This window comes from Podarcis erhardii, assembly GCF_964252035.2.
Source record: "Podarcis erhardii genome assembly, chromosome: 17".
Lineage (NCBI taxonomy): Eukaryota > Metazoa > Chordata > Lepidosauria > Squamata > Lacertidae > Podarcis > Podarcis erhardii.
In genome coordinates, this window is record NC_138515.1 from 33,342,834 (window position 1) to 33,631,191 (window position 288,358).

A 288,358-nucleotide genomic window follows, 5' to 3' on the forward strand; every position below is an offset into this window, starting at 1 on the left:
TGTAGTTTCCGGGTCACCTTCATATGGTGTAGTTGTGCAAAGGTCCCCAGCCTATTCGTGGACAGAGAAATTGGGGGGGGTCTCTTCACCAAACACCTCCAAGAGGAGAATAAATTAAGCATCCAATTATTTTTTGGGGGGGGGGGAGGTTCATCACAATGCCTGCATCTCTGCCTGGTTCCCTGTAACTTGGCTTCTCACAGTGAGGGAACCGCCAGAAGGCCCTCGGTGCTGGACCTCAGTGTCCAGGCAGAACGATAGGGGTGGAGACGCTCCTTCAGATATACTGGACCGAGGCCATTTAGGGCTTTAAAGGTCAGCACCAACACTTTGAACTGTGCTCGGAAACGTACTGGGAGCCAATGTAGATCTTTCAGGACTGGTGTTATATGGTCTCGGCGGCCGCCCCCAGTCCCCAGTCTAGCACATCACTTGACATCCCTGCTCACTAAATATGAAAAGCATCATGTTGACCATTTTTTCATGAATAAACTTCATCCAAGGAAGAGTTCTGCATAGCTGCCTATTCATATAGTTTTTGAAGGACCATATTTATTTTATTTCATAAAATTCATACAGCATTGGGTTGTATTTTTTTAAAAACCCTCAAAGTTTACAAGAGAATAAAGCAATGAAATATCAGAAGAAACAACCCTTTAACCTTCAAAAGCAAAAAATCAGCAACAAACTAAAAACCGATTAAAACATACTTCAACATTCCACATGCTAGCAATGAAAGGAAGCCTGGTTGTGGTTAATCTATGTATAAAATGAATGAAATGCAAGCATTTATTATTATTATTATTATTATTATTATTATTATTATTATTATTTAAAGAAATGTGCCAAGTGTTTTATATCAAGGTAGTAGCATTGATACAGTGCATGTGGGAGCCATTTGGTTGAAAGGTAGCTGTGAGCATCTAATTATGTTCAGTACAGTAACACAATGCTAATTTTTCCTTATTCCTAAATTACCAGCCGCTTAAATTATCTCTTTCTGCATTAATTTGGTTTCTGGCCAACCATCATTCTATTGACAAAAAGATATCCATTTCCTACCCCATCCAGCTCATAAATTATCATTGTGCAATTTACAAGCAATGTGTCTCAGTCAGAGATTTGCCTGGGGTGTGGCTTCACACATTGCCTTATATGCCTATTAATCAATTATCTCCAATTCTAGTTTTCTTTCAAGAGGACCTGAAAGTGTAAAATCAGGGACATAATTATGGTCAAATCTGTAGGGAATATTGCAAGGGGAACGAGGCTATTATCAACAAATCAGGTTTTAAGTACAGAGCTGTTGAACAAGGAGTGTTTTCAATTAATTTCTAATTAAATAAGGGAAGTAATTTAGCAAAACTTGAGAGATCTTCCCACACAACGTTTATCTCATCAGTCTCAGACAGGCATTCCTCCAGAGCAGGATCATTGTTTAGATCTTAGACATGTTATGTGATCTGAAATAGAGGAGTAATTTAATAAAACATCAATATTTTCCTTCTATTAGCCCATAGTGTCACAGTGAACGAAGAAAACTCTCTCGCTTCCCATAGGACGTGGTCGGCTCCTATTCCTCTACCTCACTGTCAAGACCAGAACAAATGTCTGTGCTAAACAGCCTGGGGCTTCTTGGACAGAGTGGGGGAAATGGCCTATACAGTGATACCTCGGGTTAAGAACTTAATTTGTTCTGGAAGTCTGTTCTTAACATGAAACTGTTCTTAACCTGAAGCACCACTTTAGCTAATGGGGCCTCCCACTGCTGCTGCTGCTGCTGTGCCGCCGCCACGCGATTTCTGTTCTCATCCTGAAGCAAAGTTCTTAACCCGAGGTACTATTTCTGGGTTAGTGGAGTCTGTAACCTGAAGCATCTGTAACCTGAAGCATCTGTAACCGAGTTACACTGTATATATTTAACAGCACTACTGACTGTCAAAAATGCACACTTGAAGATGGACAGGAAAGACTGTGAGCTATGAACGTATATCTACACTGTATAGATATGTGTGTGTATCTAGCCTAATGACTTTCCTCAAAGAATTGTACAGTGGTACCTCGGGTTCCATACACTTCAGGTTACATACGCTTCAGGTTACTCACTCCGCTAACCCAGAAATAGTGCTTCAGGTTAAGAACTTTGCTTCAGGATGAGAACAGAAATCGCGCAGCAGCAGTGGGAGGCCCCATTAGCTAAAGTGGTGCTTCACGTTAAGAACAGTTTCAGGTTAAGAACGGACCTCCGGAACAAATTAAGTACTTAACCCGAGGTACCACTCTACTTGGGTGAGGGTGCTGCCTCCCAGAGATTCACAGCTGTCAACGTTTCCCTTTTTTAAAGGGAAATTCCCTTATACCAAATAGGATTCCTCACAAGAAAAGGGAAAAGTTGACAGCTATGCAGAGATTGGATTGCCAGATCTTGATTTGACCTGAAATTCCTTCTCAGTGTCTTCAATGGAAAGAGTTAAATCTCAAGGTGAGAGACCAGAAACCACAGGACAAGGTATTCTTCACAGGGCCCACCCCATTTTCTATTTCTTCCTGAAGTTTAAACCATTTGTGGAGGAGAGTCTCTGCTTAAGTTGGGTTCGGTAGGCCTAGCAATAACTCAGCTTTGTTGGTTGGTGGCACAGGTAGTTTCACCTTGGCAAATGGTCCCCAGTAGAAGTGCAGCCAGTTGAGGAGCTGCCCCTGTGGCGCTGACACATTAGCGGTGCAGTGATGCCTCCTTTCCTCCTGAATCCATCTACTTCCAACAGCTAAATAAAAATATCTGAAAGCGATAGTGTATTGATGTCTCTTATTTTAATCATTTTTACTGATTTTCCAATAAAAACAGCCAATCAACACGTCCACATCCTAATCCACTTAAAAACAAAAAACTAAAATAAAAAAGACCAAATTGTAATTATTAATTTTTCCAGGGTACCCATAGTCTGGACCTCTGAAGCATATCTCCAAATCTTCAGTCCTGCCACGTCTCGTTGTTTTCATATTTTCCACATCCCAATCTTAACGCTTTAAAGTTCTCCGTCCCTGGCTCTGCGATTCTCAGTCATGTCGAAAATCATATATCCTTTTGTCCGTCGAATACAGCTTTATTTGTGTGTATATATATATATAGAATTCATCATGCGAAAGGCTGGGCTGGATGAATCCCAAGCTGGAATTAAGATCGCCAGAAGAAATATCAACCACCTCAGATATGCAGATGACACTACCTTGATGGCAGAAAGTGAGGAGGAATTAAAGAACCTTTTAATGAGGGTGAAAGAGGAGAGCGCAAAATATGGTCTGAAGCTCAACATCAAAAAACGAAGATCATGGCCACCGGTCCCATCACCTCCTGGCAAATAGAAGGGGAAGAAATGGAGGCAGTGAGAGATTTTACTTTCTTGGGCTCCATGATCACTGCAGATGGTGACAGCAGTCACGAAATTAAAAGACGCCTGCTCCTTGGGAGAAAGGCGATAGCAAACCTAGACAGCATCTTAAAAAGCAGAGACATCACCTTACCAGCAAAGGTCCGTATAGTTAAAGCTATGGTTTTCCCAGTAGTGATGTATGGAAGTGAGAGCTGGACCATAAAGAAGGCTGATCGCCGAAGAATCGATGCTTTTGAATTAATGATGCTGGAGGAGACTCTTGAGAGTCCCATGGACTGCAAGAAGATCAAACCTATCCATTCTTAAGGAAATCAGCCCTGAGTGCTCACTGGAAGGACAAATCCTGAAGCTGAGACTCCAATACTTTGACCACCTCATGAGAAGAGAAGACTCCCTGGAAAAGACCCTGATGTTGGGAAAGATGGAGGGCACAAGGAGAAGGGGACGACAGAGGACGAGATGGTTGGACAGTGTTCTCGAATCTACGAACATGAGTTTGACCAAACTGTGGGAGGCAGTGGAAGACAGGAGTGCCTGGCGTGCTCTGGTCCAGGGGGTCATGAAGAGTCGGACACGACTAAACAACAACATATTTTCAACTGCCTATTTGCCAGCGCAGCTTTCCCTGACTCCACTCCAATCCAGGCTATTGTCCAAGTCTCGATAGTGTCTTGATGTCTTAATGTGATTGTTTAGAAAACTGGAATCTTGAAGTGAGTGATAAGGGTTAAAGATTTGGAGTACAGTGGTACCTCTGGTTAAGTACTTAATTCGTTCTCGAGGTCCTTTCTTAACCTGAAACTGTTCTTAACCTGAAGCACCACTTTAGCTAATGGGGCCTCCTGCTCCCGCTGCGCCACCGGAACCCGATTTCTGTTCTTATCCTGAAGCAAAGTTCTTAACCTGAAGCACTATTTCTGGGTTAGCGGAGTGTGTAACCTGAAGCGTATGTAACCCGAGGTACCACTGTAGCTTAAAACTGGACAGTTGACAGGAACTGGACTACATGGTTGTCAGCCTGTATATTTACCTTTAAGTCATCCTATAAGTCTGCCCTGGGTTTGGGGGTTGGCACCCTTGTTAAATTCTTAAGTATCACCCATATATCTTTTGTGGATTTTGCAGGCTCATGGAATCATAGAGTTGGAAGGGAGCCTGTGGATCATTTAATCCAATCAATTGCAGTGCAGGACTATGCAGCTGTCTCTAACAGGGATCGAACCTGCAACCTTGGCATTATCAGGATCATGCTGCTGCAGCCAACTGAGCTATCAGACATTTCATATCCGGGTTGCAATTGGTGATCCCCTGTGCTGGAGTATGGGAGCATTGGGGGCTCTGGCTACAGCGCATGATAAAAGAAGAGGAGGTGCCTGTCATCTTGACTTCAGTTCAGTTCATAGAAGGTTAAGGAGATGTTGAGGAGCACAGAAATTGCAAAGAAGTCAATGCAACATAAGGGTTAACAACGAGAGAGTAAAATAGTGACTTTAAGCTATTTAAAATTTTCTTTTCAGAAAGGCAGCTGAATTAAGTTTAGGGTATATGTGGTTGAACAGCTCATCAAAAAATCTGGGGTGGTTTGTCCAAATATGAATGTCCTAAAGCAACAGATGGGAATTGAGTGTCTGTTTATGCAACGAGGAGTTTCCTAAGATTTTTTTGTTATAATTACTGATAATGCCAATGAAGGCAGCTTTATAACCAGGGGCCTAGAAATGTGAAACTTGATCATCAGAGATTTGCAGCAAAAATGGAAGATTGATAGGTGACATCAAACAGCTGACAAGGAACCAAGGGCAGCCAGATGGACAACAGCTGCGCAGAAGCGATTGGTGTGGGGTGAACTTCAGAGAGAGAGAGAGAGAGAGAGAGAGAGAGAGAGAGAAGGAGGAGAGGCATCTGTCTGCAAGAGGAATTGCGGCACGAGTAACATGGAGGAGATGTAGCCATTTTAACAGTTTTGTTTTCCTCTCTCCCTCCAGAAGATATTGCATATAGGAATGTTCCTTGTTATTTGCAGTGATAAATTTGATTCTGTTTCCATTAAGGCATAACCTCCCTAATTTGCCTTTCCCCAAACAATACAAGAACTGAAACACAGCCATCCTTCGAAATTCACAATTTCCCAGCCAATGAATGTGTACAAACATGAGTATGCTATGGTAAAGTGTGTGTGAAAATGAATATCCTAGTGAATAATGCGTGTATTAGGCAAACCTGCTTTGCAAAAATGTGTAAGTTGGACACAATCGCATACATGTGTGTATATTAGCAGAAATTCGATTTAAATGCTGATTAATTTTCATGAGGACTTTTTATAATTAAAAAAATTGCACACTCGTGTGGAAATATGGAGAACTGAATTTAAGATTTGGGGGGAAAGAGAACTTGAGAGAAACTGAAATTGACAGATTCTTCCATCCCTATTCAGGATTTGTGACGGCATTTGCTAGCAGTTTGTAGGTAAACCACTGGTGTCAACTATCGTCGGGTTCAAATAGGAGGGATTGTCAACAAGGTGAATAATGTACCATATTTTTTGCTCTATAAGACTCACTTTTTCCCTCCTAAAAAGTAAGGGGAAATGTGTGTGCGTCTTATGGAGCAAATGCAGGCTGCGCAGCTATCCCAGAAGCCAGAACAGCAAGAGGGATCGCTGCTTTCACTGCACAGCGATCCCTCTTGTTGTTCTGGCTTCTGAGATTCAGAATATTTTTTTTCTTGTTTTCCTCCTCCAAAAACTAGGTGCGTCTTGTGGTCTGGTGCGTCTTACAGAGCGAAAAATACGGTATGTCTGCTCTACAAATGTGTTCTGTACAAATGGATCTTGTCTTGACAAGGAGAAGCAAGAAATACCAAAGTGGTCGCCCACAAATGTGTGACAGTTCTCTTCTTACTTCAGTCTTCATCAAGCACATCCAACCCCAAGCCTTAGGGGTGAGGGAAGAATTCAGTGGGCTCAGCTTCTGAAGTGAACTCATCTGATCCTCAGCAACCAGAACAATATGTGGTTCAGAATCTGCAGACCTGCTAGATTCCATGCTGAGATGGTCTGAGGTTGCTTCTCTTCTCTTTTCACAGATAGTGCCAGCTGTCAGGAATAGCTATCCCCCCCTCCCGCCACGATGTCCCTTTACTCCTGGGCTGGAGTGGGGAGAACTATGGCTGCAACTATGGGCAGAAGAGTCTCCAGGTGGCTGATATCTGAGATGTTATTCCCCCAGGTGCCTTTAGGTACCAGGCAAAAACGTTTCTCTTCAACCAGGCCTTCGGCTGATTATCATCCTATATACCCTTTTAAATGTGTTTGTGAGAGGAGGTTTATTGATCTGTGATTTGTTTTGTTGTTTTCATTATGTATTTTGTGTTTTTATCTTGTATTTTTATGTTGTGACCAGCCCTGAGATCTGTGGATGATGGGCAATATGCTAAATGAATGAATAAATGAATGAATCCAGTTTTGTTATAATACTACTAGAAAATCAAAACAACATACTAATTTAGAGTGTTTTTAAAATAAATAAATAAATAAATAAATAAATAAATAAGGATCTTCAGCTTTTTATGTGTTCTTTTCAACTGTATGACCCAACGGCTCAGCTTAGCTGAAAACATGTTGTGGTGTGATCATTAATAGCCCTTCCACTTTCATCACGCTGTTTATCCTTCTCCTCCACCACTGAGCTTTTGGCACCACAGACTAAGTCCTCCTTCTCAAATGACAATTAGAAACACTAGCAATGCCAGGCCATCTGCCTTGTCCCCTTCTTTCTGATTCATAGTCATAAACAATTCACAGGCAGGTGTTTTTTCCTGTATCAGCTCCTCAGTATGTGAGGAATTCCTGCTCTAACTGGGTTGCCTAGTTATGGAAACAGCTCTCAGATGGGGTCCATGCTAGCAAGCTAAGAAAATATAACAGGTTTGGGGCATCTGAAGGAACTATAAAAAATAGTTCTCAGGAAATGTAGGGCTTTTATTGTTGAAATCTGGAATTTGATAGTTCAACCTCCCACCATCTCCTTAGGCAATCATGTGCCACCTTCTCCAATGCACAGAAGTTCAAGAGTGTTGCCAGGAACCCCGGGACAGCTGCAGCGCAGCAGATTTAAATGTTTTTAGCATGCTTGAATGTGGTCCGAGTAAGGATAGGGGTGGAGCACAATGGCAAATCTCTATTCTGTCTGCTCAAGATAGCCAGCTGTTATTGCGTGTCTTCATCCAAATGTGTAAATTATTACACGTGTGCAGGGGAAAACTACATTTGAAGTTTTGGCTGAGAGTCGCGGTGTGCCACTGCTCAGATTATACATACAAGGAAATCCATACCCTCCAACATTTCTCTGATGAAAATAGGGATGTCTCCTTCCTTAATAATAATTTTATTATTTATGCCCTGCCCATCTGACTGGGTTGCCCCAGCCACGCTGTGTGGCTTCCAGCATATATAAAAACATAATAAAATATTTAAAAACTTCCCTATACAGGATTGCCTTCAGATATTTTCTAAAGATTGCAGTTACTTATCTCCTTGACATCTGAATGTTTGCAGTTTTAGTTTTGGCCAAACAAGTACAAGCCTAGACACACTTTGAAGTAAGCCCCACTGAGCTCACTTACTTATGAGTAGACAGGCACAGCCGTGTTCTCCAAGAGTCATCAAAGTTTAGAATTTAATAGCATGTATTTTCATAGACCCCTTCATGGATCACTGCCTTGCCGTGGCGAAGGGGCTTGAATAACTCAGAGAAGCTATGAACTATGCTGTATAGTTAAAGCTATGGTTTTCCCAGTAGTGATGTATGGAAGTGAGAGCTGGACCATCAAGAAGGCTGATCACCGAAGAATTGATGCTTTTGAATTATGGTGCTGGAGGAGACTCTTGAGAATCCCATGGACTGCAAGAAGATCAAATGTATCAATTCTTAAGGAAATCAGCCCTGAGTGCTCACTGGAAGGACAGATCCTGAAGCTGAGGCTCCAAGACTTTGGCCACCTCATGAGAAGAGAAGACTCCCTGGAAAAGACCCTGATGTTGGGAAAGATGGAGGGCACAAGGAGAAGGGGACGACGGAGGCGAGATGGTTGGACAGTGTTCTCGAAGCTACCAGCATGAGTTTGACCCAACTGCGGGAGGCAGTGGAAGACAGGAGTGCCTGGCGTGCTCTGGTCCAGGGGGTCACAAAGAGTCGGACACGACTAAACGACTAAACAACAAACACATTTTCATAGACTCATAGAATTGTAGTGTTGGAAGGGGACTTGAGGGTCCAATCCCCTGCAACACAGAAATATGCAGCTGTCCCATACAGGAATCAAACCTCTAACCTCAGCAGTTATCAGCACCACACTCTAACCAACTGAGCTACCCATAGCACTGACCCAATGGGCTCAGGCATGCTAAAGTCTTCCCAAGGACTGGGATGTAACCTTTAAATCAAACGGAAAAACATAACCAGTTCACAGACAATAGATACAGTATTACGTTAAACTTAAAGCTAGCAAGCTTTTCCCGCCATTATAAAAAACTTGGGATTATGTATTTATTTTAACAAAACTAACAGGACAGAAAAAAGGCTTTCCTGGGGCTCCAGAACCACGTGCATGAAAGCAACTCCCAAGCAGAGGCTTGCAGGACACTCTTCTGGTGCGTCATCTCTAGCATCACTGCCTAGCTTTTAAGTAAAAGGAAATAAGCTTTGCTGCTGTCGAAATTGCCATCTTAACATGAAACCGGTTAACGTGGGGAAAGCTGCTCACAAAGAACAGAGTTCAAATGGAGGTCTGCATCAGCTATGGGATTTAGAAAACGCCGAAATTCCACAAGTTATCAAAATGCAATTTCCAAATGTAGCTTGCTCAGTTTTAGCCTGCTTTTAAAGCAGAGGTTTGCTTGGCTGAAAGGAAGCCTGGTTCAAAAGCTGATATTTGTTTACTGAGTGCTGCTATTGCATGGCAGCTGCCAGAAACTTGCTGACTGTTCTCACATGTCAGCTATCAAATATTGCCAATTGCTACTACACATCATCTGTCAAAAGCAGTCAAATGCAGATTGCTCCTGCGTGTCGTATGGCAAACACTGTCAAATAACAACTGTCAATTAATGTCAGATCAAATATTCTTAGTTGTGCCTTGACATTAAATTTCAGAGAGAGTGTAAAGCTCTTTTGAGTAATATGCATACATACATAAAATATGCAGCTCAAATATAATTCCCTGGCAGCTATTGATAACACTTATTAAATAGACACTGAATCATAATATATACCGATAAGAACGAATGGGGGTGCTCGGTGTCTTGGTACATCAGTGTAGACACTAAATCTGTAAGCCTATTTCAAAAAGTTAAAAATGACATGCGCAATCCTATGTTCCAGAGACGCTGGCTGAGAAGACTTAAGATTGGATAGAATCCCAGTACACTGATGTATTTCAGGATATACCTTCACTCAAAGTCCATTGATTTCAGTGGCCGGCTCTACTCTGAATATGCCTTAATTGGATATCACCCATTATCAATGAAATGTAATTTTGAACATCTACATCACAAAAACTGGCATACAAATAAAAAATAGCCTAGCTTATGTTGCATACAAAAACCAGGCCACACAACATCATTTCTATAGCTCAGTTTATGGTTAGCCACTAGAGACCATGACATGAAAGTTTATATTCAAGGCCTGTATAAATGTACTGAGGGAGGGGCCTTCCTGATCACATGTAAGATTGAATTCCATAACTGTGGGGCCACTGGCAAGAAGGCCCTGCTCTACGTGCCAGCCAACCTAACTGTTGCTGTAAAGCCTTCAGAGCAGATCTTAAGGTACAGGCCAGTTGATAACAGGTGCAGGCAGCTCTTTAGGTAGTCTGGTGCCAACCTGCTCAAGACTTTAAAGGACATCACCTGGACTTTAAATTGTGGCCTGGGGATGGCAATTATATTGCTAGAGCAATATCGGTGCCATATGCCCCAGTTGCCCAAATTCAACCAGTAGCCAGGTGGCTATATTTTGTAGCAATTAAAATTTCCCAACCATCTTTTAAGTCTATTACCTTTTCTGGTCAAATTTTCCATCCTCCAGCTTTTTTAAAGGACTGGTTCATCCAACTATTTAGGTGACCTTCCCTTCTTCCTTTCCTCTTCCTTTCCGCCTTTCTTTTTGCACACAATTTATCTCTCCTCCCCATTTGTACTTGACTAAAAGCGTTTGGTTGCTACTAGCTCAGGCACTTGAATGAACAGGGAAGGGCAGTATCCTCCCAGCAGAAATTTTGGACTGAATCAATAATTCAGCAAAGAGCAACATTTCAAGGCTTTCTCGAAATTTAAATAAAGATTCCTAGCTCTGAGCAGCCAGATGGGTATAATAGAGTTAGGGGTAGAGGGGGGGGGAAGCATGTGTTTTGGGATATTTTCACAGAATGTTAAATCACACAAAATATTTCACTTGTCTCCAGTGTAAGATCACAACATGACTCCCCTGTAATGAATTCTTTATCTTGGCAGCTCTCCTGCTCTCTCCCAAGCAGCAATCCTCTCTCTTCTTTCGTCTCCGTGTGGGAACATATGGTAATATTTGGAATGTGATTTCGGCCAGAGAGCGAGCCTGCCTTGCCCACACCTGTGCAGACCTCCAAGTCACTGCACAGTATGGGTCCAGGCTGAGGTCATGCTCCAACACTATTGTGCGAGTTCAGTTTGCTCACTCTTCTTCCAAGACATGCCAAGAGCCCCAGAATACTGGTTTCATGTAAATCCCATTTGGATTTGTAATTTGTTAGAGACATTATAAGGCAAATCTTCCCAGCAGCCTTCTGTGTAGAACTGCGGCTTTCAAATTCAGACCTAACCAACCCACTATTGATTTTGGACTAGTGTCTTGGAGAAACACTTCAAGCATAACCCCCCGAAAAGAAAGAAAAAACCAACGATGGTAGACTTTGGTCCATAATATAGAAGGAAAGCCTTCTATTTCTTTCTACTTCCTTTTATTTCTGGTCCGTTAATGAAAGTACTACACTGAGGTCAAGCTAAAGCTCCCTGTACATTGAACTAGTGCGAAGTATGTAGGCTGAACTTGATGGGGTGGTGACAGTCACATTTATTTAATCAAGTTTCTGCTCTGTTCATGTATAAAAGGGATTGGGGGTGTGTGTGTGTAACATAGTCACCTTTGCTATCCATGGCTAGCCAGCAGTTTCCCCCAGCCTGTGTCCAATACAAGCCAGGCTGGGAAGGTGTGTGTATGTCTGAGTGATTGACTATGAGGAGGAACAAGGTGGAAGAGTTCAGCTCCTTCATCCAAGTGTCCCTTCTTGATATAAAAGTCAACCACCCCCACCACATTCTACACGAATGGGGCAGACAGATAATTTAACATTGCAGTGTCTAAACCTGCAGATAGCATATAATTATAATGATGATTAAGAACAACATTGAATACCTGGGTTGCGCAAGCAGTCACATACGTCTCCAGAGCCTAATCTGTAAAATACTGAAGAAGCTATGAAACTTTGCTCTCCACAGGCTATGGAAAATTGATATAAATTTTACAGCTTGCTATCTGATAAAAGAAAATTTAATGAAGATGTTGTACCATTGGTATCTTACCCCAGTAAAATTAGCAAAGATTTATTAAAAAAATACTCAAATCTCTGTTGGAAATGCTAATCAGAGGTAGGAACGATGTATCATATGTGGTGGGGGTGCAAGGTGGTTAAGCAATTTTGGATAGTGGTACATGAAGAGCTTAAAAAATATATTTAAGAGTTCAATCTCCAAAAAGCAGGAAACATATTTGCTGGGCTTAATATCCAGTGACACCCCCAAGGACAAAAGGAATATATTCCTATACGCAACGGCAGCAACCAGATTACTAGCGGCAAAAAATTGGAAACAGAAAAAATACCAGAACTATCAGAATGGAGAGCTAAAATTTGTGAATTTCTGAGATGGCAAAATTAACGGCAACAATTAGAGGCTGTTCTAGTCAAAAAATTTACCAAGAGTGGGAGTGTGTAAAGGAATATATGGAAAAAACTGGGATTGGAGCTCAAATTTAATATGCAGTAGCTAAAGTGCGCAAGGAAACAATAAATACAACTTTAATTAACACAACAAGAAACAATATTATGTAAAGAAGATCACACATAGGTGAAGGGAAGCAATGGGTCGGGGGGAGGGAGGCATAGGGCAATACTTGGGAAATGGTTAAGGATACATAGGTGATTTAAGAGGCTAAGAACAAGGAGTTAAAAGACTAACATTAAAGAACAGAAAAACAAGGGAATTTGGGAAGAATTTGGTACAAATGAAAATATATGAGTCATGTTTTTGCTTGTATTCTGGTTTATTTTGGATGTAAAGTTTTCTGTTGAAAGGACTGTACATAAATTAAATAAAATAAAATACCCTAAAGAAACTTTGCTCTACACTGGTAGGAAAGGTGAGAGGACCCTTGAAATGCTGGGCATCTAGTGAAAAACCTCTGATTTTGCACTTATTAGCCTGCAGCGGCTGAAGAGATTGCACCTTTGGTACAAACTACAGGTGAAGGACAAAGACCAGGTACATCTTTGCCATTATCCTTGGAGGTGGACATGGAGTGGATGTGCTATGCTTTCAAATAATATTACGTATTGTAATGTCAGATTATGTGATTTATATACATTTTCCCTTTTGAGGCTGCCTTTAATATGCCTGCCAAGCCTTCGAAGTGCCTTCTGATACACTTTCCCCCTCTATATTTTTTCCATATCATATCTGGAGTTGTCTCAGTGTAATAGGATCATGTGTTAAGCTCAGTGGTACATTTTAAGTGCAGGAGTTCAGTGTGGCAGCCCCAAAGCCATGTCCCTAAGGGGAGTCCCTAGCCATGCCCAAGAAGAGCGCAAAAATGCAGGCAGAGAAAAATAACTACCAAACTTTTAGCAGACATCTGAAGGCAGCCCTGTTTAGGGAGGCTTTTAATGTTTAATAGGTTATTGTATTTTAGTGTTTTGTTGGAAGCCGCCCAGAGTTGCTGGGGAAACCCAGCCAGATGGGCGGGGTATAAATAATAAATTATTATTATTATTATTGATCCATTATTTTACACACAGAGTTGCAATACATAGCGTAACACACATTTCTGAAGAATCAGCAGGGTTGCAGTCCTGAAGTGCAACATTTTGACAGGTGTTTTTATTATTATTTAGTGATTTATTTAGGTATTTTTATTATTATTTAAGACCACAGGCCGGTTTACAGCACGAAAGCGCAAGATGCATATTTTTTTCCCCCAAGGCAGGTTTCCCAATATCCTAATGTGAGCAAAATGTTATGCCCATTTCAAAGAAAAACTGCGAGCCGAGGTAGGAAAAAGGATGCTGAGAAACACGGATTAATCCGGATTTTCGTGCTGAAGAGTCAGTGGCGCCAAATAAATACGGAGATAAATAAAAACGACGCCTATTGGATTAATAATTATGTTTAGGAGCTGCTTTTGCGACCCGAAGGGCAGGCCTCGCCCGCAGGCCAGGCCGCGCTGGGGTTGCCCTGGCAACGGCGGCAAGGCTCTTTGGGCGCATGCGCGACGGGCCGGCCCGGTTCTGGTTGCCAAGGCGACCGCTCGGCCTCTTCCTCTGGTCCCTGCGGGGAAAGTGGCCATGGCGCCCAAGCGGCCCAAGAGCGGCAGCGGGACCTCGGCGCCAACCGGGACTGGCTCCAAGAACTGGGAGGCTGGGCTGGTGTCTGCCCGGTTAGAGGAGGTGCGTTGGTGGGGGGGGGGACGGGGGACGGAGAGACACACGTGTACACACGCGCACACATTCATGTGTACACGCATGTGTAAACATCAACATACATACACACATATACGTGTACACACATATATATGCGCGCGCGCACATACACACAAACGTACACACAGGTACACATGTACACAAACACAAACATGTTTGTTTGTACACACACATATATGCACACACACATACACACAAATGTATACACAGATGAGGTGTGTTGGTTGGGGTGGGGCGGGGAGACACACGTGTACACACACACACACACACATTCATGTGTACACGCATATGTAAACATAAACATACATACACACATATACGTGTACACACATATATATGCGCGCGCGCACATACACACAAACGTACACACAGGTACACATGTACACAAACACAAACATGTTTGTTTGTACACACACATATATGCACACACACATACACACAAACGTATACACAGATGAGGTGTGTTGGTTGGGGTGGGGCGGGGAGACACACGTGTACACACACACACACACACATTCATGTGTACACGCATATGTAAACATAAACATACATACACACATACGTGTACACATATATGCGCGCACACACATACAAACGTACACACAGGTACACATGTACACAAACACAAACATGTTTGTGTTTGTTTGTACACACACATATAAGCACACACACACACACAAACAAACATATACACAGATGAGGTGTGTTGGTTGGGGCGGGGCGGGGAGACACATGTGTACAGACACACACACACATTCATATATATGTAAACACACATATGTAAACACAAACATATACACACACATATACATGTACACATACATATATGCACACACAAACGTACACAGATACACACACATATGTACACAAACATATACACACATGGGTACACACACATACACATGTTTGTACACACATATATGTGCAGACATATATAGTGCTTCTTTTCTTTAAAAATTGTTTAGGGGTACTCTCATTTTTGACTCAAGAAAACCACTGTTTTATAGTTCAATAAATAACAGTAACTGGACAAAAGTACAAAGATTCAGAAAATGCTTAGGGGTATGCGTACCCCTGCGTTCCCCCCAGAAAAAAGCATTGCATATATACACATACACACACCTGTACGCACATAGACATATATGCACACACACACACATATATGCACACATATATACACAGATACACATGTACACAAATATATATACACTCACATATATATGTACACACATGCACAAGCTTCACTAGAGCTCACCTGTGCTAGAGATCCTAGTTTTGCTTCAGAGTCTCCCTCTTCGTTTAGTGCGTTTTACATTGAAGGAAGGGCATGTGATCTGTTGTAGCCCAGGCGAGCCCTACGCTTATTCTTGGGAGTAGTCCCCCACTCACCAATTGAATAAAGTGGAATTTAGCACATTTACATCCCTCATTTTCTCCAAGGAGCTCAAGGTGGTGTACAAAGAAAGGATTTTTTCATTTATGTTATTATTTGCATTTATATTTCGCCTTCCCTCCTCCCCCAGGTGGCTTCCATGGTTCTCTTGCTTCCTAATTCCACCTGCACAACAACCCTGTGAGGTGTAGGTTAGTCTGAGAGGCCTTGACTGACCCCAAGGTTGCCCAGTGAGCCTCATGGCCAAGTGGAGATTCAAATCCGGGTCTCCCAGGTCCCAGTCCAACACACGAACCACTATACCACACTGGCTGCTTAGGCCTTGAAGTTTCTTGGATCCTTGGACAGGTGTCAATACTCAGCCTTGAGCAAGTAGCTAATGCATCATTTTGGTCTGAGACTAACAAGAGCACACCATACATTTAAAGCACATCACTTCACCCAAATAACCCTGCGAATTGTTTCCCTTACAGAGCTACAATTCTCAGCACCCTGACTTCCGGGTCGGCGCCATCGCCGAATGGCAGACTCCCTCCGAGCTCCGGAGGGAGCCTGCTGGGTAGGGGTTGGGTCCCGCCGCGCCGGCAACACGGGGACCCTCAAAAACCATGGGCGGTGATGCCCATGGACTTGATGACTCGGCGGGCACCGTTTGCGCCCCCCCGACCCGCGAAGGAGCCTTTTTAAAGGCTGCGGAGCGGGTGACGGGGGGGGGGGTGCTATGAGTCCACTGCTTCCCCTGCCTAGCGAAGCCGCATGCCATTCGGCGGAGAGCACCGACTTTCTTCTATTGAAAATTTGGACTCAAAAGAAAAACCCGTGAGTAAATTTACCGGACTTAAAAGGAAAAATCTGATTTATGAATTTGGAGCGAGCGGGGGAGGTGCAAAAAGGAAGTCCCCCCCCCCCCCCGTTGTAGAGGTTTTAACGCAAGGATTTAACAATTAAGATCGAGAGATGAACTTATTTATTCGGAAAAAGTTAATTTCACGAAGGGAAATTACAAGTAATTGTGCTGGAGGAGAAGATTGATTGGTGAGAACTAAAATGTAACCCCCCGGGAACCAGGAGCGATCCGTTATGGGAGACTGGTGAAGAGACAGAAATTTTGACAGCTGTCAAAGTAGCTGTCAAAGCAGGAAAATAAAAGAGAACTTTGTTATGATGGCTTTGCTGGCTAAATTCGTTACAATTTGGACATAAACTATTGAAAACAAAGGCAACAAGTTATTTGACTTTTGGGTTTGATCTGGAAAGAAATTAAGTTACTATATTCCCTCTAGAGGGAGTTCTGGGACATTGCAACAGTGACAGCAAGTGGAAAATTACTATGAAATTGAGCAGGATTTGCTATCTCTTGGGAAAGCTGTAAAAACGAAGCATTATTTTGTCTACAGAGGTTTCTACACTAAAGGAGACAATGGATTTATCTATTGAAGAAAGGAAGGGACTTGACGTAAGTTTATGTTCCTGAATAAATAAAGCCTCTGTAGAGGAATCAGAAGTTTCTGAATTAGAAGGTTTTTGCAGCAGAACAGGAAAAAGAAACCTGAGGAATAAGAGCTGGACTAAACTCGAAGTTGGAACATTTGGGACATCCAGACTTTAAAAGGATCAAGAAACAGAATTTGAGTTATACTCTTAAATATAGAGGTCTGGATGGAAGAAGAATGATCTTTTCTGAGAGTTTCTCCGAGGTTGGACTTTCTGAAATTAAAAGCTACCAAAAAGACGGCAAAGCGGACTCGAGAGAGAGTTAGACATGGACGTGGGATCTCCAGTCTGGCAGTAGACAGATGGATGGATTTTGGGGATCGAAACCGGGAAAGGTGGGGGGAGATTTGGAATCCAAAGGCTGTAAAACTACATATTTTCTATTTTCTTTTTTTTCATTTTCTCTTGTTGTGTGAGAAAAATAGGGGAATTCGTGGAAGGGAATTGGGGTCGATCTTAGGGAAGTATAAAAATATAAAGAGAAATGGTTAAATAAGATAAATTAATTTTGAATAAATGGGCTATAATTATAACAAGGTTTTAAAATTTGGGGTAAGAATTTGTGGAATCAATCTAATGGATATGGAATACAAGGGGGGGGGGGAGTCCTGGAAAGATGTCAATGAAATTAAGTGTAAACTTTATCCTTTTCTTTCTTCTTTCTTTCCTTTTTTATTCTGGAAACTTTAATAAATATTATTTTTTTTAAAAAAAAAATACAATTCTCAGCACCCTTAATGGAGAGGTTTGACCCTTAGCAAACTATAGTTCCCTGGATGCTTCATTTGGCGGGGGTGGGTTCATGTATTTTAAATATACTGAATAAAAAAATGAGCCGTGAAATCCTCAGATCAGATTTTGTTTCAGCCACAAATTCATGAGCAGCCTGGTCCTTTGTGGCAATAGGCATTTCTGAGCCCAGCTGCAGACAGTAGACTTTTGTTGTTGTTTAGTTGTGTCCGCCTCTTCGTGACCCCCTGGACCAGAGCACGCCAGGCACTCCTGTCTTCCACTGCCTCCCGCAGTTTGGTCAAACTCATGCTGGTAGCTTCGAGAACACTGTCCCACCATCTCATCCTCTGTCGTCCCCTTCTCCTTGTGCCCTCCATCTTTCCCAACATCAGGGTCTTTTCCAGGGAGTCTTGTCTTCTCATGAGGTGGCCAAAGTCTTGGAGTCTCAGCTTCAGGATCTGTCCTTCCAGTGAGCACTCAGGGCTGATTTCCTTCAGAATGGAGAGGTTTGATCTTCTTGCAGTCCATGGGACTCTCAAGAGTCTCCTCCAGCACCAGAATTCAAAAGCATCCATTCTTCGGCGATCAGCCTTCTTTATGGTCCAGCTCTCACTTTCATATATCACTACTGGGAAAACCATAGCTTAGATGAGCCTAATGCTTTAAAGTGACTAGTCAGCATAGTTAAACAAGTCACTAGTTTCACAGCTTTACTGCCCTTCTTAGGGTTATCTACAGTGCCTGATAGTTTCACATTCAACTGAAATTAATGGGACATAATTCAGTTGCAACTAATATTGCATTGATTTCTGTTGAATTGCTTTATTGTGCTTTTATTTTTTATATCGAATATATATATATATGAATGAAATCCTAAATAAAATAAATGCCACGTTCTGCTCTTCCCTCAAGCCCCTGTAAATCCAGATGACACCTGTGCAGCTAATTTAAAGGGATGCTGACAGAGGCTGATGTAGTGATACGGTATCAGCCATTGCTCAGTCAATTTCTTATTAAAAGGATCTTTAGTATCTTAGCCCTGAAGACAGTTCAGTAATTTGTGTGGGGTGTGGCAGAGTTGCTGAAGGTCCCATTTGGAGCCCCAAATGCTGCTGGACTTTATTATTGACAACTGTGAAATGTACGATGGCTTGATACATTATTGATACATTATTATTAAGGTCATGGCCCATTAATTTCATAATGGTGCTGCCAACCTTTCAAGCAGCCCTTTAATAAGCAAGACTAATAAAGTGTATTTATTGGCTGACACTGGAGATGTGTATTAATTGAAAGAAGGGCCATTTACAGATAGCAACACAAGGACAATCCTGATTACTTTCCACACTGTCAAGCGTTTGTCTTATATCGCTGAAGCTCTCTTTTTGATTGGGAAATCTAGCCTAATAGCTTTAGATTTGAATTTTACTGTGGCTGGTTTCAGTATTTTGGGTGGACCTCAAAAATAGGAGTTAAATAATTAGGTGTATTTGAAGTGCAGACAAAGCATAGTAAGAATTGGCAAATGTGACAGCTCTCTTTGGAAACCATTAGCATTTAACAGCTTACCATATATATATCCTGATGGAAAATATAAGGTCATATTTGAGCAATCATTTTAAAAGCGTAGCTTGTTTTTGCAGATATTAATATAAAATTCCATTTGTTCTGAAGTGTGTTTTGATCTGCCATACATTTCTAAGTGTGTAAGAAATTATAAATTTGAAACTTTGCTTCATATTATTTTCACAACCAATGCAAGTATGTCTAAATCATACAGAGAATTGTCACTGAATTTTGCTAGCATCAAATACATTAAAAAAATTATTCTGCAGTATAATATTGCCATCTGGTGGTAAGAGAGTTGTTGTCTATACTTCTTGAATGTAAAAATTGTTTTTTATTATTTTTGGGATAGGAAAATTGGATTCCCAGTATCGCAATGGTTGTTGGGGAACAACCCGAGGATGAACTTCACACAAAGGCCCTGTCTCTTGCTGTGCAGGTGCCTATGCGGAGGCTCTTTAGCGTGGTGACTTGGGAAGGAACATTAGCCCAGGTATTTGGTATTTATAATGGTGAGAGGTGGGGTGTGGATGCTGGGGTTAAAACTGAAACGAGAATGCATCTCTACCAATAGTGATGTAAAATAATGCTCACCCCATTGCCACAGGATGGAAATATGCTTTCTGGTCTCCTGGGATATGATTCTCAGAATAAGCTGGAGGAGAAGGACGTGGGCATTGACAGGGAGACAGAATTTAAAGACTAGATGTAGCTGGATTGAGAGGAATCACTCCGGGGCTCATTTGCATCCCTTGAAACTGGATTAGAGGAAGGAAAGTGGAAGTTGTTTCACCCCCTTTGCTTTGTCAGATATCTGAGTGGATATCTTGTACTCTCCTTTGAGTCTTGACACTATACAATGGTGCCTCGCAAGACGAAATTAATCCGTTCCGCGAGTCTCTTCATCTAGCGGTTTTTTCGTCTTGTGAAGCACGGCTATTAGCGGCTTAGCGGCTATTAACGGCTTAGCGGCTATTAGCGGCTTAGCGGCTTTAAGAAAAAGGGAAAAAACTCGCAAGATGTTTCGTCTTGTGAAGCAAGCCCATAGGGAAATTCGTCTTGCGGAACAACTCAAAAAATGGAAAACTCTTTCGTCTAGCGAGTTTTTCGTCTTGCAAGGCATTCGTCTTGCGGGGCACCACTGTACCTTACAAGAGCTTTATTAGTAGTAGTTTAAGACTTGGGTCAGGATAGTTTTAAATGTCTAACATGCAGCATGTTTCTAAGCCATGTAGAGTTCAATATACTTAACTTTCCTTAGAGTTCAATACATGTACTCTCCTTAGAGGATTAGGCTAGGGATTTAAGGAGTAGCAAAACCAGTTCTGTTTGTGCAAAGGATCATTGGGCATGCACATGATAAGCCCTTTTTGAGTTGCAAAATCAGATTGTGATATGGCATAGGAGCTTGCTAGTCAGAATAAAAAAAGGTAAATTTTACCTTTCCCCAAGTCTTCAGACTCAGCTAAAGTAGTCTACATTAAGCAACACATCTCACTCTGAGGATGTCTGAGTATTATAAACCTAAACCTAAAGGTAAAGGACCCTTGACAGTTAAGTCCAGTCGTGAACGACTCTGGGGTTGCGGCGTTCATCTTGTTTTACTGGCCGAGGGAGCTGATGTTTGTCCGCAGACAGTTTTTCCGGGTCATGTAGCCAGCATGACTAAGCCGCTTCTGGAGAAACCGGAGCAGCGCACAGAAATCCCGTTTACATTCCTGCCGGAGAGGTACCTATTTATCTTCTTGCACTTTGATGTGCTTTTGAACTGCTAGGTTGGCAGGAGCAGGGACTGAGAAACGGGAGATCACCCCATCGCGGGGATTCGAACCGCCGACCTTCTGATCGGCAAGTCCTAGGCTCTGTGGTTTAACCCACAGCACCACCCGAGTCCCTATTACAAACCTAGGGGAGCATAAAATAAATTCAGAAAATTAATTCTCTTGTCTTTGTTCATTACATTATATATGTTTTACAGATCATGGGAAGTGGAGAAGTAAGCAAACCAAAGGGCAAAGAAAAAGAAAAAGAAAAAGAAAAGGAAAAAGAACCACCTTTGTATACTGAGGTGAGTGAAAGCATTTTTAATTACCATTGCTTAGATTACTTTTCTAGCTCTTGTCTCTTCGGAAGAGAATGCTTTCATGCTTGGGGCTGTTTGCTTTGCAGCTGGTACTGAAGAAAACATTGAAACATTTTTTTATGAGACGCTAGATGTAGAATAGTGTACACTACACCATTTCTAGTCAACATACTAAGGGTAAGCAATGATGTGTCAGGATGTTATATGTGAGCAGCTAAGTGCTACTTCAGAGGTCATTTCACACGTCTGCACTTATTTTGGAGTCCCAAACAAGACAGACAGCTTCAAGGCACACAACTGGACTTGTATAGATTTGGACTCTATAAAGTCATCATACCAAACCATGGTTTGCAAGATTTGAGCTTCTAGGGCATAAACAAATAATTGTTTAGAATTTCTGGAACATTTTTTTCTTTCTCTTTGTTTGGCACTCCTCTAGGTGCAGTGGACTGTAGAAGGCCACCAGGTCTCAGTCACATGAGCAAGGTTGGCATGCTTTTCCTGGATCCCATTAACCAACTTGGTGTTCCTTCAAAGCATCTTCAGGTTTAAGACTACAGACAAGCCACTAGTATTATTAAGACCTGATGTTCCTTCTCTACACTGCTATAGCATTCCCTGCCCATAGTGGTATCTGCATCTCCTTCCTGAATCATTGGCCCTCTGGTCCTAGTGCAGGCTAATCCAGCATTGTCCTAAGAATAATAAACAGCGTTACTTTATAATAATAAAAATAAATGTAGTTAACAGGAACCACACTCACACCCAGCCCTTCAGAAGTCAGTTAGAGTAGATATAAATATGTTAGCAGTTGTGCTCATGTTTCAGTTAACCGTGGAATGATCCACCTGTAATTATCACTTTAATTATATTCTCCAGGCTCAGGAGAGTGAAACTTGGCTCTTTCCCCTTGTTTTCTTACATCCAAAGTAATGCCCCCCCCCCAAGGGATGATACCCTTTGGTGAAAACTTACTGCATTTAGGATATCATTTAGAAGGTTTCCAACTTAGCTGACTTGTTTAAGTCCTCTGAAACTATTAATCCTTTACACAGTTCCAGTATAGCCTGCAGTTGATGGTACAAAGCTAAAGTGACTCTCCCTCATTCACCATATGAACCCTAGCAGCTATAGGCTAGGAACTACATAGCCTCTTTCTCTGCCCTTGCATTTGTCGAGAGTGAAGCCCTGTGACTGCACTCTCAACATGAAGCCTGCCAGCTTCAGACAACATATCGACATGCAGCAAGAACAGTCGTCCATATCTGTGAAAGCAAAATTGACACCATATGCAGTTGAGTGCAATTTCTTCAGAGGTGTGAGGGTATGAGAGGATGTCAGAACTGTGGAGTAACACCTCATTCATTCAAACGCTATAAATAGATCCAGTATGCTTAAACAGAAAATTAGAGAAATGTTTTATATAAAGTCTTCCTTAGAAACACTTTCAACCTTGGAAGAATGTTTTAAGAGTCATTATCATGAAACACCTCTCTTTCTTCTAAAAACTATTGATGAGTTTTTGTGTCATGTTGTTGTTTTTAAGTGGTTATGTGAATGTAAGGAAAAGATCCCAGATGTTAGTAAGTTATATGAAATTTGGTGGAAACAAGCTGTAAAAAACATAGTCATAAAACAGCTTGTCAATGCCACACATCTGGACAACGTAGCCGTATGTTCTTACTGCTGTCGTCACCCAAAGAAAATTCAATAACCTTATTCCACCCCAATTAGGCTACACACCAGCAGAATCAGTATGAACAAGAAAGGGGGAAATTGTACCCGGATGGAAACTCTAGTACCCAAAAGTACCGTATTTTTCGCTCTATAACACGCACCCGACCATAACACGCACATAGTTTTTAGAGGAGGAAAATCCGTAGGCATGCCACCCGTAGGCATTCCCTCCATAACACGCACAGACATTTCCCCTTACTTTCGAGGAGGAAAAAAGTGAGTGCTATGGTGCAAAAAATACGGTATTTCTGAAACTGCCATTGGTTAGTTTCCATTTGTGTTTGCAGGTACAAATAATAGCAAGGTTCCCATTGTTGGTTTACTGTCCAAACAAATTGTACTTAAAAACAGCTATGTTATAGCAGTGCCATATCATACCTGAAATCTGAATCTGAAGGTATGGTGGAATCTATGAACACCGCTTGAATGCCAAACCAATAGTGCTTGTTCTACTGGAATGGGACTGCATCATGGGCGTATCGTTGTCCCATGTCCTAAGCATCTGTGTTTCCATGACACCCACATCCATGGTGTAATTTCGCACCAGGTCAAATATGGCAGGCTCACACTTCTGTTTGCTACACTCACCAAAATTTGCCAACACAGAATCATGTCCTGTTTTGCCCAGGTTGCTATTGGTGAATTACAGCCTTTCCAGAGGGGTTGGAACAGGCTCTATAGCTGATTTTCCTTACCTTTGAAGACTTGCACACCAGACTGGAGCATCCCTATTCCTCATTCCCTATCTTCAACCAGTATGCTTATGTCTCCTGTTCCAAGACACCACATATACTGAATTTGATACTGAAGCAGTAATCATTCGCTCTCTCTTTGCAGGTGTTAGAGGTGGCAAAAATCATTCTCAACAATGGAGAAGCACTTCCCGTAACTCTGATTGGAAAGTTAATTAAATATCAGATGCTCTGCATTAAACAGAAGGACCTGCAGAGAAGGGCTGCTGAAAAGAAGGTATTTTAGGATCACCTGGGAGTAAGTCCTATTGAATTCAATGGACTTCAGAGCTGAAACATAACAAATTGTACTTTTAGTCAAATGCGAAACAAAATACCACTGAAATAGCAATCTGTATTATTTTTTGTGGCAGTCAGAGATGGATTATATTTTTCTAACTTTGCTTATCTGTGGTATCTGTTAGTACTCCGCATTTATTTAAACTGAGTTTAATTTTAGTTGTTCTTGCTGTTGTTACTGTTTAGGCAGCGGTCCTAACTTTCCTGGGAGGCTGGCTGAAGGGTCTTGGGAAGTGGTATTAAGTGCTTTTGACAGATAGGGCATGCCATTGGCAAGGCAACACTTACGATGCCAGAGGTTGCCCAGTACAGCGGAATGAAACTAGTGTGTTAAGTTCAGGCATGGATCTGCCAAATCTAAAGCGCACGCACACACACACACACATTCCTCAAGCAAGCCCAGAGAAATAGCCCAACATCATGCCAGCCCAGGTGGTACAACCCTGCCCTGGTCACAACAAAACCCTGAAGCGAGGGGCGAGGAGGTTACTTTGCCAGTAGGTTTTCCTGCTAGCTTAAATGCAGTTTAGCATTGCATGGACAGGCCCCCCCCCCCGCAACCCCAGGCGACTCCCTGGTGGAATAATGACTCATGACGACGTGTTATGGAATTAAAATTGGCCATAAATTTATTAAAGATTCAGATGTAGGGGGGGCCTTGGCTTAGGCCATGGGTAGGCAAACTAAGGCCCGGGGGCCGGATCTGGCCCAATCGTCTTCTAAATATGGCCCGCAGACAGTCCGGGAACCAGCATGTTTTTACATGAGTAGAATGTGTTCTTTTATTTAAAATGCATCTCTGGGTTATTTGTGGGGCCTGCCTGGTGTTTTCACATGAGTTGAATGTGTGCTTTTATTTAAAATTCATCTCTGGGTTATTTGTGGGGTATTAGAATTCGTTCTTCCCCCCCAAAAAAAATATAGACTGGCCCCCCACAAGGTCTCAGGGACAGTGGACTGGCCGCCTGCTGAAAAAGTTTGCTGACCCCTGGCTTAAGCATTGGGCGTTTATTTCTTCCAGTCCCCAGCCAGGGATCTGGGGAACAACCCCTTTAACGGGGAAACCTGGGATCGCCGCTGCGGGGGGGGATGGGTTACCGCTTCATGCCCCCCCAATTTAGGGAAGATAGACTAAAGGATTCCACCCAAGGCCTGAAACCACCAAGGACTCCCAGGTAAGTTCTACCCTCTATTGTGTGGGCAGGGCGGTCCGACCCTACCTGGCCAACTCTCCTGGCAACGCCCCCCCCCCCGCCAGGATTGGTTAACTGCCTGAGGTTAGGCTGGAACCTCCAGGTATCCAGCGTGGGAGGGGGCAAAGCCAGTTTGTATTTTAGGGAGCTGCGTAGGATCGGGGGGAAGGCTGCACACGACCACGCAAAAAACGCCCCCCATTTTATTTGGGGAGCGGTCATTGTTGTCCTAAGAGCTGAGTGCTCTTGAGTGTTTTAAAGGCTAAAACAAGTGGCAAATATCAGCAATGCTCAGCGTTTCAGGAGTAGTTCAGGGGTAGAACAGATGTTTTTATACCCTGGGTTCAGCCCCCAACTTTTCTGGTTGTAGAGTTTAGAAAGACCTTTGAGAATGGAAGAGCAGCTTCCAGCTTGGGTAGGCAGTAGTGGGCTGGATGGACTGATGGGCTGACTTGAGTAATATAACAACGTTGTTATATTACAACTATTTGCCTCTTCCAGGGCCAGAGTGCCTATCTTCCCTGGTTAGATATAAGCCATAAAGTGGAAGCAGAGATACTTCCCTTGAGGAAGGGCAGAATAAAAATGTAACCACTCTGACTAGTAGCAAACTTGGATGGTTGGATGACTATTCGTTTGGAAGCATACAGAAATTGTCCGTAAAAATGGTGGAGGGGAGGGTATTTTAAATGGTCTGAGAAGAATCTGAGGTGTCAGGGTGTGTGGAATGTCAAAGTATTCGTTGAGGCGTGAGAAGGAAACTAAAATGTGCATAGGGGAAAGAAGGAAGTTGCCTGCTTGGGCTCCAGCAGGTTATAGTGAATATCCTGGAAGGCATTGGGGTTGAGGGGGAAGTGTGCTGTGCAGTAAACAAACCCTCCTTCCTGCACCATGCACGGATGCTTCAGCAGGAAGGAGCAAGGGGGTGGAAAGGGACTCGTTTTTCCTTTTCAGAACACATACTAGATTTGGAGCCAGCTGCCTCAGATAGGAGTACAAATGATTGTATTACGCCAATGTAATATTGCCCTCGTTGTTTTTCATAAGATGTGCATGTAGTTTATCTAATTTGGTAGACAACCGAGGACAAGGACAAGGAGAAAGATGAAAAGGGGAAAGGGAAAGGGAAAGGCGGCAAGAAGGAGAAACCTCCCAGTGCCAAAGGGAAAGGGAAGAAGAAGGGACCTGAGTCACCGAGTGCGTCGGCAGCTACCATTAAGAAAGACACCAAACTTAAACGGCGTGGAGAAGAAGATGATCTTGACAAATACATCGGTGTGTAAAATATAAATATGCTTCATGTCAAAAGAACTACAGATTCAGGACTTTGGACTGATTCACACTAAGAGGAAGCTGTGGCCAATCCTGGCATTCTGAGGAGCACAAGCATACGAGACATGATACTAGAATGTAATAAATTAAATTACAGGAAGCCAGTAAACATAGAATATATGAAGACAGTAAATGACGATTAAGCAAATCCTTTTGATCTTTGCTTTTAGATTTCACATATTTTTTAGAAATATGTCCTGCTAGTTTCAAGAGGAACTTAGCATTCAGCAAAGCATGTTTAGGCTCACAGGTTGCAAAATTTGCCTGTAAATACTAGAGAAGGTCTTTCATGTCTCTTTGTGACTGCCTTGTGCACACAGGCAAAAGGGAGAGCCTTCTATCCAGAAGCATTTCAGGTGCTGAATAAACAGGCATAGGGAAGAGCAGGGTTTTCCTTGGATAATTGTTTCCATTTCCTGCTCCCATGAAAGGAGATAGGATGCTCCCCCACCCCCATGTTGCCTTCCATTGCTTGCTCAGTGAATCTCAATATGGTATAACCCTTTTAATGTCACCTGTCAGTTATAGCTTTGGCAATGCTTGCTGGGGAACACCTCAGAAATAAAATAAGGGGTGCCTATACTGCCTCTTTCATCCATTCCATGGCAGCACAGTCCAGCATTGACAGGAAAAACATTCCTTGGAAATGCCTTTCTGAAGACAACATAGGGAATGATACTACTTTGGCAGGACATAACATTTATCAACTCTCTCCAAACACTAAATGTTAGCTAAATAGTTTCACACTAATAACCCTTATTTCAAAAGGGTTTCTCCCAGCCTCCCTGCCCCCTCCTGAGTTAAACCCACTCCCCTTATAAATTGCATATGATACAATCCAAACTGTAAGTCTTCAAAGGTTTCATGCATTTGAAAAGCAGGATTTGTAATAGACGTATTTATGGAAAATAACTTGCATGCAAGCCATGTAACCATATATATGCCAATTTGGATGCTTTCTCAATATTATGCTTTAATAAAACCAATGAGCTTTGTATGATGTTTTGAACAGATGATGAACCAGATGACGGTGCTCAGTATTATTTCATAATTAGTGGTTTTCCCTACCCTCAACTTCTGCCTGTGCTATCCGATCTTGGGATCAATGTTGCAAGTGTCATTAAGATTTCTTCTGACAATTATGAGCCACTCCAGACCCACCTGGAAGGAGTTGCTTTGCAGGAAGAACCATTTCTTGAAGCAGAAGGTGAGCTGATGATTAGCAATTGCATGTTATTTGAAACTGAAAATCCACCATTCTTATTCTTGTTTTAGATGGGCAATTTTGTTGTAGCATACTTTGAGCACTTTAATTAGCTGTTAGGGGAAAAAACCCCAAAACCCAAGATATACTATTGATATTTCAATAGACTTTAAAATCTGTATCTTATTGCTGAGCTAAGTCCATTTCTGGATGAATCAGAAGAGTAATAAGTAAGGGTGATCATGGCACAGGGCACAGTCCTTGCAGAAAAACACTAGGGAGTCAAACTGATCCTTCATCCTCCCACCCCAAACTCACTTATAGTTAACAAGTGCATACTAACATAATAATAATAATAATAATAATAATAATAATAATAATAATAATAATTTTGTTTACCCTGCCCTTTTGGCTGGGTTGCCCCAGCCATTCTGAGAAGTTTCCAACAATATACTGGTACAAAGACACAATAGAACATCACACATTAAAAACTTTCTGATACAGGGCTGCCTTCAGATGTCTATGGAAGTTTGTGTAGTTATTTATCTCTTTGACATCTTATGGGAGGGTGTTCCACAGGGCTTGCGCCACTACCGAGAAGGCCCTCTGCCGGGTTTCCCGTAACCCTTTAGACCCTTGGAAGCCATCAGAATCCCAAGCTAGTGCACCCCAGTCCAGCATCGAAGGGAGAGAGTTGGGCATGTTCAAATGGTGGGGGGAAGTAGACAACCAACTCATCCATGTGCCCTCTGATGAGATGAATGTCCTCTTTGCCACTTAAATGCTTAAAAAGATCTTAATGGAAACATACAAACAGCTGCTCTTGTGCTTTATGTTAATTAAGGTTTATTTGTTGCATTGTTATAATGCAGTAATTCAAAAACACTCTGTGCCAAGTCACTATCATACTGTGGGATCCCCTGGGCCACAGGAGTTTTCTTAACATCAGTAGTGATGGTTGAGTCTTCCTGCTTAATAGCTCCATGGAGCCAACAAAAAAGAGGCCTCTATTCTAGGCTGGTGCTTTGGGTCAGGGTCTCCTTAGGTGCAGCAAAAGCTGCAGCTAGGTGAAAGACAGGTGGAAGGAAAGAAAGGCAATGGGAGTATTTGTAAAGTCAAGCAGCAGGAAGGAGGAAGTTGGATCCAAGGTTTGGCTTCTTGGATCATGGTCTCCATTTCCTTGAGGAAGGACTTATGGTAAGAGATGGCTTGCACCTCACAGCAGTTGGCAAGAGTATGTTTGCTAAGAGTCTTGTGAACCTGCCCAGGAAAGCTTTAAACTAAATTCTGTGCAGGAGGGAGACAATATTACAGATGACAGGAATACCTAGTACTGGGAATAATAGCTTCATTTAAAGAAACAGCTGGAGGGAATGACTTGTGGTTTCAGTTTCTATACTAAAGCCCAGGGTATGGGAAACAAGCAAGATGAATTTGAGCTCTTAATATGAAACTCATGACAGGAATGTAGAAATTGAGGAGTACATCCTATTCAAAAGAATAGACCAAACAGGAAAGGAGGAAGAAGCACATTACATTAGGGGAAATTGCTTTACAAAACGTGTACATTAGTGTCACAGAACGAGCTGGCCATTTCCAACGGTTCCAAGTTGGCGTTAACTCTTTATTAGCAAAAACACGATCTTCACAGACCTGACTGAGTTTCAGGCCTAATGAGCACAGCAGCTTACTCCCTGTAAGTCTTGCTCTATGAAATCAGTTGCCAAGACTAAAATTCCCTGCCTCCCCACAACCGTCTATGTCTCCTCCTCTCCAGGGCTCCCCCCCTCAGCAATCGGAGACTGTGCCTGTCTTTGCTCCTCCTGTTCTATGCCTCTTCTATTCCTGGGAGTTGGGGAGAAGGGAGCTTGTCACAGCAGGAGGGGGAGATACCCATGACGCTTCACCAGCCTGATTCTTGACCTCCCTCCTCCCACTTGCCTGTTTCAGCTTCTTCCTATGCCTCTGGACTTGTCTTTGCCACAGACTCCCAGCTCACTAAGCCCTGTTACCTCTTCAGCTTTCGACACCTCCTCTTCCTCATCTCCTTCTGACCGCTCATTGTTGTCCCACCACCGCTCCCCGGGCTCTGAGCCCTTCCCCCTTTGGGTTCCCCAGCTGGTTCCTCCTGCCATTCCTCTGCTTCCAAGCAGTCCGTCACAATTAGGAGAAATTCTCACTAAAATGCTGATCAGTTTTCATGAGGACTTAACAAAAAAAGCTGTCATGGAAAGGTAGAGAACTGAACTTGGAAATATGACAAAACCGAAAGAAACCAAAGTTGACAGATTCGTCCATTCCTACGTATCATGTTATCTGGCCAAAGCTTAGATTATTAAATAGGCTTTGCAAAAGAGTGAGCTGACCGTGGCTTAATCCTTTTTGCCCAAAGTATGTTTAAGATTTTCTATGGGCATACTTGCCTGCTAAAATAATTCCATGCTCATGCAACCCTAGTTGTCGAAGCTGAAAAGAAGAAGAAGCAGAAAGCTGCCAAGGACCTGAAAACCTTCTGGAAATATTTGGAGCCAATTCTGAATAGTGGGAAACCAGGATCAAATCTTTTTCAGATAGCTCGACTCCATCACCTAGTCAATGAGTCTTCCTTTCCTGCTGACTGGAGTAACACTGACATGTTGGTTAGTAGCAGTGCTATTTTTCTAGAAATATGGTGCCAGAACTCACCCTCATTTTCTTAGAATGGCAATGGTGCCCACCTGAGAGGTGCCAGAACTGAGTTCCTGTGAGTTCGCCCTGAACTAAAGGCCCTGGCTAGTCGTATTGGGTTATATTTGATGTAGCACTAAGGTTAACATTCCATTAGTGAAAACAAAATAAAAAAATTCCTTCCAGTAGCACCTTAAAGACCAACTAAGTTAGTTCTTGGTATGAGCTTTCGTGTGCATGCACACTTCTTCAGATTCCATTAGTGCATGGATTTCTCCTTGCGCCACTGATCATTTCCCTGCTCTCCTTGCCCATGTGCCCCCTAAATAGGATCTAGGGCAGTGTTTCCCAACCTTGGGCCTCCAGCTGTTTTTGAACTACAATTCCCATCATCCCTGACCACTGGTCTTGCTAGCTAGGGATGATGGGAGTTGTAGGCCAAAAACATCTGGAGGCCCAAGGTTGGGAAACACTGATCTAGGGCCTTCTCCAACGCTTTGGATCAGATTTGGGGGTGGTACAGGCCATATGGGAGGAATTCTCTTGTGCCCATTGTCTTTTACAAGAAGCATTTGTGTGGGGTAAGTGGGCAATAGTGCATGGTGTGACATTTGTTTCTAATTCTGGAGTGGGAATAGCTGTTAATCTGAACCCTGAGGTTTAGCATAGTCCCTCACCAATCAGTATACCCTTAAGGTTCAGTTTGAGGCTTTCTAGAGCAGAGATGGGGAACCTTCCGCCCATGGTGAATCTTGGCCTTCCAGGGAGGCCACTTTGGCCCACGGAGCCATTTTCCCTAAACTGTGCCCACCCACACACCCATCAACTGATATATCTGGTGCTGTCAGCTGATTGGCGGGAGGACAGGGTTATTGCATCATTCATTGGTTCAAGCAGCCCAGCAGTTGTGCTGGAGCCTCTGAAAAGCAGAGGTTCAATCAAGAGCTGTCTGAAAGGGAGAGCGCTCCTCTGTTTAAAATCTGAGCGGGTGGCAACGAGTAGAAAGACGCCTGCATTGTACAGACTCCTTTCGCCCTGCTGCCTGCCCAGATGTTTAAAGGCTCCTGTCTCCTCCTACCCATCCCAAGCAGGCAGCAGAGGGTGGGGAAGAGGAGAAAGAAGCTCACACATTCAGTTGCTTAAAGGGCTTTACAAGTCTCCCCACCCTCCGCTTATAAGCCTCCAAGATTGAATGTTTAAAGGGGAAGCATGGCAAGATTTGCAAAACTATACAAGGGATTTTGACAGATAGTTGGAACAACCCAGCTGTCAGTTTGTATAATGTCATCATGACAGGTGGGTGACTACACCCACTTGTCAAATTTGGCCCATCTGTGGCACTTGACACCAAAATGGTTTCCCATACCTGTCCTAGGGACTAGTGTAGTAATCAAAATACAGTAGGAGGGGAGATAGAAATGTAGCTAAACTTTGTTTATTTGTGATGGTCTATATCCCCTTGGGTGGTGCAGCATTGTAACTGGAGATGTGTCCAGTTGGGTGTCAGTTGGTTGACTAAGAGAAATGGTTTTTCTGAGGTCTGCTACTCCTGGCTTGCATTCCAGTCTCCAATGTGCCTTGTCAACCGTCAGTGCCATGCCATGTGCTTGGATAATTTGCTTGGATAATTCCAACATATTCCTTAGGGGTGTGAGATTGCATCACAGGGAAGTAACTGCCGCATTGTTCATCTCTGATCATTGGGCATGGTTAAACAGAAGCTTCATTTGCAAAATAATATGTCTTGTATACCACATTCTCCTAAATAGATGATGGGAAGAAAAAGCATTTACTGTAGTTGTCATTTAGCTTGGAATTCTGGTCTTTGGAGGTATGGATTTACTGCCACGTGCTGGTGAGTGGAAGAACAAATAGGAACTCTCCCATAATGGAAATCTGGGCTTTTTTTGAGGTGGGATAATATTAATATTAAAATGCATTCAAATTGAATCATGCTTGTTGTGTTATTCAATAACATGTATAATTCATTGCTTAGAAGTTGGCTGAGTTCCCATGTGTTCTGCATGTTATAAAGCCAGTCTTTATATTTCCTCCTTTTCTTTTGTGTAGCTTGAATTTGGAACGGAGCTCTTTGAAGTTGTGGCATGTTTGATGTATGACTGCCTGGACTGGAAAAGACAGCATCAGCACTACTTGAAATCCACCAAATTTATTAATGTCCCCGTAGTAGAAAAGAAGAGCAAGGCTGAGGTCAGAGACCACGTCCATGTTTGGTAGCAGATATATTTCCATGTAAAATTGTGCATAGGAGTACATTTCTGCATAAATATGCATCATCTAGTTAGTAGATAGTTTGGTGTCAGTAGTGTGGTCCAGAAGCCATTACTTCTCAGGTCACTGGGGAATTCTATGATCCTGCTGCTACTTTGGGGCACTTATATAATAATAATAATTTTTATAGTAATTTTTATTTATACCCCGCCCTCCCCAGCCAAGGCCAGGCTCAGGGCGGCTAACAAGCAATAATAAAAACAAGTTGAATGAATACAACTTAAAAACAAGATTAAAATACAACAATTAAAATACTGAAACATTAAAATGCAGCCTCATCACAGGTGAAGAAAGGAAAAAGAAAGAGGGGGAGGGAATCAAATTGGCTCCAAGCCAAAGGCCAGGCAGAACAACTCTGCCTTACAGGCCCTGCGGAAAGAAATCAGATCCTGCAGGGCCCTGGATCTGATACCTGATCCAAGCACAAGTAAAGAACAAGAAAACACCCCAAATGGCAAAGAAGGGAGGAGTACACAAAGTACATGAATACCAGTTGCTAGGAATCACAAGTGGGGAGAGTTGCATTCTGGTGCTGCTTTTGAGCTTTGCACAGGCATCTGGTTGGTCACTGTGAGAACAGGACGTTGGACAAGATGGGCCATTGGCCTGATCTCGCAGGTTCTTACGTTCTTACTTCCAGCCACAAAGCCAGGATCCATAGGAGTCCTGCCAGTTGTGGGGTGGCGTACCAAAATGTATCAGTGAAGACATTACAGAAGGAGCCCATTTGGTCTGAGGTATGGGGAGATTCCCCTATAACAACTCTCAGCTCCACATACAATCTAACCTCCACCAGACTCAATAATGCCACAGCAGCCTGCTGCATTTGCTACTGTAGGGCAAATCCTGCTCCACAGGGATATGAGTCCCCCTTTTTTACTCACCCACCACATACCTGTACACACAGACTCATGTATCTACTGCACATGTAAGCACTTTTTGACTTCAAAACACAGAAAAAGTGAGAAGAGGCACGACACCCCTCTCCCACCCAAGGACTCCCTGGAACAAGGGTTCAAGATGCCTGGGGGAGGGGGTGAAAGGAGCCCTTTGTCGGGCATGGATAAGGAGGGACCGGAAGAAGCAGCACAGGAAGCCACAGCCATTTGTCATAGGAGCGACCTACATTTATTTATGACATTGCACAGGCTTAGGAAGCAGGAGGCTGCAGCCCAGCAATATTTCATTGCATTTCGAGGTAGTGAACCTCCCAAAGATCAGGTGAGACGGTGGACTTTTGGGTGGGGCGGGTATTTTATAGTAATGTATGACATAGTCTGACGACGTAGAAAATAACCCTTCTTTTTACAGTTTAAAGCCCAAGTCTACTACAGGCTCTCCATAGGACATTGCCTACTCATAAAGTTTAGCCGGTTGAAAAAGCAAAAGCCAGACCAGAGCTGGCTACCTGTCCCTTTCGCAAAAGCAGAATTAAATATACTGGTTATGATCTACAAATCCCTATGTGACTATGTGGGCAGTTATTCACCCATACCAATCTGGATTTTAAGATCCTCAGGAGACATCCATCTTTCTGTCCTGAAGTACATTTGGTGGAGACTCGAGAGACGGCTTTCTTGGCTGCTGTCAGGTGCTGGAATTCCTTGCCAAGGGCATCTAGTCCCAGACCAGATGGCCTCTCGTCAGCTGGCAAAGACATTTTAATTTTGACATGCCTTTTGACCTATAGGTTGCCTTGTAAATGGTTAAACTGGTTGTGTGAATTGTATCAGAAAGGCGGGGGTTCATCTAAGTCATGGAAAGGGCAGCCTAAATTCTACATTAATTCAGAAATTCTCCTCCAGGTGATCCCAAGATTCCTCCAGCACGCTATGTGACTCAAACCTGCAGTAGTTCCTTGCATCACATTATTCACAAAGAGTGTCCAGCTGCAAAATTGACAGCCTGTTTAAATACTTCATTCAAGTGCTGCAATAACTGGGTTGAAGATTTGAATATAAGACGGCTGTATTGTCATAAATGTTTTTGTTTCACAAGGTACCACCTGCTGCTCCACCTACACCTTCAAGGAGAAAGCAGGCAGCGGAAGAGCCTGCCGCTCCAGTTTTAACAACAGGTATGTGTGAAGTGTCTTCAAGTTATTCCTAAACTTTGTCATTGGAAAGAGTAATTCCTTTTCAACATGCTGGAGAAATAGGGCAAAATATGTGTAAACCTTCTGCAGATAGCAGTGGGGTGATGAGTTTTGTGATGTGATGAGTTTTGATTCAAGCTGCCATCCAGAACCTGAAAATTCCAACTTCTCTTAATGAGATGCCTTCTGAAGCAATTCTTAATCATTTTTATTGCATCAAGGCATACTGAATGTCAAAAACTTGCTGTTTATTTCAGGGTAGATTTTATATTCTCAAATATGGAGGATCAGCCGTTGTTTATCCCTTCTTCCCATCAACTACAGCTCCATTTCTTATACCCATCTTGCACCTAACCTCCTGAATCTTCCTCCTCCCGCACATTGCAACTACCTTTTGCCTTCGCCATCAATTCTGAAGCTACCACTCCTTCCCTTTTTCGCAACTCCTCCTTGCACATAGACTCCCATTTAACCGGTTAGATCTCCCTATCCAATGCAATTACTAACCTCCCTTTTCACCTCCCCATTTCTAAAGCCACCACTATTTCCCAACCGCATTTGCACCTCCCCTTTTCGCCTTCACCCCCCCTTTTTCAAACCACCTCCCTTCCAAGTTTCCCCATGCACATGGAACATCCACATGGTGATTTTGTAGCTCTTCGTTGCCCCCTTCTCATCTCTGCTCTCCAACCCCAAGCAGTCTCCTCCTTCCTCACCCGCATATGTGGTGTTGCTGATGCCATAAGCAGCTATGCCAATCTCTGCAATAGCTTGGGGGGGGGGGAATTCCTGATATTTCCTCCTGCTGAAGCAATGGACTCTGGAGCTGCCAGCCTCCTCTGGGGACTTTTCCAGGCCACAGCCACCATAAGGACATGGCAGTGACTACTAAGGATGAAGCAACACTGTTGCTGATGCTTCCTCCTTCCACAGCCCAGGAGGCCCATGCCCAAATACAAGAGTTTGGGGGGTTCTGGTAGGCTGAGAAAACCCAAGCTCAGCAGGTGTTGGGAAACTGTGTACTCACACAGAGTCAATTAAGGTTTGGCAGAAAGCCAGAAGGCAATCTGAAGGAGTAAGTCTGCCTGGTGATAACAGAGACATGGAAACCGCTCCCTGATTGGTCAAGCTCTCTCAAGGGAATGATAATTAATGGCCCACTAACTGGAATGTGTTAGTTCAGTGTTCAGAGGTTCAGAGTTCTGTGTCAGTGTAGGAGTTGTGAGTCGAATCAGAGAGAGCTAGCAAAAGATCCGTGTTCTGTTCTGTTCCTGTAAATAGTCCACTGTATATAATGAACACCTAACTACAAGTTCCTGGTTCCTGCTTCATCTATCCTGTCTGCAGCCAAGTTGCCAATTGCTTCTGTGGATTCTGCGTTTACTCTGCTAGGTCTAGCTAAGGTCCTGCAACTAGTTAGAAAGTTGCGAAACACCAGATAGGTTTTATCAATAGCAGGCCCATCTTTGAGCAGAGATGAGGACGGAGGGTCATTGGGGTCGAACTAGGCCAGAGACTTGCCTGCATACTGCTCAGAGCTGGGTCTGCTGGTCTCAAGCTTTTTTGGTTCTTGGGGAAACCCCACCCTAGATTGTCAATACACTGTAGTTCATATGACACTTTGCGATGCTAGCACCATCTGTTGGTGACCGCACAAATTTCAGTGTGATGACAGACCGGTACAAATATTATATACGAAGAAAGGACAACATTACTTTTTGATTACAGATGTAGACATGAGATATTATAATGACCTCCTGAACCCAGTCCCAGATGAGATTGTTTCTGTTGCCTTGATACTAGATTGCATGTTGCAACAGGTAAGCACAGTCTTCAGTATATTCAAGAATAGTTGTCATTTTTTTAAAAAAAGGTTTTGTGTGCAGCTAAAAGTCCTTCACACGTTATGCATGGGAAAGTGACCTTATGGGGAGAGAACTGCTTTTCTAGCACTAGAACTAGGAAATGGATCTTTCTCAGTTATAACCATCCCAGTTCTCAGTGAACAGTTTTCATAGTTGTTGAAGACATCTGAAGGCAGCCCTGTTTAGTGAAGCTTTTAATGTTTGAAGTTTTATTCTGTTTTTAATGTTCTGTTGAAGGCCACCCAGAGTGACTGAGGAAACCCAGCCAGGTGGGTGGGGTAGAAATAATAAATTGTTGTTGTTGTTGTTGTTTATAGTGACTCCACCCTAGGCTGGGTGGGTCCCAGTATTCCTTGTCCCTGACAATAGACATATTTGGGATTCTGCTGGTATTCTGACTATCCTGATGCTCATACTATCCACGACAGCCATGGAGTTATCCTATTTATGTTTTCTTTTGCTAGGTTGTTGCATCAGAACAGAATCTTACACCACCAAGCTTGGTGGTTCCAGAGCCTCGTGAAGATGGGCTGGATCATACCATTGCAAGTCACATGGTTTCGATCCTGCCTTCTCTTGCCCTTCCTGAGAGTGAGAAAAAGGTTTGTATTGCCAAGTATTACTATTTTGTTGTTTTAAAATATAGATATTTTAAATTTGTGTTTTTACTTTTATTAACAGAATCTTTACAACTCCTTTTATCCTGAAAATAAAGAAAAGACCACGGATCAGAAATGGCCTCTTATACTGAACTACCATGATACCCTGTCCCAGAGATTGTACTTCCTAAAGGTAGAATGTGGTGCAGTTTAGTCTTTCCTTTCCTTTCCTTTCCTTTCCTTTCCTTTCCTTTCCTTTCCTTTCCTTTCCTTTCCTTTCCCTTCCTTCCTTCCTTCCTTTCTTTCTTTCTTTCTTTCTTTCTTTCATCAGTAGCATTAAATGCGAAATTATGACACTTTGAACATTGAGGGGGAAATAGCAAGTAGGAACATTTTCCTATAAATTTGCTAGGACCCAAAGGACGTCAGAGGCTGGAACTAACTTCACACTCATTGCGTAATAATAATAATAATAATAATAATAATAATAATAATAATTATTATTATTTTAGGTAAAGAAGGTAAAGGACCCCTGGACGGTTAAGTCCAGTCAAAGGCAACTATAGGGTTGTGGCGCTCATCTCGCTTTAGGCTGAGGGAGCTGACGTTTGTCCACAGACAGTTTTCCGGGCCATATGGCCAGCATGACTATACCGCTTCTGGCACAATGGAACACCGTGACAGAAACCAGAGCTCACGGAATGCCATTTACCTTCCCTGCACAGCAGTACCTATTTATCTGTTTGCACTGGCGTGCTTTGGAACTGCTAGGTTGGCAGGAGCTGGGACCGAGCAACAGGAGCTCACCCCGTTGTGCGGATTTGAACCGCTGACCTTCCAATTGCCAAACCGAAGAGGCTCAGTGGTTTAGACCACAGTGCTACCAATAATATATTTATACCCTGCCCATCTGACTGGGTTACCCCAGCCACTCTGCGTGGCTTCCAATAAATTTAAACACAGTAGGACATCAAATGTTTAAAAACTTCCCTATACAGGGCTGTCTTCAGGTTTCTTCTAAAAGTCAGATAGTTTATTTCCTTGACATCTGATGGGAGGCTGTTTCACAGGGCGGGTGCAACTACTACTACTACTACTACTAATAATAATAATATTTTTTAATTTATACCCCGCCCTCCCCAGCCAAGGCTGGGCTCAGAGCGGCTTACAAGCAAAATAAAAACAAGATGAATGATTACAACTTAAAAACAAAAATAAAATACAACATTAAAATAATGGAACATTAAAATATTAAAATGTAGCCTCATCACAGGAGGAGAAGGAAAAGAAAAAAGAAAAGAAAAAAGAGAGGGAGGGAGGGAATCAAATTGGCTCCAAGCCAAAGGCCAGGCGGAACAACTCTGTCTTACAGGCCCTGTGGAAAGAAATCAGATCCTGCAGCGCCCTGGTCTCATGAGACAGAGCGTTCCACCAGGCCGGAGCCAGTGTTGAGAAGGCCCTGGCTCTGGTGGAAGCCAATCTAACTTCCTTAGGGCCTGAGACCACTAGGGTGTTGTTAAGAACACTGAGAACACCCTTTGATTGGTTTCCTGTAATTTCACTTATCATAGTGAGGGAACTGCCAGGAAGCCCTTAGAGTTGGATCTCAGTATCCAAGCTGAACGGTGGGGGTGGAGAAATCACTTTAATAGTGAAATGAATTATATGATCTGGTTACACACTCTCCCACTCCCAATATAGTGCCAAACCATGGTAACATCAAACTGACTACCAAACGGTGTGACATTTTAGATTACAGTACTGATTTGGTGTTAATATCTTTCCTTATTTGGTGTAAATACCTTTTGTTCCTTATTTTTGCATGGCTGCGACCAAGGTTACTGCTTCTACCATCTACCCCCCTGTACTGGGCAGAATTTGCCCAGTTCATTTTACCCAGTAGAAGAACATATCACTTTGCATTAAGAGAAGGATGAAGAGGAGATTAACAAAGAATGAAATGGCTACATCAGGAAATAATGGACATATGTTTGCAGCAGGAGCGGGAAACCTATTTTTTAAAAGAAATTGGATCAAATTTAAATAATTTGGACTGATTTGTATTGATTTGGAATACTTATATTTGTGTGTGTGTGTGTGTGTGTGTGTGTGTATGAGAACATATTGCTTTAAAGAAAATAGTTTTTGCCAGTTACAGAGCTTGCTATTCACTAAGACCTGACATTCAAATAAAATTTCATGCTGCTCCTAAAATCTTTTTTTTTTTTTTTTACAATAAAATCTTATTTAAAAGTGGTTAACAAAAGATGAAACGACAAAATCAGGGAGAAATAACAACAACAACAACAACAACAACAACAACAGCAGCAGTGGTATCTTGGTTCCTGAACGTAATCCATTCTGGGAGTACGTTCGACTCCCCAAACCATTCAAAAACCAAGGCGCGGCTTCCAATTGGCTGCAGGAGCTTCGGCTTCCAAAAAATGTTCGCAAACCTGAACAATTACTTCCAGGTTTGTGGCATTCGGGAGCCAAAACGTATGAGTACCAAGGCATTGGAGAACCAAGGTATGACTGTATTATTAAGATTTAAAACATGCAAGTGTTTAAAAATACTAAAACATTAAATTCCCATTCGCATTTCTAAGCATCTGGGTAGACTTGTCTAAACAAGGCTGTTTTTCACAGGTGCCAAAAAGAATACAGCGAAGGTTCCTGCTTGATATCTATAGGCAGGGAGTTTTAAAGCGTAAGTGCTGCTACAACATTGCATGCAGAGAAGTGACAGCAAGCATATACGGGATTGCATTATGGGTGTAAACTATGGCATACTTGTGTCCCTCTCCAGAATTTCTAAGTGCCAGTTTTCAGTTAAATTTTCAAGTTCAGGAATATTTTTATGTAGGATATATAGGGCATTAACATTGGTTAATATTTGTTGGTTTCTTTTTTCGCTTCAGATGCAGGGTGGTTTAGACCCAGCCAAGGTTGAAGATGAAATGATGTGCAAACTGCCTTTGGTGGATCTTCTTAAATTCCCTCTTCCGCCACCTGGAACCAATACCAGACGCCTTGCCAGAATCCATGAGTTCATGCACTATTGCACTAGCGGTAACATGCTTCCTTTACTGTCAACAGTTTCCCCCAAAGTCCCAAAAGGTTGTTATAAGGTATTTTTATAGGACCAGGTAAAGGTTTGAGTCCCTTCACACATTGTTTAATGTATTATAGTCCTCCCTTGGCCTGAAGAGGCTGGTACAAGTGTGAACTGTAAATGGTAATAAGAGAGGTTTCCTGGTAAATAGGGTACAATTGTCTTTAATTCTGCTCCGGTTGCCAGGCACTAAGGGACTGTGCTTCACCTGTTGCAGTGCAAGTCATTGCTTGTCTTGTTGCTGAATCCTTTCCCCAATTCATAAGTCTGGGCTGTAAGCCGTACATTGTATTTTTAAAAATAAGTAGTATAGTACAGTACTGAGGCGTTCACAAAGTAAAGGAAGGATTGAACTCTGATTAATAAGAATACACACAGAGGCTTGAACCAGCAAGACTCTGGGAAGGGTACGTATAATAATTTCTCTCTCTCTCTACCCCTCGGCCCAGGTCGTTTTATTCACAAAAGAACTTTTTACAGAGTGTTCGTAAGAACCAATCAGATTTCTTCTGAGCAGTTCAACAAACCCCACTAGGGGAAAGTTAAACTACCAAAATTAATTAAGCACACATATTTCTGGGGTAAACAAAGAACAGAACTACAAAGGAGTACATTTGGCAACCCCTGAGGTGATAAACAAGCAATATACATGATAAGAAGGATGGCCAGGAGGACAGCGATCATTATCACCTTCATGTGAGATCTGTTTCCTGGCCCTAAGATTAACATCCTAGGATTAACATATCAGAAAAGCTACCGTATTTTTTGCTCTATAAGACTCACTTTTCCCCTCCTAAAAAGTAAGGGGAAATGTGTCTGCGTCTTATGGAGCGAATGCAGGCTGCGCAGCTATCCCAGAAGCCAGAACAGCAAGAGGGATTGCTGCTTTCACTACGCAGCGATCCCTCTTGCTGTTCTGGCTTCTGAGATTCAGAATATTTTTTTCTTGTTTTTCTCCTCCAAAAACTAAGTGCGTCTTGTGGTCTGGTGCGTCTTATAGAGCAAAAAATACGGTACATCAAAGAAACTTGCCCACTATCTCTATGGCCCAGGATGCATGCCTGGCAAAGCAACTGGGCTGTGAACGTGACTTGTCAAGCAAGAGAAATGGACAGTAGAGAAAATGGCCAGAGATGCAGAGGGTTGTGGGATTTGTTCAGAAATTATTGCCAATGTATCAAACCCAGTCAACACAATGCATTCATCGTGGACACAATGGCTTGATGCATATTTTATAATTCCTCATAGTAATCCCACCTGACCCCACACTCTGGATATTTGCACTCCTACGCAGTACAAGCGACTCCCCACTTATGCAGGGGTTACGTTCCAGTGCCCCACGTGCATAAGTGGAAATCACATAAGTGGGGAGCACCCTCTAAACACCCTTTAAATGCCCGCTCTGCCACTCTCTGTGCAACCTAGATAAAAAATACTATACTAAAAAAGATCCACAACTGGACTTGAAGCTCTGGGGCTGCCTGGAGAATGTGTGGGAAAGTGGCTGCAGCTGTAGAGCTGGGCGATATTGCGATTAATTGTCTGAAACTGGTATGGCCTTCAAACTGCAATACCAGTTTCAGACTTTTTGAGCTGGCAGTACATTGCGACTCGCCAGCCGCTGCCGGCACTTCATTTCCGCCTGCCTGCCTGAGCTGTGCTGGCGGCAGCCAGGAAGCCACGATGTATCGCCAGTTCAAATTGCTTTGATCAGCTGAGAGGTGAGCAGGAGTGATAGGGTTGGGCAATTCCAGACATCGTGATATATCAGTACATCACGATATTCAGCTGCTGAATACAGTGTTGAAAACCAGGTATCACCCAGCTCTGTGCTGCTGCTGTGCTACCCCATGTGTCAGGTGTTAGGCAGGGAGGCTGAGCAGCCTAAACAAAGCCCTGCTGCACCTCCAGTCCCTTCCCTGCCCTTACTGAAGTCCTCTTCGAGCTCTGGGATGGGTCTCCTCACGAGCCACGAGGACTCTCCAGCTGTCAGGCTTTGGGGGACTGCATCCCTCCCCTGATGGCAGTAAATAAACAGATCAAACAAAAGGAGCATTCTTACCAGTTAGTTTCTTTAATAATCACAGCGAGAGAGAAAGGAATGCATATCTCTCTAGAAACGGCATTGCTCCCACTTAAGGTTAACCCCCTCCGTCCCCATTAATCTATGTCACTCCTACATCTGGTAATCTGAGCTTGTTGCCGCTACACTTTCTGTTCTATCACTCTCAAAGCCCATCTAGTCTTAGGCGAAGAAGGGTTAGGGATTCTTTGCAAGGACACTGAATCTGCCAGCTGTCTCTCTCCTGGCATTTCCTCTTCTAGCTGTTCCTCACCCAGTGTTTCCCAGCTTTCCCCCTCTGGACTATGCCCCTCTGCAAACCACTGTTCTAAATCAATACTGTCCTCCTGCCCTTGGGAAGGTTCAGAAAAGGGGGGGGGGAGCTCCCACAATTCCTCCTCAGTCCAGCCCCCGACACCAGCTCTCTCCCTCCATTTCCTGGTATGAATTAAATTACTATTTCCTGGCACCACACATAAACATGGATGCGCATGAGTCAATCATGCGCAAGTGGGAGGGATTCCTGTATATCAATGAAAAGTGACTAGTGCCTGTAGGAAAAATATCTCATCATGGGACACACTTTGCTGACATCGCTGAGTTTACTTTCTGTGCCTTGATCTTCCTACAGAACAGATGAACTGGGCTGAAATAGAGCGAGCTTTTAAAGTGTTTACATTTGAAAGTCTGAGGCTGACAAAGGTAGATGACTCTGGACAGCTAGAAGGCTGTGGCAGAATGCTTGGTGGTGGTGATGAGATTTCATACATCCCATGGGATAATCCTGCTGAGTTTGCCAGACAACTGAGACAAGAATTGATGGACCTAAAATTCTCACAGGAATATCTGAACAAATCAGGTACGGAGGTTATCATAATTTTTATTTATTTATATAATGAAATTTATATATCACTTGATTGTTTAAAAAACCACACCTCAAAGCTGTTTATGAAAGATAAAACAGTAAAATCAAGAAAAATTCACAACCATGTATTAAAACGGTGCGTGTTATTGCTAGACCTCTTACTGAAAGATGTACAGTGGTACCTCGGGTTACATATGCTTCACGTTACAGACTCTGCTAACCCAGAAATAGTGCTTCAGGTTAAGAACTTTGCTTCAGGATGAGAACAGAAATCGTGCTCCGGCGGTGCAGCAGCAGCAGGAGGCCCCATTAGGTAAAGTGGTGCTTCAGGTTAAGAACAGTTTCAGGTTAAGTACGGACCTCCGGAATGAATTAAGTACTTAACCCGAGGTACCACTGCATATACATTTGCTGCTGAAACAAAGGGCAGTAAAGGCACAAGTTCAAAAAGAGATTTTAGAGCATGCTTTGTAAGTCATCTTTGCCAAGAGATACATTTTCCAGCATGGCCATTGTTTGCCTTGGTCCACACCCACACCCAAAGCAAAATTGCTGAAGCCCCTGTTCTCAGGCTTCTGGTCTGCAATGGTGACGTGTGGCATCTTCAAGATGGCTCTGCATACACATTTTGCACAGATCACAGAGAAAGTGGTTATTTTGAAAAACCCAAAAGAAGAGCTAGAGATAGGAGAAAGCTAAGTGTTGTTAGCCAAAGGATGAAATAGATGGAAGTACAGTGGTGCCTTGCAAGACGAAATTAATCCGTTCCGTGAGGCTCTTCGTATAGCGGTTTTTTCGTCTTGTGAAGCAAGCCCATTGACAGCTTAGCGGATTAGCGCTATTAGCGGTTTAGCGGCTTTTAGCGGATCAGCTGATAAGGGGCTTAGCGGCTTAGGAAAAGGGGGGGGAGGGGAAAAAACCCCGCAGGAACTCACAAGACATTTCGTCTTGCGAAGCAAGCCCACAGGGAAATTCGTTTTGCAAAGCGCCTCCAAAACGGAAAACCCTTTTGTCTAGCGGGTTTTCCGTCTTGCGAGGCGTTCGTCTTGCGGGGCACCATTGTATCCTAGCTAAGCAGGGATGATGAGGGCTCAGAGGCAGAGTAGGAAGAGGATTTAAAGGCAAGGCAGTTAGAATAAGGAAGAAAAAGTTTGGCTGCTAGGGCCTGATCTATATTTGCCACAGAGTAGGATGAGAGAATGTGGAGGTCATAAAACAGATTACAGGGGTACCTCGGGTTACATACGCTTCAGATTACAGACTCCACTAACCCAGAAATATTACCTCGGGTTAAGAACTTTGCTTCAGGATGAGAACAAATCTTGCTCTGGCGGCGCAGCAGCAGTGGTGGGCCCCATTAGCTAAAGTGGTGCTTCAGGTTAAGAACAGTTTCAGGTTAAGAACAGGCCTCCGGAACGAATTAAGTACTTAACCCAAGGTACCACCGTACAGTACTAAATAATGCAGGTATGCTACTTAAGAACACACAGAGAGAAAACACCATGGTGCACCTCTACTAGTGAATCCAGATGCCTTCATCTGCCCCACCTGCAATGAAACATGTCTCTCCCATATTGGCCTCTATAGGCAACAACAGGCACTGTAACTCTCCAGTGATTTGACTTTACTCCCAAAGGTGTACTCCTCCCTTGTCTCCCAAAATAGACAGATGCCAACAACAGCTGTTAAAGGAATTTATACTGAGCTTGTTAATGTTGTATATGTTTGGAGATGGCTACAGTCCTAAACACAAGTACTAAGGAGTAAGCACTGTTGAAGGTTCTTCCAAGTAAACATACCTAGGGAATTGTGCTGATGCTGTCAGAAACCCGAGTCTTATAGTACTGTATAGGTCACAGTATTCTCTTTTGCTCTTACCATTTTTAGTCTATTTACGACATTACTTCAGAGCCGAAAAGATGCAAAGTTATTTGACATTCCTTCATTCTCCTTCACAGTGAAGTCATGGTCCATATTTAACATTTTTCAGAGGTCAGTCCCTCTCCACAGTCCACTTGCCCTCAGGCCATGTTGCAGATGAGCAGCTGCACTATTCACAGACCACGTGACACTACCAGAGTCCACAGGAGGCAATCTGCTTTTCCCACATTGTTTCTGTGCTGCCACTTTGAATGTTGAAACTTAAACTGGAGATTAGGGAACTCCCATTCTGACTTCGGAATTTCTCTGATTTGCACCTCCTGTCCATAGGGCTTTTCACAGACAGTGCTTATCGTAGTCGACAATTTTTCTCTTTTTCATTTGACAACGGTATTCAGAGACCATCAGGAATTTACAATTCAGGTATGCTTTATTTGGAAAGAGCCTCTTTCCCTCTCCCTCTGTCTTCACTTTGGTGTTAAAACAAAGCACTCGTTTTTCTCTTCGTTGATCAGTCTGCCAAAATTCACCCATATTAGCAAACTATCTACAGAGAATACCAACAGCTAAGCAAAGGTTATCCCTGAAAGTCAGTTAGGTTCCTTAAAGAATCACAAGGCAATCCAGCGGGCTCGCAGTGTTGGGAAACGGCCCCCTCGGGAAAGGCTGACTCCTCTTCCCAGGCACTGGGGCCTGTTGCCGGTGATCTGCCCCTGGCTGGTCTTCGGTCAGTCCAGGGAGATCTGAAATAAGCAACACCTCCCTCTTGAGAGATGCACACTCCCTTCCCCCTTGCATGTCAGCAGGAGAAAGAAAACAGTCTTTATTCCTGGACTGTACACTGTACAAAACATGTCTGCTCTCTCAGAAACCTCCGTACAACTCACTGACTCCCCCTTTACAGCAACAACAGGAAGGTCTCAAGTTACACTGAGAACACAACCCTGAGAAGAGCGTTGAACATCCTGTCTCACGCTCTGAAACATCAGGTGAATCACATGATGTAAACAATGAGCTGCTAGCTTGCAGCTGCTGAGCACTCATATCCCAACAGGCAGAACCAGCAGCTAGTTTATGCTAGACTATTGCATAGTCAGGCTCCTATGCACTCCCATCAGTAGAGTGTAGCTGCCAGTCCACAAACTTAGCTATGCAAAAAAGCTGCAATAAGAATGCAAGCCGTGTAGTGCAGCAGAGCTCATAAACAGGTGGTCGCGGGTCCAGTCTTCCTACTGGAAAAAGCTAGGTGCAATCCTTGCACACAGCACAGCTTAGGTGTCAGAGCTAAACAGGGGGAGTGCTACATGAGCCAATTGGCTGCGGCATCACACAGGCTCAGCCAATCACATCGGCCAGAGGTGCACCCTCGCTTCTCATTCGTTGTTAAAGAGTATGTGTGCATGTGAAACACAAAAGACACAAAGATTGTCCATTTCAGATTAAGGAGAAAAAGAATTAAGGCTACAATTCTATATACTGGGAGTAAAGTCCATTGATTTCTTTTGAATGGGATTGCACCATAAAGAAGCACATCCTTGCTCCTGGTTCATGCACTTGCTGACCCAAGGATTTTTGTGGAAAATCCTTATAATAAACAGACATTATTATTAAGAGAGAGGAATGTTGTGAGAAAGAGGCAAGCCGGTGCTCTGAAAAATGTAGAGACCGTTTATTAGGGTAGAGCAGGACAGAGATTGTGCCATCATTTAAGTAACAGGAACAGCCAAACAATTAACCAGATGAAAAGATAAAATATGTCTGTGGGTGTGTTAGTGTATGCATCTCTTATCCATCCATCCATCCATCTATTTAGCTTTATTTTTCAGATCGAGTTGCTGAATGTAACAGTGATCCCAACGCTTCTCTTGAAAATAAGGTAAGAAATACCGTGGTTGAAATGTGCTTTACAGTATGATATGAAAGTGGAGTCTGTACATGTGAACTCATGGTAGCTGAGAATTTTCTGTGTGTTTTTAACTTCAAATGTATATATAATAGATGGATGCACTTTGGTGATTCAAAACCTTTCCTCTTAAAGATTATATGTACGCTAATAAAAGTAGAATAGGATCTTCTAATGCCACGTTGTTGTACTGTAAAATCATAACCAGTTAAAAATTCTTACCCATTATCATTCTGTGTTGCCTGCGATTCTGTCTCCTTTCAGTAAGGGCAGTTCTCTAGACTTAAAGGTAAAGGTAAAGGACCCCTGACCCCTTAACTAAGTCCAGTCGCGAACAACTCTGGGGTTGCGGTCAGCTAGTATTTGTTGAAGCTGTTTGCATTGCTTTATATAATTTGAAAGTTCAAGATTGCTCTTGAAGAAGAAACCTGTGTTCCATAATAGACTGAGCTGTAATAAATCCTATTAGTAGGCATTTGGGGGAACTAATTAATTCTGTTAGTTCTTTCTGGTCTCACATCTAGGTGTCCGTCCCCTGTCCCTCCTACTTTTTTACTTCTGTATTTAATTTTTTATTGAAAGGAGAGGCCGGTGACACATTCCATTCCAGCTTCCATTCTTAGTGGCAGCTTTATCTGAACAGACCCATGCCAAACTTACTCGGATAGATTATTTGAGAGCGAATCTATGTGATAGTTTGTGTCGGCATGGGTATCTGTCCAAGTCTTCCCATTTACCAAATTAAAAATTAGTTAGTTTTGTGACTCCCAAGCAAAAAAAGAAAGAAAGAAAGAAAGAAAGAAAGAAAGAAAGAAAGAAAGAAAGGTTAGAATCTTAGAGTTGGAGAGGAGCCCTGAGGATTATCTAGTACAACTCCTAGCAATGCAGGAATCTCAACTGGATCATGAATGACAGATTGCCATCCAACCACTGCTTAAACCCCTGCTCTGTGGCCTTCGTTATGTGTGATTGTTTTATACCTCTTGGTGTTTCTTCAGATACGTTCAAATACAGATACAGATACAGAATTAGTTGCCATACAGGAGACCCAGCAGCGGTGTTTGAAAGACTGGAGTTTTGCAGAACATTTTCAACCACACCTTCTCTTCCAGGTATTTTTAGTTGCTTTTTCTTCATTATGTAGACGGGGGAACAGAAAAGGATATCGAGCATTTCATTTCTATACCCCTGCTTCAGATGTAAAGCTGATGAGTGATGTTTCTTAAGCATTTGCATTTAGCAACCCTTTTAAATCTTAATTGCACGCCTGTCACCAAAGCTGGGTGAATTGTCTTTGTATTCTGTTTTATCTTGGATATCATCATAGGTATCACTTGTTGGGAAGAGTAGAGGTGTCATTTACTGTACCCACCTGTTAGAGGGGGATTTTTCACTGGTGGCAGATGACAGAGACTGTGACACCATGGGACCGGTGTAAAACCAAACCAAATAAAGACTTTACAGTGGTGCCTCGCAAGACGAAAATAATCCGTTCCGCGAGTCTCTTCATCTAGTGGTTTCTTCGTCTTATCGAAGCAACCCTCTTAGCGGCTTAGCGGATTAGCGCTATTAGCGGCTTAGCGGCTATTAGCGGCTTAGCGACTTAGAAAAGGGGGGGGGGAGGGGGAAAAACTCGGAAAAACTCGCAAGATGTTTGTCTTATGAAGCAAGCCCATAGGGAAATTCGTCTTGCGAAGCACCTCCAAAACGGAAAACCCTTTCGTCTAGCGGGTTTTTCGTCTTGCGAGGCATTCGTCTTGCGGGGCACCACTGTATTTCAAAACAACAAACAGCAAAGCTTGTGGGTGTTTTTCTGCAGGCAGAGTTCAAACTGCAGCTTTTCTCCTTTGTAGCCATGGCCAGCTGCACCCAATCAGCCCAGAGCTTACAGAAACTGTTCTTAAAGGTACAAACATGTTTCTGTGCAGAATGATTCTTTCCCAACACTGCCTTTACTTCTATGAGTGTCCTTTCCCTTGATACAAAAAATAGGTCACACAGGACTTAGTAAAAGAGATGTTCTTTCTCTTATTTACATATGAAAAACTTGCTGGGCACCTTTTTATGGGCAGAGGGGGAGTTACTCTTCCATCATAGCTCTTCTGCAATAAAATGTATTTGTGTACACATGATATAATCAACCTGTCACAGAGCCTGTATATTAACGAAGATAGAGCTGATGTCATCAGCGTGTTAATGACACTGGACCCTAAATCTCCTAATGCCATCTCCAATGCCTTTATAGAGATATTAAACAAGATTGGAAGTAAGAATAGTGCCCTACGGCACAACTGCTAGTGGGAGACATGCTAGTGGCACAACTGCTAGTGGGTAGACATGTAATCTTCCAACAGTATTTTCTGAACTGAACCCTGTAGGTAGGAATGGAACCTTCAGGTTGCCCTGGGCAAGATAAAACAACTAACAAATTCAATAAACGAAATCAATAATAGCCACAGCAACACCTTCCCACCAAGCCTTGGAAACTGTGCAGGAAGATAAATTGCTCAATGGTATTGAAAGCTGCTGCAAGCAAAAGCAACAAGATTGCACTTTCCCGATGGTGGTCACCACCTGCGCAATCAATGTCTAGTATTAGTTACAAAAAACATTACGTTAAATATGCTATAAATATGTTTTTTATGTTAAAACTGTTCCCCCCGAATGCCCCTTTCCCCATGGCCAGTCACTTACAAAAGTTGAGTTATGCTTTCCTTTCGTTCTCAGGTTCTTCACAATGCCACCCAGCATTACAAATGCATTGATTCCTATTACCACACTCAAGATAACTCCTTGCTGATAGTCCTTCATAATCCTATGAACCAACGTTGCCAGTTTGAAGAGTCCTGGAATGTTGCGTTGCATTCTGACGTTGGGTTCAGGTGAGGGGTTCTTCAGGCAATGCCTCCAAATAGCCCAGAAGCCATAGGTGTGGAATACAGCATGAAAAGGAGATGATGGTGATTCATGTTGAGAATGGCAAGTGCAAGCAAGTGTAAACGGGTGCACATTGCTGCAAAAAACCCACCCCAAACACTTCATTTTGAATATATGGAATAGGTGGTGAGGGACCTGAAATGAAGCATAGTGCAGAGATTGAGGAATATGTTGACCCAGTGGGTGGCAGCTGTGAAAAAGGCAAATTCCACATTAAGGAACATGGGAAAGGGATTGAAAATAAAGTTGCCAATGCCATAAAGCCATTATATGGCGTGACTACTCTTGGATCACAGTATTGTTCTGCTTAAAAGATAAAGGGACCCCTGACCATTAGGTCCAGTCGTGACCGACTCTGGGGTTGCGGCGCTCATCTCGCTTTTATTTGCCAAGGGAGCCAGCGGTCAACTTCCGGGTCATGTGGCCAGCAGGACTAAGCCGCTTCTGGTGAACCAGAGCAGCGCACGGAAATGCCGTTTACCTTCCCGCTGGAGCGGTACCTATTTAACTACTTGCACTTTGACGTGCTTTCAAACTGCTAGGTTGGCAGGAGCTGGGACCGAGCAACGGGAGCTCACCCCGTTGCGGGGATTCGAACCGCCGAGCTTCTGATCAGCAAGTCCTAGGCTCTGTGGTTTAACCCACAGCGCCACCTGCATCCCTGCACCTCAAAAAGGGATATTGCAGAGTTGGAAAACATTCAGTATGGGGCAACCCAAATGATCAAGGAGCAGACGCGACTCCCTGATGTGGAAAGGTTGCTGTCTGGCAGGGCAAAAAGCCGAGAATTAAATATAAATTATTAACAGATGCAAAAGAAAGAGGAGGCTTTGCCCTGCCAGATTTGAAGTTATACTATGAAGCATCATGCCTTTGCTGGCTAAAAGAATGGATTAAACTTAAAAATACAAAGCTCCTGGATTTGGAAGGATTTGATAACAGATTTGGATGGCGTGCGCACCTTTGGAAAGAAAAGAAAAAGGGTTATAAACCATTTGAAAACCATATCTTCAGGAGATCGTTATTGGAAGTTTGGGACAGATACAAAAATATATTAGAAATGGGGGTCCCACATTGGTTATCCCCATTAGAGGTTATAGGTGTCAAAAAAATCAATATGAGAAGTGATTGGATCACCTATGGAGATTTGGTGGTGAAGGAAGGGGGGAAGTGGAGATTGAAACCATATGAACAAGTAAAAGAACATGTTTATGACTGGTTGCACTACTATCAAATAAATGAAATGTTTAAAAAGGATGTGAAAGAAAAAGGGTACAAAGAAAAAGATTCAAAATTTCAAACAGAAATTGTCAATAATGATTGTAAGATAATTTCCAAAATGTATAAAATTTTGTTGGAATGGCATACAATGGATGAGGAAGTAAAAGTGTTTATGATTCAATGGGCCAAAGATTTAGGATATAACATAGAAATGGATGACTGGCAAAGAATATGGAATGAAAACCTGAAGTTTACAGCATGTATCACATTAAAAGAAAATGTTATGAAGATGGTATATAGGTGGTATATGACACCAGTAAAATTAGCAAAAATGTACAAAACTTGTAATAAATGTTGGAAATGTAAGGAGAAAGAAGGTACATTCATGCATATGTGGTGGGATTGTAAGAAAGTAAGGGGGTTTTGGGAGATGATATATAATGAACTAAAGAAAATGCTAAAATATAGCTTTGTTAAGAAACCAGAAACCTTCCTGCTGGGAATAACAAGAATGGACATAAATAGGAGAGACTGTAAACTTTTTCAGTATGCAATAACAGCAGCAAGAACATTGTTGGCCCAAAAATGGAAACAAGAAGAAGTACCGTCTCTGGATGAATGGAGAACAAAATTAACAGACTATGCAGAACTGGACAAATTAACTGGGAAAATTAGATTCCAAAAGGATCACAGGTTTTTTGAGGACTGGGGAAAATTTACAGAGTATTTGAAAACTGTATGTGAGGAATGTACAACGCTAGTGTGCTTTAAAGAAGCTTTGTGAAAATATAAGGAATATTGTAAGAAGGCAAATAAGGACAGAAATATAGTATTTAATGGCAATATTAAAATTAAGGAATGTGAAGATAGGATTTTAACTACGAATGATTGTCAGACAAGTTGAGGGAGGTCCAATAAGCTAAAAGATGTGATGTGTAAATTGATATGTTTGGAGTTCTTTATGGAAAAATTTTAATAAAAATTTATATATGAAAAGATGTGGAAAGGTTGCAGCATTGGGGGCTTTGTGCTCTTAAGAGTGAGAATTAAGGTCCTTAACTGAAAGCGATGGTGGACAAGTGAGGAAAGAAGAGGATAGCTCAGTCTGCCCTGTGCAGATGCATGGCTGACCAGCTGCCATTGCCTATGCTAGCTTCTCATGTTTACATACAGCACACATCTAGCTAGTAAGCAGCTGCACACTTGCACAGTGCTGATTGAAACTCCAAAAAGTCAAGCATGCAAGTTCCCTTTCTGTCACCCCATAGCAGCCAGCAGTTTCCAGAGGTGAACCATTTCGTCAGCTGCTGTGCAGATCCGATTTGCGTAATTGTTTTTTTTTTTTTAATACTCCACAGAGTTAATAATGCAGAAATATTTCTAAACATAAAATGCAATATAAACTATTTAAGGGTTTTAATTCTTTCATATGAGAAGGCAAAGATTCTTTATCACTGTGTTTTCTTATCGATAATAGTAGAAATTCTTTCCCCCCAGGAATTACCTGGAATTGGTGGCTGCTTCCATAGATGAATGGATAGTAAGAGAAGAAGTAAAGTATCAGGAAGAAAAAATGGCAAAAGAACTGGAAGCTCTTAGGTTAGCTAAAGAGTTAGCAGAAAAAGCACCTGTCGAAGTCAAGTCCCCACCTACTGGCAAAAAGGGTGCTGCACAGAAGAAGTCCAAAAGTAAGTTTACTACATATGCCTACTCAGAGGTAAGTTCAGTGGGCCAGGTAAGCATGTGTAATAAGACTGCAGTCTTAGCCATGTTCTTATTCAGAAAACAACTTGCAATTTCTAGGCATGAATGGAAGCATGCAGCAAATTATATAAGCCAGCTCCATTTACCTGTGTTAGGGAATTGCCCACCCAAAGGCCTTGTTTTGTGTGCCATAGATGGCTTTGTTCAAGCCTACCTGCAGCAAGGGAGGATAATTTTCAAAAGGGCCACAGCTGGGGGGATGGGAAAGGATAACCCCTCTTGCTGCAATTAGGCTTGGAAATAAACCTTTGTTTGCTTGCAGTGGAAGGGTTTTCTCCAAGCCTAATTGTTTGGAGACAGTGGTTGACTTGGATATTGTAGCTGGTGGGGGAGGGTTAACCATTCCATCTCTGCAAGAAACTCACCCATCCCCTCCAAATTTGTTTCCAAAATGGCTAAAGTCTTTTTTTCAAAATTCATAACTAGTGAGATTGGAGTATGAGAGAGGGGTTGCTGTGTGATTTGTGAGTGTGTAGTTGCAGTATGTGGTGTATGGTGATATGAAGTATATTTTGCCCATAGTATGTGACCGATATGTTTCTTGTTATTTCTACATCTTGGGGGTCTCCCTTTATTGACTCCTACCAGGGTTTGCACATGAGCTCATTATTAAGAAGGAAGACATTTTTCTTTTAGACCTGAAGGAAATTTGGCCCGTGATCACCATGCTTTAATGTAGCTTACAAATAAATGTTGCCAAATTAAAATTGACGTGCCTTTAAATGATTTTTTTTCAGAGTATAAGGGAGCATATGAGATGATGGAAAGAGATAGAGTAATAGCCAGATTGCTTGTGCCAAATATGGGAATTTGAGCTCTACTTTTAAAGCTTTGGCATTGCATTTGTTCTATCGCCCCTTTAACGAATCTTTCTTGGTAGCTGGCGGTTGCTGTTGCAACATACTTTTGAAAACGCTTTATCTTTATCTCAATTCTCAAAGCTCCTACCAAAAGTAAAGTCGACGTTTCTCCAGAACCTGCAGTTGAGAAAGAAAAAAACATTTTTGTCAGAGATGACTCTCTCAAGGTAACAAAACAAAAAAAAGAAAAAGCCTAATCCAAAAATAATTTCATTTTTTCCAAGTGTTTTTATACACCTAATGGTGTTTTGTTTTTGTTCCTGTTTTTATTATGCATGTTGTGTTTTTATCTTGTATATTTTTGCTGTGAACCACCCTGAGATCTTCGGATGAAGTATACAAATTAAATAAATTCTTAAATAAATAAAACTTACTTATGGCAACAACCGAAGCTGCAGAGTGATAATAGTAATATGGTTTGTGTGTGTGTGTGTGTTTGTGTTTTGTATAAGCTGTACACACACACTTTCAGTTTGTATTGAAAAGTTTTGGAAACAGATAATTACAGGGCTTTAAATAATATATTAAAATCACTTAAAACATTGACATTTTTAAAAAGGAGGGAAGGAGGGTTAAACTAAAAGTAATCCAATAGTGACTCAAAAAAAGGTTGAAACGAAAAGTTTTCCATGCGCTGCAAAGTCAAGACCATCATGTTAATTTAGGTGCTGAAGTCTTAATTGTTTGGACAGGCTTGGAAGGAAGAGCAGGAGCGGCTGTTAGAGGAAGAGCGGTTGAAAGAATTAAAAAAAGCCGAGAAGAAGGAGAAACCTGGCAAGAAAAAAGGCCAGAGCAAGGAGCAAGCAGCTTCTGATGAAGGAAAGGCATCCAAAAAGAAAACGAACAAAGAAAAAAAATCGCCGTCCAGATCACCAGAGTCGGCTAAATCACCAGACACTGAAGATCAGGCAAAGCTGGCTGGGCAAACTAAACAAATTACCCCTCCTCAGCCACCCGTGAAAGAATATGAGGTGTGTAACTCCTATTAGGAAGATATTGCCTTTTTTCATATGGTGCCTGTATATCTTGTCTCTCCATGGCAGCCTATCAAAAACTGCTTCTTTTTTTAAGTGTGCAAATACAGTCATACCTCGGGTTAAAGTAGCTTCGGGTTAAATCTTTTCAGGTTCCGTCCTGCGGCAACCCAGAAGTAATGGAATGGGTTACTTCTGGGTTTCGCAGCTTGCGCATGCGCAGATGCTCAAAATGACGTCACGCGCATGGGCATAAGCGGCGAATCACGACCTGCGCAAACGCAGACACAGGTTGTGTTCTGCTCAGGATGCGAACGGGGCTCTGGAACGGATCCCGTTCACATGCAGAGGTACCACTGTATATGAAATCTCTTAATAAACCCCACAAGGTGTTTTTTTTTTAATATAAAATATGGCCATATGCAAGAGTCAACAAATACCACAGTATGGAAGCTCTCTGGTTATGTGTAGCTACAGAGGAAGGGAGGACCTTGTTGTTCTGCACCACTTTTTCTTAGAGGGGAGCCATATAGATGATAGCTATATAAAGGGCAGAATTCACACACTTCCTGGGTTTTCAGAATGTTTATATTTTATTGAAATAATTTCGATTATAAAGAGATAAATTGATGCAGGAAAGAACCACACACTTCATGAGTCACAAAATAGCGGTGGAGTCATCTTGCTGATAGAGTATTCCAGTTTTCCTTGGCTGAAAACTTCTGTCTAATTATACCTTTTCCTGCAACTGTTCTGTCCTAGTTTCTTGGATACAATATGGCTGAGAATCCCATTCAAGTTGCAGGGACTACCCGATATCTGTTCCCTACTGACGGAGGACAAATCCAGGCGGAAAGGATAACGTTTGAAAAAGGTGATTCTTTCGCGCTTGGCATTTCTATGGATTTCTAAACATGCATTTAGAATCAGTATTGATAGATGTTTCTCCGTTGAAGTAATAATAGTGTAGTGTTGTGGTTAACAGACTAAGCTATGAATTAGGAGCTCCTCATTTGAATTTTGCCTCTGCCAAGAATTCACTGAGTAGCCATTGGTGAGCCATCTTCCCTCAGGCACCACCCAGCAGTGGAGCAAGCCGGTCGGGCACCTAGAGTGGCGCATATGCCCTGCGCCCAGGGGCGGGGCCAGCTGGGGCATGACGCTCCACAGGGCCTCCGAGGAGTCTGTCTGCCTTCTCCCACTCAGCTGCCCTGTAGCTGAGGGCAAGGCGGTGGGCAGACTGTTTGGAGCAGTGCGGAGCCTGCGGGCGCCCAAGCCACCACGTCACTCCCAGGAGAGACATATGTCTCCCCCCCCCCCATTTTTTTTATTCATTTTATAACACAAATAAAAAACACAAACAGAAAAGACAAACAATGCAAACAAATTCTTTTTTTAAAATGATATTTATTAGAAGTTTCAAAAATTACAAAAAAGGCACAAGAGAGAACAACAAAAAAATTAACAAAACATACATAACAGTACATCAAAAAAGAAAAAAAAAGAAAAAACACATAAAAACCAATACAAACAAATTCTTGTCATAACCTTATTTTCCTAAACATTGTTAAGTGGGCTTCCCCAAGTCCCACCTATCTGATTTTCATTTTACTTCATCTTTAGCAGTTTACATATATCATAATTTCTAACCATCTCCCCCCCCCACACACACTTACTTTAACCATAAAAAACTTCACATTTTATCACTTATAAAATACACTATCTTCTACTTCTAACCCTACCGCCTATATCCACTTCCAAAGCTATTCTAAGATTTAAATATTAACATATTTTTTTCAAATATTCCTTAAACTTCTTCCAATCTTCTTCCGCCATCTCTTCTCTCTGGTCTCGGAGTCTCCCGGTCAGTTCGGCAAGTTCCATATAGTCCATCATCTTCATCTGCCATTCTTCGGTAGTTGGTAAATCTTCTTTCTTCCAATTCTTTGCTAGCAATATTCTCGCAGCTGTTGTGGCATAGGAGAGACATATGTCTTGGGCTCACTTGGGCACCCAGCATTTTATCATCCCCCACAGTGGTGACACCCACGGTGGCCTGCCCCCACCGCACCCCCCTTCCTCCGCCCCTGCCACCCCCCCCTAGCATTTGTTAGAGTGTTAGAGATGGGAGACCAGGGTTCAAATATCACTCAGCCATGCAACTCACTGGGTGAGCGTCAGCCAGCTGCTGTCTCCTAGTCTAACTTTACCTTACAGGGTTGTTGTGAGGATAACATGGGGAGAAGGAAAACAATGCATGCCTCCTGGAGCTTGTTGGAAGAAAGGAGGAATATAAACACAATAATACTGTGGTAATAAAACTTAGAGGATAATGTATGAGATATGCTTTGGCATTCACTGATAATGAGGAGCACCATATTCTAAAATAAAACTCTGGACTAAGTTGATTAGAATCCTGGTTCTAAGGATATATTTCTATGCCTCAAGGAAAACATTTGATTGAAAGTTATGTTTTAAATGCTACTTACATTTTACTTTTGTAAAACTGGAGAATGAATATTTTGCAGTCACATTTTAACATTTTAAATGTAATTAGAGAAGTTAATGTGGAAACAGCTCTATCTAACCTTGGGAACCAGTGCAAACCAGTTCAGCAAATACTCTAGCAATCTGTTTTATTTAATTTTGGCCTCATTCATTCTCTGGTACCAGAAACGCAAGTCTTCGGTGACCATTTTAATTCTGTTTACTGTTTTTCTTTCCTTTTCTCCTAGGGGCAACTTTGGTCAAAGTGAAGGTAATAAAGGACAACCACTGTTTCTTCATTCATATCGTAGACCCCCAGAAATGTGAACAAGAGAAAGAAACTAATGAAGAAAGAGGTGACTCCCCAGGTGAACAAGAACCAGAGCCAGGTCAGTGTGTTAGCATCAGTTGTGTATAAATAAAATGATGTGAAAAGTATGATGAGTGTTATATCACTGAAGTTTCCCTAGAAAATTAGAAAGACCAAAGCTCTAAGAAATAACCAATGTTTGCTTCTCCCAGGGAGTTGGCCAGGGATTAATGTGACCGTAGAGTCAAAAAGGCTTAGCTACACCTAAAGAGAGAAAGCAACTCATTTTAATATTAAAAACTGGTGTTGTCTTCTTTCATTTCTTCCTTAGACAAACCACTGAATCAATCAAAAGCTGTGAGCAAGTTTGGGTCATTTTCTGCAACCTTAGAAAATGAAATCCACCTCTCCTTTAGCTGCTATGGAGCATCAGGAAAAGCAGAAGGTAAAAACAAGCAAAATGAAGAAAATGATCAAATCATTTTCTAAGATCTTTGTCATATCTGTTTAATTCTCATGCTTCTGCCCTCTGGACCTCTTATGGAAGAGGCACACAAAGAGGGGCCTCAGCTGTTGATCACAGGGTCTGGGCCAGTTCTTATGGGGAGTGGTGGTCCTTGATGTATTTAAGGCTTTATGGGTCAAAACCTTGTGTCTCTGGCACTTTGAACCTCGCCAGAATTGAGTCCTCAGCTGTGGCCTGTCTTAGAGCTTGGCCCAAGGCCTAACAAATAAACTCAGATTGTAACCAGTGACACAGAACAGGAGCACATCATCTCCATGTCGCCTTAGGTGCCCAGTTGTATTTCAACTTTCTTCTTTTGTCTTTAAACAAACATTTCGAAAAATCATATTTCCCACAAGTTTGCCTAAATACACAAGAAATTTACATGTGATATTCTTCTATTTCATATAAACCATTTTGCTCCCCTGCAGAAGAAAGTGATCCCAATTTAGCGGCCATTTTGACTATCCCTTCCGTAAATGTGCCCACTTCCGCTTTGGTCACCTCGCCTGTTTCTACTCCGGCTACTACAACTACAACTACAGGAAAGACTAAGCCTTCTAAAGAAAAATCAGGCAAAAACTTGCCATCTGCCAAAATGAGCTCCCGTCTCACAGTGACAGGCTCTCCAGATGACTCTTCAAAGCAAGATGAGAAAAAGGTGTTGCTATATTTCCTACTAAGTATGGTTGGTTCCTGAGCCCTGAGGGAATGTATATCGTTGCCCTAGTACACTGAGAGGTAAAGGACCCCGGATGGTTAAGTCCATTCAAAGGCGACTATGGGGTTGTGGCGCTTATCTCGTTTTCAGGCCCAGGGAGCCGGTGTTTGTCCACAGACAGCTTTCCGGGTCATGTGGCCAGCAGGACTAAACCGCTACTGGCACACGGAGGATGTGGGTGGTGCTGTGGTGTAAACCACTGAGCCTCTTGGGCTTGCCGTTTGGAAGATTGGCGGTTCAAATCCCCACAACAGAGTGAGCTCCCGTTGCTCTGTCCCAGCTCCTGCCAGCCTAGCAGTTTGAAAGCATGCCAGTGCAAATAGATAAATAGGTACTATTGTAGCAGGAAGGTAAACGGTGTTTCTGTGCGCTCTGGTTTCCGTCACGGTGTCCCGTTGCGCCAGAAGTGGTTTGGTCATGCTGGCCACATGACCCAGAAAGCTGTCTGTGGACAAGCACTGGCTCCCTTGGCCTGAAAGCGAGTGGAGTTAACCGTCCAGGGGTCCTTTACCTTTTAAAAATAGTTTTAGAAATTCTATTTTCTGTGTCTCTTTCATTCTCTAGGTAGATGTAGACGAATTGATCCAAACGCCACCTATTCCAGATATCCGTGTTTTCAATAGTTTGAATGTGTCCTGTCCCAATGGATTGGTACTAACCTTTCTTGGCCAAAAATTCACAGGTTAGTGCTGATCATTGTTACGTGAGCACAACCTGCTTTTGCAAAAGTGTTCATTTTGAAGGCATTCTGAGGGTGGAGGTGGGGGTGGGGGTGGAAGCAGATGTGGTAACAATAATGACATGAAGTTGGTGGGACTGCTGAATGGTATGACATATAGGTCTGAAGGGAGAGCTCTGTTTTCAGCCTGAACAATCTTTTAGGGCTGTATGCCAGTGGTGGGTGGGGCCAGGGGAAGTGGGTGGAGCAATGGGTGTGACCCTTACCTTTGTACGATAGGTAGGAATGGAAAGATCTGTCAAGTTTTGTTCCCCCAGTTTCTCATTTTCCCATTTTTAAATTAAATTATCCACATTTTGTAGCAATTGGCAGGTTGTTGTTTTCAATCCATCACTGTTTTAGTGCAAAATTCTCCTAATAAACACATTTTAAATGCAGTTTTGACTAATGTACTGATACTTTTAGTGCCAAAATAAATATGAATGCAGCAGTTGTGTGTATTTAAACACAAAATGCCCTGATCATGTAGACAAAGGTGACAAATGTCTGATTTTTGAAAGAGGTGCGTAGATAAGGAGTGCAGAACTCTCTTCCACCAGTGAGTAGACTTATTATGGCTGAGGATGTGATCTGCAACTACAGGGAGGGTTTTTGCACTGTCGCGCCCCCCCCCCATATGTCCATTTTTGCTATTAATCTTAGATTCCCCTCACTTTTCTACATGGTTTTTGTGGTTCCATGTTTAAATAAGTAGAACTTCTGTCATCCATATAGAATGGCTCTCAACATAAATTGGGCGTAACATCTGGGCAATATCTATCTTGAATTCATTCATTTTCCACCCTGATATTTTGGCATCTATTAGTTAGCTCCATAGTTTGCAGTTGCTAATAATTATTACCTGCTAAGGGGCATCATGTTTTGATCCGTGAAAGGTGAAGAAATGGGAAACAAGGCCAAGAGTGCAGATGAAGGAAGCAAAGTAGACGAAGCAGCTAAATTGGACGAGGGCAAAACGGATGAAATGAAGACACCGGAAGCCAAAGAAGAGCAAGTGAAGGCACATGAAACCTTAGCAAGCAAGACGAAAGGAAATGAAGAGAAGGCCAATGAAGTCAAGCCCCTTGATGAATCTGTGGCAGATGATGCCTTAAAGGATGAGGCCAACGAAGGCAAGGCTGAGGCTGAAACAGAGGAGGACCCTGCAAACAAAGCCAGGGAAACCATTTTTGAGATATTTACTAGGCAGAGTTATCCCCAGAGGGTGAAGCACTCACAGCTGCAAAAAGCAGTGAAGAACCCAATAGATCAGGAAGTGTCTAGAGTTACTACGAGACAAGGAACTGTCATAAAGTACATGTTGGATGGATCCACTCAGGTATGCTAACAAAATTCGTTTGGCATTGACTAAGATTCAGTTTTATTATTTATTTCCTGAAGTGATGGTTACCGCAGCACAAAATCCCCCTTCTTCATTTCCCATCGGCTGTACATATTTCAGTTCCTGCTTAGACTTTTATTTAACTATAATACATTCCCAAAATGCCAAGTAGAGTTACTCTTCACTTTGTCAGCCCACAAAAAGCATTAGTTATGAATCAGGATTCCATAAATGCAACTTATACCTCCTGCAGTTTTACGTGCCCAAAAGTCTGGCTGGTGATGGTAAATAAGAAAACCTCCTCAGCTGCAACATTCTGAGTTCTTTCTCTCTTTGCTCATGTGGGTACAAGTGAGTCAGGGCGCTTAGCAAATGTTCCTAGCCTTTGGGTCATTTCTTAATTCAAAATATAGCCCCTGTTAAGAATTACTTTCAGCCAGGGGTCTGTTTCTATTGTATTTCTCTATATCAGTGTTTCCCCACCCCCCAAAAAATCTTGCTGCGCTAGTTCCTCATTTATGCCACCCATATTTGAGCATTTTAGGCTGTAATCCTATTACCTGTGAGTAAGTCCCATTGGGGATGTGGGTGGCACTGTGGGTTAAACCACAGAGCCTAGGACTTGCCGATCAGAAGGTCAGCGGTTTGAATCCCCGTGACAGGGTGAGCTCCTGTTGCTCAGTCCCAGCTCCTGCTAACCTAACAGTTCGAAAGCACGTCAAAGTGCAAGTAGATAAATAGGTACCGCTCCGGCGGGAAGGTAAATGGCGTTTCTGTGCGCTGCTCTGGTTTGCCAGAAGCAGTGTAATCATGCTGGCCGCATGACCTGGAAGCTGTACGCCGGCTCCCTCAGCCAATAAAGCAAGATGAGCGCCGCAACCCCAGAGTCGGTCACGACTGGACCTAACGGGCAGGGGTCCTTTAACGGGCAGTGGGACCTTTAAGTCCCACTGAGTTCATTGAGGCTTACTTCGGATTGCCCCGATAGTTCTATTTGCTGAGTGGAAATGTCATTGACTGTAAGGATTTTAACACTGGTTTTTTTCTAGATACTGTTTGCTGATGGCACAGTGATCAGAAGCCCTGATTCTGGTCCTGTTTTACCACCTCCACCTCCTGCAAGTACGCCACATACAGAGGCCACGCCTCCTCCTGATACAAGCACCAAGAAAACTAGTAGGTGGTCAGGGGGCTGAGTAATCTGAAACTTTTATTGTCTGATTCATGTTTTATGTTCCCACATACTTTACCATTTGGTCTGATATCAAGATGGCAATCACAATTCAAAATGGTATAGATCTCGCCCTTCTTTTTTTAGCATGACTATGAGACAAATGTTGCGCTCACTCTGTAGGCCTTTAGGTAAATAGAGACTCTTTGCTCTCTAAGAGTGTGTGAATGAATTAATTGCTGCTTGCATTTATCTAAGGACATTCATATATCATGAGTGTAAAGTATAGCTCTATATTCTCTGTCTGTACAATAAGCCACTCTTTCATTTAGGTATTGGGTATAAGGAGTGGTAAATGAAAGTACAGTGGTGCCCTGCAAGACGAACGCCTCGCAAGACGGAAAACCCGCTAGACGAAAGGGTTTTCCGTTTTGGAGGCGCTTCGCAAAACGAATTTCCCTATGGGCTTGCTTCGCAAGACGAAATGTCTTGCGAGTTCCTGCGGTTTCTCCCCCTTCCCCCCCCTTTTCCTAAGCCGCTAAGCCGCTTATCAGCTGATCCGCTAAAAGCCGCTAAACCGCTAATAGCGCTAATCCGCTAAGCTGTCAATGGGCTTGCTTCGCAAGACGAAAAAACCGCTATACGAAGAGCCTCACGGAATGGATTAATTTTGTCTTGCGAGGCACCACTGTACAGATTCGTACAGACAACCCCCCAGGGAAGGAAAACCGAAGCGTTAATTGTTTAGTCATGGGTATGCTGGTATTTGATTCGTATAACTACTGAAAGAAACTTTGCCACGGCCACTGTGATATTATTGGACTTGTTGTCCAGAAGATATTTGGTACAGTAGGCTTCAGATTACCCGGCCAATTTGCCAATAGTGGTTTAATCAATAGTTCCCTATCTTGATCATATTGTCCACAATGCAATAAAATATGCCTCATACCTTCGACATCCTGAGAGCATGCACACATCCTATTTTGATAAGGGATGCCTCTCAGTCTGCCACCCAGCACTTCTGAGGGGAATACATTTAATCTGGCTTCAGTGAAAAGACACCAATATGTTGGTACAGACAAATTCGAAGCTATGCAGGTATCTGAAAATCGAACCCATAGTGAATTCCTACTGCTAATGGGAAGAAATAAGTCTTCCAGACTTCGGGGTTCCTGCCTGTCATTCTGTGTAGGATTTTTCCCCGTCAGGGGAGAGGTTAATGGAAAAATAAATTTTGACCCCGTAGAAGGTTGTGGTGGTGGCAGCAGCAGTGATGATGATTCTATAGTGCTGTTAGTGCATTTAAGTGATCCTAATTTTTCTTCTTCTTCTCTAGGAAAAGGCACGAAGGGCGCTCCTGCACTAAAAGTTGAAGCAGCTGAAGTCGCTGCTCAGGATCACCTATTGGATATGGAACAATCCCCAGATGCCCTGGCAGGCACCTGGATAACCACTACCCCATTAGGCATTCAAATAGGCACCAAGGGCTCAGAGAGGCTGGACCTGAAGCCACTGCTGGCCTACCAGGCCACCGACCCAGTTACTGGAACGGTAATCATAGAATAGAATCAGAGAATCATAGAGTTGGAAGAGACCGCAAGGGCCATCGAGTCCAACCCCCTGCCAAGCAGGAAACACCATCAGAGCACTCCTGACATATGGTTGTCAAGCCTCTGCTTAAAGACCTCCAAAGAAGGAGACTCCACCACACTCCTTGGCAGCAAATTCCACTGTCAAACAGCTCTCACTGTCAGGAAGTTCTTCCTAATGTTTAGGTGGAATCTTTTTTTCTTGTAGTTTGGATCCATTGCTCCGTTTCCGCTTCCCTGGAGCAGCAGAAAACAACCTTTCTCCCTCCTCTATGTGACATCCTTTTATATATTTGAACATGGCTATCATATCAGCCCTTAACCTCCTCTTCTCCAGGCTAAACATGCCCAGCTCCCTTAGCCGTTCCTCATAAGGCATCGTTTCCAGGCCTTTGACCATTTTGGTTGCCCTCCTCTGGACACGTTCCAGTTTGTCAGTGTCCTTCTTGAACTTCTTAATACTGTGTTTGTAATCTCCCATGGCATTCTCATACCTCCAAGTGGCACAGTAATCACATGCTACCTTTGTTTCTCTATAGTTCTTTCATAGTAAAGCATGCAAAAATACTACGTTCTTTTAATAAAAGGGTGTGAGGAGCAAGCATGCACCTCCCAAATATGTAATGCAGGCATACCTCGGAAGTCGAACGGAATCCGTTCCGGAAGTCCGTTCGTCTTCCAAAACGTTCGGAAACCAAAGCGCGGTTTCCGACTGGCTGCGGGAAGCTCCTGCAGCCAATTGGAAGCCCCGTCGGACGTTCGGCTTCCAAAAAATAATTTGCAAAGCGGAACACTCATTTCCACGTTTGTGGCGTTTGGGAGCCAAAATGTTCTAGAACTAAGCTGTTTGAAAACCAAGGTACGACTGTAAAATGTTCTGATTTCATGTTCAGGATCAATCCACTGATAAAACTCCATCAGTATTCTTCAATTGGCACGTATAGGGTTTAGGGGAAGTGTAGTACCTCTGGTGGGAGACCTGCTGCATTCTTTCTTGGGTAGTTTGTCCTCCTTTGGTCCCCACTCTGCACTCAGCTCTCACCTGTGGCTCCTAGAAGCTGTCAGCATGTGATAGCGGCCACACCCTGGAAATGACTTTGACTGGCCCGCTAAACCTGGCGATATTTGGGGGGGGGGGTGAATGAATGAATTCCTATGCCCCACAAATAACCCATAGATGTATTTTAAATAAAAGCACACATTCTTGTAAAAACATGCTGATTCCCGGACCGTCCGCGGGCCAGATTTAGAAAGTGATTGCGCCAGATCCGGCCCCCGGGCCTTAGTTTGCCTACCCATGGAGTAAACCCAGCCCAATCGCCTTCTAAATCCAGCCTGCATAATGTCCGGGAATCAGCATGTTTTTACATGAGTAGAATGTGCCCTTTTATTTAAAATGCTTCTCTCAGTTATTTGTGGGGCCTGCCTGGTGTTTTTACATGAGTAGAATGTGTGCTTTTATTTAAAAAATAATATTTGTGGGGCATAGGAATTCGTTCACCACCACCCCCCAAAAAAAATAGTCTGGCCCCCCACAAGGTCTGAGGGACAGTGTACTGACCCCCTGCTGAAAAAGTTTGCTGACCCCTGGAGTAAACCCTATACATAACCAGAGTGGAGACCCTATGATCGTTGGATGGTGCCTGATATGCCTCCTTCCAGCAATTCCTGCAACCAAGCTAGAGCCAAACGTATTGCTCTGGACCACATCAGTGAGGCCAAGAGGGGGTCCTTATTGCCTGGGCAGACCAGGACCTCCATGCACCCTGGCCAGGCTTGTGCCCCAGGGAGGTCACTTCAGTGCTGCTGGTGTAGAATTTGACTTCACCCCAGTGGCACCCTCAATTGCCTCTTGGGAAAGATGGATGCCAACAGCAAATCTTCTATTTCTCCAGGTAATGACCATAAGGGAAGATATGGTCGTTGTGGTGGAGAAAAGCGATGGTTCCAGAATAGTAGATCATGCTGATGGCACCAGAATAACCACTTTCTTCCAAGAGTGTGTTGAAATGGTTGAGTCTGCTGACAGTGAAGAAACAGGTATGTGCATGGTTCTCGTATAATCCTTTCTCATTGCAAAAAAACAAAGGTGGGACCGTTTAAATTCCTGTGTTTTCAGTTGGCTTTAACATATTACAGTACTTTATCATTTCCACAAGGAGAAATTCATTTACATCAATTGTAAAAGCTATTTTGAATAATTACATTCAGCTGATTTTAGTTATTCATCTTCTGAATCCTGGTGATGGACCAGAGACAAGAAAGGTGTCCTATGTTTTTGTTCTCAAAGATTAAACAGATTGAGAGTTGCAGTATAGCTGCTGATGGTGGCAGCTGTCCTCAAGCTGCTCACTTGTGACAGTTATTGTGATGATCAGAGAACAAAGTTATATTTGCCACAAGCAGAATCTTCCATCTTACGTAGGGAAGCCTGAATAACCTCATCCTTGATATAGCAAGATGGAGGCATTTAGATGATTTCTTACCAACATACAGACCTTTTTGCACCAAGAATGGTGGTTAAATAAGCAGTTGCTCTCAGTCAGGTGTTGCTGATTGCTGGTAATGCATCAGATAATACTTTTGAATCTTGAACAGAATTTAATTTATTCTTTCGTCCTGCCCAATGCATTGAATTCTGGTATTCTCTTAAAGCAGGGAGAGATTCATCATGCAATGAGCTACGTCCAAAATCCTGAAAGGTGCCAACATATCAGGGCAGAATGAGCAGAACGAGATGGTTGAAACAGCTACTGCTGTGTATAGAAACCAAATTTATTGAAGTGTATTTGTCAGAAAGTATTCAATTGGCAGAAAGTGTTATAAATCTGAGCTCCAAGGATACGATGGCAAGTTTAATAGTAAATGACAAGAGTTTTGAAGCCATCCTTGTGAGAAATAACATTGTTCTGCCACTCATCTTAGGCTTTGTCACAGTTCACAGTATAAATGCTCTTCTGAAGTTTGTTGACCTGGTTTCATTCCTAGACACCGAGCCCCAAACCATCACAAGGAAAGTAAAATGCATGCGTGTAGAAAATCCAGACTTTGCAACGATCATAACAAATTGTGAGGACAGTACGTGTTGTGCCATCTTTGCTGATGGAACTTCGATTATATCAAAGCCTGAAGGAACATACCAAGTGAGTCTACAATTAAAAATGTATCCTATTATTATTATTATTATTATTATTATTAATAATAATAATAATTTTTATTAAATTTCTACATCACCACTTACCTGCTGCCTTGTGGAACTTCTTCAGGAGAGGAAAGGGCTAAGGTGTAAACCCTACACAAATCGGGAGTGGCATCCCTAAGGCGGTTGGATGCTGCCTTGTGCGCCTCTTCCTGGCAACTCTTGCAGCCGAGCATTTCTCCTTTTTGATCGACCGGTGATTCTGGATCACAACTAGGACTGTCTTCAGAATTGCTTGATGCTCTTGCTCTCATTCTGAAAAGATATCTATCCATATTCTGCGAATAAAAATTATTTTTATACTATACTATACTATACTATACTATACTATACTATACTATACTATACTGAAATGTTTCAATGTTTGTCCTTGAATCTTCGTGCCGCACTTGCCACCCTCTCTTGCCACACCATTGTGGCACACCCTTTGAGAACCACCAGTCTAACTCCTTGAGTTACAACAACAACAACAACAACAACAACAACAACAACAACAACAACAATTATTTATTATTTGTACCCCGCCCATCTGGCTGGGTTTCCCCAGCCACTCTGGGCGGCTTCCAACAAAGATGAAAAATACACTAAAATGTCACATATTAAAAACTTCCCTGAACAGGGCTGCCTTCGGATGTCTTCTGAATGTCAGGTAGTTGTTTATCGCTTTGACATCTGATGGGAGGGCGTTGGGCGGGCGCCACTACCGAGAAGGCCCTCTGCCTGGTTCCCTGTAACCTCACTTCTCGCAGTGAGGGAACCGCCAGAAGGCCCTCGGAGCTGGACCTCAGTGTCCAGGCAGAACGAGGGGGGAGGAGACGCTCCTTCAGATATACTGGACTGAGGCCATCCATTTTGTGCCCCATTATTTCCCATGCCCCAGATTTCCAGTTATGCTAAGTCTTATATGAAATTGATGAATGTGAGTATTCTAAAACAGCTCTATTATTAGAACACTCACATTCGTGAACTGTTATTCCTGAGAGTGAAAATGTTAACAAATGGCAAGCACGAAGAGGTACATGAAAAGTTGTTGTTGTTGTTTAGTCGTCTTAATCGTGTTCGACTCTCCATGACCCCATGAACCAGAGCATGCCTTGGAAACTCCCACTTTCTTCTCAAAGCTTCTCCTTTTTTATGTCCATGGAGTTTTCTTGGCAAAATACTGGAGTGGATTGCCAGTTCCTTCTCCAACATGAAAAGTAGTTAAGCATAAAGGGATGGACTGCAATCCATTTTCAAACTAATTCATCCTGCATTTCCATGGCACTTACATTGATTAGTAAATTTATGGGTGGCTGAATCTCCCCCTTTATTATCGTGGTAGATACTGCCCATGAACAAAGGCTGCCTCTTCGTCGATGAAAACTGTTGTGCAGTTTACTCTCCAGAGGCATTTGAAAAAAGTGGAAGTGATCTTGTATCCAATTTTGAGGATCAGCAGGCTGGGAAATACATTATGAAACACAACTCCAGTATTGCCTGTGAGGTGACAGACCAGGCAGGAAACATTTTTAAGGTAAAATACTACAGTTTGTTCTGCAGTTCATTGTGTGGATTTGTTTTACGAGGTTTGCTTTTAAATTGGGTTGTAATTATTTAAAATATATATAGTCAATCATTTGGCTTTTAATTTATTAAGATAAATTTAAAGAGCCTTCAGCCAGTGTGCTTCCCAGCTGCTCTTCTGACATGACTCTGAGAAGTTGAACATTGGAAGCACTTGCTTCTCTTTTCAACTAACTTTGCACTTTGTTCAAAGCCAGAAATACTGGTCAGTGTCAACTATGGTTTATGTTTGTGTGTTTGTTTGTTTTTAAACCAATCTGCTTTACTGGCATTTTAAAAAGTGCATTGTACACATGGATCAGAACACAACACAGTTAACGAAACATAGTTGGAGATACTTTAGGATAAAACCGTCCAGGCATCATGAGGTACAAAGATGGCTCTTAGGACCTATGGTGATGTCATTTTATGGCGTCACCCAAAAATCTTGCCACATTCTCCACAACGTCATTACTACAATTGTTGAGCAGATAAGAAGTGCAGCTGGCATGAACAGATTCCCTCTGTTAAAGAAGAAACGGGTGATAGCCAGAGCTAGAGTATCCACTCCATTAAGTGCAAGCTTACAATGGTATTTCCAGGAAGTGTTATATTAGAAGTGGACACCTAGGTCAGGGGTCAGCAGACTTTTTCAGCAGGGGGCCGGTCCACTGTCCCTTAGACCTTGTGGGGGGCTGGACTATATTTTTTGCAGGGGATGAACGAATTCCTGTGCCCCACAAATAACCTAGAGATGCATTTTAAATAAAAGGACACATTCTACTCATGTAAAAACATGCTGATTCCCAGATCATCCGTGGGCCGGAATGAGAAGGTGATTGGGCCAGATCCGGCCCCCGGCCCTTAGTTTGCCTACCCATGACCTAGGTATTTAAAGTTTTTAACCTATTCCAACTGGTTTCCACTGATCTCCCACCTATGAGGCTCCCGAGATCTTGAGAAAACAAGCACTTTAGATTTTGCGACGTTCTGTGGTTTATGTACAGTATTTATGTATTTCTTCTAGATATGTGGGATTATATGCACTAGTAAAGAGAATTTGTATGTTTTTAATTTCTTAAATTTTTGTTCCTTCTATCCCTTTGTTCTAGGAAAGCATTCATGTTAATTTTACCTGACCTTCCCCCCATGCTATCCTCACAATAATTCCTGTTATGCTGCCAGTGACTAGTCTTAGGTTTACACAGGGGGCTTCATGGTTGAGCTGAGATTTGATGCCTGCATCTCTGTTACCAAAGGCAGCGTTGGCCATAACACTGACTTGGCCTATGGCAAGGAGCCACAGTGAAGTGGTTATGTGAGAAGGGTGGCATTAGAACAAGAGGGGAGTCCTCTTGGGGAGATGCTTGAATCATGTTGGTTTTGGTGCCACGTGTAATGGAACACGCAACTCCGGGAACAGGCTGATCAGGCAGAAGTGTGTAGACACACACATTACACCACAGTTAGCTAGGGACATTTGGGGAAGGAGAAGGTCTCCTGGGAATGCACCGTGAGGTCCGCTCTCCTCCCTCTCTGTTTGCATTTTATACCTCTTTTTTAGGGCTCCTGTATAAGCCATGCCAGTGGCGCTGTGGTATAAACCACTGAGCCTCTTGGGCTTGCCGATTGGAAGGTCGGCGGTTCAAATCCCCACGACGGGGTGAGCTCCCATTACTCAGTCCCTGCTTCTGCCTACCTAGCAGTTTGAAAGCACGTCAAAGTGCAAGTAGATAAATAGGTACTGCTCCGGCGGGAAGGTAAGCGGCGTTTCCATGCACTGCTCTGGTTCGCCATAAGCGGCTCAGTCATGTTGGCCGCATGACCCGGAAGCTGTACGCTCAGTCAATAAAGTGAGATCAGCGCCGCAACCCCAGAGTTGGCCATGACTGGACCTAATGGTCAGGGGTCCCTTTACCTTTTAATAATAATAAGCCATGCCAGATTATCTGGCGAAAGTGAGAGAAAGATGAGAATGATATCACCGCTTCAAATGAAGCAATTAGAGGCTTTAAAGCAGAGTTGAGCAAAATGTTCATGAAAACATATGTTCAGCAGATGTCCCCCGCCTCTCTCTCTTTCTCTCTTTCTCTCTTTCTCTCTTTCTTTCATTCTTTCTTTCTTTCTTCTTTTCTCTCTACATTGGTTTTGTGCAAGTGGTCTCAGTTGAACACTTTTGCCCCCGTTTGAAGACCACCCCAAAATATCACCCAAGGGGTGATGGGGCTGGGGCTTAAAGCATTATGGAAGTGTTTGAAAAATGCCGTCATTGCCCTTCAACCTAGTCTTCTTTTCGTTAAATGATCCCATCCCTTTAAATTTAAATGGATGATTGTAACAGGTGAGGCTTCCAAGGAAGAGACGAGACTTGAATCCAATGGAATAGGTAGTTCCTCCCTACAGATTCAGGTGGAAATAACCTCTGTATACATAATGCCAAAGATGTGAGTGCCCAGAACAATAGTTACGGCCAAGTGACTTTGCTTTTTATTGCAGGTCATGGCTGATGGCACCACCTCTGAATTCATTGCTAATATTGATGCTGATGGAAAGGAAGCGGAGATCACAGAAATTAAATTGCCAGTCGTATATGGGGAACATGCACCCAGGTATGAAATCAATAAATGTTGTCCATTATGTCGTTTATAGGGCCAGCTGCCAGATTTTAACCAGTGCATTTTTGTGGTCTTTCGGATAAATGGCCTATTTACACATATATGCAACCTGAGCCAACGATTTTAACTATTGCTTGATGTTTCCTTGGTTCTCTTTTATTTCTCACCTCATTTGTTGTGCCATATCTGCCCCTCCTTCGTTGTTCTACATTGTGATGATCCAAGGTTTTTTAAAAGCAATGCATATGAAGTGACTGAGTCAATTTTGCATGGAGGGCAATTTATAGTAGCCCAGTTTGGACTTTTCATTCATTCTTCTGCTGTTCTGGTTTTGTTCGTTATATACTTTGCTTGAACTTGAGCTGACCAGATGTGTGGGGTTGATGATTTAGATTCTTCATTGTGTATGCTGACGGCTCAGGGACTGAACTCCTCCGTACCAGGGATGCAGAGGCATACCTGACCGATGCATATGGTGATCCAGTTACGGCAGTTATACAAGAGCCAATACAAGAATGCCCAGGTAGGAGCACAATCCTCCATTCAGATCAGTCTTGTTTTGATGACGACGACGACGACGATGATGATAAATTTAATATTTATACCCTGCCTATCTGGCTGGGTTTCCACAGCCACTCTGGGCAGTTCCCAACTGAATATTAAAAACATGATAAAACATCAAACATAAAAAACTTCCCTTAACAGGATTGCTTTCAGATGTCTTCTAAAAGCCCAGATAGTTGTTTATTTCCTTGACATCTGATGACATCCACAGGGATGGCATCTGATGACATCCACACTACCGAGAAGTCCCTCAACCTGGTTCCCTGTAACCTCACTTTTCGCTAAGTACCTCCCATGTGACCAGTGTTAGCCAACCACATGAAAACTACTGGAGAACTCTCTAAAATTCAGTTACCAACCAATCAAATTTAACCACATAGTAACACATGCAAGCATTTACAATTTCAGTGAATTAAATTACTATACATAACAATTTCCCCGCGATCAGTTGGCTTTTTGGAGGGGGGGCACATCCTACCACACAATTTCAGACATTCAAAGAACAACATTCTGTTCTTGGAAAAGTCTACTTTCCCCAGGTGTATCATCTATTTCTTATTGTGAATGTGGCAAAGCAAAACTCTTCATCACAGCCATTTCTTGCGATCTTGCGGGTTTTTTGTCTAGACTTACATCATTGTTGTAATAATAATAATAATTTTATTATTTATACCCCGCCGATCTGGCTGGGTTTCCCCAGCTACTCTGGACAGCTTACAAATATCTAAAAACAAAATGAAATGACTACCTACCTGAATCTTTTCAGAGATAGAATGACTAGTGATGTTCTCTGGGTTTTCTATTTGTCTTTCAAACCAGGAATCCTAAGCATTACCGTACTTCGCCCTTTGAGTGAAGCGTCTCGATGGGTGATGAAGAGAGATTCATCCACTATCATCCCTTATAATCTCCAGTCAAGGGCCTGGGAAGATTTCCCTCCAGTTGAGGTATGCAGCGTTCAGAATTGCTTCCTTCAGTACTTGATTGTGATATGACTGCACTCATCTGGCAGGCCAATTTTTAAAAAAATGTTCATCTGAAGAATTCACAGTGATTTATTGAGGACTGGATCCACGTACAGTGGTACCTCGGGTTACAAACACTTCGGGTTTCAGACTCTGCTAACCCGGAAGTAGTACCTCGGGTTAAGAACTTTATCTCAGGATGAGAAAAAAAACCGCGTGGTGGAAGACCTTGTTCAGGCTCTGTGTCGCAGAACTTTTTTTAAAAAATGTGCAACTTGACATAAAACATTCCAGGAGGAAATTAGCCATTCCAAATTCAGGTTAGTTACATTTAGTTACTGAAGAGATAGGTAGCATATTGCCAAAATAGTGCAATGCTTTGTTGTGTTGATAAAGAACATAGAAGCCTAGATAGTTACAGTGGTACCTTGGGTTACATACACTTCAGGTTACAGACTCCGCTAACCCAGAAATAGTACCTCGGGTTAAGAACTTTGCTTCAGGATGAGAACGGAAATCGTGCTCCGGCGGCGTGGCAGCAGCAGGAGGCCCCATTAGCTAAAGTGGTACTTCAGATTAAGAACAGTTTCAGGTTAAGAACATACTTCCAGAACGAATTAAGTTCGTAACCAGAGGTACCACTGTACTGTTTCTCCTCCTGTCATTGATGCAGCTGCCTGTCTGGCTAGACACAAAAGTCTATGCAAACGTATCCGCTTCTACCAGCCAAGCAAATGACTAGGAGGGTGTGCTGGTGATGTCACTGTAACAGCTTTCCTCAGATTTTCAGCTCCCGTATGCTGTCCCTTATATAATTTTGGCCTTTTAGTAGAGTTTGGACTTTGTTTCATTAAGGTAATTTCCCCTCAATCCTTTGGGACGTGGGGAGAGAAGAAAAGAGATGTAGATTAATTAAAACGTTTGTGATCCAGAAAACATCCTCATTTTAATATGTCGATTTAGGCATGTAAAAATCGGCTCCTGCTACATCTCTGAAGGATCTTCTGGGAGAAATCAGAATCTATTTCTAACTTCATTGACTTATTTAATGGGCTTATTATTTTATTACTTTGTTTATTTATTAAATTTCTGTACTGACCATCAGTGCCGGATTTACGTATAAGCTACACAAGCTATAGCTTAGGGCCCCACTCTCTTTGGGGGGGGGGGGCCAAAAAAATTAAAGGGAAAAAACCTGGATGTGCATTTCCAAAATATAAGATAAAAACCTACATACAGCAACAGTGTTTTGTGCTTTGTAGGCTCCTATGATGTAAGTAATGGGCCCTGCCTGCTCCCCTTCTCCCTAAAATAAATGAGTTTGCTCATTTCTATATATAGGGTGCCTACATTCTGCATGGACTGGTTGCATGGCAACGTGTGCAAATGGCTTTAGATACCTATGAGGTCCATAAATTACCATATAGCATATATTCAACACAAAAAGCAGTGACAATTTGTTGTTGACAAAGGACAGCTGGACATATAAAGGGCCCCATTACCTTCAGTAGCTTAGGGCCTGATCAAACCTAAATGCGGCCCTTCTGACTATCATCTAAGGATCACAGGGCAGTTTACAATATAAAAACACAAACACGCATAAGATGGTAACAGTAGATGGTTGAATTAGCCAATGGCCTGAGGAGAGAGGAATGTTTTTGTCTGGCTCCTAAAGATATGTCTCAAAGGTGCCTCCCTGGGGAGAGCATTTTCCAAATGGGGAACCATCGTGTTGCCATCCTGCAGACTCCTTGTGGGAGCCCTCAGATGATGACCACAGAGTCTGGGCTGCTTCATATGAGGAGAGGCATATGATTATAAATAGCAACATAATCCAAGGTTCAAAAGCAATAATCATTCAGGCTTTTATGTTTATTACCCTAATATGTTTATTACACTAAAACATAAAACACAGGGACGCGGGTGGCGCTGTGGATAAAAGCCTCAGCGCCTAGGGCTTGCCGATCGAAAGGGACCACTTACTGGCGGGAAGGTAAACGGCGTTTCCGTGTGCTGCGCTGGCTCGCCAGATGCAGCTTTGTCACGCTGGCCACGTGACCCGGAAGTGTCTCCGGACAGCGCTGGCCCCCGGCCTCTTGAGTGAGATGGGCGCACCAACTCCAGAGTCTGTCAAGACTTGCCCGTACGGGCAGGGGTACCTTTACCTTTACCCTAATACATAGTTCATATCATATCATGATGATGATGATGATAAATTAATGAAGAAGAAAAATAATTTATACCCCACCCATGTGGCTGGATTTCCCCAGCCACTCTGGGCAGCTTCCAACAGAATATTAAACAGAGTATCTGATGGGATGGCATTCCACAGGGTGGGCGCCACTACCGAGAAGGCCCTCTGCCTGGTTCCCTGTAACTTGGCATCTCGCAGCGAGGGAACCTCCAGAAGGCCCTCGGAGCTGGACCTCAGTGTCCGGGTAGAACGATGGGGGTGGAGATGCTCCTTCAGGAATACTGGACTGAGGCCGTTTAGGGCTTTAAAGGTCAGCACCAACACTTTGAATAGTGGTTGGAAACGTACTGGGAGCCAATGTAGGTCTTCCAGGACAGGTGTTATATGATAGCAAGCTTTCTGATGCAACTGGCTGAAAGCAGATTTTCTGATAGGTTGATCCAGAAGACATTGCCTAGAAGAAAGTCCCACTAAAATGCATGACAAGTAAAATCTTGATTTTCTCTTTGTCGTTTGGATTCAGAGAAAGACTCCAGGCCCTCCATTTGGAATGAATGCTTGGAAAGGCCTGTGCATAGAATTCAAGCAGTTAGCAGGTTCTCCTGCACCTATACAGAAATGTCCAAACGTACTCCAAATCCGCCGGTTGATCCAGTATTCACCAGTCACTGATGAGCTCAGGCAGAAATTGCAGCTTTCTGTGAAGGTAAGGCAAACCCTGTGAAGATCTAGTGAAGCAAACCAGCAGCTGATCTGTTAAGCTTTCAATAGTACATCTAAAAAAACCTGAATGCTCAGAGAAGCTTGAATTAAAGGACTCACCCTTCCTTCTTTAAATGATGTCCAAGAAATTCCCAGAAGTTCTACTTAATGGGTTAGAACCAATGAGCAAGTCAAGATTAGAAGGCAAATCAGGAAGCAGAATTAAAGAACAAGTCAGGAGTCAGGACTGAAAATCCAGGCAGGATCAGATGGCAAACCAGGAGGCAGGCTTGATGAATGACCCAGAAGAAAAGAACTAAGACTACAGTACTGCACCAGAGCTCAGGAAGACCTCTCGTTTAATCAAGGTTCATATGGAAAACAAAGCCCTTTATGTTCCTTTCCCCCCAACGATCCAGTGGTCACTCTGAGGGAGCCAGTGTGGTGTAGTGGTTAAGAGCGGTAGTCTCCTAATCTGGGGAACCGGGTTCGCGTCTCCGCTCCTCCACATGCAGCTGCTGGGTGACCTTGGGCCAGTCACACTTCTGTGAAGTCTCTCAGCCCCACTCACCTCACAGAGTGTTTGTTGTGGGGGAGGAAGGGAAAGGAGAATGTTAGCCGCTTTGAGACTCCTTAAAGGGAGTGAAAGGCGGGATATCAAATCCAAACTCTTCTTCTTCTTCTTCTTCTGAGTAGGCAATCAGAATTTTGCTTTTCCTTCTGTTTTCCTTCATGAAATGTTTGGTGTATCAAACAAACACCAAAGGCTCAGCACTGAGAAGGCTGTCACTTTCAGTTCGTTGGTTCAGCACACAGGTCAGCCATATATAAATGTCATCTTCATCTGACAGTACAGAGTCCTGTACACAAAGAAGCACTTGTGAAACTGGTCATTTCACGCCTTCCTGAAGGAATGAAGGACAGGTGACCCCATCTAGGCCCGAAGTCACCCCCCCCCCCCAAGCAGGCTCAAAGCTTCTCAAAATCATTTTCTCAGCAGCTAAGCATCTGCTCATTTGCTCTGCTGTTGCAAGGCAAAATGTTACTTTTAAAGGCTAATGATTAGGCTCTGTCATTGCCAAGAATACTCAGGCCTGAGAAACGAATCTTATCTCATTCTAGTTGCAACATCTTGGACATGCAAGGCTTCTCACCCCCCCCCCTTTCGTGGGAAAGGTGCCAAGAGTCCAATAGTCCCAAGACAGCTTTCTGTTCATGCTCAGGGGAACTCATGGGGCAGGACTCCTGGGAAAAGGAGGAGAAAGGGGGAGGGAACTGGAATGGGTATATAAACTCTGTGCACATGACTGTGAACCCGTGCATGCTTTTTGTGAACTATCACATTTGCTCCTTCTACCAGTTCATGGATGGTAGAAATAAAAGCCTTTTCTCCGAAACTATTCATTGAGTGTCTGTTGACGGCTACCTATCTGTAACTGTTGACTCCCACTTCCCTTTCCCGGGCGCAATATTTTTCCCACCCGAGGGCAAAGCCTCATAAGGCTATATTCCAAGGATCAAAGTGTGGAAGAAACTTCCTGGCATGTGGGCCAGTGTGAAGATAGTGCAGTTCAGCCATTTAAATATGTCACTAGTGTTACAAGTTGTGATGATGGTGATGACTGTAATAAACTAATGAATATGTGGGTGGGAATGCAGTTCGAAAGCACGTCAAAGTGCAAGTAGATAAATAGGTACCGCTCCAGCGGGAAGGTAAACGGCGTTTCCGTGCGCTGCTCTGGTTCGCCAGAAGTGACTTAGTCATGCTGGCCACATGACCCGGAAGCTGTACGCCGGCTCCCTCGGCTAATAAAGCAAAATGAGCGCCGCAACCCCAGAGTCGGCCACGACTGGACCTAATGGTCAGGGGTCCCTCTACCTTTACCTTTAATGTGGTTCTTTTTGTCCACCCCCACCCCCATTTCCCCCTTTTTTCTATTTTGCTTTTCCTTCTATTTTCCTTCATGAAATGTTTGGTGTATCAAACAAACGGCAGTTTATTTCATCATAATGTACTGCAGTTTGAAGGCTCATCTGGCCCAGTGCAAAGTTGCCATATTGTAAGCTGCCTTATACCAGGCTAGAGCTGTTGCCCATCTAGTCCAGTTCTCTTTGAACTGATTCTCAGTGGCTCTTCTGGGTGCTGCCATCAGGTTGCTGATCTAACGAGTGATGCTGGGGACTGAACCTGGAAGCTTCTGTAGATTTACCACTGAACCTGCCACAATCTACGAAAGGAGAGAAGCATTTTGATATACGTAGGGAGCTCCGCAGTCAGATAGCTTTGAACCAGTCCCAGAAGCATTTTAGTCACATCAAATGTGCTTTTTCACTTTAATTTATTTCAGATGTTTGAAGTTTCTTGTGTGTGGGGCAACACCAAACTGAAAAGAATCATACTCAAATGACTTTGTGTGAATGGATTGTTATGTGTGTTCCATACCAGTAACTGTCTCAGAACAGATTTAAACAGAAATACTGTGGAGTACACAGGTAGCAGAAGCACCTCATTCTGTTTATCTGTATTTCTATAACTTACAAAATAGATTTTGTCTGTCTCCCTCCCCTGGGGGATGCAAAATCTTTCCATATCAATGTAGAAGGAGCATACACATTTCCTGTGAAATTTTATTTCAGGCAATATAGAAGTGTGAAGGAACTGGAAATTAAAGGTACCCAGCGCCACACTTGAAGCAACTCTCAAAACCCACCATTTGGCTCACATAGGTCTGATTTCTACAAAAAAAATAAAATGGTTGTAATGTAATTTGACAAAAGTTTTAAAATGCATACACAGAACCACCTGTTAGTTTTCACTTTCACCACAGCTTACTCTAAGGAACTTTTTTTAATAGAAAGTTTATTTTTCCTGTTTCTTCTCCACTGCCCTGTTTTTAAGGAGTACATTGAAAAAATCATGAAGGAAGAAGAAGAAATGGAAGAGATGTCTATTAAAGATCCACGAATGGAAGAAGAGAAGGAAAATGCTGCTGACCTTCTCAAGCTAGTTATGGTAAGGACTGCATGTTTCATTGTTCCCTTGGATTCAGGTTCCCTTAAATTCCCTTTATAAGGGAGAGTGACACTGCCTTCATTACAACAGTGGCTCAGTTCTGCATTTCCCCAAACCTTGGGGTCTGTTTTCTCCTTCCCTTACACTCTCCTATTTCTTCCCTTTGTAGTGACCCATTGTTAACCATTACTTCTGAACCAGAAAACTCTGGGTTTGCACTTCATTCACTAAATTGTCTCGTAACAGGAACCTTTTTTCTGCCCAGTTTCACTCTGTTCACAGCTGCAGCTGGAATCAGAAACTTAAATGGAACTTCTTTGAACTGTTTTCTTTGATAGCAAGGCACAGAAATAAAATACAGAAACAGAAGAGTGGGTGTTGAGTAAATGGCGGAGCGGTCAAAATGAGATTCTGTTCCTGACAGCCATTGCAAGTAACAGGTGGCACTATCTAAGTGTGCCTTAGCAAAAGCAGCTTTTCATTCCCTGCTCCCTCACCAGGAAATGGCTCCAAAGTAGGAGGTGATGCTTGCCGAGCTCAAGGCATAAATTCATGGCAACATCTGATTGCTGGTTGGAGAAATAAAAAATTAAAAAGCATGGTTGCAGAGCAGAGGAATTGAAGAAAAGAGCTTTAAAGACTAAGCTGCAAAGGTGTATGGGTGTTTCTTTGTGGGGATGGAGTGAAAGAGTAGGTGTTTGGTGACAGGTGACAGAGATTCCTTTCCATGCCCTCACTCTTGCAGCCGACAAAAGGAAAGGGAAATGAAGATGATGGGAGACATTAACAGCAGCTGGGCACTACAAAGGCATCCATACTTTTCAGTGTATAACACAAGATTGTTTTATTAGAAAATAATGTAAAAAAAGGGACGCGGGTGGCCCTGTGGGTTAAACCACAGAGCCTAGGACTTGCTGATCAGAAGGTCGGCGGTTTGAATCCCCGCAATGACGGGGTGAGCGCCCGTTGCTCGGTCCCTGCTCCTGCCAACCTAGCAGTTCAAAAGCACGTCCAAGTGCAAGTAGATAAATAGGTACCACTCCGGTGGGAAGATAAACGGCGTTTCCGTGCACTGCTCTGGTTCGCCAGAAGCGGCTTAGTCCTGCTGGCCCCATGACCCGGAAGCTGTACGCTGGCTCCCTCGGCCAATAAAGCAAGATGAGCGCCGCAACCCCAGAGTCGGTCACAACTGGACCTAATGGTCAGGGGTCCCTTTACCTTCAACGTAAAAAAAGTGGGGTTGTCTTATACATGGGCAGTTAATAGGTGGGGCAGGGGAGCGGTTGCTGCCACGAGCAGGAGATTGTTATCTGCCGAAGGGCAATCGATTGGTGGCTGCAACAAGAGCTGCTACAGATTGGCTGCTGTTGCAGCTGTTGTGCTGGCGAATGGCAGTGAGCGGGCAGACAATTGGTGGCTTCGGTGACATGTATGATTGCCATCGTTGGTCTGTCAGGTGATTTTTTTTTAGGTCAACAACTCTGGAAACCCCCACCTACATTTTCTTAAATTTGAATCCCCCAAAATAAGGGGCGTGTTATACACAGGGGTGTGTTATACACGGAAAAATGCGGTAACTGTTGTAGAGAGATAGCTAAGGAACAGAAATGGACAGGGTAGAAGGAGGGCAGAGTATGATACAAACATCTTTTCTGCAACACCAGCATCTAGGCTAAATGTCTCTATTAGATCCAGCTGGCTTGGTGCCACTGTCATTGAAATTCTATACAATATTGATCCAGAGCAGATTCCAATGTCTGGTTAGCAGAGTAAAAACTTAAACACGTTGCAAAAAACAGAGGCAATTGTATTTCATCCAGCAGAGCTTTACGGCTACTGAAGGCAAATGAGCATGATGGTCACACATCCAGTACATTCAGGATTGGCCCAGTCCATAAGAAAACCAGTTGCAGCAGACTTCACTTAAACTTACAATAACTTGTAATAAGTCTAAACCTTGCTTGCAGGTCAGAAAAAAGTAAAAAGTACAGAAGCGGTAATTATACGTATCCATATAATGGGTCTGTCTGCTGTTTAATTTTTAGACTGCAGAGGAGCAATGTGCTGCAGTGGAAATCTTCCTCATATTTCTATCCCTGTCTCTCAAAATAGTCATCTTCTTCCAGACACACATATTGACAGCAGGAATGACACACGCCACTGTATCACCAATGCCTTTGGTGGCTGTAAGCCCCATAATAGCTGTTTGTTAAATATTTGGTGTGGCTGAAATGCCATGGAAAATACGTATTTAGAACTACACAACTCCAAGCTATGTTTCTTCATTGCAGTCTTTCCCTAACCTTGAAGAACCTTCAGAAGATCTAGGCAGCAGAGGTAAGAGTGAGAAAACGTGCTTTGCTCTTTTAAAATCACTAGTGAGTCTTGTGTGCAATATTTCTCTGCATCTGCCAGAAATATTCTGTGTTAGCTTTTTATTTTTATAATTACATTTTGGGACCAGTAGGGAAATCCTGTTGCTGGTGCTTAAGTAATATCTGTTAAAGAACTGCTGGGGATGAGAATTGCCAGTGAAAATGGTTGGTGGGTGTAAAGCTTCTCATCCACCAACCCCTTCCTCCCTCCTTCTTATAGACCATGCATGGAGAGGTGCCACCATTTTAAAGGTCTCTCATTTACAATTCTCCTCATAAACAGTGGTTCTGCAGCTCACAATCAGAAAAATAAGTTCTCCTGCCACAAAGCTCTTTGGTGTTCTTGCTGCAAAAGATTAATAGTTACCCCTGTGGAAATTTCTTAACTTTGAAAACAAAAACACAGGGGAAGTAATTAATTCGCAAGTATCTACTGACGGCTGAAATATGCATGTACATAAATTGTGCTCTATGAAATACATAAAAATGCATATATAGTATATTTCTGCATTGGTGGACAATCAAGCAGAAGACAGACCTGTATAAAATCAGGTGATAGCAGCAGAACAGAAGATAACACAGGTATGTGAATATCAGAACAGATTGAGAACATGTTGCTACATCGCTTTCTCTTGTGACTTTACAGCTCATATTGCTGAAATATATGAGCAGACAGTGGCTTCACACTCACACCATCCATCAAGGGAGTCGCTTGCAAAGAAAACAGAAGAATATTGGCAGAGGCTCCGGTAAGAGTTCAGTATAATAAGATGTTGTCATAAATGCACAGCCATGACTCACTCATTACCTGTAAGGTGTGTGTTGTTATAATTAGCCTGATCTGGACTGCTAGACAATTATGCTAACATAATTGTTGTCACAGATTCTGTCGTCTTCCCTAGCTAGGCCCTAAATCACAGGCTCTGATGATGTGTGTTTTATGTTAAAGTAAAAAAGTGCTCCTGGGGCTATTGGGAGTGAATTATTTACTCACAGGCATTATTACAGGCCAGTTGCCAGCTGCAGGAATCTTTATAAGTGAAGGTAAAGCTGTTAAAAGATTTCATATATTGTATTATTTCTTTGCTTAAGATGTCAGTGTCATATTTCAAAAATAATATTTTGTGAACTTCTTCATTTCTTCTCATACAGCCAGGAAGAGGCACGGGATGTATCTTTCTGGCAGGTCAAGCTTGCGCAGACCAGGTAACAGTGCTGCTTCTTTAAGGGTAGGATCCAGAAGTTCCTAAGTGGAAGCTGGGGTGAAAGAATGTGGTTGAGTCTGTAGATTTTGGAAACCCCTGCTGCCTTGCGGGACATCTTCGGGAGAAGAGAGGGCTAAGGAATAAACCCTACACAAATCCGACAAGTCCCTAAGGTGGTTGGATCAAACCTTGTATGCCTCCTTCCGGCAACTCCTGCTGCCACGCTGGTCCCAAATATACCGTATTGGCCCGAATATAAGCCACACTCCCCTCCCCCCATTCTGACCATGAAAAGTTAAAGTGTGGCTTATATTCATGACCTTACGGTATGCAGCCAGGAGCGCTGGGCAAACAGCACCAAGAGCGTAGTTCTCCCCCAAGGACAGGAAGGAAGAAAGCAAGGAAGGGGAAAGGCCGCTGGCAGTGCAGCGCCCCCCCCCCCATTATGCAGCCTGGAGCAGCGAGGAAGGGAGTGGCTTATATTCAGGTATTTTTTTCTTTTCCCCCCTTCTGTTTTAAAGCTGTGGCTTAATCATATTTTTCGCTCCAAAAGATGCACCAGACCATAAGTTTTGGGAGGAGGAAAACAAGAAAAAATTATTCTGAATCCCAGAAGCCAGAACAGCAAGAGGGACCTGGCTTCTGGGATACCGTGTGGCTGTTCTGGCTTCTGGGATAATGGCGCCAAGCCTCTTCAGGACAGCGGGATGAAGGTTCCCCCTGCCCTGAGAGGCTGCGCAGGGCTAAGGCAGAAGCCAGGACAGGCGCATCGCTGAAGGGGCGCTGTGCAGTTCTCCCTCTCTGAGAGGGAGAACTGTGCAGTGCCCCTTCATTGAAGCTGGAGAAGGAACAGAAGGAGTCCCTTCTCTTCCTCCTCCGGCTTTGCAGGACAGGTGCTGCGCAGAGAGGGAGAACTGCGCAGCGCCCCTTCAGCGAAGTGGGAGGAGGAACAGAAGGGGCTCCGTTACTCCTCCCGCTTCGCTGAAGGGGCGCTGTGCAGCTCTACCTCTCTGCACAGCGCCATTCGCTCCATAAGACGCACTCACATTTACCCTTTTTAAGAGGAAAAAAGTGTGTCTAATGGGCCGAAAAATACGGTATATTCAGGTGCAGCTTATATTTGGGCCAATACAGTATCGCCCTGCTTTCCTTTGGACCACATGCATGAGGCCAAGAGTGGGGTCTTCTTGTCTGGGCAGCCCAGGACCTCCAGACACACTGCCCAGGCTTGCACCCCGGGGAGGTCACTTTGGTGCTGCTAATGCAGCCCTTTGACTTCACCCCGGAGGTGTACTCCATTTTCTCTCGACAAAGAAAGAAAGGAGGGGTGGTTTTTCTCCTGTCCTGGTGGGGCAAATTTGCCCAGTTTTTCACTTTTAAACGTTCTAGGCTTAACTCTGGGCAATCCATAATTCCTGGTTATAAAACAGTCATAAATATAAAACAGTAAAATCGTCATAGTGTTGTGGATTTCTTCTTTTCCTTCCTATTAGGCAGGAAATTGAGGATGGAAAGGAGTGTCTTATGAAGATAAGGAACAAAGTCATCCCTCCCTATTTCAGTTCAGAATTTGGCATGGAATTTCTGAATAAGGAGGTAAGTGGGCTGTGAAAGTTTAGCAGAGTTGGGCTAATACAAACACCTCATTTACACTGTACTGGGCTGCTGACAACCTGCTCCTAATAACTTTGCCCTTCTCACTTCTCAGACTTATGGAATTGTGTGTACAGTGGTGCCCCGCAAGACGAATGCCTCGCAAGATGAAAAACTTGCTAGACGAAAGGGTTTTCTGTTTTTCGAGGTGCTTCGCAAGACGAATTTCCCTATGGGCTTGCTTTGCAAGACAAAAACGTCTTGCGAGTTTGCTTCCTTTTTCGTAAAACCGTTAATACCTGGGGAATCCGCGCTCCGCAAGACGAAAAAATCGCAAGACTAAGCGACTCGCGGAACGAATTATTTTCGTCTTGCAAGGCACCACTGTACGGCACTAGTGGACATAAATTTGTTACTCGTATTTTGACCGTTTTTGTTAGAAAGTTAATTTCCTCCTCTGTTTTTTCTTTAAAGCTTCCTGATGTTGAAAGTCTTTCAAAAAAGCTCCCTCCATTCTCAAAGAAAGGAAAGAAGGGACCATTGCTGGATACAATTACAGAATCGGGTGAAAGCAATCTAGGTAACGCTGCAACACTAAATGACCCTCTCTTGAATTTGTGAGTGCTGGGTCCCCATTTGCCCTTACATCCTCCATAGTTGGACATGGTGGCAGTGTCTGCAAGTTGCACAGCATTTTCTCATGCTCCTTGTGGACTACTATAGAGCACAACAGGGCACATACCGTATTTTTCACTCCATAAGGCGCACCGGACCATAAGGCGCACCTAGTTTTTAGAGGGGGAAATCAAGAAAAAAAGTCTTTATTTTTATTAGTTACCTAGCAACTCAGTTTGTAGGGTGACACATGGTGCTACCTTATCCCCAGTGCTCTTTAACCTCTATATGAAACTGTTGTAGAGATCTTTCTGTCCACTTCCTCTAAACCAGGCATTGTTTTATGCACAGCTTAGGGGTGCTCTTGGAACCACCTGTCTCCAGCTTTGGCAGCTGTAGCAGCTGGACCCTTTCCTGAACATGGTTGGCTTGGCTATTCATGGCACCAGTGTTATGAAATATGAGAGAATCCATCAGTATTGGTAGCCTGCCAGCTTTTGAAGCCATACTTACTACACAGGTCGTCCCTTGGTCTCTGGAACCGAGTGTCTTGTTTTAATTTGTGTGCTAATGTTAATGGAATTGTTTTATTGCATAATTTAACTATGTATGTTTTAATGTTTGGATCAAATTGCCTTATTGTGTATTTTCATATAATTAAATTAGTTATTAACATTTAATTAAATTAATAACTGTAACTAATTTATTATTTATTTTAGTTATGATTTTTTATATTTTAACACTTGTGCAATTGGTTTTTATATTTGAAAACTGCTTAGAAGCCTATTTTGGCCTTAAGCAACATATAGATATAAAGAAATGGCAAAATTGCCAAGAACTTCTCTCGCATGTGTCCTATTGAAATGAGCAAGTGCTATTCAAAAGCCATGCTATTGTGCAGCTCTCATTAACTTCAACGGGAAATGCTCAGGATTCGGGAGGCCGGGTATTTTGCCCTAAGTTTGTAGTATTGTTAATTTGTCAATGTAACTATTAGCTTGTCAAGGTTGCTATTATATTTCTCTAGGAACGCTGGAGCTGTCAGACAGAAGCAAGACTTGGGGCGGGGGTGGTACGCTCACTAATTCATCAGGTTATTCTGTAATCTGTGCTGAAGTTTACCCAGAGTTCTCCACAACAGGTAAAGCATTTCAGCAGGTCACTTGGAAAAGGAAGTAATAAATTAGACGTGGCAACAAATAAAAGTTTTGTCAGCAGTTCAGAACTGGCAGGTTGCATCCTGGCCCACTGATAGATGAGCAGACCTTCGTGATATTTGACTACCCCTAGGGATGAGCCAAAGGGACGCGGGTGGCGCTGTGGGTTTTGAACCTAGCAGTTCAAAGTGCAAGTAGATAAATAGGTACCACTCTGGCGGGAAGGTAAACGGCGTTTCCGTGCGCTGCTCTGGTTCGCCAGAAGTGGCTTAGTCCTGCTGGCCACATGACCTGGAAGCTGTACGCCGGCTCCCTCGGCCAATAAAGCAAGATGAGCGCCGCAACCCCAGAGTTGGCCACGACTGGACCTAATGGTCAGGGGTCCCTTTACCTTTGCCTTAGGGAGGAGCCAAAGTTGAAAACTAGAGACAGCACTTAGTGCTAGTTTCCTTTGGATGGTAAAGCACTGGAGACTTGACGTGCCTTCATAATATGTACTCCATTTACTAATAGAAACATATCTCATTATTTACTTATTTCTAACTTACTCTTCCCAAAGGAACCCAGGGCCGTCAAAACAAACAAACATCTCAAACAATCACCTCACAGTTAATTTCAAGGGTGCCAAGAATAATGGATTTGAGGCATGAAATAGCTGGTCAAGCAGGAACATCTTTAAATTCCTCCAGAATGTTAATTATGAGGGAGGGAGACAACATCTCACATAATCATAATTATAATCATCATTTTATTATTTGTACTCTGCCCCTCAAACATTAAAACCTTCCCTATACAGGGCTGCCTACATTCAGGGAGGGCATTCCATACAGAGGGAAGTGCTACCAAGAATCTGTCGCTGAAACTTTTCTGAGACCCTCTGAAGTGTTCTATATTTCTGAGATTGAAACGGCACAGATTTCTGAAACTAGGCCTTGAAGCACAAAAGCGTGTACAATGCTTCACAGGGTGATAGATGCCCAATTTTGGTACCTACTGTTAGTTTACCTTTTACGAATATAACCTTTAAGTCTAAACGTATTGCTATTTGCCCACAGTCCTTAAATTACAAAAGCCTGTTGGTATCATAGAATGGATAGTTCAGGAAAAGTATCAAAGGAGAAACTTGAAGAAGCCGATTTGTGGAGCCAATGTTTACAGGCTAGCAGCATTGCTCTTAAAAAATGACATAACTGCGGCATAGGATTGCACTGGAAGAGAGCTATATAAATACCAAGTATTCTTACCTGTAGCATGTTGTTTCAGGGATATTTCTTCCAAAATAAAAAAACAGTCATGCCTTCTGCAATTAGGACTGCTGCTACTTTTGGATCAAGCGTTTTCTTTTTATGTTTTATTGATTTGCTTAGGGGTTGTTGTTTTTTAATGTATTCCAGTTCCCAGAAAAAATAGAATACTCCTGAATTTTCAAAGCACATTTCATCTTTGAAAGATGATGGGATGAAAAAGAATATGAGAAAACGTAGGGAAGTGAGACAACCTTAAGTAGCTAATAATAAGGTGGGGGTGAAACTTAAGTTACTCTGAGCTAAAACAAATAAAAAGAGCCGCAAGCAGCCCAAGATGGCTAATCCACTTTTAACGTCCAAGTAAGTATTACAGCAAGCAGATCAGCATGCTTAAACCTATGTCTGTTCCAATCACATGGAAAAGAGATGGAAGTTTGGTTTAAGGAGTGTAGGGATGGCGGGATGATACACTGTTGCTCCCATCCACGTCTTACCTTCCCTGAGTTTATCCCCTTAGAGTCTTAGACACTTTGTCCTTAGGTACCAAAAGTAAGACTGGCTTGCAGAAATGTACCTCGAACAAGAGGCTATAGGAAAGTGAGCAGTTGCTGCACAAGAGCCACAGGCTCCCCTAATCCACGTTCCCCTTTTGTTCTACAAATTTGGCCCCATGTACCTATCTTTTTAAGGGGCACAGGTGGCGCTGTGGGTTAAACCACTGAGCCTAGGGCTTGCCGATCAGAAGGTCGGCGGTTCGAATCCCCGCAATGGGGTGAGCTCCCGTTGCTCAGTCCCTGCTCCTGCCCACCTAGCAGTTCAAAAGCACGTCAAAGTGCGCTTCCTCTGGCGGGAAGGTAAACGGCGTTTCCGTGCGCTGCTCTGGTTCTCCACAAGCGGCTTAGTCATGCTGGCCATATGACTCGGAAGCTGTACGCTGGCTCCCTCGGCCAATAAAGCGAGATGAGCGCCGCAACCCCAGAGTCGGCCACGACTGGACCTAATGGTCAGGGGTCCCTTTACCCTTTACCTATCCTTTCCTTTGTTTGTGATTGTGTCTTTCTTTATTCATGGTCAGGCCACACCTTAGTTTAAACAAATGGGTCTGCTGATATACCACATCTAGTTTGGCCCCGAAACAAACCACGTAAGATAGGGGACACCTCCCAGAAAGGGTCGTTGGGATTTGAGCAGATATTTGGATGCATGCCGCGCATGCATTTCAGAAAAGAAAAACGAATAGCTCTCAATTAATTGCACAAGAACTGTAGATCTGGACTTGTGCAAAGTCTGCAGTCAGCCTTGGAACTCTCTTCATTTTCAACAGAAATGGCTGAGAGTAGATTGGAGATTGTCTTTGAGCCAAAACTCCAGTCTCTTCTGGTGGATGCAGCAGGATCCCCAAGGAAAGAGAAGGTGAAATTGCCTGTGTCCATACAGAGAGACAAGACACACTCTGTACCCAGGCGAAAGGTAAGAAAGTTGATCTTCCACCATTTCTACCCTAACCATGAATACAAACGGTAGAAGTATAACTTCTGTCTTAAAACACTTTTTTTCTTAAGATGCATCATCTACTAATATACTGATGTAATGGTGCTTAGAAACCTGCACAATCCATTTAACCAAAGAAAACGGTGGGACAAAATGAAAGTGGCTCTATTGCACTACATTTAGCATCTTAAAAAATGGCGGACTGCCTCCAGCCTTGCATTGGCCAATGAGAAATACCAGAGCCAATCAGAAGCAGAGGGAGGCTGCACAGTTCAATGGCAGCTCACGCGTTTTGATCTCTGCTATCTCTATCTCCAATTAAAAGATCTTGGGTAATCGGGTTGGGAAAGACTTCTCTCTGCAAGATATGTCAGAAAGCTATTGACAACTCTAGGCTGGAAGGATAAGTGCCTGGGGTGCATCCTGTCTTCATAGATGGTCACTCTGTGTGAGTGGTTGATGGGAATTTGTTGTAGCCTCTAGGTCCCCACTCACCCCAAAACTGAAGGGCTGATTTTGCAGGAGTTTCCCTGTGCTGAAGTCAATACGTTTGGACTTTTTCCTTTGCATCTGTATGTGTGGATGAATCAGCCTTATGAACGTTTCCGTGCATTTCCACGTGGCAGGCCATCAGCTCTAGGTTAGCCATTGTACATCCGCTTAAACATTCAAGTTGTGTTATTTCTACCCAACAAAAACTGCCTCTTTGCTTGGAATATAATGTTAGGGACTAGGGCTGGTCCCAGGGGCTGCTGGCAGCAGAGCTGGTGGGAGCAGAGCTGGCATTGGCTCTGTTTATGTGTGAAGGCCACCATATTTCTTGCAAACCTCTTATAGAGGATTTATTACAGTTGAGCAGTTTACACGTTTTGGTGACTAAATAAATAATGGGTTCCCTAAGAGGCAATACGCTACATCAGGCATCATATATTGGGAAAATCCAAGATGGTGGCCATCGCCCAGAGACCCAAACCAATTGCCAGCATAGCTTCTATAATCAGTTCTGCTGCCCACCACCACTGCTTAATATCTCACCCTATTCTTTCCACAGAAGTAATTAACTTGCAGGAGCAAAGCATCTGTGCCCTCTGGAGATTCTGGGGAGGTAACAGTGCTAGGCAGGGGCCCTGGTAGGCACTGGGCAGAGTACCACTGGCAGCGCTGTCAGGTGCCCATCAGTGTCTGACGCTGGTTGTGTTAGGCATCTGAGTTAGGGGTTCTGGGCACAGAGCTCCAGTCTACTGCGAAGCGTACAAGTTCACTGCTGTGAATGGAGGATTGCTTGATAATGGGTCATTTTTCTCATGCCAGCTTTCCTTCAAATTAGGAGTATGTTTGGCCTCCCTAATCCGTGCTTCTCATTCATGCAGGGTGAAGATCCCGTTTCTGGCAAAGTTCACACATGCTCTGCTACAGCAGCTTCACAGCAAATGTCAGGCTTTGTTCTCATCCCACCTAAGGTGTCATTTGGGGTTCTCAAGGAGGGCTGCACTTACAAAACCATAGTAGTCCTGAAGAACATCGGGATGAATTTCTGCAGGTTGGCATATTTATTTATTTGAAGCACCATATTTGTTTCCTTGCTCCAACATGTTCGGCAAGACTTCCACAAAATGATACAGGGGTGCAGAGAAATCTTGGCAATCATGAAAAAAGCAAAAGATTCTATGTTTCTGCTATTTTCTTACTTCCTGATCAGTCAGTCCCAACCAACAAGCTAGCTCACTTTGTTTCTTGGCAGGTTTCGGGTGAAACAACCACCACCCCGTACTGGATTGCGAGTGTGCTACACACCAGGGCCTGTAAGTTAGGGGGTGTTTGGCTTGATTGTCGTGTTTTTTCCATGTGCTGGGGTCCTCAGTGTTTCAAGACGTTGCTTAGGAGGGAGGAGTTTCCAATATTGCAGTGGCAGCAGCTTTCTGAAAAAGGCATTCGAAGCTATGAAACCCTACCTGAATCTCAGTTTCAGCTCTCATAATCCTGACAAATCTCAATTTATCACGAGGCAGGCACACTTGGCCATCCCCCCAAGTGCATTCTCCTGTTGCTTTTCCTGCCTTGCCTAAGAAGAGCAGTTCTCTTGCTTAAGATTTTTCTGAACTCCTGCCTGCTTTTACTTCCCCGCTCTTCTAAATCTGCAGCTCTTCATTTTCCTTCTCTGTTAAAAAGAAAGAAAAAGGGAATTTTATTTTTTGATGCTTAACCATCACCACCCACCCCCAGCGGCAATGAGAAACATCATTTGGTTTAAAAAAGGCCACTAAGCCAAAAGACATTCCAATTGTCTGATCCAAGGACAGTCCTCAGAATAATTTATCCAAAGGGGCTTCCGGTATGCTACTGCCCATTCTTCTACAGCAAACAGTGCAGAGCACACATCCTTTAAAAAAAAATAAAAATAGGTGTGTTTGAATTCTCTGCACACAGCTTGTTGCTCACATTGGGAGCTACTTGCTGTATAGTAAGGCTGGTAAAGAGGATTCTATTGGAGGTGTAACGTCCTGTTTTGTAACATCCATGCACCTTCTATGAGGCGTCACCATCTTCAACGTTGTGGGCGAGGTTCTCCCATTCCTCATCCATTGTTCCCCTGGTCCTTGTTCACCTTTTGGTAGATCAAACAGCCCTCAATGTGAGTCCAACTAATCTGGGGTACTTTCAGCTTCAACCTTTTTTTTTTTCAGTTAACAGTTTCTGGTGTCCTCCTGCATAGTGTGAGAAAAACCATTTATGAAGGAGTTTAGCTTTGCTCATTTTTAATGATCCTTTTTTTATAGGTAGCTTCTGGGTTGCAAACAGAGCTGGAAGTCGATATTTATGCTATGGCTATTGGAGTAGAAGGCAGTGAGGGAGCAGGTGAAGTTTCCCATCGGATCGAAATTTACACAGAAACGGAAACTCTCTTCCTACCTGTGGAAGCAAATATCCTTTATCGCTTTTCTGTGCAGGACAAACTGGTCTCTTTACTGCACAGACAGCCACAGAACTCCCCCCCCCCCAAAAAAAAACCCACACCCATACACTTGGAGCAAGTTACTTTATTTTGAAGACTTTGGAGTCCCTTAAAATACTTTTGGAGAGAGGTGTTTATTGTTGACATCTGTCTCTCTCGGGACACAATGGGAAGTGTGTGCCTTTGGGGGTAAAGTCCAACCCTTGGAGATGTTTACGCAACCCAAGTCGCTTCAAAATGTTGTTTTAATGTTTGGGAAGGGAATTATATAAAGGCTAAATGTTTAGAGCTTTTTACAGGGCCATCCTGTGGTCCCACTGCCCTTTCAGCCAGAAATCTTCTCCTTATCATTGACTGGGCGTAGTTGGAATCCTATATGCTCTGAACAGCAGCTTTGAAAAAAACAGTATCAATTTAAGCTTAAATAAGTCCAGGGAAGGAGAGTCTACCACCACTAGGGACAGTCTGTCCAACTGCCAAATGGCTTTTGATCTTCTTGGGGTTCTTCTGATGTTGTAAAGATGCTCTTTGTAAGGTTCTCCTGGAAATTACTCACAGTGATTTACAAACACAATAGAAAAGAAGAAAACCAATGATAGGAACAGTAGAAAACTCCACCCATGCAACTCCCTCCCATTAGTTCTATTCCTGCCTTTTGGAACAGGAGAGAACACCTCTGCTCCATCTTCTGTGTGGCAACCTTTGAAGGCCACTGTCATATGCTTGCTTAGTAAACTCCTAGATACCAATGAGGAATAGGGCGGCACCTCTGCCCCTTCCACCATTTGTAGGAACTTGGGAAGCTGCTGATCATTGAAGCTGCCCTTCATCATCCAGCGAAAGAGTTTGGAGAGGACCCAACTTCACATCCCAGTTGTGAGCTAAACTCTACTTAAATAACACCAGCTCGTCTCCTGAATCAGCCTGCTCCCATAGCTTCATTAACTATGAACCCTGAAATTTGGGGTCGCCTCCAAAGCTTTGACAAAGTTTTGCAACAAATGTATCAATTACTCAGCTTGGAGGAAGCTGCAAAACTATGGCACAAGTTTGCAGGGGATCCCAAATTTGGGGGTTCATGGTTAATGAAGCTTGCTCCCATCTCTGTTCTTTACTAGTTTCACAATGCCCTTTTTGTCACCAGAAGTGGAAGTGCCAGCCGGAACTTAATGGCCAAAGCAGTCCTCTGCCGGTTAGAAGAGATGCTCTTTATATAGATTAAGAGGGCACACACAAGTGCTTCACAAAGCAACATCCATCCTTAACATGCCTTTCACCAGTCTTAACAAGCAACATCTATGACAGCAGACCCCCCAACTATCCTCAAGGGGGCAAGGCTTCTACCACTCAGCTGGTTTCAGAAACCCCAACCTCCCATTTTAGAGTTATACTACCCCACAAGCTACCTGGTTAACGTAAGTAATTTAATTGCATTTAAGCGCTGGCTTCCTTGCCAAATGTATGGAGGCCACCGGCATTGGTGTCATAGTCCAAAATAGTTTCATGGCACTGCCTTCCTCACCATTTAAGACAACAGGTCAAGGATTACTGCTATAGCAATAACTTGAGAGATTGGGGTAGGAGAGGACCAGAACGGCTTTAGCTGAGGTTGCATCCATTCTGGAAACAAGTGGAAGATAAATCTATTACCCCTTTTCTCCCTGCCAGGGCTCCTACACTGAACCCTTGTGGTTGGGGAGGAACTGCTGTCGACACTTCTTGCTGCATTTGACTCCTGAAGCAGATTTAGCTGTTCTGATACTGATCAATTGCAGTGTTCCCCTCTAAATTAGGGGTGAGCAACCATTTTGCCCCCAAGCAACAGTGGGCGAGTGCTCAGGGGCCATATGCCAGTGACCTGGGCATATGCACACAGGGTTTTCAAATACTCTCTCCACTCCAGCAGGGAGAGAAGAAGAAGAAGAATTTTTTATTTATAGCCCGTCCATCTGGCTGGGTTTCCCCAGCCACTCTGGGTGGCTTCCAACAAAATATTAAAATACAGTAGTCCAAACATTAAAAGCTTCCCTAAACAGGGCTGCCTTCAGATGTCTTCTAAAAGTCAGGTAGTTGTTTATCGCTTTGACATCTGATGGGAGGGCATTCCACAGGGCGGGTGCCACTACCGAGAAGGCCCTCTGGCTGGTTCCCTGTAACTTGGCTTCTCGCAGTGAGGGAACTGCCAGAAGGCCCTCGGCGCAGGACCTCACCTACTGCAGCATGATTTATGGGGGGGGGGGGAGACCAACACCATGGCTCTCCCAGAATGCCTTTGCTCCCTGTCACATCCACGCTTCCCTCTGCCTGCCAGTTGCTTGGTAGGCTGGGAGGGATGCCGTTTACATTCAGAAAGGGATGGCTCTGTGCTCCTCACAGCCTGCCCTAAAGCTGTTTGGCAAGCTGAGAGAAATGTGATTTGTTTCTGAAGTGGGGAGGGGAACACTAGGTAAAATTCAGCCAGGGGATGAATTCAGTGGTAGGAGGGTGACTTGGCCACATGGAGGTTATCCACAAGTGCTGTTAAGATTAGTGAAATAAGCACAAAAAGGCAATTTTTGAAATTTTCAGTTTTCTTGGTTTCAGACTCGTTTCTCAGTGGGCGAATTTTCTCCTTAGTGATCAAACTGTCACATTACCCTGCGCTGGAATTTCAATGCTGCAACAAGAACTACAATGAAGTTTTTAACACAGCCCGGCTATCTTTTAACTTCACATTGTTGCTGTTTTTCAAAACAGACCATGGCAGGCTTGGAATGGTGATTATAACATCACAACAGCCCAACAATGGTAAAATTATCTAGCAGCAATATCATCTTGATGTTTTTGAAGTATAAAAATTTCCCATCGATACTTCAGTGGTGTTCACCTGCTACATTAGCTTATTAATATATTTTTAGGCATCAACGTTTAACAATAAAATTTAGTTCGTCATTGTGGTTCTCTGATTTGGACTTTGACAATATTTTATTTAACAGTGGACCTGGGAAATGAGCTTTCCACTCCATTTGTGCTACCACCAAGCAGTTTTACTGGAGAGAAATGCTTTTGTGGCTGATGGGGCACATGTATCTGTTAACTAAAGGTAGAAGATTTAAATGTAACTTGCAGTACAATCCTATATATCTACTTTGAAGTAAACCATCTTGAGTTCAGTGGGGTTAACTATGAAATTCTATAAAAACTCCCATGTAAGTGTGTGCCTCCTTATTTAACCTCTGGTGGTGGTTTTTGAGTGCCCTAGCTTGGCTAAAGAAACTGGCATGTGAAAGGAATTATCCTGCATTTCAAGTGTGTAGAAATGAGCTTCAAGCTTCTAAATTCTGCCATTCATCTCAGACTCACACACCATGCATGAATAACCTTCACCACCACAATCTAATAGACACTCAGAATAACCCCTTGACATGCAACACAAGCACCCGTCCCCAGCTCCCTAAAGCTGCTTCACAGGCTGGCAACTCCTGAACTAAACCAAAGTGAGCCAAATGTGAGTAGTGGACAAGTTTGCTTCTGTGAACAAATTAATACACACCTCTGCAGTTTATTCAAGAGCGGACAATGCAAAATGTCTTGAACACCTGAGACACGTTGATAATGATAAAGTGAGGGATATTACTTATTTCCCTTAGACCTTTCAGTCCTGTAGCCAATTTGGTTTAAGAGCTAACACAATAATTTAGCTACTGGTTTGCATTTGGAATGTGGCCGTATTGGAGCATCTAAACAAGGTCTATGCATCCCCTCTCAGAAAAGGCATCACCACATTGCTTGATGGATACATTCAGTGAATAAGTACTGCAAAGAAGTTTTAATTCTGCAAAAAGACTGCAAAGAAGTTTTAATTCTAGGGATTAGCTAAACAAGTACATTTTGGGAAAGGCTTCACTCAACACATCAGCACCAAATTTTGACGGTGGTGGAGGAGGCGGAATGCTCTTGAAAAGCGGCAAAAATACTGGTCCACTTGAGTGAGGGCAGGGAGTACTGCCCTTATGATTTAGCCTTGGTGACGACTCATTCCCAAATCCAATTGGCTGTGTGATGTGGGGTTACTACGCTGATGGGCAGGGAGAGAGGTCTGTTTAAAAGGTGCCAAGGCCACAGATCAGGGAAAGCAGCTGCTGCAAACAGTAGGTGAAATATAAGCTGGGGAGGGGGCGCCAGTGTTTTGATCCTTCTCTGGCCCCTCCCTTTTGATTTGTGAGTGACAATCTGACGCAGCTCGGGTTAGGCTTACACCCCTCTGTGCTGGAGGCGACAAACCCACATTCTCCTGGAGCGACAAACCCAAAATGCTCCTATTAGACCATTGCAAGAATCATTTTCTGTTTCTTCTTTCTCTTCCTTTTTTTCTCCTCAAATCGGTCAGTAGCATCAGCAAAAAAAGTCACTTCATCTTTCGCTTCTATTTCTTTCTTTAGGAACTGCAGGCCGGCCATATTAAATCCCAGCACATCCTATAGACAGAACATAAGTAGACCTACGTAAGAAGCAGGGAGAGGGCAGACGTGGAATGCTTTTGCCATCACTTGCCAACTTCAGTGGTTCTTTCCCTACTGTTTTAATACCAAACTATGTCAGAGACAGTGGGCAGGATTCAGCTAATGAACCCTATCAGCTGAAGTCCCTGCAAGGACTTCCATTTGTGTGATGAGTCTTCCCATCTCCTCCCTCCCCCCCCCCAAAAAAAAATTGGCTCGGAGTGAGAACACTTCCAGAAAAGTGCATGGAAGGAGAGGGGATCATTTTGTCTGGGAAGTCGAAAATCTTGCTCTGATAGAACCATCAGCATAGCACAGTGTTCATTTCCTCAGTAATCTTCACAACTACCCAATAAAATATTCCAACTTTATCCTCCTTCAACTGCAGGTGGGCCCCTAAATCTGGAAAAAGTAACAGGCTAGCAAGGATTTCCCAGCTCACATGCTTAACTCTGCTTTGTTACAAGAGAAGCACATGCTACTGTCACAACACAATTACTCCTGAAAGAGCCTTCACAACCAGTGCTTGCTAAAATTATTCATCCCATCACATTGATAGTTTTTCTGTGTTCCTGGCAGAGGGAAAGGTGTGGATTGTGATGGAAACCCAGTCTACAGCAAATACTTTCAATCAGGGTCGTCCTCACCACCACAATCACAAGCCTCCCTGCTTCTCTCCATCTGAGCGAACCATGGAAGCAGCAGTTGTGCTAATGGTGTCCTGGGGAAAGTCCTTGCAAACGTTCCAGCCAAGGCAAAGACCGCTTGCCACGGAGGCCTTTTGCAGCAATGTCCCCAACAAAACCATATGCTCTGACCCCATGATTAAGCTCGTCACATTGCTAGCATAGCTGGACAGACTCAAGAAACTAAATTGGAAAATGGTACAAGATTAATCTGCAAAGATGCAATTATTATTATTATAATAAATGCAAATCTCAAATACTAAGATTCATAATTAGAGGTTTATGGCACTGTACGTGTGATAACCAGAACTTACTTGCTGTCCCACGCCATTATGGACACCAGAAGAGGGATCAAGAGGCAGTGCGGCTTGGGCAAAGCTGATGGGCATCCAGAATTTGCACCCTTTACATACACTACCCATAGATTGTGTAAATTTCCCACCGGTGCACACTTACTTACCCTCACTTGGCTGACTTTAGAGATGGTGGTTTTCTTCAGGTCCTCCATCACCTTAACAAGAAGTTGATTGGTTGTGATCCGTCCAAAGTGTATCCTAGGGATGGAGTGGGGAGGGAACTCAAAATTCACTGTCAGACTGCCAAGTTTTGGTTTCCAGACTAATCTATAAGATCTACTCTTTTCTGGCTCTTTTCACAACATAGGAAAACGGCCAAATAAACAGCTATTTTCGTGGAGGAGGGTCAAGATATTAACTGATATGCATGAAATTTCATATATAGCTATATAATCCCTAGTACAGTGGTACCTCGGGTTAAGTACTTAATTCGTTCCGGAGGTCCGTTCTTAACCTGGAACTGTTCTTAACCTGAAGCACCACTTTCGCTAATGAGGCCTCCTGCTCCTGCTGTGCCGCCGGAGCACGATTTCTGTTCTCATCCTGAAGCAAAGTTCTTATCCTGAAGCACTATTTCTGGGTTAGTGGAGTCTGTAACCTGAAGCATAAGTAACCCGAGGTACCACTGTATAAGATCTACTCTTTTCTGGCCTCCTGGTTGATTAAGAGGTGCCCAGAGCGTCAGTGAGATGTTTCACACTCTTACAAAGGACCGACAAGATGACACCCTTCAATCTGAAGTGTTTCACATTGGTAAAGTAAAACAGAAAGTGGAGGGCAGTCATTTTTCTATTGAATTGTCATGTTAATTGGGGGGGGGGTTTCATTGTTGCAGTGTTGGATCTCATTGTATTTGGTCATGGTAAAAAACAGATCCCCCAAAGAGAAGAGATTAGGAGACGCAACAAGGAGACCACCGAGAGAAATAGGGTGGGGAGAGTAGCAAGCAAACACCCGCCCTCCCCAACAGGAGAGGAGGGAGCAAAGCAAGAACATACAACCAGAAAGGAAAAGGGGTTAAAAACAAGCACAGAGCCCCCCAGAGAGAAAGAACACACACTCTTTCCATTTCTTCTGGGTCAGACCACTCTCCCCCCTCCTCTTTTCATTCTCTGCTCTCCCTTCTGGTCACTCTGCTTTCTACCTCGGCGCCAGGCTCAACCTACAAAACTAGACATCTGAAAGAGGAAGTGGGAGTCAGCAACGTGTCTTCCATTTCCTTTCTCAACTCTGTAGTTTTCCAGGCAGAATGTGCTCCAATCCCACTTCCAAAGAGAGGAGAAACTCTTGGCAAAGTAGGCAGAAGAGGAGGGCAGAGGCTTCTTTCGGGTGCCAGGAGAGCTATTAACAGATGCTGTTGCACTCAGAGACACCATGTTGTAGACGCCAAGTTTGATGATTAAGTGACATATCTGATGGAGAAATACAGAGCTTATGAAAGAGCCTTTAAGCTTTCTGGTCATTCTCCTAAGGCTATCATGATGCCTCAATTTGCAGGGGAGGAGGAAGAAAACGGAGAGGTAGCAGAGCAGTTCACACTGAAGTCTGGTTTTGCCAAGACCAGACCTAAACGGAGACTATGATGTCTTCTCCCTATACAAGGGCTGAAACAGAATTAAGGAATGTGCTGCTGTTTGGCAACTCAGTTTACTGTCCAGCTGGAAATTACTATTTGAAATAAGCGATAGAGAAAGCCTCTTAAAAGATAGCTCTGCCTGAGGGATTGAAGAGGCAATGGTTTGTCAACACTTGCCTATTAATAAAGTTAATGTCACTGGAAGCACTGAGAAAGCCTATGTTTTAAGAATAAAAGGAAGTCTCTATGGTACCATAGAGCTCATTCACCTTTTGGTCAGAACCATTCAAGGTGCAGGGCTAGACATGACCAGCTTCAAAGCCAGGAAGCTTCCCTGCACTCTTTTCAGCCGTGGGGTTTACCTGAGAAGGAACAGGAGAGCTCGGCATAGCAGTTCCACCTCTGAACCCAACTGGAGGTGTTGATTGAAGAGCTCAAGGAGGTCGGGCACATACGAAAAGGGCAGCACCAGCAGAGACTCTTCCAATTCACTGTGACGAAGAGAGGAGAGTAAAGTAGGGGCGTCAAGTAGGGCTGGGCAATTTCAGGTTTCAACATTTCAATGCATCAGCAATTCAGTGATACATCCCAATGCTGAAAAGGAAGGAACATCGGCCCAGGCCCTGCAAGGCACTCGGGTGAAACTGCCACCGCTCCCACCGCCACCAGCACCCAGAACAAGGAGGAAGGAGACCGTCCACCTGCTCGACCGGAGCAGGAAGGTAAGGTGTTGGCTGGCAAGCAAGCCTCACCTGCAATATACCGCTGGGTCAAAACACTATGGCAGCCTGACCCTCAAACTGATCCTGGATGAAGAAGAGAAGAGTTTGGACTTGATAACCCGCCTTTCACTCCCCTTAAGGAGTCTCAAAGCGGCTAACAATCTCCTTTTCCCTTCCTCCCCCACAACAAACACTCTGTGAGGTGAGTGGGGCTGAGAGAATTCAGAGAAGTGTGACTGGCCCAAAGTCACCCAGCAGCTGCATGTGGAGGAGCGGAGACGCGAACCCGGGTCCCTGGATTACGTGACTGCCGCTCTTAACCACTACACCACACTGGCTCTCACACTGGATGATGTATCAATACATCGCCCAGGCCTAGCATCAAGCTATAATAACAAGCCCTTATCAGTGGGATGCCTCTAACACAGGGGGACCCAACTTTTCATACCAAATGAGCCACAAGAGTCCTTTGACACTGATCCCATGGGCTGCACACTGCCTTGCCATGCAGAAGGGGGAAGCGCTGGGCTTTGGAAAGGAGGCACAAGGCTCTGGCAGTGTCCTGGAGTCCTCCCATCTCCTTCCCAAAGCTGGGGAAGTGCCAACGAGGCTTTGGGAAGGAGTTGGGAGAATTTCAGGATGCTGTCAGAGCCCTCATGCCTCCTTCCAAAAGTCCAGCACCTCACTTGCCTAGCTTTAGGGAGGTAGTGTGAGGGTTGGGGTGTTGTCAAATGTTTTCGAGGACTGCCCAAAATAAGGACTTGAGGGAGCACATTGGACCACCCTTCTCTAGCACAAAGGTGGCAGGGCAACAGCTTCCACCAAAGCAAGGCTTTCCCAACAGTTGCTTGCCACTGTTACTGCCTGCTTTCCCAGGAAGGAACTTCATGCGACCGATCAGCAAAGCAGGGATCATCTGGATGGAATGAGGCTTAAATGTCAACTCTTGCAATTTCTAGCCACAGCTCCGCCAGGACACAAACTTCCCGCCATTCCATAACAAGACTTGCTGCAGAAAGTTCGCTAATCATTTTGCAAAGAAGTTGTAAGCAATGTTAAATACACTCACAAGTGCCAACCTCACAGTGCCTGTTTCCCAATGAGAAAGGACAAGAGCTCAGAGGTAGATCCTTTGCTTTGCACACAGGTTCAGATCCTGGCAACTCTATGATTCCTGCCTGGATCCTGAAGAACTGCTGTTGCCAGTCAGGGCAGCCAGTACTGAGCTAAGTGAGCCAATGGTTGGACTAAGTGCTAAGCAGTTTCCTATGTTCCTAAAGCCTGCACATATGCCTGCCATCTCCAGTCAAAAGCACTCTGGTGGCAGAGTACTGACTTTGGTCCTCGCTACCATGCACTATCGGAGGGACACGGGTGGCGCTGTGGGTTAAACCACAGAGCCTAGGACTTGCCGATCAGAAGGTCAGTGGTTTGAATCCCTGTGACAGGGTGAGCTCCCGTTGCTCAGTCCCTGCTCCTGCCAACCTAGCAGTTTGAAAGCACGTCAAAGTGCAAGTAGATAAATAGGTACTGCTCCGGCAGGAAGGTAAATGACGTTTCCGTGCGCTGCTCTGGTTCGCCAGAAGTGGCTTAGTCATGCTGGCCACATGACCCGGAAGCTGTACGCCGGCTCCCTCAGCCTATAGAGCGAGATGAGCGCCACAACCCCAGAGTCGGTCACGACTGGACCTAACGGTCAGGGGTCCCTTTATCTTTACCTTACCATGCACTATGAGCACTAAAGAACTTACAACCCCAATAGTCAAGGACTCTGTGTACTGTACATCTCCAGCACCTGCAGATCTTATATTCCAGATTCAATTACTCAGATTCAAATGCCTTCTCACAGCAAGCTGTGTCAACACATAAAATCATAGAACCGTAAAGCTGGAAGAACCTTGAGGGTCATCTGGTCCAACTCCCTGCAATGCAGGAATCTCAACTAGATCATACATGACAGGTGGCCATCCAACATCTGCTTAAAAACCTCCCAGGAAATAACTACTTTCATGTTTCATGAATTTGCAGAGGACACACAACTTTGGTGTAACCATCTTATTCCAGCCTCAGCTCCTCCTTCAGTCAAACCTATGAGCCATTCACAATACTTTGAAGCAGCTTCCTGGTACTCACCTTGACTTAACCTTCTTGAGGACATCCAGTACGTAAGCAGAGGGCTACAAGAAAAGGGCAAGAGTGGATTTCATTGCTAGCTGAAATTTCTTATGGAAAAATCTGTATCTCATAACGATTTCTCTGGCTCTATAAAGAACTCCCACCCCACATCCCACTCAGAGTGTTGAAAGGTTTGGCCTGCAAACCAATCTCAGTGTCTCAGTTTCTTAAGACAATTATATTTTATCGAAACAGGCAGCAGCAGAATAATAGAGTAAGTCAAACTAATCAAAACACACATACCCCAACCCATGACAACTCCCCACCTCCCCTCCATAGCATTGCACACCATCTGGAACACAAGAATGCCAGGAAAAGGCAGCTTAACATTCCACATGTCTCAAAATTCCAGAAAGCGGCCACACACTTCACTTACCGAAATATTGCCATATGCCTGGAGAACAGGGTTTACTGGAAGAGGAACCTGCAGAAAGAAAGCAGGTTGCAAGTCAGGCACACATCTTTCTGCAGAAAGGCATAATGGTTTAAGTAATACTGTTATATTTATTTTATTGAAATGCGGCGGTTTGGGTATGTTATTACGTTTACCCTTGTTTTGCTTTGTTATTATGAAATTGGTACTATGTTATTGTTTTGCTATGTTATTATAAAGCTCCTTTTGTAGTGTTTGTTTAAAAAGTACTCCTGTTTCCTTTGTTGTAAGCCACTTCGAGCATTTTAATTTATTTTTTGGTGGAAAAGCAGCATACACATAAAATGAATAAATGAACTGCACACCACACATCGTGAGATCACCAAACAACTGTGCTACCCTTTTAGATCTCCTTCTCTTTGATTTTTTAAAAGTGTTCCGAGAAAGAAACTGGCACCACACTGTGCTGAACAGAACACAGACCACAACTCCTTCCTACCTCTTTTCCTGCCGCTCTACAGATCACTTTATGCTGCTCCAGCTTGGCTGTCTCTTCTCTGTACAGCTCAATGGCTTCCATGATCCGTTCAGCCTACAAACACAAAAATGGCACATCAGCAGCGCAACAAAATGAAGGTGCTGTGATAATGCAGAGTAGATAGTTGAACATCCATTTGATTATGCACAAGAGGGTGGAATAATCAAACACATTTTCACCTGGTGAGACGGCTGAGGCCCTGCCTGTGCACTGTCTCGCCAGAGTGGTTGAACTACGGCAATGCACTCACCTTTGAAGGTAACTCAGAAACTACAGCTAATCCAGAATGCAGCTGCCGGGACCGTGTAGCACCGGCCATAAAGGATCTACATAAAGGATCTCCCAGTACGTTTCCGAGAACAATTCAAAGGATTGGTGCTGACCTTTAAAGCCCTAAATAGCTGCATACCTGAAGGAGCATCTCCACCCCCATCATTCAGCCCAGACACTGAGATCCCACTCCAAGGGCCTTCTGGCAGTTCCCTCACTGCAACAAGTGGAGGTTACAGGGAACCAGGCAGAAAGCCTTCTTGGTAGTAGTGCCCGTCCTATGGAATGCCCTCCCACCACATGTCAAGGAAATCAGCTCTTTGACTTTTAGAAGACATCTGAAGGCAGCCCTGTATAGCGAAGCTTTTAATGTTTGATATTTTATTGTGTTTTTAATATTTGGGAGCTGCTCAGAATAGCTGGGGCAACCCAGTCAGATGGGCGGCATATAAGTAATGAAATTCTTCTTCTTTTGATCCTCATGGTGGCTGTTGGGGGGTGGCAGACTGCTGTAACCTCCTCTGTGCCCACTCCACCTCTCATGGCTTTAAGTGCCATTGAAACAAGAGGACATGCAAAATGCAGCTGAGAAAGTGCTGCCTTTTCTCCCACAACTGTAGAACTGGTAGAAAAATAAGTGTGGTGATCATCAAGAGGAGTTCTGCAGAGGTCAGCAACACATCTCTGTCACAGAAGACGTGACTTGCATGTTATGGGCAATTTCCATCTCTCACTGAAGAGGTCGCTGAAGGCTAATTCAGTTTAAAAGCTGTGATTCCTTAAGAGACTCTCCCTAGCACTAACATGTAACCAGAGCTTTAAACAGAACACTCCAAGCTAGAGAGTCAGAAAGTCATTTTTCCCTAATGAGTGCCCCGCATTAAGGAACCTGGAGGGTCAAACTTACTGCCTTGACAGTTTCAATGGTCTTCTTTCCTGCTAACCCAGCCTCTCCCTGAGTCTCCCCAGGAACCTGAAAAGAAACAAAAAAAAATGGTGTCACAGCCTCTGTAACATCATGATGGCCAAAGCAGTTTTAGCTCCAGTTTGCCTTAGAACAGTTGCATTGGTCTGTGTTTGAATTTGAATGGTAACAGAACAGGAAGGGTTAACCTGTTGCAGTTTTCAGTGCAAAGCCAAGCTGGTGCAAAACATATCGCTCTGCTTTCCTTTGGACCACATCAGTGAGGCCGAGATGCTGTGATTCTTCAGTGGCTTGACTTCACCCCCCAAAGCGTCTCTCAAGACAGACAGATGCCAACAACAACACAGTGCCAATCTGTCTCCTTGTTTCATTAGCAGGGAAGAAATTATGAACCAAGTGACACAAGGCATATAAAACAGAAACAGGTCTGCTGTGGTAAAATTATGAGCTGCTGTTGCTTCCAGACTGAAGTGGGTGATGAGGGTTACTGCTGAGGGTTACTACTAAGGGCAATTTTCTCATTTTATTTTACAAGATTTGTATACTCCTTAGTTGACAAAGACCACCTAAGCAGTTTACATTTTGCTCTTTTGTTTATGTTCTTCCACTACAGAAACACCACAATGTTGTTGCACTGAAGCATAGCTGACCCTGTCTGGGCAATGCTGAATTCTGTTAAATACATATTCATTTCCTTGCATATTTCATCAAATGAACTGTTGGGTTAGCAACTAATATCTATTTAATTTGTTTAGAAATGTTAAGATCTCACTTAGAATCAAATACAGGGTTTTAGTTAACTATCATTCAGAGTAGACCCACTGAAGTTTTTAGACCTGAGTAAAAGTTAGTTGAATACACTCCTCAGAAAATCTTCAAGCAGTTGGCTTTGCAGCATACCTGCTTCTTGGGATCTGAAATAATCATGGTATTGTTTCCAGTGGGAAACTGCTCCCCTGCCTCACTCAAGCAGGAGGAGAGCCACATGACATGGTCCAGAAAAGGGTGTGTAGGAAGCTTGCTTTCCCCCCTCTCCTGGGACTGCAGAGCTAGGGGAGGCACATTCTGGCCTCTACCATCTAGAAGGGGCCACAGGAAGGCTGCACTACCTGCCTCCCTGGAAAAACATCAACTTGGTCCCAGCCATCATTCAATGAAGAAGCAGCTACTCCAAAGCTTGCGTTGCTTTTGTATTACAATTGTGAGCCTGCAAGCAAGGGCTGCCTAATATGCGTGCAGTGATGCTCAGAACATTTCTGGCGCTTTGTAAGTGGTAAGCCAAAATGCATATGATGGTTTTTCTGGAAACCAGATTAAGTGACAATTCTGGCACAAATGAGAACTGAATGTTATTTTAATTACCAGAGCAAGTGTTCAAGTTATCTCCAAGCTCAATCTAATCGGTAACCCAAAACATGCTGTCAGGGGCTCAGGAGCAGAGGCACAGGAGAGGGAGGAAATGGAGAGCGAGGGGGAGGAATCCGAGGGAAGCACAGGAGATGAAAGTGGTCCGAGGGATTCCATGAGCCTCTCCAGCGAATCGGAAGATTCACAGAAGGGAGCGCCGATGGCCAGGGCAAGAGGGGTGCCAAGGGGGAAACCCCAGAAGGAAGGGGCCAGCGGGGACTCCCAGAGCAGCAGTTGGAAATCAGGACCAGCTTCCCCACCAGAGCGCAGTGGGGGGGAGGAGTCCCAGGCATCGGGACCAGTGTTCTCACCACCAGCGAGAGGAGATGAGTCAGGATTGACCACGCCTCCATCGGAGAGCGGGGAAATGGTCAAGAGGAAAGTTACCGGCTGGGCGCGCGTGCCAAGTTCAAATGTACAGGCGAGCGGCACAGCAGGCAGCCCGGATAGGGAGCCAGGTCCTAAAGCCCGCCGGAAGGAGGGGCAGGACTCAGGGGGGTCAGCGTCAGAAGAGTCCAGAAAGGAGGAAACCCCAGGGGGCAGAAGGACCCAGAGGAGGAAAGAACAACGGAAGAGGTGGAGTAAAGCTAGAGTCTTAAACTGGTGTCTAGGAGGCGGAGACTCAGATGGAGCTTCGCCGGTCTAGCTTCTAAGACGTAGAGTTGCACGCTGCGGTTTGGAAATGGAAACTAACCTTCAATAAAGACTTTTATACGTTATTACTGGCTAGCGTTGGTCCTCTGTGAGCTGGGACCTAGAGGCAGCTCTGACACATGCGTTTGAAATGTCACGCACAAACACAGCCAAGAAATGTGAGCTGACATATTTTACATCCCCCAAAGCACTGAAATGTGTGGACTTTCCATTGTAGCTGGAGAATCGCATCTTGAGACTCCCAGGAAACTCCTCTGCTTGACTTTGGAGCAAGAACGTTTGAATGTGCAAACATATATTACTTACCACAGGCTGGTCCTCCTTTGCTACACTGTCTTCATACTCCATTTCTCTTTGCTGCAGAGGAAAATAATTCGGTTTGTCAGCATTAGCAAGCACTAAAACACAACTGCTTCAAATTCAGAATACCTGAAGCAGCACATTTTCCAGTACATATCTCCTTCCCACGGTCCTTTTACGCCAAAAGTAACTTAAAAAACAACAACCTTGGAAAGAATGCCACAAAATATGGACACACAAATTTATTTAGTTATTTTTAAAAGGAAAAGATGCACAAGAACTGGAATCTGGATCCCTTTTAAGATTAAGAGTGGATACCAAAGGTACCCTCTTACACAGGATGACACTTCTTACCATCTCTCTCTCCTCCTCCAGAACAATGGGCTCCCTGGTCCTTTCCCAGAGACGCAAGGATTTGTCATGAGAAGAGGAGACGAGAAAGTCTCCATTGGGACTGAGTGCCAAACACCACACTTCCTGGTGATGTCCCTACAAATCAGAGATGCAGATAGTGAGGAGCGAAAGGGGAGAGACCGTTCTGCATGATGTCTAGCAATCAACAGAAGCGATCTCTGCTTCCAGATTGGCAAATACACACGTCTCCTATTTTACCTCCAGGGTTTGGATATGCTCAAACTTATCAGCATCCCACTGCTTAATCTTGCGATCCTTCCCTGCTGTAAAGAAGAGGTGGGACTTGGGTACAAACTGAAGAAACATCACACTAAAGAGAACAAGAGAAAGATATGGAGTATCAGATCACTACCATTTCCAACACAACATTCATAGTAACATTTCTACATTTCTCAGAGGTTATTTAGAAAGGGAAAAGATACATGCAGCTATGACTTCAGTTGCCACTTCCTTCCATTCTCCTGTCCTTAGTCCTTCCCTCTGGAGTCTGTGGCTTCCATTCCAGAAGCCCAGGTGCTTCTAAAAGAAACACTAGCAGCCATGAAACAGCACTCAAGGAGAGCCAAGAAGCATCTGCTGCTGTCATCAGAAGTCCCATCAGCACGACTGATGCAACATTATGTTGCATTCAACTTAAAAATGATAGGAGCACTAGGGATTTCTCCAGTGAGGTCCAAAGGTGATATTCAATGGTAGTCATCCTGAGAGTAGACTCACTGAAATCAATAGTTCTAATCCAAGCATGGCTTAAATAAGCTATCACCAGCATTTTCCTTGAACTGTTTTCATGGGTTTTGTGAACAGAAAGGGCTAGCAAGTTATGTGATGTCTTGAAGGGAAGCAAAAGCTCAGGGCTAAAACACTGCGGCTTCTCTTTCCTACAAAAACTCAGATCCCAAAGCACATAGACACAAGCAGTGAATGCCTGCCCTGCCCCCCTGGTCCCTTAAGTACCACAAGTGCAAATCCACAATAAGAAAATGAAGTGATGGACATGAGGCAGGAGTTGATAATGCAGGTGAACTGCACACAGGTGAGCTGCATGCAGGCTGCTGGCCAGTCCTGCGGAGCCTCCTTTTATTGACACAAATATGCAAACCAGGCAGATACATTTTGGGCTGTGCCTTTACACAGTGGGGTGGTACAAAGTTATTTTGGCACGTGTTTCCACCGCGTCATTTTCCCCTTGCACAGTGTATGATGAAGGAGACAAAAGGTCTCAGAGACAAAGGTTACAGACAGGACACCGCAGACTACCGAGACCGCAAAGGGTTAGACAGAGGGTAAGATGTACAGATAGCTGTGGCTTTGTCTGTGAGGGGGGGTGCCCCGCCCCCCCAAGGTCACACGGTGCAGGCAGACTGTGGTGCCTGCGGGTGGGGAGTGTGCTCCCTCCGGACTCCACTCTGCAATCATCCCTACAAGAAAACGCACACCGTACAACATGATCAACTCATAGCAACATGCTTAATATTCCTAACCTGGGAGACCAATGAATGGTGACAGAACTGTGCAGCTGAGGCCCTGTGACCTGCCCTTCCACTGAGGTCTCTGATGCCAAAGTTAAGGGGATGGAAAGAAGCATTCCTCAGGCTCCAGACTAGAAGATTCAGCAAGGCCAACTTAATGGGCATTCTAGCCTAAAGCTTGCAGAATGCAGCCCCGTATGCTGGACTCCACAGAGGCTATGACAATTGTGAACTTAAGCACCAGAGAAACCTAGTCTTGAGGGCGGGGAGAAATGCTACACCAGGGGCATCTAGGTGCCCTTTGGTATCTGCCCACCTGTCATCATGGGCAAAGAGAGACTTGTGGCAATCTCCAAAGTCCAAGCCCCAGATCTTCACGTTCCTGTCAGCAGAGCCAGTTGCAATTAATGCCCCATCCTATAACAGAAAAAATGAAAGAAAAGGGAACACAGTTGTGGATGTGAGAGCATGATTACCCCCAGCTTCCATCTATCGTCCTGTCAAGTAACACACACTTTTTTGGATCAGAACAAGGTCTTGTGTTATGCTTCAAGGAAAGTGAAGCAAATTAATTTCTTAGCTCTCATCATCAGGCAGCCAACTCTAGGTGTCTTATTTCAGTGCACCTAATATGGGTATCCCTACCAGCAGGCAGGCAAGCAGCACTCAGGCTCCAAGAAGCTCTGTGTTACTCTCTTAATTTCATTACACCAGCCATTTATGCCCCGTGGAATGTCCCAATAGACAAGCACTTCGTTATTCCAATCAGTGCACATAATTTTCCAAAGTTAAAAGAACAACAATCTCATGTTGCTGCACACTGCCAGAAAAGATGAATCAGCCTCACCCCATTACTCAACTTTCTCACTGAAAACAGAATTTGAGAACTACAGTTACATTGCCCCGATTCTACATGTCTACACACCAAAGTAGGTATGGACACAGCTTTGGGCTGCCTTCAAGCTAACCACTGGGGGAGCAAGAGCTCCTCAACATAACAAGGCTACAACTTCTTGCCTTCATTCAACTCATGCCTTTCTATGGTCTGTATTAATTATGAGACTAGCATGAAGCAGCACAGAGAAGATTTAAAACTGGGGGGGGGGGGGTTGCATTTGTCATGGAGAAGAACTGCAATATGCAGTTCCATCACTGAAGAATGCCAAAATCTCCAACAAATGGCATACTCACATAGGAGATATCCATGCAAAGCACGGGCAACTTGTGTCCATAGAGAGACAAAAAGAACTGGGAAGCAAGAAGACGACATGAATATTAGCTAGTTACAGGTTTCTTTATTTAATGGCATAAATTTTATATACGCCACTTGATTGTAAACAACAAACAAAAAAACATTTCAAAGCAATGTATGAAAAGTGTGCAGAAGTGTGGAAAAACCTTGCCCTTTCCACCATCCTCTCACAACCAAAAGCTGAAAATACTATCCCAGTATTTTCTGCTTTTGAATGGCAACTTGCCAAAGTCTCAATGTTGATCACATCACATCCATTTAAATGAAGTTGGCAGCATTAGACCATGGGGCCTTGTACATTCAAAGCATACATTCTACTACTTTGGACCCTCCTCTTTATTACAGACTCACATGGGGAGTTCTGCATCCCTATTTGCAGAATACTGAAAAATAATGAACTTGCCAAGATCTCGCAGTGAAAACACGTAAGATGAGGGAACCAAAAGGCCATCACAGCAAGCGGCAACTGCTTCCCAGAGTTTTGGACCTAAATTTCCAAAGATAGTGCTGCTTACCTTGAGGGTATCAGTGTAGAATATTTTCACAGTGCAGTCCAGTAAGGCTACAGCCAAAAGCTTTTGGTTGGGGCTGTACCGTACACAAAGTACATCTTCATCCAGTTGCAAGATGCGTGTCTGCTTCACAGAAAGCCTAGGATCGTATAAGCATAAAACTGATGGAACTGGTATTGCCCAGTAAATTCAGAAAGCTTTGTTAGATGTGCATTGCAAGTTCTTAGGCAAGGAGACCCCAAACCTCGGTGTTTAGTGTCCCTTCAGAGGTTTGCCATACACCCACCCTTCTCCCCACATTCTCCCAGGGAGGAGAAAGTTATGTTGGGAAGCAGATGTCAGCAGATGGGAAGACAATGTTGTGCTCTATTTTTTAGGGAACTGCACACTCCCAAGAGAGTGAGGACAAAATGTGGAGTTCAGATGTGCTCTGCTTCCTGAAAAAACACCCTCACCTCTTTTGGACACTGTCCTTATCCTTCACCAGTTCAAACTCCCAGAACTTGACACATTTATCTGCACCTCCTGTAACAAAGCCACGCTGATGGGAAAGGAAAATTCAGATTTATTTCATCAAATGTATGGATCACTTCCCACTACAAAAAGTATCAAAGTGATTTACAATGAAAATAAAAACTATAAAAATACAAAAGCATATTAAAAACGTAATCACAATACATGATAGCACTAATTGTTGAGATCTTTTGATAAAGGGTGGTATATAAATATAAATATAATAATAATAATAATAATAGACAATAATGAGCATCCTTAAATGTGGTACCACTAAAATAATTCATATGAATTATTATTATTTAAATTTATTGGTCACTTTTTTACCATGGTAACTTAAAGGGAAACAAACACATACATTACAGCTGGCATAAAAGCAAAATGAAGAAAATGTTAAAATACAATCCTGTTTTTAAAAGGATTAAAACAGAGCCCACCAACTCAAGACTACAGATAATTAAGAGTCAAAGTCCTGGCAGAAAAGAAATGTTTCCGCCTGGTACCTAGAGCTATGTAGAAGAAGAAGAAGAAGAGTTTAATAATAATAATAATAATAATTTATTATTTGTACCCCGCCCATCTGGCTGGGTTTCCCCAGCCACTCTGGGCGGCTTCCAACAGAGATGAAAATACACTAAAATGTCACATATTAAAAACTTCCCTGAACAGGGCTGCCTTCAGATGTCTTCTGAATGTCAGGTAGTTGTTTATCGCTTTGACATCTGATGGGAGGGCGTTCCACAGGGCGGGCGCCACTACCGAGAAGGCCCTCTGCCTGGTTCCCTGTAACTTAGCCTCTCGCAGTGAGGGAACCGCCAGAAGGCCCTCGGAGCTGGACCTCAGTGTCCGGGCAGAACGATGGGGGAGGAGACGCTCCTTCAGATATACTGGACCGAGGCCATTTAGGGCTTTAAAGGTCAGCACCAACACTTTGAATTGTGCTCGGAAACGTACTGGGAGCCAATGTAGGTCTTTCAAGACCGGTGTTATATGGTCTCGGCGGCCGCTCCCAGTCACCAGTCTAGCTGCTGCATTCTGGATTAGTTGTAGTTTCCGGGTCACCTTCAAAGGTAGCCCCACGTAGAACGCATTGCAGTAGTCCAAGCGGGAGATAACCAGAGCATGTACCACTCTGGCGAGACAGTCTGCAGGCAGATAGGGTCTCAGCATACGTACCAGATGGAGCTGGTAAACAGCTGCCCTGGATACAGATTTGACCTGTGCCTCCATGGACAGCTGTGAGTCCAAAATGACTCCCAGGCTGCGCACCTGGTCCTTCAGGGGCACAGTTACCCCATTCAGGACCAGGGAATCCTCCACACCTGCCCGCCTCCTGTCCCCCAAAAACAGTACTTCTGTCTTGTCAGGATTCAACCTCAATCTGTTAGCCGCCATCCATCCTCCAACCGCTTCCAGACACTCACACAGGACCTTCACCGCCTTCACTGGTTCTGATTTAAAAGAGAGGTAGAGCTGGGTATCATCTGCATACTAATGAACACCCAGCCCAAACCTCCTGATGATCCCTCCCAGCGGCTGCATGTAGATGTTGAAAAGCACGGGGGAGAGGACAGAACCCTGAGGCACCCCACAAGTGAGAGCCCAGGGGTCTGAACACTCATCCCCCACCACCACTTTCTGAACACGGCCCAGGAGGAAGGAGCGGAACCACTGTATGACAGTGCCCCCAGCTCCCAGCCCCTCAAGACGCTCCAGAAGGATGTCATGGTCGATGGTATCAAACGCCGCTGAGAGATCCAGCAGAACTAGGAAACAGCTCTCACCTTTGTCCCTAGCCCGCCGGAGATCATCAACCAGTGCGACCAAGGCAGTTTCAGTCCCATGATGAGCCCTGAATCCCGACTGGAAGGGATCCAAATGGTCCGCTTCTTCCAGGCGTGCCTGGAGTTGTTCAGCAACCACTCGCTCAATCACCTTGCCCAAGAATGGAAGGTTTGAGACTGGGCGATAATTGGCCATCGTGGCCGCATCTAAAGATGGTTTTTTTAAGAAGCGGTTTAATAACCGCCTCTTTCAGCGGGTCTGGGAAGGCTCCCTCACGGAGGGAAGCATTCACCACCCCACGAAGCCCATCGCCCAGTCCTTCCCGGCTAGCTTTTATAAGCCAGGATGGGCAAGGATCCAGGAGACAGGTGGTTGGCTTCACTCGTCCAAGCAGCCTGTCCACATCCTCGGAGGTAACAGATTGGAATTGATCCCACACAACTTGACCAGACAGGGCTCTAGCACTCTCCCGCCCCGGCCCTGTTCCCACGGTGGAGTCTACTTCTTCCCGAATCTGAGCGATTTTATCTGCAAAAAAATTTGCAAAATCATTGCAGGAGAACATGTGGCCCGTACTGGGCCCCGATGTTACAGGTGGTTCCGCTAAATTGTGAACCACCTGAAAGAGTCTCCTGCTGCTGTTTGGATTTGATATCCCGCCTTTCACTCCCCTTCAGGAGTCTCAAAGCGGCTAACATTCTCTTTTCCCTTCTACCTCCACAACAAACACTCTGTGAGGTGAGTGGGGCTGAGAGACTTCAGAGAAGTGTGACTGGCCCAAGGTCACCCAGCAGCTGCATGTGGAGGAGCGGGGAAGCGAACCCAGTTCCCCAGATTACAAGACTACCGCTCTTAACCACTACACCACACTGATGTTGCCAGGCAAGCCTCCCTGAGGAGAGCATTCCACAAGCAGGGAGCGACCCCTGAAAATGTCCATTATTTTGTTGCTACCCTCTGGACCACCAAAGCAGGGGGCAACTGAAGAAGGGCCTCAGATGAGTATCACATGGCCTGAGTCTGTTCATATGGTGAGATATTAGAAAATGTGCTTTAATTACCTGGTCTGAAGAAGGACATATGGACCACAAACCCCCATCATGAGCATCAATGGTCTCCAATAAAATCCCGGAAGCCAGATCAAATAGCTGCAGCTTCCCTGTCTAAAGCAATAATGAAGCCAGATCATTAGTTACAGAGATGATTCCAAATTCTACAGAAGGTAACTCATTATAGCCTCCAAGTGTGAGAAAGAAGGAAAGTGGGATGGTCAGGCAGATTCCTTTCCTTTCCTTTCCTTTCCTTTCTTATTATTCGACCGATAGTCAGAAATAAAATATTACACAACACAGAGTTATAAACTAAAACATCATAGGGGTACATAAATAAGGTAGGGCCATAGTACTAGACCTCTCACAGATAACCCACATCAAAGCATTCAGTTATACGTATCTGACGCTTGAGTGCCAGGAAGAGGAATTTAGCCACTGACCAAGTTGTTTTCCCAGAAGACTTATTTAGCAGATTCAGGCAGATTCAATTACCGTATTTTTTGCTCTATAAGACAGACTTTTCCCCTCCTAAAAAGTAAGGGGAAATGTGTGTGCATCTTATGGAATGCAGGCTGCGCAGCTATCCCAGAAGCCAGAACAGGAAGAGGGATCGCTGCTTTCTTGCTGTTCTGGCTTCTGAGATTCAGAATATTTTTTTTCTTCTTGTTTTCCTCCTCCAAAAACTATGTGCGTCTTATGGTCTGGTGCATCTTATAGAGCGAAAAATACGGTACATCTGTCTACAATAGCATCCTATTTTGAGCAATGACCCAACAGCAGCTTAGCAGCTTAATTTGCAATCCTGTAAAATAGGTGGGCATTCTTATCCCATAATGCAGATTTGGGGTTGAAGGGGGCTGAGGCTGAGAAAGAAAGGTGTGCCTAATGAGTTTATTGGTTGAGGCAAGATTCAAACGAGGCACTTGCCGATTTGTAACTCTCTCTTAGCAACAAAGATTTTCACTGCTATTGATTTTTCAATAATTACACCCAAGGGAGATGCCAGTGAAGAAATAGAGATGTTACACCATTGCAAACTAAGGCACAGAGGCCGGATCCGGCCCAATCGCCTTCTAAATCTGGCCCGTGGATGGTCCAGGAATCAGCATGCTTTTACATGAGTGGAATGTGTCCTTTTATTTAAAATGCATCTCTGTGTTATTTGTGGGGCATAGGAATTTGTTCATTTCTTTTTTCATAATATAGTCCGGCCCCCCACAAGGTCTGAGGGACAGTGGACCGGCCCCCTGCTGAAAAAGTTTGCAGACCCCTGCATTACACTCTGGCCAAAACAAAAGACAGTTCCTTATCAGGTCCCAGGTGCAGGAGAGAGGCAGCAATATCAGGGGAATCTCTTGTGTTTCATTTTTCACTCACAGCTATGCTCTTAGCACACTCATATGGTTAAAGGTATAGATGAAGAATTCAAAACTCATTAAAGTTGAAGACAATCAGGAGCAGTTTAGCACATCCACAGTCTGACTCATGAGTAGGTATGGTAATATAAATTCTTCCTTATAATTCTGCAATTTTCTTCCAAGTCACCTGAAGTATAACTCCATGTTTGAAAAATATGGTGTTATAATGGCTGTGGTCAAGGTTAGCCATGTAAGAGAAAACATTCCCAGCCACAGGCCTTCAAAGAAATCCATAAATTTCATCACCGGAGCCTATTTTCTCCCATGTCTTCAGAGTAATTTGGAAAACACATAGAAGTATACTTCCCTACTGCTCCGAGGCTTATCTAGCCAAAGCAATATACTAAAAATCAGGTATTAGCTGTACAATAAGAATTTTTCTCTCAGATTGTATACCTAGGAATAAACTGCATCTCCCTTTAGGACTCCATTTGTTAAGGAGGTATGCCTCCAGGAATAACATTCCACATGGTTCTAAGTTAGACATACTGAACTTCCTCTAAAGATGATACTTGAAACATGCGGGGGATCGTTCAGGTTCAGAAGGTACAGAAATTTACCTTGGTTCCTATAATGACCTGCCGATCTCCGGGAACGAAGAGTGAACAAAGCGCATATTCACACGCCATGGTCCGGATACATTGTAAGGTAGACCTGGAATTAGAAATGGCACATGAAAGTTACACATAGAGAGAAGGCAGAATCGGGGGAAGACTCAGTAAAATAGGGAACACATGACATTCCTGACATACATGTGAACGAATGGGTGATGTTGCAGGGAGGAAGGGAGATACTATGAGTGAATGGGTGGTGTGGGTGAGAGAGAATGAATGGAAAAGGAATGCCGAAAGAGCAGAACCGCATATGCAGGCCACCATCACTTTCCTTCAAAGCACTATGGCCCTCCGTTTCAAAAAAGCTTAACCACAAGGAAGCCTTGTGCCAAATTAGTTTAGTGACTGGCACAACCCCAAGTTTTTATCTTCATCTGTGGCTACAAGAAGATAACAAAAGATCAATGGCAAAAAAGAAAGGCTTCTTCCTAAACTCAATGTGAATCCATCTGAATATACAGTATATCTAAAGTTAAGATGTTTAATGCTTCCTGTAAACATTTTACTGCAACTAGTTTCTCCTCCAATGGTCAGAGACATTTCATACCTGTTCCAAATCTTAACTGATTCAGCAGCAGCAGAGAGAATGGCAATGTTGTCCGAACTAAATGCCAGGGTTCTGACATCGCTGCGGTGACCACCAATAGTTATTTTGGACACTTGTAGAACTTGGGGTATCTGCGCTCGTGGGTTCAGGCTGTAAGATTCGATTATGTTGTTCTGGAGCATTACAGTGGCTTTCAGCTCCCCTTTTGGGCTGAGTATCAAGTCAAAAGACCTGTTTAATAAAATAATCAACATTGTTAGAAAACATCAAGTAGCAGATAAAAGAGTTGAGGGGGCTAAGCACAATGGTATAGGTATAAAAACACAAGCTCAGAACGTCCCATTCTCTTGTAGTTCTGGTCAAGTGGCACCCCGGCCTCTCATCAATTCCCTTTTCTTGGTCCCCATCCCTTCTACACTGTGCAAATTCCTTGTTTGGAACCCTCCACTGCCAGGTCTGTCCCAGCCCATTTTCCACATGTGCAACCTGACAAGGTGCACAACTCTCCTCACCCAGCTCTATCACCCTCAGCGGCCCAAATTCTCTTATTTGTTTAAATAGCTCCTCCACCCTTTGTGCCTTACTACCTAGAATTCTCCCAGACATTTGCATCATGCCACCTATTTCCCAATCCAAATCTACACCAGAAGAAACACACAAGCTTAAAAAAAAAAGCTCACATACATGTAACTATACTTGCTCACATTTATCCTTTATAACCCTTGGCTTCTCTGAGCTCTCTCCTTTCCCTCTCTCGTCCCTTTTACTGTTAATTGCTCTGGGATTTGTGTGGTGGGGATTTGAACCCTGGGTCTCCCAGGTCATAGTTCAACACTCTAACCTTTATGCCACACTAGCTCTCTTTAAGAGCATCAAAATTATGAGCAACACCCTTAATGCCTTGAACTCACTTGATTTTAGAAGAAGCTTTGATGTTAGTGAGACGCTGAATCTTGTCTTGTAGGCTGCACTCCACAATGATATCACATTCTTCCTCCTCCACACCTGACCTCTTCCTAGGAAAAACCAGAAAAATGAGACGAATGTTAACCTCAGCTCGAGTCAGAAAATAAGAGCAAAAATGCATATAAACAGGATAATGTCATGCTAGTGACAACTGGCAGCTCTTGAGCCAAACGCAACCTCTAGGGCAGTGTTTCCCAAACTTGGGTCACCAGCTGTTTATGGACTACAATTCCCATCATCCCTGCCTAGCAGGACCAGTGATCAGGGATGATGGCAACTGTAGTCCCAAAAAAGCTGCAGATCCAAGTTTGGGAAACACTGCTCTAGGGGGTGTCAACTAACTCCAAAGTGCCTCTTTGTTCTCCTGAAACTGCTTAGGTGGAATTTACTTGCTCTTCTCAATCTCTCCCACTATCCAATATATTTCAGCAAATTGGAGACTTCCCACCTCTGCCAAATCCTCTACTACTAAACAGTTATCTGCTTTGTTTTGTACTGCGCTAAGAGGGCAGAAGAGAGCTGCATTGCTGAGATTTCCCATGAAATGCCCTAAGCTCCATCTCAAGGTGGCTAAGTAGATTAAAGGTCTTGTAACATAGCTGGGCCAGGCAGAGTATTACGCAGCTGTGTTGCACCATCAAAACTGACAAGGCCTTCCACACACAAGTCTTAAGGGGAAGGATTAAAAAAATGCATTTTAAAAGGCAGTAGATTAGAACTTTATTTTACCAAGCCTCTCAGCAACATGTAAAATAAATAAAATGTAAATTTGTATGTTATACACACTATTATTCTAATTGCAAGTGTTGGATTTACTCATCACAGATTATGAAGCTACATTCAAAACCCTTTGCATAGGAATAGGACGCTTCCACCCTGACATGAATCAAGCCCTTTATTGGTTCTCAGCATAGAAAAATAAAATGTATCGGCAATATGCATTTACTTGGCTTTTTTCCTTGCTTTCTTCATCTTCTTCTCAATTTTCTTGCGAACCTCTTGTTCGCTAAGGACATAAAACACTTCCAGGACAGAGTCCGTTCCCTTGGAAAATGATAACAAAGTCAGTTGCACGGGTCTCTGAACCAGAAATCTCTATAGAAAAGTGCTCAAAGAAAGGTAGAAACACCCCGCCCCCCCGCTAAGTTCCAAAAGCTAATAACATACATGGCAAGCGAGAATCCGCCCTGTGCGGTCGGTAGCAAGATTAACAACTCGGTCCCTTCCTTCCCGCATGACAGAACCAGCTTTCACGCATCTCAGGATGTGCTAAAAGCAAACAAAAAGAATTGAAAACAACCATCGTGCAATTTTTTCAAAAAATACGTCACCAAAAGCGTACATCAAAAGAGAATAGTAATTCAGGACAGTATTGCAAATAATTGGTACTAATACACCATAAATGGCTTCTTTCAAGGGGACTCCTAAAAGCACTGATGGTCTGGAAGTCAAACATTCTTCCAGATACATAAGAGCAGCGGCGTAGCGTGGGTTGTCAGCACCCGGGGCAAGGCAAGTAATTTGCGCCCCCTAAACCGGGGCAAGGCAAGTAATTTGCGCCCCCTAAACCGGGGCAAGGCAAGTAATTTGCGCCCCTAACCCCTAACCTGCCGCCGCTGCCAGCTTCTTCTTGCTGCTGCCTGGGCTGGGGTATTTACGGTAAGGTAGCCACGGCGGCGGCGGCGGGTCCGTGTCAGGTGATCTGAGGCGAGTTGCCGCTGGTGCTGCCGCCCAAACGACGCCGCTTGCCCGGAGGAGGAGGGCAGAGAGGCGAGGAAAATGCAACATGGCCCAGCAGCTGCAGCAGCAGCAGCGGCGGGGCTGTGAGGAGGGGCTGCCTGGTGCACCCTCCGTGGCCCTGACGCGCGGGGACCACGGCGAGCGCTGAGAGCCGCTGCCTGCTGGACGCCTTCAGCCCGGACACGCGCACAGCTCGTCGGTTCCGCGAGACATGGGGCTCTGCTACAGCCTGAGCCCGAGGCTCTTCGGTGACTCCGGAGGCGGCGAGCGCAGCCCCCCCCCAGATGTTGCGCCCGGCCCCCCCTGCACCCCCCACGCTACGCCACTGCATAAGAGTATCAAGAGATGTTCAACCTAGCACTGCAAGCCAAGGTAAGTACACCATAAGAATGGATTCCCAGACTCTCCTTCCACAGTATAGTTTGCTTGCCTCCAACTACAGCAAAAGCAACCAAGGGTCAGCGGCCAGTTACAGAGCAGATATCTCAGAACTGTGGGTCAAGAAGCAGTCAAGGCTGTTTAAAGCAGATCAGCTACAGCACTGAATCTAAGGATGCACAGAATTACTTTTAATGCAAAGAGGAACCAACGTTCTGACACAGATCCTGCATCAACTTGCCAATGATTAAAGGAACGCATTTCTATGGAACAAAGATTACTGCTAAAAAGGGGGTGGGGGAAGGAGCAGGTAGTCTTGTTTGGGGAAGAACAGGAGAGAGGAGACTTAACACCCTCACCCACATTGTAAGAAATCCTTAGGGCACCAAATGAATATGGTTTGAATCCAACCTGACTGTCCATCAGAATTGTGTATTCTCCCCTTCAGAGTTTTTAGTTTTCTTTTATATGGACGCATGTGCACAAATAACACAGAAAACATACCCAGTGATAACTAAGAGCACATTCACTCTTAGTATGCATTTCAGATGGGGACATTTTAACAGATTTTACATATGTTGAAGAAGAGTCATGAATGTTGTATCCCTAAGATCACAAGCAGAAAACTACCTCATCCTCCGTCTCATCCTGATCTTCTGTCCTATCCTCTTCAGAAGATCCTCCAGTGTGGTCCGCAAGCCCTTTGCTTCTCTTGTACTCTGGCTCACTTGGGTCTGGTTCCTGTTTATGGTGCCAAAATTAGTAAAATACATTTAGAATAATGACAGGGCCTCACTCTCTAACTTCCATTTTCCCTCTTGCAAGCCAATTCTTCATTCCCTTAACATTTTAACAGGTGCAGAATGGAAGAGATGCTCACACTTGAAAGCCAAAGGACAAGCAAGTGCTTGACAACTGAATTAGTGAAACAACTAAAACTGAGCACTGGGGCAACTAGGCATAAAGCATGCTGAACAAATGATGACTTCCAACAGTGCTGTGCCCACTGAAAACAGCAAGCAAGTCACTGTTATTATTTAACTTCTCAGAGATTCACCTTTTGGCCAGCCAGTGCAATCCAATAGCCAGCTTCATACCGCATGTGGCCTAATCCAATGAAGCAACAGGAAGGAAGTGAGAGGTACCATGGGGTGGCCGAGTAATCTCTGAGGCACCTCCAATTGCTCCCATATTGTAACAGGGAGTGTAGGAGGAACTAGAGATGACTGCTTCACAACACAAGTGATCCCTTCAATTATTGTTGCAGATTCCATATATAATTCCTGCAGCTTTGCATCTACACAGCTTTATTGTCCAAATAAAGGCAAGGAAGTGACTTTTTCCTCAAAAGGCCATTGTTACAACTTCCTAGGCCACTTTTAATACAAGACAGGCAGCAGTATAGTCAAAGGACTAATGTTAACAAGACACAGGGAAATTATTATTATTTGTTTACATTTACGTCCCACACTTCTGCAAAGTGTTCAAGGAGGCAACCAGCGATATGGAATACAAATAAAGAAATCGTATGAATTCCATAAAAACAAGCAGATACAAATGTTATGATGCAAGTGTCATGCTCTTACCTCCTGGAAATAGCAGATGTCCCAGGCCCGCAATTCACTGTCAGCAGAACCGGTGATAAGCAGCTTTTCGTCAGAAACTATAGCTAATCCCCACACCTGAATGAGAACATGCCAAAGGGCTTCATTATCTTTAATTAGGATCAGCCCCCTCATTAACAGCAATAAATAAGCAATTCAAAACCAATTTGGATTCCTTGTATTCGTAGGATAAATATGTAACTGGAGCTACTAAATGAAAACGGGCCACTTTTTGAGAAGTAGAAAAGGGGTCCTGTAACATGTTGCTCTGGAACTGCCCCTTCTTATAGAATTCAACCATCCCAGAAAATCTTCTGGACCCCAAAAGGGAAGGAATGTTTTGTAGATGGTGAACCTCCCAGCACCATGCCTTCCCTGGTCCCTGCAAAATGGAGCTTGTGCCTGGCCTCCAGTGCTGCACCTTCTTTCTGATCAGGGTTGGTTTCCTTCTACCACTACATGTCTCCTTCCTCCTTGCTGCTGGCAATGACTAACACCCCCCCCCCCCGTATTAGCTGGTTATTCTGCAGTGTGTATGTATGTGGAAAGAACCACTATGGGCTTTTAGATGACAGAAACAGCACAGCAATGAAGCTGCACAATGCCCTTATGCCTTGGAGTAGACAGGAGCTAACTGGGTCAGGACTCCTTCCACTTTGGCAGTCGGGGGGGGGTGTCTATGGAAGCAAAATTTGAATTGACCCTTTCTAGTGGAGAAAGGGGAAGACAGCCACACAAGAGATACTGTCCCCTTGCTAAAGGAGGACAGATTAATTAGTACTGCTTTACCTAAGAGATACTAAATTAAAATATCCTACAGCATACATCGTCACAGGTAGAAGCCAAAAGTTCTGGGCAAGACAAACACCTGTAAAATTGGTTGGAACATTTATTTATTTATTTATTTATTGAATATACCTGGGGGTCTAAGGCGGCTCACAGAACAAAACCACAAAACAACAAAATACATAATCAAAATAAAAACAACAACCCAGTAACACTCCCTTCCAACATCCTACTACACACTTTCTGGTTCACTGACTATTGCAACAGCATGCTTTCCTGTATGTCAGAGAAACAAAATGAAACATTTGCAGAACAAAATTGGTAGACTGGATCACTAGGATGCATATTGTCAAATGTTATGACATATTTTAAATGAAACAGGGGGAGGGGAAGGATAGAACTGTGTGAATCCTGAGATTGCCATACTTGCCTTTTTATTTATCATTTATTTTATCATGCATACCATAAATGCAATACTTCCCCTTAAAGATGAACTAACAATAGAAGCAAATTATGAACTACAACGGGAGCCAGTTTATTGAGATATGTAAATTCAATTCAAAGGTGGTATTCTTCCTACTGACAGTGTATCAAAAAGACATATGATGCATCTCTCAGATGAATTAAGGATATGCTCATAAGCACACATTTAGCTGGGAATAAATTCCGCAGTTACTTGGAAAGTAAGTTCAATGAGGCTAGCTCCTGAATTAAACAAGCATAACTAGACTTCTTGTTTTCTAACCTGTCTATGATCAAACACTTCTTAGCCTACCTTGCCTAAAAACCAAAGCTAGAGAAATAGGGAAACAACAACAGCCATGACTTTTTCTGCATAATCTTGTTATATGAACTTCTGCATCCTATTTACCTCAGCACGGTGCCCAACCAATGTTTTGAAGCAGTGTTGTGTATCCAGGTCCCACCATTTCACCAGGGTGTCTTTTCCACTGTCAAAAAAAAAGACAGACAATGAATGGCAACAGTTTCACCCTGCTTAGACTCTTAGGTTAATATTAAGCACTCTGGGTCAAGCATCTCTGTTCTGTCGTGGCTGCCATACGTGTACAGAGTATCAGTCACAGTGTGTGAACTGGGAGTTTCAAAGGTCAGCATAAACATGCATTACAAAGTGAAAAAACTAGAAAATAGGGCCATGTACAGCTTAACTTTGATGAAGCACACAATTCCTTCATTGGAGGTTTTAAAGCAGAAGTTAGATGGCCATCTGTCATAGATGCTTTAATTGAGACTCCTGCATTGCAGGGGATTGGACTAGATGACCCTAGAATTCTATGATTCCCATCTGAGACACAACCCCTCTTAACCCCTCTTCAGAACATATTTTAGCAGGTTTGTCTGATGTATTCTTAACTGAACACCTTTACCTGGAAACCAGGATATTCTTCTCCTTCAAAAGGACCACCTGTGTAACGGCATCTTTGTGGCCCTTCAGCCGGTACAAACCACTCTCATTGATCACATCCCAAATGATGACATCTGTGTCCTAGAAGGAGAAGGACACTGAGAATGAACATATGCTACTGCCTTAGCCATGCTCACTATAAACCAAACCGAGCAAGGGATTCAAGGCATCAGAAACAAGCAAATACCAGCCCACAATTAACCTCACTGTATTACTTCACCCTTGTCCTCACATTTTAAAACACAAAAATATTAACAGGCTAGATACTGGATATTTTTATGGCCTTCTTTCTTCATTGTATCACCTTTTCATGGCCCTCAAAGCAATTTACAATGAAACAGAAATTATAAATTATGACAATGATGTTCTGAAGATTCAGGGATGTTATGTTCAACCAACACACCAGACCTCATCCACTACATGCCACATACCTAAATTTGAACCACATTATCAACAAACAGTTGACACACTTTAGTTACATCTATTACACACCAGTTATCCAAAGAATTTCTAACCTTTGATCCTGAAGCCAATCTTCCTCCCAGCTCATCATACTTCAGGGCAGTTACGGCAGCCTTATGACCATTGAAAGTAACATTTCCTTCACCACTTAGGAGACTGAATACATGGATTGATCCATCCTCATATCCAACAGCCAAGTGAAGACCATCGGGGGATGGGGAAAGAGCAGTAACCTCCTGCTTTTGGCCCTGGAGGATGAGAACCTGAAAGGTGAAATACAAAAGACAGTTGTCATATGGTGTGGCACAGCCACGCTCACCTAGAAAAGGCTGGAAGGACACATCTTTTAATTAAATATATACTGCAAGCTTTAGGACTCATAACACAGATTTGTTAATTACTGTTAACCATCATATACTCAGAGCAATTTAAAGTGCAGGGGTTCCTCCAAGTCTGCTAATACCTTATTAAAAATTGATGGTGTTGCTATTTTGACTATATACTCCACGCTAAGAGGAATACATTCTGTATTAACAAATAAATAAAGGGGCAGAAACTGCTAACAAGAAAGAGATTACCACTGAAAGTGCTCTAAGAGGCACTGCTATAATATCAACTCTTATGCTTGATTCAAGTATTTCTATGCAATATGGATAAGCAGAGTTCTATCCAGCATAGGGAATGGCAACAGAAAAATGCCAAAAGGGAATACTGTGCCATCAGTGGACACCATCACAAGTCTGTGTGACCACAGCAAACAAAAATACAATATTATACATGAAATGCAAGAAACGTGACATCTTGGACTACTGCACATCCTTCTCAAACGCTATGAAAGTCGCTCACCTTCTCTCCTTTCCGAGTATCCCAGATGAAAACATGCTCACAGGCCGGCACTGCTACATAACGACCTTTTTCGCCCCGCAGCGTCACATAGACAATATTGCCTTTTTGGCTGGCAACCACTCCAAAAAGGGCAGCGCCTGTGTAACGTAGATATTGCTTGGTAAGCCCCATGGAGAGGTTCGCAGGTCTTTGCAGAATCCAGTCTGGACAAGAAGGGGAGGAGGCAAATGTTAATTCTGAAGCAGAAATGAAGAAAATAAGTATTGGCTCTTAGGGAATGGTTGTTTTTCTTCCATCTCTTAGGAATTAGCATAGAAACATTACATTCTATGGTATTTGCGGCATTTCCTGCTATTTTTAACAGATGACTTGGACGTATGCTTTTAGCACTGCCTTTAGGATACATCTGTGCAGATGTTACCTACACATACAGTTCAGGTCCATTGGAACTAAACAATTTCATTTTCCTGGGACATCGCCAAATAGCAGCTCAATTGGTAGAGCATGAGACTCTTAATCTCAGGGTCCTGAGTCTGAGCCCTACGTTGGGTAAAAGATACCTGCATTGCTGGGGGTTGGACTAGATGAACCTTGGAGTCCCTCCCAAATCTACAATTCTAATCAGGCAGGTAAACGATGTAAATTAGCAACACCTTACTCAAAGTATGTGACCTGGAGAGCCAGTAGCCCTGCTCACATGCTACTTGCATGCAGGGCACATGTGTACTGATGGTGGAGCTGGGACACACTTTCAGCCCCATCCTCGCTGTCAGGTCTTCATCCTGCAGCATCCATACTCAGCGTGGCTGTCCACAGGCGTATTCCAATGCACAGACCCCAATTCAGGTACAGTGGTACCTCGGGTTACATACACTTCAGGTTACATACGCTTCAGGTTACAGACTCCACTAGCCCATAAATAGTGCTTCAGGTTAAGAACTTTGCTTCAGGATGACAACAGAAATCGTGCTCCAGCGGCAAAGCGGCAGCAGGAGGCCCCATTAGCTAAAGTGGTCTTCAGGTTAAGAACAGTTTCAGGTTAAGAATGAACCTCCGGAACGAATTAAGTACTTAACCCGAGGTACCACTGTACAGGGCTCTGCTGCCAATTGTTTGTTGCTGTTTAGTCATTTAGTCGTGTCCGACTCTTCATGACCCCATGGACCAGAGCACGCCAGGCACTCCTGTCTTCCACTGCCTCCCGCAGTTGGGTCAAACCCCTGTTGGTAGCTTTGAGAACACTGTCCCACCATCTCGTCCTCTGTCATCCCCTTCTCCTTGTGCCCTCCATCTTTCCTAACATCAGGGTCTTTTCCAGGGAGTCTTCTCTTCTCATGAGGTGGCCAAAGTCTTGGAGCCTCAGCTTCAGGATCTGTCCTTCCAGTGAGCACTCAGGGCTGATTTCCTTAAGAATGGAGAGGTTTGATCTTCTTGCAGTCCATGGGACTCTCAAGAGTCTCCTCCAGCACCAGAATTCAAAAGCATCCATTCTTTGGCGATCAGCCTTCTTGATGGTCCAGCTCTCACTTCCATACATCACTACTGGGAAAACCAGAGCTTGAACTATGCGGACCTTTGTTGGCAAGGTGATGCCTCTGCTTTTTACGGACTTCCTACACTTGAGTAGGTACTCACGAGTTGGAATTTCTCAGCAAACACGTAGGAGAGGGTGATAACTACAGCACCCCGTGCTCTGCCGTCCGCACGGATATGCCCTCTACGTGGGAAACGAGAGAAATGCACTCTGCACTGGGTCAGAGACACTCTCTGTGATGTCAGAGTGTGACATGGCAGCTAAAAAAGCCAATGCAATTCTGGGCTGCATCAATAGGAGTATAGCATCTAGATCAAGGGAAGTAATAGTGCCACTGTATTCTGCTCTGGTCAGACCTCACCTGGAGTACTGTGTCCAGTTCTGGGCACCACAGTTCAAGAAGGACACTGACAAACTGGAACGTGTCCAGAGGAGGGCAACCAAAATGGTCCAAGGTCTGGAAACGATGCCTTATGAGGACCGGCTAAGGGAGCTGGGCATGTTTAGCCTGGAGAAGAGGAGGTTAAGGGGTGATATGATAGCCATGTTCCAATATATAAAAGGATGTCACATAGAGGAGGGAGAAAGGTTGTTTTCTGCTGCTCCAGAGAAGCGGACACGGAGCAATGGATCCAAACTACAAGAAAGAAGATTCCACCTAAACACTAGGAAGAACTTCCTGACAGTAAGAGCTGTTTGACAGTGGAATTTGCTGCCAAGGAGTGTGGTGGAGTCTCCTTCTTTGGAGGTCTTTAAGCAGAGGCTTGACAACCATATGTCAGGAGTGCTCTGATGGTGTTTCCTGCTTGGCAGGGGGTTGGACTCGATGGCCCTTGGGGTCTCTTCCAACTCTAGGATTCTAGGATTCTTCCCTTCCTTGGGGGGAGCTCTGGCCCAACAGCCCTAACCGCTTCCCCGCCCGCTGGCTGGACTTACCGGCTTTATTTCCCTCCGGCTTCTGCGCAGCACGTGCTGCTCCTCATCGCGGGGCTCGAAGTTCCGGGAGCGACTGACCATCTGAGGGAACCGGAAGGGGAGGGGCGAAGCCTCAGCGGAAAAGGAAGCCGCTCTAAACTGCGACGAGATAAGAAGACTTTTTTTAAAAAAAAGTATAGAGATACCCTGACGTCGTTGCCTGCGTGGGCAGCTTCCGGGTTCAAAACAGTGTTCTTCCCAAGTCAGTCAATAAATCAAATTTTTTTGGGGGGGGGGGGGAGACCGGCTTCCAGCTGCTTTCCAGATGTTGTCTACCAGCCTGCTGTGTGTTGCATCTGGATTTGCAAGGCTGTTGGGGGGGCCAAGTATGTGCTGTACGAGGGGATGCCGTGGCATTGGGGGGGCCCCACAAATTAGGCAAGTCTGAGAGGAGCCCTGTGGTGGGGGGGGGGAGAATTCAGGACGAGTAATAATAATAATAATAATAATTTATTTATACCCCGCCCCCCTCCCCAGCCAAGGCCGGGCTGAGGGCGGCGAACAACCAATAATAAAAACAATAATAAAGTCCTCCTTGAAGGAGCAGGCAAGTCAAACTCACCCGCCCCCCCGCCATTTTGAATTCGAAACCGACGCTGAATATGGACCACTCGGTCTTCCCCTCAGAAGGGGTTTCGAGCTTGAAAAGAAAACCATCCCGGGCAGGGGGGGGGCCTTCTTTCGCAGAGACCCCGCCCCCCGCGCGCGCGCGCATTTGCAGCGGGGGGGGGTCGGACTAGATGACCACAGGGTGGCCCCTTCCGGTTCAGCGCCGCCGGTCGCCTCCTGGTAGTTTGTTCCTCCCTTCCTCCTCCCTCCCCAGGCAAGAGAGCGGCCTAGGCGGCGCTTGGGCAGGATCGGTTGCGTTGGCCGGAAGGAGGAGGAGGAGGAGGCGGCGGCTTTTCTTTCGCTGGTCTCCCGCCGCCGCCGTGTCGCGGGAGGGAGAGGAAGGAGGGCTCCGGGCGGCGCCGGGCCTGGACGGGCGGAGGCCGAAGCAGCAGCGACCGTGAGTGTCCGCCTTCTTCCCTCAGGCAGGCCGGCAGCGCCGCCCCCCCTCCCCTCCCCCCCTTCCGCGGCTCCTCTTCTGCTTCTCCCCCCCCCCCCTCAGTTACCTCAGGATCCCAAGCAGGGGTCTTCCGGGCCCGCCGGGCGCCGCTTGCGCTATCATCCTCCGCCACCTTCCTTCTTATTTAGGAAAGAACCCCATACCGCCCTTGGCACACCGCGGGGCTCGGGGCGGCTCACAACATACACAGAGAAAGAAGTTGTGGTTGCTATTATTATTATTATTAATTATTGGGGCGGTTCACAACATAAACAGAGAAAGTTATTATTATTATTATTATTATTGGGGCGCTTCACAACATAAACAGAGAAAGTTATTATTGTTATTATTATTATTGGGGCGCTTCACAACATAAACAGAGAAAGTTATTATTGTTATTATTGGGGCGCTTCACAACATAAACAGAGAAAGTTATTATTATTATTATTGGGGCGGTTCACAACATAAACAGAGAAAGTTATTATTATTGTTATTATTATTATTGGGGCGGTTCACAACATAAACAGAGAAAGTTATTATTATTGTTATTATTATTATTGGGGCGGTTCACAACATAAACAGAGAAAGTTATTATTGTTATTATTATTAATTATTGGGGCGGTTCACAACATAAACAGAGAAAGTTATTATTAAAACAAAATAAAAAAATTCCTTCCAGTAGCACCTTAAAGACCAACTGAGTTAGTTCTAGGTATGAGCTTTCGTGTGCATGCACACTTCTTCAGATACGTGTGCATGCACACGAAAGCTCATACCTAGAACTAACTCAGTTGGTCTTTAAGGTGCTACTGGAAGGAATTTTTTTATTTTGTTTTGACCATGACAGACCAACACGGCTACCTATCTGTAACTAAAGTTATTATTGTTATTATTATTAATTATTGGGGCGGTTCACAACATAAACAGAGAAAGTTATTATTGTTATTATTATTAATTATTGGGGCGGTTCACAATATAAACAGAGAAAGAAGTTGTTGTTGTTGTTGTTATTGGGGCGGTTCACAACATAAACAGAAAGTTATTATTATTATTATTATTATTATTGGGGCGGTTCACAACATACACAGAGAAAGAAGTTGTTGTTGTTGTTATTGGGGCGGTTCACAACATAAACAGAAAGTTATTATTATTATTATTATTATTATTATTATTATTGGGGCGGTTCACAACATAAACAGATAAAGTTGTTATTATTATTATTATTATTATTATTATTATTATTATTATTGGGGCGGTTCACAACATAAACAGAAAAAGTTGTTATTATTATTATTATTGGGGAGGTTCACAACATAAACAGAGAAAGTTGTTATTATTATTATTAGGGCGGTTCACAACATAAACAGAGAAAGTTATTATTATTATTATTACTACTACTACTACCACTACTACAGTGGTACCTCGGGTTACATACGCTTCAGGTTACAGACTCCGCTAACCCAGAAATACTGCTTCAGGTTAAGAACTTTGCTTCAGGATGAGAACAGAAATCGTGTGGCGGCAGCAGCAGGAGGCCCCCATTAGCTAAAGTGGTGCTTCAGGTTAAGAACAGTTTCAGGTTAAGAACGGACCTCCAGAACAAATGAAGTACTTACCTGAGGTACCACTGTATTATTATTTATTATTTTATTTTGGTGTTGTGAACTGCCCTGAGATCGACAGATGAAGGGCAACAATTCAGGGCTTTCCTCAGATTTTCAGCTGCTGTATGCTGTCCCTTTTATAATTTAGGCCTTTTAGTAGAGTTTTTGGACTTTGCTTCATTAAGGTAATTTCCCCAGCAATCCTTTGGGACGTGGGGAGAGAAGAAAAGAGATGTAGATTAATTAAAACATTTGTGACCCAGAAAACATCCACATTTTAATATGTCAATTTAGGCATGTAAAAATCGGCTCCTGCTACATCTCTGAAGGATCTTCTGGGGAAAATCAGAATCTATTTTCTAACTTCACTTTTAAGAACCTTCATAATGTTTCATCACGCTGCCTATAAAATCATTGACTTATTTAATGGCTCCTTATTTTATTACTTTGTTTATTTATTAAATTTCTATACTGACCATCAGTGCCGGATTTACGTATAAGCTAAACAAGCTATAGCTTAGGGCCTCACTCTCTTGGTGGCCCCCAAAAAAATTTAAGGGAAAAAAACTGGATGTGCATTTCCAAAATATAAGATAAAAGCCTACATACAGCAACAATGTTTTGTGTTGTGTAGGCTCCTATGATGTAAGTACTGGGCCCCACCTGCTACCCTTCTCCCTAAAATATCACTGGTTTGCTCATTTCTATATCAATTACTTGGATAAAATACATATTTTGTCATGTGCAAATGACTTTAGATACCTATTAGGTCCACAGATTACCATATAGCATTCAACACAAAAAACTGACAATTTGTTGTTGACAAAGGACAGCTGGTCATATAAAAGGCCCCATTACCTTCAGTAGCTTAGGGTCTCATCAAACCTATATCCAGCCCTGATGATGATGATTTATTGAATTAATATACCGCCCTATACCCGGAGGTTTCAGGGCGGTTCACAGAAAAGATCAACATAAAAACCACAATATATATAATCAAAATAAAAGCAGCAACCCAGTAACTCACACCCCAGTGTGTTTCGTTTATTAAATTTGTATACTGTACTGTCCATTGTAGGTCTCAGGGTGATTCACAACAACATAACATCATCATCATCATCATTATTTCATTTATTCCCCACTCATGCGACTCGGTTTCCCCAGCCACTCTGGGTGGCTTACCGTGTATATAACAGCATACTAAAACATCAAGTATTTAAAGTTTTGTTGCTGTGAGCCATGGGCGTAGGCAGAATTTATTTTTTTGGGGGGGGGCAGGATTTATGTTGGGGCAGAACTGAGTTATCTGCAACACAATTGGTCAGTTATGTATTTTTATTTGTTTACTTGATTTGGAGGGGGCAGCTATGCCCATGTTGTGAGCCACCCTGAGATCTACAGATACAGTAAAGGGCAGTGGGCAGATTTAATAAGCAAACAAACAAAGTGTGTTTCATTTATTTATTAAATTTATTAAAGATCTTGGGGTGGCCAGTCCACAGCATTAAATACACAAAATGGACAAAGTACATAATGAGAACAAGAACAAACCAAACCAATAACCACTTACTTCCTCACTTGCCCGTCTTTTCATTCCTCAGAAAGGAAGGGAAACTTCTCAAGTGTAAGCAACATGCTGGGTAATAGCATGTCTCTTATTTCTGCCAGTTTTGGGGATAACTTCTAATTCTTCTCCCTGTAGAAGATGATTTTTCTTGATCCAGAACAGAAACCTTTGTGGGCTAGATGCACCGTGCCCGGTGAATTTATTTATTATTTTGTTTTATCAGATATGTATACAACCCTTCACCTGAAGATCTCAGGGCTGGTTCACAGTGTAAAAATTAAAAATGGGAACACATTATATATAATGAAAACAAGGACAAAAACAAATGGCATTTGTTATCCTCATACATGGCCATGGAGAGAACCTAAGGGGGAAGAAAAAGTGCTATCCTTGTTCTGAATGAGTATTATTATTATTATTATTATTATTATTATTATTTAAGCCTTGTTTATGTCCTAGCTCTGTGTTGTCCTCCTGCATTTCATGGCCCTGTTGGCGTCACTATTTGCAGTCTCTCTTGATAAAAGAGAAATAATCAAGCATTTCAATATCCTTGCAACATATATAGATGTAAATCTACACAAAGAATACTAGCATATTCATATTAGGAGAAAACTAGGACAGAACCCATTTCTTCTGGACTACATTTTCTGCTACTTTAAGAGCAACACCTAAATGGCTTCTTGGAGACTAGTCTAGGAGTAAATAGTATTCCTGAAATGGAGTCATTTGGGAGTAAAACTGCGCATCCCTGAATGAGTGTTTCTCTAAGGAAGTGCCCTTCGGGTTCTTACAATTTTATTATGAAGGACTCTTTTGTCAAAACACACACACATCTGTTTTTTTCAAGCTCACACAGCACAATGATTTACTGATGTGCTTTTTCACAGGAACTTTCATCTCCGTTTTTAACAAAGAGCCCGAGTGTCTGATTGTGGTGTGTCCAGAATACCAGCAGGACTCCAGTAGGAGTGTGGAGTGCTTATGAAGTAAACTGAACCGATTGCCAATCCCTTCCATGGATCCTTTGGGGGCTCCTTCCAATTTTGTGGATATTGATGGTTTGCAAGGCTGGACTGATCTTTATGTGGCAGATCAGTTGAACTCTTCAGTTCCAGTAGAAAAGACTCAAGTTGATGCTTGCTCACCCTTCCCATATAGGAAAGACATCAGTGAAAAAATAATATTATGGTAAGCTTGCGCATCATGATTTTGAAATAATTGCATTTGTTAACATAAAATTCTTAGGCATTATGTGATTCCTTGATTTTTTGGTTTAAACTTTGGCTGATATTCACGGGGGGGGGGGGTGTTAATAAAATCAAATCCTGAGCACTGACTTTTGTAGAACACTGATTAGATTTGCTTTAACAGGTAAGAAGTTCAGCATATTCATTTCATTTAGTAAATGAATGTTTCTGTATCACCCTTCTAATACTCATGTACCTATTTACAAGAATTTAAAATCAGACTACAGTACAATTATTTAAAATGGCTATAATAATAAAAATATATTAAATGCGCAACAAATAAAGTAGCACAACATTAAAAGTTCTTTTAAAAGCAACAACAGTAGTGATAATGGGTAAAAATGACTTTAGGCAAAAAACTATATCCATATGCCATAGTCCTAAAATCTATGTCCAAGGTGCTGTTGAGATGTCTGACAGCTAAATCTATCTGGTTGGCAGGCATAAGAGAGAGGACTTTTCTGCAGTGGCCCCCTAGCTTTTCAAATACAACCCAAAAGTTAAGCAGGCGCTGCCTCTGTTATATTTTAAATGTGCTTTGAAGAGAGAGATTTTTATAATGGCCTTAGGAGTTTAAAGTGTGGTAACAAATACTGGGGCCAATAATCCATTGCTGGTTGTAGTCAGTATTTATTGTTTATAATGGGACTTTTCCCATTTTCATTTGATGTATTTTCTTCATTGTACACCCTTTGTGAGATTTTTGTCCTAAAGACCATATAGAAGTTTAAAAAAATAAATGGATAAACCTGCCAGAATAAAAATGTACAGTATTTACAAGCTGGTTAAAAATGACCAGAGAAGAAGTCATCTGCACTGGAGATGACAATATTGGTGCAGCCCCTGAAAAAGGCTGTACCTCTTGTGGCCATGAACTTTGCCTTGTCGTATGTGGGATGCCGAGAAAGGCACCAGCTTTTGATTTTAGGGAGTGGGATGAATGGTATAGGAGGAGGCAGCCCCATGTCTAAGTCATTTAGGGCTTTAAAGGTCATCACCAGTACTTTGAATTGTGCCCAGAAGCAGATTGTCAGTCAGTGGCGATATTGCAAGATAGGTGTAACATGATCCCATAGACATGCGCCTGTTAACATCCTTGCTGCTGCATTCTGAACCAAATGTAGCGAAAGCCTCTTCTTAAAAATATTCAGTTATGAAGTCACGTGGATATCACTTGCATATAAATTTCTGCTGTTCTATAGATGTATAATGTCCTGAATCTTCTTAACTGTATAGTCTGTACTAATAATGAGCACAAAGCAGAGGTAGAGGAACCTGTGGCCCTCCAGATGTTTTAGGACTACAGTGCCTTCATTCCTGACAACTCACCATGCTTGCTGGGCCTGATAGGAGTTTCTGCCCTACAACATCTGGAAGGCTACAGATTCCCCATCCCTGGTGTAGAGTTGGTATTAAACCTTTGAACTCCATGAGCAAGATAATATGTGTTCAAATAACTCTTCTGTAATTTCCCTTTGTACTGTGACATAGACTCCTTAAAGGGAGTGAAAGGCGGGATATCAAATCCAAACTCTTCTTCTTCTTCTTCTTCTTCTTCTTAACTTGTAAGCACAGTGGAAGCTCGGTTTTTGAATATCTCAGAAAACGAACAATTGAGAAGCCGAACGTCGAAAACCCAAAAGTAATTGGCTTCTGAGGCGCATTTATCCATTTTTCAATGGATTCTGCCGACCGCCCATTGATCCCTGGTTTTTGAACGTTTCGAAAGTCGAACGCTCTTCCAGAATGGATTACATTCAAAAACCGAGGTTCCACTGTATTGAAAATGAGGTTATGTCTTTCTATTGTATTCAATTCCTGAAAAGTGATAAAATTGACATACTGTGCACTCCATGACTAACATGAGCACTCAGACACCCAGAGACGTAAATATAAATTCTTCTATTACTGCCTTCTTAATACATATCAGGAGAAAGCTGATGGGAAAAACTTAATGAAGTATGTTCTCTTTTATAACCATGCAACAATAATCATGTAACAGCTCTGAGAAGCTTCGTGTGTGTGTGTGTTGTGTTTCTATTTTCTTCCGTGCCGCCTGCTGAATGGTGGTGATTTTTCCTCAGGAGGGGGGATGTAGCACTGCTGAACTGCACAGCCATAGTGAACACCAGCAATGAGTCTCTCACGGACAAGAACCCAGTTTCTGAAAGTATCTGCACACATGCGGGACCTGACCTGAGGGCTGAGCTACAGAAGCTCAAAGGTAAGTATAGTAAAGTTAATCCAATTGACTTCAAAACGTTCAGCTTGAACCAAAAAGGGGACTGCACTTTGGTTTTAAAAGTTCATTTCACAGTAAAAAAACATCCATGAACAAACTATGCTGTGTCTGTCATAATGATCATGCTACATATGTGTAAGACAAAGAGTAAACAAACATTCGGCATATTTTAAAATTAATTTGTCATATATTTATCTTATATAGTAACAATTCGGTTTATCAGCTACAAAGGTGATAAAAAGTAACTGCAATAAAATTAGAAGCTGATAAACATAACTCTACAAAGTAACCAAGAGTACAAGCAATTCAAAACGTTGCACAATCGTATGCTGTACCAGGAATTAGCCCATAACCCCTATAGTGACGGACCCGTTTATTCCAGCTGACCAAAAAGGTATCTTGTCTCTAACTTTGTTCTTTAAATCTGATATATTAAGTTAATTTTGTCACTGATGCATATTTGCTTACTTCATTTGATGGATGGAGCTGTCTTTGCTGTGTATAAAATTATTCAAACTGTCAACAAATATGAAATGAATTCTGAGCCCTCTTACTGAGCTTTCTAATTAATTCAATAAAAACACAATTGGGTGTAATGGAAGCAAATATTTGGAGGGATGATTTTTTGAACAGAGAATTTGGTCACTGATAAATGTTTCAGGTTACAAAAAATACATATCTGAGGAAGAATTAAACTTGCAGCCCAATTCTGTACCAAGAGTTTACATATAGAAAACCGCAACATGAGTAAATTATAAACTACATCAACAACTGTTCATTGTGTGTACTACTGTACCATTTTACAGGGCTAACCAAACTCTTCCCCTACAACAATATCTGATTTAGAGAATAGCTTCTGAATTCAAAGTATGTCTCTCTCCTCCTCCCTCTTCCCCCACCCCCTCTTCAAATTACAAATTGCACAGCTGAACTTCCTCATAAAATAAGCAAGGTAATAAATTTCTTTAAAATGACCATTAGCAATGCAAGAATAAATAGGTGATGATATGAATAAATCATGAAAAACATTCACGGCAGATCTTTATAAAATATTGCAACACTTGTTGTGATTTACCAGAATAGGTCAGCCTCAGACCATTGCTTATAAAGTTGGTCTGTCAGATTTGGACAAAACTAAGTTGCAGGTAGTTAAAAATAAAAATGGAAGCAAAAGCTTCCAGATTCCTCTTCCTCTTCCTCCTCCCCCTCTACCTGGCCTGTGTAGGGTTGTGTGAACCCAAGGCTCGCACCGACTTGTTCTCTTAATAAACCATGGCTTATCTCTATGTCTAACTGAGACTTCTCTGTACCCAGCTACACAGCTGTGCATGGTGCTTTTTTCTCTTACCTAGGTTTGGCAGGAAGCATGGATAGAATATGGGGAGCTGTTGTGTGTTCCCAAATCCATCCATAAAAGAGGATCTCTGTGCTAAGCCTAAAATCCTTATATTTCAGTTGCTTCAATATTACTTCGCTCATCTGGCTTTGTTTTGTTTTCCTATAGGCTGCCGGACAGGAGAAGCAAAGCTGACAAAAGGATTTAATCTAGCTGCCCGTTTCATCATTCACACTGTGGGTCCCAAATACAAAAGTCGATACCGGACAGCAGCAGAAAGCTCCCTGTACAGCTGCTATCGCAACATTCTGCAACTTGCAAAGTAAGCATGTGTCTGCTTGTGACAGGCAAGTACCTTGTGAAACACACATACACAAACACAACAACAGTGCATGTAAAATTTTGGAATGTGTAACTAGTGTAAAGGTATCTGAAGAAATGTGCATGGACACGAAAGCTCATACCAATAACAAACTTAGTTGGTCTCTAAGGTGCTACCGGAAGGAATTTTTTTATTTTGTTTCGACTATGGCAGACTAACACAGCTACCTACCTATATCTAGTGTAAAGAAATAAGTTTTAAAAACTTACCGTATCTATCATACCTTAACATCTTGGATAGCTTGTGAAAGTATACATGTCAACATCTAATCCCCTGGCTCTCTTCATCCAAACATATATTTTCCACGTGCTTTAGATTCTTCCGTTCCCCACAATCCAATATTAGTTGCTTACTAATGGGGGTAGATGATGAGAAGCACTACATGCCATTCCAAGGAACAGAATGCATTGGAAAGCCGAGTTTTATGTTTTTATATGGGTTCGAAGCCACCCAGAGTGGCTGGAGCAACCCAGCGAGATGGGCAGGTTATAAATAATAAAAGTATCATTATTATTGTTGTTGTTGTTGTTGTTGTTGCTATTGCTATTGTTACAAAAGTACTTGTTAAGTATAAATTCATCTTTGGCGATCACTCGTAGCCGAGTAAGATTGTCTTCCGTGAACAGGTTTATAGCAGTGAGTCTATGTGACTGTGGAGGCCAATTCTGGATCCACATGTCCTTCCACAGTGGGACATAGGTTTCCGGGTGAGAGTTGATCATGGTGAGGGTGCCTTCCGAGCATGCCTTCTTCTTAGCACATTTCTCCCTTTCGTCCTGAGTTCGAGCATCTTCAAAGCCCATGACACCTTTGGTAAAGGCTGTTCTCCAACAGGAGCGCTCGCAGGCCAGTGTTTCCCAGTTGTTGGTGTTTATACTACTTTTTTTTTTTAGATTTGCCTTGAGAGAATCTTTAAACCTCTTTTGCTGACCACCAGCATTATGCTTTCCATTTTTGAGTTCGGAATAGAGTAGTTGCTTTGGAAGACGATACTCAGGCATCCACACAACATGAGCAGTCCGACAAAGTTGATGTTGAAGAATCATTGCTTTGACACTGGTGATCTTTGCTTCTTCCAGCACACTGACATTAGTTCGCCTATCTTCCCAAGTGAAGTGTGAAATTTTTCAGACACCGTTGATGGAATCTTTTGAGGAGTTGGAGATGGCATTTATAAGTGGTCTGTAAATAAATAACATAATAAATTGCAATTGAGGATCAGTTCAGAGAATGACTATTAGATTAAGGATGCAAACTGACATCATTTACTAAAAAAATTCTATCGTTTCCTTTTAACCCTCTTTTCCATTGCTAACCTGCTTAACACATCTCCTATCTGATATAACCCCAGACATGTTTTGCAGACTTCTACAGTGTCTTCATGTGGATTTTATGTTTGTGAAGTGGGATAGTGGTGAATGGTGGCAGCTTTGTGTGGTTTTTTGTCGTGCCCAATGTCTGAAAATTTGTTTAAGATCACAAGCACTGTGTTTCTTGTCCTGTGTGGTGTAGTGGTTAAGAGCGGTAGTCTTGTAATCTGGGGAACTGGGTTCGCATCTCCGCTCCTCCACATGCAGCTACTGGGTGACCTTGGGCCAGTCACACTGCATTGAAGTCTCTCAGCCCCACTCACCTCACAGAGTGTTTGTTGTGGGGGCGGAAGGGAAAGGAGAATGTTAGCCGCTTTGAGACTCCTGAAGGGGAGTGAAAGGCGGGGTATCAAATCCAACTCTTCTTCTTCTGTGCAGACTATTGGTTTGTTAGGTGTCTCACATCTAAAACTATGGGTTTGTGTGCAAAATTACATGTTGGGAGGTATGGGACCTTCAACGTTACAGCCTCCTCAGTTGTAAACCTAGGCGAGCTCTAGGGCTACATCATCTTTGTCTAAACTGTTTATGCTCCTTGAAACAGTAAAATGTGATCCAATCTTCACATCTTTTGGCATAGTTTACACTATAGCTCCTCCTTGCGATCTGAAAACCATGTCTTAAGAAGTAACCAGCAAACATAAAACATCCAATGATACAGAAAACACTTAAACCTCCTTTGTCAAGAGTTCTTATAACAGCTATTAGGAGCAGTGGGGGTTTCGTGAAAATTTCAATAGAATCTCTTCCCGCTCTTAAAAGCTTTTGGAGAGCAAAATCTATCCACAGTATGAAGCAAAAGTATAAACATCCATAATCATGTTAGTCATGGGCACCTATTATGGATTAAGCCATCTCTGTGAATCCTTTTTACTATTTGATTCCAAATTTGGTGTTGCTCCGGTAATTTTAATGACCACTGTTGGACCACTACAACAAATGCAGCCTATTCATACAGAATAAGCTGACATGATCCTGCTATGGCATCAGCTGCATTGATTTGTTTGTGATGCTTAGGCTTTTCATTATCCTTCTGGCTGCAGGGAGCAAGCGATGTCCTCCGTCGGATTCTGTGTGATAAACACGGTGAAACGAGGTTACCCTTTAGCGGATGCTACCCACATAGCACTGCGTAAGTAGCCTTGAAAGGATCTTTGCTGGATATACAGCTTCATCTACATGCATTGTGCTTTGCTAAGAACGACAGAGCAGGATTTGTGATTACTTTGGTTATATATATTTAGGCTTAGTTACAGTTGAATATTGGGACTGGAGGGTTGTGGCAAAGGGTTCATAGGAAAATACATGTTAATCTAAGCTACCTTAGGTCTTCAGTTGCAAAGCTTTCACTTAAGTCAGGGGTCAGCAAACTTTTTCAGCAGGGGGCCAGTCCACTGTCCCTCAGACCTTGTGGGGGACCGGACTATATATACATATATATATATATATATATTGGGGGGGGAATGAATGAATTCCTATGCCCCACGAATAACCCAGAGATGTATTTTAAATAAAAGCACACATTGTACTCATGTAAAAACACACTGATTCCTGGACTGTCCGTGGGCCAGAAGGCGATTTGGCCAGATACAGCCCCCTGGCCTTAGTTTGCCTACCCATGACTTAAGTTGTCATAGTGTAGAAACTATAAGAATATGCAAGTTAAAATTTGAGGAACTAGTAAACCAGTGAGGCAGGTGACTTCCCCTTTTGGGTGCTAGGAATGCAGTCTGCCTTTATTTGCAGTTGGCGGCACAGCTGTCTTGATGTGGTGCTACGTTGAAGTAGGTTGAGAAAGATGGTAATGTGTGGTTGAACTCCCTACAGCCCAGTTCAAAACATCATTACTGAAGTGGGGACTATATTGCAATATTCTGTCTGCAAAGGCCCTCTCCAATCCCCTGCTCCACTTCCCTAAGACTAAGTTGCCACCGGCTGTCTTTACATTGAAAAGTGCAACTGTCTTTTCAATTAGAGAAAACAATTCTAACGCTTTACAACAGGCCTTGTGGTGAAGTAAAATGAAGGAGTTGTAAAGGACTTTCACACAAGTTTCACTAAGGGCTGTAGGTACTTGTTTTCCTATGTACAGCATTCTTCTGGGAAAGGCATTAATTGAGACTGAGAAAACGAAATTCCAAACCCAAAGATATTATTGTAAGGAAACCCAAACACCACCACAGTATATGTGGTCAACAAGGATGGGCAAAATAACTAATTAAATTAGATCAATTAATAACATTAAATAATGGCATAGGAAAGGGTAGTCCTATATTTTCCATCAACATGGGGGTCTGTTTCTTCTCGTTTTGCTGACTGTGTGTTGATTTCTCCCTCTTCCTCCCACCCCACCCCCATTGCAGGAACCGTCCGGCGATTTTTAGAGGTTCACGGGGAAACTCTTGAAAAAGTGGTGTTTGCAGTGTCTGAACTTGAAGAGGTATGTAAAGTACTCTATGTCTGTAGACATTGCTGTGCTGCTGAGCTAACCCAGTCCCAAAATTCTCGTGCCTTGATCTCTATTTGCTGTTCTCCACTCCAGTGATTTGATTAACTTCTTGTCCAAAGGTGCATGAGAAACTTGGTTTCAATACCTTCTTATTCCTTCAGACAAACATACTCCCAAGTTGCAATTTCACAGTTCTTCTAAATAGCCTCCATCTCATCTGTGCAATTTATGTGTTCAAAGTACTAATATTGAAAGTTACCCTGTGTGGCTGCCAGGACCCATTTCCTCCCCCAAGGCCACTTTTCTGAATTGCAGCATGAAGTTTGGGGCAAACCCATACTCACTGCCACAGCTCTAGTGCTGGAGCTGAACAGGAGAGCTGGGGTTTTGATTTGGCTCTGCACTTAAAGGCACATTCCCAGTGCTCCAAAAGGGTGGAACCAAGCCAACAAACTCACACACCCCTCTCCAGCTCAGAGGTGGGGATGGCATTGGGAACTTCCTTTGATTCTGTGCTTGTGAGGTGCAGAATGCCGCAGCGAGACTCCTTACGGGGTCTTCACTGCGAGATCACATTCACCCGGTGCTATACCAGCTGCACTGGCTCCCGGTGGAGTACAGGATCAAGTTTAAGGTGCTTGTTTTAACCTTTAAAGCCCTATACGGCCTAGGACCCTCGTGCCTACGGGACCGCCTCTCCTGGTATGTCCCACAGAGGAACTTATGGTCTTCAAATAAAAACATCCTGAAGGTCCCAGGCCACAGAGAGGTTAGGCTGGCCTCAACTAGAGCCAGGGCTTTTTTGGCGGTGGCCCCGATCTGGTGGAACGCTCTGTCACAAGAGACTAGGGCCCTGCGGGACTTGACATCTTTCCGCAGGGCCTGCAAGACAGAGCTGTTCCACCAGGCCTTTGGTCAGGGCGCAGCCTGACTCCCTCCTTTGGCAATTTCTACAGAACTTTAGTTTAATGGTTGCCATCAATTTGATTTTAATTAATTTTTATAATGAAATGTTTTTAGAATGTTGTACTATTTTATTGTTGTTAGCCGCCCTGAGCCCGGCTTCGGCTGGGGAGGGTGGGATATAAATAAATTTTTTTATTATTATTATTATTATTATTATTATTATTATTATTATTATTATTATTATTATTATATGTTCCTTGGAAGCAGAGACACAAACCTTGGCTCTGCACTTCAGCTTGAAGCTAGAAAGGGAGGTGGGAGGTTTATGGTACAGCTGTGCTTCCAAAGCACTTTGGGGAAGGGTTAAGGGCTGAAGTTGATCTCTTCTTAGCACTTCCAAAACACAGCATAGCTGTTGATAGCTGGGTGAAGCTTACTTTGCTTGCCACAGCAAGTATTCTGTCGCACTCTGGAAGCAGAATTCTGGCACCTGCCCTGCACAAAATGTTGCTGCATAAGAAAAGGATGGAAGGCTTGTAGGGATCCATCTCTTGGACTCTACTGCACATCAAATCCACAGGTTCCCCATCCCTAGCATTAGGGCATAACGATAGGATGGAGATGAGTAAATAGATTTATTGTTTCAAACTTGTATTAAAACTTATTCTCTACATCCTAACCTTTCTGCATATGTCAGGTGTTGAAAGAAAAACGACGGGAGTTGCAACTTTGTTCCACATATGGGAGAACTGTAGATCTTGACTAACCAGTCAGTGTGGTGCTATCATGATCTACCATGCAAAAGAATACCAGGGGGCATTTAATGGTCTTTGTGACCTGTTTTCAACCTGCCTTGAAAACTGGAGATCTAAAACTTTCCCTTTTTTCCCAGGATACTTATCAGAAGTTGCTGCCTCTGTATTTCCCAAGGTCTCTAGAAGAGGAGGAAAAGTCCTTGCCTTTCCTTCCTGTTGATATTGGCAATGCTGAAGGGGAGCCAGTCGTGCCAGAGCGTCAGATCAGAATTAGTGAAAAGCCAGGTGTTTCTGAGGGTGAGTTTGCAGATTGTGTCCAGAGAGCCTTCTGCAGAGTTAGGATAAACATCATCTACAGAGCTAATGTAGTTATCCTCAAGGCATTGGGAGAGATAGGTATTCAAACTATAACTGCTTTTCCATTTGTACCTGGAATGGGTGTGAACCAAGGTCAAGCGAATTGTCTGTGAAGCTGATATAAGATAGGATTAGCTCCTGCCCTTTGACTCTGTTTCGGCTTCTCATGTCTGGGAGCAAATCTTCTGTGACTCTCCAGGCTTCAGGAAGCTATCCGCTAGCCTGGGAGAGCTTGCCTGCACCCAGAAGCTTGGGGCGCGCTGAGCTCCGCACGCCCCAAGCTTTGGGATTAGCGCAGCGCTCCGCTAGCCTTGGGAGAGCCGCGCGAAGTTGCGCGGCTCTCCCACGGCTAGCGGAGACCTTGCCGGCACCCAGAAACTTGGGGCGCACTGAACTCCGCACGCCCCAAGCTTCGGGATTAGTTCAGAGCACCTGGGGGGGGGATTTTTTTCCCCTTTATTTCCCCCCCCCCCCCCCAAAAAAAAACTAGGTGCGTCCTATGGGCCGGTGTGTCCTATGGGGCGAAAAATACGGTACAGTATTTGATTATTTCCCCATAAAAGCAGACCCAGTCATTCCTCGTCAGAGGAAGGCATCTCATGAAAAGTGACTCCTTCCATCAGTGTTCAGAGGCACAACTTGGCCTGAATTTCCTCTCCTCACTGCTGTGGGCAGAGTCCTCATCCTGTTTTCCTCTCCTGTTTGCCAAGAGAGCTGGATTTTTGGTGGGAGGCTGGAGCTTTAGATGCAGGGCTTGACTGACCTCCTGTTGATCTTTATCTCTTCTCCGCCATCAAGATCCATATGCCTGACACCAGTCAGTTGCCTCTGAAGAGGAGGAAGAGGGCAGTCTCAGAACATACATCACTTCTTGTTCTTTTTATACATCATCTTAGGCATGCACACAAACACATATCAAGTACAAAACAATAATGAAACAACTAAAAATGGTTAAAAACAACACAAAAACCAGAAGGTGGGTTTTAAAAAGCAATGTGAAATAGACATCCATGCCAGAGATCTATTCATCCAGCTTGGAAACCTTGTGAGTAAAAACCAGCACAAACCTGTGTGTGAAAGGCTATCCATGAAGTCTTACAAGAGCAGTCTTGCTTCTTCCATGACAGTAGCTTCATCAGATTTCCATGGCTGGAAATTCCATCTGTTAATATACCATTATTAAGTCTGGTCCAGGCGCAGTTGGTGGCTCATCAACCTCCTGGCAGAAGTTATTTATATCCATCCCAATCTGGCTTTGGAGCAGAAACTGCTCTGATTGCTTTGGTGGATGATCAGGGAATTGACCATCTTTGGCTTAGGAGCACATTGTCATGATGGTTCCAGTCCTGTCCAAATGTCAGCGTTCAGAAGGGAGTGCTGGGCTGCCTCCAGGTTCCAGCTTCCCCATGCTTTCTTAATATATACATGTAAGTTCTGTAATTAAGGCTTGGCTAAGACTTCACAGAATGCCTCTTATCTCCAAGAAAGTGCACTCGCATGTTCAGTGTTCTGTATTGGCTCTGAACAATTACGCCTAGCTGACATACTTGATGCTTGCCCTATGGTGAACTCTGAGTGCCACACTTCATCCACTCTGCTTGCTTTGCAGAAAGAGATACTGATGAACTCATAATGCAGTGCAATATAATCTCTCTCTATCTCCTGTCCATAAGTCTCATTGTTTTCCTGGACTGGACTTGTATTGTGGCTCTACTTTGGACAGTTACTTCATTGTTCTTGCGCATCTTTTGCAGATAATTCTGATGAGGAAGGCCTGGAAGCAGACTTTTCATTTATTGGTTCCCATGCTTTTGCCCGCATGGAGGGAGATGTTGATAAACAGAGGCGTCTTATCCTTCAAGGGCAGCTCTCGGAGGCAGCACTACAAAAGCAGCATCAGAGAAAGTAAGGAGTTATTGCAGATGACTATTCCTATTGTGATTCATTATGTTTTGAACTTCAGTGCTATATTCCTGGGAGCTGCTACACTATTCATGGTGTATTTTAGCAGATTTAGAAACATGGGGAACACTTCCTCTTGTGCTAGGGGCTTTAGACATAGCTTCTGTGCTATTTAATGGAAGGATGGCAGCTCAGCTGCTTATTTTTGTTTAATTTAAAAGGTAAAGGGACCCCTGACCATTAGGTCCAGTCGCGGATGACTCTGGGGTTGGGGCGCTCATCTCGCTTTATTGGCCGAGGGAGCCGGCGTACAGCTTCCGGGTCATGTGGCCAGCATGACTAAGCCGCTTCTGGCAAACCAGAGCAGCGCACAGAAATGCCGTTTACCTTCCCGCCGGAGTGGTACCTATTTATCTACTTGCACTTTGACATGCTTTCGAACTGCTAGGTTGGCAGGAGCAGGGACCAAGCAACGGGAGCTCACCCCGTTGCGGGGATTCGAACTGCTGACCTTCTGATCGGCAAGCCCTAGGCTCTGTGGTTTAACCCACAGCGCCACCCGCATCCCCCTTTGTTTAATTATTTCCAACTTAATCCCACACTGCTCCACTTGCGTTTTCCTTTTGGATTCTGACAGAGTATGACAGGTTTGTTTGCTGTATTTGTCTAATAATATGTCTCTGGAGGTGGTCTTTGATTGCTAAACATGACAACCAGATCAGTCCAAGTTCTGAAACCTTATGTGGCTGCCTTCCAGTTACAATCGCTGGCTTTGTCGAGCAAGAGCAGAAGACCTGTCTGATATTGCGTCCCTTAAAGCTTTATACCAAACTGGTGAGTTCAAGGTCACAAATTCTTAACTGCCCCTTAACTCTTCCTTGTTGAATATATTGCAATGAAGATATACTGTGATAAAAGGAAGTCTTCATGTCTTAATGCTACGCTGTACAGGAGAATCCAGCCTTTGAAAATTATTTTTAATTTTGTACACATAAATAAATTGACTTAGTCAAAGATTGGCAAAAGTAATGCAAGATTGTCATAAGTCGTTCAGTAGAGGATGGTCATAGACCTGAAAAGGGCTTAAAACAAGGAGCATGACCTATACAGTCCCAGACGACTGTGGCCCTTGAAACAGTGCCCTATGAAGTGAACGCTAATAATTAATTTAATAGTATTGCTCCCTCATTGTTAAAACCATGTGTTTATGAACTACCAGATTTTAGGCTGAGCTTTATTTCTGCTCACAGAAGTGGGGGACTTTAAAGTTAAAGAAACCTTTTCATTCTATTTGTAGGTGTTGATAACTGTGGTCGTACAGTAATGGCAGTGGTTGGAAGGAATATTCCTGTAACTCTAATAGACATGGAGAAGGTGAGATCCTAACAAACATAAAAATTATTGGTGATAAAATAGTAAATTTCTCTTTGGATACAGGTTTATTTATTCTTTTGTACATTTATATCCTGCTCTTCATCCCTAAGAGGATTTCCAGAGCACATGACAATTCATATCAATTCAAAACACATCAACATATCTGTCAGAGTTGCCTCCAGGTCCCAGCTCGCAGAGGACCAACGCTAGCCAGTAATAACGTATAAAAGTCTCTATTGAAGATTAGTTTCCATTTCCAAACCGCAGCGTGCAACTCTACGTCTTAGATCTTAGACCGGCGAAGCTCCATCTGAGTCTCCGCCTCCTAGACACCAGTTTAAGACTCTAGCCTTACTCCACCTCTTCCGTTGTTCTTTCCTCCTCTGGGTCCTTCTGCCCCCTGGGGTTTCCTCCTTTCTGGACTCTTCTGACGCTGACCCCCCTGAGTCTTGCCCTTCCTTCCGGCGGGCTTTAGGACCTGGCTCCCTATCCGGGCTACCTGCTGTGCCGCTCGCCTGTACATTTGAACTTGGCGCGCGCGCCCAGCCGGCAACCTTCCTCTTGACCGTTTCCCCGCTCTCCGATGGAGGCGTGGTCAATCCTGACTCATCTCCTCTCGCTGGTGGTGAGAACACTGGTCCCGATGCCTGGGACTCCTCCCCCCCACTGCGCTCTGGTGGGGAAGCTGGTCCTGATTTCCAACTGCTGCTCTGGGAGTCCCCGCTGGCCCCTTCCTTCTGGGGTTTCCCCCTTGGCACCCCTCTTGCCCTGGTCATCGGCGCTCCCTTCTGTGAATCTTCCGATTCGCTGGAGAGGCTCGTGGAATCCCTCTGACCACTGTCACCGCCTACGCTCCCCTCGGATTCCTCCCCCTCACTCTCCATTTCCTCCCTCTCCTGTGCCTCTGCTCCTGAGCCCCTGACAATATCCGATAAGGCCAGGCTAACAGCAACTCTGGACCTGGTCTTTAACTGGGAGTACAATTCCACCAGCATTTCCACTACTTCACCTAAGTTAGATGGGAAAGGGTAATAGAATTGGCTGTCATTAGTATATTGACAGATCTTTTTGCAGACATAAACAGGCATATACAAAACATTTCTCCACAGGCAGTGACCGGCCGGTAGACTTCATGGGTAAGGCCTGCGTTATACGTAGGGCTGCCTCTGAAGACAGGTCGGAAACTTCAGCTAGTGAGAATTGAGCAGCCAGGTTGCTCACTGGAGCAAGACGGTTTGAGCATATTACGCTGATCCTGGTCCGACTGCACTGGCTACCAATTAGTTTCTGGACTCAATTCAAAGTGCTGGTTTTGACCTATAAAGCCTTAAACAGCTCACGACTGCAATACCTCAAGGACCACCTCTTTCCATATGAACCTACCCGGACCCTGAGATCATCTTCTGAGGCCCTTCTTCGTGTGCCTCCTCCTCAAGAGGTTCGGAGGGTGGCAACACGAGAACAGGGCCTTCTCTGCAGTGGCTCCCCATCTGTGGAATGCTCTCCCCAGGGAAGTTTGCCAGGCACCTTCGTTATACATCTTTAGGTGCCAGACAAAACGTTCCATTTTTAACCAGATCTTTGGTTGACCTGATCAACATCCTATACCCTTTTAAAATGTAGCTCTTTTGGGGGGAGGGGGGTTATTGGGTTAATGTTTTTATTTTTATTTTGTATATTTTGATCTTTCTGAGACCTCTAGGTATAGGGCAGTACAGTGGTGCCCCGCAAGACGAATGCCTCGCAAGACGGAAAACTCGCTAGACGAAAGAGTTTTCCGTTTTGGAGGTGATTCGCAAAACGAATTTCCTATGGGCTTGCTTCGCAAGACGAAAATGTTCCTGCGGGGTTTTTTCCCTTTTTTTCCCCCTTTTTCTAAGCCGCTTATCCGCTTATCCACTAAAAGCCGCTAATAGCGCTAATCCGCTAAGCCGTCAATGGGCTTGCTTCGCAAGACGAAAAAACCGCTAGACGAAGAGACTCGCGGAACGGATTCTTTTCGTCTTGCGAGGCACCACTGTATATAAATTCAATAAATAAATAAATAAGGGGGAATTGGAGCTTCTGTTCAAGCCTACCACTTTGTTCATGGTAACTCAGGATTTGTGAGCTCACCACTTGTTTTGGGGTGAGAAAGGAGTGCCATCTTTTGTTGGAGAAGAATTTATTGTGAAGCATTCACTTTTTTCTTTCTTGAGAGAATCTGTTCTCATATGTAAGTGCTGCATATTCAAAAAGTTTGAAAGAACTTTTTCCTCGATCCCCCTAAAGGTTGCTCTGCTTTTAGCCGTATTACTCATGCAAGGATGGATGCTGCAGTCCTCCTCTGAAATCTGACATTTGTGACTTTTCTCTTTCTCCAGGCGCTCTTGTACTTCATTCATGTAATGGACCACATTGTAATGAAGGAATATGTCATTGTGTATTTCCACACGCTCACTAACATCTACAATCACCTAGATTCCGATTTCCTAAAAAAACTCTCTGACATTGTCGATGCCAAGTAAGTATAACTTGGCTTGCCCCGAAGCCTTTCTCCTTACTTCCCTTTTGGATCAAAAAGCATCACAAAGAAACTATTTTAAAAAGTAGTGGGCATGGAGACATAGTGTGTTCAATAAGTATGGGAGGCTTAGTTTCAGAATATGCCCAGTCACTCGTGTGACACAGCACCTTAGGGCTGTAGAATAAGCTTCCTTGGCTTTATGAAAAAAGCATGTCAGCTGTCATGGAGAGCTTTCCCACAGAAACAATTCAAGTCAGTGCTGCACATACATTAATAAGTTGCAGCTTGAAACATGTGCCCTTTTTTACATGGAGCTGATTGTTAAGAACTTGTTTGATTTCTGCAAATGTTCATTTAAAACTTGAGACGTTTACTGCTCTTGTTGTTAACCTAGGTACAAAAAAAATCTGAAGGCCCTGTACTTTGTCCATCCAACGTTTCGCTCAAAGGTGAAGTATGCCCTACGCAACGGGGAAATTGTACGTTTTGGGTTGTAGTGAATGTGTGGGATCCCAAAATATGGGGCATAATCAGTTTGTACAATGGTTTGTACAAATCCATTGCATGCTTCTTCGATAACATGAGATGACTAATTGCATAGCAAGATAGGAATCAGGACCACTGTCATTTGGATTGGTTAGTTCTTTCAAGCTTTTCATCCAAGCCATTTAGATACCCGCCCTTAGGGTGAAGGGTGAGTAATTACTACTACTGCTACTAACAACAACAATAAATGTAGACTTAGAGAATGCTATATTAACATTGCTAAACTAGCAATCTGAATTGTGCATGCACTTTTACCTTTGTTTGCTGAAATGGTGAAGGAATTGCTAGATTGTTATGACTGAGACTCTGGGCAGTTTTTGACAGTTTTTCTGGTAACATTTATTTCCCATTCTTGTCTATTAGGTTTCAACATGGTTTTTCACAACCTTTACGGTCTCGGGACTAAAGGACAAAATCCACCACGTGGAAAGCCTCCAACAGTTGTTCGCAGCCATTCCCCCCGAACAAATTGACTTTCCCCCGTTTGTTCTTGAATATGATACTAGGGTAGGTGTCTTCAGGCACTACTGAGTGTTTGCTTCTGTTTCTAGTCTGTATGGAAGTAGCAGCATACAGCAAACTGGGGGGTGGGGGTGGGGTGAGCTTTCCTTCTGCCTGATTTAAAAGAAATCTGAGGAGATTGCTTTGGAAACAAGAAAAAGCTTGGAAACTGACTGAATCTGTGAAAGGCTTGAAGCATTTTCTCTAACGGAAAGAGCTTTAGCCACATTACCTTGGTAAAACTGAAGTGAATATGGGTTTAGGTGGTGTGCAGTTCTGAGAAGCCCACAGGCAGCAGCTAGTATATGGAACAAAGAGGAATGCTTGTCATGAAATGTTTGACATATGTGGTACTTAAATGATCTTGAGTTAAGTCCTCACTTTCAAAAGATTGTTGAAGAGAGCATGATCTGCAGTACACTGGGGGCTGGGGGAAGAAAAGCACCCCGTAGCCATGAAGCAGCTTATCTGTTATAAGGCGCATGTCCTCTAAAACAGTGTTTCCCAACCTTGGGTCTTCAACTGTTTTTGGACTACAGTTCCCATCACCCCTAACCACTGATCTTGCTAGCTAGGGATGATGGGAGTTGGAGTCCAGAAATAGGTGGAGACCCAAGGTTGGGAAACACTGCTCTAAAAGCCTAGCTTCTGGTTTGTGCAATAGACTCCTTAAAGTTGTACGCCAAGAGAAAATCTTCCCCCACTCTTTAACTTGTTCCATCTCCTAGTTCTTTCCTTCCAAGTTTGCCTAAACTAAGTTTGTGGGCTTCCTTACAATCTCATGATTTTTTGCAAGTCTACCATAAAGTTTGTGTGGGAAAGATTTATAAGCCAGCCCCCAGCAGATTACACTGTATTGTTTGGTAGGTCAATTCTTATGTTACTTTTTTCAACGTTTAGATTGCTACCTTTGTTACAAACATGAGAATGACTGTATGAGAATACAAAAAATTACAAACAAAATAAAAAAAATGTCCAGTAGCACCTTAGAGACCAACTAAGTTTGTTCTTGGTATAAGCTTTCGTGTGCATGCACACTTCTTCAGATGCACTGAAACAGAAATCACCAGACCCTTATATATAGTGGGAGGGTGGGGTTTTTCACAGAAGGGTAAAGGGACCTGTCAGATTCGACTCCCAGAACAATTTGAAAACCAAGGCACAGCTTCTGATTGGCTGCAGGAGCTTCCTGCAGCCAGTCGGAAGCCGCGCCGGACGTTTGGCTTCCAAAAAACATTCACAAACGGGAACACTCCGAGATTTGCAGTGTTCGGGAGCCAAAATGTCCCAAATACCAAGGCGTTTGACAACCAAGGTACGACTGTAGATCCACTCTTTTCCCTCTTTGTGTGAGTTAGTGAAGTTTTTGCGGGGGCGGGGGTTTAAAGATCCTTGAGAGAAACATTTGGGATGGTGGCTACCTTCAAAGTCAGAGCGGTGGCCCTGCAAATGGCTGACGTGCCCACTTCCACAGATTCCCTTAGAGAAAATGTTCCTTGAAGGGAAGGGAAGACTGTCCAATTCTGGGACAGATTTTCAATGGGATGAGGAGAAACTCTTCATTCAGTGAGATTTAGGAAGATTTGATTTGTGTTTTACATGTGTATTCACTGTGCCATTTCATCTCTGTCTCTCGCTCTCTCTTTGTAGGAAAATGGATCGTATTATTCCTATCCGTCTTCTCCAGACCTCTGACTCTGCAGCTCTGCCCTTTCTGGTTTCCCAACCTCCTGAGATGCTGCTTGCCGTACATGCTGAGCTGACGCAGCCTATTCAGAGAGATCAGAGAGAGGAGTTTCCTCCCACCTCTGCAATTTTTTTACAATGGTATTTGCAAGGACACGTGCAATCTAAACTCTCGTCGCAATGTGCTGTGTATTTAAGCATCATTCCAGTGGAAAAGTTGATTTATGAACATGAGCATAGATCTCTCCCCCCCCCCTCTTGATTTCAAGGGTTTCTCTCCCATTTTCCCAAGAGATCTCTAAACCGTGTTTGAATCCGATCTCTGCCAAGTTCTGAGCAATTCCTTCAGTTATGTGTGTTAAGAGCAGCTTGGAGGAAAAGGTACAGTATCTGTTTAACAGTGCTCTAAGGTCTTCTCGTTTTGAGTCCACCTTCACTGGTGACACAGTTACAGAATTCCCTGTAGAAATTTCTGCAAGGCACTGTTTCAAGCCCTACAGCTATTACAAAGTTAAGCATCATAAATGCTACTTAGCTAGGAATCTGACGGTCTTGTCTCTCTTTTCTGGATGATGTGAGATGTAAGGATGCTGCTGCTTTTTCATGAAATAATAAACCCGAAGGACATGTCAGCAGTGTCTCCTGTAGTTCATGCTACTTGTACACTTGCATTTGAAAGAACAAGATGTGTGAACACTGATTATCACCTGGACGACATAATCTCCATTATGATGCAGATTGTTAATCATTAGAAGTAAACCAATGCGACTTTTATTTTGAAAATAAATTATTTGGTAGTGGCCTTGTAGAATTGAATCTATAACGTCTCTTGCAGAACGTTACAGCTTTCATTGTTGCTTTATCTGCCTTCTTACATTTTTGAAGTGGTGGATCCAACGATTCTCTAAATACTTAACCTCAGAGGAAGTTTTAGATGAGACACTGGCTGAAAAAGGCGGGAGGATGAAGAAAATATTCACACATGAGAAAGCAAGTGAAGTTTGTAGAAAGGAGAGAGGTGAAATGGCCCTGGTTGAATTTCACATTTCTATAATATAATCAGCCACATTCCTTGCCTTGCTGCTATTTTCTGCTCTGTTCTTTCCTATTTGAGAAGAATTACGCCATATGAGAAGATGTGCACCAGATAAAACTGCAGTAGCTTACTCTGGTTTAGATACAAGGTACACAGCATGGGTATGTTAATGGATACATGCCTACCTGACCCATTAAACTGGTAAGCAAATGCAGTTGATTCTCACTTAAAAACAAACCTCTAAGAGGTTCTGAAAATACGTCTCTGCAGTTTCAAGATTCAGATTCGCTGAAAAACTAGTAAAAGCAGCGGGCAGATTCTGAAGGAAACTCTAGAAAGGTAGAACTGAAATTAATATTTTGCAATGTGAATAGATGGGAGACCAAGTCAGAGTCAAACCACAACACTTCAATAACTGAAGCAGGAAATTCAAAGGATGCCCACTACTCTGACTTTTTTTATATATATAAAAAAGGTGGGGGCAGAGGAGACTCAAAGTCTCCTTTGAATTTACAAAATGAAATTTCAATACATAGAATATTTCTTTAACACTGAAGGTGATTCAAACATGAGATAACTTTTCTCCTTTCCCTGCACTGCCCTCAATACTTGAAAGCATGAAGACTAAACCCCTATTATGGAAAGAAGTACAGCAAGGGTTTAACACAAGAAATGCCCATGAGGGGTGAAACATCTTCACCTGGCCTGAAAGATTATGCTGGCGCCAAGTGAGCCTTCCTGGTCCACCGCTGCAAAGGCACCCTCTTGTCACATTCATCCCGACTGCTGCAAAGCACGACACTAAATTAAAACCATTTCAAATAAGCAGAGTGAGAGAACATAGTCACAGCTTGCATCCAATTAAATATACAAGGTAATTGTGTGGAATGTGAGGTGGTATTTCTGTATGACAACTGAGCATTCTAATTAAATGAGCATGTTCCCTTTTAATGAAAAAAAGGGGATTCCGCTTCATCAGAAATTGTTGCAGACGGCTGAATAGTTTGCGTTTTGTGATGTATGGGTGTCACTGAGACTTCAGGAGTCAGAAAAGGGTTGTGCACAGTCCACCATCAAACACATAGCAGAGGTTAAATACATGAGTTCATGCCACACTGACAGAATTAATTTTATCCTGTTTAGGGATGTCCCCCCCCCCCCAGTTTTATATTTACAGATCATATTTTCATCCTTATACAATAATTAACATAAAAAAGAATTTCCTCCTGTTTTGATGTTTTATAATGTACGTTCTGTTTTTAATGTACTTGCTTGTGAGCCACTCTGGCATCTATGGATAAATGGTGGTATCAGAAAGTAGCTTCATTTGTGAAATACAGTAATATAAAAAATGATTGTTTAGGAGATTTGTAGCCTCCATCCTAATATGGCAAGGGTTGTAGCCTGCACCAAGAGACAGAGAGTGTTGCTAACCAGACAATTTAACCGCTCCTGTGTGGTCCTCGCAGCTACCAAGTGGAAATCTGTTTTTCCTAGCTGTCTCTTCTAAGCAGCCCTCTGTATAGAACCATAGAATTGTAGAGTTGAAAGGGACCCCGAGGGTCATATAGTCCAACCCCCTGCGATGCAGGAATGTCAACATGCTGTCCCGATTTGAAATCATACTGGACCCTGCTTAGCTTTGCAAACATGCTAGCAGTTTTATTGGTGCACCACTAGGAGCGGTTATGACCTTTTGGGGTTTGTGGACCCATTTGCAATCCAGATGCAATTGTGGACATCACACAAGCACTGTAATAATAGAATACTACTTATAAGACTAATTTCAGCAGGAGGGAGGGACTCTGTGGGCTCCAGGGTCTGTAACTGTGTCTGAATAAATTAACTTTGTTAGTTAACACTTTGCAACTTACAGATAGGTAGCCGTGTTGGTCTGCCATAGTCAAAACAAAACAAATTCCTTCCAGTAGCACCTTAAAGACCAACTAAGTCAGTTCTTGGTATGAGCTTTCCTTCCATGTATCTGAAGAAGTGTGCATGCACACGAAAGCTCATACCAAGAACTGACTTAGTTGGTCTTTAAGGTGCTACTGGAAGGAATTTGTTTTGTTTTGACTTTGCAACTTAGTGTTTGTAGGATTACCAGTACTTCCTCACCCATTCAATTCCCTGCACTGAGTAGTGTACTCAGGCAGCTAAATATGAGGTAGCAAATTTACATTTTCTTCAGGTTCTGGTAACTAAGAACTAGGTTTCAGTTTCCCAGGCTGACCTTTTCAACCTCCCGGCTTCTAAACAGGAAGCAGTCATATTATAACCAAGCTGAAAAAAATACAAAGCGGCTGAATAGTTCCATTCCTTAATGCTTAATGTGGAATACAGTGGTACCTCAGGTTAAGAACTTCATTCGTTCCAGGGGTCCGTTCTTGACCTGAAACTGTTTTTAGCCTGAAGCACCACTTTAGCTAATGGGGCCTCCTGCTGCCACCACGAGATTTCTGTTCTCATCCTGAAGCAAAGTTCTTAACCCAAGGTACTATTTCTGGGTTAGCGGAGTCTGTAACCTGAAGCGTCTGTAACGTGAGGTACCACTGTACCATAGTTAGTACTGTACTCTCAAAATCTACAGTTGGGAGTATTTCTCTTAAGTAGAGATGGTGGCGATTTTTGCAGTAATTGAGCTTGCACTCAAACTGAGTCCTCTTTGCTCACTTGCAGAGGGTCATTTGTGAGCCAGTCAGGTTTCATGCAAGTGTTAGCTATATTTATCGGTGCAAATTTCTTTAACTGTAAAATAATCATAATCAAACCAGGTCATTATGACTGCACAACTCTTTCAGTGTCAGACCTGTTTTAATACTGAAATGTGTGTTCTCTTGAATTATGTGTAACTGAGCTGATGACAACAGCCATTAACATTCTTTGTTGCTTTTCTAATCCTGTTTCCTACCATGATTGGGGGAAGGGGGATAGTAAAGCTGAATTTTGTTGTTTTTTCTAAAAGCCATAAACACAGAAATACATGGACACACGGTTTGCCATGCAGTAGAAGATGCCATTGCCACATCTGTGCCATTTCTTTCACTAACAGCTGATAATAAAAACAATACAACCTATATACATTATCAGGGTAACCAGAAATCCATTCCTAACCATGCCTAAAGGTAAAGGGACCCCTGACCATTAGGTCCAGTCGTGGCCGACTCTGGGGTTGCGGCGCTCATCTCGTTTTATTGGCCAAGGGAGCTGGCATACAGCTTCCAGGTCATGTGACCAGCATGACTAAGCCGCTTCTGGTGAACCAGAGAAGCGCATAGAAACACCGTTTACCTTCCCGCCGGAGCGGTACCTATTTATCTACTTGCACTTTGATGTGTTTTCGAACTGCTAGGTTGGCAGGAGCTGGGACTGAACAACGGGCACTCACCCCATCGCGGGGATTCGAACCGCTGACCTTCTGATCAGCAAGCCCTAGGCTCTGTGGTTTAGACCACAGCTACTCATCAATAAATCCAATTTAAATCGAAAGCACATCAAACTGCAAGTAGATAAATAGGTAACGCTCTGGCGGGAAGGTAAACAGCATTTCTGTGTGCTGCTCTGGTTCGTGAGAAGCGGATTAGTCCTGCTGGCCACATGACCCGGAAGCTGTCTGTGGACAAACGTCGGCTCCCTTGGCCAGTAAAGCGAGATGAGCACCACAACCCCAGAGTTGTCTGCGACTAGACTTAATGGTCAGGGGTCCCTTTCCCTTTACTTTTACCTTTACCAGGTAAGATTCCATCCATACTCCTGAAGATGTTTTACACCCAACGCCTGAATGAGTGTAGCCACAAGGCAAAGAAGGTTTAGCATCAGAGTTTACTTTCTCCTAGATGAGCTACCTTCCCAGGTTGACGAGCCCCATCTGCCGCTCACTTCCCTCTACAGCACGTGCAGAAACTGCCTTCTTGACCATTGGACCCACTATTGGCTTCATCGTCTCAATCTGCCAGAGCCTGTCTTCACATGCAGAAGTACGCTGTTGCTTTTGCGGCTAGGACCACAGGGTTGCTCTCTGCAAATCTGCTTCATATGGCTACAGAAAAGACCGTCCTTCAGAAAACCACTTCACTGTCAGAATTCAAAGTAAGCGTCCACATTTCCCTCCTTAAACGAATCTGCCTTTCTGCTTCATGGCTCCAGGGTTTCTAACTAAAAGCACTTCATGTCAGTGTCGCTGTACCAGTGAATCCTTATTCTGTCCTCATGGGGGTAACACGATAGTAAAGGATAAGAAACGTCATAGGGTGCCGTTCTATAGATCATGCTTCAATGCAAAACTTATGAGTCAACGTTTCCAACAGAACTAAACAAAGAGATGCCTTTCGGTTTTCTCAATTCTTCTCCCAGCTTACTCTCTGGTTTCCACAGTGACGAGGATGTCCAGGAAATGTTTGTCAGAACAATCTCCAGGAAGAGTTAAGATCAGCCAGCAGGGAAGTGTTATTGTTCCATAGCCTGCTGCAAACAAGTGACAGAGACTTGTCCATATTTGCTTGGTTCATATAAGGGAAAAGAAAAAGGAAAAAAAGCACCAACCCTCTTGTCAGGGAACTGCCATCGGAGAAAGAGGTGGTGGATAAGTTCCATGAGAATAGGAGAGAATCTGCGGCAGAAGGAACCAGCAGGGGGAGTGCAGGAGTCACAGCGGAGGGGAGGCTCTGGGATACTTCCAGTGACGACAGCGAAGAGGTAACAAGACCCCCGTTAGGAACTCCCACCCTGCGCCGGAAACTGTCACGCAGAGAGTCACGAAAGCGCATGTCTGTCAAACAGCTTTTATGTTGGCGTAGGTTCCGTAGACGCCCACTGTCAGATTCTACCAGCGACTAACGGAGTCATGCTTTGGGGAGCTCCGTTAGTGCCTAGGTTGGGATGACCAGCCAAACCCCAGAGGGATCAAGCTTTACGCACAAGCAGCTCATTATCCCATCACAGCAATCTGACAGTCTCTGAAAGCAGCTTGTGCAAGCAGAGGGCATCATGAGCGAACCAGCTGGAACCGGAGGTGCAGGAGCTGGGGCTGGAGGAGGTCCAAGCCTGGAAGACAGGTACAGGGCGTTGGAGGTCCAGCTCGCGCTGCAAACGGCGAGGCTCGAGGAGAGGAGGGCTCAAGATGCGGATAAAGGGAAACCCACCCCACTTGCCAGAAAGGTGCCTGGATTGGTGCAGAAATTTGGGGGGGATCCCAGGAACTATCAAGCCTTTAGGACAGAGATGCAATATGCTCTTAACCTACTGTTTGATGACTTCCCTGATGAGAACTCTAGAGTGGCGTACGTGATCGGCCATCTAGAGGGAGGGGCGAGGGACTGGGTGCGGCCCCTGATGGCAGCCAATAATGAAATCTTAAAGGACACTATGAAGTTTTTTCGCGCCATGGACTTGATGTTTTCCAGTGAGATTGAGCAAGGGGTGGTGCGGAGGCAGTTAATGGCGTGTAAACAGGGGAGCCGATCTGTACGTGAGTACTGGACTGAGTTCAGCATGCTGATTCATAGACTGGGGTGGGACCTTGCGAGTGAACCTATTCAAATGCTGTTTGAAGAAGGGCTCTCTCCGGCAGTGAAAGATGAACTTTCCCGGGCGCCCAGGGCGGAGTCTATGGATCATCTGACTAAATCAGCGCTGTCCATAGGAGCGCGCCAGGAGGCAAGGGCTTTGGAAAAGCGGGAAGGAAAAGGGGAACGTTGGAAGGATTTCCGCATTCCAGAGATTCCGGAGCAGCCTTTCCCGCCAGCAGAGCCGATGGAAATTGGAACAGCGCGCGCGCGCGCAGTTTCAAACACCAGTGAAGGGCGGAAGAAGGAGGGGAAGGGCGCCAAGAGATGTTATCTCTGCCAACAGCCAGGTCACTTTGCCAGAGTCTGTCCGCAAAGGAAGGAATGGCAAGGAATGGCGGGAACTGTTGGGGGGAAGGAGGAAGGAGAAACAAGCAGCGAGCAAGTAAAAGCCAACGCCTGGCTGCCAGCATCAGGGCACCGCAGTCAGGCAGAGGAGAAGTGAATGTGCCCACGCCGGAACCTCCAAGACCAGCGCTTGTGATAGAGGTGTTGCTGGAACTGTCCAATGGACACCCACTAAAGATAAAAGCGCTATTGGATTCAGGCAGCTCCTGTAATTTCATGAGTAAGGAGTTTGCAGCTGAACACCAGATACAGACTATCCCATTAAGTAAGCCTTTGCAGGTTACCACGATTGATGGGAGGGAACTGTTGGGAGGAGAAGTGAGCCAGCAGACTGTTCCAATGGTAATGAGGGTGGCAAGACACACAGAACTGATAGCGTTTAACGTAGCCACTTTGGGAGGAGCTCCCATTATTTTGGGAATGAGCTGGCTAGCACTACACGATCCTCTAGTAGGCTGGCATCAGAGAGTGGTTTCCTTTGGATCAGCACATTGCCTAGAACACTGCAAAGAGGGAGAGGTTCAGGCAGGGGCCAGGGCCACTCTAGCAGGGGTGGAAGTGATGGGCAAGGGCAAGGTGCCACCACAATATGCTGACTTGATTGACGTCTTTAGCGAAAAGGAAGCAGATAGACTGCCCCCGCACAGACCCTTTGACTGTCAAATTAACTTACTCCCAGGAGCACAATTGCCAGTGGGCAAGCTGTATGCAATGTCAGACAGTGAAATGCAGGAGTTAAGGGAGTTCATTGACAAGAATCTCAAGCGGGGTTTCATCAGAGAGTCACGAGCGGTGGGGGGCAGCCCAGTGTTCTTTGTGGACAAAAAACACACGGGCAAACCGAGGCTTGTATGTGACTTCAGAAGCCTAAATGCAGTGTCAGAACCAGTGACTTTCCCTATGCCTAGAATTGATGACATTCTGACACAGGTGAGAAAAGGGAAAATTTTTACCAAGCTGGACCTTAGGGGGGCATATAACTTGATACGTGTGAGAAAGGGGGATGAGTGGAAGACCACTATGTTCACCCCCTTGGGGGCTTTTGAGTATTTAGTTATGCCTTTCGGATTACAAGCGGGCTCCGCCTGCTTTCAATCATTCATGAATCACGTCCTGGGGCCACTGCTCTACAAGAACTGCGTAGCGTTCTTAGATGACGTCCTGGTGTACTCAGCGAATGAGGAGCAGCATGTGCGAGATGTAAGAGAGGTACTGAGCAAGTTGCGAGAAAATCGGCTGTGGGTGAAACTGGAGAAGTGTCAGTTTCATACCAGGGAGGTGGAATTCCTGGGGTACCGGTTGTCTGACAAGGGGTTGGCCATGGATCCCAGCAAGGTTCAAGCGGTACTGGAATGGAAAACACCAAAGACCAAGAAGGACGTGCAAAGGTTCCTGGGCTTCGGAAACTTCTATAGGAAGTTCATCAAGAACTTTGCCCATTTGACAGCGCCTATCACGGATTGTCTTAGTAGCAAAAAGAAATTTGTTTGGACGGAAGAAGCGCAGCGGGCGTTCGAACGCTTAAAGCAGGCGTTTGCGTCGGAAGAGCAACTGTTGCATGTGGATCTACAACAACCAATGAGAGTGGAGACTGACGCGTCAGACCGAGCGGTGGGGGCCGTTCTTCTCCAGCCGGGAAAAGATACGTCTGAATGGAGACCGTGTGCATTCTTCTCGCGGAAGTTGAACAAATCCGAGAGGAACTACACAGTATACGACCGAGAACTGCTCGCCATTCATGAAGCCTTCCGGAAATGGCGGCACTTGCTGATTGGGGCGCAGCACAAGGTTCAAGTCCGAACTGACCACAAAAATCTGGAATATTGGAGAACAGCCCGAGTGCTGAACCAGAGACAAGTACGATGGGCCCAGGAGTTCTCCAAATTCCACTTTGAGATTCGTTACGTGCCCGGATCCGAGAACGTGAGGGCGGACGCTCTTTCCAGGAAACCTGAGTACTTAGAGGGGGAGGGAGCGCCCGAGGCAAGGCATGTAATCCCTGAAGACCGCTGGGTGTGTGGGGCGGCATTGGTGGGGCAGAGGGAACTGATGGAGGGTACTGAGAACGATGAATACGCCCAAGGGAAACTCAGAGAGCTCCGGAGGGCAGAGGAGAACACAGGGGGGTTTGAAGAAAAGAACGGGGCGTTGTATTACAAAGGGGCACTGTACATACCCGACGGGGAACTGAGGGGCAGAGTACTCAAGCAGTTGCACGACAGCCCCACCGCGGGACATTTTGGACAGCACAAAACCATGTGGTTGGTTACCAGGGAGTTTTGGTGGCCCAAGGTGAGGGAGGACGTACGGGAATATGTCAGGGGTTGCGTCAGGTGCCAGCGAGCAAAAGGAGAGAGGGTGGCGCCAGCGGGGCTATTACAACCCTTACCCACGCCCGAAAGGCCATGGGAGGCAGTATCCATAGATTTTATGACGGACCTGCCAAAATCCAAAGGCAAAACAGCTGTCATGGTGGTGGTAGATCTATTAACCAAGATGTGTCATTTTATAGCTTGTTCACATGCAGTCACAGCGGAGGAAACCGCCAAGTTGTTTGTAGAACATATTTTTAGGTTGCATGGCGCCCCCTTGAGGGTTTTGAGCGACAGAGGGAAACAATTTACTTCCAGGTTCTGGAGGAAACTGATGAGCTTATTACACGTAGAACTCAATTTCTCAACTGCTCGGCACCCAGAAACCAATGGGCAAGCGGAAAGGGCAAATGGGATTTTACAACAATACCTGAGGTGTTATGTAAAAGACAGAGAAAATGATTGGGTGGATAAGTTACCTCTAGCAGAATTTGCCTACAACAACGCGGAGAACGTGTCCACAGGGATGAGTCCCTTTCTGGCAAATTATGGGTGTCACCCCCGGGCATTCCCAGGAGAGGGAGGGGAGAGGTGGAGCGTGCCGGCGGCGGAATATTTTTTTGAAGAGATGGAAGCGATCCACCGTCAGCTTCAACTTAACTTAGAGAAAGCCAAGGAAGAATATAAGAAGCAAGCAGACAAAAATAGGAGGGAAGGTGAAACCATAAGGGTGGGGGACCGGGTGTGGTTATCCACCCAAGGACTACCGTTCAAAGGAGGGTGTAAGAAATTGAGACCCAAAAGATTGGGACCCTTTGAGGTCATACAGCAGGTCAACCCAGTAGCATTCAAACTCAGGCTGCCCAGTCACATGAAGTTACACCCAGTATTTCACAGGTCATTACTGTCGCCGTACCGAGAGGGACGTGAGTGGGGGGAGCATGAGAGAGAGGCCACCCAAACGCCCGTGATAGAAGAGAGAGAGCGCGACATGAACGTGGCAGGAATCATTGATTCCAGGTGGAAGGGGAATCAGGTGGAATATCTGGTAGAATGGGAGGGGGAAGTAGAGTCGGAAAACACTTGGGTACCAGCAGAGGTAGTCAATGACGAGGTTTTAATAGAAACATTTCATCAGCGTTTCCCAAGAAAACCGCAACCCGTGGCACGATTTAGAAGGGAACACTTTGGTACCACCGATGAGGAAGGAGAGTTTGAAGGGTTCCCTGAGTCAGGGGTGGGTGAGGAAGCCGACTCAGACGAAGAAGAGGAAGACGGGGAGAGAGACGGTACGCCGTGGCTAGAAGTGTTTGAATCCTCGGACGACGAGGAGAGTTCCTTCAGGGGCTTTCCGTCCTCACCGCCAGTGGGAGAGGAGGCGGGAGGGGGTGAAGGGGGCCCTGGGGGGGAGGTGGATGTCAGGGAACTGCCATCGGAGAAAGAGGTGGTGGATAAGTTCCATGAGAATAGGAGAGAATCTGCGGCAGAAGGAACCAGCAGGGGGAGTGCAGGAGTCACAGCGGAGGGGAGGCTCTGGGATACTTCCAGTGACGACAGCGAAGAGGTAACAAGACCCCCGTTGGGAACTCCCACCCTGCGCCGGAAACTGTCACGCAGAGAGTCACGAAAGCGCATGTCTGTCAAACAGCTTTTATGTTGGCGTAGGTTCCGTAGATGCCCACTGTCAGATTCTACCAGCGACTAACGGAGTCATGCTTTGGGGAGCTCCGTTAGTGCCTAGGTTGGGATGACCAGCCAAACCCCAGAGGGATCAAGCTTTACGCACAAGCAGCTCATTATCCCATCACACCTCTCCTCTGCTGTACAACATTAAAACGTGTCTGGCTGTACCTGATGATAGGCAGCTGAATACGGTGGGTTAGTTTTTCCAAGAGAGTAGCTGGCCACTTTTGTTGATACAGGCAACCCTCATTTTGCAGGGGGGTTACATTCCAGACCCCCATGAGCATCAGTGAGGACTGCATAAATTGTTCCTCCCGCCTGCGTTCTGCCCCACTCCTATTCTGCCCTTTTAATGACATTTTAGGGACCAATTTGTGGGACCAATTTCAATAATCTGCCCCCGTCCCTTAAAGGATCCAAATGGCTTCCAGAGAGTGGTAGGGGATGTCTTATCCCATGCTGATGGCCTCTCAGCTGATTTCCTGGAGGTGTGCTTGTAGGATTTGCTGTCAGCTGCCAAACTGACTTGCTACTCACTTTAGGTCCTTGTGCACCTTAATGCCAGGAGGGGCTGCATTTCCTCTTCTGCTTCAGGCAGCAAAATGCCTGGGGCCAGCCAGGGGCCCTCATCTTAGGTGAAGGGCATCTTCTCTAAGCTCCAATAACTCCCTCCTTCAAAACCCTTGAGAAGGATTTCTAGGTATCAGGAGGCAATTCTTAACCATTAGCTCTCATCCTAGGCTTTTAGCATAACCGGGAGCTGTGGCTTGAAGAAGTATTACGCTCATTCTGAAAAAGGAAACTGCTTCATTTTACCTCAGTTTTTCTCCATTGGAAGGACAACTGGGGAAAAGGGGTTTCTTCCCCCAGGTTTTCTGGTCCATCCCCCTGGCCTGGGCCTTTTTGTCTGAAATTGCTAAGCAGCAACAGTTAACAAACCTGGGCGTCAGACTAAGCAAGCACATGAGCCCATTATGGTTAGAGGAATTATATTTCAATTGCAGCAATTGTTTCTAAGTTTGCACCTTTACATATATGTTACCATATGCAAACTGGTGTTCTCTATTCAGTAATGCATAACTGACATTTAGAGAAAATCTCTCTAAGCTGCCTATCTAGGTGCAGAGACATTTACTTTGAATTTTACACACCATGATGGAGTGGGCAAGCTTCATCTACATGTTCTGCAGCCTCTGTTTTTATCCAGGGCAATCAAACATGCACACTTTCCAATATATGTTTTTGGAAAACACACCAGACAAGCCAGAAGTAAAACTACTTCTGTACCAGTTTGAATTCAGAACTGCATTTGTGCCTAACATTCTAAATACTAATGTAATTATATTCAGGGGGTGCAGGGCTGAAACCAACAGGTGTTTGAAACCAGAATGAGGGGGGAGGGGTGTTTGCTTCTGAGCCTTTCAGAACAAACTGTTCTGAAAGCTGTAAGGTTATTCTTGCCTCAGCTATCAAAGAGAAACATGGGCAACCTACCAAAAAATAATAAAGCAACAACCTAATCTTACCAGAATCTAGTTATCAGTGAAGCTGAGAATCCCTATGTGGGCTATACCATTTCAAAGTACAGGTTGGAGATTGTCCAGCAATGACCCTGAACACATGTGCCCCATATTTCCCAACAGACACAACATCCCTTCCCCATAGAAAACTGGATTTCAGAGAGAGTGGTTCTAGCCTAGTTGTCATCCTAGTTTTCTAGTAGCAAGGAGATTTGGGGAGTGGGGTTTTTTTGGTATGGAGAAACATTGTATGCGGGGAAGAAATAAGATCCCCATCATACTGAGAACTAAGACCAAAATACTGTTTTTTACAATCAGAAAATGTGATGTTTCTCTTGAAGTTGTGAAGGGAAAATTAACACAAATCAAACAGAAGTCAGATATATAATCTATAATACATAATACATTATATAATCTTATAGTATGTTATAATCTATAATGCACAATTGGATTTGCCTACACTAGGTACTAGAGTTGTATCCTTACTGAATACACAGCTGCACAACTGGCTCCCACTGACTGTATTCTTTGATTTGCAATCCATTTGGGCTGCCGGATTTTATGCATAGCTACAGCATATAGATTTGTGTAGGGTTTACTCCTTAGCCTTTTCTTCACCCAAATATATCCCACAAGGCAGTGGAGGTTTAGGATCAGAGCTTTCCTTCTGGGCTACCTTCCCAGGTTGATGAGCCCCATCTGCACCTCACTTCCAGCATGTGCAGAAACTGACTTCTTGACCACTGGATCCACTCTTGGTCTCACCTGTCCCATCCACAAGGGCCTGTCTTCGCATGCAGGGGAGGTCCCTAACTCACTGAGGGTTTGAGACCCATCAGCTACCCTCACCTGGTTTAGTCAGCCAGTTGAATCTGTTGCTGGGGCGTGGTCCCTGAGGAATTCTAACAGCTTCAAGAAGCCACAGGTGAGGGTTGAGTGCAGGATGGGGACCAAAGGTGGACAACCAAGGCCAGAAGGAGCATGATGTGTCCCCCACCAGAGGTACTACCCCACCAGGACCCCATACACCCCAGGATGTGATATAAACACAATAAAGTAAATGAATAATGACTTAGCAGGGACCAATATTAACTTAGGGCACTATTGATTGTTTTTATTCAGGCTGCTCTGGAATTAATGTCTCATAGGCCTGGATGGGAGAGACCGTTTTTTGTGAAATCTAGGGCACTGTGGACACCTTGCCAACAAAGGTCCGTATTATTAAAGCTATGGTTTTCCCAGTAGTGATGTATGGAAGTAAGAGCTGGACCATAAAGAAGGCTGATTGCCGAAGAATTGATGCTTTTGAATTCTGGTGCTGGAGGAGACTCTTGAGAGTCCCATGGACTGCAAGAAGATCAAACCTCTCCATTCTGAAGGAAATCAGCCCTGAGTGCTCACTGGGAGGACAGATCCTGAAGCTGAGGCTCCAAGACTTTGGCCACCTCATGAGAAGACTCCCTGGAAAAGACCCTGATATTGGGAAAGATGGAGGGCACAAGGAGAAGGGGACGACAGAGGACGAGATGGTTGGACAGTGTTCTCAAAGCTACGAACATGAGTTTGACCAAACTGTGGGAGGCAGTGGAAGACAGGAGTGCCTGGCGTGCTCTGGTCCAGGGGGTCAGGAAGAGTCGGACATGACTAAATGACTAAACAACAACAGTGCACTGTGGTGGTCGTGTTAGTATCATCTTAATCAGGGCTGGATTTAGGTTTGATGAGGCCCTAAGCTACTGAAGGTAATGGGGCCCTTTCTATGTCCAGCTGTCCTTTGTCAACAACAAATTGTCGCTGTTTTTTGTGTTGAATATATGCTATATGGCAATTTATGGACCTCATAGGTATCTAAAGCCATTTGCACACGTTGCTATGCAACCAGTCCATGCAGAATGCAGGCACCCTATATATAGAAAGGCGCAAACTGGTGGTATTTTAGGGAGCAGGCTAGCAGGCGGGGCCCATTACTTACATCATACAAGCCTACACAACACAAAACACTGTTGCTATATGCAGGATTTATTTTATTTGTCTATTATCTTATATTTTGGAAATGTACATCCAGGGTTTTTCTTCTTTAATTTTATTGGGGGGCCCCAAGAGAGTCTGACCAAACTGTGGGAGGCAGTGGAAGACAGGAGTGCCTGGTGTGCTCTGGTCCATGGGGTCACGAAGAGTTGGACACGACTAAATGACTCAACAACAACAACAGGAGAGTGGGGCCCTAAGCTACAGCTTGTTTAGCTTATACGTAAATCTGGCACTGATCTTAAAGCTTGTGCTAGGACCAGACAGGAAGCAGCTTGTGCAGTCTCCACCTAATGCTACCTGTGTAAGGAGTTAACAGCCTAGCTGGTAGAAAAAGAAGTCACTACCTTGAGAAGTCAATAGGCAAGCTGGTTCCACATCTTTATCCAACCTAAGATACTAAAGAACTAAAAGGATATTAAATAGTTGGCATTTGAACTGGGCAAGGGGTGCTGGGGGGAATTATAAATTAAGCTGCCATTGGAAAACCCCTTAATGGGGGGTGGGGGGAGGAGGAACAACAACAGTCATGTTTAAGTTGACAGACTTTATTTTTCACCTTAAGGAAACCAAAATAAGATACGCATCGGTAGCGCTCCGAAAAGCTGCTCATCTGGCAACTGACATTAGGTTTACAATTTAAAGAAATCCATATTTACCAGACGTGCGTGGAAAAGGTTTCTTCCAGTGTAAAGAAATGCTACTCTTTAAGATTATAGTCCATTTCAACTTTGAGTTCAGCGCTGAAGGGAGGCGGGAATCTAAATTTTGCTTTGTTGCTGTAGCCCCACTTAATACGATCCTTCTTTCTGTTCCTCCCCCTCCCCCAAGACACAGTCATGTGAAAGGAAGCAATCATGGAGTTTGTAGTCTTTACATTAAGAGTAAGTATGTGCCTTGCTCTACAGGCAGATCAATGTATAGGCAGAAGAGCACAGTCAAGAAGCATTCAGGCAGTCTGAAATTACTCAGCAAAAAATGTGTAGAATGGCCAAGAGCAATTGAAACTGACAAGTCCTTGGCACTCAAATCACAAGCCCTATACTTCCCCCCTTATCCGTTCTGTTCAACTACTACTTCACACAAGGCACTGCTGCCTTCGAACAGCCAGCGACATCTGCATTGCTACAGATAGTGTTTATCTCTGTGTTGCAGAAGTAGCAGTACTAAAGAGTAAGAAAACCCTCTGCCCTCTTGAGAAGGGGGCCAAGTACTATTCCACATTAACTCAATGCCATCCAAACACAGTGTGTTTCCCAGGTAAATATTTCCATCACGATCCCACGCCTAACCTTAGCTTAGTTTCCTTTTGGGGGAAATGTACAGAAAGCTCGCCCATTAAGTAGGTGGCCGGCCTTTCGACCAGAGGGACACTGTGGACAGACCAAGAGGTTGTTGTTTTTCTTTCACTGCCTTTCGAATTTGATAGACAAATTTCAAGACTTCTGCTGGGACCCACTATTTGCATTTCCCATACCTGTGACAGAACATGGATTCCTTTAACTGGAGTGCAAATTAACATTGCCAACCATAATACTTATCTTTTGCACTAGCAATGTGAAGGCCAGGATTGGGGGGAGGGACATGTGTTCCCCCAATTTTTCCATTTTTTTCTGGGTCTATACCATGTTCCCTTTTAACAGCACTTCTTTGCAGGATCCTTTCTTAAAGGCAGGCTCTTTAAACACCACATGTGAGAACACACCTAATTATATACTTTGAGGATTGCGGGGCGGGGGCGGGGCACACAACTGACCTTTGGCCAAAAATATCATTTTTAAATAAATGATTCTTTAAAAAATAATAATTAATGAACCCATTTTTCAAGGGGAATCCCCCTGAAAGAAAGAAAATCCATGTTATAGAAACCCTCTTCCAGCCCAGGCCATCTACAAGCTTGGAACAATTATTTCAAGTGAGGTTTTTTACCAATTTGTCTTCAACGATACTGCTGTACTCTAGAAATCCCTAACTATGCACACTTACAAGCCAATGGTACAGTACATAAACATAACAAAGTAAAGCCATCCCAGTTTCCTACTGATCAAACTTGTGACATCAGAGACTTAGGAACATCCTGAAGTTTCAGCTGAACTTTGGGGGCAGGAGCATTCCACATTTCCCTGGCAGGTCTGTCCAAGAATCAGTGGAAAATAATATATTAAACTGAAGTTTCATAACTACCATATATTTTCTAGTACTTTGCTTTTTTTAAAAAAAAGCTTGATTTGGGTTCTTAGAATTTTTGCATCATGTAATTTAGGACATCCTTCATTTCTTTAAACTAAAAGGGACAGTTTTGGCAGACGTCATTATCCTCTCCAAACTGAAATTCATTCTTCTTTAGTCCTGCTACAGCAGCAATGAGTCAACTGCTAATTTAAGACTTTCTGAGGGTAAAGAAAATGGCTTCAGTCCTGCATACAGTTCAGAAGCTGCTTCAGTCCTATTGACTTTGAAGAGCCTAATGAGATACAGGACTGCAGCTATGATCTTCCACAGTCATATCAGCCTAATCCTCATTATTTGCAAAGGTAACTTAATTCAAACTTCAGAAGACAACATGGCATGGAAGCAATCGAGCAGTTACTACTACTCTGGCTTTGTCCCAACAGCATCTTTCTATCTTCAGGTTTAAGAAGCTTTGGGGGAAAGCATTAGGGCAGTTCCCCCAGTGAGAGGAGAGGAGAGGCAAGGAAACTAGAAAAGATGAGGCCCACTCTATGGGTTGACCAAGGCTATTCAAGGAATGAGGAAAGAGAACCAGGAGCCGTTCAATTGGTGTGAGACCTAGTTGGTGAGGGGGGCTTTGAAAAATAGGAAGCTCAAAATCAGTTACAAGGCAGCCAGGTGGGATGAGACTGGCCGTATGTATCTGCAACGTAGTAGCTGCTGAAGTTTGCATCACTGGTATACGGAGCTGGCTGGTAGTAGCAGGTGACATTGGTGGCATTGGGGATGAGGTTTTGCTCTACCAGCACTCTGAGCGCCAGAAGGGAGATGAGGTTCAGTATCTGCCTTCGCTCGTGTCCCATGAGGCACACCGTACTCTCGTTGACTACTTCGCGCAAGGTCATTAGGTAGTCATATTTGCTTCTGTCCTCTTCGGCAAAGTGGTTCAGGAGGTATGTCTCCAGCTTGCGCTTCTGTTCTAGAATGTCTGGAAAGTCTATGAAGAACCTAGAACACATGTAACGCTCCAGGGTTTTTATCTCCTCTTTGTCCATGGGCTTGAAGTCCCTCACAAGCAGATTGCTGTACTTCAAGAGACCTCCTCCTCGAATCTCCTCAGGGTTCTTGGTGGCTATCAGCCTGTTCTTCAGGTGATCCAAGGCAGCCTCAAAGTCACCATACATGCTTTCTCCAATCACAGTTGGGTGGAAATGCTCGCACATTGGGTTCTCTGAGCAATCGTAGAATAAGAGCAGAGAGTCTAGTATTATTTGAAAAGAGTCCACGCTAAATTCAAACTGCCGCCTTATACGATCCACAAACTTGAGCTCTACATTCCTGCCATGCTTGTTGAAGAGAGAGATTAGACTCCATCGGTCAATATCGGTGCACACCTTCACCAGCTTCTCAATATAGGCTTCCTTAAGGGTCATGGGGCTAATTTTTACGGTGTTGACACCTTCAGGCAAGAATTTTAAGAGGGACTGCAAAACCACATCTCTAACCAACTGGAACTCGGTCTCACTTGGGAGACATACTTGAAAGATAAGGTCTAGATCCTTGCAACCCAGTCCATTGTCTTTGACCAAGACGTGACCTGCCACGGAACCATTCAGACGGACGTCGTGCACCTTAATGTTTGCTTCACTTAGCCTGCGGCGAACAGTTTGGACAATATCCTTCAGAGTTATTTTCAGAGTCGGAAAGTTCCCTCTTCCATGAATTGGCACCACCTCACACAGGACCTCATGAAGACGGCTGACCTGATCCCAGCTGAGCACACTGCGGGACAAGGAATCAGCATTTGGTTTGTTGTCTGCCATTGTAGATTGATCTTTTAAGTAACTAAAAAAAAAGAAAGGGGGGGGGGGAGGAAGAGAACATGTTAATCAGACCGTCCAGTTACACCAACAGGGTACAGCAAATATGAGAGACTGCAGTTGGTTTGGGAAGCCCTTCATGGAAAGAGCTAGGAGACTGGCAACTTATTCTGTGCACCACCAGACTTGCTGTGGTTCACAGGTTCAGTCCTAGTCGCCCAGGTTGGCTCCATTAATACCAATGGAAGGCTGGACTGTGTTGACCTTCCTTTGTAGTCAGTTTATCTGCAGTATATTCTAAGCTTTTATATTTTATCTTCCAAGCTTTCTAAATGTTCAAAGCAGCAAATGCAAGTACTGTTCATTTGTTGTGAGGAATACAAACACCTTCCTTTAAAATACTCTGAATATAGAATAGGGTTGTACCTTAGATTTATGGTCTCATTACCTTTTCTGTCTATCCCCCCCCCCAATTATCCCACACCACCACCACCCCTCCCTCCCTCCCCACACAAATATCTATATTCCGGGTTTAGTTACTATGGCTGAGTTCTTTGGAGTTTGAGCATTCTCTACCACACAACTACTGCACAAGGGCAGTTTCTAGAGAGCCCCAGTCAACGATCCAGAGCTCATTATTTTACTAAGATGCAGAAGTCCACATACCACAACATCTTGACAGGAAGAATACCTGACGACACAGAGAGGACCTCTCCTCTTTTCTCCCACACCCTATTTTATTATAATTTCTTCCATGTCCAACCACAGTATGGTGGTGGTGTTGTTTTGCTCCAAATGTTGCTTTTAAAACCTTTGAAATATTTTAAAGAGGGAAACTGGTGTTGGGTGCCCTCTCCAAAGGTCCTGCTACGTGGAAAAAATATATTTTAGTATCCTTGTTGCCAGTCAGACGATTAGGCTCTAGATTGGGCACAAGGACAAAATCAATATACATGCTAAACCCTCTCCCCCTTCACAGGTGCAGGCACATGAACACTGGACGTGCAATGCACATGGACTGCCATTTTACATGCTACTGCTAGTTTGAACCAACCAATCCAGCATGTCATAGAGACAAGGCTTCACCAATGTGTACTGTAATGGCAATGCCAGAGAGGTATGTTCAGGCAGTGATCCTTTGCGCAAGGTTAGAAGTACTTAGAAGCACAGGGAAATGCAGCTTTCCAATACTTGGTAGCTGAACACAGGGGAGGTAGAACAACTGTTATACCCAACTGTGGCTTGCAAGTCTTATTTAAAGGTAAAGGGACCCCTGAACATTAGGTCCAGTCGTGGCCAACTCTAGGGTTGCAGCACTCATCTCGCTTTATTGGCCGAGGGAGCCGGCGTACAGCTTCCAGGTCATGTGGCCAGCAGGACTAAGCTGCTTCTGGCGAACCAGAGCAGCGCACGGAAACGCCGTTTACCTTCCCACCAGAGTGGTATCTATTTATCTACTTGCAGCTTTCAAACTGCTAGGCTGGCAGGAGCAGGGACAGGGCAATGGGAGCTCACCCCATCGTGGGGATTTGAACCACCGACCTTCTGATCGGCAAGCCCTAGGCTCTGTGGTTTAACCCACATGGCTAATTTAGGCAGGGGGGAATAATAGCAAGGAAGAAACCCTAATGTCTATATGGGTGTTAGGTACACAAATGGGATGCCTTTCCCTGCCTCTTAACCACTCCCAGTCACACCTAGGAAATGGCAACAGTTCTCTATGTAGCCAGATCCTCAAAAGAGGGCTGGTTAGCGGCCAAAGCAAAAGGCTAGCGAGACCCAGAAACAAGATGCAGGGGAAACAGGAGGCAGCCTTTTTAGGAACAAAAGGGGGAAAGCCAAGAGCCTTATGGCCCTGAGATATCAACATATTAGTGTGCAAGCTTTGCCCACTCCGTCATAATTTCTGCTCACAACCAGGCAAGTTTCAGAACTCTTTTCAGGGCATTTTCGAAATTAGAAAAACGAACAGGAACGGAGTGGCAGGTGCCTTCCTTAACTGCCATGGTAAAAAAAACCAAAAAACCCCCCAACACCTACAAGCTTTCTATCACATGTGGCCTGTGCCCCCGTGGGAAAAGGAATCAAAGTTGGAAGGGGCACCCAGAGTCATCTTGTCCACCCCCACATGCAGGAATTTTAACAGACTGGCCCTCATCCAATTTGAAACCATACCAGACCCGGCTTAGTCTTGAATGTGTGCTAACAGTTTTATTGCATTAGTTTAGTTACATATTTCAACCAGACCTAGTGATAGGACACCCAGTAACAACATGGAAACTTTTTCTGGTGTTTTCAAGGCAGTTTTGCAATGTCTTTGTGATTAAGTTTGTGCCTCCAGCAACATGTGGAGCGTCCCAGGTTCCCCACTCTGAACTAAAGACAAGTACCCATCATGAACTTTTCTTGGTCTCTTCTCCACATCCCTTTTCTATTTAACTTGGTGTGAAGAAAAGATATATGCAAGGGGGCTGTGAAACTCAAGAACTTGCTTGCGGTTTTTAGCTGACCTTAAGACACTGTCACTACTGGGGCTTCCTCCCTCTTAAAAAACAGGGGGGGGGGGACTCCTAACATTATTGCGTGCGTTTACTCAGAAGCATGCCACAGCAATTTCGGTGGCACTTACTCCCAAGTAGATTGCATTTAGGAAAACAAGCCGCATCTTGAAGAATGTGTGTCACAGCAGAGCAAAGGTATTGGAATAAGAACAGACCGCATACGAGTGCAGGGACGGTCGTGCGGATGGGAAGACCCGCAATTTCCCGTGCTTCCTCTATTAAAAACTCCATGCAAGCAGGAATGCGGAGCGAACCAAAGAGCAAAAACCCACGCAACCCCTTCTTTCCCCGATGCGCTAGCTTTCTGCTTGCAGGGAGCGCGCATTAACAGGGCGCAGCAGCTGGGGCTGGGGGCGGCTGGCACCCAGTAGTAGCGCCGGCGTCCCTTCAGCCATCCAAGCTTCCTGCCACTTGCTTGGCATATAGAGGCTCAAAGGGGGGGTCGCACCCCCCCAAAAAACCACACCCTCTGTTCCCTATGCCAAATGGGCAAAGCTCAGCTTTCAAGTTCGTAGGGGGAGCTTTCCTCCGGAGAAGGAGAAGAAGGAGAAGGCGAAAGCGGAGCTTCCCTTCGCCTCTGCGCTCCACTCACCAAAGCGCCGCAGGCTCCTCTCCAAAACGCGCAGCAACAGCAGCGGCGGCGGCCAGAGTTTTCTTGCGGGGGGCGCCCTGCGTGTCTAGCTTTATAGAGACCCGCCTTCCATCGGGACTCCGCCCCGCCAGCCGGAGGCGAGGGGAGAAGCTCCCTCCTCGGGTTCAATTGACTGGGCGTTCCTCTTTCGCTCCGCTGCCAAGCTGGTTTGAAGCCGGAGTAGAGGCTGAGTGAGATCGGAGGAAGCCCAAGCCACCTGCAGGTCTAGTTGGGTTTGGATTTGTTTTAAAGGAAGGCGCACCTCTGAAATGCAAAACAAAAAATTCCTTCCAGTAGCACCTTAAAGACCAACTAAGTTAGTTCTAGGTATGAGCTTTCGTGTGCATGCACACTTCTTCAGATACACAGATGCTCTGAAATGCAGTTATTTACATAAGCATCCCCACAGGCAATCCAGTGGCTTGAGGTCTTCTTCCCAGCATCCACGCTTTCCCCCGGGTATAGGATGAGACTGCTTCTGTTTCCTGGAGTCTAAGCAGTGATTGGGTGGCCATGAGAAGCAGCAAACATCGGTGGCTGCCTTTGGGATGGGTCGAGGGGAGTGCACGCTGCAGGAATTTTTGATAATTCATGATTCTGTAAATACATACTTTTCAGATCTAATTTGGGGCTGCCCTCCAGCCAGTCATCCTATGAAATTAACCAGCATCACTTTATATGACTTAAGACTTACTCAGACACCAGATGGTTTTACTTGTACAGGATACTAAGTGCTTTATTAAAGCCGGGGGAAACTCGCAGCTTCTATTTTTAAAGGCGTCAATGGCTGATAACGAGAAATGGAGCGGAGGTTTCTGGTCGCACACTTGTGAACATAACTTGTGATTGGTTGTGAATGTACATTACCGTATTTTTCGCTCTATAATGCGCACCAGACCACAAGACGCACCTAGTTTTTGGAGGAGGAAAGCAAGAAGAAAAATATTCTGAATCTCAGAAGCCAGAAGAGCAAGAGGGATCGCTGCGCAGTGAAAGCAGCAATCCCTCTTGCTGTTCTGGCTTCTGGGATAGTTGCGCAGCCTGCATTCGCTCCATAAGACGCACACACATTTCCCCTTACTTTTTAGGAGGGAAAAAATGAGTCTTATAGAGCAAAAAATACGGTAATTGAAAGAGGAGGGGAAGCGATTCCCCAGGAAGAATTAAAGCATGTTAAAATGTGTGTTACTTCAGTTGTGAAGCCTATCACACTTCCACCTTAAGCAGCTTTTCCGCTGCTGCAAAATGCTAGACTCTAGAGCAAAAAAACCAACCAACAAAAATTCTTTGCCAAACTTATTTGGAAGACAAAAGAAAGAAATACTCTGAGCGCGTGCAGTTTAGCATTTTAAACTCACTTAAGCCACAGCACATTACAGGTGTAAAATGGAGCGTGCTTCTGCTACCCTGATGCTAAACACATTTTCATGGGATGAGCACAATTCTGTAGGAAAAGATATGTGTTTAAAATAAAATAAAAGTTCATTTTTTTAAGCTGGAATTGCTGGCAGGTTCAAAAGTGGTGTTATGTAGCACTGAATTGCTTTGATGTATGTATGAACGGATGACACTGCACATACTCATATTAAAAAGGAGTTCTTTATTTCAAACATGCCAATAAACAAGGTGGTGAGCTTATACAGAAACAGCAGAAATTCAAACAATGAGCGGTTTTGTCATTAATATTTTTATTTGTTGAAACTGAACGATAGCCATAACAAAAGAGTTAAAGAATTAAAATGCAAGTCCTTTAAAATTGTTGCTTCAGTTCCTGTGTATAGACTGCTTCTCAGTGAAGAAAACAGATAACACTTAAATAAGCAGCAAAGGGACAAAATTAATCGCTGTTCCTTAACCTGATTTCCAGCTGTCAAGTTATGTCTTTTTTGCAATTTGGGGAAATGATGAGAGATTTAACATTCTTGACTTCAAGAATGTCAGCTATACATGTGGCCAAATAAAACAATGTGATACTTGAGTTTCGGTGTGATAAGAAATCAAGAGTATATCTTTAAATGCATTTATAGTCCAATCCTACACATGTATGCTTACTCATAAAGGTAAAGGGACCCCTGACCATTAGGTCCAGTCGTGACCGACTCTGGGGTTGCGGCGCTCATCTCGCTCTATAGACTGAGGGAGCCGGCGTACAGCTTCCGGGTCATGTAGCCAGCATGACTAAGCCGCTTCTGGCGAACCAGAGCAGCGCACGGAAACGCTGTTTACCTTCTCGCTGGAATGGTACCTATTTATCTACTTGCACTGGCATGCTTTCGAACTGCTAGATTGGCAGGAGCAGGGACCGAGCAACGGGAGCTCACCCCGTCGCGGGGATTTGAACCGCCAACCTTCTGATCGGCAAGCCCTAGGCTCTGTGGTTTAACCCACAGCGCCACCCGCGCCCCATGCTTACTCATAAGAAAGAGCTATTGTGCTCAAAGGGGCTTAGGTTTGCAACTCTCAGTCTCCATAGGACCTACAGGAGTGCAAGCCTTTACATATCTTCACAGATGTAAGCCCCACACATTTCCTTGGTACTTACTCCTAGGTAAATGATATATACAGGATTGCAGTCTTACTCCCTAGAAAGTGTTTTTGGGTTGCGGCATAAAGGAAAGAAGACTCTCCACTTTGCAAAAGCTCCCCAGTCCATTAGGAAGAGAAGGGGCATGGGGGATCTCAAGTTCTATAACTAACACACATACAGAAGCAAAGATAGCTAATGTTGGTCCTAATACATTGCCTTATAAGTTCTGACTTTAAATTATCTCCTCTCTTCCCCAGTGATAGCCAGAATCCACCCCCAACTTTCTTGCGCTTTCTTCCCTAGTAGCTCACTCCCCTCTCCTTCCTTCCCAGCTTAACAGGCAGCAAAGGAAGCATCCAGGTTATTTCTTTCTTTATAATTATAGTTTGCAGTTGCTGGCATCCATCTGCCTTGAGAGGCAATGGAAGAGTGCGCCATGGCAGGGTGGGTAAAGTCAAACCACTGGAGAGTCACAGCGTCTGCTGTGGCTGTAGATGAGAGAGACATGTTTCATTGCAGGTGAGGCAGATGAAAGCAGCCAGTTTTGCTGATATAGATGTGATTCCTTTTTTTTTTCTGCACTCCTCCCAGCGGTCATTTCCAGCGGGTTTAAAGTAAGAGTGTAATTTTATTGTCTCATCTTCATTTTGTAAACCACTTTGAGAGTTTAAAACAATCAAGCGGGGTATAAAGCTTATGAAATAAGTGAGTGAGTGAGTGAATGAATGAAGAAAGAAAGAAAGAAAGAAAGAAAGAAAGAAAGAGTTAGTTTTAAAGGTACCATGAGACTTGTCTATACAAACCCATTGCTACCACTGCTACCATTGCTACCAATTCAGCCTAACCTCACAGGGTTGTTATGCAGATTAAATGAGGAGGGGGGAAACTATGTGACCACCTTAAGTTCCTTGGAGAGAGAAAAAGGTGGGATAGAAATGCAAATAATAATAGCCATAATCAGATTTTTTTTATATATATATATATATATATATATATATATATATATATAAAATCTGATTATGGCTATTATTATTTGCATTTCTATATATATATAATATGCTTCCAGGAATTCTGGGGAAATTAAGATGGCAGTTGGCTGGGTTGCTGCATTGGTTTATGGCTAACTCGATAACAAAATTGGTGGAGGAGAAAGGATGTGATCCTCTGATGCTGATATCAGGCTAGATGCCCCATCACCTGTTCCAAGGTTGTTGTATGAGGGCCCATGGGCTGTGAGAGCCATTGTTCTAACTGCAAAAGAAACAATTGCCTGGCAACAGCTTGTCATAAACTTCTAGAGGACAGCTGCCACCTGAACCCTCTTGCTCTGCAGGTAATAGAAGAGTCCTATAGGTGGCAGATGAGCCTTTAAATTTTGGAGGATACTGCTTCCTTGCAGCTTAAAGGACGGGGCGGGGCGGGACAGGGAGAGGACCTAACTCCCAAAGCAAGCATTCTTAGGCACATGTTAAAGGTAAAGGGTAAAGGGACCCCTGACCATTAGCTCCAGTCGTGACTGACTCTGGGGTTGCGGCGCTCATCTCGCTTTATTGGCCGAGGGAGCCGGCGTACAGCTTCCGGGTCATGTGGCCAGCAGGACTAAGCCGCTTCTGGCGAACCAGAGCAGCACACGAAAATGCCGTTTACCTTCCCGCCAGAGCGGTACCTATTTATCTACTTGCACTTTGACGTGCTTTCGAACTGCTAGGTTGGCAGGAGCAGGGACTGAGCAGCGGGAGCTCACCCCATTGCGGGGATTCGAACCGCCAGCCTTCTGATCGGCGAGTCCTTGGCTCAGTGGTTTAACCCACAGCGCCACCCGCGTCCCTTTAGAAACGGTGTAAAAAAAAGTGGGAACTAGACTAGCCCCACAAGCACTACAGTGGGGAGGGGGGTCAGTAGAATTTAGACCACAATCTGCTGATAGATATCTGAGTTATCAACAAGTGTTTCCGAACCTAATTTCTTTTAACAATAGCATCAAGAAAACACCTATTTTCCCCTTTTCTAAACCAGGCTATTGGAACAAAGGGTGTGGTTTAGGATTGGATTTTTGTATGGAAGGACTGTGAGCTTGTCTGCTGCTGACGACAAACTCCTGGCCCAAACATATGCCCATTGGCATCTTGTTCCTTAATTCAATGCCCACCCCTATTCTGGCACTTACCAGCTTACCTCCTTTTGCTACCCCTAATTGCTCTCTATGCCATCTAACCAATGAAGCATTACGGAATATTCAAAAGCTTGCATGTTGTTTTATGATATTTTTGTTTGTCTGATGAGTACAGTGGTACCTCGGGTTAAGAACTTAATTCGTTCTGGAGGTCCGTTCTTAACCTGAAACTGTTCTTAACCTGAGGTACCTCTTTAGCTAATGGGGCCTCCCGCTGCCGCCGCACGATTTCTGTTCTCATCCTGAAGCAAAGTTCTTAACTCGAGGTACTATTTCTGGGTTAGCGGAGTATGTAACCTGAAGCATCTGTAACCTGAAGCGTCTGTAACCTGAGGTACCACTGTATATCACCGTAATATGGATTTTGGATTCTTTTTCTGATTTACAGGATTCTCTCCCCCCCCCCCCCCGATTTGCTACATCATTCTAAGGATGAATTATAAAAGACTACTTCCACGATTTATTTGATTCTTAGATTATATATTTTTTGCATTAAGCAGAAAAGGTAAACAAAAACAGGATTCATTTATTTCATTGGAGTGTGTTATCCCCACTGCAACTATATCTGCATGCAACCAAGGGCAGGACAAAACAGTAAAAATGTAAATTCTGTTACAGAAATGACAGCAGTGGGAGAGTGTGGATGAAACCGAGAAAGAGCTAGTTTATTTGGGGAAGGGTTGAGAGCAAACTCAGTAAACCAGACTGCTGGTTACGGATGCAGGTGTTGAATAAAACAAAAAGGGAGATCAGAGAAAGAAACAAACACCAAGTAACCAAAAAGCTTTTGGTCTGGAGAAGGAACACTGCTTTTGAACATAAGACCATGTTGCAATGGTGGAACCACATGTTGCAGCCACCTATATATCACTAGAGGCCAAAGACCCAAGTCTCCGTGTGCTGTGATACTCTATTTAAGGGATCGTGTCTGGTTCACATACAGTGGGCACTAAGCTAAGAGGGTGCTGCAACAATAACAAACAAGGTGGAAGGTGAGAGGTGGGGAGGTGCTGAATTTTGGCATCGCACAGAGCGTCGCTTCAGTTTTAAAGTCCAAAGTCCGCCACTGAAATCAGGAAGGTGTTCTGATTGATGCCTACCAGTTAAAGCAACAGCAACAACAGAATGACCTTTCCTACCTGAACTAGGCTGCTGAAATGCAGAAGGTTAACCAGGGGGTGGACTTTTTTTGTGAAAGGACAAGCTCTCTGCACGATTTCAGATCTTCAGTCTTCCTGATCGGTTGGCATCTTTCCTGAATCAAATGGCAAAATAGTCTTTAGCCACCAAGGAAACATCTTTAGGAAGAGAATTACCTTTCTTTTTGTAGAGAGAAAGTGATATAGTTCTTGCCAGAAGACTCGCCTCGTTCTTTTTTTAAAAACAAAAATTGATTTTTATTAAATTTTCCATTTTAACAATCCAATCAAATCACATTAAATATTCCAAATTATACATATACATATCAAATAGTCCAAATATTCTGCCAAATTATAATTTTTTTAATGGGACGTTCGAAGGGTTCTGATCATCTCATATCTCTACTGCTTTTTGTAGTCATTTCCAATGGTTCCTCTAATTCTTCCAGTTGTTGACCTTCCTTCTTTCACGGCCTCTGAGTTGTTCCCACAAGCGAGTTGAAACAAGCAACGATGTGTTTTCTGTGTGGATTTTATGCCTCGTTCTTTTTTAAGGGCAGCCTCGAACCACTCAGGGAATGGAACAAAACACTAACTTTGAGAATTTGAAAATAATTGTAAGGACCTCAGGCAAACTCAGATGCAAAGTGAATACGGACTTGTCTGAGATGCTTTGTAAATGTTCAGGAAGCAAAAGTTATGTTTCATGGATCTCTGGAGGGTTCTTTAGCAAGGAGATTGGGTTCCAAAAGTGGCCACAGAAGGAGATCTAAAGGAAACCCTGTTATTGGTGGGGTAGGGAGTGAGTGAGAGAGGAGGGAGATCTCCAGGGTTTTTTAAAGGGCTGGTCATGGAAGGCATACCCTAGAAGAAAAGGCAAGATGTGCCCAGGAAGACCATGAGCATCTCATGAGACAATGACACCCCCAACCCACCCAACAAGACCTTTCAACAGAACATGGTGATTAGTGAAGGCGGTGAAGGTCCTGTGTGAGTGCCTGGAGGCGGTTGGAGGATGGATGGCGGCTAACAGATTGAGGTTGAATCCTGACAAGACAGAAGTACTGTTTTGGGGGGACAGGAGGCGGGCAGGTGTGGAGGATTGCCTGGTCCTGAATGGGGTAACTGTGCCCCTGAAGGACCAGGTGCGCAGCCTGGGAGTCATTTTGGACTCACAGCTGTCCATGGAGGCACAGGTCAAATCTGTGTCCAGGGCAGCTGTTTACCAGCTCCATCTGGTACGCAGGCTGAGACCCTACCTGCCTGCAGACTGTCTCGCCAGAGTGGTGCATGCTTTGGTTATTTCCCGCTTGGACTACTGCAATGCGCTCTACGTGGAGCTACCTTTGAAGGTGACTCGGAAACTACAACTAATCCAGAATGCGGCAGCTAGACTGGTGACTAGGAGTGGCCGCCGAGACCATATAACACCAGTCTTGAAAGACCTACATTGGCTCCCAGTACGTTTCCGAGCACAATTCAAAGTGTTGGTGCTGACCTTTAAAGCCCTAAACGGCCTCAGTCCAGTATACCTGAAGGAGCGTCTCCACCCCCATCATTCTGCCCGGATGCTGAGGTCCAGCGCCGAGGGCCTTCTGGCGGTTCCCTCATTGCAAGAAGCAAAGCTACAGGGAACCAGGCAGAGGGCCTTCTCGGTAGTGGCGCCCGCCCTGTGGAACGCCCTTCCAGCAGATGTCAAAGCGATAAACAACTACCTGACATTCAGAAGACATCTTAAGGCAGCCCTGTTCAGGGAAGTTTTTAACGTGTGATTTTACTGTATCCCTTGAATGAAGTCTGTTCTGGGAGTGATGGGGTTGGTGGTGAGACCATTTTCTGTCCCAGTGGGGCTCTCTAGAATGGAAGGGACAACGGCCAGACTGCTCATAACTCCTAGACTGTCAGAAAGAGACCTGGGTAGTGCCAGATTTAGGGCAATATGGGTGGTTCCCCAGCACAGGGCACTGAACCGAAGGGGTGCAAAACTGAGAAAGTCCATGACTGAGAAGATCCGTTTGGGGGTGCCAAATTTTGGGCCTGCTCATACTACCAAAGTTGGCCAAATTCCACCCCTGTCCTAGGGTTTGGAGGACAAACTGTAAGGCTTCAAGATGCAATAGTCTAATGCAGTGTTTCCCAACCTTGGGTCTCCAGCTGCTTTTGGACTGCAACTCCCATCATCCCTAGCTAGCAGTACCAGTGGTCAGGGCTGGTGGGAAATGTAGTCCCAAAACAGCTAGAGACCAAAGGTTGGGAAACACTGGTCTAATGTAGCTTTGATCCATTTGAGGAATTCAGGGATTATTGTTTCCCCTTCAAAGGTAGGAGGAGGGTACTGGTCACCTCATGGTGGCTTTCTACAGCATCCCCCCACCTTTTGAGGCCAGCGGGCTCATCCAGAATTTTGAGAGAGTTCTGTGGGCTCCAGTATTCCTGGTTTATATCACAGAAATGCCTGAAGAACTTTGTTAATAGAGATGCTACCTTTCCTTTCCTTTTTAAAAAATTGTTCCACTTATTTATACAAAGAGCAACAATCAACATTCAACAAGCTTACTACCTGAGTCCCCAGCAGAAGCACAAAGTGTCCATTAAATGACCCTAGATCAAACTTTTTAGTCCTTTCTTTCAGTTTTTAAATGAAGATTTCATTCCACAAGTTGCAATGTGCTACTGGACGCCTGTAACCATGTTCTATCAATATTGCATTATGTAAGAAAGCTATGCCAAATTGATTGAAAAGTAGCAGTTTCATTGTCTCTTTGACTCTCTTGGATAGGGGCTGTCAATTTGTCCATTAGTTTTAAGCCCTAAAGTTGTAAGATCCAGATCTCAAACAGGTCTACATTTAGTGTCTTCCAATACCTTGCAATAGTAAGCTTTGCTGCAGTCGTCAGGTGAGTAATGAGATCCTTGTGGGAAAGTTGTTGGACAGTTTCTGAATGGTATGATAGGAGTGTTATTTAGGATCCAAAGGGGTATCTTGTTTTGTGATAAGGGCTGCTTCATGAAAAACTTTTTTTCCCCAAACACAAAGACTTTGGGGCATTGCAACCACATGTGAATAAACGAACCACACATAGCTGATCCGTTTTTAGTCATTTTAGTTTTCAAAAAGGGTATATATACAATTGGTGCATGATTTTGAGTGTGTTTTCCTGGATTCTTACAGCGACAGATTTGAAGGGGCCTTTAGCCATATTCTGCTTCATAAAGTATAATCTAATGGCTCACCCAGATCTTATCCCTATTGTGCTTTTAAAGTTGTGAGAGGTGACAGCATTTGAGAGTTCAGTGCTCCATAAATTTGGGAAACAAGACCTTTACCTAGTGAATTATAAATGAGCACAATATTTTCAAAAGGAGTCAATTTATGTTATAATGCCCATTTTGGACTCTTTGTTAACTTAGGAAATGCCAGACCTGGTATATTGCAAACCAATTACAGTGGTACCTCGGTTTTCGAACTTGCCTCGGAAGTCGAACATGCCACATGGCTTCCGTATTGAGTTTTCCATATTGAGGCTTCCATACTGAGTTTTCGGCTTTCAAACGTTTCGGAACTCAAATGGTCTTCCGGAATGGATTACGTTTGAAAACTGAGGTACCACTGTACTTGATACTGCAGTTAATTTTAACACAGATTCTGTAAGACATTGTTGATCTGTATAAAAATATTTAGCCAGAAAATCCCCACTCTGTCCCATTATCCAAATATTTTAATTCTATCTTCATTATTATGGGAAGTTATGGGGTGTTAGGGCAGACCCTCCAAATGTCCCTATTTTCCAGGGACACCCCTGATTTAGAGAAGCCGTCTTGGTTTCTGATTTGATCCCAGAATGCCCCACTTTTCCTTAGGAAATCGCTAAGGACCATCATTGGATAAATGTTGTAGGGTATGGAGTTATCCAACCCCTAAGCCGTCTGAAGGCAATCCTGTATAGGGAAAGTTTTTTTTAACGTTTTACTGTGTTTTTATATATGTTGGAAGCTGCCCAGAGTGACTGGGGCAACCCAGTAAGATGTGTGGGATATAAATAGTAAAATTATCATTATGGAATGGGACGAAGCTATTTTCATCGGAGAAACGTTGGAGGGTATGTTAGGGGAGGGATAGTACCTCTTGTGAGGGACATGTTGTGCTTCTTCTGGGGTAATCTGTCCACCTTTGGTCCCGACCCCGCAGTCAGATCTCACTCGACTGTGGCTCATAGAAACTACAGTGGTACCTCGGGTTAAGAACTGAATTTGTTCCGGAGGTCCGTTCTTAACCTGAAACTGTTCTTAACCTGAAGCACCACTTTAGCCAATGGGGCCTCCTGCTGCCGCCACGCCGCCAGAGCACAATTTCTGTTCTCATCCTGAAGCAAAGTTCTTAACCCGAGGTACTATTTCTGGGTTAGCGGAGTCTGTAACCTGAAGCGTATGTAACCTGAAGCGTCTGTAACCCGAGGTACCACTATATTGGCATGCGACAGTAGCCACACCCTGGGAATGGCTTCAAGTAGCTGGCTAAACCATGTAATGGTAGCCAATGGGTCTTAAACCCTCAGTGACTTAGAGATTTCCCCTGAATGCGAAGACAGACTCTGGCGTTGAGCAGATGAGACCAAGAGTGGGTCCAATGGTCAGAAAATGCTGAGAACTACACAACTCTGGGGTCTCTAAGAAGTGAGCTGCAGATGGGGCTCATCAACCTGGGAAGGTAGTCCATCTAGGAGAAGGAAAACTCTAATGGGAACCTCCACTGCCTTCTGGGATAACCTCAGGAGAAGAAAGGTCTAAGGAGTAAACCTGTTATGTACTGAGTTGAATAAGATCAAAAATGCAGCAGTCTGATTGGTCTTAGAACAATAGGATTCAGAATGCAGCAATCTGATTGGTCCTAGAACAATGCAGCAGTATGATTGGTCCACAGGAGCCACCCAATACAGCTCCAGGTGGAAGTGAATCCGCAACCTGATTGGCCTACAGGAGAAGCCCGGAATTAGCCAATCACGGGCAGCCCATTGTGTAAATAATGTATATAAAGCAGATATTTTGGGGGAACTTTCATTCCTCACTACTATGAGCTGAATAAAGAGCATGAAATCCACACTCGACTCCGAGTATATTTCAAAAACCTACACAAATCCAGAGTGGAGTCCCTAAGATGGTTGGATGGCACCTTGTACACCTCTTTCCGGAAACTCCTGCATCCAAGCTTGTGCCAAACCTGTTGCTCTGCTTTCCTTTGGACCCCATCAGCAAGGGGTCTGGGCAGCCCAGCGCCTCCATACGCACTGCCCAGGCTTGTGCCCTGGGGAAGTCACTTTGGTGCTGCTATGCAGCGGCTTGACTTCACCTCCCGAAGCACACTCCATTGACTCTCAAGACAGATGCCAACAATATTCGTTAGAAAAGGATCAGTGATAAATGAATAACATCACAGGCAATATCAGAGGGGCTGATTTGAAAGCCACAGACCCTGTGGTTAGAAGAAAGTACAGTGGACACTCGGGTTGCGAACGTGATCCGTGGGGGAGGCACGTTCACAACCCGCAGTGTTCGCAACCCGCAGTGCTGTTTCTGCGCACGCATGGGTTGCTATTCAGCGCTTTGGTGCTTTTGCATATGTGGAAAGCACAATTTAGTGTTATAGCGCATGTGCGAGCGCTGAAGCCCAGATGTAACTGATTCCGGTACTTCCGGGTTCAGTGCGGTGTGCAGCCCGAAAATATGCAACCCGAAGCGTCTGTAAAGGATTAAGTAAATCATCTAAGAACAATGTAGTTTATGGGAAATATATTTAGTTGCCAGGTGAAAATGCTCCTCTTCAGATAGGCCTTGGACTGATTAACGCCCTATATCCTTTTAAATGTGTTTGTGGGAAGGAGGGGAGTTATTGTTTTGTTTTGACTCTTCTTTTTATGATGTTTTTTGTGTTTGTATTTTGCACTTTTATGCCCAGAGATCTTCGCGTGAAAGGTGTGGTATATAAATTTACAGAATAAATGCTGTTGCTGCTATTTTTGTTGTTGTTGTTTAGTCGTTTAGTCGTGTCCGGCTCTTCGTGACCCCCTGGACCAGAGCACGCCAGGCACTCCTGTCTTCCACTGCCTCCCGCAGTTTGGTCAAACTCATGCTGGTAGCTTCGAGAACACTGTCCCGCCATCTCGTCCTCTGTCGTCCCCTTCTCCTTGTGCCCTCCATCTCTCCCAACATCAGGGTCTTTTCCAGGGAGTCTTCTCTTCTCATGAGGTGGCCAAAGTCTTGGAGCCTCAGCTTCAGGATTTGTCCTTCCAGTGAGCACTCAGGGCTGATTTCCTTAAGAATGGATAGGTTTGATCTTCTTGCAGTCCATGGGACTCTCAAGAGTCTCCTCCAGCACCAGAATTCAAAAGCATCCATTCTTCAGCGATCAGCCTTCTTTATGGTCCAGCTCTCACTTCCATACATCACTACTGGGAAAACCAGAGCTTTAACTATACGGACCTTTGTTGGCAAGGTGATGTCTTTACTTCTCAAGATGCTGTCTAGGTTTGCCATCGCCTTTCTCCCAAGAAGTAGGCGTCTTTTAATTTCGTGACTGCTGTCACCATCTGCAGTGATCATGGAGCCCAAGAAAGTAAAATCTCTCACTGCCTCCATTTCTTCCCCTTCTATTTGCCAGGAGGTGATGGGACCAGTGGCCATGATCTTCGTTTTTTGATGTTGAGCTTCAGACAATATTTTGCGCTCTCCTCTTTCACCCTCATTAAAAGGTTCTTTAATTCCTCCTCACTTTCTGCCATCAAGGTTGTGTCATCTGCATATCTGAGGTGGTTGATATTTCTTCTGGCGATCTTAATTCCGGCTAGGGATTCATCCAGCCCAGCCTTTCGCATGATGAATTCTGCATATCAGTTAAATAAGCAGGGAGACAATATACAGCCTTGCCGTACTCCTTTCCCAATTTTGCTTGCATAGCCATCCTCAAAATACTTCTATTTTCTATTTCTAAAGGTTCTTTAATTCCTCCTCACTTTCTGCCATCCAGGTTGTGTCATCTGCTGCTATTTATTTATTAAATCTGTGTGCATAATAATATAATCGAGCTCTGCAGTTTTACCATAAATCTATGGAACGGTGTTTTGTTTTGTTGAGTTTAAAACAGAAGAAAAGGGCGGGAATGAAACGGAACCCGCAAGCGCTGCTTCCTCTCAGCTCTATGTACTATTCCACCCAGCCACAAAAGGGCGGGAAGCGCGCGTCTCTGCCCTTTCGTAAGTTTAGGGTTGCGGGAGACCGGGCGCCTGATTGGCGGAGGCGGGGCGGGAAGGCGGGGCTCCGCTGAGGCGGCGCGGCCTGGTCATGGTGCCGGTGCTCCCCGGCCTGTATCTGGGCGGCGCAGGCGGCGGCGGCCTCGGCCTCGGCCTCCCGGATGGCGCGGGGCCGGCCTGGGCGCTGCTGGTGGTGGACTCGGAGCCGCCCGAGGCCGGGGCGGTGTCCGGGGCGGAGGCGGTGCTGCACGTGCCCGCCCTGGACCAGCCGCACAGCGACCTCCTCAGCCACCTCGACGCATGCGCGGACTTCCTCGGGCGCGCGCGGGAAAGGGGGGCGCGCGCCCTGGTCAGATGGTGAGGGGGGGGCAGGGGAGAATCGTTATTATTATTATTATCATTATTATTAGAGCGCTGCAGACAGGCAGGGGAACAATAAGAATTATTATTATTATTATTATTATTATTATTATTATTAATAGAGCTCTGCAGACGGGCAGGGGAACAATCATAATCATAATTGTTATTGTTATTGTTAGAGCGCCGCAAACGGGCAGGGGAACAATAAGAAATTATTATTATTATTATTATTATTATTATTATTATTAGAGCACTGCAGACGGGCAGGGGCACAATAAGAATTTATTATTATTAATATTATTATTAGAACGCTGCAGACGGGCAGGGGGACAATAAGAATTATTATTGTTATTGTTATTATTATTATTATTATTAGAGCGCTGCAGACCGGCAGGGGAATAATAAGAATTATTATTATTATTATTATTAGAGCGCTGCAGACCGGCAGGGGAACAATGAGAATTATTATTATTAATATTATTATTATTACTAGAGCTCTGCAGACCGGCAGGGGAACAATAATAATCATAATCATAATTGTTATTGTTATTATTAGAGTGCTGCAAACGGGCAGGGGAACAATAAGAATTATTATTATTATTAATAATATGATTAGAGCGCTGCAGACGGGCAAGGGAACAATAAGAATTATTATTATTATTATTATTATTAGAGCGCTGCAGACGGGCAGGGGAACAATAAGAATTATTATTATTAATATTATTGTTATTATTAGAGCTCTGCAGACCGGCAGGGGAACAATAATAATAATAATTGTTATTGTTATTATTGCAGTGCCGCAGACAGGCAGGGGAACAATTATTATTATTGTTATTAAAGCGCTGCAGACTGGCAGTGGAACAATAAGAATTATTATTATTAGAGCGCAGACTGGCAGGAGAACAACAACAATTATTATTATTATTATTATTATTATTATTATTAGAGCGCTGCAGACTGGCAGTGGAACAATAAGAATTATTATTATTATATTATTATAATTATTAGAGTGCTGCAGACTAGCAGGAGAACAACAACAACTATTATTATTAGAGCACCGCAAACTGGCAGTGGAACAGTAAGAATTATTATTATTATTAGAGCATTGCAGACTGGCAGTGGTACAATAAGAATTATTAGAGCATTGCGGACTGGCAGTGGAACGATAATAATCCTATTTATTTATTTACTTATTTATTTCAAACAGCACATAATAATTATTATATAAGAAAATGATGTAATATACAGTAGCAATTATTATAACAAGCAGCGCTAGGGCCCAGTTTCTGCCCCTAATTGTGTGTGTGTGTGTGTGTAAACCCAGAGACATTTTTGACATCATTCTGCCACATTTTGTTGTGAAAGGCAACTGCCCATTTTTCCTGTTCAGCCAAGAAATACTTTTTACTTCTTCTCTCCCTGATGCTGAGAAATGCTTTTTACTTTTTCTGAGTCTCACGTTCCAACTCAAAAAAAAAAGACATAAAAATTATGTGGCCGTCCTCACTTGACATCGAGGGCGCTGCCACACAAACAGGTTGGATATTGGCCAAATATATATATATGTATGTATCTATAAATCAGGGTGGTAATGACAACTGTCCCACAGATATTGAGAGAAATCAAGGGGTGCTTTTTTAGTTTTTAGTTTTTATTTTTAGCACAGCCCGCGATCGGATACCTCCATGTCCAGCCAGAAGCCAAAGTACCGGAAAAGACGGGGTTTCTCTGGCCTTTTTTCTAACTCGGGTCTTATTACGTGTGACCTAGACATGCTGGTGCTCAAAACACAGATAACATTGAATCTTCAGTTTCTTCTGTCTCTCAGGGCATTAAAAAGAAAAAAAGAAAAAAACCTCCTCCAGGAGAATCCGGAAATCGCCTATACAAGCAATGAGACACGGCTGCAATGTGTTTTCTCTTTTCTCTCTTTCTCCCCCCGCAAATCCCTCCCTAGCATTAACTTTTGGCTGAACTTTCACTGTCTAATTTACCTTGTGCCCCGATGTGCTCCCAAATCTCAGCATGTCCAACTCTTAGCCTGCACAGAAGGGAGAGCAGACAAATAAATTTTTGTTGCTTCGTTGATTACCTGTGTATACAATTTGCTTTCTGTGTTCTTTTTGATGAAGCTTGCAAAAGCCACAGCAGGCTTCATCAGGGACAGTCGATTTGCTCTTCTGTGTGAGAGACGGGGTGTGGGGGGCGGGCAGGATGCCTGTTCGAAGATGGCCACTACCACCTGCCATTTTTGTCTGCTCTTGTACACTTCTTTTTTAAAAAAGTGGCACCCTGCTTTTAATCAATCTAGCCAACAATCAACAAAACATCATTGTTGTTGTTTAGTCGTTTAGTCGTGTCTGATTCTTCATGACCCCCTGGACCAGAACACGCCAGGCACTCCTGTCTTCCACTGCGTCCCGCAGTTTGGTCGAACTCATGCTGGTAGCTTCGAGAACACTGTCCCACCATCTCGTCCTCTGTCGTCTCCTTCTCCTTGTGCCCTCCATCTTTCCCAACATCAGGGTCTTTTCCAGGGAGTCTTCTCTTCTCATGAGGTGGCCAAAGTACTGGAGCCCCAGCTTCAGGATCTGTCCTTCCAGTGAGCACTCAGGGCTGATTTCCTTCAGAATGGATCGGTTGGATCTTCTTGCAGTCCATGGGACTCTCCAGAGTCTCCTCCATCACCATAATTCAAAAGCATCAATTCTTCGGCGATCAGCCTTCTTTATGGTCCAGCTCTCACTTCCATACATCACTACTGAGTAAACCATAGCTTTAACTATACGGACCTTTGTTGGCAAGGTGATGTCTCTACTTTTTAAGATGCTGTCTAGGTTTATCATTGCTTTTCTCCCAAGAAGCAGGCGTCAAAACACCATAGCCCTACCCTAAGATGTAGAATGTGTTCCCCACTTTCTCCATCAAGTCTTTTCTTTCTTTCTTTCATTCTTTCTGGTTTTGTGTACTGATTATACCAGAGGCTGGTGACAAATGACAGGAGATGGCCACTGTTAGAAATGTTTGGCTCTATGGGTGTTGGTCAAATGCAGCGGGACCCTTACGCTCTTAATTTTGTGTAGGAAGTGCTGGGGGGGGGGGAATCATTGTTCCTCGGTCCAGTATATCTGAAGGAGCGTCTCCACCCTTATCGTTTTGCCCAGACACTGAGGTCCAGCTCCAAGGGCCTTCTGTCACTTCCCTCACTGCAAGAAGCCAAATTACAGGGAACCATGCAGATTGTCTTTTTGGTAGTGGCACCCGCCCTGTAGAACACCCTCCCACCAGATGTCAAAGAGAAAAAAAAACGACCAGGCTTTTAGAAGACATCTGAAGGCAGCCCTGTTTAGCAAAGTTTTTAATGTTTGATATATTACTGTATTTTAATATTTTGTTGGAAGCCGCCCAGAGTGGCTGGGGAAGCCCAGCCAGATGGGTGGAGTAAATAATAATAATAATAATAATAATAATAATAATAATAATAATAATAATATATTTTTCATACAGAATTTCAACCACACTCTTGCTCTCTGTTTGTTTGTTAGGACAGGAGCAGGATAATTTTCAGGGAGGTCATGTCTTTCAGGTGGGTGGGGTGGCAGCAGGTAATGAGGGATATTGTGAAACTAGAGTACAAAATACATTGTGCATCAAAATACACAAAGAGTATCTGGGGAGGCTTGAGCCTCTGACTCTGGAGTATAGTATTTCTAAGGGAAAAGCTGTTGATACACAAGTATATCTTCCAAAGTTGTCATGAGAAATGTGTGTGCAGTGCTCTATTCCCTGAGTACAAGTGAATTGTAAGAAAGATGTTCTCTAGGGGAAAATGCAGTTTGAAGGAAATGAAGGATCTGGTTATTTTTTTGGGGGGAGAGGGGGTGTTCCATTTTTTGTTGCGTGTGACCATATTTTATTGGGTGTCTACTTGTTTTGTTTTGTTTTCAGTCAAGCTGGAGTCAGCCGGAGTGTTGCCGTTGTGACTGCCTATTTAATGAAAGCCAATAAACTCCCTTTTGAAGAGGCCTACGCCTTTGTCCAGGCCATCAAACCAGATGCCAAGTGCGTTTTTATTTGATAAAATTTGTTTTCCTTCCTTGTGAAGATTGGAATGTAATCAGAAGGCTTCCCCCCCCCCTTATTCCAGAATGAATGAAGGCTTCGAGTGGCAACTGAAACTCTATGAAAAAATGGGCTGTGAAGTCGATGTGACCAGTACTATTTACAAACAGTATCGTTTGCAAAAGGTTACAGAGAAATATCCTGGTAAGGAAATAGAAGTGCTTTTCTAATCTCTTAACATTGGGCTAGAAATGGGTACATACAAATTCAGCTACTGTATTCACATTGGAACTGAACTTACGTTATTGAACTCTACTTGAATTGCGCCCCCCCCCAATGTTCTTCTACCTGGAATGGGTAATAACAAAACTCTGTAATAAATAGCACTCTTTTTCAAACATGAGTTGTATTATAGATAGACTAGTAAGCTTGAATTCTTAAAGTATGGATACATGTTACTGACTGCTGTTGGAAATTGCCCCCACCCCTGGCTGTGAGCCTTGGTACATTGAATACTTGCCATGTAAGACCAGCTCCACCTCTCATTTTCCCTGCTCATTTCCCAACCTCTAGTTAAAATTCGCTTCTGAGAAGAATTAAACGAAGACAAACAGCACAGTGAGAAAGTCAGACAGCAACTTCTTCACTCTATTCTTAGCTTTCCATATTTCTTTAGCTTTTTCTACCTGCTAGTGTTGAATTTTTCAGAATCTTCAGCAGCTGGAGCTGTTGCTTGACAGGGGAGTGTAATTTGGAGCCACATTCCCAGTGAAGGGGAAATAATTCCCACAGTTCAGCTTTCTGCCCCATGGATGCAGGAGTCCACAATCTTAAGTTTGAGTTTGGTAGCATGGAAGTATTTCTAGTAGCCGGTGGGAATATATTTAAAGTATCCCTGAACACATGCAGAGTGTTTTTCTCATTGCAGTGTATGAGTGCAATCTGTCCTCCAAATAAAATTGCTGTGCTGTCCCTGCATGTCTCTAAATGAAACACTTTCCCCACCTCTATAGTTCAGTGGACTCTCGGGTTGCGAACGTGATCCGTGCAAGATGCACGTCCGCAACCTGCAGCGTTCGCAACCCGTGTCTGCGCACGCGCAGGTTGTGATTCGGTGCTTACGCTCAAAGCGCGATTTAGCGCTTATGCACATGCGAGACCGCCGAAACCCGGAAGTAACCCGTTCCGATACTTCTGGGTTTCGGCGGTCCATAACCTGAAAAAACACAACCTGAAGCGGCTGTAACCCGAGGTATGACTGTACAGCATATACTTAACTAAGGAACACGGACAACCCCTTCCCAAAGTCAAATCTAGGCATTTCAACATTCCCATCTAGTATCATCTCTATTCTGGGATCTTCACTCCCGCAGTTGGTTCTGAGGGAGTTGGTGCAACAAATCTTTTTCCTCTTGTCTGATGTGGGACATGGAGTGAGAGAGGCAAGCTAGACCTGCACTCAGCTGCAAATGGCAGTTGTTGGGAGGAGCCCAGCGGTTTGATATCTTCTTCTGAGGAAACTTGCAGAAGCAGGATCTGCCAGTAGGTAGGCTGTGAAAAGCCTCCAACCTTGCTATGCTATGAATAATCGAGCACACCTAAACTTGATCTCATTGGTGCAAGAGCAGAAATCAGTTTTCAGCAATCTTTCCTCCAGAAGAATTCACTCCTAGTTTTCTTTTGGCACATGCCAGCTTCCTTTCTCTGTAACAGCCCTGTTCTGGCTCCCCTCCCCAACCTTTCTATTACTCAGTCATTTAGAAATTAGGTAAAGTGAATGGAGTTTTTGTAAAAACATTCTAATTTCAGACTTTACTGATTACTAGTCTGTCTTAAGGTGTTTGTGTGTAAAGGTCTTAAGTTTTGGTGTGACAGTTTTGGGCTACAGTCTCATGTATTCCCTCTCCCTTTTCAAGGCAAGTTGTACAAATGCCTCCTTTTCAGTTTTTTATTTTGTAATCAGACCTTGTGTGTGTACCAAATCTCAACAGTCTAAATTATGTGGAAGCACATTCACATTTTTATGTTCCTATGAATGAGGCTGATATGTGTAATTCTTTCTTTTCTTTTCACATTATCAAGCTGCATAAGGGAACAGTTGAGGCAAGTCTCAATGGCATCCTCGGTTTAGAATTTTGTTATTGTTTTCAGGTTGGATTAAATCAAATATGAAGACCCAAAGAATGGGCTTTGCTTGCATTAAGAATAATAAAGTTGTTTCTTCTTCTTCTTCTTCTTCTTCTTCTTCTTCTTCTTCTTCTCTTCCTCTCTCTCTCTCTGTGTGTTTGTGTATAAAGGAATCTTTCTTGGTCTCCTATCTTGCTGTCAGGACAGTGCTTTGTGCTACAAAAGAACTTAGGCACATGCACAGAGCGTTTGTGAAGCATTTTTCACAATTTAAAGGCTAAAGATCAAGCAGTCCATGTTATTTAAGACATAAAGCTGGTTGGAATTGCAGAAATATGGATCCTCCACTTTCTAGTGCCTCTGCTCAGTGAAGGAAGTGAGGATCCTGTAAGCGTATTTTACTCGATGGCCCTTGTGGTCTCTTCCAACTCTATGATTCTATGATTCTATTATTCTAAAACACAGTGTTTCAACTGGAGGAATAGTATAATCTGTTAAAACCAATGAAAAGTCAAAAGTCGTGAGCTAGCTTTCGAGTTCCACAAAACTCTTCCTAAAGCTGGATGCTAACAAGGCTGATAACATCAAACAAAGTTAAAGGTTTGTGTGAGGGGAAATACTGTTCCAGGTAGGAAGCTGGGTGGAAGCCCCATTTGCAAGGTGTGACAGTCTTCAGATGGCACTTCTGGAAGTTCTTCACCAATTAACCTAGGTATTTGCTAATAAAAAGATTGCAACATTTCCCCTTCTGCTTGGCAGAGGCTTGTGAGCTGTAATTAATAATAATATTTATTAGCTATTTTTATATAGTATAATGTATAAATATGACACTTTACAAGGAGGTATCTGCCCCAAGTGGCTTGCTTACAGCCTAGGAATATATTACTATGTGCTCAGTCTTTTTTTCATCATTAGCATGCCTCTTGGCTCCTGGCGCTTCACATGAGGAGTGGCAGTACAAAGCATGGCACTTTCTCAGGCACAGAAAAGGAGGCACAGCATGGCATGAACCACCAACCATCCCTAATTGGATTTAGACATGTTCTCATTACAACGAGCAACAAAGACGTAGCCGCAAACGTCTTGCTTTGTATCTGATTCCTTTTTGCGCACGGCCAGCATAAGAACACACCTTAGTTTGGTCTTTCCAACAAGCATTTCTTAAAGTTAGGATCTGCCACCCCAGTTTTGTACATGGACTTAGGCACTCGCGCTCAAGGTTAATCTGAGCTTAGGCTCCCTCTTCTGTTTTCCACATGGAACTCAGCTTTGCCTGTAAGTCAGGCATGGCCAAACTTGGCCCTCCAGCTGTTTTGGGACTACAATTCCCATCATCCCTGACCACTGGTCCTGTTAGCTTGGGATGATGGGAGTTGTAGTCCCAAAACAGCTTGAGGGCCAAGTTTGGCCATGCCTGCTGTAAGTCATCTCATTACTGCTCCATGGCAAGAAACTTAAAAGTATCCTACTGTCAATCAAAAGCGATGGTACCTTTTGTTACGGGGAAGCTCTTCCTCTTCTAGCCAGATTTGCAACCTTGCTGTCTTTCTTTCTGCCCAAGGAGCAGAACCTTTAAATTCTTCCCCCAAAGGATCGAATTGTTCACCCAGTCCATTTGCTCAGTCCCTGTGGGATCCTCCAGGATGGATTGTTCTTGCCCTAGCTGGTAGCTCCCCCCCTTCCTGTCTCCTCTGCTTGACTCCTTTCTTTTTGTCTGTCTGTGTTCGTTATTTTTCTCAGATCTAGTCTGGAAGTTAAAGGGAGCACACAGGCTTATTCTCCCTTTTAAGGCACACTTTCTGCTTTCCCCCATTTGAGGCAGGGGGTTCGAGGAAAACCTAGGTTGCTTGCTTGGGTATTGCACCATGTGGGTCTTGGAGGGTCTTTGGAATCCATGCCTGCATTGCAGCCTTTTCCCCTGGTTGCCCCCCGATAAAAAGTGGTATCCTGTTATCTGAGAGTCAGGTTGTTTGGCCACCCAAAAATTTGTACTTGGCTGCTCCAAAAACCCCAGACTCTTGAATAACACTGAATCTTGGGATAGACACTCTTCCTTTGGAACGGGTAATTGGCACTTCAACTCTTGCATTTCTGTCTTTCACTTCAGTTTTCCTGAACTTGCTCTTCTTTCTACCCTCGGGTGGCCCAAACTTGCGCCATTCGCATTTCAAGCTTTCATTCCCCCCCCCTCCTAGGCCCCCACTGCAGCCTGCAAGATCCCTAGTGCCCCTTCTCTTCTCCTAAAATGCAATAGTAATACAGTGGTGCCCCGCAAGACGAACGCCTCGCAAGACGGAAAACCCGCTAGACGAAAGGGTTTTCCGTTTTGGAGGCGCTTCGCAAGACGAATTTCCCTATGGGCTTGCTTCGCAAGACGAAAATGTCTTGCGAGTTCCTGCGGGGTTTTTTCCCTTTTCCCCCCTTTTCCTAAGCCGCTAAGCTGCTTATCAGCTGATCCGATGATAAGCCGCTTATCAGCTGATCCGCTAAAAGCCGCTAAACCACTAGTAGCGCTAATCCGCTAAGCTGCCAATGGGCTTGCTTCGCAAGACGAAAAAACCGCTATACGAAGAGCCTCACGGAACAGATTAATTTTGTCTCGCGAGGCACCACTGTACTTTCCGCTTTCATCTCTCTCCATAGAAACCAGTGTGTTCAGATGTAAGCTGTGATCAGGGACACATGTAGGAAGCAGAGGAAAAGGATGGAAACTGAGGTGCAGTAATAGGGGGAAGAACGTGCAACATCTGCAACATGTGCTTTTGGGCCCAGGTGGTTGTGCCAAACGTTTCACAGAAAATGTGGCTTTTTAGGGTGGGTTTGAAGAAAGCAAGAGAGTGGGAGTATCACAGGCATTTTGAGAGGCAGCTCCAGGCCAGGCATAGGCAAACTCAGCCCTCCAGATGTTTTGGGACTACAACTCCCATCATCCCTAGCTAACAGGACCAGTGGTCAGGGATAATGGGAGTTGTAGTCCCAAAACATCTGGATGGCCGAGTTTGCCTATGCCTGCTCTAGGCATTGGGCAGCAATGGAGAAGGAGTGATCTAAAGGAGCAGAAGACTCCCCCCCCCGGCTCCTTTGGGAGGAAGGGAGGGATTCAATAAACAAACTAAAACGAGACCTTTGGGTGACTGGTGGTGAAGTGAAGAAGTAGTCATGGGTCTGAACGTGTCTGGATAGAAGAGTGGAGATGTAAGGGGCAAGGCTATTGATGGTTTTGACGGCAGGGATGCAGGATCCAGGAGTAAGCGGGTGTAGGACTTCCTTAGATTACTGCCAGAGAGAGACAGAACTACATAAGTGCCGGCTTTTATAGTTTCAAAAAGAGTGATGGTTGCTGCTTCCCCCCCTAGTATGCTGTGGGACAAACAGATCATTTGCACCAAGCACTAACTTAATTCATTTGCAAAGAGCTTCCTGGATAATCTACTTAAGATACATAAGTTCTTAACCTGAGGTACCACTGTATTGCAAATAGGCTTCCACTATGCCCTTTATCATCAGCCTATTTCTCCTACCCCTTTTGTTTAACATCCAGCCTGCTCAAGAGTTCCATGAAATGCAAAAGTTAGCGTACTGCTTTGAGACTTTGACGTGAATATAATAAAGGTATCATGGCACCTTGAGCTTCTTGAAGGAAAAGTGGGCTATAAATGAATTACCGTATTTTTTGCTCTATAAGACTCACTTTTTCCCTCCTAAAAAGTAAGGGGAAATGTGTGTGCGTCTTATGGAGCAAATGCAGGCTACGCAGCTATCCCAGAAGCCAGAACAGCAAGAGGGATTGCTGCTTTCACTGCGCAGCGATCCCTCTTGCTGTTCTGGCTTCTGAGATTCAGAATTTTTTTCTTCTTGTTTTCCTCCTCCAAAAACTAGGTGTGTCTTGTGGTCTGGTGCGTCTTATAGAGCAAAAAATACGGTAAATAAGTGAAGCAGGTACTGCTGCTTTTGTTTTTTTTATTTTTTTAATAGATCAACATAGCTGATAGCATGTTTATGTGAAATTGGTTTTTGCAATGATCTCGTAAAGTGAGAATAAATGCACATCTGAGTATAGGCTTTTTTAACGAAGGAAGGAGTCCTCTGTAGGCAGTTACAACCACAATAGTTCCTTTATGGTATTTATTGGGACAAAAGCTTTCTTTTTTAAAAAGCAGATTTTATTGTAAAGTCCCCTGAACATTTTGCTTAAGGATAATATATAAATGCAGTAAACCAATATAAGCTTTTAATGTTTAACGATGACTATCTGCAAGTTTATAAATGCACCATTGCTTCTTCTTTTCAGAACTACGAAATCTGCCGCAAGATGTCTTTGCAGTTGATCCAAACACTGTACAGCAAACTCCAAACACTGAGGTTCTGTACAGGTGTAGAAAGTGCAGGTATGGGGCTCCACAAATATATTTATTAGATTTATATCCTGCTCCGTCCTGTGACTTACAGCAGTTATTTTCAAATAGTAACACTTCTGTCCCCATGGATCTGGTCTGGAGAGCTGAAAAGGTGTCCCATCTTGATTTACTTGGTTCACACAAATAAATGTAGTATTTGCCTGATAAACGTGATGCAAGGGTCCTCGCCAAGGTTGTGTTTTGGCAAGCTTTTAGTAAAACCATATTTCTCTGGAAGTTTTGAGTAATTTATTGTGTGGAAAAATATATCTCTTCTGACTTGTAGGGCACCTTATTTTGACAGGTAAAACTGACCATGTTCTTGCAAATTGCGCAAGATGTGGTAAACTTGTTTTTGTGAGTGGATGTCAAATTGAAGAAGATGGGAAGGTGATTTACTATTCTGCTGTACCAAAATAAAAATAAAAATGGGTGCAGATAAAAAACTAGAATCAGGCAGAAAGGTCCCCACCTAATCATCTCTGCAATAAGCTAGGTTTCTATGCATTGTGGGTTCTGCCCCCCCCATGAAGAAAGCATCCATCATTCACTTGCTACGTGCAGTTTGAAGTGACACTGTCCCAATACAGATTTACCCCTTTGTCTGCTTTTATGACAACTGGCTCAGTGTCCCAGATATACAGCAGCGAATAGATTATATATAAATAATACTTGAAAAATGGAGATGTTGGTCAGAATGTGTAAGGAAAGGGAAAGATGCCCAGGGCTAAGAAAACAATTTGGTTTTAATTAACCCTCATGGGCAATATATAATATAGAATAGAAGGAAACAGTGCTATAAACGTTTTGGAACTTAATGCGGCAGCAGAGCGAGCTTTCTGAAGGAGCCATGGTGATTTGGTGTCTCATTAGACTGCACAGCCATGAGATCTGCCTTGCTGGAGGTGAGAGTGGAAGTGTCAACTGAGATAACCTGCGGCTCTTAGCAGCTCATGTCCTTTGGCAGTGCTCCCTGCTTACTGCTGAGAGGCAGTGGCATGCCTGCCAATTGCTTGATTTGGGGAGAATTCTGCAGATGGTGGCAGGAGAGACCCAATCCTTCATTTTTTCCCCTTGTAGCAGCCCTTGTTATCTTGCAGGCAAACTGATAGCAGCTACATGAGAATTGGGTGTTGGATGTGTATTACTTAAGTGACCCATTGAACAAAGATCTGGAGCTGATCTGAACGCAATTTGATTGCACATGCCAACTTTAGTGTTCTTTGTGTCTGACCTGATTACAAGTTTGCTTGCTGGCCGGCTAATATGTCCTCTTGGCCTATTGTCCTGATCCCCTGGCCTACCTGGCAGTAAGTCAGTGTGCCAAGTCCAAGTTCAAAATCCAAGGGTCAATCAGCACAAGCCACACCCAGAGTCCGAAATCCAAAGTCCAAAGGTCAGGAAAGGAGGTTCAGGGTCAATCCAAGTAGCCAAGCCTGAAGTTCTGCAGTTAGAATATAGTCCAGCATCAACCCAAAAGTACAGTCCTGTGGAGGTCCAAGAGCACCCAAGTCAAGGTCCCTCAACATGGGGAGTTCAACAGACACAGCACCTCAGCTTTGCTGCCCTGTTATACTATACCTGCTGATTGCAGCATCTGGGCTTGATGAGTCATGTGACCCTCACCTGCTCCCAGCCTACTCCAGCACACTTCTTCCCAGAACTAGCGAGCCCCACCTGGCCAGCTAGGGAGCTGGGCTGTGGGCCCTTGCCTGCCTTAGCCTTCTGGAGCGCCCTGCCTTCTGCTCCCTACACCTCAGAGCCTGCCGTGTACATGGAGACGGGGCCCTCTGGCTCTGGGTCCTATTGCTCTGGTTCCTGTCCACTGACCCCCATCCCCTCGCCCTCCTCTGCCCCCCTGTGAGTACTTCCTACACCAACATCTCCTTCCCCCTCCCCAGCTTGCCCTGGTGTCTCCAAGTCCGGAGGCCACACCTTTCGCTGGAATCCTCTTTCTCCTCCCTGTAGTCCTGATAATTCAGAGAACCTATTGGGACTGCCCTAGCAACATTCCCACACCTGTATAGGTGACGACTATTTCAGGTGTATCCAACTGATGTGTGATCGCTGATGTGCAGGTCCCTTTGGATCTGGAAGAAGGCAGAACAGGGCAGGGCGCTCAGCCGATGTGTGTAGGGGCCAGGAATGGAACCCCCGCGCAAAATGGTTGCTGCCTGAATATGTAATAGGGTTGTGGTATAGGATGTGGTTGCCTTCTGGTGTTGCTGTGCAAAGTGTTCATAAGTTTAAAAATGCAAGAAAAATGAAGATCCAATTCTAAACGATTGTTGTGGGCCTACCCAGTAGTCTTGGCCAGAAGTGACTGCCTGGGTTAATTTATTGCAGGTTGCTTGCAAATGCCTTACTTATCCTTTGACCATCTTAGAGATACATGGGAATTATAAGTGGGCTTCAGCAGTCAGATCAGGAGAGCTGCCTACGTAACTAAAATAACATCTTTAGAAGAATGGAAGAAGGATTTCTTCCTAAATTAATGCATGAATTAAAGAAATTATGAAAGTGGCAATATGAAAACCTGTTAACGTGCAAAAGAATGTGTTTGCTTTATGATTAGGAACTTCCACAATGAATTTTTCTGTTGACTCCATACTATTTACTCACAGTTACTTCCTCATATCTTATTGATGTGAAAGATAGTTTAGATACAGTATATTGTTGCTTTTCATCATATGTTTCTTTCATTTCAAATGCTTTAATGAACAAAGATGACATTGCTTTCAGATGCCTTTCCAAGTCATTCTGTTACCTTTGTTTCTGGACGACAGGCGCCTGCTCTTTCGAAGTTCAAGCATCTTGTCTCATGATGAAGGCAAGGGACCTGCCGCTTTTGCTCATAAGAGGCTTTCGAGACCTGCCTCTTTTCCCTGTGATGACCAGTCCAGGTGTACTTCTTACTTCATTGAGCCTGTGCAGTGGATGGAACCTGCACTCTTAGGAGTGATGGATGGACAGGTGAGGGGAAACAATCACAGTTTGAATCTTTGGAAATCTTCAGCTAGTTAGCTAAGAAAACGCAGCAAAGCAAGCAGTGAGCTGAAGGGGAGCCTGAGGAAATACAGTGGTGCCTCGCAAGACGAAATTAATTCGTTCCCCAAGTTTTTTCATCTTGCGAGTTTTTCGTCTTGCGAAGCACGGTTTCCCATAGGAATGCATTGAAAATCAATCAATGCGTTCCTATGGAAACCGCCTTCAGACCAGGTCCGGGGACAGTCTGTCCCCCGACCTCTTCTGAAGGCTGGGGGGGGGACAAGGGCTTTTCTTCCCACCCCCAGCATTTTAAAAAACCCCTGGACAGCAGAGGACTTCTCCACTGTCCCGGGGTTTTTTAAAATGCTGGCGGGCGGCAGCGAAGGCTTCGCTGCCGCCCGCCAGCATTTTAAGATTGCCCCAGACAGCGGACTTCTCCGCTGTCCCGGGGCGATTTTAAAGCCCCCGGGAAGGCAGGCGGGGGAGCAAAGACTTTCGCCCCCTGCCAGCCTTCAGAAGAGTTCCAGGACCTCTTCTGAAGGCTGGCGGGGGGCAAAAGTCTTTGCTCCCCCCCCCGCCTGCCTTCAAAAGCCGTCCGGGATAGCGGGAAGCGCTTCCCTGCTATCCCGGACCGCTTTTAAAATGCTGGCGGTGGGGAGCAAAGCCTTTCGGCCCCCGCCGGCCTTCCTGGACCTCTTCTGAAGGCCGGAGGGGGGGGGGGAAGGCTTTGCTCCCCACCGCCAGCATTTAAAAGAGGTCCCCGGAGATTTCCCTATGGGCTTTCTTCTTGCGAAGCAAGCCCATAGGGAAATTCGTCTTGCGAAGCAACTCGCAAACGGAAAACCCTTTCGTCTTGCGGGTTTTCCGTCTTGCGAGGCATTCATCTTGCGGGGCACCACTGTACCGTGGAACCTCAGTCGTTGAACATTTCAGAAGCTGAACATTTCGGCTTTCGAACGCCGACAGCCCGGAAGTGAATGCTTCCGTTTTTGAACATGCCTCGGAAGTCAAAGGGCTTCTGAGGCGCATTTCTCTATTTTGCCAACCGGCAATTTGGCCTCAGTTGTCGAACCTTTTTGTAGTCAAACGGTCTTCCGGGACGGATTTCATTTGACAACCAAGGTTCCACTGTATTGAAAAGTGAAATACAGTTGAGAAAATGGTGGGCTTGGGGCCTTTTATAGGACCCATGGATATTTGTCTGCATATGTGAGTGTGCATTGTTTGCAAGAAGAGGGAGTTTGCGTAACAGAACTTCAGATGCTGAGTAATGTGGCCAGAGGAGGCCAGATTTTATGTTGATTTGAACGAACCAGTCAAATCTTTATAGAGTTGGAGATCCATAGCGATAGTTAGTTTTGAAGTTTATCTTTTACTGTAATCGGAGAGGAGATGGAGCATTAAGCGAGTTGTTTGTCTTGTTCTCTTGCAGCTTCTGTGCCCAAAATGTACATCAAAGCTGGGCTCCTTCCATTGGCAAGGTGAGCAATGTTCGTGCGGCCATTGGGTGACCCCTGCCTTCCAAATTCACAAGAGTCGCGTGGATGAAGTCAAAGGACTGCTGCCCATGGGTACTGTAAAAAGGTGAACTTGGTTTGTACTTCCGCAGTCCAGTCAGTGGCCTCATTCCTGTTTAAAGGATTGTGTTTCCTATAGGTTTACAGCAAGTGATACATACGGCAGAACCAGTTGAACTACACGTTGAGTGTTTCCAGGAAAAAAGAGAGAGGAGCAGGCCCTAGGAGTAAGCCAGAGCTGGGGGCAAGATTAGGACTGTGGCATGTGGTAATGAGGGCATTAACCATTCTCTCTGCATCACGGTTCTGATGAAAATCTCACCTCCCTACTCTTCCCGTATGCTATGGTCCTGACTTTTATCAGCCTCCCCCGTCCCCATGCCTACGGTTTCTTCAAAACAAAGATGTGTGCAATGCAATTTGTTGTTTGTCCCTAGCTTGTTCACTTGTTTTGTCAAGAAATTTTCCAAAATGTTCTACATCCAGAGGGCTTTCATAAACAAACCTGCTTGGTTTTAGCGTCCAGAAGACTATTAAGGAAAAGTAATTAGGGAGACACTGCAGCTGTTAGATTGCTATAAAATAGCATTCTGAAATTTGATAGTTTTGGTGCAAAATATGATTGGATGTTTGGGAATACAGAATAGGAAGAGAACTCCTCATGTTGATGCGGAAGTGCCAGCCACTGGATGCCTGATGTCTAATTATCACTTTCAGCTGGATTGTAACTTGGAAAAGGACTATCAGAAAAACCGCTTTGCAAGTATCTCTGGTGACTGTTGATTTATCAGCAATAAGTTATATGCTACGATTTCCTACATCATGAGGGTTTCTAACAATCTGTTGTGAAATGGCTCCAAATTACAGGTAGCCAGCATTTGCTGAATCACTTGACTGACAAAGATTAGCATTGGTTTCTAGGTCATTTACTGAAAGGGTTTGTAATCTTTTCCCAACAAGGTATTACGTGCTGTATGCAAATTGCATTTCGAAATTAAAAAAAAAATTGCTGAAAACTTGGTGTGTGAGTTAATGGTAGGGGAGGGGAATTGGTAGGCTCTTACATTACAGAGATGCTCAATTGTCGAAGGTAATTAAGAAAACAGCACTGCCTGCAGATCTAAAGCAAGATGACAGATACTAAATATGCTTTTGAAGTATATTTTCAATATCAGGGAGTTTTTAAGGACTGGGCTGCTCACCACAGCTGATAGGGAACTTCCAGCTTGCACATCTTGAAAGTACAAGTATTTGTTGATGTCTAAATATATGCACAATCCCTACTTTTATGTATGTTTCATCCTTTCCCATGGGACATGGTATTGCTTAATTCCCCTTGAGCAAGTTTCAGGTTAATACACACTTAAAAGGTTCCAAACACATTTCCATGTTTCCTTATTTTGCATATACTGTTTTTTTAAAAAAGCAACAGCTGAGATTTTAAAACAAAAGCTGAGATTCTTGTGAAATAGATTTTAGAATGAAATGTGACAGAAATTAGGCCAAGGCATTGGACAACCATAAAATTGGAAGGGTTGGTAAAACTCTGGGTTTGAAGAAGTTAACACCGAGTGTTTCCCCCCACATGAGTGAGGGGAAAAAAAGATTCAGTGGATGGGTATGGGATTGTTTTTTTAATGTATGGAGGGGGCAAGAAGATGTTTAGTGAGGCAGATACTAGTTCAGGTAATATATTGGTCCAGTTTCGCAGTTTCACAGTTAAACCCATTGAGGCTTTTTTCCTGGATAAAATGGGGGCCCCCCCCTCCATCACTAGAAGAGTTGTGTGTAGAATTCTGTAGCTGATGATAAGGGATTAAGCTCAGGAGTGAATATAATTGGATTACCGTATTTTTCGCTCTATAACACGCACCTGACCATAACACGCACATCGTTTTTAGAGGAGGAAAACAAGGGAAAAAACATTCTGAATGAAACAGTGGATGTATCATTTTTGGGCTTCATGCTGTGGCCACAGACATGTGATCTGATGGTGAATTTGGGGTGACCCAATGCAAAAATCCTGAGAATTCCTGTGGATCCATGCTTTGTAACCACGTTTTTGCACCATTGCAGCCCCAGGCAACAGTGGGTGCGTGATTTTTTTGTTGCAGGCTGTAGCCATGGACATGCTATGTGATCTGATGGTGAATTTGGGGTGACCCAATGCAAAGATCCTGAGAATCCCTGTGGATCCATGCTTTGTAACCACGTTTTTGCACCATTGCAGCCCCAGGCAACAGTGGGTGCGTGATTTTTTTTGGTGCAGGCTGTAGCCATGGACATGCTATGTGATCTGATGGTGAATTTGGGGTGACCCAATGCAAAGATCCTGAGGATCCATGTGGATCTATGCTTTGTAACCACATTTTAAGTGGGGAGCGAAGGAAAAACAAAGAAGGGACATGAGAGGGTGTGCAGAGAAGCAGCTGGCTAAGAATGCAGGAGAGGGATTTAACGGGAGGGAGGAAAGAAAGGCAAAAGTTTCCCCCCACCCAAGCCACCCATCTCTCTCTCTCTCTCTCTCTCTCTCTCTCTCTCTCCCCCTCCCTCCCTCCCTCCCCCTCTCTCTCCCTCCCCTCCCCCCTCTCTCTCTCTCCCTCCCTCCCTCCCCCTCTCTCTCCCCCTCCCCCCTCTCTCTCCCCCTCCCCCCTCTCTCTCTCCCTTCCCCCCTCTCTCTCCCTCTCCCCCAGCAGCACAGAGAGGAATTCCCCTCTGCTTGCCTGGAGGGGAGGGGCTTTCCCTGCTCTTTGTTCCGTTTCAGCAAACACAGCAACGAAACAGAGGAGGGGGGGGCAGTAAGACCCTGAGGCAGAATGCAGGAAAGCAGCCACTTCCTCTTTTCAGGTTTCGCTTCTCCGTGAAGCGCCGCGATTTGATTTTTTGCCTGATTTTTCGGCTCCAGGGACCACACATTCGCTCTATAACACGCACAGACATTTCCCCTTCCTTTTTAGGAGAAAAAAATCTGCGTGTTATAGAGGGAAAAATATGGTAATTAAGACTTCGGAAGCAGGAAGAAATAAAAACTTTGCACCCTGAAACCCAGCACATGGGAAGAGTCACACAAAATGTACAGTTGGCTTTATAACTGATATATATTTGAATATGAATTGTATTTTGACACTGAAAAAATGTGGCCGTTACTGGATTTTAGTAATTGAAAATTAATAAAAATTATTTACAAAAAAAATAATAAAGAAGAGTTGCGTGTAACATGAAAGCCCGTTTACAAATTAAGAAACAGAAAAGGAAACATTGAGGTTCGACCTGCGTTGGCATAGTAGAACTTTGCAAAATGCTGAAGCACACTTCATCCTGGTGTAAGAAGCTGCGCCGTCAAAACCAAACTCTGCTACAATCGGTTTTTGCTTTCACTGTTCTTGAGAAGTACACTGAAGGAAAAGTTCAGGCCCCATGGCTTGCGCTGTGGTTACGACACACCTGTGTTGCTCAGGAGAGCTAAAAGGCTTCCAGCTCTTGAACTTTGACCACAGCTATGAAATGACGATAGCCTCTTGGGCTTTTTCAAGGTCCTGTTCCCCATGCGTGTCCTCTTGCACAGTGGTGTGTATAATAGTGCAAGAATAAACCCACGGTTTGCGCTGGTGGAGTTTCTGACTGCTATATTCTTCAGACAACGCACAGAGAACTAGAATTTCTTACATTGTTAGAGTAGCGACAAATTGCTGGTCCAATAAAACATTCACTGATTAGTAATCAAATAACATTCAGTATTCACAATAAAGTGCCCTGTAATTGTGCTAGACATCTGGAAATTCTTTTATTCTCTCACCAGGAAATTACTGTGTCCTATATAAATACACATTTTATTGCATTTGCTGTATGTTTTCTTGACGTACATTTTCTGGCTCATTCTTGAAAGAAGCTTCTTCATTTATGCTGCTCTTATCTCAACCCAGTGCATGCCCTACATTGCCGATTGCAGCTCTGGGCTCCTTTGGGAGAAAGGATGGGATATAAGTTTAATTAATAATACTGTTTATTCAGAAGTAAAGTCTCACCAGGTTCAGCGGGATTTACTCCAAGTAATCATCTTTCTTGAGAGATTTTTGAAAACCAGCTAGCTTCAAGATTTCTCGACTGCAGCTTTTTCAAGGTTTCGTTTAATTTGTTTTTACGAGTTGATGGAAACAACCATTTAAAAGCATCTTGGCTTAAATGAAGTCAAATAATAATAGAAAGCTGAATCAGTTGTCAGCAACGATTAGCTTTACGTTTCAAATGCTAATTTATTGTTTTGAGCTATGTTGAAATGGATCTATGCATTGTTGAATAGAAAGTGACATCTAGAGGTGGTTCGTATTACTGCACTTTTTGGTTGGGTTGATAATGATTCTTGGTAAATGCTACTGTTTACTTTCGTCAAATAGAGCTGCACAAAACATAGCTGCCTATTATGTTCACTTTGTGGTTTTCCCACCCATTCATTATAAATTACTGGACAAATTTCTTAACCTAGGACGATTAATTCATGGTCAGTAAAATAGCCAGGCCGAATCAGAAAAGTATAGCTGTTTAGTCTGCAATTACAATCCTTTGTAGTTTCCTCTTTTTTTTTGAAAATGCAGGAAATGTTGCTGCCAACCATGTTGTCCTTCTGTGTTTTCCCCATTCTTTTCCCTGTTCTATGTTGGAAGTTCATTTGTTGCAATTTACTCGCTAAAAACGAATAGGGCTGCAGTGGAATACATGGAGGCATTGCTCATGCAAGCGTTGTTCTGCCTTCTGCACATTGACACCTGTGTGACGTTTCCAGAGGTTAAACCTGGCACCATGCCTGTACACTTACTCCTTCATGCACCTTTCCTGCTGCTGGAGCATGCATGCATCTGCTGTGCCATGACCACAATAACTGTTTCGAAAAACTGAAAAAATTGCTTTAGACAGTAAAAGACAAAAACAGTGGGTCTTTTATTAAAAGAATAGTAATTGTGCCTACAAAGGTCCGTATAGTTAAAGCTATGGTTTTCCCAGTAGTGATGTATAGAAGTGAGAGCTGGACCATAAAGAAGGCTGATCGCCGAAGAATTGATGCTTTTGAATTCTGGTGCTGGAGGAGACTCTTGAGAGTCCCATGGACTGCAAGAAGATCAAACGCATCCAATCTTAAGGAAATCAGCCCTGAGTGCTCACTGGAAGGACAGATCCTGAAGCTGAGGCTCCAAGACTTTGGCCACCTCAGGAGAAGAGAAGACTCCCTGGAAAAGACCCTGATGAGATGGTGGGACAGTGTTCTCAAAGCTACCAGCATGAGTTTAACCAAACTGTGGGAGGCAGTGGAAGACAGGGGTGCCTGGCGTGCTCTGGTCCATGGGGTCACAAAGTGTCGGACACGACTAAACGACTAAACAACAACAAAACCACAATTGTGCCTACACAGACCTCTGGCCCATAGGCTTAGGTGATTCCCCAGGCCATTCCCTCCCTTCTTAGGTACCTTAGCAAGCTGGGTTTGTGTCTTTTCCATCACTGGGAACTGAGCTCCCCATCCAACATGCCACTGATTAGAGTGGAGTTCTTGTCATTAAATATACCAAGAAAAAAGCACACCAAGAACTCGGGCCAATGTAAGTTTCAATAGTGGGAGTAGGTGCCTACTCACAAATAATTTTAACAAAAACTGATCCATTCAAAAGTATGTATTTTGACAAGGATTACAAACTCAAATAGAGATTACAAACTCAAACTCATAAAGATATGTATAACACAATAATTTGTTACAGAATTAGAAATAAGAGTTTATGAGTAGAGACAAGTTCATGTTAGTCCAGAGTCAGATTCGACGTGAAGGTCTTAGTTTCAATCATTGAGCAGAAGTCAGAAGTCAATTATGGATCAGAAACCAGGACAGGGCCCTGTTTCGATGTATTCACCTTCATCAGCTGGAAGTATCAAAAATTACATGAAAATACATTTAAATTCTAAATGATCATAGATTATCACATTGAATCTGATTATGGACTAACATGAACTTGTCTGTAACGAATTATTGTGTTATACATATGTTTATGAGTTAAGAGTTTATTATCTCTATTTGAGTTTGTAATCCTTGTCAGAATACATACTTTTGAATGAATCAGATTTTGTTAAAATTGATTACCGTATTTTTTGCTCTATAAGACTCACTTTTTCCCTCCTAAAAAGTAAGGGGAAATGTGTGTGTGTCTTATGGAGCGAATGCAGGCTGCGCAGCTATCCCAGAAGCCAGAACAGCAAGAGGGATCGCTGCAGCGATCCCTCTTGCTGTTCTGGCTTCTGAGATTCAGAATATTTTTTCTCTTGTTTTCCTCCTCCCAAAACTAGGTGTGTCTTGTGGTCTGGTGCGTCTTATAGAGCGAAAAATACATTAGGTGCGTCTTGTGGTCTGGTGCGTCTTATAGAGCGAAAACTACTCCCACTATTGAAACTCACATTGGCCTGAGTTCTTGGTGTGCTTTTTTCTTGGTATATTTACTGATTAGAATGGATCAGCTGTCATGGAGTGGCGGTTGGATGATGATGATGAGTGATCAGAAGGAGAAGACTTGGGAAGAGGAAGTGTCGGAAGCTGAAGAGGTAACAGGACTTAGTGAGTAGGAAGAGTCTGTGGCTTAGAGAAGTCCAAAATCAGGGGCAGAAGCAGAGGTGGGGACAAGAGGCAGAGATGAGTCTGGCTGGGGAAGACGTACGAGTGTCTGCTCCTCCTGCTGCGACAAGCTCCACTCCTCTGGTCTCCCAGGCCCAGAAAAGCATGTATGAAGAGGGAGGAGCAGAGATAGGTGGGTTAGCGGAGGCTCAGATTGCTTGGGAAGAATCCAGAGAAGGAGGAAATTAGGCAGCTGTGGGAAAACAGGGATCTTCAGCCTCTACAATTGCTCCATAGGGGCAAGACCTACTGGGAAGAGCTGCTGTGCTCATTAGGCCTGGCTCCCCTGGTTTCTGCCTATAAAGAGTTAATTTCACATACTCCGTGTGATTTCTTGCTGGTTGGCTCCCTGAGATCAGCTGAGAAGTGGTGGTGATTTTGTTCCCAATTGCATCATATGGGTTTAAATCTCCCTGCCCATTGAACCACAGGGGGGATGAAAATCAGGCCCTTCTCCAGTTTTCAGCTGAACTGCACTGATTGAGGGTTTAGATTAGAAGGACCTGATTTTTATCCTGATATTAGCACAGTGTGTTGGAAAATAACCTCCTATTCCCTAGCTGATCTGCATGGATCACCTGAGGAGGGGACTTGGCTGAGAAAGTGGCAGTACATGTGTGTAGTTGGGCAGATGGTTGCACAGGGAAATCAACCACAACATTTCTAGGGCTTTAGCACATTGTGTGTGCAGATGCATAACCCCATCCATTCACTCCTGTCTCTGACCTTCCAGCTGGCAATTCCAGAAACCCACCCCCTCCTTTTTCCAGTAGGACTGATGTGTGAAGATAAAACTAATTCCACTAATTTTCTCTACTTACACCTATTTACTGGGGATCAGCTAACAGGCCTCTCATCACCAGCTTCCCCTCTGGTGTCCTGTTGGCTCCCTTCCAATTTTTTGATAGTGACAAATTGCATGTTGGAAGATCAGCAATTTCACATTTAAACTGTTTAAGAGCTCCTACGTGGATGTAATCCAGATCTATTGACTTGTTAATTTTTAGTTTGTCAGTTGACCCTACAGCTTACTCTCTTGTTACATCCATATGTCTCAGATCTCCTACCTGGGGGGGAAGTAGGTTCTTCAGTCGTGGTTTGCTACTTGTGCAAACGTTCCTCTGTGAGAAAATTCAGTGGCAGAAAATTCATGTAGAAAATCTAGAAAATTCAGTGGCAGAAAATTCATCTAGTTCTTTTGTAGTTTTTACCTGTCCTCTCTTAACAACGTGGGTGGTGCTGTGCCCTTTGGGCTTGCCGATCAGAAGGTTGGCGGTTCGAATCCCTGCGACGGGGTGAGCTCCCGTTGCTCTGTCCCTGCTACTGCCAACCTAGTAGTTCGAAAGCATGTAGATAAATAGGCACTGCTGTGGTGGGAAGGCAAATGGCGTTTTCATGCACTCTGGTTTCCATCACGGTCCTCCATTGCACCAGAAGCAGTTTAGTCATGCTGGCCACATGACCCGGAAAGTTGTCTGTGGACAAACGCCAGCTCCCTGAAAGCGAGATGAGCGCTGCAACCCCATAGTTGCTTTTGATGGACTTAACCGTCCAGGGGTCCTTTACCTTTTACCTTACCTCTTAACAACCCTTCCTCACCTTTGTTCTGTAACAGTCTAGAAAAAATCCTCGCGACTGATTTCCTGTTTCAGGTGTATTTAAGGAGGGTTGTGTTTTTTGACTTGTCCCACCCCTTCAGCAAAATTCTTGATTTGCATCCCTTATCTTCAGCTTGCATTGTTTTGCCAGGATTTGTGCTCTCCTTTTGTTCTCATTTGGGCAAGAAGACTTTTTAAGTTCAAGGAAGCTTTCTTGCCTTTTATAGGTTCTTTGACTCTGCATGTGAACCTGAACCACACTGACATCCTCTTGGATGTCATGATTCCCTTTCTAATCCGTGGAATGCATTCTGTCTGGGCTTATATTATTGAGGCTTTAGAAACTGCCTGAGCACACTGGAGAGATTTAACCTCGACGCTCTCTTTTAACAAATCCTCTTTGTCCTTTAGAAGTTCCCTCTTGAAATCAAATGTGAGAGTGCTGGACTTCCTGGGCAACGTTCCACTTGAGACTCATAGGACTGTGGCTGCTCTTTCCGGTCAGTGCAACAACGCTTACACCTTGCACCAGGTTCTGGGCACCACTCAGGATTAAGCTCTGTGTTGGACCAAGGCACAGTCATTTATTGTATCAACAAACTTGGTCTGGACAGAAGCTTGCCCAGTTGGTGGGAGGGTAGCTGAAATTGCCCATTATTGCCACAACACACTTTTTTGGGCCACCTCCCTGCTGTCTTCCTACATGTCAGTAATATATGGGCTATAGTATGCTGCAAAGACAGCATCTTAAAAAGCAGAGACATCACCTTGCCAACAAAGGTCCATATAGTAAAAGCTCTGGTTTTCCCAGTCGTGATGTATGGAAGTGAGAGCTGGACCATCAAGAAGGCTGATCACCGAAGAATTGATGCTTTTGAATTCTGGTGCTGGAGGAGACTCTTGAGAGTCCCATGGACTGCAAGAAGATCAAACCTCTCCATTCTGAAGGAAATCAGCCCTGAGTGCTCACTGGAAGGACAGATCCTGAAGCTGAGACTCCATTACTTTGGCCACCTGATGAGAAGAGAAGACTCCCTGGAAAAGACCCTGATGTTGGGAAAGATGGAGGGCACAAGGAGAAGGGGATGACAGAGGACGAGATGGTGGGACAGTGTTCTTGAAGCTACCAGCATGAGGGAGGCAGGGGAAGACAGGAGTGCCTGGCGTGCTCTGGTCCAGGGGGTCACCAAGAGTCGGACATGACTAAACGACTAAACAACAACAACATGCTGCAAAGACAGGCTCTGGCGGATTGAGTGGATTATACCAGTACTGACCAACCAACAATCAAGAAGGTGACCTCTGAGTGTGCTGTAGAGGGAAGTGAGGGGCAGATGGGGCTCATTAACCTGGGAAGGTAGCCCTTCTAGGAGAAGGAAAACACTGATGCTGAATCTCCAGTGCCTTGTTGGGAGAAGAAAAAGCTAAGGAGTGAACCCTGCACAAATCTGGAGGCCCTAAGACGGTTGGATGGCATCTTGTATGTCTCCTTCTGGCAACTCCTGCAGCCCAGCTGATGCCATTGTTCTCTTTTCCTCTGGACCACATCAGTGAGGCCAAGAAGGGGGTCTTGTCATTCGGGCAGCCCAGGACTTCCATAAACATGCCCAGGCTTGCACCCCGGGAGTTCACTTTGGTGCTGCTAACACAGCGGTTTGACTTCACCCCCGGAGGCGCACTCCATTGTCTCTTGAGACAGACAGATGTCAATAACAGCATAGTATGTCTCCCACACTAAATTACTTTTTGCGTTCAGGTTCTCAGCCACAGTACTTCATTGGAAGAATTTATTTCTCCTAGGTTTTCCGTCTTATTGGATCCTAACTCCTCCTCGACAAAAAGAGCATCTCCACTCCCAGATTTGTTCTTCCTTTCCCTTGCTGTATAGCGTTTCTATCCAGGGTTAACCTGCATTCTACTGTTTCTCCTTGTTGCACCAGGTTTCCAGTATGTTTGCTCTCCCTGTGTTCTCATTCCCCATCAAGGACTCCGATTCTCTCCATTTGTCTTGGAGGCTTCTAGCACTAGGATTTATATAGTGCTTCAATGATCTGCATAGATCCGCTGTTTTACAGGAGGACTGGAAAGTTTTCCCCCAGCCACTCACCCCCACAAGACCTCTTTATCTCCCATGATCTAGCAGCTAAACACTGCCTCTAGCCTTGGTAGGCTTTCTGTTGAGATATTGGCATATTCCATGGGAAGCTTTGGTGTTGATAACCATCTACTGAATTTCCCCATTTTAATGAAGGATGGATCAGCCTAAATCAGAGGTCACCACCTTTTTGGGGTCCACAGGGGGATGGTGAATGTCACCCCACTGTCCTAGTCAGGTCACTTCCTGCTGAAGTTTGGATTTGCACATCCAATCCTCTGCTGCAGGGATGGCAGACAGATTAAGATGGTCTGTTCCTGGAGACTAAGGGAATCAAATAGATTCCTAAATGCCCTATGGTAAGGAGTGGGGGTGCCAGTAGATGCCCTTGTTGAAGCCCTTGTTGTATTGTGGAACTGTAAGGTACGTCAGGCTGTTTCCACTGAATATTGGACCGCGGCCATCTCTGTTGTCTCTTCAGCACCTACTGAAGACTTTCCTCTTCCAACAAACCTTGTAAGTATGTTTAGATTTTTCCAAGGCTGTCTCTGTATTGGAAATGATTTGATTTATTGCTTCATCACTTGCTGTTTGCTGCCCCGGGCTGCTTTGGGGAGGAAAGGTGAAATATACATTTAATAAACAAACAAATATAAATTTTTAAAAATAGTCTTGCTCACCTCCCTGCACTCCCCCAAAAGACCTTGATGCAATTTGGACTCCTTTTGCCCTGTAATCTCCTGGATGTCAATTAAATAGCTTCTGCTCTGCTATGGAAATGAATTTAATTCTGTCCTTATCTTTTAAGAAACATCTAGGTTCTGTGACTAACGTTTCCCTTTTGCAAGGTACATGTTGCCGCTTGGTTGTGGCCATTTTTGAGCCCCTGTCAGGCCATCAAAGTGCTTTTCCATGCTGCTGTTGCTTCAAGATTAGATTAGTCCAATTCCCTCAGCTGCCTCGCCTGATAAGGCCCTGTGCAAGAGACCCAAGGAGCAGGTGCCAGGTTCTTTGTAAAATCAAAGGTGATTTAACACACTTTCTCCAGCTCTGAAATCTTTGCATTGGCTGCCAGTTAACAGGCTTTTAAAATAGCTATGTTAATTGTGCATACCTTTCTGAAGTTTCTCCCTCCAAATAATTTTGAAGTAGATCAACACATCTTGGTAAAAAGGAGCCCAGTTCTTCTCTCTTTTAAAGATCAGAATTGTTAACATCATCTGCAAATGGACAGTTTCTTTATTTTTTTTATATAAAAAGCCCGGTCTCTGAAATGGTGCCAAACATATCTTAGCTTGATCATCGTTATGTCAGTTTCATCTAGGATTGCAAACATGCTGACAAGGACATTAAGAGTTGGAGCACATTGTTTTAAGAATCGATAGAGGAGTGCTCAGAAGAATTAAGAAATATAAATATAGTATATGTCTGAAATCTCCCCAGAATATTGCCTGCTTGACTTCATCTTGCCTACAATTAGCCGATGGGGTTTTGACTTCTTCCATCTGCACTTAATAATAGGAGCTCCCGTTCTATTCAATCACTTGTCTCTCTCTTGTCAGTGCAGAGAAGGAGTCGCGAGCTTGTATTATTCTTCCCTGTGGGGTTTTGTGGTCAGGTGAAAATTATGTATGTTTGTGTATTTATATTGTAAACCGCCCTGTGATCCTCAGATGAAGGGTGGTATAGACATTTAAAAAATAAAAATTATAAGAACAGGTCAAGAAACTAAGTAAGTGAGTAATTTGCTCCAAGGAAGTGAGAGAGTGATCATATAACCTACATTGGCTCCTAGTACATTTCCGAGCACAATTCAAAGTGTTGGTGCTGACCTTTAAAGCCCTAAATGGCCTCGGCTCAGCCAGTGGCGTAGCGTGGGGGGTGCAGCGGGGGCCGGCCACACCGGGCGCAACACCTGGGGGTTAGGGTTAGGGGGTGCAAATCCACGGGTTAGGGGGCGCAAATCCATGGGTTAGGGGGCACAAATTACTTGCCTTGCCCCGGGTGCTGACAACCCACGCTACGCCACTGGGCTCAGTATACCTGAAGGATTCAGGTAGGTAACCCTGTTGGTCTGACACAGTCAAAATAAATTAAAAAGTTAAAAAATTGTTCAGTAGCACCTTAGAGACCAACTAAGTTTGTTCTTGGTATAAGCTTTTGTGTGCATGCACACTTCTTCAGATACCACTTCTTCAGGTACCACTTCTTCAGAAGTGTGCATGCACACGAAAGCTTATACCCAGAACAAACTTAGTTGGTCTCTAAGGTGCTACTGGACAAATTTTTTTTTTATTTATACCTGAAGGAGCGTCTCCACCCCAAATCGTTCTGCCCGGACACTGAGGTCCAGCATCGAGGGCCTTCTGGCGGTTCCCTCACTGTGAAAAGTAAAGCTACAGGGAACCAGGCAGAGGGCCTTCTCGGTGGTGGCGCCCGCCCTGTGGAACGCCCTCCCATCAGACGTTAAGGAAATAAACAACTATCTGACTTTTAGAAGACATCTGAAGGCAGCCCTGTTTTTAATGTTTGATGTTTTAACATGTTTTTAATATTCTGTTGGGAGCCACCCAGAGTGGCTGAAGAAACCCAGCCAGATGGGCGGGGTATAAATAAATAAATTATTATTATTATTAATCTGCAACTGCAAGTACACAAAGTTATTTGTTCTTTAAACTTTAAACGAGTATGACTTGCATAGTTTTTATAGGAGGGTCAAGCTGACCTGCAAAATTCTGCAAAATTCTGCTAAATGAGAACAAGTTTCCCACACTGTGTGCATCTTGGGTTGTTGATGCAATCTTCTCACCAGCTCCTCTCAGTGGCTCACAATAGGAATAAAGAAAATACAATGCATGCAGTAAGACAGATTGCGTGGCTATTCCCGCCCCCCCCCACAGGTAGAATAAATAAAGACACTGGACACAAGAATTTAGGTTAATGGGCGAAAATGGCCACAACTTTATTGATTACAGGTAAGAGGGGTATTGGCTTTAGGCATTGGCCCTAAAAGACTATCCGGTCTAACCGGGAAGGGTTAAGCACCAACAGGGGGAGCCACCCGAGATGCATATCCCTGGGCGCTCCCCAAGGGGTTACCGCTCGGGGGCGCGCTTTAGGCCCTAGCCTCCGTAGGTTTCGGACGAGGCGACACCCCTCGGAGTCCTTTAACGAACTACCCTTCAAGCTTTGGGGGAGGTGATGGCATTCCTCCCCCCCCGATCTCATTTGCATGACAATACCCCGGCCAATGCCTAACCGCCAAAACCAAGGAGTTGTGACGTTTTGCTACGAGGTAGGCGAAAAAACCAAGTGGCTTCAAAATTTCAGCCAATTAGCCAAATGGAAAAATTCCTACCAGGCCCCTTGCGGCGACCAGCCGAAGCCCATAGCAAAGTCAAAGACAAACCTAAAGGGCGGGTGGGTGGGAAACCGCAGCTGCTGAAGCGGAGAAAAGGGGCGAGCCAGCGTCGCCCCGACCTTAAGTGGCCTTTGAACGGCCCGCCCCCACCGCCAGCCGATTGGCTGGCGCTGCGGGGAATGTAAATTAAGGGAATCCCAGCTTCCCGCGAGGCTGGCGTCAGCCCCGCGGGAGTGTGGGTGGGGACGTGAGCCCGCAAACCCCCCCCCTCCTGAAGGTCAGTTCGGTAGTGGCATTGCCCACACAACATCCCAGGCATCATTACAAAGAAGTGGCAACAATCACACTGTTTAAAGCTGGAACAGATTAAAAGGCCTGCAAAATTTAAAAGGCTTCCAAAGGGATGTCACAGGAGAGCTCAGAGGACAGCATTCCATAGAAACCTCTAAAAGAAAAAGCCCTTCCCCTCTCAACTCCCCTTACTCGGCAGGGCTACTCAGAGAAAGATCTGCCTAACTGAATCATTCAAGAAAATTAATTTTCCACCAGCGGTTAAATGAATAATTCTGCACATTGCTTCCTCCCTAGGATGCTGGCACAGACACACTGCATGCTGATGCTGCCTTTAATGGCAGACATCACTTCACAAATGCTATTTGAAGGGTTGTACACTAGACCTGGAGGGACGCGGGTGGCGCTGTGGGTTAAACCGCAGAGCCTAGGGCTTGCTGATCAGGTCAGTGGTTCGAATCCCCGCGATGGGGTGAGCTGTTGCTCGGTCCCTGCTCCTGCCAACCTAGCAGTTCGAAAGCACGTCAAAGTGCAAGGAGATAAATAGGTTACCGCTCTGGCGGGAAGGTAAGCGGCGTTTCCATGCGCTGCTCTGGTTTGCCAGAAGTGGCTTAGTCATGCTGGGCACATGACCCAGAAGCTGTACGCCGACTCCCTCGGCCAGTAAAGCAAGATGAGCGCCACAACCCCAGAGTTGGTCACGACTGGACCTAATGGTCAGGGGTCCCTTTACCTTTATATACTGCCACGGGGACCGGATTAAATCGACCTGAGGGCTGGATTAGGCCCCTGAAACGGACTTTGGAAATACCTGGCGTAAGAGAACTGAAGGCAAGAGAAAAATCCCCGCAGCTAAAGGGTGGAAGGGGCACAGCAGAGTCTCTGCTTTTTTCCGACAGTTGTTTTCCCAATGTGAAGAGAAATCAGTATTCCAGATCCAGGGCTGGTGTGCCGCTCTCCTCAGCCCCCGGCCTGGTGTGTTTGCCCAGATGAGCAAAAACGTTTTGGATCCAGTTCCCCCACAATGCCTCCTTTTTGCATTTTCCACCTTCAGAGCTCCAACTGCATAGGAGGGTCTGGTGTGGATATTTCTGTGGTTGCAGCAAGGATCCCTCTGTGGGTGGACTTCTGGCCAGGGGCGTAGCTTGTTGGGGCGGGGGCTGCCGTGGCGATGGCAGTGGGCACAATTTTCTGGGGGGTGCTGGCAGGGTGGTGTGAAGAGAATGCAACAGCCATGCACCCTTATATCCAAGGCTCAAAGCGGATCAGGATTGGCGTCGCATTGGCAGTGAGGGCTGGGCTGGCGTGCTCTGCCCACCCAGCAGGCCTATCCCGGGTGCCATGAGGACACACTACGTCGCTGCTTCTAGCTCCACCATGGATCACCCTTTCCATCCATGGAAAAGGAAATTCACAGAAGCCTATTCCCCATCTCAAGGACCATAGGATTGGAAACAGATAGGCTTGCATGAAAAAAACAACAATCAGATGAATGCAGATAAAATTGACAAACTATACTTAGGTGAGTCCCAATGTTTTGGGTTTCCAGCTGCAATTGGTTCTTGTGTAGCTTTCGCCCGTATGCAGTATACCAGAAGTCGCAGTATAGTATTTGCCTAGCCACAAGATGATTTCTAGCAGCTTCTTGACATTTGTTACTAAATTTTATTGTTGATAATTATTGCTGCGCTTGAAATAAATAATGGAAGCGTACCTCATAAAAGTTACATTTGAAGTTATTGCTGCTAAGTTGGCTAGATGTGCATTTTTAATTATTCAGCATTCTTACAAATGTAAACACCATTTTAAGTATTAATGGGACCATGTATTTTGGAAAGCAGAATACTTCGCTATCACTGTACAAAAGAAATGTAGCTAGCAAAATATAGGTGCTGAGGTAAAGTATTTGCACAGAGGCTGGAAAAGAAACACGGATGAGCAATAAGAGGGCATCTTAACACATCCTTTTGATGTAATTGGCTGTAATAATGCCTAAATAGAATTATATTTTGGAAGTTGTTTTTTGCCTATGCTGCAGAAATGAGGGTGTGGTGTTGTGGTCGAGAGGGTGGGAGGGAGTTAAAGGAAATGGATGCTTATCTGGCTGGGTGGGTTAATTACTCCTTTTCTGGGACAGTGTGTAGGGTGGCCAGTTATTTGTTCCCAAAAAGAGGCAAAAACAGACAAACATTTACATAAAATTAACATAAATTTTGCATAAAATTATTCGTTCCCAAAAGAGGCCAAAACAGACAAACATTTACATAAAATTTGCATAAAATTACATAAAATTTACATGAAATATGCGTATAAATGCCAATTTAGAAATAGTACAGGGCACTTTAGTGGAAAGTCAATATATGGGAACAAAGGAAGCAGCGAGAAAAGGGGGAAGAAAGCTCAAGCAGAGAAAGAGAGTGACCCAGAGTGCATGAGTGCCAAATTGGACCTAAGACTTGAGCTGACAGATACTGCACCAAACATCGAAGAACTTGTTCAGCACAACAGGCACACCCATCACATTGCAATATTCATATTATTTTTTGAATGACATTTTAAATTGCTGCTTTTGTGGTGTTTTGGTACTGCATCAAAATTTGAATCCCATATAATTTCTTCAAAATACTTCAGTGTCTAGCAAGTGCAGCACATTACAATTGCCCACCAAGAAGCAGATAAGCAATGAAGTGGTCTACGAAGACCCTCGGCAATTTCCAAGTGGTCCTTGGGCAGGAGTTTGGGAACCTCATAGAAGCAAGGCCTTGATAATGAGCAACATGCTTCTCAGCCAGACAACCAGACAGCCTCCGAGCCTCCTTGTCCTCTCATCTTTTGCCAGGAGGACAGACATCTTGGCTGGGCTTGAAAAAGCCCTACTTTCACCACCAGGCCGTTCTCCTTTCTGCTCACAGAGTTTGGCTCTGCGAAAAGCTGCTGCAGCAGCTCATTACCTGAACAAACAACATGACTTTTTATGCCCTGCTTGGGAGGATTTGACTGGACCTTGTTAGCCACTAATGGGCCTTTGCTCTGATCCAAAAAAGACCACAACACCAAGTCTCAGTACCTTGGCAGACTATTCTCCTTAGCAACAATGCCTGGAAAGCACAAATCAGCCAGGAGCAGCGTAATGGATGTATGCGAGGGTTGTCCGCTTTCCCCTGGGCTTTCGTCTCCTCATCCCCTGATAGCCGTGGAAGCTTTCCAGGCAGAAGTATCGCATGTCTCCTCAAAGGAAGAATGCAAGCGTTTCTTCTGGCTTGCAAAGAGGGGCTTCCTGCTTCAGCATCTACGCCCTCTTAGCAAGCACAACAAGCCGTGGTCATCTCTGTGATGGAAATGAATATTGTACGGTGCAGTGTTCAGGCGGATATATGTAAAATGGCAGACCGTCCAAGTGTCCCTATTTTCCAAGGACAGTCCTGGATTTACAGAAGCCGCCCCGGTTCCTGATTTGATCCCAGAAAGTCCAGCTTTTCTTTAAGGAAAAGGGACCCCTGACCATTAGGTCCAGTCATGGACGACTCCGAGGTTGCGGCGCTCATCTCGCTTTATTGGCCGAGGGAGCCGGCGTACAGCTTCCGGGTCATGTGGCCAGCATGACTAAGCCGCTTCTGGCAATCCAGAGCAGCGCACGGAAACGCTGTTTACCTTCCCGCCGGAGCGGTACCTATTTATCTACTTGCACTTTGACGTGCTTTCGTACTGCTAGGTTGGCAGGAGCAGGGACCGAGCAACAGGAGCTCACCCCATCGCGGGGATTCGAACCACCGACCTGATCGGCAAGCCCTAGGCTCTGTGGTTTAACCCACAGCGCCACCCGCGTCCCTCCAGGTCTAGTGCAAGCTCAGCCCGTCGTGGGGATTCGAACAGCCCACCTTCTGATCAGCAAGCCCTAGGCTCTGTGGTTTAACCCACAGCGCCATCCACGTCCCTCAGCTTTTGTTTAGGATGTCCCTATTTTCATTACAGAAATGTTGGAGGGTATGGAGTTATGTGACCCCCGACCCAAGGAGATGAGTTACTAGGCAACCTTCAGAAGATATCTGATGGCAGCTCTGTATAGGGAAGGTTTTTTTTTAATGTTTAATGTTTTATTAGGTTTTTAAATATGTTGGAAGCTGTCCAGAGTGGCTGGGGCAGCCCAGTCAGGTGGGCAGGGTATTATGATGATGGTGATGGTGATTGAAGGACAGATCCTGAAGCTGAGGCTCCAAGACTTTGGCCACCTCATGAGAAGAGAAAACTCCCTGGAAAAGACCCTGATGTTGGGAAAGATGGAGGACACAAGGAGAAGGGGACGACAGAGGACGAGATGGTGGGACAGTGTTCTCGAAGCTACCAGCATGAGTCTGACCAAACTGCGGGAGGCAGTGGAAGACAGGAGTGCCTGGCGTGTTCTGGTCCAGGGGGTCATGAAGAGTCGGACATGACTAAATGACTAAACAACAAACAACATTTTCATCAGAGAAATTTTGGAAGATATTAAAGGAAAGAGTACTGAGGTAAGCAATACTCTTGCCTAAGACAGCAGCTTACTGCAAAATGGAGCCAGGATGCGAATTTGATTTCTGCTTCTGGGATTTGCTAACACCCACCGTTGTTGTTTATTAAATTTACATACTTACCTTCACCCGAAGATCACAGATTGGTATACAGCAGTCCCAGCCAACCATTGATCTGCCCCCCAAAAGGTAATACAGTGGTGCCTCGCAAGATGAAAATAATTCGTTCCGCGAGTCTCTTTGTCTTGCGGTTTTTTCGTCTTGCGAAGCATCCCTATTAGCAGCCTAGCGGATTAGCGCTATTAGCGGCTTAGCGGCTTAGAAAAAGGGGGGAAAAGGGAAAAAACTCGCAAGACTTGCAAGACGTTTTCGTCTTGCGAAGCAAGCCCATAGGGAAATTAGTCTTGCGAAGCGCCTCGAAAAACGGAAAACCCTTTTGTCTAGCGGGTTTTTCGTCTTGCGAGGCATTCATCTTGTGGGGCACCACTGTACTGATATTGCTTGTTGGAGGCAATATTTTTGTACTGAAAAGAGGGGAACGTGTTAGAAAAAAACGACCCAACCACTCTTTAACAAGGTTTATTATTTTCTTATTAAATTTGTATAGTGCCCTTCCCCCGAAGATCTCAGGGCGGTTCGCAGCCTAAATATACAAGATAAAAACACAAAACACACAATAAAAAGAAGAACAAAAACAAAACACCACTGACATGCCTTGGTCCCTCTGTGGGAAGATTGGGGGACTGTGACCCTGTCAGTTCTCCACCCCTTCTCTCCTGTATATTTCTGTTGTGAAAACATTGAGCCTATATGTCAGGGAACTTTCATCAGCTCAGAGGCGAGAGGTGGAAGGGCAGTTGGGTTACAGGGAGCCTCCGAAGATTGTGAGAAGCAGCTCTTCTGGGGAGGAAGGAAGTCATGCCTCCAGTGGGGAAGGGGTGCAGGGCTCGGAGGATGCAAGGGAGAGCCATAACACCGAGCCTGAGCAAAGCGGGGGGAGGCAGGTCCCCCTTTGCCCACGCCCTCTCTGTGCAGTCGGTTTGCGTGGCTAGTCCCCTCCCCCCTTGGGAAATAAAGACACAGGACACAGTACTTAAGGTTAATGGGCGTAAAAGGCCGCAACTTTATTGATTGCAGGAATTGAGCAGTATTGGCTTAGGCATCGGTTTATGTTCAGAGAGGGGAGGCGTAGGATGGTGGTCAAAAGACTGCCCTGCTGGGGAAAGTTTAAGGACCGCCCACTCCCAGATTCTGCTAGTGACTGAGCAGACATGGAATTGAGGCATTCTGCACTGTGAATATTTTTGCACTGATAATAAAGCCTTGAAAAGACCAGTGGGGGTCTTGCCTGTTCGCTCTCGATAACCATGCCGGCGCACACCTAACACTATAGAAGAATAAAAAATTGCAAACAAAGAATTGTGATGCATCGAAATAGCAAATAAGAGGCACTACTAACACTTTCAAGGAAGGATCAAGCACAAACAGGCAACATTCTCCACCCTAAGCAAAAGCATGAGGTCCTTTATTCTAGGATGGGTTCAGGGATTATCCCATAGTTGTAGAAATGTCTAAGATACAGTTTCTGTCCATGTGTTTAACGTGCTCTATGAAAGGTATGACAACCAGATCTGAAGTCTTCAGCCACTAAAGGTAATAATTAATAAGGCATTCAGTTTAGAACAGATATTTAATGAGAAATGGACTTTCTTTTCTCTTCCATTAATAGGAAATTTTGCACAAGGATCTCACCATATAGTTATAATTATAGTTTGTGACATCCCAGCTGGTTGCTGTGGGAACAGATATAATTTCACCAACAAAATTAATCACCACCATAATTTTCTAGCAGAGAAGAAAAGCTGAGGAAATATCTATTCAGATGTCTTATCAAAAAAGAGGTAACAAAGAGGAAAATACTCTTTTACTGCAAAAGCTTGCATTAGTTTTCCGTAAAATGTAACAGCCTACAAGACAGTTTCCTACTCCTTGACAGTTTGATAATGAAAAACCGAACGCTGCTGAGATGGAAACACCCTGATATCAGAACATTAGGGTTAAGGATAAATGTTGCAATTTAATGTGATAATTGTCGTTTCTTAATTCCCTACTAACTCCCCAATGAACTGAATAGTTATACGTCTGGTTCATTGTTGCTACGGCTGCTTCCATGCCCAATCATTTCCATGCAATTGGCAGCATTCACTTGCTCACTCTAGAGGCTCCTGTTCCCAAGTGTTTACATCCCATAATGCACCTCAACAACATGTTGGAGAGTGTATGTTCAGAGTGTGTGTTCAGAGTAAGGGAGCCCCAGCCAATGCAAGGACAAGTACATACCCTGACATGATCCAAACCATCCACTTAAAGCACTTGATCCTCCCCCCAAAGAATCATGGGAATGGTAGTTTGCTAAGGGTACTGGGAAATCCCAGAATTCTTTGGGGGAAACCACGTGCTTTAAATACGCTTTTAAATGATGGTGTGGATCTGCTGCCAGCATGGGCAGTTTTTTTCATGGAGTGTTCAGGTAGGGCTATTGCTTAAGCACCAGAATAGACCTTTCATGGTGCATTGGTTTTCTGTAACGGCTATGCTGGCAAACAATGATATAAATGTGAAAAGCAAAATGTAGAAAATGTTTTACTATGGGGTAGGTACCAGAAAATAGGAGCTGTAAGTAAGGAAGATGACGAGAATATATGCCTTTGATATTTCCAAAGAAAGATTGAATGGCTAACACACCACCAATTCCATGCCTCCTTAAAAAATCCAGCAGTAAAATCAGCAGCAACTAGACCCCTGATAACCTTTGAAAACCTCCTCCTAACAACAAAGGGACATGGCAAAGTGTATACAGTATGCAAAATACTACTACAAAATCCCACAAACCCCCTAGACGTAATAAAAAAATAATGGGAGGATGACATAGGCTATGAAATTAACCCCACTCAGTGGACCAGAATGTGGTCTAAACCTCCCTTTAAATCCATATCAACGAAAAGGAAAGAACTCGCTCTTAAACTCACTTACAGATGGTACCTAACACCAAGGAAACGAGCGCTAATACGCCCAGGAACCTCACCAAAATGCTGGAGAGGATGCACCTCCACAGGCACATACCTCCACATGTGGTGGGAATGCCCCCAAATCCAGCTATTCTGGACAACAATCATATAAGAAATATGCAAAATACTGTATTTTTTGCTCTATAAGACTCTCTTTTTCCCTCCTAAAAAGTAAGGGGAAATGTGTATGCGTCTTATGGAGCGAATGCAGGCTGCGCAGCTATCCCAGAAGCCAGAACAGCAAGAGGGATCGCTGCTTTCGCTGGCTTCTGAAATTCAGAATATTTTTTTTTCTTGTTTTCCTCCTCCAAAAACTAGGTGCGTCTTATGGTCTGGTGCATCTTATAGAGTGAAAAATACGGTAAATAGGAAGTATTAGAAGTCACCCCAGAACTGGCCCTACTAAACACCTTCCAAGATAATAATGCCCACTCACATCATAAAGAGCTCATAACCCACCTACTCTCAGCAGCCAGGAACATAATAGCCAGACACTGGAGAGACCTGTCAGGAGTAAGCATGGATCAATGCTATCAAATAATATGGGAAATAGCGTTATTAGAAAAACTAACCAACAAACTGAAACTGACATGGGGACAAATAGAAGAAGATGCCCTTTATCACATACACAGCCCAACAAGACAAAGACAAGAATCCACCAACAGTATATGAATCAGTATGGCCAACCTGACTCAAAAACACACACCTTACTCACACATGAAAACAAAGTTCACCACAGCCAATCACAAACAAACAACCACACCCATGGCCAACCCCAACCTCTCTCACCACCAAAGGAACGCAAGCGAATAGTAAAGAGAACCTGCACAAGTGATGCCGACACAAAACCCCACACCTACATTAAGTAAAATAGAAACATTGCCACCCAGCCCCACTCACCATTCCCCCCCACCTCTTTCCCCCCTTTCTCCCTAATGTAACACCAATGTCTCAACAAATGAAACTGATCTGTAGAAAATGTAACTTGAAAAAAGAGATGTTGCACATACTTTTGTAAACCAACAAATCTTTAATAAAAAATACGTTTTTAAAAAAAGAGATTTAAAAGACTTACCGCTATTTTGAAAAGTCCAAAGGTCAATTGAAATGGTTTCTGCCTAAAATACATCATATAGCATTGCAGTGTCTGTGCTTTAAAATTAAGCCATAGTTCAACTCCCAGAGAGAGAATCTGATTAATAGTCAGAGACAACATAACCCATCTCCATTATTTATTTTTGTATCAGAAATGGGTTTGGGTTTTTTTTTGTAGCACTCCAAATAATGTACCAATTGAATTGAGTGTCATAACATCTGAAAAAGAAAAGCTCTTTAGAGTTTGATGGTTCAAAATGGATAGTTAGTTGTTTTTTTCACGAGTTGCTCTGGACCGGAAACAGTTTCACCTTGGCTAGACAAGCTGTAAATCAAAAATTGCACCTATCAAGTATTTACATGTTTTCATTTTGTATCTCCCATTTAAATGCAAATTCTGCCATTTAAACAGGGTCCGGATGTGCTTTATTATGCTACAATTACAGTTTCCCTCCTCACCAGACCTCACTGTAATAAGGTCGTAGGTCATTTCTCCCTCAAGCCCTCAGCAAATGCAACTGAAATTAAGAAGTCATCATCTTCTGCGTTTGCGAGTGATACACATTTGCAGTAACCACTATGAAGAATGAGGAGACAGGGGGAAAGCCATTGAAATAGTTGACCTCCAGTTCTCACACAACCAAAATAATTATCATAGATACTTTGTATTTCCTTAACTGAAAGTTGCACTCTATTGAGAACTGTGGGAAAATGGAAGGGGCTCATTGCTGCTGTTAGGAGAAACAGCAGTGTGGTGCAGTGGGCCCAAAGTTGCAATCTCACACACCCATATGAGGGAGTAAGTTGTGTTGAAGCCAGTGGGACTTCTGAGTGGACTGCATAGGACTGTGTCATGAGGAAGGGGGGGGGGAGAGATTTATACGATCTGAAGATAAATCAGAGTTGCTTATATTATTGAAGACAAAGTTGATATTGTCAGGAGCTCATCCTACACTCAAGTAGGACCCTGGCAGAGACACATGCCTGACTGGCATGTTCGCTCCCTCCTGGTCGATCGTTCGGGAGCTTCAAAAGCTTTCTTCAGCCCAAACATCACAGTGACTGATGCCAACAGACACTGGCACCCTTAGGGATCCGCAGAGTCTTCTCAGCTTGCGTAACAGACCTCAACAACTCAGCATTTTGGCTAATCTCCTTTTATTTACATATAAACACACACGGAGCACTGCAACATGGCTCCCTCTCTCTCTAGCATCAGACAGCAAAGAGAAAAAGAGCAAAGGACAATAGTCCCCCTTCACGGAACACAGTAACACAAACATCCTGTCTCCGTCACTTCCCACACTGTGGAGTCAAAACATACACCGTCATGTGAAAGACAACAGTCCCATGACTGCAATCATGGAGCAGGAATTCTAACAGATATGTCTCATTAGAAAAACAGCAACATCACTGACATTTATTAATAACAATAATTACAGAATACCCCCCTGGACTTTCTGTGCGAAAAGGAATTAATTCAAGACATTTGGGTTTAAAGATTGGGAAAAGTAGATCAGTTGGATATCATTCTAGAGTGAATATTAAAAACAAAATATTTTATGTAGCTGACAGATGGAAAATCAAAAGTTTTCTTTCCTTCCTTCCTTCCTTCCTTCCTTCCTTCCTTCCTTCCTTCCTTCCTCTTCTCTCTTCTCTCTTCTCTCTTCTCTCTTCTCTCTTCTCTCTTCTCTCCTCTCTCCTCTCTCCTCTCTCCTCTCTCTCCTCTCTCTCCTCTCTCTTTTTCTTCTGCTCTGGGCTGCTTTTGGAGTCCAAGGATTACACACACGAAGGTAGTGGATGGTTGATGAAAGGAACCTAAAAAGGAAGATCTTCCAGCATGAGAGAAGAAAGGAAAGCTCCCAAGTGAGAGCTGGGAGGACCTTCTACTTTCTGTGTGAGACAAGGGTTAAGAAATACCTTTGAGAAAGGACTTTGCATTTTCTTTTTCTTTATTTTATTTAGATTAGTTTCTTTTATCTTACTGCATCATGAAAATGCTTCAATAATCTCTTCTTAGTATTTCTCTGTGTGTAAAGGATTGTTCTGTGAGCTACAAATCAAGAAATTATATTTCACTGCCGCCACAAGATCACTAAGTGATCTTGCACATGCCCTATCTACAATGTGGCTAGAATAACTGACCTACCATACAGATTATTATAAAACAATATATGCAAAGCAGCTGGAGTGGCTAAAAGCACTAAACAAATACAAAGTTTATTATCAAAAGCTAAGGATGACTTTTATAGTTCAACAGGCATGTTGTACAAATTATGGCAGCAACTGCTTACAGGAAAATATACGCACCATGCAATATATAATGGGTGGTGAGATTTATTTTGGTCCGAGGGCCACATTCCTTCTGAACAGCAATCTGGGGGCCATATGCCAGAATGGGACCAGGGCCAGGGGAGAAAGTGGGCAGTGCAATGAATGCACATTTTGACATTGCACAGTGGTCTACTTTTTGAATGCACACCCACCCTTCTCTGTCCTCCACGCAGGGAAGCAAGTTGCACTCTTAAGAGTTCAAGAACATATTCCAGCCAGGAAAATATATTCAAGGGTTGGTGGGGCAAACCAGGGAGGCAAGGCAGGAAAGTCTTGAAGGCCAGTTGGAGAGGCATGGAGAGCTCCTTTTGGCACTTAGGCCTGAGATTCCCCACCTCTGGTACATAATATTGTCAGCCTGTATTTCTTAGTGCAGAAACAGATAGGTAGCCGTGTTGGTCTGCCATAGTCAAAACAAAATAAAAAAATTCCTTCCAGTAGCACCTTAAAGACCAACTAAGTTAGTTCTTGGTATGAGCTTTCGTGTGCATGCACACTTCTTCAGATACACTGATACAGTGTATCTGAAGAAGTGTGCATGCACACGAAAGCTCATACCAAGAACTAACTTAGTTGGTCTTTAAGGTGCTACTGGAAGGAATTTTTTTATTTAGTGCAGAAAGTATTGATCTGACGTCTAGAGATCTTTCCTATTGTACTTAATTCAAGAGGGTTCTGGAAGCTTCTCTGTGTGAAAGAAGCAAGCAGAAGGTTCATTATGTTTGGGTTATTCCTTCAGAGAAGCTGAGTACAGCTGACTTAAAACTGGTTCTGCTATCTCTTCAGTCAAGGTCATGCTGACTGTAAGGCCAGAAAGAGCCTGGGTTTCATTTTCTCTTTCTATCTCTCTTCCTTCTGGTGTGGTGTTATGTATATAGTACGCTTAGTGTTAAGGTTTTAGACTTACTATAAGTTATTGTAAGTATTGTGAGAGCTGGACCCTAAAGAAGGCTGATTGCCGAAGAATTGATGCTTTTGAATGATGGTGCTGGAGGAGACTCTTGAGAGTCCCATGGACTGCAAGAAGATCAAACCTATCCATTCTGAAGGAAATCAGCCCTGAGTGCTCACTGGAAGGACAGATCCTGAAGCTGAGACTCCAATACTCTGGCCACCTCATGAGAAGAGAATACTCCCTGGATAAGACCCTGATGTCGGGAAAGATGGAGGGCACAAGGAGAAGGGGACGACAGAGGACGAGATGGTGGGACAGTGTTCTCGAAGCTACCAGCATGAGCTTGACCAAACTGCAGGAGGCAGTGGAAGACAGAAGTGCCTGGCATGCTCTGGTCCATGGGGTCACGAAGAATCGGACACGACTAAACAACTAAACAATTGTAAGTTTAAGTTATGTCTGCTGCAACTAGATTTCTTATGGATGGTTGTAATCCTGAATGTATTGGATTTGTGACCATAATGCTCATTTGCCTTCAGAAGCAGTAAAGCTCTGCTGGATTAAATATAATTGCCTCTGGTCTATTTATTGGGGATCCTGCAATGTGTTTAAGTTTTTACTCTACTAACTATACATTGGAAACTGCTCTGGATCAATATTGAGTAGAATTCCATGACAAATATGAACAGTAAAGAACAAGAATCTCTGAGAGGGAAGAGTCTCTGCATGTTGTCGGTCACCAGAGAGTAGCTTCAGGCCAGCTCCCTTGCTTTAGGAGTCACTAGGGCAGATATGCTGCGTTCTGTGGATTCCATTTGGGGACAATTGCTTTCATAATACTCAAAATCCAATTATACATATTTTCAAAGTCAGCAACATCTACATGATACGGGCTTTCACAAAAAGTAGAGCAGTAAGCAATGAATCTTGTATAATAAAGAAAATGTCCCGGTATTTACCATTCCAAAATATTGTGAATAAAACGAATATTTCAATAAATGTGTTTGTCTGCTGTCTACCAAGCATTATTTTATAGCAAATTAATCTGGATAAAATGGCAGTGTTCCATATTCTACTCTACCATTCAGATACTAAGAGGGAAGCTCTTCTCATAAAGTTTGCTGCTATACGTACCGTATTTTTTCGTTTATAAGACTATGTTTTTTACTGGAAAATTAAGTTTAAAATTGTGGGTCATCTTATACAGGGGTAGGGCCTAGGGATGACATGGGATTAGTTGATACTGAGAGCCGGAGATGGTCTGCAGTGTGTTACTGGTGTATGCGGTCAGGTGGTGTTGATTTGGTGTTGCTGCGGCAATTGGGCGGTCAATAGGCTGTTTTGCTGGCGTGGGAACATACGTTAGGAGTGTGTGAGCGTCGGCCAGGCGAGTGAGTGAATTTTGGCAATCCCCCCTAAAAAAAGCTCAACAACTCTGTGCAATCTTCCACTTTCTTAATTTTTAGTCCCCAAAATAGGGGGCATCTTATACATGGGGGGGTGTTATACACAGAAAAGTACGGTATTTTAGCAGTCAGAAGTAGGCTCACAACAATTTCAAGATCAATTTCATTAGTCAAGTCCTTTACATAATGTAACACTATTCTGGGATCATTGTTGGCATACGTCTGTCTTGAGATTCAGTTTTCCTTCTGCTAAGCTTTTTGAATCCCTGTTTGGAACTATTTCCATCTGTGTCCACCAACTTAGGAGAGAAACAATTCAGCGAATGCTACCAATTTCATTGCCTAATAATGCAATAGAACATTAGGAAACCCCTCGTCTCCTTTTGTTACAGTATCTTTTTATATATTGATGTCCCCTCTTAAACTACTGCACCGGTTAAACTTGCAAAAATGTTCAAAACATGTAATAAGTGTTGGAAATGTAAAGAAAAGGAAGGGTCGTTTTTTCATATGTGGTGGGAATGTAGGAAGGTGAAGGGCTTCTGGGAAATGACATATAACGAGTTGAAAAAGATGTTTAAATATACATTTGTGAAGAAACCAGAAGCTTTTTTGTTAGGAATTACAGGAAGGGAAATCAACAGAAGTGATTATAAACTTTTTCAATATGCAGTGACTGCAGCAAGAATTCTAATGGCCCAAAAATGGAAACAAGAGGAACTACCAACAGTGGAAGAGTGGAGAATGAAACTTATGGACTTTGCAGAATTAGACAAAATGACTGGGAAAATCAGATACCAGAAAGATCACAAGTTCACTGAGGACTGGCGAAAGTTTACGATTTATCTGGAAAATATCTGTGACGAACAGACAACGCTAGTCGGTTTTAAAGAGGCTTTGTGATGAGAAAGGGTATTGTAAAAAGAAAATGAGACGAAAGGATATTATTAACTGGCAATATATTATAAGGGAAATGCATAACAAATATAAAACATGAGGATTGTGGGAGGAGCTGGTGGAAGTCAAAAAATTGTAAATTGGTGAATATGGTTATGTTTGAATAATTTGTAAAAGAAAAATTTGTAAAAAATTAATAAAAAAAATAAAATAAAATAAACTACTGCACTTCCAGCAGTGAATGAGATCGTTACGACACAAAATAAACACGAACTTCTTGCTAGCCTGTCAAGCACTTTGTTTAATTCTGCATATTTGGAAAAATAACCAGTGGTTAATCAAAAGGAAAATGCAGTGGAGGCTATTGAACGGTACTCTAACCCCGCAGTCCGATGGTCCCTGGTGTATTCATGTCCAGAGACCTGACAAAACATCTGTAGGAAGGCTAAGAATGAAAGCAAGCTGTGGCTTTTTCATGGGGCTCTATTGTCCTTCTGGCGCTGAATGGCTGCTACTGCTGCAAGTGCACTTCCGCTTTCTATGTCCCTGCTCACAATGGCTCCCCAGCATCAACAATGTCTACTCTCAGTTCCATAGGCATGGGAGCAGATGTTGTAGCCTTCCTTTATGTCGCTTGACATTAGAGAGCTATGTTGCTCTGCTGCCACTTCTACAGGGAAGCAGCCCTTCCACTTCAACGGGGATGTATTTGTCAAAAGTTATCAAAGGAATAATCAAACAGAGCGCATCTGAGTCCAAAATAACAGATTCAACTATTGGAAGCCGATAATTAGACCAAGCTTAAGTTTAATGAGTTAATTAAAGCTGCTTGTCTCTGTCACCAGCGTGAATCGGCGGAGGGCTCAGAAATACCAGATAAAGAAGACGTATAAAAGCCCAGTCACAGTGCTGGTTGTTTTAATCTCCTGAAATTGGTTCCTCGCTTGATGCGTTTCACCGCCAGTTTTGAGAACAATGCAAATCATCACTCTTTCCCAATATAAAATCAGAGCACCATTGTTCATTGCTGATTAGTTCTGTGTTACTAAGGGTGTATGGGGCGTTAGGGGAGGGGTAGTGGCTCTGGTGGGGGACACATCATGCTCCTTCTAGGGTCTGTCCACTCTTGGTCCCCACCCTGAACTCAGCTCTCTCCCAGAAGCTGTCAGCATGCAACAGCGGCCACCCCCTGCGAAACAGCTTCAACTGGCCAGCTAAACCAGGTGAAGGGAGGCAATGGGTCTCAAACCCTCAGTGAGTTAGGGACTTCCCCTGCATGCAAAGACAGGCTCCAGAGGATTGAGTGGACAAGACCAATAGTGGGTCCAGTGGTCAAGAAGGCAACTGCTTGTGTTGCAGAGGGAAGTGACCCGCAGATGGGGCTCATCAACCTGGGAAGGTAGCCCATCTAGGAGAAGGAAAACTCTGATGGTAGACCTCCACTGCCTTGTGGGGTAACTTCAGGAGAAGAAAAGTCTAAGGAGTAAACCCTACACAAATCCAGAGTGGAGTCCCTAAGACGGTTGGATAGCACCTCCTTCTGGCAATTCCTGCAGCCAAGCTGGTGCCTAAAGTATTGTTCTGCTTTCCTTTGGACCTCATCCACAAGACCAAGAGTGGGGTCTTGTTGTCTGGGCAGCCCAGAACCTCCATACACACTGCCCAGACTTGCATCCTGGAGAGATCACTTTGGTGCTGCTAACATAGTGATTTGACTTCACCCCTGGAGGCACACTCCATTGTCTCTCGAGACAGATAGATGCCAAGAACAACAGCAACTAAGGCAGTTCCAAGGACAAATAGGAGCAAGCTCTATAGTCTCAGTACACCAGTAGATGCTATGTTGTGCCAATATGGGAACCTTTCTGGTTCAAATAGTCCTGCAGCCTGCAACCTGCCTTACAGGCCTTTTCCACCCGGCCTGGGAGGGTGGGGCCCTGACTGACTGCAGCTACAAAGGATGAGGCTGCTGTACAGAAACTTAGACTGGGGTATTGTTTGGGGGGGGGGTTGTGGTGGTGGTGGTATTTGTTGCTCTTATTGATGTTATTTTTTTGTATCTTTATTTTAGATCTTATGATTTATGTGGAAATGGTGCAATTTCATTGTGTACTTTTGGACTTACGTTTATTGCTTATGACTACTTTTGTTATGTGGGGTTTTTTCATGTTGTAAGCTGCCTTGAGCATGGTTTGAACTATGGAAAGGCAGCATACAGTGGTACCTCGGGTTAAGTACTTAATTTGTTCCAGAGGTCCATACTTAACCTGAAACAGTTCTTAACCTGAAGCACCACTTTAGCTAATGGGGCCTCCTGCTGCCGCCACGCCGCTGGAGCACGATTTCTGTTCTCATCCTGAAGCAAAGTTCTTAACCTGAAGCAATATTTCTGGGTTAATGGAGTCTGTAACCTGAAGCGTATGTAACTTGAAGCGTATGTAACCCGAGGTAAAAAGGTAAAGGTAAAGGTACCCCTGCCTGTTCGGGCCAGTCTTGCCAGACTCTAGGGTTGTGCGCTCATCTCACTCTAGAGGCCGGGAGCCAGCGCTGTCCGCAGACACTTCCGGGTCACATGGCCAGCGTGACAAGCTGCATCTGGTGAGCCAGCGCAGCACACGGAATGCCACTTACCTTCCCGCTGGTAAGCGGTCCCTATTTATCTACTTGCACCCGGAGGTGCTTTCGAACTGCTAGGTTGGCAGGCGCTGGGACCGAACGACGGGAGCGCACCCCGCCGCGGGGATTTGAACCGCCGACCATGCAATCAGCAAGTCCTAGGCACTGAGGTTTTACCCACAGTGCCACCCGCGTCCCGAGATACCACTGTACAAACAAGTGTTGAAATGTAGAATTTAAGGTGTGCAGGGCAAAAGGCTGCCTGTGTTTTTCTTATGAATCAGTAAGTACTAGATCAGGCTTCCTCAACCTCGGCCCTCCAGATGTTTTGAGACTACAATTCCCATCATCCCTGACCACTGGTCCTGCTAGCTAGGGATCATGGGAGTTGTAGGCCCAAAACATCTGGAGGGCCGAGGTTGAGGAAGCCTGTACTAGATGCATGGATGATGCTGTATAAAACCACAATGTCAAGCTCATGTTGACTATTGCATGGCATCTCTCCATTCTTGCTCTATCCTTCCCCCATTCAAAGTCTCTCTCACCACACCATTCTTCTCACTTTCGACATGGATCCTTTTTGGAGAATGGGGAGGCATCACAACTAAAGCAGAACCTTGTAATGTTCATTAACATGCACAATTCATTCTGCTGCTTTTGAACTCGAGTCCTGCTAGTTATGGAATGTTCATTTTTTGGTTTATTCCCCTTGTTGTTTTTATTCAATATAAGCTTAAAAATTTCCTTAAGAGGTAAAGAAATCTAGCCCTTGCTTGTCTTTGTTACCTGTGGTTGAAACGTTCATCCTCATCTAATCTATCTCCTAAGTGTGCCCTTGCATATAAATTACATATTTTGGCAGAGATGCTGATGTAAAAAGGATTACTACAATAGATTGAAAAATAAAACAGATTTATCTCAATTCATCAGCAGGAGGAGTTTAGTCCTCAGTATGGATGGCATGCCAGGCTGTCAGATACTAGAGGTGAAAGACGGTTTAAATAAGAGAAAGTGTAGCTCATGCAATGTAATAATGGCCAATGTATCTCGTGTTGCTAGCAATACAGGCAAATAATTGGCTGGTTAGTTCAAATCAATATGAGAAATTCATCTCTGCCCAAATACAATACCGCTTTTTGGCCCCTCTTCCTCTCTTCGAGAGAAAAGCTACAGCTCCACTGTCAAGATCTAATCTCTCCCAGCAACCCCGAGTCCCTGTGGCTCCTTTCATAGCCCACAATCAGCAGTTCCACTGACCTCTGTCTTGCCTTGATTAATTTATCTGCTGTCATCCAGTCCATTACCACTGCCATGCACTGATTTAGTACTCTTCTAGTCTTCTTGGAAATGGATGGGAAAGAGAGTTGGAAGCGATCCACATATTGGTGGCACTGCACTCCGTACCTCAAGATGAGCTCCTCTAGTGGTGTCATGAAGATATTAAACAGCATGGGGAACAAGATAGACCCCAGTGGGACATCACAGGTCAATGGCCTAGTGTAGAACAGTAGACTCCCAGCACCGCTTTCTTGGAGTCACCTTGCAGGAATGACCAGAACCAGTGTAAAATGGTGCTCCTCATCCTACCCAGGTTTCCCCAAAGAATACCATGGTTGGTGGCATGAACAGCTGCAGAGAGATCCAGCAGAGCCAACAGGGACACTCTACCCGACTCTAGTTTCTGGTGTCGGTCACCCTCCAAGGCTGATTCTGTACCATAATCAGGCTTGAAGTTGGAAGTGGATCCAGATACCTTATACAGAAGGACTCTCTGGAGGTGAGTCACAAAGCTGTGCCCTTGAGGACCTTGATCAAGAGTGGAATGTTGGAGAGGGCTTGGACATTGTCTAATATGGTAGGAATCAGAGGTGGCTTTTTTCAATAAAGGTATTAAACAGCTTCCTTAAGGCTCACTGTGGTATCTAAGGAGGTTCTTTCCTTAACCACCATCATAGACCTTTTCTGGCTGTTTCAAGCACTCAAGAATGGCAAGTGCTAAACACTCATGATTTGCTTCACTTGTTCAAGAATCCTTGGGATGCACCAACTGAAAGATGCCCAAAACAACAGAGTGGGCAATCACCCAACTTACATAACTGATTCTATTCTAACTGTAGCATCAAAGAGAAAGATCTGAGTAATTTTATCCACAGTGCCTAGCAAACTGATCACAGCAGGCAACTCAACGACCTTTTTTCCTGTCCCAAAGTAAAATGTAGTATTGTACATTTACAGTGGTTCCCAACCTCATCTTATGGATGATAATGGCTGAGGGACTTTGTGGATATCTTGATGATTTTTATACCTAGATGAGCAACTGTAATGCACTGTACTAGATGATGCATGGTTTTAACTGTATTTTTACAGACCTGTTATGAACCAACTGAATCATTACCATTGTTTTATCTGCATGCCATCATTCCAGAGTTAAAATCATGCTCGGGGCAGCTAACAACATGAAAAGATTTACATAATTACAAATGAAAGTGGTCATAAACTATAAATAAACCATATCAAAAAGTACACAACCAAACTGAACAATTTCCACATAAATAATAATATCTAAAAAGAAAGATATAAAACATTGAAATCAATAACAGCAGCAAAGACCCCTAAACCAGTGGTTCTCAACCTGTGGGTCCCCAGATGTTGTTGGACTACAGCTCCCATCATCCCTGACCACTGGTCATGTTGGCTAGGAATGATGGGAGTTGTAGTCCAACAACATCTGGGGACCCACAGGTTGAGAACCACCACCCTAAACAAAACCCCAATCCAAAAGTCTGTTAGGCAACCTCAGTTTTCATAGCTGGAGTCAGTCAGGGCCCTGCCCTCCTATTCCAGGCAGAAAAAACGGCCAGCAAGGCAAGGAGGAGGTCTTACAACCAAGATGGTATCTGGCTTCTTCAGCAGCCTCAGCTTTTGTAGCTGGAGTTAATCACGTCCCTGTTCTCCCAGGCCAGGTGGAAAGAGGCTAGCAAGGTAGGGATCATGTCTCCCGGGACTGACAGGCAAGATGAATGAAGCTCATGAAGCACTGGTGATCCATGGATCACAGTTTGGGAACCCCTGATTTAGTAGATCACTTAGTTCCTTCAGCTCTGCTGCACATCTCCATGAGGTTACAATGGTGGTAGACAAGTAAGTTTCCTTTGTCCCAGTTACTACTACAGCATAGGTCCTACCAAGAACTTTAGCCTGTGCTCCATCAGATCTGTCATGAGTCATTAGAATATAAATCTGTCATGTGAATTATATTCTTATTTGCTATGGGCTGCGAATTTGCATTTCAGCCTTCGTGTTCTCTGCCCTGAGATCCTCGGATGAAGGGCAGCCCATAAACATTTAAAATAAATAAATACTGACATTGCTCAGGAGTCTAAATTCCCAAGATGTTGATGCTACAAAAGACAGTAGCAGTGTATATTAAAAAATATTATTATTACTCACATTTAAGGTATTCTCTCCATATATTTATAACAGTATCAAGCTTTATCATCGCCATCCCTTTCAAAGTTCTCTTGGTGCCTTGAGGTAGCATTCTCTCCTCAAAATAACTAGCGGCATTTATGACCGTTATCACCCTCGTAAACGTCTGAACTAAACATTTTCTCGGCAGCAGATATTAACATAGAACACAAGTTCATTAGCAGTCAATAAAACACTTGTTAGTACATATAGATGGGAAATCTTCCCAGAAATAATAGCTGTGTTGACATATCTTCCCTCAGTCTCTAAAGTAATGTTAGTATTTATAAATAAAACATTCTCCAAGTCTGACTTTTAACAGACTCACAGAAGTCAGTCCTGTTGAAATCAGCAAGGCCCAGGTAACTGCAGCCTCAGTTATTAATACTAAAAAGCTGAGAGCATTTGCCAAAGCAAACAATAATATTAGTACAGGTTCTTCTAGGGTATAAAGCTCTGTTAAGGCCTAAGGTCTTCTCAGTCATATATAGCAGCATCAGCATCTGTTCTCTTCATCTTTAAAATGATGTTTAATGAAGAATAAAGCTTTCAGTGGCTACTAGCCATGACGGCTCTGCTTCCACTGTGGGATGAAGTAGGTATCTGAATATTGGTTGCTATGACCCAAAGTGAGAGAGGAGTGAGAGTGGAGGCAGTGAGAGATTTTACTTTCTTGGGCTCAATGATCACTGCAGATGGTGACAGAGGCCACGAAATTAAAAGACGCCTGCTCCTTGGGAGAAAGGCGATGGCAAACCTAGACAGCATCTTAAAAAGTAGAGACATCACCTTGCCAACAAAGGTCCGTATAGTTCAAGCTATGGTTTTCCCAGTAGTGATGTATGGAAGTGAGAGCTGGACCATAAAGAAGGCTGATTGCCGAAGAATTGATGCTTTTGAATTCTGGTGCTGGAGGAGACTCTTGAGAGTCCCATGGACTGCAAGAAGATCAAACCTCTCCATTCTGAAGGAAATCAGCCCTGAGTGCTCACTGGAAGGACAGATCCTGAAGCTGAGGCTCCAAGACTTTGGCCACCTCGTGAGAAGAGAACACTCCCTGGAAAAGACCCTGATGTTGGGAAAGATGGAGGGCACAAGGAGAAGGGGACGACAGAGGACGAGATGGTGGGATAGTGTTCTCGAAGCTACAAACATGAGTCTGACCAAACTACGGGAGGCAGCGGAAGACAGGAATGCCTGGCGTGCTCTGGTCCAGGGGGTCACGAAGAGGTGGACACAACTGAACGACCAAACAACAACAACAAAGGACCCAAAGGGGAGGGTGCTGTTGTACTCAGATTCTGTTTGCAGGTTTCTCATGGGCTTCTGGTCAGCCACTGCAAGAAAAGGATGCTACACTAGATGGGCTTTTGGACTGATCCAACAGAGCTGTTCTTCTCTTCTTACGACATTAATATTTTGCAAGCGAGAAGCTCTCTGAAAAGATAATGTTAGTAGTGCTAATAACTGTTATTAGTAGATGCAGTCAATAAAGTGCTGTTTGTGCTTAGAATTATTATTAATGTTCAGGTTTACAAAGAAGATCTTCCCAAATGCTGAGCAGTATTCATATCCTTTTTTAAAAAGCTTTTGAGACTTACAGCACAAAAAGTATTCTCCGAGAGTAGTTAGTGTCAGCAGACAACAGCCATTTTTATACAGTATGCAGTTTTGATTAATGCACCCATTTGTGCCAGCAGCTTTCCTTAAAATGATGCAGCTTTGTGTATTAATTTCACCAGTATATTCATTTTTATGCACGTTTCCCTAATACATGCATTTTTGTAAACATGGCTTGTTTGGCGAACCGCATCACAAAATTCACATAAGTGCAAATTTGGAGGGATGAGTGTGTTCCAGTTCTCATATTGTTTCCGAAAGTGCCAACTGGATAGTCCTGGTTTCAAATGAGACCTAGATCAAATTTCTTTCCCATCCCTACTTGCAATAAAGGGTAGGTTTTTGGGGTTTTTTTGCATTGATGTGTTGGTTTTGGCATGGCTGGTGTGTGAGTGCAGTGGGTATTGGCGACGTGTTCGAGTCACTGTGTGGTTGTGGTGTCCTGGACTGGTTGGACACAGAGAAATGGTGGGAGGAACCAGCTGGGGAACCCTCAGGGGAAGAAGGCTCGGAGCCACAATGAGTGGTCAGAGGGAGAAGAATGGGAGGAGTCAGAAGCTGGTGATGTAACAGGGCTTAGTGAGCTGGGAGAGCCTGTGGCAGAGAGCAGTCCAGAATCAGAGGCAGAAGCTGAAGCAAGAGAGGAGGGAGGCCAAGAGGCAGAGATGAGTCCAGCTGGTGAAGAGGCACAGGTGTGTCCCCATCCTGCTGTGACAAACTCCCCTCCCTCCTTGTCTCCCAGAACCAGGAGAGGCATGAAAAGTGTGAAGGAGAAGTCAGTTTCACATAGGCACAGTTTCACATTGCTTGGGAAAACCCCTGGAGAGGAGGAGAACTGGGCAGCTGTGGAGAAGTGGGGACCTTCAGTTTCAGTAACTGTTTCATGAGGACAAGACCTACCAGAGATTAGCTGCTGCGCTCATTCGGCCTGACACTCCTGTGCAGATCCTGTTTTTGCTAACAAAGAGTTAACTTCACTTGCTTGGTGTGATTTACTGCTGGCTCACTCCTGTCAGAGGTGATGCTGCTGACACATACCTTTTTTAAATGATGTTGCCCAGGGGTGTGGGTGCCTGATCATTGGGGAATAAGGCTATCAGTGGTTACTAGCCATGATGGCTCTGCTCTGCCGCCACAGTTATGGGCAGTATGCTTCTGTATAGAAGCTGCAGGAGCGGCAAGCACTCTTGCGCTCGGGTCCTGCTTAATGAAGTAGATGGGCCATTGGCCTGACTGAGCCGGGTCGTCTGAAGTTCTTATGTTTTACAAGCTTTTGGTTCCACTTAAATGTCTCTTTAAGTCTCGTCCCTGAACAGAAACAATTATTTGAGGATCCGAGACACTTTACTGAGAGTGACCAACAGCGCCAGCCCTAGATGTCTTGCTGCTGTAGGGAGAATGCCATGATGCCCCTTCCCACCCCATCATTGCAACTGTAACCACGATGCAACAGCAATGGTGAGGGCAATAGGGCTGGCAGCTGCATGGTGGGTGGGGAGCAGGTGGTGGATTCACCACCTGAAGTAAATGGCTTCACCTCACCTAATACATGGGCTTCCCTAGTGCCCAAACAGGTAGGAGGTCATCTGTCAAACTGATAGTGTTGTAAAATACAGCTACTAGCTCACACTTGTGTGCATGAAAGGGTTAACCTGAGCCCTGAACTCAAGTTGCCAGAGTGGATGTGGCTTGGAAGGCTCTCAGCTGTCCCTGCTTCCCTGCTTTCTCTGTCTGCTTCTTTTCCTGCTTCCTAGAACAAGAAAGGAGCCATGTGGCTTGGGTTCTTAACCTGGCAAATGCTGCAAGTGAACCGAATCTCTCCAAATTAGGAGGCTTTATAGCCTGCACTTTTGCTTCTCAAAATATTGTATAATCCTTTTGTAAGGAAACAAAGTTCTTTTCTGTTTAACTTGAACCTTTTTATCTTAACTTTACTGCCAGCAGATGGAGATTTGTTTGCTGTAACTTCTGGAAATTCTGTGAGTAAAATATTCACTTTTTTTTTTGGCAAAGCTGTGTCTGTGATTTATTCTAGCCTAAGTATTTTTGTGGGGAACATTTGTTTAAAGGTAGATGAGGGCAGATGTAAAACTAACAAAGTTTTAATGTGCTTGAAGGAATCACCACTGTGCTTAACTCTGCTATGAGAAAGTAAGAGATCTGTCTTCCAGACCTCTTTCTCCAACAGATAGACCAACGTCATATGCTGCCCAAAGTTATATGCTGGAATGTTATTTTTCTAAACGTTTCTGAATTTGCTGAGCACTCTTTGAGGTTTATATTTATTCATCTGCCTTGCACATCAGAACACAACACACTGGGTACTTCAGAAAGACAATATTGAAAGAAATAGCACCTCAGACTGTTAAAAGGTGAAAGGAAAATAGCATTCGAAACCTTGTGGTGGTGCTGCTGTTTTGCTTATTTTAAGGATGTCAAATGGATTTCTTTTAAAAAGGGCTCCCACTGGCTGTTTTTAAATGGAGATCCAGGTTACCCACAGACATTTAAGAAAGGTTTCTTGGGGATTGGTGAACAGGGTGTGTGTGTGTGTGTGTGTGTGTGTGAATCAGCATAGCTCCTTCTAAGTCTTACTGGTGCTGTACCTCTTAAAAAGGAGAGAGAGAGATACTCATATTGAAAAGAGATATTCATACTGACAGGGTCTGAGCGTAGTTACTTCCAGTGAAGCAATGAAACCTGGGCAAAGATTTGTAGTGATGAAATATTATCCATGTGAATAAAATTGTTTGCAATACTTTTCTTCTGTCAAATACTATATGATATTAGGCACTCTGTGAGGACAACAGTCATGTTTATTTCTAGCTGATGTATTCACTTACAAAGGAATTACATGTTATGTCACAAAACTCTCATTTCTTCATGTAAACAGTGTTTGGGGAAAAAAGTGGTTTGGAAGTTGGGACCCAATTAAACAAAAACAAAGACGAATGGATTCTTTCAGTAAAAAAATAATAATAATAATTCAGATGGGTAGCTCTGCGTGAGTCTTTTTGCAACAAAGAGTCTTGTTGTGGCACCTTTAAGATTAAAAAGACTAAAATTTATTGAGGCATAAGCTTTTGTGGACGTGGGCTTATGAAAGCTTCTGCCACAATAAATTTGTTCTTCTTTTAGGTGTCACAGACTCTGTTGCTTTTCCTTAGCTTTTTAAAAAAGAGTTCTGTATAATTTATTATGATAATAATCCATAACTTAAAAAACCCAAACAAAAACTTCCACAGAAAGCAGATTTAAATTGACTTCAAAAAATGTTGCACTTTCCCCATTCGAGGCAAAGGACAGCTCAGCGTGGAAGTTAAGTGGAGGGATGTACACCATTTGGAGTTAGCTCTGCATAAAATGGCCAGATTGACTATTTTATGATATAGAAAAGTGATCTCTACAAAATAGCATCGGTTCAGCCATCTTTCTTACAATGTAAATACTGGTTCCCGTTATCCCTAATCAGAGGGTTTAGGAAGAGGCTAAGGCTGAACATAGCCAAGCTGGACGGTTGAGAATTGCACAAACTTTTCATCAACACATAACAGTTGTTTCAAAATTGGTCCTTACGAGGTAAATATGGGCTTGCAGAGAAGATGTACTGGGTGTGCCATTCCCTAAACCTCTCAATAGTTTAGAACAGGGGACAGCAAACTTTTTCAGCAGGGGGCCAGTCCACTGTCCTTCAGTCCCTGTGGGGGACCGGACTATTTTTTTTTGGGGGGGGGATGATGGAAGAGCACCACGAGCCCCGGTGGCTGCTTATCTGTGTCTTGTGAGCAGCAGGGGCTGCCGGCGGCACAATGAGTGGTGCGCAAAAGGGCTCCAGAGAGGGGCTGCTTAAAATGGAGGCTGCTGCTGGCACCAACAAAGCCCAGCCCCCTTCCTCCTCTAGGCAGGGCAGGGAGAAGCCAGGAGGAGGGAGGGAGGAGGCGCTACCACCACCGCCGTGTGAAGGAGAGGGAAAGAACGCACATGCTGGTGATCCACGCAGCAATTCCCAGACCATCTGCAGGCTGGATCCAGAAGGCACTTGGGCCTGACCCAGCCCGCGGCCCTTAGTTTGCTGACCCATGGTTCAGAGTGAGGTTTCTGAAGAAGCTACAACTCCTGTAAGACATTTTATTCACCATATCTTTTATTTTTCTGATTTACATAGTGTGACATGGGTTTCTGGACTAAATTAACTAAAAGATCCTCAGTTTCAGTGGTCTTTAAAATGCAGCACCTTTATGGAATGAGTCATTAGTGTGTGTGCCATTTGCATCATTTATAGTTTCTGCTTTGAGTTGCTATGGTAATGAAATGGCAGCTCTCTTCCGAAATAAATACTAATGAAAAACTATCAAAGGCAAATGGCAAGGTTTAAAATGTATCTGCCTGAGGCAACATAATTTGGATTTTATTTTATTTTATTTTATTTTTTAAAAAATGTATCCCATTTGCAGGTTTCAATAGAATAAAAAGCAACTGGTGAAGTGTTATCACATTTCAAACTACAGTATCAGTCTCCTTGGGAATTGTAGGAATGATCCCCCAACCTGATTCAAAAACCATCCATCACTTTTTGGATGAGAGGGAGAGCAGTAGTGGCAGCTGACAGCTTCAGTCTTTTGAACGAGGAATCAGCTGTGAGCAGTTGCAAGGCTGCCATGCGAAATGAAATAAATAACGTGAGACTTTTGGAGACTGGGTTGAAATGTGACCACTATTACATGGAAGCAATGCCTCCTTTGCCACGAAGTCAAATGCACACTTTTTTTTGGGGGGGGGAGTGCAGCGTAGCTTTTAAACGCAGCAAGATGCTATTGCAGAAAATCTTTCACTTTTGGGGGGATTTACTAGCCAAATAGATACAGTAACCAAAATGCTCCTATACCAAATATTAGAGGGCAGTGCTGAGGATGCGGGTGGTGCTGTAGTCTATACCACTGAGCCTCTCGGGCTTGCAGATCGGAAGGTTGGCAGTTCGAATCCCCATGACAGGGTGAGTTCCTGTTGCTCTGTCCCAGTACCTGCCAACCTAGCAGTTTAAAAGTACGCCAGTGCAAGTAGATAAATAGGTACCGCTGTGGCAGGAAGGCAAACAGCATTTCTGTGTGCTCTGGCTTCTGTTACGCTGTCCCGTTGTGCCAGAAGCAGTTTAGTCCTGCTGGCCGCATGACCCGGAAAGCTGTCTGTGGCCAAATGCCGGCTCCCTCGGCCTGAAAGTAAAATGAGCGCCACAACTCCATAGTCGCCTTTGACTGGACCTAACCGTCCCCGGGTCCTTTGCCTTTTTACCTTACCTATACCAAATATTAGAGGGCAGTGCTGAGGCTGCCTCAGCCATGGAGGAAAACGGCTTTCCCCCGTGGATCTAGTTTATAATTTGATTGACAAGCTGTTGCAGCCCTTGTCTTAGTCTCCAGCAGCATTAGTTCAGCAAGCTCTTTACAAGCTACAACTGTAAAAAACAAACCCCACTTTGTATTCTTAGTGACTTATATGAGGCACCCTGTTATTTTGTATGTATAAGGAACTACCATTTTTTTCAAAATGGAAACATTGGGGGACAAGGTAATATGGGTAAGTTTAGATAACGGGTCTTGCAAATGTCAGGTCCGCTGAATCAACAGCTAACTTGATGCTCCCGAACAATGTGCTGCTCACCTCAAAACCAAGTCCAGGATACTTTGCCCCTTTTCACCCATGCCCATTTTCTGCTACAGCTGATGAGTGGTTAGTTCCTGTAGTATTAGAAAATCAAAGGCCTGAGATTACTATGTTTATCCTTAATAGACACACAGCTTTTTAGGATGTGCTTGCTTTGTGCCGAACTTTTTAACGGCCCGCCAAATCTCTCGGAGTTTACTGTATTATTTCGTAGCTCTGGAAGCTGTGGCTGAAGAGAGGCTAATAAATGTTTTACAAAAAAAAAATGTTTTACATAAATAAATCTTTGAGGAACAAGCAGGTAGGGATGGATGAACCTGCCGCTTTTACTTTCCCACTGTTCTTCCAATCTTCTGTTCGCCTCATTTCTGATTCAGTTTATAATTCTATTTTTATTTTTTATTTTAATTTCCTCATTAACATTCATAAGGTGTTTAGTGCTCGTTTCTCCTAATATACAATTTTTTGAAGCTGTTTCCCCCTAATTAATGTTTTTCTGTATGTTGCTTTCATTTTCAAGCACACATTCCCTGAATATACATGTTTTCGTGCAAATCCTTTTGTTAGAGAACTGCTTTGTAAATATCAGAGTAGTGTGAATTTCAAAGGGTAGCTGCGTTCCAGTTTGCATTCACTTTCTGGAAGTGCAAATGAGAGCTGCATTTCTCCCCCAACTCTACTAAGGTAGGCTTTGGATCTGGCAAGACTTGGGCATATTTCCTTTGTTTCATCTGATTAATAAATATGCACTATCACTTTTTGCACCTTAAAGACAGCACCTTAAAAAGCAGAGACATCACCTTGCCAACAAAGGTCCGTATAGTTAAAGCTATGGTTTTCCCAGTAGTGATGTATGGAAGTGAGAGCTGGACCATAAAGAAGGCTGATCTCCAAAGAATTGATGCTTTTGAATTCTGGTGCTGGAGGAGACTCTTGAGAGTCCCATGGACTGCAAGAAGATCAAACCTCTCCATTCTGAAGGGAATCAGCCCCGAGTGCTCACTGGAAGGACAGATCCTGAAGCTGAGACTCCAATACTTTGGCCACCTCATGAGAAGAGAAGACTCCCTGGAAAAGACTCTGATGTTGGGAAAGATGGAGGGCACAAGGAGAAGGGGATGACAGAGGACAAGATGGTTGGACAGTGTTCTCGAAGCTACCAGCATGAGTTTGACCAAACTGCTGGAAGCAGTGGAGGACAGGAGTGCCTGGCGTGCTCTGGTCCAGGGGGTCATGAAGAGGCGGACACAACTAAAAGACTAAACAACAACATCACTTTTTGATTTTTGCCTTTCCTTTTCTCCCCCATGTCTGCGCTCTGTGCTCTTGCATAAAATAATCTGGAATGGGTGGAGCAGTCCAGATGTCTGGGGAGAGAGGAATACAAACCACCTTTCCCCAAAAACCTGCTGGGCTCATGTCATCAGGGCAGGAAGGAGGGAAGGATTTCCCCTCTCTCTTTGTATTCCACTTTGATTTTGTTTTAAAATTATTTTATCCCCACTGAGATGAATTACTCTGGGTCAGTCAAACATCTCCACTCATAGGAGCCAACTCCTAGGGGCCGAGGTTCCTTTGCCCCCCATAAAATATTTTAGGGGGCCGCCCCCCCAAAATTGATGGGCATTGCCATCAACCACAGATGGGTGTGGTATGAATAATAAAATGATGTCGTCATGTGATAGATTATGGGTTGTGGGGCTTACCTTTCCCCCCAATATTTTATTCAGTTTAGCATCCCTGTCTCTGCTACTGCAAGATTCAGGGCTGGGAGTTGCCTGTATGTTCAAAATATGCCAGAGTGTCTCTGGGTCTGGGTTTGAAGACATATGGGGCCATCACTTTGCTAAGGCGAAGCAGGTGGAATCTTGTCAGTGCCTGGATGGGTGACCCACCTGGGAACTCCAGGTATGTAGCTTTGGGCTCCATGTTGGAAGAAAGGTGAGGCATAAATGTAAGAAGAAGAAAAATGCAAATGTGTCACACAAGAGTTGCAATAAACTTTTGCTTGTGCTGCTATTGTGAAAATTATGCCCCTGTATTTTATGGCCGTTCCAGAGGCAGAAATCACAGTTTACCTGCACCATGTCAGTTTGACCTCTTTTCTCCTGACTCTTATATTAAAAGGGGGTGGGGAGAAGTGACAAGAAACAGCAAGTCATTGTCGACAGCCGTGGCTTCACGATTGTTATTCATCTCACTGTGGAATTCGATGCTGTTTGCTGACTCTATCTCACGGTAAATAATTTGGCAGATTGCTAATTCGGAAGAGAGGGAAAGCCCTCGGAATTTATAGCAGGAATTTTCAAAGCTGTGTTTTTTGACAACAGAGATGACTCACACTTATTCATGGCTCCTTTCTTCTGGGGGGGGGGGTGTTACAGGAATTCAATCCCAGATGGCAACTAGGCTGGAGAGAGAGAGAATGAGAGAGAGAGAGAATGAGAGAGAGAGAACGAGAGAGAGAGAGAGAGAGAGAGAGAGAGAGAGAGAGAGAAGCCACGGAAAGAGAAATGGTTTATTAAGAAAGCAGGAAGTGTGGGACACCTGCATTCTCCGGGCTCAGTTTTCAGCCCCATCTTTTGCAGTCACAAAAGCCACTTTGGGATTACAAATTATGACAGGAAGGGAAGAGACAAGAACCAGAAAAAGAAGGTGATGCTATGCTAGACATTATTTATTATATCAAATACCTCTTGTCAGTGTGACCAAGAAAATACAACAGTTGCCAGGCAACTGAAACAGGGCATGTGCGCTGCAGAGCGTGGAGTAATGTGACCTTCAAAATGAAGGACACTAATCCTCTCTGGGTTGTTGAAAGCAACTTACGGGGGGGGGGGGGGGAAGGTTTGACAGCCACCTTCTAACATGGAGAGGGAAGCTACCTGTGCACAGCATCTCTGCCACAAAGGATGGGGTGACTTCAAGGTGGGAGGGGCAACAGAAAGAAACAGAGACCCGTTTCTCTGTGCCTCAGAGGCATCTAGCAAATGTATGCAGGCAACACTATCATTTGATAAATGGTGCGACCTTATCAATAGCACAGAGCCAAACATTTCTCTTGCTTAAATTTTTTTTTTTTTTTACCATTCCCCATCAACCTAGAAAAGAAACTGTGATGGAAAATTACCATTGGGGGGGGGGCGGAGATTTCAGAGAAAGTCTCATCAGTGTTGTGTGAGCTTTCTGTTGCACTTATTTATTTATTTTTAAAGGAAAACGTTTATATACCTCTATGGTGTCCATAAAAAAATGAAAATCAGAGTGGTTTACAACAACTATATAAAACCATGCAATAAAAAGCATTAAAAAAGATAAAATCAGAAATCAGCTAAATTATTATGGAAATACGTCTTATGACTTGCCTGCAGAGTAGAAAAGTATTCAGCCGGCATTTAAGAGTTGTGGTGCATTTGTATCTTTTTCTTCATTCTGCAAATAATCTCTCTGGTGCTCTGCAGCCTTTGTGGGCGTCTCGTGCTTCCCCAAACCTTGAACTTTTCTGTAAACAGAGGAAGGTGGGAAGGCTGCCTACTGTGTGCCTGTTAGCTGTTCATCATTATTTTATTTAACTGAAAACATTTTTTTTAAAAAAAAGAAGTCAGCGCAGGAAGACATTCTAAAGATAAAATGAGGACCTCCCTTACAATTAAGCAAGCATATCAACTTCAGATGCTTGGTTGCCAGCCTCTTCTGGCTTCCTACTTTCTTGGGCTCCATGATCACTGCAGATGGTGACAGCAGCCATGAAACTAAAAGACGCCTGCTCCTTGGGAGAAAAGCAATGACAAACATAGACAGCATCTTAAAAAGCAGAGACATCACCTTGCCAACAAAGGTCCGTATAGTTCAAGCTCTGGTTTTCCCAGTAGTGATGTATGGAAGTGAGAGCTGGACCATAAAGAAGGCTGATTGCCAAAGAATGGATGCTTTTGAATTCTGGTGCTGGAGGAGACTCTTGAGAGTCCCATGGACTGCAAGTAGATCAAACCTCTCCATTCTGAAGGAAATCAGCCCTGAGTGTTCACTGGAAGGACAGATCCTGAAGCTGAGGTTACACTTCCTCTGAAGGAGCAGGTTTGCAGCTTGTGGGTCCTCTGGATGGTTTCCTGTCACTCGCGGCTCAGGTGGCCTCAGTGGCCTGGAATGCCTTCCATCAGTTTCGGCTGGTGGCCCGGTTATCTGGACATCGATAGCCTACCTATTGTTGTCTATGCTCTGGTAAGCGCAAGGTTAGATTACTACAATGCGTTATATGTCGGGCTGCCTTTGAAGATTGTTCGGAAACTTCAGCTAGTGCAGAATTCAACGGCCGGGTTGTTCACCAGAGCAAGACGGTATATAAAGTATAATAATAATAATAATAATAAATAAATAAATAAATAAATAAATAAAGTCTATTGATCCCTGGTCAAGTGTGTGTGTGTGTGTGTGTGAGAGAGAGAGAGAGAGAGAGAGAGAGAGAGAAAGAGAAAGAAAGAGAAAGAGAAAGGACACTTCTACATATAGTCATATATTGGATCCCAAACGACATCTGGCGGGGCTTCTGCGGCTTCCGATTGGCTGCAGAGGCTTCCTGCAGCCAATCAGAAGCCACACTTTGGTTTCTGAATGTTTTGGAAGTTGAGCGGACTTCTGGAACGGATTCCGTTCAGCTTCCAAGATACGACTGCACTGTGAAATGTAAATATGTGAACATGGCAGATGAAATGGAAGTAAGATGGTGGCAGGAGAGCGGAGTGATTGTACTATTAGCTGCTTTGTTAGTTTGTTTTTTAAGCCTTGTCTGTTTATGGAAATGTACGGCATCCCTCTGTATCAGGCTACATTTGTCAGTTTGCAGATTTAGAGAAAATAACAGATGGCAGGAACAGTCGCCGCAGCCAGCAGCTCAGAGATATTAGCTGAGAGTCTAAACCTAGCACTGAGCAATCTGCTGCTCCAGCTCAGGCTTAGTTTGGCACTGTTTACGTGCTTTTAACAGTAGTTGTCAAGATCTCTGCCAGTACATCACTGGTAACTAGTTCATTCTGCTACTTCAAAAAACAATGGGTCAGATCCAGTGCAGGGTGAGTGAGCATCTGGCCATGCAACACAGCTTTTGTTCCCTCTCCTCCTCCCTGCACTCCCCACCACTTCAAAATCTGCCCCAGAGGAGGTGCGTGTGGTAGCAGGCACAAATCTGAAGTTGCAGGAGGATTTCTGTTGTGCTGCTGGGCAGACACAATGATTAGTTTTAATAATGGTGCTCTGCCATTTTATAGCCGTCAGGATTTTAAAGCTGGTGGATGTGGACCAGATTCCAAGCAACTGTGTACCAAAGCTGGATGGAAGATGGGGAGATAAATTAGGTGGGATATGTTCTGGAACCATATGGGACAGGAATAAGCAGCCTGACCCCAAACAACAACAATAATAATAATAATTTATTATTTGTACCCCGCCCATCTGGCCGGGTTTCCCCAGCCACAAGAGCTTGCTGGTCTGTGCTCTGATGTGTCTGCTGGGAGGAAAACCACGTGGAGAGTAGAGGAAGAAGAGGCAAGATGGTCTTCTTAGGTCCCAGAATGAGAAATTGGTTATGCCTTTTATTGCAGGTTAATATCTTCTTGACAGGCATGCGGGCACTGCTACGGTCTTTGATGGTTGCTGTTGAAGGACCGGGAAGGAATTTCCCTGCGTTGGCAGGTTTTGCCTTCCCCATAGCAAAACATCACAACTTTGGCGAAATCCTTTAGTCTATCTTCCCTAAATGTGGTGGGGCATGAATTGGTGACACTCCCCCTGCTGCCGCGACGGCGATCCCAGGGTTCCCTGTTAAAGGGGTTGTGTTGAGGGGAGTCACTGGCCATACGCTGAAAGTATGCCAGTGCTCTCCCCTGTGTTGCGGCAAAATGGGGGGCGGGCTCTCTGCTTAAACATATGTCTTCCAGAGCCAGCCCAATCCCCAGACAGATTGATTAACCCTGATGTGCCCCAGACTGGGGTTGGGGACTGGGAGGGATAAACGCCCAATGCCTAAGCCAAGGTCTTCCTACATCCGAAAGTTTAATAAAGTTGTGGCCAATTTTAATCCCATAACACATGTCATGAGTCATTATTCCACCTGGGGTCAGGGGGTTTCCGCCTGGGCACCAAATACTCCCGGGTCAGGCCTAGGTCTTCTGAATCAGTGAACAGGAAAGTTTGGCGGCTAACAGATTGAGGTTGGATCCTGACAAGACAGAAGTACTGTTTTTGGGGGACAGGAGGCAGGCAGGTGTGGAGGATTGCCTGGTCCTGAATGGGGTAACTGTGCCCCTGAAGGACCAGGTGCGCAGCCTGGGAGTCATTTTGGACTCACAGCTGTCCATGGAGGTGCAGGTCAAATCTGTGTCCAGGGCAGCTGTTTACCAGCTCCATCTGGTACGTAGGCTGAGACCCTATCTGCCTGCGGACTGTCTCGCCAGAGTGGTGCATGCTCTGGTTATCTCCCGCTTGGACTACTGCAATGCACTCTACGTGGGGCTACCTTTGAAGGTGACCCGGAAACTACAACTAATCCAGAACGCGGCAGCTAGACTGGGGACTGGGGGCGGCCGCCGAGACCACATAACACCAGTCTTGAAAGACCTACATTGGCTCCCAGTACGTTTCCAAGCACAATTCAAAGTGTTGGTGCTGACCTTTAAAGCCCTAAACGGCCTCGGTCCAGTATACCTGAAGGAGCGTCTCCACCCCCATCATTCTGCCCGGACGCTGAGGTCCAGTGCCGAGGGCCTTCTGGCGGTTCCCTCATTGCGAGAAGCAAAGCTACAGGGAACCAGGCAGAGGGCCTTCTCAGTAGTGGCGCCCGCCCTGTGGAACGCCCTTCCAGCAGATGTCAAAGCGATAAACAACTACCTGACATTCAGAAGACATCTGAAGGCAGCCCTGTTCAGGGAAGTTTTTAACGTGTGATATTTTACTGTATTTTTGGTTTCTATGGAAGCCGCCCAGAGTGGCTGGAGACGCCCAGCCAGATGGGCGGGGTGTAAATAATAAATTATTATTATTATTATTATTATTATTATTATTATGAATCCCTGGGTGTATGTTGGGACTAGGCTATTTAGGGATCTGGTCAGCAAATAATTTTAATATTTCCAATAGAGCAAGGATTGAACTGGCACAATCCACAATCTGAGAAGATGACACTGAATTTTCTTGCCTTAAAAATAAATCAACAGTACTTAGGTAGCTAATATATATATATATATATTTAAAAAATCCATTGGTCTGTCAAAGCAAGTTTGCAGCTGCAAACCTGAACACACTTAGGTGGGAGCAAGTCCTCCTGAATTCAGTATGGTGTGATTCTAAAGTGATGCTGAATTTCAAAACAATGCAAAACATTTTTTCACTTTCTAGTATTACATGCAATGTCTTGGTATTTTTTTTGTAAAACAAACGTTATGAAAATGACCTCTAAGGAAAAAATCCTACTTTCAGGAGAGAGCAAGCGGTAAATCACACTGAACAAGTTGGACTTAACTCTTTATTAGCAAGAATACAATCTGCACAGACTTGGCAGACTGTCAGGCCTAATGAGCACAGCAGCTCATCCACAGTAGGTAGTTGCCAAGACCAGAGGTCCCCGCGTGCCCACAGCCATCTAAATTCCCTCCTCTCCAAGTTTCCCCCAGTCAATCTGAGATTGCGCCTGCGTGAAGCTGACTTTTCAGCATTCTTCATGCCTCTCCTGGTTCTGGGAGACAAGGAGGGAGGGGAGCTTGTCATGGCAGCATGGGGAGACACCTGTGCCTCTTCACTAGATGGAATGATCTCTGCCTCTTGGCCTCCCTCCTCTTCTGCTTCAGCTTCTGCCTCTGATTAGCCTTTGTATCAATCAAAGACCCAGTTCAACTTATTAGCTATAACTATACCTCTTCATTCTGAAGGAAATCAGCCCTGAGTGCTCACTGGAAGGACAGATCCTGAAGCTGAGGCGCCAGTACTTTGGCCACCTCATGAGAAGAGAAGACTCCCTGGAAAAGACCCTGATGTTGGGGAAGATGGAGGGCACAAGGAGAAGGGGACGACAGAGGACGAGATGGTGGGACGGTGTTCTCGAAGCTACCAGCATGAGTTTGACCCAACTGTGGGAGGCAGTGGAAGACAGGAGTGCCTGGCGTGCTCTGGTCCAGGGGGTCACGAAGAGGCAGACACGACTAAACGACTAAACAACAACAAGAAGTAGCGTTTGAATCTTTGTGGCACTCTTTAGAATCTATGCAGCATTCTTTCACTCCAGGGCTAGAGAGTGTTTCCCCCCCTCTTATTCCAGTGACATGTCAGAGAAGTGGATCCTAAGTCTCTCCTAGCTCACTCCCTGGGCACACAAACATTTTGCCTTCTCCACTATCAGAGTTCCAATGGCTGGTATGCACCACTGATACTTCTTTCCACACTGATGCTTCTTTCCATTCCTCGGCCCAGTATACCTGAAGGAGAGTCTCCACCCCCATCGTTCTGCCAGGACGCTGAGGTCCAGCACCAAGGGCCTTCTGGCGGTTCCCTCATTGCGAGAAGCAAAGCTACAGGGAACCAGGCAGAGGGCCTTCTCGGTAGTGGCACCCACCCTTTGGAACGCCCTCCCACCAGATGTCAAAGAGATAAACAACTACCTGACATTCAGAAGACATCTGAAGGCAGCCCTGTTCAGGGAAGTTTTTAATGTATGACATCTTAGTGTATTTTTGGTCTTTGTGGAAGCCGCCTAGAGTGGCTGGGGAAACCCAGCCAGATGGGCGGTGTACAAATAATAAATTATTATTATTGTTGTTATTGTTGTTATTATTATTATTATTACTGAGAGTGGACCTCCTTCTCTGCAGAGAAGGTGGCTCATAATGGCCTATGACTCCTGGGACACCCTCGCAGGGACTGTAGGTGTCATGGGTTGGCTGGATGTAAAGGAATGGCGGGAGGAACCAGCTAGGGAACACCCAAGGGAAGAAGGCTCAGAGCCAGGGGATTGGCAGTGGGGTGACAATGTGTGGTCAGAGGGATAAGAATGGGAGGAGGAGGTGTCAGAAGCTGGAGATGTAACAGGACTTAGTGAGCTGGGAGTGCCTGTGGCAGAGAGCAGTCCAGATTACCAGAAGTTAAGGTCATATCTGAGAAACACAGATAGACAGAGAACAATATGAATACTAAGGGCAAAAGTGCACATTATGCTGTTCTATGCATGTTTATTTCATAGCAGCCATAGGAGTGGAGCATCAGGAATGGGACTTTGTCTCTGCACCATGTTCCCAATGAAAATTGCCCCCAAAGGTAATATTTGCTGCAGCAGCTGGGGTGTGTGGGTGAAATGGCAGACACTTCCAAAAGGTTGTTTTTTTTTAATGTTAATGTAATCACATATTTTATGTAATGTGTTATTTAGCTCTAAGAGGCAGCTTTAAAAATAACTCCGTGTGTGTGGATTGAATAGTGGCTGAAAATAGGCTTTTGGCTGCAATGTAGCCAATAGTAAACAAAAATGTTTCATGGTGAATACCTAGCCTGGCATCCCAGCTTCGTCGCCAGTGAAGTGTAGGTGGGTTTCCACAAGGCAAGACACAGCGTTGACAGCAAGAACCTTTATTGAACTACATAACTGGGAAACAGGGGCAAAGCAACTGCTTATATACATTCCCAAAAGCCTGGGCCACTCCCACTCGAAACGTGATTGGCTGTCTAAACTTCCAGGCTGCGAATCATGACTAAGAGCTCAAGGGCCAATGGCAGAGGCCCAAATCCTGAAATGTTCCGTGATTGGACATCAAGTTTCGAATCAATGCAATTCTGGGCTGCATCAATAGGAGTATAGCATCTAGATCAAGGGAAGTAATAGTGCCACTGTATTCTGCTCTGGTCAGACCTCACCTGGAGTACTGTGTCCAGTTCTGGGCACCACAGTTCAAGGAGGGCACTGACAAACTGGACCGTGTCCAGAGGAGGGCAACCAAAATGGTCAAAGGCCTGGAAACGATGCCTTATGAGGAACGGCTAAGGGAGCTGGGCATGTTTAGCCTGGAGAAGAGGAGGTTAAGGGGTGATATGATAGCCATGTTCAAATATATAAAAGGATGTCACATAGAGGAGGGAGAAAGGTTGTTTTCTGCTGCTCCAGAGAAGCGGACACGGAGCAATGGTTCCAAACTACAAGAAAGAAGATTCCACCTAAACATTAGGAAGAACTTCCTGATAGTAAGAGCTGTTCGACAGTGGAATTTGCTGCCAAGGAGTGTGGTGGAGTCTCCTTCTTTGGAGGTCTTTAAGCAGAGGCTTGACAACCATATGTCAGGAGTGCTCTGATGGTGTTTCCTGCTTGGCAGGGGGTTGGACTCGATGGCCCTTGTGGTCTCTTCCAACTCTATGATTCTATGATTCTATTCTATGATTCTATGAATCAATGAAGGAATGGGTTTCCCAAACCCAAAACTGACTGTGCAGGCAGTTTGAAACTGCACCAAAATCCCTATTTTTCCTTAGCTAAAATGCTTTAACTTGAGCTCTTGAGCTGAAACCCAGCTGTATAAACAAGTGCTCAGAGCCCTCTCCTTTATCAGTTTGTGACGGCAAGGATGGCCTTCACTGTACCAGTACAACAGGGAAGACACGTCTGTGCCTTATCGTATATCCTGACCACAAAAGACGCACAGACCTAGTCTGGGAACAGCGCCAGAGGGTGTTCTTGGAGATGGTGACCTCTTGCTCCAAGATAAGAGTAGGAACATGAAGATCCTTTTATAGTCAGAAGTACAGGAAGGAATATCCTTTTATGGTCAGAAGTATAGGAAGGAATACCCTTTTATGGTTAAGAGTGCCGGAGCAGGAACATCTGTGATGTCAACCTGTGTGTACAAGCTGACGTGCCTGGATTCCTGGGGAAGAGGGAGAGGGTACCTGGAGGAAATATATACTGCATGTAATCTCTCATTTCTTTGGACTTGCTGTGGACTGACCACGCAAGTGCCTTTCTGCTCTTCCGGAGAGCAGAAATAAAGAACTCTTTCTCTGAACCAACCCTCGATGTCATTTGACTTCCTTCCTCCTGTCCGGGAGCAACGCAGACCCAGTCGGTGAACTCCAATAAGGCTACATCAGGAGCTCAGAATCCTTAGTCCAGACTCAAGCTCAGGCAAACACAGACCACTGAATACATAACATGTGGAAACTACAGATTCCCTTGTTTATGTGGAAGATGCCTTCTGCCCATGGTAGAGTTGCTTTACTCCTCATGGTGGAGCAGGATGGGAGAAAAGTGAATCTAAATCCAAATGCATTCTGCTAGCATACACTCTTTTGCACCATGGAGGCCTACACATAACGTGGTGTAAAGAGCAAGCAGTTGTGGATATTTTCCTTCTGCTCACCATTCTGTGGATGCAGCCCAGCGTCTTCTAATTGAGAGACAGTATATAATCCTCTTGACATTGGAACTATAAGCATATTCCTAAGAGATGCTGTTTGTCGCAGAAGATGCTCTTTTTGTTGCTCCCATGGTGCAGGAGTGAAGCCAGGATGTCAAAGGTGACTGTAGACAGAGAGTTTTAACAAGGAGCTTGGAGGCTCCAGTCTGAAAGTCTTGAGCTTATTGATTGTCAGAGCTAAACCTTTATTGAAAACAAGTCAAATTTTGATCTATGCAGTCACCCACTGACCTTTATAAATCAAAGAACAAGCTGTATTTGCAGGCTCCAAATGTATTTGTAGTTAAAAGGGGAAAAACAGACTCAGCACTTAATGCAGCCGTCCCAGGGTGATGCTTCATGAAGCAATGAAATAAGAGGCAACAAGAAGCCAGAACCGCTAAAAGAGAGGGAAAGAGGAAGAAAAGGAGAAACATGAAGAATTATATGGCAGGAATATTGCAATTTGCATAGCCATTTGTAGTAGTAATAATAATAATTTGTTGTTATTGTTTAGTCGTTTAGTCATGTCCAACTCTTCGTGACCCCCTGGACCAGAGCATGCCAGGCACTCCTGTCTTCCACTGCCTCCCGCAGTTTGGTCAGACTCATGTTTGTAGCTTCAAGAACATTGTCCCACCATCTCATCCTCTGTCGTCCCCTTCTCCTTGTGCCCTCCATCTTTCCCAGCATCAGGGTCTTTTCCAGGGAGTCTTCTCTTCTCATGAGGTGACCAAAGTCTTGGAGCCTCAGCTTCAGGATCTGTCCTTCCAGTGAGCACTCAGGGCCGATTTCCTTCAGAATGGAGAGGTTTGATCTTCTTGCAGCCCATGGGACTCTCAAGAGTCTCCTCCAACACCATAATTCAAAAGCATCAATTTTTCAGCGATCAGCCTTCTTTATGGTCTAGCTCTCACTTCCATAGATCACTACTAGGAAAACCATAGCTTTAACTATACGGACCTTTAACTATACTCCAAATAATTTTATTATTTACGGTATACCCCACCTATCTGGCTGGGTTTCCCTAGCCACATTGGGAAGCTTCCAGCACATATAAAAAAACACACACACAAAAAAGTAAAACATTCAAAACTACCTGATACAGGAAGTTGTGGGGGTAAATATAACAGCAAAAAATCTGAGTCTATTTAAGGATAACTATGAAAAATGTTGGTCAGAAATTAAGAGAGACTTAGACAGTTGGACAAAATTGAAACTTTCTTTGTTAGGCCGAATTGCTGCTATTAAGATGAATGTATTGCCAAAAATGTTGTTTTTGTTTCAAACACTACAGATTGTGGACAAGACGGAGTGCTTCCGGAAGTGGCAGAGAGATATCTCTAAGTTTGTCTGGCAGGGCAAAAAGCCCAGAATTAAGTTTAAGATATTAACTGATGCGAAAGAAAGAGGGGGCTTTGCCCTGCCAGACTTAAAGTTGTACTACGAGGCCACAGCTTTCTGCTGGCTAAAAGATTGGCTACTTCTTGAAGACACTGATGTACTAGATTTGGAAGGTTTTAACAATGCTTTTGGTTGGCATGCATACTTATGGTACGACAAAGTTAAGATCAATAAGGCCTTTAAGAACCATATTGTCAGAAAAGCAGTGTTCAATGTCTGGACAAAATATAAAGACTTATTGGAAAACAAAACTCCAAGGTGGCTATCACCTCTGGAAGCTAAGGCCCGAAAAAGACCCAATATGGAGGCCAAATGGCCAAAATATTGGGAAATATTAGAAAAAGATGGAGACAATTGGAAATTGCAGAGTTTGGAGAAAATGAAGGATAAAGTGCGAGACTGGCTACACTACGCTCAGATTAAAGAAGTCTTTAAAAATGACAAAAAGTTAGGGTTCCAGGTGGAGAAATCGAAATTGGAAACAGAATTGTTAGAACCTAAGACTAAGGTAATCTCAAGAATATATAACTTGCTGTTAAAATGGAACACACAAGACGAAATGGTTAAATCGGCTATGATAAAGTGGGCACAGGATATTGGCTATAACATCATGTTTGAGGACTGGGAAAGGTTGTGGACCACTGGGTTGAACTTCACTGCATGTAATGCTTTGAAGGAAAATGTAATGAAAATGATATATAGATGGTACATGACCCCAGTTAAACTTGCCAAAATATACCATTTGTCTGACAACAAATGCTGGAAATGTAAAGGAAATGAAGGAACATTCTTTCACCTCTGGTGGACCTGCCCTAGAGTGAAGGCCTTCTGGGAAATGATATATAATGAGTTGAAAAAGGTATTTAAGTATACTTTCCCCAAGAAACCAGAGGCCTTCCTCCTGGGTATTGTCGGCCAGAGGGTGATAAAGAAGGACAGAACTTTTTTCCTGTACGCAACAACGGCAGCAAGGATACTCATCGCTAAGCATTGGAAAACCCAAGATCTACCCACCCTGGAAGAATGGCAGATGCAACTGATAGACTATATGGAATTGGCTGAGATGACCGGCAGAATCCGTGACCTGGGAGAGGAGAGGGTTGAAGAAGATTGGAAGAAATTTAAGATGTATTTGCAAAAATATTGTAATTTGGTTGAATGTTAAGAAGGATGCTAGATCATAAATAATTGAGCACCACTAAATTAGATGGAATTGGGATGATAAGTGAGAAATATAAATCTTCTGGAGAACCATTAGACTATATTTAAATGAATGGGGCACAAGAATGTAAACAAGATGATAAATTGCTGGTAAAAATTTACAATGATGTAAGTGGGAGCGGGAGACGTGAGGGAGTCCAAAGAAGTTATGAAATTATGCTACGATACATGTTATATTGGTTATTATGTTTATCCTTGTATTTAAAAATCTTAATAATTTTTTTTTTAAAAAAAAAGATACAGGAAGTTGTGACAGTTGCAAAGCCCCTTGGAACTACTCAGATATTTTACCAACATCCAGCGCTATATAAAATTTGTTAAAAGAAATAACAAAATATATTATACTGGCTTGCGAATTGGTTCATTGCATGGATCATCTACAGCAGATACCCTCAACCTTTTCAGACCCAGGATTCAATTTTAACTCAAACACGCATTTGGGGACCCATTTCTTAATCTTTTACCATATAGTTTGTGTGATGATAGTGCTTCTGTTGCAACCCACCTAATGGGTCCTTACCTATCAGTCGAAGACCCGTGATCTATTGTGCTTCCTGAAGCGCATATGCTCTTGTCTGTTCCACATTCAGACAAGATGTACTCTGGAGAGGGCCCTAGATTCTTCACCAGTCTGTGGGGGAATTTAAAATAGAACATTTACTGGTGAAGGAATTGCATGTGTCAGGGAAGTAAAACATGACTTTCATTTCCCGTGCCAACCATCCTAGTTAGAGTGATTCTAAAGTGCATTCAAACCATAAGCAAAGCAACCGCTGCAGCTACACATGTCTCCAAAGGTGTTCCGTAACCCATTCTGATCTAGGAATCGCACAAAACCAGCTAGTAGGCCCACCTCATTGAAAGAGCATTGGAATTGAGGGACCATTTAAATAAAAGGATCAACTGGTGAAAAGACCTTTGTCAAAGTATAGGGCTTTTGCCCTGTCTTCCACAAGAGAAAGCCCTCTCAGCAGAGTTTAAATCCCCTCTTAAGCAGTGCTTAATTGAAATTCCTATGCTTAATTGAAAGCATAGGAATTAGCCGTTAGGCTGATCACCCGCTCTTGTTTGCCCATTTACCAAAGAAACAGGCTACAGTCAAACATTCATCCGTAATAGCAACAGCAGCAAAAATAAATGCAGGTAAAATACTTGTGCTTACAACAAAAACAGCCTCAGGCATATGCCTGATGCTGGAACATGCAGACAGACATCTGCTCCCATGACTGCTTGGCGAGAGAGAAGGAACAGGAAATGCTTATTTGCTCCTTCTGTCCCAGGAGAGGAGAGGAAATGACATCACACAAAGCCTTCTCTACCAATTACGTTTCTATGGTTTGAGTCGGCCTCTCAGTAATACAGCTCTATGGTCTTAACCCCTTCACATGCTAACTAGCAAGAATATGCATTGTTAGATTTGGCAACGTATTTTCCACAGTCTATAATGGGGTGGGGAAGGAAATCCAGCAGGGACTTGATTTGCTTGAACAGTTACTTCAAAATGAAACATAGTTGTGGTGTTTGGAGAATGTGGCAGCTGGTGGGGGGGGGATTACTACCCCTTTTGCTCTCGACAGCTTAGTTAACATTTCCCACATGAAGCTGCGGCAAGAGAGTCCTGCCTCTGCACCTGTGGGAAAAACAGTTTCTGTTTCTCCACTTCATAACCACCCAGAGGGGTCATGGGCTGCAGCAAGACCAAGGACCAGGACCCTGATCTAACTCAACTGATGAAAATAGTTTGTACAGTAAACCAAACACTTGTGAGACCCCCCCCCCCCACTTTTCAAGATATAAGCTGTTGTATCTCAATGACTTTTATATGCCTGTTGTCTTTGTCCATGGAGTTTTCTTGGCAGGGATACTGGAGCGGCTTGTCGGTTCCTCCTCCAGGTGGATCACGTTTGGTCAAAACTCTCCAATATGACCTGTTCATCTTGGGTGCCCTCTCAGCATAGTTCATAGCTTCTCTGAGTTCTTCAAGCCCCTTTGCCACGGCAAGGCCGTGATCCATCAAGGGATGTTGGGAAAGATGGAGGGTACAAGGAGAAGGGGACGACAGAGGACGAGATGGTTGGATAGTGTTTTCGAGGTTACCAGCATGAGTTTGACCAAACTGCGGGAGGCAGTGGAAGACAGGAGTGCCTGGCGTGCTCTGGTCCATGGGGTCACAAAGAGTTGGACACGACTAAACGACTAAACAACAACAACAAATCTCAATGACACTCATGTTGTGAGGAAACTTTAAAGGCGTCAGTACAAAATTACAAGAGATTTATGTTTCTGTCTTCTCACTAATTTGCTGACACTGACCCCACCAATTAAGATATACAGTAGGTTACAAACACTTCGGGTTACAGACTCCGCTAACCCAGAAGTAGTACCTCGGGTTCAGAACTTTACCTCAGGATGAGAACAGAAATTGTGCTCCGGCGGCGCAGCAGCAGCGGGAGGCTCTATTAGCTAAAGTGGTACCTCAGGTTACGAATGGTTTCAGGTTGAGAATGGACCTCCGGAACGAATTAAGTTCTTAACCTGAGGTACCACTGTACCTTACTATCAACTCTTTCCCGCACCCTGCCATGCCCTTAATGTGGTGAGGGAGGTGTTCCTGATTCATGTTTCCTCCAAGCCACTTAAATCAAAGTGAGTGACACAGGTTGACCTCAAAAGTGATTCCTACCTTGTCCATGGGTCACCAAGCCTTGTGTGTAAGGTCTCTGGAATCACCAGTTACTTGAAAAGTGCTTCATTTGTGCCCCCTCTTCCCTAATTCAAGTGTATCCTTCCAGTGTAAGTCAATTGCTTTATTAATTAATTGAGTTGCAGATTTATGATAATTTTTTTAATTAACTAATTTGGAGTCAAAGTATCAAATCTATGTATTTTTAATGGGTCATGGTAGGGTTCCCTCCCACCTTCTTGTGCTCTTTTAATCCGACATGTACAAGGTCTGAAAGGATATATCCGAGATACTTCCTTTTACGGTTTCTCTGTTTTTATTTTCACTTTCATTAAGTCACCATCAGATCAACATAAGATTACAAGTTTTATGAGTAATATGCGGTGTACATCTCCATTCCCCTCACCCCCCCCCCAATGAAAAGAGTGAGAGAGCTATGCTTTGGATTAAATGAATGTTTTTGTTCTTAACACCAACGTTTTTCAAGATGGTTCTTAGGAACAGAAGTCTCAGTGGACTTCAGCAAACTCTCTGCACTCATCAGGATCCAGACTTTGCTCCTGAGCTTCTTTCTGTTAATTGCTTAAAGTCTATTCTTAATACATCAAGAGAAGCAGTTGTTTCCTTGGCAAGTTTCGCTAGGCTGTAGTGTTTGATTAATCTTTCTGCTTTGATATTAGTAAGCTAGCGAAGAATCTGATCCCTCTTAATCAATGGTCCTCTGGCAGTTACAAAGGTGAGCAGCTGCAGAGCCAAAGAGGGAGTCCGAACCATCGTTTATCTGCTGTCTGTGTCTGAGAATTCCATTTATCAATTGTAAGGACAAAGCATTAATGCAATTGCATTCATCAACTGCAAGCATGGCCTGTGCAAGCAATAGCGTGCAAGCATTTTCATCAGATGAACAGACCTCTGGCTCAGTGTCTTCAGTGCTGAAGGACTCAACAGCTTCATTGCTGAAAGACCACTAGGCATGAAACAACAATGCTAGTGGCTACAGCAATCATGGAATGGCTCTAGACACATGGAGGATGGGGAATTCCTGCTTCTGCACATACATTGCATTTGCCATTTTAGTATTATTGTTGTTTAGTCGTTTAGTCGTGTCCGCCTCTTTGTGACCCCCTGGACCAGAGCATGCCAGGCACTCCTGCCTTCCACTGCCTCCCGCAGTTTGGTCAAACTCATGCTGGTAGCTTCGAGAACACTGTCCAACCATCTCGTCCTCTGTTGTCCCCTTCTCCTTGTGCCCTCCATCTTTCCCAACATCAGGGTCTTTTCCAGGGAGTCTTCTCTTCTCATGAGGTGGCCCAAAGTCTTGGAGCCTCAGCTTCAAGATCTGTCCTTCCAGTGAGCACTCAGCGCTGATTTCCTTCAGAATGGATAGGTTTGATCTTCTTGCAGTCCATGGGACTCTCAAGAGTCTCCTCCAATTCAAAAGCATCAATTCTTCGGCGATCAGCCTTCTTTATGGTCCAGCTCTCACTTCCATACATCATGACTGGGAAAACCATAGCTTTAACTATACGGACCTTTGTTGGCAAGGTGATGTCTCTGCTTTTTAGGATGCTGTTTAGGTTTGTCATTGCTTTTCTCCCAAGAAGCTGCTGTCACCATCTGCAGTGATCATGGAGCCCAAGAAAGTAAAATCTCTCACTGCCTCCATTTCTTCCCCTTCTATTTGCCAGGAGGTGATGGGCCCAGTGGCCATGATATTCGTTTTTGTTTTTGTTTTATATTGAGCTTCAGACTATAGTAGTAGAAATAATAATAATAATAATAATAATAATAATAATAATAATAATATATTTATACCCTGCACATCTGGCTGGGTTTCCCTAGCCATCTGGGTGTCTCCCAACAGAATTAAAAGCACAATAAAACATCTGTATGACATTTAGAAGATATCTGAAGGCAGCCCTGTTAGGGAAGTTTTTAATGACTCATATATATATATATATATATATATATGCAGGTTTTGGTGTCCTCGGGTGTCTTCCCGTGTAAAAGTTGGGGTGTCTAGGCGACGTTTCGACGAGGTCTCACTCGTCATCTTCAGGCTGGTGCTTTCGGCTTCTTGTTACTGGAACAGAGCAGGATCTCAGTGTTTGAGTTCCTATAAATACTGTAGAGGGGGTGTGGTGTATAGCCTCCAATGTTCTGGGCAGAGAGGAAGTTCCCAGGCTAGTGTGCCTTTTCTTCTTTTGTTCCTTAATTACTTGAGAGATATCTTGAGTGATTTCTTGAGTGATATCCTGAGTACCACTTAGGTGGGTCATTAGGTGTGGATTAGTTGTTAAAGTCTTTGTGTCTTGACCTCTTGAACTTTGTGAAGAGTTTTCCTGAGAAGATGGCTGTACTGTACTTAGTTGTGCTCTGGCTTGGCTTCGTGTATAGGGGCGAGCTGTGGTTTTGTGGCTTGTGTCAGCCAGATCTGTGTAGGGATTGCAGGGGGGTGCAGCATCCGGAGGTGCCACCATGGATTGGCTACTGGATGGTGTCTGTAATTCATCTGTGGAGAGGGTCTGGGTTTGGGTCTGGTGTGGTTGATTGGTGTTGGCGTTCTGTGTGCCTCTGGATCTGGTGTCAGTTTTTGTGGGGAGGGCTAATTTCCAGATGTCTGGCAAGCGGGATGTGTCGTCACGCTTGTTCATGTTGTGAGGGTGTTTCTCTATCTCGATGGCTTCCATGATTATTCTCTTGTGGTGATGTTCCGTGTTAAAGAGCAATTTGGAATCTGCAAAATTAATTTCGTGTCCTGTTTCTTTCATGTGTTGGAAAAGAGAGGAAGTTTTTTCTTCTTTTTTGACGGCATTCTTGTGTTCTGCGATACGTGCATTTATTCGTCTGTTTGTTTGTCCAATGTACGTGGCTGGGCAGACTTTGCAGGGTATTTCATAGATCCCTTGGTTTTCCAACTGGATTTTATCCTTGGGGTTTCTGAGGATATTGGCTATTTTTTGGTTGGTGCAAAAGGCTGTTTTGATATTGTGTTTATGGAGGATTTTGCTAATTTTATCTGTAGTGCCCTTGATATAAGGAAGGAGGGCCATGCCATTGTTTTCTTCTGTGTCTTGGTTTTTGGGGGGTGTTTCCTTTTGGATTAGCTTCGTAATCCTGTTTTGCTGGTATCCATTGGCAATTAACACGTTTGAGAGATTCTGTAACTCAGTTGTCAAGTGGTCTTTGTCAGCCAGGCGTTTGGTTCTGGAGATGAGAGTCTTGGCTACGGAGTTTATTTGTGCAGGGTGGTGGTGTGATTGTGCATGTAAGTAGCGGTTGGTGTGTGTTTTTTTCCGGTAGATAGTGTGTCCTAGGGAGCCATCAGGTTTTTTGTAGATTAGGACGTCAAGGAAGGGAAGTTGGTTGTTGGCTTCTATTTCCATAGTGAATTGTATTTTGGGGTGTAAGTTGTTGAGATGTGTGAGGAAGCTATCCAGTTTTTCCTTCCCGTGTGGCCAAATTACAAAGGTGTCGTCAACATATCTGAGCCAAAGTTTGGGTTTGTGTTCTGACTTGTCTAAAGCATTGGTTTCAAAGTGTTCCATGTACAGGTTTGCGATGACCGGTGAGAGGGGTGATCCCATAGGTGCTCCTTCTATCTGTTTGTATCTTTGTCCATTGTGGATGAAGTACGTGTTGGTTAGGCAGTGGTTGGTCAGGTCCAAGATGTATTCGGGGGGATTGTATTTGTTTTGAATAGCTGTCAAGGCTTCATTAATGGGCACTTGTGTGAAGAGAGATACAACATCGAAGCTCACAAGTAGGTCATTAGGATGTAGGTTTTGCTTCTTTATTGTTTCTATGAACTGGAAGGAGTTTGGTACGTGTGAAGAGATGGATTCTGCATAGGGCTGAAGTTGCTTGGCGAGAAATTTAGCGAGATTTTGTAGAGGTGAGCCTATGGAGCTGACTATTGGTCTGAGTGGTGTTCCTTCTTTGTGTATCTTGGGGAGGCCGTAGAGTTTGGGGCATCTGGATGATTTTTCTCTGGGGATGATTCTTAGCTGGATTTCTTCACTGATAGGAGAGGCTTTTATTTTGGATTTGGTGGTTTTTTCCAGGTAGGTGGTGGGATCTGTTTTTATAGGTTTGTAGGCAGGATCTTGGAGTAGATTTGATAGTTTTGCTTGGTAGTCCGATGTGTTCATCACCACTGTGGCATTACCTTTGTCTGCTGGGAGAATGATTATGTTGTTGTCTTTCCTCAGGTTGGTGAGTGCTTTCTGTTCTTCTTTGTGTAAATTGCTTCTGGGTGGTTTGCTGGAGCAGAGGATGTTGGTGACTTCAAGTCTGATTTTATTGGCTTCATCTGGGTTGATTTTGGTTAGGCTAGCTTCGACTCCTCATATGATGTTTTCCGTGGGGATGCGTCTCGGGGCGACTGCAAAGTTGAAACCTTTGGAGAGTACTTTGGTTTCAGTTGTGGTGAGGATCCTGTCTGATATGTTATGTACTGTTTGTTTCATGGGTTGCTGTGGAGGGTGGCTGGGCTTCTGGCGTTTCTCTAGTTTGTGGAGTTTGTTGGTGTGTGTGTCTGTCTTATGTGAGGTCTCCGTTTCAGCTCTCCAGACGGCTAGTTGTTTGCATTTGTCCCAGAGTGCAGGGTGGATTTTGTTACAGAGTTTGAGGTGAAGAGTGAGTAGATCTTTGTTGGTTTGGTCTAGTAGGTATCTTTTCTTGTGTAGTTCGTTTCTGATTAGGGATAGTTCAGTTCGTTTCAGGATCCTTTCGGTGGCTGGGGTTTTAGAATGGAATTTAAGTTGGAAGCATGTGGGAATTAAGTTGTTGTCTCGGCAGTTGCGTAGGAACAAGAGATCACATAAGATGGTGGCTCTTCGGACTTCTAGTTTCTCGTAGGTTCTTGTCAGCTGGAAGGTTTCCTCCCCGTAGAGGTAAGATATTTGCTTTCGTAGATTTTCACGGGTACAGGAATGCAGGTTTTGGTGTCCTCGGGTGTCTTCCCGTGTAAAAGTTGGGGTGTCTAGGCGACGTTTCAACGAGGTCTCACTCGTCATCTTCAGGCTGGTGCTTTCGGCTTCTTGTTACTGGAACAGAGCAGGATCTCAGTGTTTGAGTTCCTATAAATACTGTAGAGGGGGTGTGGTGTATAGCCTCCAATGTTCTGGGCAGAGAGAACATAGAAACAATAAAGAAGAACATAGAAAATAAAATAAAGAAGAACATAGAATAAAGAGAACATAGAAACAATAAAGAAGAACATAGAACATACAATAAAGAAGAACATAGAATAAAGAGAACATAGAAACAATAAAGAAGCAAAACCTACATCCTAATGACCTACTTGTGAGCTTCGATGTTGTATCTCTCTTCACACAAGTGCCCATTAATGAAGCCTTGACAGCTATTCAAAACAAATACAATCCCCCCGAATACATCTTGGACCTGACCAACCACTGCCTAACCAACACGTACTTCATCCACAATGGACAAAGATACAAACAGATAGAAGGAGCACCTATGGGATCACCCCTCTCACCGGTCATCGCAAACCTGTACATGGAACACTTTGAAACCAATGCTTTAGACAAGTCAGAACACAAACCCAAACTTTGGCTCAGATATGTTGACGACACCTTTGTAATTTGGCCACACGGGAAGGAAAAACTGGATAGCTTCCTCACACATCTCAACAACTTACACCCCAAAATACAATTCACTATGGAAATAGAAGCCAACAACCAACTTCCCTTCCTTGACGTCCTAATCTACAAAAAACCTGATGGCTCCCTAGGACACACTATCTACCGGAAAAAAACACACACCAACCGCTACTTACATGCACAATCACACCACCACCCTGCACAAATAAACTCCGTAGCCAAGACTCTCATCTCCAGAACCAAACGCCTGGCTGACAAAGACCACTTGACAACTGAGTTACAGAATCTCTCAAACGTGTTAATTGCCAATGGATACCAGCAAAACAGGATTACGAAGCTAATCCAAAAGGAAACACCCCCCAAAAACCAAGACACAGAAGAAAACAATGGCATGGCCCTCCTTCCTTATATCAAGGGCACTACAGATAAAATTAGCAAAATCCTCCATAAACACAATATCAAAACAGCCTTTTGCACCAACCAAAAAATAGCCAATATCCTCAGAAACCCCAAGGATAAAATCCAGTTGGAAAACCAAGGGATCTATGAAATACCCTGCAAAGTCTGCCCAGCCACGTACATTGGACAAACAAACAGACGAATAAATGCACGTATCGCAGAACACAAGAATGCCGTCAAAAAAGAAGAAAAAACTTCCTCTCTTTTCCAACACATGAAAGAAACAGGACACGAAATTAATTTTGCAGATTCCAAATTGCTCTTTAACACGGAACATCACCACAAGAGAATAATCATGGAAGCCATCGAGATAGAGAAACACCCTCACAACATGAACAAGCGTGACGACACATCCCGCTTGCCAGACATCTGGAAATTAGCCCTCCCCACAAAAACTGACACCAGATCCAGAGGCACACAGAACGCCAACACCAATCAACCACACCAGACCCAAACCCAGACCCTCTCCACAGATGAATTACAGACACCATCCAGTAGCCAATCCATGGTGGCACCTCCGGATGCTGCACCCCCCTGCAATCCCTACACAGATCTGGCTGACACAAGCCACAAAACCACAGCTCGCCCCTATACACGAAGCCAAGCCAGAGCACAACTAAGTACAGTACAGCCATCTTCTCAGGAAAACTCTTCACAAAGTTCAAGAGGTCAAGACACAAAGACTTTAACAACTAATCCACACCTAATGACCCACCTAAGTGGTACTCAGGATATCACTCAAGAAATCACTCAAGATATCTCTCAAGTAATTAAGGAACAAAAGAAGAAAAGGCACACTAGCCTGGGAACTTCCTCTCTGCCCAGATCATTGGAGGCTATACACCACACCCCCTCTACAGTATTTATAGGAACTCAAACACTGAGATCCTGCTCTGTTCCAGTAACAAGAAGCCGAAAGCACCAGCCTGAAGATGACGAGTGAGACCTCGTCGAAACGTCGCCTAGACACCCCAACTTTTACACGGGAAGACACCCGAGGACACCAAAACCTGCATTCCTGTACCCGTGAAAATCTACGAAAGCAAATATCTTACCTCTACGGGGAGGAAACCTTCCAGCTGACAAGAACCTACGAGAAACTAGAAGTCCGAAGAGCCACCATCTTATGTGATCTCTTGTTCCTACGCAACTGCCGAGACAACAACTTAATTCCCACATGCTTCCAACTTAAATTCCATTCTAAAACCCCAGCCACCGAAAGGATCCTGAAACGAACTGAACTATCCCTAATCAGAAACGAACTACACAAGAAAAGATACCTACTAGACCAAACCAACAAAGATCTACTCACTCTTCACCTCAAACTCTGTAACAAAATCCACCCTGCACTCTGGGACAAATGCAAACAACTAGCCGTCTGGAGAGCTGAAACGGAGACCTCACATAAGACAGACACACACACCAACAAACTCCACAAACTAGAGAAACGCCAGAAGCCCAGCCACCCTCCACAGCAACCCATGAAACAAACAGTACATAACATATCAGACAGGATCCTCACCACAACTGAAACCAAAGTACTCTCCAAAGGTTTCAACTTTGCAGTCGCCCCGAGACGCATCCCCACGGAAAACATCATATGCGGAGTCGAAGCTAGCCTAACCAAAATCAACCCAGATGAAGCCAATAAAATCAGACTTGAAGTCACCAACATCCTCTGCTCCAGCAAACCACCCAGAAGCAATTTACACAAAGAAGAACAGAAAGCACTCACCAACCTGAGGAAAGACAACAACATAATCATTCTCCCAGCAGACAAAGGTAATGCCACAGTGGTGATGAACACATCGGACTACCAAGCAAAACTATCAAATCTACTCCAAGATCCTGCCTACAAACCTATAAAAACAGATCCCACCACCTACCTGGAAAAAACCACCAAATCCAAAATAAAAGCCTCTCCTATCAGTGAAGAAATCCAGCTAAGAATCATCCCCAGAGAAAAATCATCCAGATGCCCCAAACTCTACGGCCTCCCCAAGATACACAAAGAAGGAACACCACTCAGACCAATAGTCAGCTCCATAGGCTCACCTCTACAAAATCTCGCTAAATTTCTCGCCAAGCAACTTCAGCCCTATGCAGAATCCATCTCTTCACACGTACCAAACTCCTTCCAGTTCATAGAAACAATAAAGAAGCAAAACCTACATCCTAATGACCTACTTGTGAGCTTCGATGTTGTATCTCTCTTCACACAAGTGCCCATTAATGAAGCCTTGACAGCTATTCAAAACAAATACAATCCCCCCGAATACATCTTGGACCTGACCAACCACTGCCTAACCAACACGTACTTCATCCACAATGGACAAAGATACAAACAGATAGAAGGAGCACCTATGGGATCACCCCTCTCACCGGTCATCGCAAACCTGTACATGGAACACTTTGAAACCAATGCTTTAGACAAGTCAGAACACAAACCCAAACTTTGGCTCAGATATGTTGACGACACCTTTGTAATTTGGCCACACGGGAAGGAAAAACTGGATAGCTTCCTCACACATCTCAACAACTTACACCCCAAAATACAATTCACTATGGAAATAGAAGCCAACAACCAACTTCCCTTCCTTGACGTCCTAATCTACAAAAAACCTGATGGCTCCCTAGGACACACTATCTACCGGAAAAAAACACACACCAACCGCTACTTACATGCACAATCACACCACCACCCTGCACAAATAAACTCCGTAGCCAAGACTCTCATCTCCAGAACCAAACGCCTGGCTGACAAAGACCACTTGACAACTGAGTTACAGAATCTCTCAAACGTGTTAATTGCCAATGGATACCAGCAAAACAGGATTACGAAGCTAATCCAAAAGGAAACACCCCCCAAAAACCAAGACACAGAAGAAAACAATGGCATGGCCCTCCTTCCTTATATCAAGGGCACTACAGATAAAATTAGCAAAATCCTCCATAAACACAATATCAAAACAGCCTTTTGCACCAACCAAAAAATAGCCAATATCCTCAGAAACCCCAAGGATAAAATCCAGTTGGAAAACCAAGGGATCTATGAAATACCCTGCAAAGTCTGCCCAGCCACGTACATTGGACAAACAAACAGACGAATAAATGCACGTATCGCAGAACACAAGAATGCCGTCAAAAAAGAAGAAAAAACTTCCTCTCTTTTCCAACACATGAAAGAAACAGGACACGAAATTAATTTTGCAGATTCCAAATTGCTCTTTAACACGGAACATCACCACAAGAGAATAATCATGGAAGCCATCGAGATAGAGAAACACCCTCACAACATGAACAAGCGTGACGACACATCCCGCTTGCCAGACATCTGGAAATTAGCCCTCCCCACAAAAACTGACACCAGATCCAGAGGCACACAGAACGCCAACACCAATCAACCACACCAGACCCAAACCCAGACCCTCTCCACAGATGAATTACAGACACCATCCAGTAGCCAATCCATGGTGGCACCTCCGGATGCTGCACCCCCCTGCAATCCCTACACAGATCTGGCTGACACAAGCCACAAAACCACAGCTCGCCCCTATACACGAAGCCAAGCCAGAGCACAACTAAGTACAGTACAGCCATCTTCTCAGGAAAACTCTTCACAAAGTTCAAGAGGTCAAGACACAAAGACTTTAACAACTAATCCACACCTAATGACCCACCTAAGTGGTACTCAGGATATCACTCAAGAAATCACTCAAGATATCTCTCAAGTAATTAAGGAACAAAAGAAGAAAAGGCACACTAGCCTGGGAACTTCCTCTCTGCCCAGAACATTGGAGGCTATACACCACACCCCCTCTACAGTATTTATAGGAACTCAAACACTGAGATCCTGCTCTGTTCCAGTAACAAGAAGCCGAAAGCACCAGCCTGAAGATGACGAGTGAGACCTCGTCGAAACGTCGCCTAGACACCCCAACTTTTACACGGGAAGACACCCGAGGACACCAAAACCTGCATTCCTGTACCCGTGAAAATCTACGAAAGCAAATATATATATATATATATATATATATATATATATATATATATATATATATATGAAATGTCCAGTAGCACCTTAGAGACCAACTAATTTTGTTCTTGGTATAAGCTTTCATGTGCATGCACACTTCTTCAGATACCCAGTCTTTCATGTGTTTTTAATCTTTTGTTAGAAGCCGCCCAAAATGGCCTGGGAAACCCAGCCAGATGGGCGGGGTAGAAATAATAAAATATTATTATTATATTATTATTACCAAACATTAAAAACTTCCCTAAGGGCTGCCTTCAGATGTCTTCTAAATGTCATATAGTTGTTTATTTCCTTGACACCTGATGGGAGGGCGTTCCACAGGGTGGATGCCACTACTGAAACGGCCCTCTGCCTGGCTCCTTTCACCTCCCTTTCACCACCCATTCATTCAATTTGGAGAGGTCCTTTTGGAGCTCTTTACAAAATCTTTTTGTTCTAATAGCCCTGAACAATTTAGTATCATCAGGGAACGTGGCCATGCCACTGCTCACTCCTAATTCTAGATCATTTGTGAACGAGTTAAAAAGCTCAGATCTCAATATTGATCTTTAGGGGACTTCAGTTTGTGCACCTCTCCATTGAAGATCTAGCCATTTATTCCTACAATTTGCTTCCTCCAACTTAACCAATTCTGGATCCATAAGAGGACCTCTCCTCATATTCCTTGACTGCTAAGCTTACACAGGAGTCTTTCTTGAGCTAATTTGTTGAACGCTTTTTGAAAGTCCAAGAACACTATCTCAACCGGATCACCTATATCTATCTGCTAGTTGACACTCCCAAAGAACTCTAATAGCTCCATGAGGCTGGGCTTGCTCTGGCAGCAACCATGCTGGCTGTTCTTCGGTAAGACTTGTTCTTCTATATGCTTGGTCATTTTATCTCTTAACAATACTTTCCACCAGTTTCCCTGGGACAGATGTTAAGCTAACCAGCCTTTAATTTCCAGGATCCCCCAGACCCTTTAAAAAATAAATAAATCGGTGTTACATTGACTACTTTCCAGTCCTCAGGTATGGAAGCTGATCTGAGGGACAAGTTACGTATTGTTGTTAGAAGATCAGCAATTTCAAATGTGACTTATTTGAGAACTCTCGCGTTGATATCACCCAGACAATTTGTCGGTTTTGATTTTGTCTGTTAGGCCTTCTTCGTCTCTTGACACCACTATCTGCCTCAGTTCCTCAGACTCCTGTCCTGCAAAAGTTAGCTCAGGTGCTGAGATCTGTGAAGACAGATGCAAAGAATTCATCCAGCTTCTCTGCAATCTTCTTTTCCTCCTGTCTGAGGGTCAGCTGCATCCTGAAGAAGCAGAGTAGTCTAATGTGAGTGATGGCTAAGAAACTGTCTTCTACCTTGCATCCTTTCAGTGAGACCCTTATCAGAGAGACCAGAAAAACTATGTAGGAAGATAAAGGGAAATTTTCCTTTAACTTTCCGTGAGGGTGAGAACGAGGTCAAGCATATATAGCCACCTCTTTTGAAGCAACAGCCTTGGTTTTCAAGCAAAAATAAGATCTCTTCAAGTTACAGTGACCCAATTAAGCAATTATCAAACCAAGTGTTGTTTAATAACATTGCTGCAAGTTGATATAATATTATATCCTATTATATTATAAAACTATATTAAACGGTATCATATTAGTTTGATACAGATCTCTGAATCTGCTCATTGTGCATAGTTAAAGAAACAAGCTGTTAAATCTGCTTCTTTTGTGTAGTTAAAGGAACAAGCTGGATTTAAATGGCACTAAATGTAAGTTAAGAGGGTTAGATAAAGCTGGTACATTTTATTTGAACTATATGAAACATGGATCCTACAGGGGTACAGTGTAGGGATACAGAGAACCTTGGTTCTCAAACTTAATCTGTTCCGGAAGTCCGTTCCAAAACCAAAGTGTTCCAACAGCAAGGCGCTCTTTCCCAAAGAAAGTAATGCAAAACGGATTAATCCATTCCAAACAGCAATTTAACATGAATTTTATTATCTAGCAAGACCATTGATTCATAAAATGAAAGCAATAATCAATGTGCTGTACTATAAAATAAGTAAGACTGTATTGTAGAAGACAAAAATTAAAATTATTCTTTTTCTTACACTTTTTTTCTGCACTGATGATAGTCATTGTTTGGACGGGGGGCTTTTATCCATTTCCGCAGTCACACAATCAGTCAGTCAGTCAGTAGCTGAACTGGATTCCACACAGTCACAAAAACAAATTACAGTGGTACCTTGGCTTACACACGCTTCAGGTTACATACGCTTCAGGTTACACACTCCGCTAACCTAGAAATAGTACCGCGGGCTAAGAACTTTGCTTCAGGATGAGAACAGAAATTGCGTGGCGGTGCAGCGGCAGCAGGAGGCCCCATTAACTAAAGTGGTGCTTCAGGTTAAGAACAGTTTCAGGTTAAGAACAGACCTCCAGAATGAATTAAGTTCAAAAACAATTCCAGAACGAATTAAGTTCAAAAACAAAAAAACACAAAATAAAGAGCAAAAACAAAAGCACCAAATATAAGCTCCAAATATCACCTCAGAACACTGCAATCGGAAACAGAAGACTTGAATTATAATGGGGGGAGGATGCAAATTAGCAGTGCCACTGTAAAAACAGAAGCTCAGGACTCGAAACGGAGCACGTTTGGCTTTTGAAGCAAAGTTTGCAAACTGGAACACTGACTTTGCAGCGTTCGAGTTCCAAGTTGTTCGGGAATTAAGCTTTTCGGAAACCGAGGTATCACTTTATATACTGAGAAGGTGGAATCAGTAAGTTATACTCCACAAATTGGTGGCAGTGGGTGAGATGGTGAAATGTGGTAGGCCAAGTGTTGGGTAGGGGTTCTTGACCAACACCACCTCCTGCCATTTCTCTGGGCATCCTCAAAACTGCCCAAGATTGTGTAGGAGAAGCATGGCATTGCTAAGTCTCCTGGAAAACTCAACAGCTTTCGACATCATTGATAATGGCATTTTTTGACTTCCGGGTTGGCGCCATCGCCGAATGGCGGACTCCCTCCGAGCTCTGGAGGGAGCCTGCTCGGCAGGGGCTGGGTCCTACCGCGCTGGCGACGCGGGGACCCTTAAAAACCATGGGCGCTGAAACCCATGGGCATGGTGACTCGGCGGGCACCGTTTGCGCCCCCCGACCCGCGAAGGAGCCTTTTTAAAGGCTGCGGAGCGGGTGACGGGGGGGGGGTGCTATGAGTCCTCCGCTTTCCCTGCCGAGCGAAGCCGCATGCCATTCGACGGAGAGCGCTGGCTTCTTCCATTGAAAATTTGGACTTAAAAGAATAACCCGTGAGTAATTGGAACTTGGATTAAAAAGGGGAATTTTTTTTTTAAAAAAAAAAATCGGAGCGAGCGGGGAGGTGCAAAAAGGAAGTCAGCCTCCCCCCTGTTGTAGAGGAGTTAAAGCAAAGGATTTGACAACTAAGATAGAGTGCAACCTTATTTTGATAAAGTCATTAATTTCGCGATGGAAAATTACAAGACTGGGCTGGAGGAGAAAAGTGGAATGTGAATTAAAATGCAACCCCCCCCCCGAAACCCCGGGAGCGAGCCGTGAGAGCGCCGGGAGAGGAGAAATAGAGGTTTTGACAGCTGTCAAAGCGGAAGAACAAAAAGAGAACTTTGTTACGAGGACTTTGCTGGTTACATTTGTTACAAATTGGATATAAATTGTTTAAAACAAGGAATAATAAGTTACTTTGACTGTTGGGTGTGATCGGGAAGGAAACTGAGTTACTACAATCCCTCTAGAGGAGCTATTCGTTCCTGAATAACAAAGCCTCTGCAGAGGAATTAGAAGCTTTTGGAACTAGAACATTTGTGCAGGAGAGCAGGGGGAAAAAAAAAGGAGGAGAGAGATCAACAAGAACAACAAGAATAACAAGAACTGGACAAAGTTGGAAGTGGGAACATTTGGGACATCCAGATCTGAAAGGTCTAAAGAAATAAAATTGGAGTTTTTACTCTTAAATACAAAGATCTGGATGGAAAAAATGGACCTTTTTGAGACAGACTCCTTCCAAGATTGGACATTCGAAATTAAAGATGACCAAAAGACGGCAAAGACTATTAAAAAGACGGCAAAGTGGACTGGTGAAAGATTATGGTTTAGATATGGGAGCTCCAGGATGACAGTGGACATTGATGGACATTGGGAATGCAACCGGGAAAGGGGGGGGGGAAATTTGGAATCCAAAGGGTGTTAAATTACATTTTATTCTTTTTTCTATTTTTTTTTATTCTAATCTGTATTGCATATTAAAGAGGGGAACTCGTGGAAGGGAACAGGTCGATTTTAGGGGATGGGAAAATATTTTTAAATTGGGACAATGATAATAATTTTAAAACTTGGGGTAAGAATTTGTTGAATTTATTTGAAAGAATTGGAATACAAGAGGGGGAGGGGAGGGGAAGTCCTGGAAAGATGCCATTGAAAATAAGGTCTTAAATTTGGATGTTTTTCTTTTTTTGCTATATTTGAAAATCTTTAATAAATATTATTAAAAAAAAAGATAATGGCATTTTTCTTGGTTGTTGTTAGAGGTATCGGTTGGTTACTCGAGAGCAATCAGGCAATATGCTTCAATAGTCTGTTTTAAAGCTTTCTTATTGGTGATAAAAACCTTTAGAATGCAGAGCGCCTCTGTTCCGTGTCTTGCTCATTCACTGGCAGAATCTGAGAATGGGTGGTCCTTAAACCTTCCCCAGCAGAGTAGTTTCTTGACGCCCAGTCTGTGCCTCCCCTCTCTGCGCGGAAGCCTACTGCGCAAGGAAGGCGTGGGTAACGGGGGACCTCTCTCCTCCCCACTTTGCCCAGGCAAGGTGTCCTGGCACTGCCTCACCTCCTCCGAGCCCTGAAGCTCCTCTCCACTAGAGGCGTGGTTACTCTCCTCCACTGAGGAGGAGCTGCTTCCCACGATCTTTGGGGGCTCTCTGTAATCCATCTGGCTTTTCCCCTCTCGCCCCTGAGCCGATGGCAGTTCCCTGACAGTCGTCTTGGTAAGGTGGGACAGCAAAACAATATTACAGTGTTGCTGGGGAACTACTAATCCACTCTAAGGACTTTGCCTTATGGTGTTCCCCATACCATGAATGTTACATGAAATTGCTGTGATAGGTTAGCCAAAGGTTTTAGCTGACCTATCATCGATATCCACCTGGAGCAGGAACTGGCAAGCCACTCCAGTATCCTTGCCAAGAAAACTCCATGGACAAAGGAAGAAGGCTGATCGCCAAAGAATTGATGCTTTTGAATTATGGTGCTGGAGGAGACTCTTGAGAGTCCCATGGACTGCAAGAAGATCAAACGTATCCATTCTTAAGGAAATCAGCCCTGAGTGCTCACTGGAAGGACAGATCCTGAAGCTGAGGCTCCAAGACTTTGGTCACCTCATGAGAAGAGAAGACTCCCTGGAAAAGACCCTGATGTTGGGAAAATGGAGGGCACAAGGAGAAGGGGACGACAGAGGACGAGATGGTGGGACAGTGTTCTCGAAGCTACCAGCATGAGTCTGACCAAACTGCGGGAGGCAGTGGAAGACAGGAGTGCCTGGCGTGCTCTGGTCCAGGGGGTCACGAAGAGGCGGACACGACTAAACGACTAAACAACAACAAATCATCAATATGCAGACGACACATAGCTCTACCTATAATTTCCATCATCATGCAAGCCTTGGGACGTAGTCTAGGTGAGGGGGGAACAAGGCAGAACTTGATCCGGAGCCAGACAAAGTGCAAGGGTTGTTGACCGGGAGTTATGCTTGTCTGAGTGGTAGCATGCAACCTCTTTGGAATGAGACTATGTTCTTGTTTTTTTCAGGAAGAGTGCAGTTTGGAGGCAGGGCACCCCCTGTACCCAACATTGTCCTTGAATGTCCAGGTGACATTGGTGATTAGGAATACATTTACCAGTTTGGGGTAGTAGTTCACCAACCAGAGAAGGTGAATCTGATCTCAATCACTCATACACTAGCTGCATTCATGTCTTTTGCCATGTTTTCTATCTGGAGCCGCCTTGAAAGGTGGTTAGGAAACTGTAATTAGCAAAAAATGCAGCCACCGAAATGCTGGAGGAGTGAGATGATCAGAGCAGATTACATTAATCCAACACTGATAGCAATTTGGCTGGCTATCTGCCTCCGTGGCATTAACCTTTGAAGGCCCAGGAGGACATTTAAGGTTATCTTAAGGACCATAAATAGGCATCACAGGCCCTGTTCTCTGCTTCATAATTAGAAAATATTGGACTGGCAGGTACCAGGGACAGAGCTTTATTGTACATGAGTGGTCGCCCCCTTCTGAGAGCACGAATCCTGCCAAATTTCAGAAGGCTAGCTGCTGTTCACCAGCCACTACAGTTTTAGGGCAGCCAATGCAGTTTTAGAATGGGACTCCCCTTGTGTTTTGTGGCCAGTTGGTGTGAAGCTGGAAGATCAGGGGCTTTTGTGCGAGGCACCAGATGGATCAAGCCCACTGATCATTATCCCTTCTTACTAATTCACAGGAAAATGAATCACTCTGCCAGGCAGAGCTATGATCATATCACATATGGCTACAAAGCTGTGGGAAGGAAGCTGATGGGCCTTGGGCTCAGCTGACGCTCTCATCAATTATTTTGTACAAGGCAGAAGATGACAAAGAGAAAGGAGAACATTTGAGCTGAATCACCTGTCATGCAGATAATGTCAGTGAGAGAGTTTTGGCTTCTGGGACCGCAGTCTAAACTTCCTTAATAAAGTAGGATGCACAACCAGCCGACCTTTGCTCTACTCGTTCAACTAATGAGTGAACATGGTACCAGTTCCTCTTTCATTGAGACTTTTCCCAATTTCCACATAAATTAAACAGGATCCATTTGTTTAAACTGGTACCATGTTCGTTGCTAGAGGCCTCTCACTTCCTTCCCAAAGCCCAGTGTCTCACTTACCTGGCTTTGGGAAGGCAGTGGAAGGGCTGGAGGGGGTGTCAAATGTTGCTGAGGGCCACCAAAAAAGGCCTTGAGGCCTTAGGCTGCACGTTGGACCATCCTGACCCAGGTGATCTTGCCTACCTAGACAAATACAGTGGTTTACGAACAAATACCTCAGGTTACGAACTTAATCCCTTCCGGAAATCCGTTCTTAAACCGAAACTGTTCTTAAACCAAGGTGCACTTTCCCTAATGAGGCCTCCTGCCGCCGGTGCCCTTCCACTGTTCGGGTTCCATTCGTAGACCGAGGTAAAGTTCGCAAACCGGGACACTACTTCCGGTTTTGTGGCGTTCATAAACCAAATAGTTCGTACACAGGGCTGTTCTTAAACCGAGGTACCATTATACAGTGATGCATCAGGGGAGTGTTTTTACAACTAGAGACATGCTGAGGAGGAGGAGGAGGAGGAGGGTTGTCTTGCCAGCAGGTTTAATTTGTTCAGTGACGCAGGAAAGGAACTCCTCTTTAGTGGTGTCCCGACTATAGAAGTCCCTGGAAGCACAGATGGGGACCACATTAGGCTTTCAAGTTCTAAGTTCTTCTGAAAAAACAATTGAATGACCAAAATGGCTCAAAACAACCTCCTTGGGAATCGTAGGTTTTATATTTTCAGTATTATTATATCGATATCCTACCTTTCCTCCAATGAGCTCAAGGTGGTGTAATGGTCCCTCTCCTCATTTCATCCTCACAACAAGCCTATGAGGTCATTTAGGCTGAGAGATAGTGGCTGGCCCAAAGTCACCTTGTGAGCTTCATGGCAGATTGTGGATTTGAACCCTTGGTCTCCAAAGTCCTGGTCCAGCACTCTACCCACTACATTCCATTGGCTCTCAGAAACTTTGCTAAGAGAAAGCATACAATTTCATGCAGTATCCTGGACCTGCAATAGCCGGCAGGGATGGGCTACCTCTTTCTTATCATTGCCACCTTCAGGGTTCAGCCGCAAAATGTCTTCTTTACTTTTTTCACATTGCAATCAGCAAGTCATCTTCAGTTTGCTTGTGATCTTTTTTCCTCTTCCTAAAGTTTTAGAAGGGACGCGGGTGGCCCGTCCCTGTGTTAAACCACAGAGCCTAGGACTTGCCGATCAGAAGGTCGGCGGTTTGAATCCCCGCAACAGGGTGAGCTCCCATTGCTCAGTTCCTGCTCCTGCCAACCTTCCAGTTCGAAAGCACATCAAAGTGCAAGTAGATAAATAGGTACCGCTCCAGCGGGAAGGTAAACGGTGTTTCCGTGCGCTGCTCTGGTTCACCAGAAGCGGCTTAGTCATGCTGGCCACATGACCCGGAAGCTGTACGCCGGCTCCCTCGGCCAATAAACCGAGATGAGCGCCGCAACCCCAGAGTCGGTCACGACTGGGCCTAATGGTCAGGGGTCCCTTTACCTTTTAAAGTTTTAGAATGTTTGGAATCTTCTGGATTTACACACACCTGAAGGGGAGAAACACAAGAAGATTTTGGTACCCAGCAAAGGAAGGAACTCCCCCTGCCCAACTATAAATTAGGGGTTGTTACACACACTTTTCCATTTATGAAATGGCTTCCCTGACTGTCATTTTAAACAGAATCATTCCATTTTCTCTACTTATTTTTCACTCTGCTGGAAGCAGACTTGATACCCACCTATCATTTCATGTACTCCTTTTTACATCCAAAAGCTAGTTACTTTGAAATGTCAACAAAACTTGATTTTCTCTCTCCCTCATATTGCTTCATTTATCTTCATTTTCTCCTGGCTTTTCAAATGGGCAAGCATTTATATTTTTCTTGATTCTCTTTAAAATCTCCACCTTTATATTTTTCAATTTAAATTTTGCTTGATGCTAGGCTCTCTATTGGGGACTTGTCGTCCTTGTTTTATTAGGACTAATTCTTCTTTGGTTTTCTGTTTTCTTTCACGTTCCTTTTCATTTAAAACTTATAGTTTCTACTAACTCATCTTGGGGGGAAAAACACCTAATTAAGAGTTTTCTATATACACGAAACATTTGAAATCAACAGCAGCAGAGATCACAGGTGAAAATTACTTGTATCGCTTTTTAAAGTTGTAAACTGTAATTAATATTTCAGGAGAGTAAAATCTTTTCATTTTCTTAAAAAAAAAATATTTCCCAGGCCCACTAACATAACACCAAGTTTCTAGATCTACCACTGAGTAATAGAAAGGTGGAAGTTGTTCAAAAAGAATAGATGCAACAAAAAGGGAGGGGAATGTCACATTCTATGTCAAATGATTGCTGGAAGAAATATCAACAACCTCAGATAGGCAGATGACAACCTTGATGGCAGAAAGTGAGGAGGAATTAAAGAACCTTTTAATGAGGGTGAAAGAGGAGAGCGCAAAATATGGTCTGGAGCTCAACATCAAAAAAATGAAGATCATGGCCACCGGTCCCATCACCTCCTGGCAAATAGAAAGGGAAGAAATGGAGGCAGTGAGAGATTTTACTTTCTTGGGCTCCATGATCACTGCAGATGGTGACAGCAGTCACGAAATTAAAAGACGCCTGCTTCTTGGGTGAAAAGCAATGACAAACCTAGACAGCATCTTAAAAAGCAGAGACATCACCTTGCCAACAAAGGTCCGTATAGTAAAAGCTATAGTTTTCCCAGTAGTGATGTATGGAAGTGAGAGCTGGACCATAAAGAAGGCTGATCACCGAAGAATTGATGCTTTTGAATTCTGGTGCTGGAGGAGACTCTTGAGAGTCCCATGGACTGCAAGAAGATCAAACCTCTCCATTCTGAAGGAAATCAGCCCTGAGTGCTCACTGGAAGGACAGATCCTGAAGCTGAGGCTCCAGTACTTTGGCCACCTCATGAGAAGAGAAGACTCACTGGAAAAGTCCCTGATGTTGGGAAAGATGGAGGGCACAAGGAGAAGGGGACAACAGAGGACAAGATGGTGGAACAGTGTTCTCGAAGCTACCAGCATGAGTTTGACCAAAGTGCGGAAGGCAGTGGAAGACAGGAGTGCCTGGCGTGCTCTGGTCCATGGGGTCACGAAGAGTTGGACACGACTAAACGACTAAACAACACCACAGAAATTCAGGAGTGTAAAAAAGGCTTCTGGGCAAAAATAAATGGAGAAATAAAATAGCAACATTGCGGTCAGTCTGCTTCAGACTGCTGAGCCAAAGAGACAATGTGGAATGTGTTTTTCTGAATCAAATTGCAGATGCCTCAGGGAACCAAGAGTTAGTAATTCCCCAGTAAATTTCTGGTATGCCTTGCTGCTTTCTCTTTCAGATGGTGATAGAATGAATAAGGGGGCTGGCTATTTACAGCTTGATTCTAATAGGGAAGAATTGGCCAATGAGCTGAAAGTAGCAGGAAATTGGGGAGAAATTACCATGTAATGCTGGAATTTACCCTCATGTAAAGCCAAAGGGGAGCACAGTGAAATATGTACATTGGTTTTCAGGAACACAGATATTTTAAGTTCAAATGATAAGTAGGATTCCATGGCTAGATAGTTTCATGTGGAAAAAGGAGCCCAAGATGAGGGGAAGATTTTCAGAAGAGGATGCAATGAAGTGTCTGTGAGATCTTAAAGAGTAACAAATTTATTATGGCATAAGCTTTCAGGGACTGCAGTACAGTCCACTTCATCAAAAGCTTGAATGTTCTATCATCTTATCTATCTATCTATCTATCTATCTATCTATCTATCTATCTATCTATCTATCATCACCTATCTATCTATGTCTATCTATCTCTATATCTATCTATATCTATCTATCTTGTTGGCTATTGCAGTAAAGTAGCGCTGCAGAGAGCTTGCTGGGGAGACCATGCATTAAAAAGGGACTCAAAAATAACTTAAACAAGGTTTTAATAACAAAAGCAAAAACTCCTTTTACACTAAATACATAAACAAACAAACAAACATGACCCAACCACCAACCCATCCCCCAGGGTAATGGGAGAGCTAGGTGCTGCTCCTTATATACTACACCCAATTGCTGACACAGATTTATCAATACAACTCAGCAGCACCTGCTATGTTTCACAGCTGTAAAGCTGGATCTCGTTATTTTGCTCTGGCTATTGCTCTGGCCCCTTAAAGACATGCACATCGGGTGGAACAATGATGAACCTTTACATTTAAAGAAACCATTCAACATATCTATCTATCATCTATCTATCTATCTATCTATCTATCTATCTATCTATCATCTATCTATCTATCATCTATCTATCTACAGTATCTATCTATCATCTATCTATCATCTATCTATCTATCTATCTATCTATCTATCTCTATCTATCTAGTATTTTGAGATGGGGTAGAATTGCAAACCGCAAGATCAGAAGGTGATTAAATGCTGGAAAGTACAGATGGAAATAAGTATTAATAGTGGCCATTCAGAAGAAGAAAAAACAGCTGTGCATAGATATCCTGGTACCGTGGTAAGATCACAGTCCGTGGTGCTAATATAATCCTATGTCTGCCTCTTTTGTTGTAGTTGCACTTAACAATACACAAAATACTTAGAGCACTATCCACTGGGTCAAGCACATGCAAGTTGCATTGCTACCAAAGCGAATATTAAGCACATGTTTTACTCTCCCCCTGAAAACCCATTGAAAAGGATTTAACTTCATCTGAATTGTGTCTTGTAGTATTCAATATATCTGTTTTAGATAGGCAGCTTAAAGAAAGGACTTCAGTAGAGGAAAGTGTGCCGAGGCAGAAGAATGGGATCTCAAGGACATCTGCTTTGGTTGAAGGTGCTGTGGAAATACTAAGTTGCAGCCATATTGGAAGGTGTAGGAGTCTGAGACTGGAAAATTAGCATGGAAAGCCAGTCTCTCTCTCTCTCTGTCTCTTAAAGGTAAAGGGACCCCTGACCATTAGGTCCAGTTGTGACCGACTCTGGGGTTGCGGTGCTCATCTCGCTTTATTGGCTGAGGGAGCCAGAGTACAGCTTCTAGGTCATGTGGCCAGCATGACTAAGCCGCTTCTGGCGAACCAGAGCAGCGCACGGAAACACCGTTTACCTCCCACCAGAGTGGTACCTATTTATCTACTTGCACTTTGTGCTTTTGAACTGCTAGGTTGGCAGGAGCAGGGACTGAGCAACGGGAGCTCACCCCTTCGTGGGGATTTGAACCGCCAACCTTCTGATTGGCAAGCCCTAGGCTCTGTGGTTTAACCCACGGTGCCACCCGCGTCCCTCTCTCTCTCTTACCACCAAGTAATATGAAAATATATCTAGTGAACTGTAAAAAGATAAAGGCATCTCAAAGCTGTTTGTTTCCTAGAGTAATCAGTCAATAATAATACTAATATGACACAAAAGGACATGTGGGTGGAATTTGATCAAAATCCAGCCCAGGCCCTAAGAAACCCTGAAGAGTTTGCAAACCATGAGGCACAGGGAGCTCTGCAAAAACTGAATTAATAACTGAAAAGTTTGTGGCAACTGGAAGGTACTTTTCCAGAATGTGTGAACATATATCACATGAAGCTGCTGTACGTTTTCAGAGCAACATTAATCATTATAAAGGAAATGAAAAGAAAATAAACCCTCAAATTTCGCATAGAAATTAAGCATAAAGTAGTCCTTAAGAAAGCTTAAGACCAATAATTGTTTCTGGGCCCTTTGAATCTGCCCCATCCATCCCTGGTGAAATATTTTTTTCCAAACAGTCTAGGCTAATTTCAAATATTTAATCTATGACTTCCCACTTTTTTGCCTCACAACTCACAGGATATTGCACTCTTAAGAGAAGACCTGCTTTAATTCTCAGCATGCTGTTCTACAGCTTTTGCTATATATAATTAAAATACCTTCAAAACATGTTAATGTAAATTATATAAAGTTCCTGCTTTAATGTTTGTGCTTTTGCCTAATAGATACCAAACCCCATATGGAATATTAATATTTCTTCTAATTGATTCACAGTTACACATTTCTGGCCTACTTAGGAGACCAGTTCCTCACACTTTCAGCATCCCAAAGCCTCCCCAAAGAACATAACCCATGGAGACTTCACCAAATTAAGCAGTTTTCTGAAACCAGCCTCATAAAAACGTGAACTGAGATCAGAACAATGATTCTAATTAATTCAAACTTATTGATTTATTATATTCTAAATAATTCAGCAAAAAACATGACCGGATGTAATGGGATTTCTCATCTGAATTTCCCCCCCCTTAGATGAGTCATTATTTCCCCCCAATATTTATTTGCTATTTTACATTTCCACCACATATGGAAAAAATCCCCCTTTTCTTTATGACACTTCCAGCATGGTGGTGGTAGTAATTTTTATTCACATATATATATGTGTGTGTGTGTGTGTGTGTGTGTGTGTGTGTGTATAATTTATATTTATATTATTTATATTATTTATATTATTTATATTATTTATATTATTTATATTTATATTTATAAAATTACTACCATATAACTGGCACACCATCTGCTCACTATTTTATCAGTTTTGCCTCATCCCTGCATTCAAAGAAAATTTATGGCCAGATAACCATAACTTCTCCCACACATCCATTGGCATATCTTCCCCAGTGGGAACCAGCCTACTGAATGAAGATTAGATGGATTGCCAGGCTATTGACTATGCCCCTGAGCACAGCAATATGGTTATTCTGACTCCTTTAGGCCACAGAGTGTCCCCCTGCTCCATTTCCATCCACGCTCTTTTTGGAAACGATCTGTATGTAAATGAGTTCCAATTTCTCACCTTGGAACTGCTTTGGAGAGCATTTCAAATCTATTGCTTTTAAACGTAATGATTACATTATTCATTAGCTCCAATTTTCCTTCCTGATGGCAGGCCAGCTCATTAGATGCTTCCCAAAGATTAGAAGCCATAAAGGAACTCGTCGTGAAATAAATTAGAAGCACATAATGAATGCCACATTATGTGCCCTATAGGGTTAAGAGCAGTTGGCAAAGCTGCCATTCAAAGGTCCTTTGCATCAAGGGGCAAAACAGGGGCCTAGTTTTGGCAAGTCACGAAATTAAAAGACGCCTGCTTCTTGGGAGAAAGGCAATGACAAACCTAGACAGCTTCTTAAAAAGCAGAGACATCACCTTGCCAACAAAGGTCCACATAGTTCAAGCTCTGGTTTTCCCAGTAGTGATGTATGGAAGTGAGAACTGGACCATAAAGAAGGCTGATGGCCTAAGAATTGATGCTTTTGAATTCTGGTGCTGGAGGAGACTCTTGAGAGTCCCATGGACTGCAAGAAGATCCAATCTCTCCATTCTTAAGGAAATCAGCCCTGAGTGCTCACTGGAAGGACAGATCCTGAAGCTGAGGCTCCAATACTTTGGCCACCTCATGAGAAGAGAAGACTCCCTGGAAAAGACCCAGGTCCATGGGGTTACGAAGAGTCGGACATGACTAAATGACTAACAACAAAGTTTTGGCAAACTGAAGATGAAGACCCTGTGTTTGGGCCATGCCCAGTTTGTGCCTTGTATACTGGCAATATGGGGAAAGCAATCAGGCCACTGAGGTGACCAGTGGTTGACAGATCAGCAACCTCCAGGGGTGCCAACTTGCCCCCCACATTGGGGGATGCATCACATGAAGCCCCGTGGGACATACCACGGGGAGGAGGCGGCAGAGCACAGAGCTGGGTTCCGTGCTCTGCCTCCTCCTCGTGACATGTGGCAGACAACGACGACACGCCCAGAACAATCTCAAATTAAAGGTTAAAATATTGAGGGGGTTGGAGCCACTGGCACTCCCTTTACCTGGCACTGGTGGCACCTGCTGAAAGTGATCCAGCGTTATCTGCAGAGTGAGAATCAGGAACATTAACAGCCTTCTGTGCCTTTGGATTCCTGCAATGAGGTGGTATGATAAATTTTTGAGATGGTGATCTTTGCGATGTGCAGACTGCAGCAAAATGGTCCGACTTGCCACATTTATGACAGATCCTCCCTGTGGCAGGACAAGAGGTTTGAAGCTGGACACCCCCTATCACAGGGTTAATCATCATTGCTGCCATGTCTCTGCTAGCAGCAGCGAAGGCATCTATTTGTTGAGCATGCACACCTGCCATCTTGTAAGTGCAAGCGGTGCCCAGGTGTTGAGGGAGAAGCAAATATGAACTGCCAACATTACCCTCCTGAGGCATGGGCAAAAAGCATTCTTGGAATTGCTGAGTTTGCACCTCCCTGTTTATATCGCTGAATTCACGGGAAGCAGCTAGGTGTCTCAAACGTGCATGAAACTAATCCATGCACTCTCCCTGCTTCTGCCTGGCCTGATGGAACTTCAAAAATCAATGTTTTTCTTTGGAGAAAAGTACTTTGTCAGTTCCTCCTTTGCTTTCATATAATCATCACCTCCTGCCTCTGGGAGGGTGGTAGAGATGTCATACACTTGTTCTCCAGCACAGTGAAGGAAGAGAGCACACTTTGCAGACTATTTCCTCAGCAGAGAACAAAACCTTAAGTCTCTGAATCGATTTATCCCAGCGGAGCTGTATGGTTATATGGGAATCATGAGAAAGAAAAAAAAGGAGATGGCAGAGAGAGCAGCCATAGCAGGTCTAGTTTTCTATTATCAGTCTTATACAAAGCAGGACAAGGAAGCCAAAACTCTCTCACACTCCTTTTCTTATCAGCAGGGATGTAGAGGCTTTTGTCTGTGAAGTAGGCCTCAGTCAATGTCCAGAAATCCATGCATCGCTCAGCGTGAATTCCTAAGTCTTTCTTTGCTATTGTAAGCTATACCCTTGGTGACCAAAACACTTTAGAAGAAACTCAAACATTAGGCATGAGAAAACCCACCAGAGATCTATGTCCTCAGTTGCCTCAGGTCCTGGTCTTTGTGTAAGATCGGTACTGAAACTGCTTCAGGCCTTGGTACCTTGGAACACAGACAAAACACGGGTGGCACCCTCTTTCCAACCCCACATGGGCTGGTACTCTTGGTTCCCCACTGAAGGGATGACTTCTTTTGGCAATTATCCCCTCAACTGAGACCAACCCCTGTAGTGGGCTCAGATAAGAAACCTCTGACTGGAAATACCCAGTGGCCCACACCAAAGTTCTAGGGCTGACATGGTTGCTTTGGGTAAGGATGCTGATGATATTGAGCTGGGCTGGATTTGCCATCACTGCACAGGGAGGCTGGGTGGGTGATGCAGATAAAACTACAATTCTTCTTGTCTCCAGATGGCTCAGGCCCCCACAGCACCAAGTGGTCTCCCCCCCCACACCCTGTACTGGTCCTGTTAAGTCCCAAGGACTGGGCAAAGGAGGAATGGTGGAGACCACCTCCCCACCCTGACCCTTCCAGGGAGGAGGAAGAAGAATCATAGAATCATAGAATCATAGAGTTGGAAGAGACCACAAGGGCCATCGAGTCCAACCCCCTGCCAAGCAGGAAACACCATCAGAGCACTCCTGACATATGGTTGTCAAGCCTCTGCTTAAAGACCTCCAAAGAAGGAGACTCCACCACACTCCTGGGCAGCAAATTCCACTGTCAAACAGCTCTCACTGTCAGGAAGTTCTTCCTAATGTTTAGGTGGAATCTTTTTTCTTGTAGTTTGGAACCATTGCTCCGTGTCCGCTTCTCCCTCCTCTATGTGACATCCTTTTATATATTTGAACATGGCTATCATATCACCCCTTAACCTCCTCTTCTCCAGGCTAAACATGCCCAGCTCCCTTAGCCGTTCCTCATAAGGCATCGTTTCCAGGCCTTTGACCATTTTGGTTGCCCTCCTCTGGACACGTTCCAGTTTGTCAGGAAGACAGTACAGTGGTACCTCTGCTTGTGAACTGGATCTGTTCCGGAGGCCTGTTCACAACCTGAAAAGAATGCAACCCATGTCTGCGGGTCATGATTCGCCACTTCTGTGCATGCATGTGACGTCATTTTGCGCGTCTGCGCATGCACGAGTGGTGAAACCCGGAAGTAACCCTTTCCCGTACTTCCGGGTCACCACGGGATGCAACCAGAAAACACGCAACCTGAAGCAAACGTAACATGAGGTATGACTGTATAGATTTACAACAGTGGTTTGCGGGAAGTCACAGCTCAGAGGCAGATGAGGGGGAAAGTTGGGAAATCATGGGAGAGCCCAGAACAACACACGGCTGACCCTTTGTCATTCGAAAGCATTCCACACCCTCCATCTCCCAGAATCTGGTGAGCCTTAAAAGTAGGAGAGCAAAGAGCTCAAAGACAGAGGGCACACAGCAGCAGCCGTAGAGGAGGTGATGATGATGATGATGATGATGATGATGATGATGATGATGAATGAGGAAGTGGGAGAGACAGAGGGGTGGAGATTGACTCGGGACAATGCCAGGCCGGGTTCTGTCTGTAAAGTTTGAAATAAAAAAAGGACTGTAAGAAACTTTTCCTTGTTTTTATACTTTCCTGGGCAACCAGCCGGGAGCCGCTGACAGCATCCTGACATTAAGAAGCCCTTAACTGCAAATCCTCAGCAGTCTGCTCTGGTACTCTCAAAGTGACAGGGCCAATATCAAGGATGAACCTAATGGTCCTTGTTGTTGTTGTTTAGTCGTTTAGTTGTGTCCGCCTCTTCATGACCCCCTGGACCAGAGCACGCCGGGCACTCCTGTCTTCCACTGCCTCCCGCAGTTTGGTCAAACTTATGTTGGTAGCTTCGAGAACACTGTCCCACCATCTCGTCCTTTGTTGTCCCCTTCTCCTTGTGCCCTCCATCTTTCCCAACATCAGGGTCTTTTCCAGGGAGTCTTCTCTTCTCATGTGGTGGCCAAAGTCTTGGAGCCTCAGCTTCAGGATCTGTCCTTCCCGTGAGCACTCAGGGCTGATTTCCTTCAGAATGGAAAGGTTTGATCTTCTTGCAGTCCATGGTACTCTCAAGAGTCTCCTCCAGCACCAGAATTCAAAAGCATCAATTCTTCGGCGATCAGCCTTCTTTATAGTCCAGCTCTCTGGATTAATGGTCCTAAATAATAACAATAATAAAGATAAGTCCTCTCCCTTCCTCGTGCTTCTGGCCATGGTAGCTGATGTTATAGGATTCCAGGAGAGTCAGTAAACATGCAGTCCAGTAACCTCTGATGTTAATAATGACTTACTCCCATTCTTTCCCTTTTAATCTAATGTATTAACCTAATGTGTTTAATTCTGCCTTAGCTGATATCCAGCTGAGGATGGTTGCAATTCCCTGGAGCATCCATTGCCATGGAGATGTCTGGGAAATGCACTTTCCAGTCCTTTTTGGGTTCAATATAATATATTGAGGAAGCATTTAAAACTACCTGTCCTAGGGCAATGAGTGCTGAGGGAGGGTCTGCTGAATGTCGAAAGCACACAAGTCATTTCGAATCAGAGGAGAGTTTTGCACACGTTGTATGCTAATTACTATAAATTGTTCTCTGTAAAATAAAGATCACATGGAAAGTGAGATTTCTGGTGTAACAGGCCACTCACGTAATGAATACCAAGCAGGTTGGAATGGACTGGTGTTCAAAGTAAATCATATCTTGTTGACCTACAGGCCCAATGTAATTCTCATTTTAGGAAAAAAAAAATACGATGTAGTAAAGCAAGCACAGGAAAGCTCTTCCCATGTGTAGAATTGTTTACATGACTTTATTTCTCAGGGATGGAATAATTTGCTCAGAGGCTTAAAGGGTAAATTTCCAAGTTTTATCATTTTGTCTTTTACGAATTCTAGTGTGGAACCTGGATATATTTATGTTGTATTTGGACATTTGTCTCCACATAACGAAAGATGTTCAGGTGACTTACAGAACTGGGAATGATAAAGCAATCAACTGAAAATCTACAGTAGTTAACATTTACCTGTGCTCACCTCTTGCCAAAGTTATACTCACATCAGGATTCAACCCTTGTCGCTCAACCCACCAATCTATTTTATTTTCAACCCCTTTCTCAGTGGACTCTGGCATGGAATTTGCTTTGTCTAGGAAAACACACTGTGCCATGGGATATCCACTGAGCCCAGTAACTACTGCACATACGGGGACACCCCATTTTCTTGTTGTTGAGAGAGCTGGATTTTTTGCAGATCATTGTTTAGTGAGGGATAGAGCACAACGTTCAATGGATTCCACTGTGTTTGAGGATATTTAAATGTAGGTATCTTAGGAAAGAGAAGGGATGCGGGTGGCGCTGTGGTCTAAACCACGGAGCCTCTTGGGCTTGCTGATCAGAAGGTTGGCAGTTTGAATCCTCGCTACAGGGTGAGTTCCTGTTGCTCGGTCCCAGCTCCTGCCAACCTAGCAGTTCGAAAGCACACAGTGCAAGTAGATAAATAGGTACCACTCTGGCAGGAAGGTAAACGGCGTTTTTGTGCACTGCTCTGTTGTTGGTGTTCCGTTGCGCCAGAAGCAGCATAGTCATGCTGGTCACATGACCCGGAAAAACTGTTTGTGGACAAACGCCGACTCCCTTGGCCTTTTAGCATTAAAAGTGTTATATTTACACTGTCACAACTCACCACAAACACCTCCCTTGTTCTCTTACAATGGCAATGGCGTCCACCTGAGAGGTGCTGGAATTGAGTTCTGGCAAGTTCTGGAAGAAAAAAAAAGCCCTGTTTTTAACCACTTGGCTCTAAATCTAAAATTTACAGTATTTTTTATTTTATTTTATTTTATTTTATTTTATTTTATTTTATTTTATTTATTATTATTTTTGAATTTATATACCACCTTATACCTGGAGGTCTCAGGGCGATTCACATAAAAAGATCCCAGTATATAAAATAAAAATAAAAGCAATAACCCAATAATACCCCCCACCCCCGCAAAAGAGCCACATTTTAAAAGGGTATGGGATATGATTCTCTTGAATGTCAGCTGTCTGTCTGTCTTCTGTGTAGTTATATTCATCACCTACAACCAGGGTGGGTTTCATAAAATACAATTTCACCTAAGTTTGGCAAAGAT

General features: G+C 44.0%; 5 protein-coding genes across 8 annotated transcripts; 3 read left to right on the forward strand and 2 right to left on the reverse strand.

The window, feature by feature from the left end:
• The first annotated feature begins 14,003 nt into the window (after positions 1–14,003).
• SPAG17 (sperm associated antigen 17) lies at positions 14,004–94,165 on the forward strand. Of its 3 annotated transcripts, none has more exons than XM_081844695.1 (49): positions 14,004–14,144; positions 19,715–19,855; positions 21,341–21,430; positions 24,020–24,151; positions 26,483–26,681; positions 27,751–27,945; positions 30,400–30,581; positions 32,680–32,820; positions 34,900–34,978; positions 36,725–36,816; positions 37,326–37,463; positions 37,543–37,653; positions 40,382–40,532; positions 43,269–43,496; positions 45,714–45,806; positions 47,210–47,259; positions 48,285–48,398; positions 50,014–50,168; positions 52,942–53,132; positions 54,150–54,235; positions 54,761–55,039; positions 55,805–55,916; positions 57,778–57,918; positions 58,171–58,284; positions 58,776–59,005; positions 59,630–59,747; positions 60,680–61,122; positions 62,175–62,301; positions 63,633–63,847; positions 65,781–65,925; positions 66,874–67,028; positions 68,409–68,600; positions 71,126–71,238; positions 71,637–71,767; positions 72,628–72,755; positions 75,491–75,673; positions 78,569–78,682; positions 80,974–81,019; positions 81,704–81,806; positions 82,210–82,263; positions 83,756–83,858; positions 84,330–84,435; positions 85,498–85,611; positions 88,199–88,344; positions 89,736–89,905; positions 90,107–90,167; positions 91,143–91,287; positions 92,596–92,733; positions 93,887–94,165. In XM_081844695.1, the coding sequence occupies exons 1-48, from the start codon at positions 14,043–14,045 to the stop codon at positions 92,730–92,732; spliced, it is 6,795 nt and encodes a 2,264-aa protein (XP_081700821.1). In that variant the 5' UTR covers positions 14,004–14,042; the 3' UTR covers position 92,733; positions 93,887–94,165. The 3 variants fall into 3 exon arrangements, with proteins under 3 accessions (XP_081700821.1, XP_081700820.1, XP_081700822.1); XM_081844694.1 differs by having other exon boundaries at positions 93,902–94,165; XM_081844696.1 differs by lacking the exon at positions 45,714–45,806 and having other exon boundaries at positions 93,902–94,165.
• A 975-nt stretch (positions 94,166–95,140) lies between these two features.
• Positions 95,141–123,792, reverse strand: WDR3 (WD repeat domain 3). The gene is made up of 26 exons (XM_081844919.1): positions 123,566–123,792; positions 122,773–122,982; positions 122,220–122,338; positions 121,703–121,781; positions 120,028–120,123; positions 119,072–119,182; positions 117,491–117,592; positions 117,270–117,367; positions 116,269–116,373; positions 115,358–115,588; positions 114,757–114,850; positions 112,788–112,889; positions 109,884–109,969; positions 109,432–109,567; positions 108,856–108,912; positions 107,981–108,081; positions 106,394–106,505; positions 106,136–106,270; positions 105,788–105,838; positions 103,403–103,468; positions 102,187–102,279; positions 101,691–101,738; positions 101,273–101,316; positions 98,780–98,908; positions 96,946–97,039; positions 95,141–95,775 (listed from the first exon to the last, which is right to left on the reverse strand). The coding sequence occupies exons 1-26, from the start codon at positions 123,734–123,736 to the stop codon at positions 95,620–95,622; spliced, it is 2,826 nt and encodes a 941-aa protein (XP_081701045.1). The 5' UTR covers positions 123,737–123,792; the 3' UTR covers positions 95,141–95,619.
• Positions 123,793–127,064: 3,272 nt separating this feature from the next.
• Positions 127,065–150,484, forward strand: GDAP2 (ganglioside induced differentiation associated protein 2). Of its 2 annotated transcripts, none has more exons than XM_081845304.1 (14): positions 127,065–127,086; positions 131,181–131,481; positions 133,625–133,764; positions 135,287–135,440; positions 137,914–138,002; positions 139,234–139,310; positions 141,118–141,277; positions 143,092–143,242; positions 143,997–144,073; positions 144,537–144,613; positions 146,977–147,116; positions 147,514–147,568; positions 148,029–148,176; positions 149,817–150,484. In XM_081845304.1, exons 2-14 carry the CDS (start codon positions 131,309–131,311, stop codon positions 149,927–149,929), a joined length of 1,554 nt encoding a protein of 517 aa, XP_081701430.1. In that variant the 5' UTR covers positions 127,065–127,086; positions 131,181–131,308; the 3' UTR covers positions 149,930–150,484. The 2 variants fall into 2 exon arrangements, with proteins under 2 accessions (XP_081701430.1, XP_081701429.1); XM_081845303.1 differs by having other exon boundaries at positions 127,068–127,086; positions 148,029–148,172.
• A 15,486-nt stretch (positions 150,485–165,970) lies between these two features.
• TENT5C (terminal nucleotidyltransferase 5C) lies at positions 165,971–171,644 on the reverse strand. The gene is made up of 2 exons (XM_081845418.1): positions 171,489–171,644; positions 165,971–168,360 (listed from the first exon to the last, which is right to left on the reverse strand). Exon 2 carries the CDS (start codon positions 168,336–168,338, stop codon positions 167,175–167,177), a length of 1,164 nt encoding a protein of 387 aa, XP_081701544.1. The 5' UTR covers positions 168,339–168,360; positions 171,489–171,644; the 3' UTR covers positions 165,971–167,174.
• Positions 171,645–184,695: 13,051 nt separating this feature from the next.
• DUSP12 (dual specificity phosphatase 12) lies at positions 184,696–201,221 on the forward strand. Its single transcript, XM_081845528.1, has 6 exons — positions 184,696–184,967; positions 188,919–189,032; positions 189,118–189,236; positions 195,451–195,547; positions 198,343–198,529; positions 199,977–201,221. The coding sequence occupies exons 1-6, from the start codon at positions 184,702–184,704 to the stop codon at positions 200,130–200,132; spliced, it is 939 nt and encodes a 312-aa protein (XP_081701654.1). The 5' UTR covers positions 184,696–184,701; the 3' UTR covers positions 200,133–201,221.
• Positions 201,222–288,358: the final 87,137 nt, after the last annotated feature.

Coding starts and splice junctions, on each gene's coding strand:
- TENT5C (XM_081845418.1), bottom strand. CDS start 168,338: ATGGCAGACAACAAACCAAATGCTGATTCCTTGTCCCGCAGTGTGCTC.
- SPAG17 (XM_081844695.1), top strand. CDS start 14,043: ATGGCGCCCAAGCGGCCCAAGAGCGGCAGCGGGACCTCGGCGCCAACC. Junction 34,979..36,724: donor CGCTCCAGTTTTAACAACAG/GTATGTGTGAAG, acceptor TTTTGATTACAG/ATGTAGACATGAGATATTAT. Junction 50,169..52,941: donor CATTCTGACGTTGGGTTCAG/GTGAGGGGTTCT, acceptor CTTTCCCCCCAG/GAATTACCTGGAATTGGTGG.
- GDAP2 (XM_081845304.1), top strand. CDS start 131,309: ATGGATCCTTTGGGGGCTCCTTCCAATTTTGTGGATATTGATGGTTTG. Junction 138,003..139,233: donor TGCTACCCACATAGCACTGC/GTAAGTAGCCTT, acceptor CCCCCATTGCAG/GAACCGTCCGGCGATTTTTA. Junction 139,311..141,117: donor CAGTGTCTGAACTTGAAGAG/GTATGTAAAGTA, acceptor CTTTTTTCCCAG/GATACTTATCAGAAGTTGCT.
- WDR3 (XM_081844919.1), bottom strand. CDS start 123,736: ATGGGGCTTACCAAGCAATATCTACGTTACACAGGCGCTGCCCTTTTT. Junction 115,589..116,268: donor AAAGCTTCTTCTAAAATCAA/GTGAGTTCAAGG, acceptor TTTATTAAACAG/GTCTTTTGACTTGATACTCA. Junction 106,506..107,980: donor CTCTTTGCCCATGATGACAG/GTGGGCAGATAC, acceptor TGTTCTCTTTAG/TGTGATGTTTCTTCAGTTTG.
- DUSP12 (XM_081845528.1), top strand. CDS start 184,702: ATGGTGCCGGTGCTCCCCGGCCTGTATCTGGGCGGCGCAGGCGGCGGC. Junction 184,968..188,918: donor GCGCGCGCCCTGGTCAGATG/GTGAGGGGGGGG, acceptor TTTTGTTTTCAG/TCAAGCTGGAGTCAGCCGGA. Junction 198,530..199,976: donor TAGGAGTGATGGATGGACAG/GTGAGGGGAAAC, acceptor GTTCTCTTGCAG/CTTCTGTGCCCAAAATGTAC.